This window comes from Schistocerca cancellata, chromosome 9, assembly GCF_023864275.1.
Source record: "Schistocerca cancellata isolate TAMUIC-IGC-003103 chromosome 9, iqSchCanc2.1, whole genome shotgun sequence".
NCBI classification, from domain to species: domain Eukaryota; kingdom Metazoa; phylum Arthropoda; class Insecta; order Orthoptera; family Acrididae; genus Schistocerca; species Schistocerca cancellata.
This window is the reverse complement of record NC_064634.1, coordinates 3,384,450-3,638,219: the sequence shown is the minus strand read 5'-3', so window position 1 is coordinate 3,638,219 and position 253,770 is coordinate 3,384,450. Positions and strand designations below refer to the sequence as shown.

Genomic DNA, 253,770 nt, shown 5'->3' with positions numbered 1-253,770 from the left:
GTGTTGTTCTGTGTAAAACAGCAGAATATAGGCAGATCAAGCCTGCATTTCAGGAACACACAAGTGAATGTAGTTTCTTTAAGAGGAGCTACTTATTTCATCTTTGTTGAATGTAACATAATAAATGATGATTCTCAAACAGTTTTTTGGTGAGTGAAGAAAGTACATTGCCAGTCATGAGATGTATTGAATGTGAGATAAGGGATCAATAATTCGTATAAATTTTGTAATTTCCTTTCCTGAGTCATTACAAAGAAAAGACACAACAACCAAAAAATATCAGTTTGATTTTTTCAGCTCTGTGGTTAGCAAGCATATTGGGCTTGATGTAAAGCTTACAAAATACTCTCTCTTACAAAAATAGTACAATATTCTTCCAGTAGGCTTGTGGTAATGATGCTTTAGTAGCTCATTGAAGTCCAGTAGTCATTATTGGTTAAGGATGCTCAAATATGGTTGAATAGTTTTGGAGTTCTGAGTGATCTGTTCTACACTGGTAACCTTCAGTATTTACTGCATATTCTCATAACTCCAGTCTGTCATTTTCCTTATCACAGTTACAGCTACCAACAGTTGTACAATGAATCTCTTCCAGCTTTCATTTTTGTACATCTTAGTAATAGATAAACATATTGTTTTAGGTACTATTTTTGTGCGTTGTCAACATTCCAAAGTTTGTATTGGGAGGTGCATGAAGCTATTTTTGGCATGTACTTGGCTATTTGTACTTAACAACTTTTTAATTTTTCAATACTATTTTAAGTGGTAAGATTAAATCTACACTAAGGGTAAAAAGACATTTTTATTATTTATGGATAAGTATCAAATGACAACTGTAGTAGCAATAATTTGCTGATGTTGAGCAAAATGAATTGATTAAACTGGATGTTATTTGCCAAACTAAAATTATTGTGAAGAAAGTCAGTGTACTTAAATTGTGACCAAATAAATATTTCACTACATAAAATGGGATACATTATTTTACACTTTCTATTTCCTGTTCTTACACCTTTGCTATAATAATGTCTGCATTTGAGATTATAATATGGGTAGATAGAAAATCTACTAACCATGTGGTGGCAGGGGATTTTTTATCTGTCCATTTTACATTCTCAAATACTGATTACTTTTTGTTGATGTATTAGCTCCTGTGGCCAGTAATCCCCCATATTTAACCCCTTTCGTCAGTCTTATCTTTTCAAACTGCCATCTGCTTTCAACCTTCTGTGCTAGTTCATTCATTTATTTATCTGTAATACCTACGATTAAGCAACATCTTACCCTTATCTTTTCTAGTACTGATTTCTGCACACTTTGGTTGGTCCAGTGTTGTTTATGAACTTTCATATAACAGTTTGTTTAGTATCTCCGCTAGTGGACGTCCTGATGGAGACAGATGAACTGGCGTGGGTATAACAGCTGAGAAATTTAGGACCCTTCCACAGAGGGTGCACGCATTATGTCATATGGGCAGACTCACTGATGTCGGTGTTTATTTGTGAGTGGCAGGAAGCAGTGGGCAGTGCTCTTGCAGAGTTAGACCGCTGCAGACCTCGCATAGCGCTCATGCCGAGAGTTGTGTGCTCAGTCGTTAGCAACCCGCAGCAGCCACATGCTGTGTTATTGTTGTGCACATATCTCCTTGGGTCCGATTGCACCACTTCCTCTAGTTCAATTTGCACGGCGAGTTAGTTCAATTCGCATTGTTCTTGTTTCCCCAGTTGCTACATAGTCACTGTTGGCCTGAGTTACTGCAGATACTAAACTTCATTTACAGTTTACACTGCAGGACCATCTCCTGATGATCTTTTACAGATTCATTTAGCAAACAGACGACACTTTTCTTTCCTCATCACCTTGTTTCTAGACAATTCTTTCACAGTGTTGTGCGTTTGTTTTTAGCCAAATCGCTCTGATCCATTGTTACTGCCATTCTGCATTATTTGGTTTCACAATTGTAGTAGATTCCATTTTCCCTCTCCATTGGCTCTGTCTGGGGGCTTTTGTCCATTTCCACATGTTTTTCACAACTTTCCCTATCAAGGTTTTCTGTTTTAATTTTTTTCTGTCATGTCTTCCACTTTTTGCATGAGGAACTTGCCTCTTCTCACACACTTAATGCCTCTTCTTAGCTTTGTATATTCTCATGATTTTCATTCAGATTTGTCTTTCTTTTCTTTCTTTTTTTCTTCCAATCTTTCTCCTTGTTTGTCTTTCTTTTTTTCCTCTATTTTTTCATTATCCAGCCCCCATATGTTTTTCACCATTCCTATCATCTCTGATACTCTAAATATTTGGTCCTTTTGAAAACATGGTTTTGCACTGAAAACAGGTCCCATATTCTGTTACTTATAATCAGCTTGTCTGTGGGAATTTCAATCCAAAGCCTAGCTTTGAAAGTCCATGATTTTGGATATAATCTCGCTGTTCACCAACCCCTTTTACAGTTTCAAATAAAGCAGTTTCTTGCACTTACACTGCTAATCTGTTGTCTATCATCTCATCTCCCAATTTTCACTCCACTAGACATCCCATCTTTTGTAAAGTCCAAAATTCATCTGTGACTTGTGTTTCCTTAGTTGGTATCACATACCGAAACAACTAGAAACTGCAACAACAGGCCAGACCTCCTCTCAAAAAGCTATCCTACCTTCTCCAAAATGACCTAAACAGTGGTGTTCACATCCCTGTCTCACTCTAGCTCACAAATCAGCCACTCCATCAACAACTAGTCCTCTCCTACAGACAGATCTCAGCCAACTTTAACATCTCTCAGCCTTCACCACTGCCTCCCAGAGTGGTGTCAGCTCAGAGACACAAGAAAAGCCACAACACTACTGTGTTCTAAGCCTCTGGAATTACCAGTATTATCCAAAGGCTTCACTTTGTCATAAAACTGTAGGTAATTATGCTGCTTTGGTTATGGACCTTTGCAACATATTCTTAGAATATTTTCAACAGTGCACCTGACACTGAACCTTGACTTAATCACTTCCCACCAGGATCCAAACTTAATCTGACACCACTACCTCAAAATCTCTCCTTGCCAGCTTTCTAATAATTCCTATCATTGAGCATTGCTTCAGTACCCTACTAACCTGTTCCCTGCAGAATTAAAGGCACTTTGCTCCCTAAAATCTGATGGCTCCATCTTTATCCACTTGACCAACAGGAGTAACTACGTGAGGGTCTATGCCCACTTTCTGACACTTCTGTATAGTGTGTGCATCAGCAGGGTGTATACTACCTGGGACAGCCGGGAGACCTGGGAATTTTTCCATCTGGGAAAAATCCGGGAATTTTTTAGAATTCCGGGAATAATTCATTGTTTTAATTTTCAGTTAATTTTTTGTAATTTTGACTGGTAAGAAACAATACTCTAACAAAGGATATTACTGAATCCCGCTACTGCAGAAAAATACTGCAGCAGTAAACCATGAACTAGGAAAAAAATATGAAAATAAAACTTAAATTGCAAAGGAAATGCACCATATACAACAACAAAACACAGTGCTCATACAAGGGTCTCCCAACAGCAAAATGTGTGAAAGGCATTAGGGAGACTATGCAATGCTTCGTAACAACAAATTGCCTCCAATGAGCGTGACATCACAACTGTTTACATTTAGATTCGTTTTAGCTGTTACGAGTGGGCTCGTGCACATGCGCAGTTGAGTCCCGGGTGAGTAGTACCTTCTCCCACTTGTGACTACAGAAATGTGGTTGTTGGCTGTGTAAGCAGTCACAGCACAATTCATATTCTTGAAGAAAAAAAACCTTGTTTCACAAAGTGTCCAGCGCACGTTGGTCTATCGCTATCGATTATTCGTATGATTTTGAAACGCATCCCTGTTGGTTTTTGAACACATTCTAAGCCGATTTTTGATTGAATCATAAGTTGATTTTTGAATGTGTGCATAGTGTACGTGATGTCTATCTCAGGGGAATCCTCGTCGTATCTAGAAATAAACTTTCCTGCAGGCAGAAGGGGATGGGGCTATACGAGCTGTGCGGAGTAAAGCCGAACAGGTGAATGCCAATCACTGACTGAGTATGTGGTTGATTGGATTTGCGAATGACCAGTGTTGTTATAATTACTAGCGAAATCCGTAGATTCAAACTACCAGAGTGGAAATGAATGTCTAACAGGTAAGAAAGATTACGTATTATCTCCTCGATGATCCAAGAAATGAAATTTTGACAAATTTTTGGTCAGATCGCTACATTAGTAAGGGCCAGTTGCACAGTCCCCAGTTAGCAGTCGCTTAAGTTGTATTCTGGAAGTAGCGCGGAAGACACGTTGTACGAATATATAACGCCTAACCGGAGAATAATCGTGCTATAACTAAACCGGTGACTCTGGCAGAGTTAGTGAAGTTAACCTGCAAAAAAGTTTTGACAGTGACAGGAATAGTTCCACAATTAGTGATGACAAAATTGTTTGTTAGAATGAGGAAGGAGAAGAAATGGGCATCATGCAAATTATGGAAGAATATGATGATTCCAAATTTATGTAAAAATTTTATACTACTACGTTTTGATCTTATGCTTGAGAAACTGGAGCGTATGAATGAAATGTGAAACTAACATACAGCTTTTTACTCGTAGTGGGCCTAATAGGTATTTGATATTGGTACTTCGTGAATATATTATGTCGTGTTATAAAAATGACCATTTGTGCCAAAACAGCCTGTTATGTGATGTGTGTTACAATTACTGCAATATTAGAAAGCCTATTTTGTTTTATCTAGCAGACAGTGACAAAATAGATGTAATCAGTTCGAGAAACCATATTAGTCTTGGGTACTATATGTATTAACAGCTTTTGCAGTATTAGATGAAGACATTTTGATTTTTCATGTAGCAAAATGTTTGACGAGCTTTGTTGAGGTAATAATTCTTTTGCAGAAAGGAAAGCACGCCTTGTAAAGTTGTAGCAAGTTTAGAGAGGAAAAAAACTGCTAGGAGCTAAGGATTGAAGAAAAGTGTACTGTCTTGCTTGTCTCTTGTCTTTACTGGTTTTATGTATCCTATATTTAGTTTTGTCAAGCAAAAGAGAGAGTTATTGCCTAATAGTCAATAAAGAGTGCAAATTTTCTGAGCTCTTGTTCTCCCGATTACAAATAATCCCATCAAGTATTAATAGCAGGAGAGGCACCACAGAACATGTTAATTTCCACTGTCCTGATTACAGTTTGATGGCATCCATTAAAAAATATACGAGTTTCAATTCCACAGAGCGAAATTGAGTGACGTGCGATAGAAGAATGCTGTGCGAAGAGGTGTAGCACTGCACTTTGGCACACTTAAGACCAAATAACATGCCTTACATTTCCTCAAGCACATATGTTTTATGTATCAGACTCTTCAGAAAGATGTGTGCTACAAATGAACATATTTTTGAAAATTTGATTTTTTTCAAATTTATTTTTGACATCCTATCTCAAACACTATCTAGTGTTGCCCAGGTGCGGAAATATCTTAGATCCGGAGCTGATGCACAGAGCAGTCTGAATTATAGTGGGGGAGTGTGTAGTCTCCACGTGACTCGTGTTTATATTTAATGATTTTGCTGTTTCCTCTTCGTTTACTGCTCTCTCGTCAAATGAAAACAAAGCGCATTACTGTGGCTGGGAGCTATTGAGTGGATTAAAATACATTCACATAATTACGGAAGGCTAAAATATGTTTCAGATTTGATTTTATTTACACCTTTCTGACAGTCTAGCATTAATCGCCTTGCAGAATAATGAAGTTATTTTTGTCCGTTTGCCAAAGTAATTTGGCTTTTATTAATCTTTTCCTCTGAGGCAGTCAATGTATTTGAAACGAAGTGTTTAATTCCACACTATTGGCTAGTTTCAGATGCTCACTGCATTTCAAGCACATGTTTTCATCTTCTAGCATGTATGACGTTATTGTGGCCTTCAGTCCAGAGACTGGTTTGATGCAGCTCTCCATGCTACTCTATCCTGTGCAAGCTTCTTCATCTCCCAGTACCTACTGCAACCTACATCCTTCTGAATCTGCTTATTGTATTCATCTCTTTGTCTCCCTTTACGATTTTTACCCTCCCCGCTGCCCTCCAATACTAAATTGGTGATCCCTTGATGCCCTACCAACGAATTCCTTCTTCTAGTCAACTTGTGCCACAAATTTCTCTTCTCCCCAATTCTATTGAATACAGTTTTGTGATCTACCCATCTAATATTCAGCATTCTTCTGTTGCACCACATTTTGAAAGCTCCTATTCTCTTCTTGTCTAAACCATTTAACGTCCACATTTCACTTCCATACATGGCTACACTCCACACAAATACTTTCAGAAACGACTTCCTGACACTTAAATCTATACTCGATGTTAACAAATTTCTCTTCTTCAGAAATGCTTTCCTTGCCATTGCCAGTCTACATTTTATATCTTCTCTACTTCGACCATCATCAGTTATTTTGCTCCCCAAATAGCAAAACTCCTTTACTACTTTAAGTGTCTCATTTCCTAATCTAATACCCTCAGCATCACCTGACTTAATTTGACTACATTCCATTATCCTCGTTTTGCTTTTGTTTATGTTCATCTTATATCCTCCTTTCAAGACACTGCCCATTCCGTTCCACTGCTCTTCCAAGTCCTTTGCTGTCTCTGACAGAATTACAATGTCATCGGCGAACCTCAAAGTTTTTATTTCTTCTCCATGGATTTTAATTCTTACTCTGAATTTTTCTTTTGTTTCTTTTACTGCTTGCTCAACATACAGATTGAATAACATTGGGGACAGGCTTCAACCATGTATGGCATTGTGCCATAATAAAGAACCAAACATGAGACAATACAGTACTCATACTCTAAGAAAATTTACATCCCGAAAACCACACTGAAAAGCTTAATGTCTGGTCAAGGCCTACGTTGTTGGGAATCTAGACATACAAATGTGCACTTAAAGTATGCAATTTAAATGTGCACATTGTAGTATGGTTCACGAAATTCTGATGCATTTGGAGTATCCTCTGATGTCTTGTTTCTTTTATGACATAATGTAAGTTCTTGTAATGTTTTACACGTATGATCATACGGGCTTCCTGCATCATCGTAGGTGCGCAAGCGCAGTGGCGCCTGTTATCTTGCACTCTCTGTCAACTGTTGGAACGAACCTGTATGAAAAGTGTTACTTTAAAAGTGAATTTCCTTTTACACAAGTTGGACTGTGTGTGATAATGTACAATGAATTTAAATCACAGGGTGTTGGACTCTCATTTAAAAATCAACTCTTTGGTAATGAGCCATTTGGAGGAAGTTCAAGCCCAGAAGATCAGACATCTATGTTGTTGTTATGAGCAAATTGACGTAGTACTACGGGATGCCCTCTCTCCTCTCTGGTAACTAACTTCTTTGTGGGAAACTTCGATGGAAAGTTACTGGACTCGGCTAAAAGTTTTGCTGGCACATTTGTGTGATATATCCTAAAATGTAACACGTGCAAAAAAGATCAACATTATATACGAAAGCTTAGCTTCTCTTGCAGTGTATGAAAGCTTTGCTTTTCTAGTAGCAACACTATGTATATTCATTTAAAACATGAACTTTTCCTAATTTGTGTATTTGCGCTACTTAACAGTGATGTTGCTATTGGCTGAGTACATCACGTGTCCAATGGTCTGAATATCGGCTGGCGAGATCACGTGACATGAGCTATGACTGGCTTACGAAAGCTGATTGCAATCTTGATTCCAATGGTTCGGAAAGTGACATGCGGTGTTAGGTGGAATATGGATTTATGCTTTTGTAATACAAAAATATGCAGTGTACGTGTTGCTGCCCATCAAAGATCTTCCCAAAACATGTTTTTTTCCCTGAGTTTCGTTTTCTAAAGTGCTGGGAAATTCTACGCCTGTATATAAAAACATAACTATTCAAGGGATTGATAAGTTTTACAATTCTGAGGGAAAATCTACTGTCATTTAACATGAAAAAAGTGTGTTTTCACTCGGGAGAAACCGTATTTTTAACTAGGAAAAGTCCGGGAATCTTTTTTTCTTGTCCGTGTATACACCCCGATCAAGATCCAATCCCTATGGTACCAACTGACTTACTGTCCCTCCTTAAAATCTCAGTACCCTCACAAGAATTAACATCTGAATCCGTAGAACTTCCTACCAACCCAAATCATAAACACTCACCTTTTTCCTAGAATCCACAAACCCAACAACTCTGGCTGTGCCAACGTTGCTGACTTCAAGTCACCCATTGAACGTATGTCTGTCGTGATTGATCAGTATCTGCAACGTATAGAACAAAGACACCCGTCCAGTATTAACAAAAAGTTACTGCCTGAGAAGGAGCTACTGGCTCCAAGAGCTAGCACATATCTAAATGCCCTGTGCTTCCCCCCCCCCCTCCCCTTCCCCCCCTCCCTCTACAAGCAAGGCCTCACAGCCTCCGATGCTGTCCCTAGCAGCCCACTATCCTGTCCCTGCACATTCCCACAGGCAGCACCAGCACCTCCCCCTGCCCACATCTTGTGATCCGTCCCCCTACATGCCACACTTCTCTTCTTTACCCCTACTTAGCCATCACAGCGAAGGTGACCGACTGCTCACCTCAGTTGCAGTTGGGCCTTAGCAACCAGAGAAGACAGTGGTCGTGTGTGTGTGTGTGTGTGTGTGTGAGACTTATGCAAGTGTGTGTCTTGTTTTCTCTCTGTCTGAAGGAGGACTTAGTTCAGTAGGTAGTATCTAGCAGTCTTTATAATGTGAATATGTGCCAGACCACAAAGTTATCTGGTAAAACCTAAAAACTGAAGATGCAGAGTAAGACCATGAACCACTTCAATATTTTAGGCTACTAAATGATGAGAATATTAATAACTTTATGGAAAAACTGAAGGTGCAAAGCTAGAATAATGTTACATATACTCCCAGAAATGTTGAGTATACCCCCACCAAATTTATCAGCACTCGCTGAAATTTTTACTGCTTCCTAATCACTGATTAATGATGTATTAAAACGCAGTTAAGGTGATGGCACGAAAGTGGTTGACGCCTCATTTTCAGACACTGAGGTTGGTAGCTAAGCTATATTATGAGAGAGAGCATATAAAACAGCTTATGTTTGCCTCAAATGGCAATACAGGTCACAAATTAGAGTAGCCAAATTTAGGTCAAATATGGCGATGACATTGAAAACTCTCATCATGGATGTAATGCTGCAAGGAATGTCATTAACATAGAATTATACAGAAGTAGACACAGTCAAAAAACTATAAACAATATCCGTACTACTATAGATTAATCTCTCTCTTCCATGTGCTACTCAGATTGTTACATTTTACAAGGATATTGATAACTTGTACATGGAAAGAAGCAGAAGTAAACAATTAAATAAATGGCAAGACTGACCTGTTCCAAGTCTAAAGACATTAACTGCCCATAAAATTTTGTGATAAAAAATGTGTGGTATTTAATATTAAACTCTCTTTGCGTTTTAATACATTGTGTCCATAATTAAATTTCCAGTTTCAAAATGCTGTAGAAAGAGAACCACTGCTCAGAATGAGGTCAAATTTGAACACCATGTTATTGACACGGGGGAAAACACCATGGAACAAAAAAAGTTTAATGAAAATTGTACCAGTACATGGCATGGTAAGCATCAGAATATGCACGCCAACAGATGTGTGGCACATGGCTATTCCTCAGTTTGCATCAGACACACCTAACATGACTCTCTGCATGTATGGTAAAGCTCTTTTGCAAGAATGGTTACTGTGTGCCAGTAGCTCTGAACAAATTCCGGACAATCAAAAGAGGCACTGGTCTGATATCTACTAAAGATCTGGAGAAAATTATTACAAAATTCAGAGAGACAGGTTCAACAAAGTAGGAAATGATAGATTCCCACTTACTGTAAGGAAGACAAGTTAAATTGCAGACAGGCACAATAAGACTTGCTCACATAGTAGTGGAAAATGAATGGCTATGGAACATTTCTGTGGACAGATTGGGCCCATTTCCATCTCTAAGGACATGGCAATAGAAAGAATTGTAGAATACTGGCAACAGAAAATTTGCATGCTTATCAACGGCTACCAGTTCATTCTGCAAAGGCGATTGTGTGGTGCAGGCTGACTGCACCGTTTTTCATAGCGGAGTATTTTTCCAAGGAGATGGGTACTGCAGGTGCTGTTACCTGTAACACCACTGGTAAATGCTGCGAGAGTCTTGCATACCGATGTTCCAATGCTTCAACTGCGTGGATGTGTAGGTAGGATTATTTTTGTGCAAGATGGCGCTCCTCCGTACATTGCGTAGCCAGTGAGCCAGCTGCTGCAGAGGAATTTCAGAAATGCTAGAATTATTAGCTGTCATTTCCCTGCATTGTAGCCATCCATGTCACCTGATGTTAATCCGTGTGGCTTTTGGATGTTGTGTTCATTGCTCCAATTACAAAAATAAGGAACTGAAGGCATGCATTGCCCAATTCATTCTGAATGTAAACACCAAGACACTCAGATCTTTTGTGGAATGTGCTGTTTCTTGAGTTCAGCTTCTGGCAGAAAGTAGTGGACAGCATATTGAACATGTCTTTTGCAAGTCTCATGACACTAAGAAACCAATGTCATTTTGCTTTTTATGCGGTTTTTGGTTCCAGGACAATTGAAAACTAATGTCATTTTACTTTTTATGTGTTTATGGCCTCAGGCCAATTTTCTCGTCTGATGTATGACTTTGCGATGGCGGATGGGCTTACCTAACTAACAGTTCCATAACTGTTGACAGCCGAACTTTGCAGCCCTGCATGTTGTGGCGTAATGTGAAACTCAAACTATAGCCACTGTACTCTGATTCATCTCCCATTTCTAGCCGACCCCATTTACCTTAAGATGCCTACTGCGCCATTTATTGGTAAAATGTTCGGAGTCCCCCCACCCACCCCCTCCTTGCATCAATAATATACTTAATATGCTGTTCAAATTTGATGTCATTCTGAGCAGTGGTTTTCTTTCTGCAGCGTTTTGAAGCTAAAGGCTTTAATTGTGGTCATCCCGTAAATTGGATCTTTGTTCATGGCTATTATCTAGAATCTCTGAAAAAGACAATGATTATTCCCCTAAATAAAAAGGATGAAAAATTGTGTGCTAACAGTTGACATCAGTTTTCTCTGGTTCCTGGATTTTCCAAACAACTGAAAACTTTATATAACATCAAACACGTTTGCATTTGTTGAATAATAATATCAGTTTTGGCAAAATGTGTTAAACATTCTAGATCACAGTCCATACGAAACACAGTATTAATACTTGGAGACAGTAATGCATGAATCGGCAAAGAACACCAGCAGAGATAAATAGTAGGAAAATCCCCTGCACATAAAAGTATCAACAAAAATGGAGAAAGACTCTTGAGCCTGCACAGACAGCATAACATAGTACTATAATCTACATTCTTCAAAAAAACTTCCTAGAAAACAAACAACATCAGTATCACCAAACCTAATTTATGATAAAAAATAACTCGGTCACACTTCTGTAAGTACACACTCTGCAATGGAGCTACTCAATGTAAAAGTTGTCAAGAGAGCCAGTTTAGGTCTGTCATTAAATTAAAGATTAGACCAATATTTAGGAACAAGAACCAATACCAGTCCAAAAAGTTTGACATACAGAAGTTATCTAGAGAAAATGATTACAAAATGCAGTTGGAAAAAGAATACCAAAATGTTGGGAACAATTTCAGAAAGACATTACTCAGATTGCAGAAGAAATTATTCCTCTTAAAAGAAAGAAATGAAAATATGCATGGTAGAATGATGACCGTGTGAGTTACTTACAGACATACAATGAGCTCGAAATATCTGGAACGCAAATAAAAATGATAAAAACAGGAAAAAATTTATAGAAGTAAGGAAAAGCTCTCTAAAAGATCAGAGTATAACACACAAGAGACCAAGTAACATCAAATGAGTCAAATAGTAAGCAGAATAACACAAGGAACTCTCATAAAACATTCACAAATAATTTAAATAAGTACACACAACCAAGTTCACAGTTTATAGATCCAAAAACACAGAAGACAGTATATAATAACACAGAGAACTGTACAATATTTGTGGACTACTTCAAAGGACTACACAACTCTGATCCACCAAAAGAAAAATTTCATTTTGATAATGTAATCCAAACACAACCAGACTAAAAGCCACCAACAGTAGAGGAAATTTGAGAAATCATAAAACAACTTAAAAATAACAAAGCACCAGGAAAAGACTATATATTTGCTGTATTGTGGGAACACACTGCTGACAAACTTATTCTGTATCTAACAGAAATCATTAATGAAATTTGGACTACAGGCAGCTTATCAACACAATGGACATTGGCACTAATACATCAACTACATAAAAATGGAAAGAAAACTGATCCTAACAATTAAAGAGGGATCTACCTCTTGCCAGTGACATGTAAGATTTTGTCCATGCCAATTTAATGACAGCTTAAGGAATAGTCGACCTACAACTAGGAGATTATCGAGCAAGATTTAGGAAGGCAAGGTCTTGTGTAGAGCAAACACAAAATCTAAAGTACATGATAGCAATGAGGTAAATCAGAAACTTGAAATACATGATAACTTTTGCAGATTTTGAAAAGGTGTATAGCTCAGTTGATAGAACTGCACTAAATAACATTATAAATGAATTCTGACTCGACAATAACACAACAGGAATAATTAAATGAACTTTAACAAAAAAACATTGAAAGTAAAATTTATGGTGAACTGTCAGAACATTTTGAAATAAAATCGGAAGTGAGACAGGGAAATGATTTATCACTCCTACTTTACAACTGTGAATCAGAGAAGGTAGCAACAGAATGGAGAAAATCCATCAAAACTAAAGGTGTTCAACTAGGAATAAACCAAACAGAATCACGATAAATTGTCTAGCTTTTGCAGATGACCGGGCATTAATTACTGACTGACTGGATAAAGCCAAAGAATAAATCACAGAACTGCAGAATCAGACAGACAAAAATACAACTAAAAATATTATTTGGAAAAAAAACACACATCGTGACAAATCTCAATGATGTCCCTCCAAATCTTAAAAATCATAACAACACAATACCTAACACTGTTTTAAACAAACACCAGAGAAAAAGATAGCCATAGAAAACAGAAACATAAAAAGAACATTACAAATGTCAAAAAACATATAGAACAAAAAAGATGGAACATAAAAATAAGACACTATCAGACAGTGGTAAGGCCTGAAACACCGTAGCTATCAGAAACATTTAAAGTGACAATATTTGGGATCTTGGAAAAACTGGGAAAAGCTGAAAGAAGCATTCTAAGGAAAATACTGGGACCCAGAAGTATAGCAATGTCGAACACAAATTAAGATCAGAGAGCTCTATTTGAAAATGGAAGAGCTAACTGATGTAATGACGAAAAGGAGACTACAGTTTTATGGACACTCATACTGAATGGATAACAACAAACTAACCCAACAGATCTTCAACATAGTAAACACCTGAGAATCGAAATTCACATGGTTCAACAAAATTGAAAAAGATATGAAAATCACTGGAATGAGAATTCACATAATAGGTGAAAGAATATTTTTTAGAGAAGCAACACAAAAGGAAGGATTTCAGGAAAGAAAGAGGTCTGCGAAAGGAAGAAAATGGGCCCAGGAAGAAGGATGAAGGAAGTCTGGGAGCAATGAAAATTAGACACAAGGGAGGGGGAGGAATGGCGAGGTAGGAGCAGGGGGAGATGCTGTAGTGCTTACCATATAGTGTGGATGTTCATGGTAGGGACAGTATAGTGGACTGCTAAGTGCCATGTCATGAGGCTGTGCTGGGGAGAGACAAGGGTGGTGGGAGAAGTAGAGAAGGGGAAATAGATTTTCTGGTATGGTGGAAGCCGCAGGTAGGGCTGGAGTGGGAGCAGAGAAGGGGTGGAACCAGGTGGTCACGGGGACTGAAGGGGTGGAGGGGGGGGGGGAAGATTATGGGAATGAAGGGTACATTGCAGGGAGGGTTCCCATCTGCAGTTTACCCAGATTGGAAAAGCTGGTGTTGGTGGGAAGAATCCACTTGGCACAAGCTGTGAAGCAGTTACTAAACTCAAGCATGTCATGTTGGTCAGCATGCTCAGCAACTGGGTGGTCCAGCTGTCTTTGATGGTGTGGGAGTCATTTGTGACAAGAACCTAGCAGGTGGTTGTGGTAGAATGAGTGGGATAGTTTTTGCATCTCCATCTATTGGAGTCATATGAGCCACGTGGTGTGGGTTGGGAGCACCCGTGATTTGGGGGACAGACATGGATATTGTGTAGGTTTGATGGGGATGGAATACCATTGTGGGATGGGTGAGGAGCATGATGAAAAATAGTCAAATCTTGGTGAAGAACTAGACTCTGTCATTCCAGTACTGTGTGGTACTGAGTCATGTGGTAGGGCACTCTCCTTTTGGTCGGTCATTGGGTACTTGCGGGGTGGTAGGTGACTGGAAAGACAAGAGAAAGGAGATCTGTTTGTGAACAATGTGGCAAGGCTAAATTTGATCTGTAGAGACCACAGTGAGACCCTTTGCACATTTGGAGGAGGACTGCTCATCACTACAGATGTGACAACAGTTGATGGCTACACTTCAATTGGAATGGATTGTAGCTGTCAAAGTAGATTTACTGATGAAGCTCTTCTTGAAGGTGGCATGTTGGACTGAGAAGGATCAGGTGAAGTGAATGGGTGGAAGGTGTTGAGCTTCTGGAAGAATGTGAATAAGGCGTCCTCACCCTCAGTCCAGATCATGAAGATATCAACAGTGAATCTGAACCAGTTGAGAGGTTTCCAATTCTGGGTGGCTAGGAAGGTTCCTTTTGGTGCCCCATGAATAGGTTGGCATAGTATGGTGCCCGCGCAAGTGCCCATTGCTGTACCACGGGCTTGTTTGTCAGTGATGCCTTCGAAGGAAAAGTAATTGTGGGTAAGGATATAGATGGTCATACTGACGAGGAAGGATGTTGTAGGTTTGGAATCAGTTGGGCATTGTGAAAGGCAGTGTTCAATAATCAGAAGTTCATGGACATTGGTATGTTTGTATAGAGGCAGGTGGCACTGACTGTAATGGGAAGGGCACCTAGCTGTAGCCTGTGGAGAGCTTGTGGAGGAAATGATTAGTGTCTTTTATAAAGAAGGCAGGCCAAGGTTGATAGGCTAACGCCATCGGTCAGCAAGGACAGAGATTCTGTCTGTGGGGTTGCAGTAACCACCCAGAATAGGTTGCCATGGTTGCTGGAGTTTATGTAGTTTGGGAAGCATATAGAAGGTAGGAGAACCTGGTGTGATGAGCACGGAGATGAGGTGAATGAGGTTCAACACACACACACACACACACACACACACACACACACACACACACACACACACGTGGTCAGGTGTCACAAACAAATCTCCTTGGCTATATCCTCCTGTCACATTCTGATTAATTCATTTCCTACTTCCAAAAAACTGTGAAGGACCCTCCACAACTAGAAGCACCCATATTGTGATTACCTCAATACTTTACTCTGCTAAGGCTCTGAGTTTCTCAAGTGAAGCCCTGAAATGAGCTCCTCTTTCTTTTATATCCTCCATGCACCACCCACTGTTGTCTTCCATCACCCTTCTAACCTGTGTAACATCCTGCTAAAATTTTATGACATTTCCCAATCATAAACTCTAACTCAAGGTTCCTACCCGTACTGTTGTCCCCACTACAAAATCTGCACCATGCACCCATCTACTGCCATCTATGCCAGCTACATTACTGGTAAATCCTAAAATACCAAAGCCAGAACAAGTTGCAAAACAACACATGTCATCTGTCCCATTGCACGATAAGTGGTAGCACCCCACTGTTAGGAGGTGTTTCAAATTGTAGGTGCTGATACCAGAGGTAATGATCCAATGACTGTACGTAAGTGGACAGTAGTGAGAACGAACCTCGCTGCTGAGATGGGGATAGGAGTTCCATGGAGCAGGCAGTGCAGAGGCAAGAGCTCCATGAAATCTAAGAATGCAAAATACTAGGGATAATAAATGTATTCAGAGAGGCAGTATGTGAGTTGGTAGCTGTCTTCATTTATCATGTACTGAGTTGTAATTTTGAAGATACACTCCTGGAAATTGAAATAAGAACACCGTGAATTCATTGTCCCAGGAAGGGGAAACTTTATTGACACATTCCTGGGGTCAGATACATCACATGATCACACTGACAGAACCACAGGCACATAGACACAGGCAACAGAGCATGCACAATGTCGGCACTAGTACAGTGTATATCCACCTTTCGCAGCAATGCAGGCTGCTATTCTCCCATGGAGACGATCGTAGAGATGCTGGATGTAGTCCTGTGGAACGGCTTGCCATGCCATTTCCACCTGGCGCCTCAGTTGGACCAGCGTTTGTGCTGGACGTGCAGACCGCGTGAGACAACGCTTCATCCAGTCCCAAACATGCTCAATGGGGGACAGATCCGGAGATCTTGCTGGCCAGGGTAGTTGACTTACACCTTCTAGAGCACGTTGGGTGGCACGGGATACATGCGGACGTGCATTGTCCTGTTGGAACAGCAAGTTCCCTTGCCGGTCTAGGAATGGTAGAACGATGGGTTCGATGACGGTTTGGATGTACCGTGCACTATTCAGTGTCCCCTCGACGATCACCAGTGGTGTACGGCCAGTGTAGGAGATCGCTCCCCACACCATGATGCCGGGTGTTGGCCCTGTGTGCCTCGGTCGTATGCAGTCCTGATTGTGGCGCTCACCTGCACGGCGCCAAACACGCATACGACCATCATTGGCACCAAGGCAGAAGCGACTCTCATCGCTGAAGACGACACGTCTCCATTCGTCCCTCCATTCACGCCTGTCGCGACACCACTGGAGGCGGGCTGCACGATGTTGGGGCGTGAGCGGAAGACGGCCTAACGGTGTGCGGGACCGTAGCCCAGCTTCATGGAGACGGTTGCGAATGGTCCTCGCCGATACCCCAGGAGCAACAGTGTCCCTAATTTGCTGGGAAGTGGCGGTGCGGTCCCCTACGGCACTGCGTAGGATCCTACGGTCGTGGCATGCATCCGTGCGTTGCTGCGGTCCGGTCCCAGGTCGACGGGCACGTGCACCTTCCGCCGACCACTGGCGACAACATCGATGTACTGTGGAGACCTCACGCCCCACGTGTTGAGCAATTTGGCGGTACGTCCACCCGGCCTCCCACATGCCCACTATACGCCCTCGCTCAAAGTCCGTCAACTGCACATACGGTTCACGTCCACACTGTCGCGGCATGCTACCAGTGTTAAAGACTGCGATGGAGCTCCGTATGCCACGGCAAACTGGCTGACACTGACGGCGGCGGTGCACAAATGCTGCGCAGCTAGCGCCATTCGACGGCCAACACCGCAGTTCCTGGTGTGTCCGCTGTGCCGTGCGTGTGATCATTGCTTGTACAGCCCTCTCGCAGTGTCCGGAGCAAGTATGGTGGGTCTGACACACCGGTGTCAATGTGTTCTTTTTTCCATTTCCAGGAGTGTATTATAAGGAGGTGAATTGCATCTCACTTATTTACGTGGTGGTGTGAATGAGAATGAGAAGTTAATTTTCAGCAGCTTTATATGCAGCCTGTAAGGAGGCAAAGTCTGAGCCAGGTTGGAGGAAGAAGGCACATGGATTCAGGGCACATGGATCCAAGGAAGGGAGGACAGATACCACTTTATGGGAACAGAGGTACGGTGAAGTATAACAAAACAGCACACAGCCCAAGCCAACCCGAAACACTTCACGATTGCATCTTTCTATCTGGTGTGGTAAAAATTAACAGGAATTTTTTTCGTAAGGTGTCTTTATTTATTCATCAACATCAACTTGTCCCCTTCAAAGTAATTCCCCTCAGATATAAAACACTTGTGATGGGACATTTTCCAATTTGGAAGTGCTTATGGACCTCACTTTTTGTTATGGCATTCAGCTCCTTCGGTGATTTTGTTTTTATCTCATCTGTGGTGGCAAAACAACCTCCTTTCATGTTTCCTTCCAGCCTTGGGAATAGAAAGACATTGCAGGGGACTGTGTCTGGCAAATATGGTGGCTTAGGCAACATAACTAGTTTGTTTCTTGCCAAAAAATCATGAACAAGCATTGATGTGTGAGTGGGAACATTATCGTGATGCAATTTCCAGAGTGGCTTAGCCACAATTCTGGTTGTTTTCTTCTGACTGCTCCATGCAAAAGGCAACTTTAAGGTGGTATTCCTTATTGACCATATGACCATAAGGCAGGAACTCATGATGTTCTATCCCATTGTAATCAAAGAAAACAGTAAGAAGAAACCTTCAAATGTGCTCAAACTTGTCAAATTTTTTTCAGTCTTGGCTCTTGAGGCACTTTCAATTGGGGTGATTGGGCCTTGGTTTCAACATCAGAGCCATATACCTATGTTTTATCACCTGTTTTAACCTTCTTTAGAAGTTCTGAATCATTGTTGACTTCATTCAGCTGTTCCTGAGTGATGTCTGTGTGACATCAGGTTTGGTTGAATTTTCAGAACAAACTTTACTGCTACACATTTCATGCCCAAAACTTCTAAAAGAATTTGCTTGGCATAAGGCAAAGGATATGCCAACACCATCAGCGAGCTCTCTGATGATGATTCGGTGATTTTCCAGAGCTATTTTTTTTACTTCTTTGACATTGTCGTCAGTAATTGATGTGCTAGGGCGACCAGGGTGGTTGTCATCAACATCCTCTCGATCCTCTCTGAAAAGTTTATAACACTCATAATCTCTTGTCTTACTCATAGCAGGTTCACTAAGAGCTGCAGTCAACATTTTGAATGTGGTGCTGCAATTTATTCCATTTTTCAAGAATAATTTAATACAAATTCTTTTATCTTTCTTTTTCATAAGTAAAGATTCCCCGAGCACACAAAGACGTGCATAACCTTTTCAACTGTCGACAATAAACTAAATACTCAAAACAGCTGAAAATGTAAATGTACACCAGGAACATGTGTACCAACAAGATAAGAAAAAGTTTTGAAAATCAGATGTATAAACCCTGAAATTAAAAAATTCCCATTACTTTTTGATAACACCTCATATATCCATTTGTTCTTTGATAATGTATATTTTAGTAAACGATATATAGTGCTATACAACATGTCAGTATTTAAACATATCTTTCTAACCTCTCAATCTCTATTGTAAAAGTTTTTTTTCTTCTTAAAAATGTATGAATAAATAAATAAACTGCCATGAAAGATGAGGCAACTGTCTGTAATCAAGAAAATGTGTTAAAATCAAGCAGTTTAAACATGAAGAGTCAAGCAGTATATTGCTCCCTCCTACGTATATCTCGCGAAGAGACCATGAGGATAAAATCAGAGAGATTAGAGCCCACACAGAGGCATACCGACAATCCTTCTTTCCACGAACAATACGAGACTGGAATAGAAGGGAGAACCAATAGAGGTACTGAAGGTACCCTCCGCCACACACCGTCAGGTGGCTTGCGGAGTATGGATGTAGATGTAGATGTAGAAGAAGAAGACTGGGCTTGTGCAGTTTACAGAACAAGACATGTGCTAATCCCCAGCTTTTTGAGTAAGGGCTGAGATATTTCAGTTTTATGCCTCTGTATCCTGGTGCAGGAAAACTGGGAAATAACACACTAAAAATTTTGGGAGCATAGTGCTTTTAAAAGGGATAGTTACAAATTGAAATTTTCTTAGGAATAGTAAGCATAATAATGTATGTGATAAAATATTTTATTACTATAGCCAAAAATTTGATTTTATATTCACTTACAGTTCATTTACAGTAGCAACATATAAATATTTATGTGACCGAACAATTTTTTTTTCCAACTGCTACATTTGCAGTCTTCACATGAGCCCCATAATTACAAATGAGCCTTTTCTATAGTATTATATAATAGGGCAATGCAAAATGAAAGAGAGAAGACTCACAAACACCCAAAACTGTTGTAACTATCGAAGAGTGAAATGCGAACTGTTTTACTTGTCATTTTACAGTTTATTTGGTATGACCAGTTTGAACTGAAGTTGAATTCATGCTATTTAAAAATATTATTTGCAGTAATTTATTCTTATCAAAAATGGAGGCAGTGGTCGTCATTTAGCACACTTTCGCTTCTTTCCAAAATGGCATTATTTTATATACAAGGTAGTAAAATTCAGTATATTGCATGTTTTGGTAATATTTATATTAAATTTGTATTGAAATTTATGTTGTGACTTCTTTGCAAAACATTCCAAGAATCTATTGACCGATATCACACCCTGGGAGCTTCTGTTCTTCAGTAGAGGTACTATTATATACAATTCAAAGTAACAGCTGAACCATTAGTTGGAATTCTTTACTTAATTAACCCTACAGTGAATGCTTTCTGTGTGTGGTCAGCCAAGGAATAGCCAGCCATCGAAGAAAGTCAGAGCTCTTCCATAAAAAGTATGTCACAGTATATTCTTCTTTCTTAATTCCTTTTTGTCTAGCTTGATTTACATTTAAACTTTCATAATTTCTAATATGGAGCACTACTGCTCACGAGCATGTGACACACTAGTTTTAGATGCTAGTGTTTTGTGCACAACTGCTGCCAGCCTCAGAGACACAACAGTGTTGTGTGAATTGCTTTAGCGGCCCTTGCTGGTTGAATATCAAGTTATAATGTCAGTTTGTTTATTTGTTTTGAAGTGAGTGATTGTCTAGCAGGTGGTCCATTACAAGCAGTACCTTTGGCCCACTGGAAAAGAAGTTTTACATGGGATGGAGTTTGCCTCTTTACCTTTTGTAGATACTTTGTACAAAGCACACAGAAAATTAGACCAATAGTACACTGATTTCAGTAGCAGGAACAGCATGACAGAATGTTCATTTTACACTTTGGATAAACATGTGATAACCTTTGCAATACTCTATTATTAACATCATTAATGTACAATAAGGACTTACTGTGATACTAAATCTACATATTGTCTGAAAAGGTATGTTTACAAATTTTTCTTCTTTATCAGTAAACATAATGTCAAATTATACCTTGGTGATATAAGACAAAACTCATTACAGCAAATGGGGGTTTGTTTGCAATACAATCCATAAACTGTTTATTTACATACAAGAAATGAGATACCTAGCTTTGGAAGTTTCTGAGTTGAATCATATAGGATTCCATTATTATATACACTTTTAGAGACATTGGCTGTACAGTTCAGTTCCTCTGTATTCTATTCATTTATTGAAATGTAGAGGCGCAAACTTGCTTGTTAAAAAAAGAAGAAAAATGTTTTCACAACCGACACTTCACAAATATCTGTTTTTCCATGTACCGTTCATTCGGAAAGACTTAAACATGACTGTTACCTAGAGTAACACAAAAATCACAGTGTAGCATGAGGCAGTGGACTCCAGCACTCGTTGCGTGATGCTGGCGAGCCCGTGCCTTCGTCGCTGTACGGTTCGGTCTTCTCGTGCCGATACAGGGAGACCGGAGAGGATCGCTGCTGCGGCTGAGGTGACGGCTGATGGTACTCGGGAGCTGGGGCCGTCGTGGGCTCGTCTGCTATGAGCGGCAGGAACTCTGTTCCCTGGAAGACATTTCAATTTTTATTCTGCCTTTTTTTATTTTGATTAGGACTGGAGTTTTGAAATCTCATTTGAGACTGAGCAAAAGTAGGCTTGTGATGTAACATACTAATGAAGTAATGTTTGAGGAAACAGAAAAAGCAGCCAAGAAAGGGTGTGTATGTGTCGGGTAACTCTCTTCTAACCTCCAAGCTCTACAAACATTCCCATACATACCAAGCTGTAATAGTATTCTTGGAAGAGAGACTGGTTAGGCACATCTCAGGGGTCTCTCCCAGAGTAAATTTTTAACTCTGAAGTAGGTAGTGCCTTTGTGAAACATTCTGACGGGTGAGTACTATACGCCATACTGGGACTTAAACCTGGACCTTTTCCTTTTGTCGGCACTGCTCTGACCCACTGAGCTATCAAAGGATGACTCCTTGCTTCAAGATATTTTAGTCTAGTGCAGTACACAGCAGACCTGTGCTGAATTTGTGACAGCAAGGTCACTCAAGAGAGCCAATGATCTGATTCCCAGTCCCACTCTGGAGACAGTTTTAATTTGTTAGGTAGTTATGAAACTATGCACTGGGAAAGTTCTTTTGATTGGCCACTGTTTATGAAAAGTTTTTAGCTTCGCACTCCTTTGTATTACATGCATCAACTTTAATTGTTAGATTAGTTCTGTATGATACAGCATGGTGTTTCTGTTTTTGTTGATGCCACTGTGTGAAGAAAGAAGAGATTGTTTTGGTGATATACTGTTCCTGAAAATCACTAAGTGAGTTACGGATCTCACTGTGTTCGTCAGACACGTCATTATTCTGAGGCAAGCTGTGCTGTAAGTGGCCCTTGATATCCTGGATACTGGGAGAGAGATGATGTCTGAGCTGCTCCCATACATGTTCCATCAGGAACACATCTAGGAATGTTGCTGTTCATAGGAGTACTTCAACATCACACAGACAGTTCATAGAGACATGCCATGCACGGAGGAGCCATGTGCTTTTGGAAAATGGTACCACGACAGTGTCGTATGAGATACAGTGCGTGAGGATGTATGATATCCCTGAGGTAATGTGGTACCATCAGAGTTATCTTGTTCACTATCAGCTGTCCCCTGAAGTCGTACCAGATGGTTTCACACAAACATGATGCCAGAAGTAAAACCAATACGACTGTCAAAAACAGTGAAAGGATGTAACCTCTTCCCAGGTAGTCGGCATAGTTCCCAACAACAGTCATGCAGGGTAGTGCAGAACCGTGACTCATCGCTGAATATATTCCAATGCCATTCAGTAGCAGTCTGGTTATGGTACCACTCCGAACACAACCGTTTGTGTTGTGGTGTTAATGGGAGTCTACACACACAGGGTGCTAATTCCGTAGTCTGGCTGCTACAAGTCTTGAACCAGTGATGCTAGATGACACAGAGTGTTGCAGGGAATCCATTACACAGTGTTGGACAGTAGGTGCAGATGTGAAGGGGTTACAATGAGCTCGGTGCACAATATTGCAATCCGTCCTTGTGGTGTTCAGATTATTCCATAGGAACCTTGACAAAAAGTGTGCCTGCTCTCACATCTCCGTGCAGTCCGACATTGGGTCACTGTTGTTTGTTGTTGTTGTGGTCTTCAGTCCTGAAACTGGTTTGATGCAGCTCTCCATGCTACCCTATCCTGTGCAAGTTTCTTCATCTCTCAGTACCTACTGCAACCTACATCCTTCTGAATCTGCTTAGTATATTCATCTCTTGGTCTCCCTCTACGATTTTTACCCTCCACACTGCCCTCCAATGCTAAATTGGTGATCCCCTGATGCCTCAGAACATGTCCTACCAACCGGTCTCTTCTTCTCGTCAAGTTCTGCCACAGACTCCTCTTCTCCCCAATCCTATTCAATACTTCCTCATTAGTTATGTGGTCAGCATTCTTCTGTAGCACCACATTTCGAAAGCTTCTATTCTCTTCCTGTCCAAACTATTTATCGTCCATGTTTCACTTCCATACATGGCTACACTCCACACAAATACTTTCAGAAACGACTTCCTGACACTTAAATCTATACTCGATGTTAACAAATTTCTCTTCTTCAGAAACGCTTTCCTTGCCATTGCCAGTCTACATTTTATATCTTCTCTACTTCGACCATCATCAGTTATTTTGCTCCCCAAATAGCAAAACTCCTTTACTACTTTAAGTGTCTCATTTCCTAATCTAATACCCTCAGCATCACCTGACTTAATTCGACTACATTCCATTATCCTCGTTTTGCTTTTGTTTATGTTCATCTTATATCCTCCTTTCAAGACACTGCCCATTCCGTTCAACTGCTCTTCCAAGTCCTTTGCTGTCTCTGACAGAATTACAATGTCATCGGCGAACCTCAAAGTTTTTATTTCTTCTCCATGGATTTTAATACCTACTCCGAATTTTTCTTTTGTTTCCTTTACTGCTTGCTCAATATACAGATTGAATAAAATTGGGGAGAGGCTACAACCCTGTCTCATTCCCTTCTGAACCACTGCTTCCCTTTCATGCCCCTCGACTCTTATAACTGCCATCTGGTTTCTGTACAAATTGTAAATAGCCTTTCGCTCCCTGTATTTTACCCCTGCCACCTTTAGAATTTGAAAGAGAGTCGGGTCACTTTCACACCCGAATGCCCCACAAATCAGGATACTGCATGATCTGGCCGGCCAGCCAAATGGAGCCCCACAGGGAGGCCCTTCTCAAACTCTTTCAGGTGCTGATAATGATGTCTCATACAAGTACACAGCATCCCTGTGTCCCTCACAATGAGCACTCAACATCTAATGCTGTTCACACCTGTTATATATGCTACCGGACCTGCTAACAACATTAATGCACTCTGGTGGAAGTTCTGCCCGTTACAGAGAATTATATCTTTAACCATTTACATACCCACCAATGGAGTGCAGGTTTACAAAATTTCATGGACATCTGACTGTGTCTCGTAGGTGTATCACTGTTTTTGTCAGTCAGTGCACATCAGCACTCTGCATGAGCACGGCCACCTCATCATCAGCAGCAGCTGCAACAGCAGCTCTTTTAAATCCATTGCTGGACAGATGCCTCCAACTGACTTTTACAAGCTTTATGGTCCTCAGTTATGGGCGTACATGCTCCTCCATTTTTCCTAACATCACTAGACACCCATTTTCCATTAAATCATCATCTCATGTTCATTTTCCATTAAATCATCACCTCAGCCTCTTCCTAACTCTTTGGATCCAGCAAAGAACTTCGTTGCTCCATCCAGCGTTTGTTCGTGTCCCACCCAAGTAAGTTTTATTTTTGTTAGTCACAGTTACACTGCAGTCCACTGTCTGGTCCGTTTGCAAGTCTCCTGTCTCAAAAAACATGGGTTCCTTCAGTAGCTGCTGAGCTACTATAAGATACCGAATTTTTTCCATTAAAAGTTCATGCCTCACTGTCATATGTCAAAACTGGTTGATTGCAATCTTTATGTTTCATACACATCAGAATTGCACATTTGAAAATACTAGTTAGTGTACCAAAAAAAATTTTTTCGTCCTTTTTATTCTTGTTATTTCTTTACCTCGGCCATTATTGCACACAGAAATTAGTTTAAATGCAGGTGTACTCAACTGAAGCACACACTGATTGTTCAGTTGAGGTTACTATGAAATGACTGAAACATCTCCAGTATGTTTGTGGAAACTCACTAAATGAAATTTAAAAAAATAAAATATGTTGTAATTTAGGTACTTCATTAGTCAGAAAGTACAAGCTTCCACATAAAACAGATAAAAAAGCCCCTTGACTTTGAGTGATATAACTACACTTTTTTTAAGAAGAAATTAACTTCATTGGACACTCTGAATCACTGTTCATTGTGGCTCACCTGCACTCACTCATGCATGGAGCATGCCTCCATCCTTGCTACCATCCCTATTTTCCTTTCCCTGTTGCTTCATAGCCTGGGTTGTGAGTAACTGAATCTCCTTTCCCTTCTTCCCTTTCTTTCCCCTCTCTCCTCCCTGATGAAGGAACATCTGTTCCGAAAGCTAGGAATGTAATTTTTGGTTCTGTTTTATGTGTATCTATCGGCTGTACTGAGCTGAGGTAAGTACTGGCCAGCCCCTCTATCTCTTTGTTAGTATTTGAGTACTGTTCATATATGTTGTACACCAAACACGTTTTTTAACATTGTAAATTACATTTTACAAAATGGATAATATTGAACAGAATAAATAATTAAAACAGACAGTATTGCATATTAATATTTACTTGATTATATTGATTTTTTTCCAAAGAATACTGTTACTTATGTATGTAACTATAAAACCTGTTTACAGCATGCTACCACTTGTCACCCAGCTCTACAACAAACTTGGCTGTTGTCTTGTAGATAACACATTGTTTTAATCATTGAATCTAGATACAGTCTTCAGATAACCTCACTACCTGCTCTTTCTACAAGTTAAGTTTTTATTTCTCTTTCGAACTGGTTTGTTGATTTTAGATTGGAGCTTGTTGAATATCTTCACACCAGAGCACAAAAGTCCACTCTAAACAGCAGACAAAGCAACAAACTCTACATTAAAATTATTTTTGTGTCTCATGTTGTGATCCCGTAAATCATAGCTCAGGTGAAAGAGGAGTAAATGTTTTGAGATGTGAGCAAGGATTCCGAACAGAAAAGAAAAAAACATTTATCCTTTATGAATGTGGAACACTGTGACCGTTATGAATAAAGGTTTCTGGAAGGTACTGCAACCAGTTGCCTGTTGTTTTATTCTTCCACTTTAATTTACCACAACGGGTTCTGAATCGCCTAGCGATTCATCATCAGATGGCATATATTTTTTGTATGTTTGCAGCATTGCAGAATTATTAGTATCCACAAAACCCCCATAATGCTGCAAACATACAATAACTATGTACCATCTGATGAATCACAAGGCAATTCGAAACCGGTCATAAAAAAATAAAAATTGAAGAACAAATCAAAAGGCAACTGGTTGCTGTAATTTCTGAAACCTTTCTTAAAGAGACCTCTGCACAGTGTGTAATTATCTATTTTACACAATACTCTTACTGCTCAACTCTGTATTTACTTGCACTATGCATAAGGCAATGGACACTGGTGAGCTAAGTCAATACTTTTGTCTGTAGTTCAAGGCAATGAGATATGCTTCTAATTATAACGGCAAAGGTGCTGAATTGTGCTTGTTGAGGTCGAGAAAAGTATCCTTTATGGCTTTAGCTTCGGTTCCTGAAAGGTTAAGGCTCTTTGACAAAAGTGGTTTTTGCTGAGCTACTGAGGCAACTCGCTGGAGAGCAAAGGACTGTATTTCATTCACACATGCAGTCTGCAGTTTTATTTTCATATTTATTTTTCCCATATCAGAATTGATGGGAACAGAAGAGTTAATAAACTAACGAAATCAATAAGGAATAATAATAAGGTAAATCAATCAATTTCTCAAACAATGTGTATTAGTGAAGAATTTATATTTCAGTCCTTGTTATTCTACAACCGCTGTTTTAGTCACTCTGACACATATCTTTAGAGTTCTTTAAACAAGGCTTTATAATTGCAATTAATTTCTGTAAATCCAGTGGAAATCAAACAGCTGTACGAACATAGTAAAAATCCATCATCATGATCAATTTTCAGCTTGTGTGCATAAAAAAATGTGTTGTATGCATCAAAATTAATTTCATAAAATATTTTTAAAACCAAATCTGTTTTCCACTGAATCATGGGAAGCAACACTGAATTGCTCAAAGATCATATTCATCAACTGTTGTCAGTGCTATGAACATATTTGATTCAAATGATTATGTGGTAAGTATTGTTCTTCTAGCTGCTCAATGGAATGTGAGGATATATACCAGAGTGAGTAAAAGAGTGACTGTAAAATGAGCAGAACTAAAATTTTTATTCTTTACTAATCCAAGGTGTTTGAGAATTTTTGTTTATCTTTTATTTATTTATTTATTTATTATCATCCCAATGATCACATTTGTGATATAGGATTTGTCAGGGTACATTTTAACAACTATATAATATCTTTACAAAATTTGTATCTGTGCTGAATTCATACTAATCTATCTTATGTTTAATACAATATACAACTAATAAGTGTTTTTATAACATAATTTATTATGCACTGATGTAATTTCATTTGTCACATTAACTTAAACATATATTTTATACAGTTGCGCAGAGATATTCACTTATGCTGTAATAGCATTTGTCAAGCATGTGGTTCTTTAGAACAGTTTTAAATTTATCCTCATTTTCCAGCTCTTTGATATGTTTTGGTAGTGCATTAAAAAGTTTGATGCCTTGATTACATACATGTTTCTGGCTTCGGGTCCTTGTTACAGCTTGTATGTGGAGATCTTTACATTGCCGTGTATTGTAATTATGGAAGTCTGTATTGGTTTTCATTTTGTCCTGATTTCTCTTGATCACCAACAGACATTTCAGAATGTATAATGATGGAATTGTTAAAATTTTCAATGCTTTAAAAAGGGGCCTACAATGTGTTTGAGGTGGGCTGTGGGTCATTATCTGAATAGCACGTTTTTGCAATTTGAAAATCTCATTTAGACGACAATTTGTTTTTCCCCAGAATACTATCCCATAGGATGCAATGGACTGAAAATAGCCAAAATATACTAATCTGGTACAGTCATTACTACAAACTCTTGAAATTATTCTAAGCACAAAACATGCTGAATTTAGTTTTAGTGCTAAGTTCACCACATGGTCCTTCCAATTAATCTTCTCATCAATGTGCATACCCAGGAATTTTGCACACTGTACTCTTTCAAGTTGTTTGCCCTCCATGGTGGGATTTAGGTCGTCCTGTTCACTTATTTTTCCATATTGCACATAATTAGTTTTTTTTGCATTCAGTGTTAGCTTGTTAGCACTAAACCATTTTTGTATATCTTGTAGGACATGGTCCACAGTACTGTGCAATGACTGCTTCATATCACTAACTATTAAACTAGTATCATCAGCAAATAACATGATTCTAGCTTTTCTCTCTGACACCTGAATATCATTAATGTAAATGAGGAACAGCAAGGGGCCTAATACACTTCCTTGAGGTTATTCCTTGCCGATTGATTTACATTATTAAAACTCCTATTCCCACCAATTCTGATACAGAGAAAAATATAGATGAAAAAAGACTGGAGATTGCTTGTAGGAACATAGTTCCTCCAGTTCCCAGCCAGTTGCCTCGGTTGCTCAGCCAGCATCACTTTTGTCGAAGGGCATTAAACTTATGGGTACATGACTAGAAGCCATAAAAGGTTCTTTTCTGGATTTCTTGGAAAATATGAGTTTGTGTGGTGATGAAAAGTATTCAATTTTCACTGTTTTGTTGATCTTGTTCATTTTCAGTTGACAGCCTATCATGAACATTATGGGTTATTTTCCTGAAAGTGGGAGGAGGGTTTTGAGTAAAAATGTCTTACAGTCCTTCATTTTATGTAGGGCACAAGCAACACCCCAAACATGAGTCAAATTTGTTGGCCATGTCTGAAGCCTTCCCCTTGTAAGTATAATTTTGTGTTCCATATCATCAAAACCTTTGGCAAAGTCACAAAATATATTAATAGGATAATTTTTCTTGTTTAGCTCTGTCAGTTCTACATTTTTATTCAGTTTTTTTAATTGTTAGAGAATGGAAACATTTATGGAATATGTTTATGATGTCAAAAGGAAACTACTGTAAAACTGAGAAACGCTATTCATTTTTTTTCTTTTCTACCATACTTATTTTACAACCATTTTAGGAGTAAATAACAGTGTCTCAGTTAACAAATACTTCAAAATAGCAATACGTGTACTTATTATTGGACAAAATGTTATTATAAATGATATATTTCTGTGCGATTAGGTTGTATATTGCACCACCTCCGCTAAATACTGAGTTATACTAAATTTGGTTTCAATTCGTTATTCTCTAACAATGCTTAAAGATGTTTACCTACATGTATTTAAAGAAATTTTATTTAAATAGCCAAAAATATTCCCAACATTAACAGTAAGCTTCAAGGGATTGCATTTTATTCTCAGTCAAATTTTACAAAATAATTTAATGATAAATGTAGGTTTGATTTTATTCTCACCTGATAGTGCTGGTGGTAAGGTGACCCTTGGCCTGCCAGGTCCATTGTTCCTAGATGGTGCCAAGTAGCATATCCCGCGGACGGTGGGGGAGGTGGTGGTGGTGTCCCCAGGGAGTGAGTGGGTGGTGGTGTCGAGCTTCCGGGCACCGACCACGCCCCACTGCTTCCGATGTTTGCTGAAGGTGAGCTCATCGGCTGTGGTGATGTGATTGACCACGCAAAACTTGTCGGTGGGCTGAACATGCTTGCAGTTGTCGACTGCGGCTCAGAGTAGGTGACTGCCACAGAAGAATAATCGTTTGTTGTGAAGCAGTCGGTCATCCTACATTTACTTATCAGCACATAAATTCGATTATTTTAGCAGAACTTCTGGATATTAGTGAATGTATGCATGGATGATAAAATGAGTTTTCTTAAAGTCATTTTAATTTTTAAATAAATCTCTACTGCTACTATAAACCTAAATCTTAGCAAAAAATAACTGCTGTGTTTGGTTGTCTGGGAAAATTTCTGAGCAGCTGCAACAATTTATAGTTGACTTCCTTTCCAATGTACTACTTATGTTGCTTCTACTCCCTTGTATCCTGTCTCCCTAGCTTATCACATCATCATTGCTCTAGTTCAGTCTGTGTTACACTGCCATTTTGGTTATAAATTTATCTGCAACAATTAATTCTGTGTAACCAAAATTTGTTTCCATCCTCCTTGAATGTAATTTTTTCATTCTATCTTCATGTTTGTTACTTATTTCTCTTTCATATATGGTGATTTTATGAGATGTTTTTTACTAAGACACAATTCAACATTTTTAGTGAAGTAGGTAGTCTTTTATGAATGGCAATGGGTTCTAAGTCTGGCGTAAGGCAAACAATGTTTAGTTGTATCTCAGTATTTTTAAATGTTTACCACACTTATCTCAAACTGTTTTAGTTGATCTGATGGTAATCACACTAATGTGTGTACCCAAAGAATCAAATACAGTAAAAGAATCAAAATCTACAAACGAAAATATTGTGGAATATGTTCTTAGGTATGGTACTATTCAGGTACATGGAATAGTGACCATTCCAAAATAGGTCAATGATTATAATTGGCAAAGGAAGTTTTACTTTATTCGTGAAAGATTTATATTGTCAACACAATAGAAGCATATACAGTTATGTGAAATGAACAGTAATAAATGAGAAGGAAGAGAATACATGTAGGTAAATGTCTTTAAGCATCATTAGGGAATAATGAATTGAAACTGAATTTAGTATCTGTTTTTAAGGATAATATCCTACTCTCGTGCATGTGACATGATCTCAAGTCAAAGGGTGTAAGGTGCTTATGGAAACACATGAATTATTATTTCAATGGCCAATATGTTTATCTATGTAGTAACGAGCTGAGTATTAACATTGAAACAAGCACTAGCATATGAAGTGTTTGTCACTGCTCCAATTTTGATTTGTTACTTCATTTCTGCTTTCGAAGCAGACAGTAGGGTGAAGTGTGTGATGTATAATGCCTCACTAGATTCGAGGGTAACTGCACTACTAATTAAATATGTTACTGAGGATAGCACAATTAAGGCTGAATATCAAAATATCATTATGTGCATATGATTACATTAGAGTCAGAGATTTGAATGTTCCCAAGGTATCTAATTCCTTCCATTGGGATCAGGGCAAGATAATTCTGGGAAATGCTTGTACCATCTCATGGCACCTCTGCCAGCAAGTTCACCTCACAACCAACTGAAGGCAAAAGTCATATGGCTCTTGAGGATGAACTGCTGAGAGTGAAAGATGAATGCTTGGGAGTGCAGTATATAACTGTGATAGTCTGGCCAAAGTATGGTATCACATACAGAAGAGTTGCAGGTATTTCAGGCATAGGACCAAAGATTGGGGTTAAAATGCCCATATTCTAAAAAATTCACCATTAGCAAACCCAACAAGAAGTCTTGGAATAAATGCAACTATTATAATGTAAAAAAAGATAGCATGGATGTAAATTTGTAACTTGAACTGTGTAAAGTGCAACTAAACAAAGATCAGCAATTAATGTTGCTTTTGAAATTAACAGTCATAATCTACATGACACATCTCTGCAGGGATTAAGTTGATTATCTACTCAATAGATATGTGCAGTGGATGTGAATGGCAGCTAGAAACTGGTGTACTGAAGAAGAGTATCACATATATTGGGATAGAATTGAAGATAGTAATCAACAGAATAACATATCAGACACTGCAACATAAATGGTTCTATGTTGCCCAATCACTGTCATGACCTTCCCAAGAACAAAGATGAAGATGAAAAGGATGACTTTATAAAATGTGGGAGAGCGTCATATCATCTTTATCAAAGAAGAAGAAGAGAGGTTTTTTTTATATCAGAGTGAGGAAAGAAGAAATGTTCTGAAAAACAACAAAGGGAAAAAATAAGTACAATGGTTTACTTCTCTCACAAGCACTGTTTACCCGTAGATTCCCCTCTCAAGCATTGTGATTGTTTCTATCTTTCCCTTTATATTACATTTTAGAGACTAATCATTTGAAAAGTCACTCATAATTCCCCAAAACAGTCAATTTTGTAGATACGGGGTAACCTCTAATAGATAAATTTATACAACATTACAACATATTTAAACATCTGCTTCATATGGTTCCACTATTACCTGCATCCTACAGTTGGGTCCATTCATTCCACGATTCATTCATTCATTGCCTTCCACACATTCCATCAAGGAGAATCTACAGGATTATTGAATCAGTCAAGCTATACATTGATAAAAGACAAGCAAACCATAGAAATTTGATCTGTATACTGTATTAAAACTGCTTAGTGACATTCATGGATGTGCCATCTGAATTTAATCAAATGTATTAGAATGAAAATTGCATCTTCTTGTATACTATAGAGCTGCTGTTTATCTGTTATTACTAGCTTAATGTACATGCACTTGTTTGAAGAATATTCTGAACAATTAGAACAAATGAATTGGCCACCCAGATCACCCAACATGGAACACCCAAACACATAAGTGGCATAATCGAGAAGTCAGTTTGTGCAAAAAATCGTGCAACAGCAACACTTTTGTAGTTGTGGACGGCTATAGAGGCAACATGGTTCAATATTTCTGCAGGGAGCTTCCAATGAGCTGTTGAATCCATGTCAACTAAACTGCTGCACTGTGCTGAGAAAAAGTAGGTGTGACACGATGTTAGGAGCTGTCCCACAAGTTTTGTCGTTTCAGTGTATAAATGATTACAATGGTATTTTTCAAAGAAATTTATTTTTTAGGGTTCCATAACTCAATCAGTAAAAAAGGGGCCGCTATAAGACCACTTTCTTGTCCACCTACGTCTGTCAGCATCCCTTTTTCTCTGAAGCTGGTCGATGTATGTCACATACTAAGTTCTACTGTCCCTTGGCAGTGTGAAAAATTTAAGCTTCTAAGTCAATACAGTCAAAAGATACAGCTATTTGTGTTGCATATCTTGATACTTGAAAACTCACTCATCAAAACTTACAGGGTACTTCCTGTTAACTTAGAATCATGAAATTTGACAAGAAGCAAGGTTTCACAGTACCAGTAAAGGAAAAAAATCTGAAAAATTTGAATTTGTAACTATATCACATAAAAATATTTTTGCCATTTGTTGTTCAACTGTCTGTCTGTCTGTCTGTCCCTTTTCCTGAGGAACAGGTACAGGCATCAAGTTCAAATTTATATCACATACTGCAGTCTACAGTCCCTTAGATGTGTAAAAAAACAAAGTTAAGCTTCTAAGTAAATGAAATCAAAAGGTATGGCCATACATCTCACATATCTTGATACTCACAAAATGAATTGTGGAAACCTAGAATTGAAATATCTTTATATACATCTTGGGGATCATGGTCTATCAGTAAGGCATGCACCTGGAAACTGCATAGGATTGAGCCTCAGTGTGACTACAGTTTTTCCTGTCTTTATTTTAAACTAGCCTTCCCATCTCAGTGAGGTGAGAAATCACCAGAAACGATGAGTGGTTCGGACTTAATGTTAAACTGTTGGTGCCATTTCTCCTGTTGGATGACTGAGGTAGGTTAGGGACACACAAGCTGCTGAAGTGGCGTCCAGTAGAAGTACCTGCACCAGGCCAGCGAGGTACATGAAATCATTATTATTATCTACACACATAATTAAGTTTGTCAACAAGAAAGTCCAGGAATGCCACAATAACATTTGTCAACTCCAAGGAGGCATATGACTCCACGGATAGAGAAACACTCTTTGACCCACTGAAAGAACTGAAGGTCGACAACAAGACCAGAAAGCTAATCCAGGAAACATTAACAAGTACAACACCCAAAGTGAAGTTTATGGGAGAGATCTCAGAGCCATTCAAAATCAAGACAGGAGTGAAACAGGTAGATGGCCTGTCCCCCATTCTGTTTAACTCTGTTATGGAGAAAATAATTGGGACATGGGATAAAGGAGTCAATGGGGTAAAGGTGGGGAGACAGAAGGATAGAACCATCAACATAAAATGTCTGACTTTTGCTAATGATATAGCTGTCATAACAAATAACAGAAAAGTAGCCAAAGATGCTCTAGAGACAACACGAAACCTGAGCCAAAACAGGACTACAAATCTCATATGAAAAAATGCTGTGCATGAAGACAAAATCCTACAGACAGACACCCACTGGTAATGAAGTATGGAAAGATAACACAAGTAGAAAGTTTCATATGCCTGGGAGAGATTACACAGAAAACAAGGCTGCACTCAACATCCAATGAAGAAATGCTCACCAAACTACAAAAATCATACAGACTTACATGGAACCATTACAACAAAAGAAGTGTTTCCTTCAATACCAAATTAAGTCACTATAGTAGAGTAGTCTTACCAGAGGCCTTGTATACCTCAAAAACATCAGTAATCAAGAGAAGAACGAAAATGAAGGAGACGGAAAAAAAGAGGGGAAAATACTGAGAATGATCTATGGGCAAGCTTAGAGAGAGGAGATCTGTATACAGAGACTGATAAAAGAACTTTACAGATAGACAGACAATTACAAACAACATCAGGAAAAAAGGGCAAAGTTCTTCAGATATATACATATGATGAATGAAAACAGACTGACCAAGAAGAGTTTTAGTATAGTGACAACTAATACAGTGAAAACCAACTGGATAAAGGAAATTGTGGAAGACCTCATGAAACTGAACATCTTCAACAAGAAATGACAGACGGGGAGAAATACATACACAAAATCAGAGAACAGAAGTTTCAGCAAACACCCAAAAAGAAGAAAACAGGAAAGAAGTGAACAGAACAGAGGAAGAAGGAACACAGTGAGTATATAAGATATTTTTGGGAATAGAAAAAAATACCATGAGAATTGATTGTGCTTTAATGCTCACCTTGTGGAGGAATAAACAGTAATACTAATACTACTACTACTACTACTACTACTACTACTAATAATAATAATAATAATAATAATAATAGTAATAATAATAAAGTTTGAACTACTACTACTACTACTAATAATAATAATAAAGTTTGAACTGAATCCTCAGAGTAAGAGTCCTACTTGCACTTCTCTTGTTTTTTACATCTCCAAATGCCGAGTTCTGTTTACGGTACATTAATAACTGTCATACAGCTTTTTAACAAATACTGCTGCTCGCCCCTTAGCTAAAGAATGTTTCATTCCACACACTCAAAAAATTTTTAGAAACAGTGTCTAATGAGGTACATTTTTAATTTTTTGTTGAGTTGTTCCCAATTTCTTGCTTTGTGTAGGATAAGAGTTGTGGAATATCTCCCTGCCAGAGTGCACATCTTCATCCTGAACACTCGGGAAGGAGGCAAAGTTTACATCAGAATTATGTCTGTGTCATATATTGTGACTGCATAACTCGCAGTACAACTGAAACTGATTTTTGTTATCAGAAACAAAAACTATTATGGGCTATATGTCTTGGGAAATGAGTGTAAGAATTCCAAGATCCTTAAAAGTCCTCTGCAAGAGATACTGATACCTGTTTTTTGTAACATTATTACTTCTTGCTTCTGCTGAATACATAATTTATTTTTCAGTACTGACTCAGAAGACAATTCCAGAAGACAACATGGGGAGACAATACATATAGTAGGGCAATGCTCTTGCCTATAGGTCAGCACAATAAGAGATGCTTCCAAGGATATAAAATACTGAACTGAGCTTCTCGATTAGTTTATCTATGTGTTGACTCAATTTTTAGTTGTTATCCAGGTGAACCCCAAGGACTTTTATTCTGTGGTACTACTGGTCACTATTGCTGGTTTGAAATTTGATAATGTGAGTCTTTGTGATTTTAACAGTTAAGTCGTTAGCTGTGAAACAGTTGGAAGCCTGTTCACCTGTTACCTGGGCTGTGTCTGTTAAAGATGTGTTTAGACCCTTGATTATATGATTGTGTCATCAGCAAACAGTTTTTGAAACACCTTTTAAAGTCACTGAAAGATCATTTATGCATGCTGGCAACGAGTGGGCCAAGTACTTAACCTTGTGGCACTTCACATGTTACATTCATCCATTCTGAAGCTAGTTCCAAGCCAGTGACACAGTCTGCTAATGACACCCTTTGCTTTCTCTGCCAAAGGTAAGACTCCTTTCAAACAAGAGGGACGCTATAAGTGCATCAACATTTTAGTTTGCCAAGTATAATTTTGTGATTCACACACAAAGGCATGCCACCATCATGATAACTTTTTTCTTATTTAGTTCTGCTAGCATTTCATTTGTGAGATCTTGTATTATTGTTTTCTCTGTGGAAAAGCCTTTATGAAAGTTACATTGAGAGAAAGCTAAATAATTCTGCTCGTATATGAGTCAGTATTCTATTTATATTTAAGTCTGTCGGGAATTATGCCCAGAATCACATTTACACATTATCAATATTGTAACAACAATGCACAAATGTGGCAAAACGCCGGCCGCAGTTGTCTAGCGGTTCTGGCGCTGTAGTCCGGAACTGCGGGACTGCTACGGTCGCAGGTTCGAATCCTGCCTCGGGCATGGGTGTGTGTGATGTCCTTAGGTTAGTTAGGTTTAAGTAGTTCTAAGTTCTAGGGGACTTATGACCTAAGATGTTGAGTCCCATAGTGCTCAGAGCCATTTGAACCATTTTTTTGTGGCAAAACAACAGGTCGTATTTGAAAAATAATGTTTAAGACCTTATTATGTACTGCTAGAGAACAAGCTACCACTCAAAACTGATAGTGGTAAATAAAATATAAAGAAGCAGCTCTGGTGGATCATTATTACATTAGAATACATTTCATAAAAGTTCTTTACTTTGTTCTAGTCTGAGTCAAGTAAAGAATGTGATTCTTGACAGCTCTGCTATGACCTCTACCGCCATAATTAAGATTTTGTCACTGATTTATCTTCCTTTTCACTTTTAACCATATATTATGTTGTAAATGTCTTTGTGATTTTAATTTTTTATATCTTGTTGCTGAACTTGTATTTATATGTACACATATTTCCCCTGTGTCAGTCACTGTGGCATAAATATCATTGTATTTTTGATATAACATTTCCCCACATCACACCTCACTTATGTGTGTTTCATAATAACATGTTATGAAAGAATAGTTGCTACAAACCATATAGCAGAGATGCTGAGTTGCAGATCGCCACAATGAAAAGACTGCCAAAATAAGTAAGCTTTTGGTCAAAAAGGTCTTCATTGAAATTAGACAACATGCCCAAACACATACATGCAAACACAACTCACACGTCTTACCACAGTCATTGACTGCTGAGGCCACGATCGTGTGTGCGTGAGCTGCATTTGCACGAATTTGTGTGTACGTGCATGTTGTGTAATTGTGATGAAGGCCTTTTTGGCCAAATCGTACTTGCTCAACACTCTTTTTGTTGTGCCTATCTGCAATTCAGCGTCTCCATTGTACGGTGAGTAGCAACTATCCTTTTCATAATAAGTCATTAGTCTATCCTCCATTGTTTCATTGTAACATGTTTGTTTTTTGGTCCAAATCAAAATATTTTCTATAATAAGGTTTTAGGATTTGTATTATGTTGAGATTTCATTTGGCAGTTTACTTCACAGGCATACTCACCATGTGGGGGAGGAGGTGTGGATGACAGGGGCTTGTTGGTGCGATGTTGCTGTACTGTAGGATACGGAGAAGTTCGCGGGTTCCGCAATGTTGCGTGATGCCTGTCACACGGGGATGGTAGTGGAGAATAAACTGGCTGCGGCAACAACCAGGAACTGTCTGCAATAGCAAGAGCGGAAACTGTTTAAATTTCAAGTGTACATCCACTTCTACATCTATACTCTGCAAACCACTGTGAAGTACATGGCAGAGGGTACGTCCCATTGTACCAACTACTAGGGTTTCTTCCCATTCTATTTACGTATGGAGTGTAGGGTGGGTGATCAGTTAAAAGCCTCCTTGGATGCTGTAATTAATTGCATTTTGTCCTCATGGTTCCTGTGGGAGCAGCATTTAGGGGATTGTAGCATATTCCTAAAGTCAGCATTTATTACAGTAGCTTCTTGAGAATTTCTAAGTAGGCTTTCTCGGGATAGTTTACTTCTGTCTTCAAGAGTCTCAACAATCTCCCATGGATTAAACATACCCGTGATCATTTGTGTTGCCCTTCTCTGTATATGTTCAATATTCTTTGTTAATCCTATTTGGTATTGCTCCCACACTTGGGCAATATTCTAGTATGAGCCACACAAGTGATTTGCAAACAATCTCCTTTGTAGACTGATTAAATTACATTTAATATCTCTACAAAATGTTACACCCAGGTATTTGTATGAGTTGAGTGATTCCAATTGCAACTCATTGATGTTATAGTCATAGGATACTGCACTTTTTGTTTTGTTTTGTGAAGCACACAATTTTACACTTCTGGATATTTAAAGCAAGTTGTCAATATTTGCACCACTTTTAAATCTTATTAAGATCTGACAGAATACCTGTACAGCTTGTTTCAAGACAATACTTCATCATAGATAAATGAATAATCTGCAAAAATTCCAAGGTCACAATTAATATTGTCCATAAGGTCATTAATGTATAAGAGCAGCAAGGTTCCCAACACATTTCCCTGGGGCACATCCAAAGTTGCTTCTACATCTGTCAATGATTGCTGCATCCTCATACCAAACAATCCTTTATCCAGTCACAAATTTCACTTGATACCCAATACAATTATACTTTTGATAATAAACATAGATATATTACAGAGCCAAATACTTTTTGTAAAGTGAGAAATACTGCATCTAACTGACTGCTTATCGAAAATAAAAGAATTCTAAAAGAGGGTAACATCCTTGTCCTAAGAAATACATTAGCTATAGAGGACTGGGATCTGGTTTACCAGACTGAAGGATCTGAAAACAAATGGGCCAAATTCTATTATACTATGCTAAGACACTTTGACAGATGCTGCCCTGTTAAGAAAATACAAAGAGTGTTCACCCATAACCAAAGTGCAAAAACCAACAGACTGAGACTTCCAGCAAATATGATAAAACTCAGGCAAAACATCCAGAACCTGGATGTGTTACACAAGTCAACAAACTTGCAGGTTTTTAAGGCCAAGTACAACAAAGCCAAGAAAATCTTTAAGAAAGAGCTTTCAAATCTAAGAAAACAGATATACAGCAGTGAAATAGCTCAATCAGACAATATAGCCAAGACCTCATGGAGAATTGTAAATCAATTTCGCAAAGCCACACCGAAGCCAGAAACTGAAATTGTAAATATAAGACATGAAGGAAACACAATTAAAGATCCTAATAAAGTCTGCAATGTTTTCAATAAATACTTTATATCTGCAGCTGTTAGTCCAGTTAATAACACAATTGTTGAGTAGTGAGGTAAAGCTCTGCCCCTTTGAAGAGCCACCTTTTGAATTCAAACAAGTAAGTGAAAAAGAAATAGGCAGGATAATAAATAACCTAAAGAATAAGTTCTCATCTGGATGGGATGGTTTGAGTAGTATCGTGATTAAAGAATGTAATAAGGAATTAGTTAAAATAATCACCCACCTGGTAAACTGCAGTATCAGAGAACATACATTTCATAATGTATTGAAATGGAGCACAGTTAAACCAGTGCATAAAAAAGGATCCAAGGAAGAGGTTTCAAATTTCAGGCCCATATCATAAATACCTGTCTTCAGCAAAGTATTTGAAGTTGTGCTGCTGACACAACTTAGTGTCTATTTCTTGAAAAATAAGCTCCTAACAGAGACACAACACGGATTCCGAAAAGATCATAGTACTATCACAGCAATTACAGAATTTCTTCACATAACATATGGTGCCCTTGATCAAGGAATGCAAACAGCTGGCATATTTCTAGACCTTAATAAAGCCTTTGACTCGGTAAACCATGAGTCACTTTTAAGTAAACTTGAGTCACACAATGTAAATGCTGCATCCATGCAATTGCTGGCTACATATTTATTTAACCACAAGCATTGTACAAAGCTGACTTACAAAATCAATAATCAGATCATTAATTTCCAGTCCAAATATGAGACAGTCACACAAGGTGTACCCCAGGGCTCAATTTTGGGCCCTTTCCTTTTCCTAGTGTACATAAATGATATAGAGCAACCTTTCAACTCCCAATTGGTAACCTATGCAGGCGATACCTCACTGTTATTTCTTGGTAAACAAAATGATGAGTTAACGTTGGTAGCAACTGAGGGACTACGTCAAATAACTACTTATTTCCAAGATCAAGATATGAACGTTAATATCAGTAAACCTCAGTTATTGCCATTTAAACTTACAAACTCACACCAAACCTCTATCAGTAACATAGGTGGAATTGAAGTAGTGGACACAGAAGGCTGCAGATTTCTAGGTATTCGCCTAGATGAAAATCTAAGATGGGTAAACCATATCAAATTTTTATGCAATAAAATCAGCAGTTCATTACATCTAATCAGCCAGTTATCAAAAGTAGTTCCACATCGGACATTAAAAGCAATTTATTATGGAATCATTTTTGCACAGATAAATTACGGGATAGAGATATGGGGTTGTGCTGCCGACATACATATGAACAGAATATTAACCCTACAGGAAAGAGCAATCAGAATTATCCATGGATTAGGGTATAGAGATTCATGCAGGGAAATATTTGTTCATCATAAATACCTCACAGTCTACTCACTGTATCTGTACAAATTAATTATATTTTTTGTGACACATCAAAACAAAGCAACAAAGTTCTATGATATGCATGCCTATAATACAAGAAATAAAGACTGCTACTACAGACCTAGAACAAAATTAAAAACAACAGACCATAGTCCATGCATTAGTGGTCAAATATGGTACAACAGATTGTCGAGCTCTATAAAGTGCCACAAAGGGAACTTATTCAAAGTGAAACTGAAATATTTCTTGATTGACAAGTGTTTATATATATATATATATATATAAACTCTTTGCCTTTACAAATGTCTGCTTGTGTCTGTGTATGTGTGGATGGATATGTGTGTGTGTGCGAGTGTATACCTGTCCTTTTTTCCCCCTAAGGTAAGTCTTTCCGCTCCCGGGATTGGAATGACTCCTTACCCTCTCCCTTAAAACCCATATCCTTTTGTCTTTCCTTCTCCTTCCCTCTTTCCTGACGAGGCAACCGTTGGTTGCGAAAGCTTGGATTTTGTGTGTATGTTTGTGTTTGTTTGTGTGTCTGTCGACCTGCCAGCACTTTCATTTTAAATATATATATATATATATATATATATATATATATATATATATATATATATATATATATATAGTTGTGTAAAATCTGAATATTTGTAATATGTATGATGTAACACCCAATATTGTGTCTTATTAGGTACAATGGTACATTTGTGTCATGTATGAATCCATGCTCGTTGGCATAGAGGAGGACATTCTGTTCAAAATATCTCATTACATTTACACTCAAAATATGTTTTAAGATTCTACAACAAACTGATGTCAGGGATACTGGATGATAGTTTTGTGGGTCACTTCTTCTACCCTTCTTGTAGATGGGCGAGATCTATGCTTTCTTCCACCTACTGGATAAGGTATTTATTTTTAGGGATTTATGATAGATTACAGTTAAAAGAGAGGATAACATGGCCACAAATTCAGTACTGAATCTGACAGGGATTACACCAGGCCCTGGTGCTTTAATAATTTCAGCTGTTTCTCAATGCTGCCAACAATGATACCTATTTCACTCATCTTCTCAGTGCTACAAGAATTAAATTGGGGCAGTGCTTCTCAGTTTTCCTTTGTAAAGGAACATTTGAGAACAGAGTTAATCATTCCTGCTTTTGCTTTGCTATCTTCAGTTCCAGTTTCATAACAGTGATAACTATGGTACCACTAACAGCCTCAACATATGGCCAGAATCTCTTCGGGTTTTGTGAAAGGTCATTTGACAGTATTCTGGTATGGTAGTCATTGAAGGCTTCAAACATTGCTCTCTTGACAGCTAAATGTATTTCATTCAGCATCTATCTATAACCCTATGCTTTGTTTTACATCTATTATTCAGTAACCTCTGTTTGTTTAGAAGTTCCTTAACAGTGACTTGATACCATGGAGGCCCTTCCATTGAGACCTGTTGCACTGGGTACATATCTATTCAATGCATAGTCAACTATTGGTTATTAGGGATAATGAAGGAATAAGAGTAAGAAAGAATATCTTATAATAGTACTTTACACTTGAACTTAAGAGTTTACTAATTCAATTTTTTGTCCCTGTGGTTATAAGGATTACACTTGAGCGTTAGTTGTCAAAAATAAAATGAGATGGACTTTCTTACTGCCAAACCTATACTTTTTTGGAATGAGATTTTCACTCTGCAGCGGAGTGTGCGCTGATATGAAACTTCCTGGCAGATTAAAACTGTGTGCCCGATCGAGACTCGAACTCGGGACCTTTGCCTTTCGCGAAAGGCAAAGGTCCCGAGTTCGAGTCTCGATCGGGCACACAGTTTTAATCTGCCAGGAAGTTTCATATCAGCGCACACTCCGCTGCAGAGTGAAAATCTCATTCTGGAAACATCCCCCAGGCTGTGGCTAAGCCATGTCTCCGCAGTATCCTTTCTTTCAGGAGTGCTAGTTCTACAAGGTTCGCAGGAGAGCTTCTGTAAAGTTTGGAAGGTAGGAGATGAGGTACTGGCAGAAGTAAAGCTGTGAGGACCGGGCATGAGTCGTGCTTCGGTAGCTCCGATGGTAGAGCACTTGCCCGCGAAAGGCAAAGGTCCCGAGTTCGAGTCTCGATCGGGCACACAGTTTTAATCTGCCAGGAAGTTTCTATACTTTTTTGTTCTTTGTTTCTGAGAACTACAGCACAGCAGTGTACGCCTACTGCAGATTAAAAAAAAATAAATGAAATGAAATAAAAGAAGTTGTTGAGCATGGAGTCATGTTTACAAATTAATTTATGGTGTGAATGTAAAATGAATCATTTCACATAATTTAAGTTTATCATGCAAAATGATCCATGGAACACAAAACTAACTAAAGCTTGGGGTTCATGATTCACTTATATATAAGGATGTTTCTGTTATTAAAATATTTGAGAAAGATTTGAATTTATGAGAAGGGCCCTTAATTGGGCACTATTTACTCATCTCCATTTTTATAAATGGATGTTACTGCTCCCAATTTTAATTTTTCGGAAAATACACCTTGAGAGCTGTCGGCTGACTGCAAAGATGGCAGGATAGTTTGTTTGCCTGTGCACTTCTCCCACTATCCTGCCTCCTCATCCCCCCCCCCTCCTCCCCCTCATTTTTGCATTCACCAAATAAGAATCAGTTTTTATTTGTTTTCATCAGGGTACTTGCTGCCTTACTGCACGATTTTGCACTGATACCTAATATTTCATTTTATAACTTTGCGACATCATGTCTGCTGATTGATGATTGTGAAATGGTGAAATTGTGTAGGCATACTCTATTGTTATCCTTATTAAATGTAAAAGCTATTTATTTCAAGATTCTGAAAATAATCTGATTCTGTGTAAATACATTGTTCCAAATTAGTTTTGATGTGTTGTAGAATAAAGGATAAACTCAGTTGAAAATGTGGAAAGTTGAAATGTACAATTTCTTTCATTCATTGTACTTTGTGAGAAAATGGAAGCTTTCTTTTGAAAATATATTTAATTTTTTTCTTTTTGTCAACGTTAATGTCAGCAATAGAGTTCACACATGCAAAATTAAGTCATTACAAATTAAAGAAAACTTACATTGAGGGTACTGCGTCTGCTGAGTTTGAGGATATCCTTGCATGAATTCTCTTTGATAAATGTTATCAGGTCGTTCCTTTGCATCCAGAAATGCTTTAGCAAAGGGATTATACTTTATTTTTAATGATGTTACCTGAAATAATAATTAAAAAGAATACAGTACAATGTACAGAAATATGTCTATCACTCTTCATTTTAATGAGAGTGTGGTAAATCAAGTTATCAGTTAATAACAAGAAAGAATAACAAGGAACTAAGACTCTCAAAAACATTGAAAGCCAAAGGTTTTATGTAATGTCTCTGATAATAGAGTATGGTGCCATATTTTCAGAAATTTTTTAAAAAGCTTTTACAAAATCTTTTAACTGTCTATATCACAAGCAATACAAAAAATTAAATTTGATATCTAGATTTGGTTGTTCACATAACTATCCTCAGAGCTGGAAGAACAAGCACAAACAAAAATCGCAATCATGGTTAAGAAATTGTGTCACCACATACAGTAAGGTTAGACTGAATTGTCTGTATATCTTGGTACATTCTCATATAAGAGAAATCTTCAATAGAGGCTGGCTATATTAACAAAATAAAAAAAGAGTGATTCTAAACAATGTTTATTGAAATTGATCCTGCTTCCATAAGGATTTTAACAGGTCACAAATACGTTTGATCTTTTTTCCATACTTGCACCTTTTATCTGACTATTTTTACACATTACATTTTGTAACAACGAATTGTAAAACTTTTATATTCAAGCACAATTTTAATAATCACAGTTTAGAATTACTCTTTTGTATCTTGTCGGTATAGCCAGCACTTTATTGAAGTTGTGTCTTATACAAGAATGTACCAAGATATGCAGGTGAAGTGGTGTAAACTTACAGTATATGTTGACATGTCTGTACCATGATTGAAATTTTCTGTTTTTGGGGGTGGTTGTGTGAACAACCAAACCAAGTTACCAAATTTAATGTTGTATATTGGGTGCAATCTAGACACATAAAATATTCTGTATGAAAAAAAATTTGAAAATACTTGAGATTGCTTCCTCCATTTCCTGATAACATCAGGTATTACTATAATGAGAAATAAAATAAAAAGGTAGCAAATAGCATGAAGATCACTACACATAAAAGTTGTTTAAATTATGCAGCCTGTAGCTGAAAACTTGTACATGAAATTTAAGCCTACATCAATGATGTGACACTGATGGTGCAAAACTCTGTCCTACTTACGCAGAAAACATGAAGAGAGAAATGAAATAGATTTTTGGGAGTGGGAGACATTGCTGCTGAAACTGTTGTCGGTCTGCACAACAAATAATTCTTTTTTACTGGTTTAATATTCCATCTGATGGAGATGGAGCAGCAGTTGTCACACAAGATCATTGAAAAGCTGACTATGTCTTTATCCAAATTCCTATCAGCATTCAGCTGATGTGATCACTCTGCACCTTACCACTAGTGTACCTCACTGTGATGTAATGCCATTTTGCTCATGGTTCATGTTACATCATTCCAGTGAGCTCTGGAAAATATTGATGACATGGTATCAATACAATATTTATGCTACAATGTTTATCTTTTTCTATGAAGTCTGTGTAGAAGAGAGGAGAAGAAAAGAGGATGGGGTAATGTTTTTTGCATGCTCAGTCTAACAGTTTTTCAATATATTGTTTCAAGTATTTATGTATAACAAGAAACTACACTCTATTCCATTAGAATCATGTAGATGAGTGTTGATCTTACAGAGTTGATATGCGTAAAGCAAAGGCAAGCTGTGACTTCTCAGGCAAGTTTTTTAACTTTTACCAATGAACGTTCTTTAGTTATCTTAAAAATATGGTTCATACTTTGGTGATAACAAAAAATATAGCAGTATATATTAACAATCCTTACACATAAATATTACAGTGTTATACTTTGCATTTCCTTAGGTATGAAGGATGGAAACAAGTGTAACTTCAGGTGTGCCCCAGGGTAGCATAATAGGTCTGCTGCTTTTTATGATTTACATAAACGTTCTGGTTGACGGTATTGACAGTGGCATTAAACTGTTTGCCGATGATGCTGTCGTCTACAGGAAAGTAGTATTACACGAAAGTTGTGAACAAATCAATGAGGATTTGCAGAAAATAAATGTGTGGTGTAATTACTGGCAGTTATCTCTCAATATTAGTAAGTCCTACTGTGTATAACAAGGCGAGGCGAAAATCCCCATTAATGTACGAATACAAAATAAATGCCCTGTCTTTGGAAGCGGTAACATCCGTCAAGTATCTGGGTGTGACTATTCGAAATGATCTCAAATGGAATAATCAGATTATGCAAGTAACAGGTAAGGCAAACTCTAGATTGCAGTTTATTGGTAGAATCCTGAAGCGATGCAGTCCTTCAGCAAAGGAAATAGCTTACAATACGTTAGTTCATCCAGTCTTAGAGTACTGTTCGTCTGTATTGGACCCTTACCAGTTGGGTCTGATTCAAGAGATTGAGAATGTCCAAAGAAAAGAGCGGCAAGATTTGTGACTGGTAGATTTAGCCACTGCGAGAGTGTTAGAAATCTCATAGAAAGTTTGAAGTGGAACATACTTGCAGGTAGACGGCGCGCCAAACGGAGGGGGCTGCTCATTAAATTCCGAAATCCAATCTTCACTGAGGATGTAGAGCATATATTACTACCACCAACTATCAAATCACACAATGATCACCATTCAAAGGTAAGGGAAATTAGAGCTTGTACTGAGGCGTTCAGACAGTCGTTTTTCCCTCGCGCAATCTGCGAGTGAAACAGAGGGGGTGAAATATAACTTTGGTGTGAATTGTGCCCTCTGCCACACACTGCTTGGTGGCTAGTGGAGTATATATGTAGATGTAGATAGTAGGAAAAAAGGGATCTGTAGGAAATACTTGATAGAACTCCTGACCTGTTTCAAATACATGTCACAAAGAGGTTACACAATATTTGAAACTATTTAGGCACATAAAATGCTACCATACCCTCTGCAGAAATACTTCAAATACAGAAAAATGGTCTCTATACAAAACAAAAATAAATGAAGTAGTTATCCCAAAAATATACTAACACCTTCACACTCACCTCTTCATTTTGGTAAGCAGTAACAGCAATGAATTGTGTCTCTGGGAAAGGGTATGTAAGAACCCTGCGTTGCTCTGATCCGACCTTTACTAGGTGAACTCTAGGCTCATATTTGTGGAGAGAGTTCAGCATTATCTGCTACAAAATAAATGCAACAAAACAATTAAGTGTAGCAGTATATTTTTATTTACAGTGCTTATTATGTATAAGAATAGTAGTTAGTGAACTTAAAAATCACAAGCATTGTTCCCATAACAATTATTTAGTTAAGAAAACATTATTTAACTAGCGTGATACAGTCAAGTGAAAAGCTACACGTTTCAGACAGCATTGTAAAATACTGAATTGCCATATTTAAACTTTGTTCAGTGCTGAAGACTCGTGAAAAGTGCAAAATGCTTGAAAAAAAAATGAAGCTGTAAATTAGAAAAAACTACACATGCACAAGCATTGATGACAGTAATACAAGTGCAGAGTTGGCAAGAAGATTCAGGCATCCTGCCTATCATTATTACCAGAGCTATGTGCAACTGAACATAGTGGAATGAAGTTTATGCTTGAGACAATTAACTGGCAACATCCCTTCATCTGTTGCAACAATGGGTGGAGGTAGCATTGGAAACTATATTACTACTACTACTACTACTACTACTACTACTACTACTACTACTACAATTACATGGAATTGTACTGGAGCTAAATGTGACAATATACATTTCTAAGCATACGGCTAATACTCCTATGCAATTGTGCACTGTATGTTGGTTTCAGCCTGGGTTTAAGACTTCTCTTGGTAATTTCTTCTGCTTGCTTCCCCCTCTGCCTATGAAGAAGAATCTGCCCCATTAAAAATTATTTTTAATATCAGGCCATGAATTGAAACCTACAGAAGTACTGTATACAATGATCGGGCAGAACATTATTACCACCTATCGAATAGCCGGTATGCCCACCTCTGGCACGGATAACAGCGGCAACGCATCTTGGCGTGGAAGCAACGAGACCTCGATAGGTCACTGGAGGGGAGTTGGCACCATATCTGCACACACAAGTCGACTAATTCCCCTAAATTCTGGGATAAGGGTCTGGGGCGATGGGGGGTTGGGGGGTAGGGGGGCGATGAGCTCTGACGCAACATACAGTAACATCCCAGTTGTATTTGATCAGGTTCAGACCTGGTGAGCTTAGGGGTCATCATGTCAATTGGAACTCGCCACTGTGTTCCTCGAACCACTCCATCACACTCCTGGCCTTGTGACATGACACATTATCTTGTTGAAAAATGCCACTGCCATGGGGAAACACGATTGTCATGAGGGGGTGTTTGTGATCTGTAGCCAGTGTACGATACTCCTTAGCCATCACGGTTCCTTGCACAAGCTCCACTGGATCCATGTATGCCGACACGAATGTTCTGCAGAGCATAATGCAGAGGCCACCGGCCTGTCTCCATCCCACAATACAGGCGTCCAGCAGCTTTTCCACTGGAAGACAACGGATTCGTGCCCTCCCATAGGCACGATGAAGAAGTTATCAGGGTTTATCAGACTGCCCAACGCACTGTCACTGCACTAACACCCAGTGTCAGTGGTCACATGCCTATTTCAGTCATTGTTTCTGATGTCGTGGTGTTAACATCGGCACACGCATCAGGTCTCGGACGTAGAGCCCCGTCATTAGGAGTGTTCGTTGCACTGTTTTCAGGCACACATGTATCTACCCAGCATCAAAGTCTGATGTTAGCTCTGCCACATTACACTACCTATCCTGTTTTACCAGTCTGCCCAGCCTACAATGTCCGACATCTGTAAAGAGGGATGGCCGCCCAACCCCACAACATCTGGACGTTGTTCCAGCTCGGTTTTGCCACATGTTGAAGACACTCACCACGGCACTCCTCAGAAGTCTGACAACTCATGAAGTTTCTAAAATGCTCATGCTGAGCCTCCAGTCCATCATAGTCTGCCCTCGGTCAAGCTCAGATAGACTGTGTGTCCTCCTCATTTTACATGCTGACATCACGCTCACTGATACTGGTACGAATACTGTACGCAACATACATGTATCTGACTAGCAGTTGTTCCTCACCAGGTGACACCGCTGTCACCTGGCTGGATTTGTATCGGTAGCAAGTCAGTGGTCATAATGTTCTGGTTGATCAATGTATGTTACTCATCTATAAATTATCACATGGAGATCTCATATATATTGCAATCAAATTTTACATATAAATACTTGAAATTAGGTGACTCAGTGAGCTTTTCCCTCCCTAAACTATACTCATACTTCCCTGTATTTCCTGTAGCAGAAACCAACCAATAGTCTGTTACCTGCACAATCATCTCATTCTGTTGTAAACTGTGATGTTGTTTGGAAACTGTCTACAGTGGTATCAGAATGGTCACCAGTACCTTTGTCAGTTGTATGTATTATAAACAATAATCACCATTTCCTCTGGTATTCCCGAACATTTCAATTTTCTCTGAGATTTATTTACCTATCCTTGTGCTCTGGGATCTACATTGCAGAACTGTCTTTACCAGAAGCACCTCTCTTTGCTCAGTTTCAACATCATGTGATTTCTGCATCAAGAATCCATGATGAACTCAGTTAACTACCTTTGACAGGTCCAGGGTGGTTCAGTCCACTTGCCCTTCCCCCTTTCCATCTAATATGCTTGCCACATACTGAACAGATTATTTAACAGTGTAAAACATGTGAACAGAATGTTGTTCGTATGGGACTACTGCTTTGCAACATTCTGTAACTCTATATTTTTCACTCATTCATCTTACGACACACGGATTATCTTCCACATCATTGTAATGCAGTTTCTTACACGATTAGGTGAGAAGTTCATCCTTATCACGACTGCCAGTATGTAATGGAGAAAAGAGTTTACAGCAGATCACAAATATATCCAAAATTTCAATGACAAAAATGATTAAGAGAAATCACTAAATAGTTTTAAATGGATTTCGAGACAGTGTCATACAATCTTGGTAGTGGTACATAGATTTTTTTTTTAATATGGTACCTCACAACATTTAGTAAGAAGGGAAAGAGTGAGTAATTTTAGGAAACTTTAGTATCTACAGTAAGGATGAAGATGGATATATTCATGATGAGACAGTTAAGCTAAACAATAATAAACTCCAGTTGCAATTTCCAAATAAAGTAAGGTTACATAATCATTGTATATCTAATATGTGTAAGATACTAACACTTTAAGTAAGAATACTAGTAACGATAAGAAAACCACATAAATGGTTAACATCATGTCAGAAGTAGAAATGCAAATACAGTGATATATTTATTTGTAGTACTGTTATTAACAATAAAATATGCCACTATAATGATTGGGAAAGATAAACAATTACACGAAGAAATGAGCAGAGCAGCAAGCAATGAAATGTCATTTATGAATATTTGAATTAGTTCATTACGTTTCTACCACCAACAAAGAAAAAAAATACTCATGCAACTCATCAGTGTTACTAGATGACTTCACACAAACCATCCCTTACCTGTCCATTTCCATCTGTCTTGTTTGTGAGCTTAACCTTTGCAAATGAAATGGGCTCTTTCATCCAGTGAGCACCAAAGTTGGGTGATTCTGGGTGAATGTATATGGGATTTGGAGGTGGCACCTCTGCCTTCCCCCCTGGTACCCATTCACCATTCACATACTTCCATCTGAAACAGTTGAGACTCTGTGAGTACTTTCTCACGAACACTGGTTTAATTTCCTTCTGTAGTTATCAGTCTTGCAGTGACGTGTAAGTACATTTTTATATTAAAAGTTTGCATCTGCAGCAATTAGATTTTAACAGTGTACGTGACACACACTATGTGATCAAAAGAATCCGGACACCTGGCTGAAAATGACTTACAAGTTCGTGATGCCCTCCATTGGTAATGCTGGAATTCAATATGGTGTTGGCCCACCCTTAGACTTGATGACAGCTTCCACTCTCACAGGCATACATTCAGTCAGGTGCTGGAAGGTTTCTTGGGGAATGGCAGCCCATTCTTCATGGAGTATTGCACTGAGGAGAGGTATTGATGTTGGTCGGTGAGGCCTGGCATGGAGTTGGTGATCCAAAACATCCCAAAGGTGTTCTATAGGAGTCAGGTCAGAACTCTGTGCAGGCCAGTCCATTACAGGGATGTTATTGTCATGTAACCACTCCACCACAGGCCGTGCATTATGAACAGGTATTCGATCGTGTTGAAAGATGCGATTGCCAGTTCCAAATTGCTCTTCGACAGTGGGAAACAAGAAGGTGCTTAAAACATCAATGTAGGCCTGTGCTGCGATAGTGCCATGCAAAAAAACAAGGGGTGCAAACCCTCTCCATGAAAAGCACGACCACACCATAACACCTGTTGTGTATTGGCAAGACAGCCAACCCACTATGACAGGAAGCCGAAAGGCATGCATTTAAGCTCACGCAGGCTGGCGTGAGGTCTGGAACAGGACATGGAATTGAGACTAGTAAGTAAATGTACGTAGCTGCTGGAATACTTAACTTTAATCCATAATTGGTGAACATCGCTCTTGACGGTACATGTTTTACAGCATCAATAGTAACTGGTAATGGCGCCTTGCTAGGTCGTAGCAAATGACGTAGCTGAAGGCTATGCTAACTATCGTCTCGGCAAATGAGAGCGTAATTTGTCAATGAACCATCGCTAGCAAAGTCGGCTGTACAACTGGGGCGAATGCTGGGAAGTGTCTCTAGACCTGCCGTGTGGTGGCGCTCGGTCTGCAATCACTGATAGTGGCGACACGCGGGTCCGACGTATACTAACGGACCGCGGCCGATTTAAAGGCTACCACCTAGCAAGTGTGGTGTCTGGCGGTGACACCACAACACCACCGCCTCCAAATTTTACTGTTGGCACTACACACGCTGGCAGATGATGTTCATTGGGCATTTGCCATACCCACACCCCGCCATCAGATTGCCACACTGTGTACCATGATTTGTCACTCCACACTATGTTTTTCTAATGTTCAAATGCCCAATGTTTACGCTCCTTACACCATGTGAGGCATAATTTGGCATTTACCGGCATGATGTGTGGCTTATGAGCAGCTGCTCGACTCGTTTTCTCACCTCCCACCTAACTGTCATACTACTTGCAGTGGCTCCTGATGCAGTTTGGAATTCCTGTGTCATTGTCTGCCTATTACACGCTACGACCCTCTTCAACGGTTGGCAGTCTCTGTTAGTCAACAGACGAGGTCAGCCTGTATGCTTTTGTACTGTAGGTGTCCCTTCATGTTTCCACTTGACTATCACATCAGAAACAGTGGACCTAGTGATGTTTAGGAGTGTGGAAATCTCACGTATAGATGTATGACACAAGTGGCACCCAATCATCTGACCACGTTCGAAGTCCGTGACTTCCACAGAGCGCCCCATTCTGCTCTCTCACGATGTCTAATGACTACTGAGATCGCTGATATGGAGTACCTGGCAGTAGATGGCAGCACAATGCACCTAATATGAAAAATGTATGTTTTTGGGGGTGCCCAGATACTTTTGATCACATGTGGTTGATTTGAATGACAACAATGTGAAATTCACAGAGCACATGAGTTAACAGAAAAATCCATTTGTATAGGCAGATTTGTATGAATGTTTATTGTAATATGCCTTCCTAGCAAATTACAGTACATCGTCACCGTATGATAAGTGAGAGGAAGGATAACATGCCTCTTTCTGTAATGGAAACTCAGAACTGTGACTTGTTTCCAGTTGTCTATTTATACAGTACCTGTGTTGCAATCTCTTAATTAACATACTATTTTCTGCTATGGAGAAATAATTCTATTAAATGTCACAAAAGTATATTTAGTACATCAAAATGTTATTATCTGCAAATTAATGGTACTGGCAGTCACAGAAAATGCAAAGTGGGGAATTATTTATTCTTCATGATATTATCCATACTGTGACATACTTTTTGAGCTGAAGTACATGGTCTGTCATACATTTGTAAATGATCTGTGTGCAGATGTATATAAGTTATATCAAATGTTGGAAGAAATGACACCAAATTCTTCCACCAGAGTTACTATGTGTAGCCAGCATCAGATAGTAGCATATGAACTAATTACAAGTTTCTGATGAGGTATACCTGCAGTGATGAACATATTTGTGATGTTATATGTTGTTCATACTTAGTGTAATGCAATGACTACAGAACACATGTGTAAAAGTAAGTGGATAACTTGATGGACCACAGTCTGCTTCTATTACTGCCCAGCTAATCAAACTTAGATAAAAATAAACCAAATTGCATCTGCACAACATATTTCTATTACAAGAACAGTAGCACATTTCCAGTGACATGTTTTTTCACCATAGCACTGTGCTTTTCAATGCACTTGCTCCATAACTGCACAAGCTTTCTGATATCCTCACAAAAAGTTTTTCAGTGGAGCAGCAAGCCAAATATGCATCACTTTCTTCAACTATTCACTGAAGATAAATCAATGGCCTCTCAAACCATGTCTGAGTGGATCAAATAAATGGAAATCTGAGGACCTCAGATAATGACTGTGCATCATCCAACACCTAAATGTGCATATTCTGAACAGTTTGAACAGTGTGGATGGCACTATATGGATGCAAATTGTCATGCTAAAAGAAAAAGTAGGTCGTGTGACAACAAACCTTGTTGTTTTTTTCAAACTCAGTACAAAGTAATTACAAAGCATGTCAGTGTAATATTGACTCTTCACTGTTTGGCCTTTTTTCATTCTGAAAAACCGTGCTCTTCACTTTACATGCAGCGCATTGACTTCCGATTTTCTTTTTGGTTGTAGATCTTGTGGCGTCCCATCACATAACATTTCTGTGGGGAAGTCCATGGCACAGCATTAGGCTCTGAAAAGTGTGGAGGAGAGCTGCATGAGCAAAATACAAAAATGATATGTAGTTTAGGTGGACTGTGTAGAAACAGTATACCGATGGGAACTGTGTTTTTGTAAGGAGTCAAGTGAGATAAGGCACAGTATGTGGGTGCAGGCAAGCAGTGAGCGGGCGTCCCCACTAGCTGATGGAGCACACTATTCCATGCTGCCACCAGCTGAAAGTGATTCTGTGGGTCTGCCATAGAATATGCAAGCAGACCACTCCAAGAATGTCAAAGAAGTAGTAAATACATGAAAGAGACTGGTTGATTTTGGAAAGTCCGGATTAAGAGTTACTGTAATGTAGCTATGAATTGTAACTGTGTGAGTTTATGGAAGAAGGTACAGTACTTAAAGCAAAGTCACTGTTGGAAATAATTACATAGCTAAAGATAGCAGAAACCTTGCTCTTTCAGTGAAGCACTTGCACTTTGGAAAAGAAGTAACTGAGCATGGCCAGAAGTCAAATTGGAACTGACTAACATGGCCTGCTGACTAACTGTCAATCCAGTGTTAACATACTGTACATTCAACCAGCCAAAGAGAAGGCAGCGTTACACATGGTGTTAAGTACATTGGAGCACAGAAGCACCAGGAAACATGATAATGTCACAATGTGATACATTTCCATTACATACTTTGGCCTCTGGCCCCTGGTTCAAAGTGATGAACTAATGTTTAATTTTCACTGATGATTCATTTCCAAAACATTTCAGTGGTCCAGTAGCTGCTGATGGACCCTCACACAGCTGTGCTTGTGCTCTTCTTGGAGTTGTTCTGGGAGTCATGCTGCACAGACTTTACAAAAATTGAGCCTGTTATGGATGATGCCATATGTAGAATGATGCTTAGTGTACACTTAGTTTGCCATTTTATCAATAATCACTTCTCAGTTTTTCAGAATCGGGTCTTGGGCTTGTGCAATGTTGGCATCAGCAATGGATGTGGGTGAATATCCTTCACACTTCTTTGGTGACTTTTGAACTATTCAGTCCCCTGGTAACCACTTTGAATGGTGAACAATCATCCCTGTACTGAGCTGAAAGTCATCTATACAGTTCAGCATCTGGTACATCTTCAGACCACAAAAAATGGATTGCAGACTAATGTTATTCATGGGTGAAAATGGAGAGTGACTCAGTGTGACAATGCTGAAACCTGCCACAAGGGAAGAGAACAATGTCATCCAATGGATGGCAAATATTCTAAGTCTTATTGCCAGCTTAAAGCTGATAAGTGCAGACACTTATTGATTCACCCCAGTATATTCTGCTACTTATCACATTCTGTTAAAAGCATTGTGATTAAAAATCAACCAAGTTTAGTGGAGATGGCAACAAGCTGCAGCAAGCTTTTATCCAGTCTTCACTCTTCCCATGAGTCCTCCCCTTTCTGAGTCACTATTTCTGTGACCCTGAGGGAGGAAGGTGTCAGTTTTATGTGTATCACTGTTTCGAATCTGTCAAAATCACGTTTTGATCAGTGTATATAGCACTGCCTGTTTCCAAATGGTGACAGGATTTGTTGCGCAAGTCGTGAAATGAGCATTCTTCTGCAGAGGACCCTCAGGAACTTGGGATCAACTGACTACAATAAGCACTAGAATGTGGACCAGGGGGTGTGGACTGATGACAAGTATTTTGGTGCCATTACCACTATAGTGTAAATGTTAGTGCCACTGAAACAAAGTGTTTCCTATGTTCTGAACTGCATTATCATGTGTCTTAATAAAACATCATATTGATAATTATGGGAAATCAGTGAATATTATCAGCACTCACAGCTGCAGCAATAAGGGAATTGCAGAGACTTGGATTTGTGATACGTTTTGCGCTTTACATTAAAACACCTAATCCCATAGTGGGAGCAATATTTTAGCATTCTTTAGACATCAGTAAATATGGATATGGTCACTTGTCAATTCACATATCAAATGACCCTCAGGAATCAAAATCAACAAACAATGGACTTTGAGAATAGCAAGTTGACTGTATCAAGGTCACAGATTGCCTTATAATTAAATAATTCTTTATAAAATGCTTCCATTGATTTTTTGTCATTGATGATATTTTTTAGCCTTAAATATAAATCTTTAATTAGTTTGTGTCATTTATTCTAGTCTTTTCTGATGATTACTTGACACTGTCAAATTATTAATTGCATAAATCTACGTACAATATAACATGCAGAATGTCTGAGCCAAAGATGAGATGACAGTCAGGTTCTAATGATCAGTGTATAACACTGGAACTGTACTGAGAAGGCAAAATGTGGAAACAATGTGAATATCCTGATGAATATCTGTTATTCCTTACCTGTGGGGATCGATCTGCACAAATTCTAGTAGCACCGTGTACATGGCTGCGGGATCTAGACCAGAAGCAGTTACCTTCACCACAGGGAACATTCTCCTGGAAAAAAAGCCAAAAATTTCTGTTCACTGGTCATGGTTCTTTTGTTGCTAGCTTACTCAAATCATGACTCAAATGTAATTTTTTAAAAAAGCTAATTATAATGTTTGATTCCAGTGCACTGCAAATATCACTTACTATATAAACCAGGGAAATGTAAATGCACTTAGATGGAAGTGAATGTTTCTCCTTTACAGTATCTGTAGTACAGAGATTTTGGCTATGGGATGGCTCTCACTAAATTGTTAGGCGATTCAGTATACGGTGATTGAAATGATTCTGATAAACTGTACAGACAAAATGTCATCATGATATCCCTACTGTGGGACTGAACATGTCTATATCAAACACACACACACACACACACACACACACACACACACACACACACACACACACACACACTGTAAAGCAGCATTGTGCCATCTTTGTGTGAACTCTAGGCTGAAAACAGATTCGTCCAAAAGCCAGTGAAGTTTTCAGTCTTGTTTGTATGCCTACTGGTGACTCACTGCCTCTGCTATTTGGTGAGTTTACTCCTAAATACTTTACATCCTGCTGGAGCTTTACATCTCATGTATATATTAAACAAGTGCATGTGAAGTGGTATGAAATGTGTATGAAGAAGAACATTGTCGAGGTGAGTTACTGAACTGCAACAGGTGCTACAATGTATGGTAATCGAATGCAAGCCAGTTATAGTTGGGTGTTATTGAACCGTAAGCAGTTAGAAAAGTAGTTAAAGAGTTCACAGACATCCATAAAATGGGGGAGGAGGGCAAGAGGAGGCACTTGTTTGGCCCCTACTGCTCCTTCTGGAGTCTGGAGATCTGGAGTACAAAGTTTTCCAGTCATCACACAATCCTCACTTACATCTAGAAGTGATTCCACTAAACCTCTCAATTTCACAAGCTGGTCCCTCCCCCACCCCCCCACCCCCCCTTCTGCAAATGCACATGTCAGAGTACTAAGTAAATGTGAAGGAAATGAGAATATTTGTGTATTCATCATTTGCACTATAAACAATTACTGAGCTGAATGAAAAGTTTTCATTTAACTGTGTGAGCTAAAAGTTTTAGTGCCTGGTATTCAAAGTGGTAGCAAGTGACGTAGTTCATAGTGGTTCAGCTCCTGCTGCCCTGTACCAGTGTATTACACATGCCATTGCTCTCAATATGGTGAATTACGCAGATGCCATTATTCATGCAGATTGGTGCATCATAATTCAACAATAGACTCGTGAATCACAATTCAATAATTGGGTGTAAGGTGTGTGTGTGTGTGTGTGTGTGTGTGTGTGCGCAATAATTGAGACTTCTGGGTATTGAAAGATGTATTCAAAATGGGTTGAAAGAATGCTCACTACAGACCACAAGATTTAAAGAACACCATTTCATCTGGATGTTGGAGCAGTCTGAGGACAATGGAGAAACTTCTCTGTCATTTTGTTACAGGTGACGAAACCTGGGTGCATCACTCAGAGCTGGAAACGAAATGGCAGTCACCAGAAAAGAAGAAACTCGAGGCAGCTCATGATGACAGTTTTTTGGGATAGTGGTTGTGTGATGCTTGTGAATGTGCTGCTAAAAGAGTTGTGGCGCCTCTGGCGTGAAGCGCCATGTCTTTGGACCTGATGACCTTTGACTCTACTTCTGGCTAGCACACTCTGCACGCTGTGTTCGTACAGCCATATTGTATTCGCCTTGTTCAGTGTCTAAATAAATGTTAATTCGACTGCAAAAGTGTGTTATTATCGATCTACAACCCGTAATATCCACGGTCAACCATTAATTGAGAGTCATATATAACGACTGTGACACACTCAGGATCCATTTCTGAGGTGTCCAGTGTGACAAGAATCCAGAAGTAACGTTGCTCATGACAATGCACACCCACACATAAGTCTCAGAATCCTGGAACACTTCGCTAAATTGGGTTGGGCATCACTGCCTCATCCACCCAACAGCCCAGACCTGGCACCTCGGACTTCCATCTGTTTGGGACACTTGAAGATTGTCTACACGGGATGCACTTTGAAGATGATGAGGGCGTAATTCCTAAAGTGAAAACGTGACCACAGGCGTAGGACGAGAGCTTTCACAAACGATGTATACATGCTCTTACCGTCAACGCTGGTCTAAGGCCGTAGAACAGTGTGTAGAAAAAAAGAAAATTAGACTGGCACGGTCATCAAATGGTAGCACTTAAGAATAAATATGAGCTGAGAAGACATTGCGAGGCAATATTTGTCGAATGGCTGTTTTGCCACTTCAATGTCGTGACAAAAAAGAAAAAAATCACAGTCGGAGAATAAACAATTTCTGATTTATTCCACCTTCAAAAGTCATTCTCGATTGGGAAACATCACAAGCAAAGGTAGCGGCTTCCAAACCTGAGGGTAAAGGGAAAGGGGCGCTAGTTATCACATTTTGTGTATGCGTGTAGGGACAGAAGAACAGCTGGCGGATAACTTGGCGCCTGTTTAGATTAGATTAATACTTGTTCCATAGATCATGAATACGTCACTTCGTAATGATGTGGAACGTGTCAGGTTAATAAAAGATGCCTGTACAAGATATTACATTACACAAAATATTGCATGACACTAATGTTTAAGTTTTTTTGCCCTTAATTTATATCCAAAAATTCAGCCAATGAGTAGAAGGAGTTGTTATCTAGAAATTCTTTTAATTTATTTTTTAATGTTAGTTGGCTATCTGTCAGGCTTTTGATGCTGTTTGGTAGGTGACCAAAGACTTTTGTGGCAGCATAATTTACCCCTTTCTGTGCCAAAGTCAGATTTAACCCTGCATAGTGAAGATCATCCTTTCTCCTGGTGTTATAGCTATGCACACTGCTATTACTTTTGAACTGGGTTGGATTATTAACAACAAATTTCATAAGTGAATATATATACTGTGAGGTTACTGTGAGGATCCCTAGATCCTTAAATAGATGGCTGCAGGATGACCGTGGATGGGCTCCAGCAATTATTCTGATAACACGTTTTTGAGCAATGAATACTTTTCTACTCAACGATGAATTACCCCAGAATATGATGCCATACGAAAGCAGTGAATGAAAGCAGGCATAGTAAGCTAATTTACTGAGATTCTTATCACCAAAATTTGCAATAACCCTAATAGCATACGTAGCTGAACTCAGACGTTTCAGCAGACCATCAATGTGTTGCTTCCAGTTTAACCCCTCATCAATGGACACACCTATAATTTTTGAAAATGTTACCTTAGCTACAGACTTCTGTTCAAAGTCTATATTTACTACTGGAGTTGTGCCATTTACTGTACGGAACTGTATATACTGTTCCACGGGTTGTGTGGCGTTCGCAGGCGGTGTAGCTGTTTACAGGGAGGGGACCCCGTTAGAGATTTGCAGGCGACCGGCGTCCGGTGCTGAGATTGGCAGTTCACTACAAACACAAATAAATGTCAAGACACAAAGGAATTGATGACATTCAGCTGCTAGTGGACACTGATTTATATAAATGGGGAGACTTGAAAACCGGGGCTCGAACCCACGTCTCCTGCTCGCTGGGCAGATGCTCTGACCACTGCGCCATCCGGACACAGAGGTCATCGCAACTGCGCGGACTAGCCTAGCGCGCCTCCCGTCAGACCCAGATTCTCAAATTATACACACACTTCTGACGTAGCGCCCCTCGCCCATCACCCTCATTACTCGCGGCATTTCGCCGATTCCTGTAAGAGTTCGAGAGTGGTGTGCTTCTGCACTGAGGGATCATCGGTCAGCCTCGCCTTAATAATGTACACTGAGAAGCCAAATCATTGCGAACCCTGCCCGCGCGGGCACGTGACGCTGTAACAAAATCACGTAAGCGGAGCAGACACGGATGGGCAGGGCCGGCTAACGTAGCTGGCGCGGGGCTTTCCCGCACTCCCCCCTCCTCCTACACAGGATATACATCATTGTGACGTTCAGAAGAATTCCAAGTTTCGTCATTGACGTACTACCAAAACTTCAGAAGACTGTTACTACAGCAGTTTGTTGGTTGTTTTGGGGAAGACCAGACAGCGAGGTCATCGGTCTCATCAGATTAGGGAAGGACAGGGAAGGAAGTCGGCCGTGCCCTTTGAAAGGGACCATCCCGGCATTTGCCTGGAGCGATTTAGGGAAATCACGGAAAACCTAAATCAGGATGGCCGGACGCGGGATTGAACCGTCGTCCTCCCGAATGCGAGTCCAGTGTCGAACCACTGCGCCACCTCGCTCGCTGAGACCTACTGGTGTGATAAGGAAAATAAGTAACGGAGAAGGAATCTTAACAGGCACGGCTACCACTAAAATGTTAATAATAAAAAATAGCTTAGCTATGAGAATCCTTCCGATTTAATGAAATTCAAAATCAAATAAGGTTCACAAGTGTTGTGTGGGATATACACTTAAACGGTTTCATCACTTGACTGTGCTCTATATTTACAAAAAATTAAATGAGTTCTAGGTTATAAATAGGGCCCGTATTTTAATGACAAGTCATATTTTTTTTCTGAACTATAGGGTGAACCTTAGAACAATTTATACACAAATCTAGGCATTTTAGTGTCGAAAAATGTATTTTGATTGTGCATACAAAGTCATATTTCAACAAATTTTAGTAATAGGTCATATTGCGGCTAACTTTTAATATAATAGGTCACATTTCCGTCAACTTTTGCCAAACATGCATATACCGTTATTCTCGTATCTTACGGGACACACGAATGAGAAAATGAATACGTTGCTCAAGAGACAATATTTAACGTGCTATTATGAAAGATAAACAGATAAATTAGTACACACCTTTATTTCTCAGGAGTGGAGCAGAAAATCGGTGTACCACAACAGTCGTTTCGCGAACATAAAACATTGTTGCTCAGAGTCGACAATACGCTCTCAGAGCCGACAAAGGCTGCCTCTGCCGTAACAATCATCGCAGTCGCACAGGTGTTCCCAGTAACCAGTTTGATTACAGCCTTTGCCTTGTTCAACATGCCTAAAGCAAAATGCTCCGACAGCGTCAAGTTGCGAGGATGTGTTCAAGAATTTGGAGAGAAGTTCTTTAATACTGATGGGAAAATATAATTTTGTAAACTGTATGAAGTTAAAGTTAGAGCAGAAAAGCGCTTTAAACTACAACATCACTGTAATACCGCTAAACACAGCAGCTGTGTGAAAGGAAGTGCTAAAAATAACAGCTGGCAAACGCTGTCATTTGAACAGACAGGTCAGTCGTCAACCGTGCAATTATTCTGCAAGGATTTGTGTGGGATGATGATGTCCCGGAACATCTCATTGGAAAAGCTGAAGAATCCACGCTTCAGACGGTTCTTGGAGAAGTACACAACACATCCAGTTCCAGATGAATCTACACTGAGAAAGAACTATTTATTCGTATGCTACAATGATGTGCTCAACAAAATACGAATTACTATTGCTGAGCAAAAGATCTGGCTGTCGATAGATGAAACTACGGATATTAGTGGGCAATATATTGCAAATGTTCTTGTTGGTGTTCTAAAAGTTTATGGCCCTGGAGATATGTTCCTATTAACGTGCGAAGCTCTTGATAGAGTAAACAATTCGACGATTGCTGTATTGTTTGACAGCTCTCTGAAGCTACTGTGGCCGGATGGTGTGAAAAGAGACAACGTTTTGCTGCTTGTAACAAATGGTGCTTCATATATGGCTAAAGCAGCCAAAGGGCTTTAGATTCTCTACCCCAGTATGGTGTACACCACTTGACTTGCACATGTGTTGCACAGAGTTGCCGAAGAGGTGCGATCAAATTACCCTGACGTGGACAAATTAATTTCCTGTGGCAAGAAAATCTTTGTGAAGGCTCCGCTACGGGTGCAGAAATTCAAGGAACAAGCACCTTCAACGCCCCTCCCACCTAAACCTGTTCTTACACTATGGGGTTCTTGGCTTAATGCTGCTGAGTATTACTGCACCAACTACACCCAAATAAAGACAATCTTCTGTGAGCTTGATAGCGACGAATCAAGTGCTATCAGAATTGTGAAAGAAGTTTTTACGGATACATTGCCTCGAAACTTATCACACATCAACGCCAATTTTTCAGTGATATCAAAAGCCATCAAACGACTGGAAGCTGTTGGCACTCATCTATGTGAGGCCCTGAGTATTGTGCAACATGTGCAGAGTGAGTTGGGTCGAGCTCGTGGTCATGTGGCTGACAAAGTGAAAACCAAATTGCAAAGTGTTCTCCAATGGAATCCTGGATATTCTACACTGTGCAAAATTAGTGACAATGTTTCAGGAAATGCCGCAACATTTGAAGATACTGAAACAAAGCTGAACTCCAGTGACCTGGCTCCCTCCAAATACGCTCCAGCGACGTCTTGTGAAGTGGAGAGGAGCTTTTCCAGGTACGAAAGTATCCTCAGCGACAACCGTAGATTTTTGACAATGGAAAACCTGAAAATGCACCTTGTGATCCAGTGCAACTTTGCAGATACTGAAGATTGACATACGGTATTAAATAATGTGAAACGCTTTACATACTATGTAGAAATAAAAACATTGTTTTACTGTTTCGATAGATGATCTTTTCTCTGTACTTTGTGTTTAGAAAATAAAACATTCAGACATTCAAAAAATAGGTGCAAATCAGCCACAAGCCCTACAGAAAGAAAGAATTAAAGTTACAATATTTTGAGAAGTGAATTTTGTATTACTTTATGGTGAACAAAAAATTAAATAAACAAACAAGAATGCTTTATATAAACTTCTATTAAGTCATATTTTATTTTTAAGGTCATATTTATGTAAGTTTTAGGTCATAAATGCTTGCATATTTCACTGTTTCTAGGTAATTAAAATCTGGGCCATAGTTATAAATGCTGAGTGTTTTCCACTCTACACTCTTCACAGGAATATCTTTTCCTTGCTTTTTGACGAGCAAATTCATCAATAATACCTTCAAAATTCAAATTTGAAACCATGTCTTGTTCCGCTGACGGCACAGCAAGAGAACACATCCGTTCTTGCGAGATGCTGCCTCTGAAATACGGTAATTGTTGACGAGCTTTAAACGTGAAAAACTCCTTTCAGCGGAGGCGGCAGTCGCTGTCACGGGGTCCCCTGTGTCATTCAGGTATTTTAATACTAACATGGGAATTTTCACACCCTCGGGAACCATTTCTCTGAACACTTTAATTTCTGTCGAAAGGTCTCATGCAATAATGTCTTTCGAACATTCACCAGTCATGTTTACACTTATATCTTTCTCAATGTTTTTACATAGTATTCTCACTTCTTTGTCCTGTATGCATTTTAAACTTTCTGGAGAAAACAAAAAGCCGTACTTTTCGGAATAATTACCTAATTGGTCGAACCTTTCTTTCAAACTGTTTAACACTGTGTCAACAAGAGGGTAGAAAAAATCGGTTTTGTATTTCGCCTGGCCGGCCGAAGTGGCCGTGCGGTTAAAGGCGCTGCAGTCTGGAACCGCAAGACCGCTACGGTCGCAGGTTCGAATCCTGCCTCGGGCATGGATGTTTGTGATGTCCTTAGGTTAGTTAGGTTTAACTAGTTCTAAGTTCTAGGGGACTAATGACCTCAGCAGTTGAGTCCCATAGTGCTCAGAGCCATTTGAACCATTTTTTGTATTTCGCCTCTGAAAGCTGAGCTCTGCAAATCATATTGTCACCTTCATAATCAAATGGCTTCACCTTCTTGCCAATTCTCCTTTCTCCAAATTTTGGTTCAATTTGTAAACTTGCAGCTCATCAGTTTGACCCCTAAGAATTTTGAAGTTTCCGCTCTAATAACTAGGGTGGAGACTTCAAAATTGTTAGGGGTCCATACTGATGACAATTTAAATTGGAAAAACACATTTGGAACTCCTAAAACAACTTAGTTCAGCCACATTTGTACTTAGAATCATTGCAAATCTTGGGGAGCGACAAATCAGTAAGTTGCATATTTTGCATATTGTCGTTCAACAATATCATGTGGGATAATTTCCTGGACTAATAAATTTTTAACATCTTGTAGAAATCTTTTGGGAATTCTGACTACTGCTTCACAGTATATTTGTTCCCTCATGAAGTTCGTTGTAAATAACCCACTACAGTTCAAAAAAATGGCTCTGAGCACTATGGGACTTAACAGCTACGGTCATCAGTCCCCTAGAACTTAGAACTACTTAAACCTAACTATCCTAAGGACATCACACAACACCCAGTCATCACGAGGCAGAGAAAATCCCTGACCCCGCCGGGAATCGAACCCGGGCGCGGGAAGCGAGAACGCTACCGGACGACCACGAGCTGCGGACCCCACTACAGTTCAAAAGGAACAATGAGGTATGTAATTACGGTACCAGAAGGAAAAGTGATATTCATTACTCTACATTAAGGTTATCTTCAGCACAAAAATGGGTGCACAGTGCTGCAACAAAAGTTTTGATCACTTACCCAGTGATATACTTGTAAAATGTCTGACAGCGAAGTAAAATTTGATAACAAACTGAGAAAATTTCTCCTTGACATTTCCTATTCTGTAGAAGAATTTCTACTGTAGTAATGTGTAAAAGGTGCTGGGTGGATATTACTAACTCACTCCTATACTTTTTTCTTTTTGTATAAAAAATAGAAATGTTCAGAATGCAACATATGTACAAATTAATTTGCGATGTGAATGTATAATGCCTCGTTCCACATCATTACAATCTATTGTGGAAAATGATCCATGGAACATGTTACTAAGTAACTAGCTATCTCTTTCGCTGTTACCTGCGCATTAATAAAACCTTCATGGATATTCTCAATCTACTGGAGTAGACTTTCGAGGGATTTAGTTGCCACTTTCACGTCCATGTTTTCTGCTTGAAGTGCCTTACTTGCTGCGGTAATGGCAAAGAGAAGGTCATACCACATGACAACGCCTACAACAGATCGAAGCTTTCTTATTCGTTCACAGCAAGCGAGTGTGATTCGCTCTTGGTTTTCGACTCAACAGTGCTGTTGGTCACCTCAAGAAGGGCATCTCCGATTTCACTTGTTTCGTACCTTATAGCTTTGACACTCTCCAGCCTACTTTCCCATCAAGTATCTGAAAACTTCTTCACTATTAATGTTGGTACCCTGTTAATAAGGTTTTCCGTCTCTGAGTGGATGCACTGAAAACAACGTATATTCTTTGAATTACACAAAAAAAAAACGTGAGTGCTTTGCTGTAGGTTTTGCCGCATCTCATAATGTAAGAGTAAGACTGTGCCTTGCACATGCCATACAAAATGCTCTATGAATGCACTTTAGGATTCTGACCTAAGCTCCACTTAGATAACCTTTCATATTTGCGTCATTATCGTAACTCTGGTCTCAGCAATCATGAATATCGAGTCCTAGTTGGTCTACATTAGACAAAAATGTTTCAGTCAAACTTCCTCCTGTAGAAGTTACATTCAGAAATTCGAGGAAGTGTTTTTTTTTTTAAAGCCACTGCGTCTTCTGATAAATTTACAAACCTAACGTCCAATATGGAACGAGGAATTCCGCCTTTTTCCTGTTTTGTTTCACCTAGACATGTTTCAGGTCTTTTTGGCTATGTTCAGTGGGTTATTTATTATTTTTGAACTGTAAAATTGTTGTAACATATTAACATTTAGCGAAAGGTTTCTAAGACACGCTGCGTAACAGAACTAAAGAATCACTTTTTCGAAAACACTTAATTGCTTTCCATAGCTAACCGGTATTCAAGCAACAACAGATTTTTCCAATAAAATAACGTCATGTTTAAGGGCCATCGATAGCTGTTGAAACGAGATTGTACAGATTCCTATAAACCAGAAGGAAGTTTTCGAAACATGGCTGTGACATTCACAACAGGATTCACAATCGTTGTAAGTACTGTGGACTCGACAACCAAAACATTGTGGGATTGCCTCCAGCCACTCCACATGCTTGTGCCTTTTTGTAAATACTGTAAATGATTTATATGAATTTTCCTGCTGCAATCGGTAATTTTGATAGAAACATTCGTCTAAAATGCGCAGCAAATTTTGGCACAATGTTTTATACTTGTAAAAATTTCTATTCAATTGTACTACAGGCAGTTGCAGTTCCTCAGGGGAAATCCATTATAATCGATGTTGGGGGATATGGGAAGCAAAGGCAATGTGGTAGATTTTATTCTCGTACTGTATTTCACATGATGCACCAAGGGGAGCTATACTGCCAGAGTCTCCACTAACGAAGACATCAGTTGTGTTGCGTTTTGTACTCATTGGAGATAAGGCATATTCATACTTCAGGCATTTTATCAAATTTAGAGTTATTGGGTTTTAAATGTGTGGAGTAAATATTTCAATAAACATTTTGCAGACTACGGTGATTAATAGAATCTGCTTTTGGAATAATGAGTGCTAAGTGGAGCTTATTTTGGAAGCCAACACAAACTTCACCAGAATTTGCTGACGATATTGTGAAATGTACATTTTCTCCACAAACCTGTCATTGACCAACAGGATCCCTGTGTATCGATGAGCGACATACAGTGATCTATGCCAGGCATTTATTAGACAGGACGAAACTTTAACGGACCTTCAAATGAAGCTGTCTAAATGAGACTGTTTTGAAAACTTCTTCTCAGATCTTAAAACACTATTTTCATTTGTGTCTCATAAGTCTTACATCAACTTTATTATTGCCTCTCAATTTATGACAACGAAAGAAATAAGAGATTAATAAAATGCATTCCGTATGGAATAGTCTGTAATTCTGCTGCCTCCTCAACACGTAACTTGTCCAAAATGGATCAGATGTGATAGTAGTTGTTTCGCTGGCACCGTAAAGGACACCGAGTAAAAAGAGTTGCTGTCGAGGCTCCCGCTGATGACATTTTCTCGAGAGTACAACAAAGGAAACAAGCGCTCGCAACAGTACTGCTGCGTGTAATAGCGGCACCCGAATGCTGCCGACCGCAGACGGAGTCACCCGAACGCCCTGGTCGCTTCTCTGCTGTTTGATTCGCTCAGCGCCGCCACCGCCATCTCGCCCACTGGCCAGCACTGCTTTGTTTCGCCAGCGCTGCTCTGGTCTTGCCGCGCCGCGCCACTAGAACTGCTAGCGTTGTGCCACCATCCAGTGCCGTAATCTCCTGTGGCTGCGTGGATAAAATCAAAATATTTATCCAGTAGAAGATTAAATTCGGAATAATTTGTTACATGATGAAGGAACGTCTAACAGAAATGTCTTTAGGGGCATAGCGATTCTTGAACTTGTGTGTCAACATACGAGGTGTCCTCCGAAGGCGCCCCTGATTTTAAAATTAAATATATCGAAAACTAAGATCGATAGACGAGTGCAACAAATAGTGTGTTTATTGTGGCGAATTTCATACAAAAGTTATACAGAACTTCATAATTAAAAAAGCTGCTAACTGATGGCGCTTAATGAACAATACGTAGTGCCTGTAAAAAGTGAGCTGCAACTCAGAGCTATCAGCTCCAAAAACTGAAAGCAGGTTAGCGCACCACAGGAAGAGGTTGGAATCATGTGTTCTGTCGATCAACGTGTTTTTCTTCCACTTTAAGACCGCAGGTTAGAACGCAGTCCTACGGCAACAAGGCGTACTTTTAAAAATACGATTTGATCTTTCAAAAGAACCCGGTGGGAAAACCGTTCGCCTGTCCTTTGCCAAATTCCAACGGCTAGGCAGCGTAGCTGATGATCTAGCGGGGAATGTTGGTCCCAGGGGCACTATAGTTACTCCTTAAAATGTCGTCACGGTTTCTGGAATTTTTCAGCACAATCCAACAAAACCCATCCGAAGCATTGCAGCAGAGAGTGGTTTGAAGCGTTCCGGCACACAGAAAATACCGAGACAGAGCCTAAAAACGTTTCCATTCAAAGTCCAAAGCCGTGCTCTGAGACACATGGCTGACTTTGCGAACCAGCTGCTCACAGTGACTGCTAATGGAGGCTCCTTATGGTTCAGCGATGTGGCACATTCCCAATGAATGAGGTCGCAAAAATAAACAAAACGGCTATTTTAGGGTTCCGAAAACCCCAATTTGTGTGAAGTGAACTGACTGTATTCTCCGAAAGTTACTGTTTGGACTGTGGATGCAGCAGAAGCGTGATTTGTTGTGGCTGTGTCCTCCTGTAATGTTTTGTGGTTCCTGTCTGGACGAGCAGAGGGTGGTATGATAGGTGGGTGGCCGGTTTCCTCTCACTACAACACAGAATGCACACGTGGTTAAGATACACTTTACTACAGGAAACAATTGAGTACTTAAATTCAATTACGTCCAATGTGAAGTTCTGTGTCCGTGTGACAACTACAGGGTGTTTCAAAAATGACCGGTATATTTGAAACGGTAATAAAAACTAAACGAGCAGCGATAGAAATACACCGTTTGTTGCAATATGCTTGGGACAACAGTACATTTTCAGGCAGACAAACTTTCGAAATTACAGTAGTTACAATTGTCAACAACAGATGGCGCTGCGGTCTGGGAAACTCTATAGTACGATATTTTCCACATATCCACCATGCGTAGCAATAATATGGCGTAGTCTCTGAATGAAATTACCCGAAACCTTTGACAACGTGTCTGGCGGAATGGCTTCACATGCAGATGAGATGTACTGCTTCAGCTGTTCAATTGTTTCCGGACTCTGGCGGTACACCTGGTCTTTCACGTGTCCCCACAGAAAGAAGTCACAGGGGTTCATGTCTGGCGAATAGGGAGGCCAATCCACGCCGCCTCATGTATGTTTCGGATAGCCCAAAGCAATCACACGATCATCGAAATATTCATTCAGGAAAGTAAAGACGTCGGCCGTACGATATGGCCGGGCACCATCTTGCGTAAACCACGAGGTGTTCGCAGTGTCGTCTAAGGCAGTTTGTACCGCCACAAATTCACGAAGAATGTCCAGATAGCGAGACGCAGTAATCGTTTCGGATCTGAAAAATGGGCCAATGATTCCTTCGGAAGAAATGGCGGCCCAGACCAGTACTTTTTGAGGGTGCAGGGACGATGGGACTGCAACATGGGGCTTTTCGGTTCCCCATATGCGCCAGTTCTGTTTATTGACGAAGCCGTCCAGGTAAAAATACGCTTCGTCAGTAAACCAAATGCTGCCCACATGCATATCGCCGTCATCAATCCTGTGCACTATATCGTTAGCGAATGTCTCTCGTGCAGCAATGGTAGCGTCGCTGAGGGGTTGCCGCGTTTGAATTTTGTACGGATAGAGGTGTAAACTCTGGCGCACGAGACGATACGTGGACGTTGGCGTCATTTGGACCGCAGCTGCAACACGGCGAACGGAAACCCGAGGCCGCTGTCGGATCACCCGCTGCACTAGCTGCACGTTGCCCTCTGTGGTTGACGTACGCGGTCGCCCTGCCTTTCCAGCACGTTCATCCGTCACGTTCCCAGTCCGTTGAAATTTTCAAACAGATCCTTTATTGTATCGCTTTTCGGTCCTTTGGTTACATTAAACCTCCGTTGAAAACTTCGTCTTGTTGCAACAACACTGTGTTCTAGGCAGTGGAATTCCAACACCAGAAAAATCCTCTGTTCTAAGGAATAAACCATGTTGTCTACCTCACAGTTGCACGTTGTGAACAGCACACGCTTACAGCAGAAAGACGACGTACAGAATGGCGCACTCACAGACTGCGTTGTCTTCTATATCTTTCACATCACTTGCAGCGCCATCTGTTGTTGAAAATTGTAACTACTGTAATTTCGAAAGTTTGTCCGCCTGAAAATGTACTGTTGTCCCAAGCGTATTGCAACAAACGGTGTATTTCTATCGCTGCTCGTTTAGTTTTTATTGCCGTTTCAAATATACCGGTCATTTTTGAAACACCCTGTATATACGATGACTAATGTTCCCTCACAGCTAGCTGAGGTGCGAGGTGGAAAACTGGAGCACAGTGCGACGCATTGAGGTCAATGCGAAATGAGTCCCGATGCGACGTACTGCGCTACTGACAAGGGAACCTCCCCATCGCACCCCCCTCAGATTTAGTTATAATTTGGCTCAGTGGATAGGCCTTGAAAAACTGAACACAGATCAATCGAGAAAACAGGAAGAAGTTGTGTGGAACTATGAAAAAAATAAGCAAAATATAGAAACTGAGTAGTCCATCGGCAACATAGGCAACACCAAGGAGGATCTAAGCATCGGAGCGCCGTGGTCCCGTGGTTAGCGTGAGCAGCTGCGGAACGAAAGGTCGTTGGTTCGAGTCTTCCCTCGAACGGAAAGTTTACTTACTTTATTTTTGAAAAGTTATGATCTGTCCGTTCGTTCATTGACGTCTCTGTTCACTGCAATAAGTTTAGTGTCTGTGTTTTGCGACCGCATCGCAAAACCGTGCGATTAGTAGACGAATGGACGTGCCTCTCCAATGGGAACCCAAAACATTTGATCCAGTAAAACACGTCTTATATATTCTATACGACACTGGTGACGGCATGTGCGTCACATGATAGGAATATGTTGTCGACGCATCTAACTTGCACACTTGGCGAATGGGTAAAAAGATTCTTCTACCTTGCCCGATTTAGGTTTTCTTGTGGATGTGATAATCACTCCCAAAAAAGTGATGGAAACATAAGAGTGTGTCACATAAACTGCAACAAATGAATGCAACAGTTTCACAGTCGCACAGTTTCCTCTGTGCTCTGTCAAAACATATGTTTTTAACGTTTTCAAATTTTTTCGTGTGTAGACCGTCAAATCCTGTATATGTCCAAGCAAATCTGAACATGTCCTGGAATTTTGGAGAGCGAAGTTGACTATGTGTGAGTGCCTGAACTCTGATAATTGTCTGAAAATAAAGATTTTCACTCGAGGGAAGACTTGAACCCAAGACCTCTCGTTCCGCAGCTGCTCACGCTAACCACGGGACCACGGCGCTCCTGATCTCACACTATCCTTGATGTAGCCTATCTTGCGCATGGACTACTCAGTTTGTATATTTTGCTTATTTTTTTCATAATTCCACACCACTTCTTCCTGTTTTCTCGATTGATCTGTGTTCAGTTTTTCAAGGTCTACCCACTGTGCCAACTTATAACTAAATCCGAGGGGGGCGCGGTGGGGAGGTTCCCTTGTGAGATGTAGAGACTGGGACAGCTGGGTCGGAGGCGGCGGCCTACCCAGGGGGCGCTATCTGCGCGTACCCTGGGGGCTGTCTCGGTCTTCTCTTGCCATGGGCGGCGCACAGTTCAGCGCCTGCTACACAATGTTTCCTAGTGACGACCGGTGTGCTGGCGAAGGCGTACGCCAGCACATTATTGACCCTTTTTTTCATGCTAGGAACGTTGACTGGTGAACGTTACTTTGCAGTTTTGGAACAACTTATCGCCGCACAAGTAGTATTCGAGGAATGAGCAGGCAGCTAGTGGTTCATCCAAGATGAGGCCAAACGACAGCGCACCCGACATGTGTTTCTCATTCGTGAAGAATAGGCTGCTTCGGAGACGGAGCCATTGCGCTAGACTGTCGCAAATATACTGGCGCAGGTACGGATTGGCCTCCATATCCGTCCGATGTCACTCCTCGTGACTGCTTTTGGTGGGGCGCACTGTCAGATCAAACTTTATTCCAGAAGTTCAAAAAATGTTCGAATGTGTGTGAAATCTAATGGGACTTAACTGTTAAGGTCATCAGTCCCTAAGCTTACACACTACTTAACCTAAATTATCCTAAGGACAAACACACACACCCATGCCCGAGGGAGGACTCGAACCTCCGCCGGGACCAGCCGCCAGAAATTCAACTTGATTGTAATAGGTATAGACGTACTGTGTAAAGCGACAGACTAAAATTTGTGCCGGACTGTGATTCGAACAGGAATTTCTCGCTTATCATTACTGGTCGCTTTCCCACTTAAGCTATACGAGCAGGCTCCCCGGACTAAACGAAACTTCCATATGTGACACATCTATCTACTTTTTTTTTTCATAGAATCTGGGAATATATTGACTCCGTTTACTGTATCCAGTGCTGTTCCGTAATCAATAGAAACATTGTAAATTGGGGAATTACGTTCTATTAGCTGTACCGCAGTGTATCAGTTTGTGCGCGATCTACCTTTCCGGGAACCATTCTGAGCGTCAGTCACGATTGCTTCTGCTATCTCGCCTTCGGATTACGTTGGCAAGGATGTTGGCTTATCATCCTTGCGTGTCTAGGCTGTCGGATTTACCTTCACCACCCTAAATAACTTTTTGTCTAACTTTTACGGTGTGCAATAGTTAGCGTCCCAACGAGACGTTATGTCGAAATCGTGCTGGGTCACGGAACTTGCGGCTGCTTACCTGACAACTTCAACTGCGGAGTGCTGCAGGAGCGAGCGGGGTGCTCGTTTTACATTAATCAGACTCTCCGAAGCGTGGGCACCTGTATTGCAACGCAAATACTGTCGCAGCGAGAGAACAAATTAGACACGCAAGTAACTAACTACATTTATTATTTACGAGTCGACTCGTTGGGATAGGTTGTAGAACAACCGCGTCCATACATGAAAACCAAGAATGCACTGAAGTATGCTGGTTTATTGTGGACAAAGTTGTACATGAACCAAAGGAAATCACTACTACTCAATTAGAATGGTGGGAATAATCGTTTGTCTGAATATCGTTGGGAAACAGTGGCTCACTAGAAGCTTAATTGTATCTGAATGTACCAATAGCACATTGGAGCATATGTCGAACCTATCTGGAAGACTGCTTGGGGAGAGCAGAAAACTTTCTTAATCCGCACCGCTTGCAAATGCAAAGTAATCGAGCGCAAGACTCGCGAAATAAGACAAGTATTCGAGCGACCTAAGTTGCGCTGCAAATCCTGCGAATTGTGAGCTGCTCAGAAAACGGACAGCGCTAACAGTGAAACGCAAAATTTTCTTAGAACTCGGCGAACGTGCGCCCCAACGCACAAGTCAGCAAAGAATGCAAAATGGCTGAGATGGCGGCCGAGGATGGGTGTTGCAGTGAGATGTCGTGACAGGGTTTCAGGCGCCCCCTGCACGGCAGGTCGCGAAACGGAGCCCTCCTCCCCTCCTAACTCCCTACCTCTCGAAAAAATCAGTCTGGTGGCGAGGATCCCCAGGTATCGCCAAAGTGGTCAGCGGGAATTTCGCTTCTTTCTCCAGAATGTAGGGGAACACTGCACAGATTTATCATTCTTGGCTCACTGAATGCATTTCATTATTCGGAAGGTTAGTATTGACTCCTCGTAGCCAGGTTCCACTCGTTCGTCGCGTCCTTAGCGACAGAGCGAGGCCTCGGACCAGATCCACGTGTCTGGAATAACCAAAGTCTGGGGGGAAGGCAACGAGTTTTCCCGCGGTGGGCTAGCGGCGTCATGCCGTTCTCTTCTAAGTTCTGTGTAGCGGAAGGTGAATCCTCACACACGGCAGTTCTCTGGGGGCTAGTTGGCGACTACTTTCAAACGAGAAAATCGCGTCTGTGGCCTTCATACAGACGCTTCACCCTCCTCCCGTCACAGCAGAGCCTCCGTGACAGACCTCTCGCGGTGACGCCGGAACCGCTCTGCAGTCACTCTGCCCGTCCGCTTTCCACCGAGCCAAATCGAAAGCTTCCTCCACAGCTAGCCAGCCTTGCGCCGTCCTCAAATATAATCAGTAATGAGCAAATACAAAGATACACATCGCATAGTGATATGTGACAGCTAGGTCACAAAAACCAGCAGACTTCTCTGACTGGAGAGGTATCAAGAATGGTGTGCCACAGGGTTCAGTCTTCGGTCCCTTATTGTTCTTAATATATATTAACGACTTGGCACTCTATGTGCATGAAGATGCAAAGTTAGTTCTTTTTGCTGATGATACAAGTATAGTAATCAGACCCAAAATGCAAGAATCAGCTGAGGAAATTGCAAATAATGTCTTTCAGAAAATTAGTAAGTGGTTCTCTGCAAATGGGCTCTCACTAAATTTTGAGAAAACACAGTTTTTAAAATTATGTACAGTAAATGGCATAACACCTTCGATAAATATAGACTATGAACGGAAGTCTGTTGCTAAGGTAGAATACTCAAAATTTCTGCGTGTGTGCATTGATGAGAAATTGAATTGGAAGAAACACATCTGCTGAAACGGTTAGGTTCAGCTACTTATGCTATTAGGGTTATTGCAAATTTTGGTGCTAAACATATCAGTAACTTAGCCTACTATGCCTATTTTCATTCACTGCTTTCATATGGCATCATATTTTGGCGCAATTCGCCATTAAGAGCGAAAGTATTCATTACACAAAAGCGTGTAATCTGAATAACAGCTGGAGCCCACCCAAGATCACCTTGCAGACATTTATTTAAGGAACCCGGGATATTCACAGTACCTTCGCAATGCATATATTAACTTATGAAATTTGTCATTAATAACCCATCTCAATTCAAAAATAACAGCGAAGTGCAGAGCTACAACACTAGAAGAAAGGATGATATTCACTATTCTGGATTAAATCTTACTTTGGCACAGAAAGGGGTGAATTATGCTGCCTCAAAAATCTTTGTTCATTTGCCAAATAGTATTAAAAGTCTGACAGATGGCCAACCAACACTTAAAAGCAAACTAAAAGAATTTCTGAATGACAACTCCTTCTACTCAATAGATGAATTCTTAGATATGAAGTAGTAACTGTAAAAAATTAATTAATTAACTAATTAATTAGTTATTTTTGTAAAGAAAACCTATGATAAAGTAATACGTTCCACATCATTACGAAATGTAGTATTTATGATCTATGGAACAAGAATTAATGTATGTATATGTATGTATGGTCACAAAGTGAAATAAAAAAAAATGGTAACGGCCGTGTCGAGGCGGATACACTGGTTCCCGTGAGCTCATCGAAGCGTCTGGTGTGACCACTGCTTGGACGGGCGACTGTCCACGTACCGCGCGTGCTGTTGGGCAATATTCCCTCTGCCTTTGCGGTAGAGTGGACAGGAGGGGTGGTGGCGTGATATCCCAGATAACTAGTCTTTGCACCCATGTCCTGCACTCAGTTCCAAACCTCTCCCCACTGCGTCACGAAGTGGCGGCGTACACCAACACCGTTGATGGTGATCCGTCCGCTGGAAGGGGACGTTGATCTCGGTGGGCCCCCTCGGTGCTCTTCGAGAGGAGCAGGCTGTGTGCCGGCAGAGGGCTTCACCCTCTCTCTTCCCTCATCGTCTCCAACACGAACACGACACTACACTGACCGCACACCCATTACAGTAACCCACCCTTAACAGCTACACTTCCACACGCAGCTCGTACTTGGCGATGGAAAGGTGACTGCGGGCGCGAAAGACAGGAAGAACCTTTCTAATTAAGTGGATTAACCTACCCTTCGGGATTTCCTAGCCATTCGTGCCATACGCATTTACTATCAAGTAAATGTTTAGCTACCTGGAGGACATTAAACAACATGGCAGCCTAGCTTGCAACTTTGTTCGTTACGAACATACGAACAACACTACGTCTTTTTTAAATAGCAGCCGGCAGGAGTGGCCGAGCGGTTCTAGGCGCTACAGTTTGGAACCGCGCGACCGCTACGGTCGCAGGTTCGAATCCTGCCTCGGGCATGAATGTGTGTGATGTCCTTAGGTTAGTTAGGTTTAAGTAGTTCTAAGTTCTAGGGGCCTGATGACCTTAGACGTTAAGTCCCATAGTGCTCAGAGCCATTTTTTTTTAAATAGCGTTCTTTACTCTGTATTAGACAACCCGCTTAAGCCCTTCAGGCACTGTACTGTTCACGGGAACATGACGTTATTAAGGAAGTAGGACAAAACTGACTCTGGTGTCCTGTACTGGCACACAGTAAAGTTACCTGAAGTAATGTATTTCGTCCACTTGCTGGCGCTGAAAGTACACACAAGGAAGTACGCTGCAGAACAGAATTAAAGGACCAGTTTTTCGGAACCCCGTAATTGTCTTCCATTCTGACGCAGAATTTTAAAATTTGTGTCAAAGGTACGCACCTCTCTCTGTAACGGTCCAAAAGCGTGGCGCTATGGAACTCAGCTCTCGGACTCGACAATGCGAGGTGTCGATCCGTGTGGGGAAAAAAAAAAAAAGAAGGCTGTGGCCACAGCTCTGAAGTTCATGTGACGTGCAAAGTGGGCTGATGACGTCACATTGGCACCAAACTGTGCCCAACACCACCGCGGACGTGTCACAAAATGGGAACGTCGTCACATCCCCTCTTACCAGCATTCCTCCCATTCTGCCGACACCTCTGCGGTGGAGGCCATAACCGGACAACTACCGTTGAAACGACACAATTTTCTTGTGGGAATTCAGACACACCGCTGTTCAAAGTCGACACGAAAAGGCTTCAGGAGGTGGCAATCAATGAAAGCACTCCTCTTGGAGTGTTTAGCGGTCGAAAACGACAGTTCGCAATGCGATGAGCAAAGACAGTAGGTTCTTGGCAACGTTTGACGCTGCTGGCACAAGCGGATGTTTCAACCCCACTGAGGACGTTATGGGGCTGCATCCCTGTTGAAAATGATCGCACCCCTTTGGGGTGCAGTGCAACCTCAAGTTTTGCTCTCGTGTATAGGTTACAACCAACAGGAACCGTTCAAAATCATTCGACGAAATCTGATCGTCATCCAAACCAGCTAAGTGTGCTTATGCCCCCTGTGGCGTAGTCACGGTAAGGATGGCGGTTATCGCTAAAACGCTTAAAGAACCGCTTTTCAGCCTTATCTGCTTTTTTTGTTCTTCCTTTTTTCCACGCCAGTTTTTCCCATCCCTACACCACATTTTTGAAATTGTCAGTAAATGTCGGCGGGTGGCACCGAGGGTATTGCCTAACTGTGGGTCTTAGAGGCAGCCTTTACCATTTTATTCGCACATGTGTCCATCAGTGATCACGCCACAGGAGGACCTGAAACCGTCACGCTCAAACACCGTAAGTATAAGCTGCTTTGGATGGCGCTCAAAGTGCGACGAATGATTTTGAATGGTCCCTGTTTGTTCCAACCTGTACACGAGAGCAAAAGTTGTGGTCGCGCTGCACTCCAAAGTTTAGCAGTCACGATCATTAGGGATGGAGATCCAGAATGTCCTTAGAGAGGGGTTGAAATATCCGGGTGTTTCAGCAGCGTCAAATGTTAGCAAGAACGTCGTCCTCTTGCTCATGACATTGCAAAGTGTCGTTTTCGACCACGAAATCTGTAATAATCAACGAGCGAAGAAAAGGGGTGGTTTCATTGACGCCTTTTATACCACACACTGAGGACTTCTCGTGTCAGTTCTGAACGGCCGTGTGTCTAAAATGTTTCTCTCGGCCACCTGTAAAAAAACCATTTGATTTCGATGGTGGGTGTCGCGGTTGTGACCCCCATTGCACAGGTGTCAAAAGACGGGCAGAAATGTGGGAAAGAGGGGGTGTGATGACCTCCCCATGGTGCAACACGTCCACGGTGGCGTTGGGCACAATTGTGGTGCAATTTGGTGCCAGTGTGACGTCATTAATCCACTTTACACGTCACATGAACTACAGAGCTGTGGCCTTTTTTTCCGGATGTGTCGTCACCTTGCGTTCTGAAGCGTTGCGCAGAATGGGGTCGAATTCATAGGGCGCCACGCTTTTGCGCCATTTTAGAAAGAGGCTGTAGGCACTTTTGGGCCAAATTTCAGACTACTTCTTCGCAATCGAAGGCAATTAAGAGGTTTCAGAAAAGTGATCCTATAGTTCTGTTTTCCAGTACTCAAGGAAAATGGACACTTATCACTCATCTTCAGTTGAAGGTTTGCGCGGGTACAATGTACAGTGAGGAAGAGAAGGTAGAAATGCTAATCATCTACGGAGAACGTAGGTCAGCACAACAGTCACTGCAATAATGTTTTGTTGCTTACAATACGCGTAAATGTACGAGGTGCATTCAAGTTCTAAGGCCTCTGATTTTTTTTCTCCGGACTGGAAAGAGATAGAAAGATGCGCATTGTTTTAAAATGAGGCCGCGTTCATTGTCAATACATCCCAGAGATGGCAGCACCGTACGGCAGATGGAATTTTACCGCCAGCGGCGAGAATGAGAACTGTTTTAAATACTTAAAATGGCGACGTTTTCCTTACTTGAACAGCTTGCAATCATTTGTTTTCTGAATTTGCGTGGTGTGAAAACAATTGAAATTCATCGACAGTTGAAGGAGACATGTGGTGATGGAGTTATGGATGTGTCGAAAGTGCGTTCGTGGGTGCGACAGTTTAATGAAGGTAGAACACCGTGTGACAACAACCCGAAACAACCTCGGGCTCGCACAAGCCGGTCTGACGACATGATCGAGAAAGTGGGGAGAATTGTTTTGGGGGATCACCGACTGACTGTTCAACAGATCACCTCCATAGTTGGCATTTCTGTGGGTTCCGTGCACACAATCCTGCATGACGACCTGAAAATGCGAAAAGTGTCATCCAGGTGGGTGCCACGAATGCTGACGGACGACCACACGGCTGTCCGTGTGGCATGTTGCCGAGCAATGTTGACGCGCAACGACAGCACCAATGGGACTTTCTTTTCGTCGGTTGTGACAATGGATGAGACGTGGATGCCATTTTTCAATCCAGAAACAAAGCGCCAGTCAGCTCAATGGAAGCACACAGGTTCACCGCCACCAAAAAAATTTCGGGTAACCGCCAGTGTTGAAAAAATTATGGTGTCCATGTTCTGGGACAGCGAGGGCGTAATCCTTACCCATTGCGTTCCAAAGGGCACTACGGTTACAGGTGCATCCTACGAAAATGTTTTGAAGAATAAATTCCTTCCTGCACTGCAACAAAAACGTCCGGGAAGGGCTGCGCGTGTGCTGTTTCACCAAGACAACGCACCCAAACACCGAGCTAACGTTACGCAACAGTTTCTTCGTGATAACAACTTTGAAGTGATTCCTCATGCTCCCTACTCACCTGACCTGGCTCATAGTGACGTTTGGCTTTTTCCAACAATGAAAGACACTCTCCGTGGCCGCACATTCACCAGCCGTGCTGCTATTGCCTCAGCGATTTTCCAGTGGTCAAAACAGACTCCTAAAGAAGCCTTCGCCGCTGCCATGGAATCATGGCGTCAGCGTTGTGAAAAATGTGTACGTCTGCAGGGCGATTACGTCGAGAAGTAACGCCAGTTTCATCGATTTCGGGTGAGTAGTTAATTAGAAAAAAAATCGGAGGCCTTAGAACTTGAATGCACCTCGCATTACAGTGCTGCACTAGTTTTAAACGACATGTTGTGTACAGAGGAGGCAATCCTTGACTAAAAACTGCATCATCGTTGTTTTTCTTTTGTTTTCAACTGTTCAACTGTTCACGAAATGACCGGTGTGAGTTTTCGTCGTCCTTCCAACAAGTGCACGAGTTACGTTACCGGGTCACCTGCACTGTGTCCTGGTACAGGAGAGAGAAAGCCGCTTTTGTGTCATGTTGTTAATAACGCCGTGCACGCGTGAATGGTGCACTGTGGTAACGTTTTAGAACAGATTTTGTGGAGAGGAAATGGATTGCCTAATAAACATGTATACAGTGTTTTTTAATTGTAATGGTGTTCATATCTTCGTAACGAACAAAGTTACACGAAGGGCAATCATACTGGTTAACTTACCCTGCTAGCTTACTTACATTTGCTTTTTTCATTTTTTATTTTGCCTCTGGACAATAGTTTGTGGTGAAGATGATTGATACACCAAGAGTAAAGTTAAAGAGTAGATGTTATTAACCATTCCAAAAAGTTCTTTCCTCCTTTCACCTCAGAAATATTTTACTGTCATTTAATAGCTGTTACAAAACACTCGCGATGTCCACCTCTGCGTGGCGTGTCGCTGTGTTTGCGTGCCTCCCAGGTGACGATCGGGCGTGTGGCCGGCACCTCGCCTCAGACAAACGCCGTGCGATCGCCGGCGCCTTTTAAGAGGCGGCCTCTAACGCGGTGATTGGTTCACATCTGACCGCGGCGGACTCTGACAATTTGAGGGGTTACCACGTCGCGGTTAGCGGTCAGTTAGGACGCTTCTCGCCTCACAGCGGCCTCGTTAGACCAGACCCGCGTGGGAAAAAAAGCGACGAAAATAGAGGATAAAGCGAGCGGGCGGGCGACCACGCCCGGCCCACGGAGGGCTCGCTGTCTGTCCGTGTCTGGAAGAGGCACAGCGGGCCCCGCGTTTCCGAACGAGCTAAGCGCGTCTTCTTGCCAAGGATCTCCAGACTGCGTGTGGGCAGTGGGACGGAGGCTCCCGGAACCAGGGGAAGTCCCCAGGGGGCACCAGTTTCTCGTAGCTGGCTGGTTTCGTACAGCTTCTAACGCTACCGTCTGGTTAACCTTTAACTGACGAAGTGACTCTTCTGTAACGTACACTTCGAGGTGTGGTCTCTGGGTGGCCTATGTTTAAATCGAGACTTAAGGCGCAAATCATTTGAACTTTTTAATTTATATTGTTGTCGTTGTTGTGGTCTTCAGTCCTGAGACTGGTTTGATGCAGCTCACCATTCTAGTCTATCCTGTGCAAGCTTCTTCATCTCCCAGTACTTTCTGCAGCCTACATCCTTCTGAATATGCTTAGTGTATTCATCTCTTGGTCTCCCTCTACGATTTTTACCCTCCACGCTGCTAAATTTGTGATCCCTTGATGCCTCAGAACATGTCCTACCAACCAGAACATGCCCTACCAACCGATCTCTTCTTCTAGTCAAGTTGTGCCACAAACTCCTCTTCTCGCCAATTCTATTGAATACCTCCTCATTAGTTATGTGATCTCCCTATCTAATCTTCAGCATTCTTCTGTAGCACCACATTTCGGAAGCTTCTATTCTCTTCTTGTCCAAACTATTTATCGTCCATGTTTCACTTCCATACATGGCTACACTCCATACAAATACTTTCAGAAACGACTTCCTGACACTTAAATCTATACTCGATGTTAACAAATTTCTCTTCTTCAGAAACGCTTTCCTTGCCATTGCCAGTCTACATTTTATATCCTCTCTACTTCGACCATCATCAGTTATTTTGCACCCCAAATAGCAAAACTCGTTTACTACTTTAAGTACCTCATTTCCTAATCTAATTCCCTCAGCATCACCTGACTTGATTCGACTACTTTCCATTACCCTCATTTTGCTTTTGTTGATGTTCATCTTATATCCTTCTTTCAAGGCACTGTCCATTCCGTTAATTTATATTGTGTAACATTTATTACAAAGTTATTTAAGTGTTGTTTAAATCGCCCTAGTTTATTTTATTGCAGCAAATAAAGTCCGCAGCATTTTACTATTCATCACACGAAAAACATACTTTTGTGTGGTCATTTAAATAATACACATAAATGAACATTTAGAAAGCTAAATTTTACGTTCTTAAAAATTATAGTACTTACGTAGCAAGTAAATTTCCATATAAAACTAAATTCTAGGGTTTAAATTTGCACATATAAATTCCACTCGGTACGTACAAAAAAAAAAGTGTCCAAAATTGACATTCATAGCTGGGATTTTTTTCTTATCACCACTCACAACACGTTTGATTTCAACGAACATCTTAAGTGGGAGAAACAGACGGATCCCCGCCTCAGTCTTCTGGAGTCTCTCCTCTGAATGGTGCTCATGTTCGATAGCAGAACTGTGGTCACTAGCTGTCGTAAAATCATCGTCTTCTTCGTCTGTGTCTCGATGTACGCCACTGGCACCCTCCTCCATCCACCGGCTAATGATTTCATCAAACTCGTGAAAGCTACAACCGACAAGTTCTCGCGAACACATTTTGTGCTATACGCTACTGTGATGAAGAAAACAGGTACGTAGTTCACGAGGCGTGGTCTAGGAGACCCCAACATCTGTCAGTAATACGCGGCAACAACAAACAAAGATGTCGGTAACGCAACCGACAGCAAAACGTGTTTTCGAGCGGTCTCAGACACCACGCGCCATGGGTTAAGGTTCAAATGGTTCAAATGGCTCTGAGCACTATGGGACTTAACTTCTTAGGTCATCAGTCCCCTAGAACTTAGAACTACTGAAACCTAACTAACCTAAGGACGTCACACACACCCATGCCCGAGGCAGGATTCGAACCTGCGACCGTAGCAGTCGCGCGGTTCCAGACTGTAGCGCCTAGAACCGCTCGGCCACTCCAGCCGGCCATGGGTAAGGGTTAGCAAGTCCAAGTTTCACAGTCATTATTCGAAATTTGCAAAAAGTTAAAAATTATCATTTTCAGGCGATTTCATCGGAAGAAGGCGATGAGCGTCGGCGTGACCTTATAAGCACCAGAATGGTGATGCAGAATTAAACTGATTTTTTTTAACAAACGTTACTCGGCTTTTATGGTTGAGACAGTTGTTACTTCAGTAAGAACTTCATTATTAACAACTCAGCGGCAGTTTACTTTCTACCTCCTGTTTTATCACCTGAATTAGCACCACATTTGAGTGGGGCCGTTCGTCCTTGCTCTCCAAGTAGCCGCGAGCGCTAAGACGCCCGCTTCCGGAACACTGGGAGGCGCGCCGGGAGCGCATTAACGGTGGGGGTCGGTGTGCAGGCCGGTCCGGCTGTGATTTTTAGGCGGTTTCCCACGTCAGACTATGCTAATGCTGGACTGGTAACCACGTCACGCGTCAGATACATTAACAGCACGTTCTCACACTCGCACATGAGGTGGCATTAGACGCAGACAGATGGGGTTACCAAAATCCCATCCCGGAGAGGAAGTGATGACGTCAGGAAGGCAATCCAGTCATCTGCCACCACTAACAATGCCAAATTCGACATAACATACCGATCACGTGGACGCACGGGATACGGCGAGGCAGACGAAGAACAAGAAGAAGAAGAAGAAGAAGATAGCCACATTACAAGAAACTCTTCATAATTATACGAAATTAAAATTATACATTGCGTGCTGACGAGTAGAACACACAAAAAAATGGTTCAAATGGCTCTGAGCACTATGGGACTTAACTTCTGAGGTCATCAGTCCCCTAGAACTTAGAACTACTTAAACCTAACTAACCTAAGGACATCACACACATCCATGCCCGAGCCACGATTCGAACCTGCGACCGTAGCGGTCGCGCGGTTCCAGACTGTAGCGCCTAGAACCGCTCGGCCATCCCGGCCGGCTAGAAAACACATAATTAGTTTATAATTCACTCAGAACTAGTACTACTACAACTACTGCTACTAGACATTGAAGTGTCGAACCACTAGCATTTTTATCGTAAACTTGGCAAATCTGGCAATCTATCTTCATTGGATTAGAGTTCTTCACATTCACAAAACGAATTACAGATCTAACCTCTCAGGCGGCGAGATTTTCCATCAACTTCGTCGTTCTAAACAAGCACTACACAGTGTGGACAACACACACAGAACTCCTGAGGATGTCTTCTTCTCCCTGATCCGAAGCAACTACCGCTCATCAACAGAACTGCAACCGTAGCGCCGCCGAGCAAACAGTAGTAGGGGCCTTCAATAAGTAATGCAATATATTTATTTTATCTGCCAATTTCGGTTGAAAAAATGCAGAAATTTTTGTGGAGACATTGTGGAATATTCCCGCTCCAGCCCCTGTAGTTTCATGAAGTTCCGATACGTGGTAGTGTTTACACGGGGTGTTCAGAGAGTCTCTCCGCAGTGCCGTGAGACTGTTAGCCGCGCGTGCCGCATGCCGCAGTGAATGTACCGAGATGAAGCTCACTGCAGTATCGTTTTGCGTTTATTGTTTCGTAGAAAAGTATGGGACCTACAATCAGACGTCTAGCAATTGCAACCCAAATTCCTATTTTCACAGAATGAAGTGGTTCCTCATGAATACACAATGGATTCGCAGTACTCCACATACGAGAATTTTTCGAGTTAATGTACCCGGATAAATGAAACCACGCCTCATCAGTGAAAAACGTTTTATTAAGAATATCCCTTCCATTTTGTTGAACGAAATTTTTGAACCTTTGACAATGATGCAGTTTTTTGCCATGATCAGTATTTTTCAGTTCTTGCACGACAGTCACTTTGTATGGGAACAGTTCGACTTTTTTTTTTTTTTACAGCTGTGTGGGCCGTTCCAACACTGGCATCGATTTCCTGGGCGAGTTTTCTTACTGACTTGTTCGGACTCGTGGACATTTTATCACAAATATCGAGTAGTTTATCCTCAGACAAAACGCTAGGACGACCACTTCTCGGTGAATCTGTCACTGAACCCGTACTTCGAAATTTGTTCGTCAAATCTCGCACAGTACCGCGAGTGTTGTCTCCGGAAAAACTGAATTAAATGTTTGACGAACTGAAACTGTGCATTTAAAGCCAGCTTTGAACACTTGTTCGACTAAAAACACACGTTCTTCAATGGTTAGCATTTTAACACTGACAAAAATGAAACAGACGAACAAAGGAACTAAACTTAAGCGTCAACGCGTAACGACACACACCAACGATACTACTGACGCTGGCTGAGATAAACGAAACAGTGGAATGAATGTTGGGAGAGTCCACTTGGAGGGAAGTAACCCAGGAAGGCGAACAATCATACGGCCCCGCGCTGCTAGCAATCATACGGCACTGCGGAGAGACTTTTTGAACACCCCGTACATAAACTTTCAAAATGTCATCCGTAACGGAAGTAGGTTCCAGTAGAGAACTGTCATTGACTCTCTTTTGGCGGGAAAACAGAGCATCTCAGATATTGCACAGTGCCTACGGAGACCTGGCAGTGAACAAAACCTCAGTGAGTCGTTGGGCGAGGCGTGTCATCGTCGTAACAAGGTCGCTCAAGCCTTTCCGATATCCCGCGCGCCGGCCGGTCGCTCACAGCTGTCACTCCTTCATTGCTGGAACGTGCAGACACTCTCAACAGAGGTGGTGCAAACGAACTTCACCTTCTCGATGACAATGCAAGGCGTCACACAAGTCCGCGTAACCGAGAGGGGCTCACGAAACTCCACCGGATTGCTCTTCCTCGTCCACCCTACAGCGCGCCTTACGACTTCCATCTGTTTGGTCCAATGAAGGATACACTCCGCGAGAAGCAGTACGTGGGCGGTGGGGAGGCTTATTGACGCAGCAACACGTTGGCTCCGGCGTCGGCCAGTAGAGCGGTACCAACCAGTAACGTGGCGTAAGGGCCGTGACACTGAACGCAGATTACGTTGAGAAACAGGGGTTTGTAGCCAAAAGGGAGGGGAATAAATGGTTCAAATAGCTCTGAGCACAGTGGGACTTAACATCTGAGGTCATCAGTCCCATAGAACTTCACAACTACTTAAACCTAACTAACCTAAGGACATCACACACATCCATACCCGAGGCAGGATTCGAACCTGCGACCGTAGCGGTCGCGCAGTTCCAGACTGAAGCGCCTAGAACCGCTCGGCCACACCGGCCGGCGGTGGGGAATAATACGGTGTATTGCGTACCTGAATAAAGCCAACTCGCTTCAGAAAAAAATGTGTTTCATTACTTATTGAACGACCCTCTTACTAATGGAACTTATTTTCTGGAAGTTCCTTCTGTAAATAAATCGAACTGGGTTGTGGACGCTCAACGCCTTCGTTGATTATATGAAGGCATTTGATATGGTCGTTAGGGAGAAGTCATAGAGCATGTTTTAACGAAAAAGTGTGGCTGCCTAAATACTCGATTCAAGCTGTACAACATACGAGGGTCACTCGAAAAGAAATGCACACTATTTTTGTAAAAATACAGTTTTCATTCTGCATGTGTGAAAGTTTTACAGCGTGTAGATACACCCTTTCTGCTTGTTTTCAAACTTAGTTCAACCTGTTCCCGTGATTGGCGCCGTCACAGCATCTCTTCAAGATGGCTGCTACACTTGACGTTCGTCAGAAGCAACGTGCTGTCATAGAATTCCTGTGCTATGAAAACGAGACAGTGGGAAACATCGACAAGAGGTTGAAAAAGGTGTATGGAGACGCTGCTGTCGATCGCAGTACAGTTAGCCGGTGGGCAAGCAGGTTACGTGATGAAAGCGGGCACGGCAATATTGAGGATTGTCCTCGCAGCTGCAGGCCTCGTGCTGCACACACTTCAAACAATGTGCAGAGAGTTAACGAATTGGTGACTGCTGACAGACGCATCACAGTGAACGAACTGTCACGCTACGTTGGGACGGGGGAAGGAAGTGTTTGCAGAATACTGAAAGTGTTGGCATTAAAAAAGGTTTGTCCCAGGTGGGTTCCCAGGATGTTGACAGTGGCTCACACAGAAACAAGAAAAACGACATTCAGCGAACTTTTGGAACAGTACGAGAATGGTGGAGATTCTTGGAAGAATTGTGACAGGTGATGAAACATGGCTCCATCATTTTTCACCAGAGACGAAGAGGCAATCAGTGGAGTGGCATCATGCAAATTCACCCAAGGAAAAAAAAAATTCAAAACCACACCTTCTGCTGGAACAGTTATGGCTACGGTATTTTTCGATTTCGAAGGACTCTTGCTTGTGGACATCATGCCAAGTGGAACCACCATAAATTATGATGCATATGTGACGACACTGAAGAAACTTACAGCTCGACTGAGTCGTGGTCGACCACATCGGCAAAAGAAGGATGTTTTGCTGTTGCACGACAATGCACAGCCACATGTCAGTCAAAAAACCGTGGAAGCGATCACAAAAATCGGATGGAAAACACTGAAACACCGGCCCTGACCTGGCTCCATGTGACTATCATCTCTCTGGGAAACTGAAAGACTCTCTTCGTGGAACAAGGTTTGAAGATGGTGTGACTCCCTTGTACATGCTGCCAAACAGTGGCTCCAACAGGTTGGTCCAGAATTTTACCGTGCGGGTATACAGGCGCTGATTCCAAGATGACGTAATTCAGTTGAGAGGGATGGAAATTATGTGGAGAAATGAAAATATTGTTCCTAAAGGATGTATCTACCCACTGTAAAACTTTCAAACATGTAGAATAAAAGATGGATTTAAAAAAAATAGAGTGCATTTCTTTTGGCTTGACCCTCGTATGTGTGTAAAGGCAAAAATTGTTTTAGATCTGGGGCATAGGAAAAAATTATAATGAATCCAGAAGTACGCCAATGTTGCAGTCTCTCTCTCCCTCCCTCCCTTCCTTCCTCTCTCTCTCTCTCTCTCTCTCTCTCTCTCTCTCTCTCTCTCACACACACACACACACACACACACACACACTATATGAAGTAATTTGGAACTGGTAGGAACACAGTGGAATGAAACTGAATGACAAAATGCACATACATAAATACTATGCTTTTGGTAATTCTGCTTCTGTGTGGATTCGCAGCCTCTAGTGATTTTATGAAAGAAAGCATGGCTGTATTGTTTTTATTTTTTTAGGACCCGTGCACAGACAATCTACCTTCGGTGCTAATAATAAATATGTAAAACAGTCATCTCTGCCTGTTTGCTTTTGAAGACGTTAATCTCCAAAACTACTGGATGGATTTTTATGGGGTTTTCACTCGTAACTTCAGCGTAGTCAGGAACACCGCAAAGGCTATACGAGATCTATTTAGAAAATTCCGTAGCTTCATCCACAAAATTTTTCTACGCTTACCTTTTACTTACTGTGCATGGCCTCCTTCGAAATACTCTCCTCCACAACTGATACACCGCTCCCAACGCCGTTTGCTCTGCTGGAAGCAGTCTTGGTACGCCTTTCGCTGGATCGCGCGGAGCGCCGTCTGCGAATTTATTTTGTCTCGTCTATCGTTGCAAATCTTCGTCCTTTCAACAAGGTTTTCGACTTTCCAACTTTCGAAAAAAAAAAAAAATCCGCAGGGTCCAGGTCTGTAGAATACAGAGGATGAGGCAGCACAGTGATTTCGTGTTTTGTGCAACAGTCACGCACCTGCTGGATGAATGTGCGGGTGCCTTATCGTGATGCGAGAGCAACGAATTGTCTCGCCGCATTTCAGGCCGTTTCCTTCTCACGTTTTCTCGCACGCGTCACAACATGTCCCGATACTACCATCGATTAACAGTTTGTGCCTGTGGCACGAATTCATAATGAACTAACCCTTCAAAGTCAAAGAAAACTATCAGCATGGCTTTGACATTTGACCTGACCTGACGAGCTTTTTTTGATCTTGGAGAACCTTTTCCGACCCATTGTGGAGATTGAATCTTGATCTCAACGTCATAATCATAGACCCACGCCTCATCACCAGTTAGGATTCTCTTACGGAACATCTGTTTTCATTTGCGCGATCCAAAAGCTCTTCACAGATTGCGAGCCGAAAGTCTTTCTGGTCTTGACTCATGAGCCGTGGGACAAATGGGACAAACTTTGCGGCAACACGATGCATTCCAAGATGCTATGTCAGAATTTGATGACCTGATCCAACTGAAATGTTACATTCTTCTGCAATGTCTCGGACAGTCAGTCTTCGATTGGCACGCACAATGTCGTTGGCGTTTCTGACATGATCGTCGCCGATACACGTGGAAGGGCGTCCTGAACGAGGGTCATCTTTAACTTCCGTTCGGCATAATTTTAAACCGCGTGAACCATTCTTCACAGCGAGGACGACGTAAGCACTCATCACCGTACGCTTCCTGTACCATTTGGTGTGTCTCTGTAACGGTTTTCGTAAGTTTTCAGCAAAATTTCATGCAAACGCGTTGCTCCTCTAACCCTCCCACCCAGAAATTCGCAAACCGAGCCTCACAACAAAATTCTCACTGCAGCACCGAACAATGACTAACAGAGATACTCCAACGAAACTTGGCAGTTACACATCAAACGCAGGCGAGTGCAGCATTTCGCTCCAACACACCATTGGCGCTAAATTACGAATGTTCCGCAATATTCTGAACACACCTCGTATTTCACGAAAATCGGATCCGGAAAAAAGGTATTCATTGACATCATAAAAATTTATGTATGTATGTTACACATCTCCGAAACCACTTCACCGATTTGGACCAAACTTCGTGCACATATCATTTACTGTGGAACGCGTCAGTTTACATGATATGTAAGGGGAAAGTGTCCTGTTATCGGATAACTTTATTAAATTGAAGATTACCAATGAGTTAGTAGTCTTTAAATTATGGAAAATGGACTATATTATAACTAGGGAATATTTAAATATCAGATTAGTGGGTACGTTCGTAGCGTTTTTATTTTGCATGTTGGTGTTCTGGTTATATGAATTTATTTATCGATTGTCTTTTTTATTTGTAGTTCAGTGTTGCTATTTGAGCTTACCTGTTGTCAGTTTCTCATTTGGAGCAAGTGAGTGGAGCTGTGGAAACTACACTACTGGCCATTAAATTTGCTACATCAAGAAGAAATGCAGGTGATAAACGGGTATTCATTGGACAAATATATTATACTAGAATTGACATGTGATTACATTTTCACGCAGTTTGGGTGAATAGATCCTGAGAAATTAGTACCCAGAACAACCACCTCTGTCCGTAATAACGGCCTTGATACGCCTGGGCATTAACAGAGCTTGGATGGCGTGTACAGGTACAGCTGCCCATGCAGTTTCAACACCATACCACTGTGCATCAAGAGTAGTGACTGGCGTATTGTGACGAGCCAGTTGCTCGGCCGCCATTGATCAGACGTTTTCAGTTGGTGAGAGATCTGAGGAATGTGCTGGCCAGGGCAGCAGTCGAACATTTTCTGTATCCACAAACGCCCGTACAGGACCTGCAACATGCGGTCGTGCATTATCTTGCTCAAATGTAGGGTTTCGCAGGGATCGAATGAAGGGTACATCCACGGGTCGTAACACATCTGAAATGTAACGTCCACTGTTCAAAGTGCCGTCATTGCGAACAAGAGGTGACCGAGACGTGTAACCAATGGCACCCCATACCATCACGCAGGGTGATACGCCAGTATGACGATGACGAATACACGCTTCCAATATGCGTTCACCGCGATGTCGCCAAACACGGATGCGACCATCATGATGCTGTAAACAGAACCTGGATTCATCCGAAAAAATTATGTTTTGCCATTCGTGTATCTAGGTTCGTCGTTGAGTATACCATCGCTGGCGCTCCTGTCCGTGATGCAACGTCAAGGGTAACCGTAGCCACGGTCTCCGAGGTGATAGTCCATGCTGCTGCAAACGTCGTCGAACTGTTCGTGCAGATGGTTGTTGTCTTGCAAACCTCCCCATCTGTCGACTCAGGGATCAAGACGCGGCTGCACGATCCGTTACAGCCATGCGGATAAGACGCCTGTCATCTCGACTACTAGTGATACGAGTTCGTTGGGATCCAGCACGACGTTCCGTATTACCCTCCTGAACCCACCGATTCCATATTCTGCTAACAGTCATTGGATCTCGACCAACACGAGCAGCAATATCGCGATACGATAAACCGCAATCGCGATAGGCTACAGTCCGACCTTTATCAAAGCCGGAAACGTGATGGTACGCATTTCTCCTCCTTACACGAGGCATCACAACAACGTTTCACCAGGCAACGCCGGTCAACTGCTGTTTGTGTATGAGAAATCGGTTGGAAACTTTCCTCATGTCAGCACGTTGTAGGTGTCGCCAACCTTGTGTGAATGCTCTGAAAAGCTAATCATTTGCATATCACAGCATCTAGTTCCTGTCGGTTAAATTTCGCGTCTGTAGCACGTCATCTTCGTGGTGTAGCAAATTTAATGGCCAGTAGTGTAAATATGTACCGGGTGATGAAAAAGTCAGTATAAATTTGAAAACTGAATAAATCACGGAATAATGTAGATAGAGAGGTACAAATTGACTCACATGCTTGGAATGACATGGGGTTTTATTAGAACCAAAAAGTTCAAAAACTGTCCGACAGATGGCGCTTCATGTGATCAAAATAGCAATAATTAGCATAACAAAGTAAGACAAAGCAAATATGATGTTCTTTACAGGAAATGCTCAATATGTCCACCATCATTCCTCAACAATACCTGTAGTCGAGGAATAATGTTGTGAACAGTACTGTAAAGCATGTCCGGAGTTATGGAGAGGCACTGGCGTCGGATGTTGTCTTTGTGCATCCCTAGAGATGTCGGTCGATCACGATACACTTGCGACTTCAGGTAACCCCAAAGCCAATAATCGCACGGACTGAGGTCTTGGGACCTGGGAGGCCAAGCATGACGAAAGTGGCGGATGAGTACACGATGATCACCAAACGACGCACGCAAGAGATCTTTGATGCATCTAGCAATATGGGGAGGAGCGCCATCCTGCATAAACATCGTACGTTCCAGCAGGTGTTTATCAGCCAGGCTGGGGATGATGCGATTCTGTAATATATCGGCGTACCTCTCACCCGTCACGGTAGCAGTTACAAAGCCAGAATCACGCATTTTCTCGAAGAAAAAAGGCCTGATAACGGTAGATGTATTAAATCCAACCCATACCGTGACTTTCCCGTCGGGCAATGGAGTTTCCACGACAGTTCTAGGATTTTCGGTAGCCCAAATTCTGCAGTTGTGGGCGTTGACAGACCCTCGGAGCGTGAAATGAGCTTCGTCGGTCCACAACACGTTATTCAACCAATCATCATCTTCCGCCATCTTTTGAAACGCCCACACCGCAAATGCCCTCCGCTTCACTAAATCGCCAGGTAATAGTTCATGATGCCATTGGATTTTGTACGGATAGCACCGGAGGGTACGCCTAAATGCCAACCAAACAGTAGTGTATTGGATGCCGGTGCGACGTGCGACTGCACGAGCGCTGACTTCCCCGTGCATAGACGAACCCGCTACAGTCTCCATTTCTTCCTGAACTGTCTCAGCAGCATTACGCCTTGTGCTCGGTCGGCCACTACGGGGTCTATCGTCTAAACAACCCGTGGCTTCGAACTTCGCAATCATTCTCGCCACAGCTGAATTTGCAAACGAACCTTTACCCGTTCGAATCCCCTTCCCATGGCGATAGGATCGTAACACTGAACTAGCACATTTCCCATTCTGATAACACAGCTTCGTTAAAAGAGCCTTTGCAGGTAACGTCAACATGCTGCGACTGCTGGCGCATCTGAGTCTCTCTCTCTCTTTTTTTTTTTCTTTATTGTATTTCAATTCGCCATCGGGGCGGGCTGGCAGCAGCATGTGCTTCAAATGGCTCTGAGCACTATGGGACTTAACATCTATGGTCATCAGTCCCCTAGAACTTAGAACTACTTAAACCTAACTAACCTAAGGACGTCACACAACACCCAGTCATCACGAGGCAGAGAAAATCCCTAACACCGCGGGGAATCGAACCCGGGAACCCGGGCGTGGGAATCGAGAACGCTACCGCACGACCACGAGCTGCGGACGAGTCTCTCTCTCATTACAGCTCCTTTTATACACGATTGCCATGCGCAGTCACTGACGTTTTGTTGTCCAGCGCCATCTGTCGGACATTTTGTGAACTTCGTTTTTTTTTTTTTTGTTCTAATGAAACCCCATGTCATTCCAAGCATGTGTGTCAATTTTTACCTCTCTATCTACATTATTCCGTGATTTACGAAGTTTTCAAATTTATACTGACTTTTTGACCACCCGGTAAAACAGTCATCTCTGCCTGTTTATCTCTGAAGACGTTAATCTCCAAAACCACTGGATGGATTTTTATGAGGTTTCCACTCGTAACTTCAGCGTAGTCAGGAGTACCGCACAGGCTGTACGAGGACTATTTAGGAAATTCCGTAACTTTGTCCACAAATTTTTTCTGCGCTTTCCTTTTACTTATTGAGCATGGCCTCCTTCGAAATACTCTCCTCCACAATTGATACACCGCTCCCAACGCTGTTTGCTCTGCCGGAAGCAGTCTTGGTACGCCTCTCGCTGGATCGCAGCAGCGCCGTCTGCGAATTTTCTTTTAACTCGTCTATCGTTGCAAATCTTCGTCCTTTCAACGGGGTCTTCAACTTTTGAAAAAAAAAAAAAAAGTCCGCAGGGGCCTGGTCTGGAGAGTACAGAGGATGAGGCAGCACAGTGATTTGGTTTTTTGTGCAATAGTCACGCACCGGCCGGCCGCTATGGCCGAGCGGTTCTAGCCGCTTCAGTCTGGAACCACGCGGCTGCTACGGTCGCAGGTTCGAATCCTGCCTCGAGCATGGATGTGTGTGATGTCCTTAGGTTAGTTAGGTTTAAGTAGTTCTAAGTCTAGGGGACTGATGACCTCAGATGTTAAGTCCCACAGTGCTTAGAGCCATTTTTGAACACATTTGTTTGCAAGAATAGCTGTTATACGAAGAGTAAAAGAGATGAACTTAATTGTTTGACCAGCTCAGTAATCAACCTCTTACAGTTCAAGTTTTCATCAATACGTACAGCCAAAAATTTGGAGCATTCTGCCATATTTACTGACTCCTGCCCAGTGCTACATCAATTGTTGGTATGACTCTTGTTTGTTCAACAGAATTGAATATAGTCAGTTTTTTCAAAATTTAGGAAGAGTCTGTTTTCTGAGAATCAAGTCATAATTCCTCGGAAAATATCATTTACCATGTCTTCTGTTGCTTTCTTTCTAATAGGACTTAGTACGACACTAGTCTCGAACTACCAATTCTGCTTGTTGAATATCAAGTATAAGGTCACTCACATAAGAAATGAGAGAGGACCGTCAGTTGAACACTGTGGGACTCCCTCATGATTTCTCCCTGGCCACTGAAAGTTTCTACCCTTCCAATGTTGCCGGAATTATTCAGCACAACCATCTGCATTCTGTTTGATAAATGTGACTCAGACCAGCAGTGCACAAAGCCATCTGTTTGGACTCTGCTACTCACTCCAACTGCCATCTAGTGGCAGCTTCAAACTGGACAGGTCAGACTGTCCAGTATAGTCTGCTCCCTGTTGGAAGAATTTGCAACCTACGTGCGGAAGTGGACCTCCCAGGTCCTTTGTGCGCGCAGGTAGGATTAGCCGTTGTAACGGCCGAGCAGGTAGCTGTGAGACCCCGTAGCGGACGGGCGTGTATGTCTCCCAGCTAAGCCAGGAGCCGCAGTTGGCGCGCTGCCTGTGCAAATTGTAACGTTTAATGTAATAAACACTTATACCTTACAACTTGTTCCGTCTAGTTATTGTGAGTGGAAACAAGGGGAGGACAGTAAGTCCTCTCGTACTATACATTCACACTCAAATGTGCCACCAAGGGAAGAAGAGCCCGCGAGCACACCATCAGTTCCAATAAACTTTAGTTTTCTAATCTAACATGATCTGTGCAATTGGAAAGTTAAAAAAAATACCAAATGGCAATATTTTATTATTTCATACTTGTATTAATTGATGATTGAATGCATAAATTGCATTCTCGGTCGAGCAACCCATCTGAAATCCAAGCTGTGATGTGCTAAATAAATTTTTTTCACTTAAGTGTACGACTACTCTTGAGTACATTACTTCTTCGAATGTTTTGGAAAGAAATGTCAATAAGGGCACTGAAGATAATTTTTGGTCTCGTGACCTTTCTTATGAAATGATTTAATAATTGCATATTTTAATCTGGCTGGAAAAATTCTCAGCGCCAGTGATGCACTGTATACATCACTTTCGGCATTCTGTTTTAAATTCCATCAGCACAACATGAGCTTGTGTTTTCTTAGAATTTTTATAACTGTATTAATTTCAGTTAAGGATGTTGGTGGTACCTTTAGTTGCTTAAAGTTTTGTGGCATGACAGTTTCAATATATTCTCTTACTTCTCCAACTGAATCATTTAATGCTATTTTTGCTGCTAAATGTAGAAAGTGGTTGGTAAAACTACACTACTGGCCATTAAAATTGCTACACCACGAAGATGACGTGCTAGAGACGCGAAAATTAACCGACAGGAAGAAGATGCTCTGATATGCAAATGATTAGCTTTTCAGAGCATTCACACAAGATTGCCGCCGGTGGCGACACCTACAACTTGCTGACGTGAGGAAAGTTTCCAACCGATTTCTCATACACAAACAGCAGTTGACCGGCGTTGCCTGGTGAAACGTTGTTGTGATGCCTCGTCTAAGGAGTAGAAATGCGTACCGTCACGTTTCCGAGTTTGATAAAGGTCGGATTGTAGCCTATCGCGATTGCGGTTTATCGTATCGCGACATTGCTGCTCGCGTTGGTCGAGATCCAATGACTGTTAGCAGAATATGGAAACGGTGGGTTCAGGAGGGTAATACGGAACGCAGTGCTGGATCCCAACGGCCTCTTATGACTAGCAGTCGGGATGACAGGCATCTTATCTGCATGGCTGTAACGGATCGTGCAGCCACGTCTCGATCCCTGAGTCAACAGATGGGGACGTTTGCAAGACAACAACCATCTGTACCAACAGTTCGACGACGTTTGCAGCAGCATGGACTATCATCTCGGAGACCATGGCTGCGGTTACCCTTGACGCTGCATCACAGACAGGAGCGCCTGCGATGGTGTACTCAACGACGAACCTGGGTGCACGAATGGCAAAACGTCATTTTTTCAGATGAATCCAGGTTCTGTTTACACCATCATGATGGTCGCATCCGTGTTTGGCGACATCGCGGTAAACACACATTTGAAGCGTGTATTCGTCATCGCCTTACTGGCGTATCACCCGGCGTGATGGTATGGGGTGCCATCGGTTACACGTCTCGGTCACCCCTTGTCCGCATTGACGGCACTTTGAACAGTCGCCGTTACATTTCAGATGTGTTACGATCCGTGGCTCTTCACTTCATTCGATCCTTGCGAAACCCTACATTTCAGCAAGATAATGCACGACCGCATGTTGCAGGTCCTGCACGGGCCTTTCTGGATACAGGAAATGTTCGACTGCTGCCCTGGCCAGCACATTCTCCAGATCTCTCACCAACTGAAAACGTCTGGTCGATGGTGGCCGAGCAACAGGCTCGTCACAATAGGCCAGTCACTACTCTTGATGGACTGTGGTATCGAGTTGAAGCTGCACGGGCAGCTGTACCTGTACACGCCATCCAAGCTCTGTTTGACTCAATGCCCAGGCGTGTCAAGGCCGTTATTACGGCCAGAGGTGGTTATTCTGGGTACTGATTTCTCAGGATCTATGCACCCAAATTGCGTGAAGATGTAATCACATATCAGTTCTAGTATAATATATTTGTCCAATGAATACTCGTTTACCATCTGCAGTTCTTCTTGGTGTAGCAATTTTAATGGCCAGTAATGTTCTTGCAACTATTGAATTGTCTGTCATTTAGTTTAATTGTTATCCTGCACGAAGATGTCTATGTGCGATGCATGTTCATCGCACTAGACCGATACAGCTCGAGAGTGACCCTGATCGTTTCAAGACACAGTGTGAAGGGAACGTCACGCGGCAGGCAGAGGTAAAACTCGCCGAAAAAGAGGCGCCTGTGTTTTTCCTCCTGGGGACGAGGCGCAGCGCTGTTACACAACGTTTGTTCTGGCCGCGCTACATCTTAGTTTGCGAGACGTGTCGCCAGTCGCCATTCATTGAGGAAAAACGTGGCGGACGTTTGTGTGTTTAAGAAATTTGCCTGACGCCGGTGTAGCCGTGTCGTGTTTGGGAAAGTTGCTCCGACGGCAAACTGAAGCGCAGTCTCTGAGTAACACCAAATATTTGAACAGTGCTGTGCGGGCCGCAGCCATGGTGCTGATCAGGTAGTCGGCCGGACCACATCTCTGAGACGGAGGAAATATGCAGCGCAGCACCGCTTCAGTTCTGTCTGAAGTCTTATGCACCGGAACGCATCTCTTCAACCATAACCCCCTCCCACTCCCCCCCACCCCTCCCCATCATCATCATCATCAATTTTCTGCTATATTAACAGGTCCTTTGCCTCTCCATTTTCTACAATCCATTGCTTCCTTCTTAAGGCTGCTGTATGTTGTACCGCCCATCACGTTTTCCAGTATCTGAAATCTCTTCCTTCCTCGCTTCCATTTCCCTTCTACATAACCTTCTAAAGCTGTTTCTATCAGTCTGTCATTCTTTCTTAATATATCCCCAATTCAATTTCTTTTTCTTCTTTTTATTACATCTAGTAACTGTCTTTTCTCTCCCACTCCTTTCTGTACCTCTTCATTTTTTACTCTGTCCATCCAACTTATTCTTTCCTTCCTCCGCCATGTTCACATCTGAAAAGCCTCCAGCCTTTCTCTGTCTTTCTTCCTCAAAGTCCATGTTTCAGCGCCACACAGAAGAACACTCGATACAAAACATGTTAGGAGTCTTTTCCTCAGTTCTCTCTCCACACTGCTGCAGAAAATTATCCTTTTCTTAAGAAATGCCTCTTTTGTCATTGCTATTCCTGCTTTATTTTCTGTGCTGCACTTCCAGTCGGTGTCTATCCTGCTTCCAAGATACTTAAAATTTTGCACCTGTTCTAGTATTTCTCCATTCAGCATAATTTTTATTTCTTTGTGTTAATTTTCATTCTATAATTTTTTCCGTTAGCTTCAATGGTGTCTACTAAATCTTGTAATTCTTTTTCCGCTGTGGCTAGAAGGACCATGTCATCAGCAAACCTCAAACACCCTACTCTTCTTCCTCCAATTTCTACTCCTTTGTCATTTAATGAGCATTGGTCATCATACTTTCCAAGTAGAGGTTGAAAAGAGCAGGTCATAGATGGCATCCTTGTCTTACTGCGTTTCCCAGTCCGATCCAGTTCGCACTTTCTCCTCTCACTGTAACTGAGGCTTTTTGATTCAGATATAATGAGCTTATAAGTCCACTCTTTTTCCCTCATTATAAACGCCAGATTGTCCCAAGCGACATTGTCAGATACCTTTTCTAGATCGATGAAGCACATACAGAGTTCTCTTCCTTTTTCAATAAACCTTCCTCCCAAGATTCGTAGGAGCCCTATTGCACCTCTGGTCCCCGTATTCCGTCTGAAGCCAAACTGCTCCTCACCAAGATTCTCCACCATTACTTTTTCACGTCTCTTATTAATTATCCTTAACATCACTTTGGCTGCATGTGAAATGAGGCTGACTGTCCTGTGCTCACTGCATTTCCTGGTTCCTTGCTTTTTCGGTAATGCAGTCATTACTGTTGTCAGAAAGTCCTCAGGCCATTCACCACTGTCATATATTTTATAATATAACCCCAATGTTTCTCTTATTCCACCTTGGTTCAAGCATTTTAATATTTCTCCCGGTATCGTATCTGTACCTACTGTTTTGTCATTTTTCATTGCAGCTATGGCAGACTTTACTTCTCCCATTATGATGGTCGGTCCTTTCTCGTCATCACTTACACTGTTGAGTGATTCAAGTTCCAGAGTTTCTGGTTTGGATCTGTGTCATATAGCTCTTTTAGATATTCTTCCCATCACTGGAGGACATCATCACTGTCTTTGTACACTACCTCTTCGTCTTCACTCAAAATTTCCATAGTAGTACTTCCTGCTCTGTTTTGATCCCATCTCATAGTCTTTACTCTGTTGTACAGTAAGTCATATCTTCCCTTCCTGTCCAGGTCTTCAGTTGCATCACATTCCTCTTTTAGCCATTTTCCCTAGCCTGCTCTCTTTCTCTTCGCAGTTCATTATTTAACCTTCGGTACATCTTTCTTGCGTCTTCAGTGTTCTTGTTTTTAAATTTTCTTCTCTCCTCCATCTTGGAAATCATTTCTTGCGTGACCCATGGTTTATTTTTGCCCTTTTCCCTTTCACATATCCTATATTTTGCTGACCTGCTTTAATGATTCCATCTTTCAGCATATTCCAGTATTCGTTGACATTATCAGGTGGTTCTTTGTCTCGTAATGGGTTTAGAAACCCAAGTGACAGCATTTATTTGTTGGATCTTATTTTCCCTAGATCCCACTTCTTCACAATGGTCGCCTTCTTCAGTTTTTTTTCATTCTTACTTCTATTTCTGCCATAAGTGAGTTGTGGTCACTATTAATATCTGCACCTGGTAATGTGTGCACCTACTTGATTACATTCCTGTATCTTTCTTCTACCAATATAAAATCGATTTGGTTTCTGTATTTATCCCCTGGTGATTTCCAAGTGTTGAGCCTCCTCTTGTGGTTCTTGAACCATGTGTTTGACGCTATCAGCTGCCTTTCCCTGCAGAAGTCAAATAGCCATTCACCTCTATCATTTCTCTTTCCAAGACCATGACTGCCTACTGTGTTTCCCTCTTTCCCTTTTCCCACAATGGCGTTCCAGTCTCCCATTACTATTTTGCAGCATTTTTTATTTTCGTCAATTATTCTCTCTAGTACATTGTACGTTTCCTCTACAGTTTGATCATCACGTTCGAAGTTGTCATATACACCTGGACAATCAGTAAATCTTTTTGTGCTCTTTTCAGCCTTACACCAATACCCCAGTCATTTGCATAGTCCACATATTCCACACATTTAGTCAATTCCTTTGTCTTAATCATTCCTACTCCATTCATTCCTTTTACTTCTCCTCCTGAGCAGTACAATATATATTCATTTGACTGTAACTCTCCACATCCGTTCCATCTTACCTCAGAAACTCCTACGAGGTCCATATCATTCTTTTCCATTTCTGTTTTAAGATTTTCTAGTTTTCCTGCTTGAAGCAGAGTTCTAACATTCCAGGTACCAATTCTCGTTTAGAATTTTTTGCCTCCTTTCAAGTTGCCCCCCCCTGTAAATCCGAATGGGGGACTATTTTACCTCCTGATACTGGTTTAACATGAGAGGAAGCTATTTTTGTGCATGAAATGGATACCGCATTGTGCAGGGAAGATAATCTGCGGTGGTATTCCGTTGCCTTCCGCAGTTCTGGAGGCCATGGGATACAGACGCCTTTTGCAGCCGCCCGCTCCGGGTCAGACGCTGCATGGGAAGTAAAGGTTGCAAAATGAAAGACCCCTAGCTCTCGAAACCTAATAGCGTCAGGGTCGGAAAAGAACGAGAGCTGGCCGAGGGTGGCCAGATAGGAAAGACAAAAGTGAGGAGCCTGGCATAAGTAAGTGGAAGCAATGCCGGGACTCAGCTCGGAGGCCCGTGGTCACCTGCCACGTGCTTACTAGGTGTGAGTCCCTCTTCGCAGAGCCCTAAGAATCACGTTTTCATTTTTGGTAACTTGTGACAAAACTTAACACTGAGAAATCATTTTTACAAAATACTGTTCTGCAATTGAGGTTTCTAAAATATTATCTGCTATAATCAAAACAATAAAGCCACAACATTCAATACACAGACGGAAAAATTCGCAACACCAAAAAAAAAAAAAGATTAATGTAGAGTAATGAAATTTCGGGACGACATTTGTGTAGCTAACATATTTAACTGTTTAATGTTGCAAGATCACATGTTAATGTAAGCGCGAGATAATCAACTGCAAATGTAAAACGCTGGTACACTAATAACTGGTGTAATCGCCAGAATGTTGAATGTAAGCATGCAGACGTGCATGGACTGTGTTTTAAAGGTGCCGGATGTCAGTTTGTGGGATGGCGCTCTACGCCTCCTGCACCTGGGTGGTCAATACAGGGACAGTTGACGCCGTCTGTGGATGGCGCTGGAACCGTCGTCTGGCGACATCCCGATTGTGCTCGACCGGACACAGGTGTTGTGATCGGAGAAGGCCAAGGCAACATGTCGACACCCTGTAGAGCATGTCGGGTTACATACAACAGCGGTATGTGGACGAGCGTTATACTGTTGGAAAATACCCACTGGAATGCTGTTCAGGAATGTCAGCACAACGGGTCGAATCACAAGAGTGAGGGCAAATTTGCTGTCAGGATGTGTGGGATAACCACCAAGAGTGTTCCCGCTATCATACGAAACAGCAGCCCAGACCATAACAGCAGGTGTATATCTAGTGTGTATAGCATGTAGACAGGTGTCCTTCCCAACACTCTGACATCACTGGTAGTGAGGCAAAAGCAGCTTTCAACTCAAAACCCAAGAGACCTCCATCCTGCCCTCCAATGACCGCTGAAGTCGCAAATGGTAGTTTAGGGTCGGTGAAATGTTCACTACAGGGTGTCTGGCTCGGAGCTGTCCTTGAAGTAACCGATCCGCAACAGTTGATTGTGTCGGCGTGGTGCCAACTGCTGCTCAAACCGCTACCGCAGGCGCAGTACGGTGCCCCACAGCCAGCAACTGAACACGATGGTGTTCCCCTTCGGTAGTGGCATGTGGTCGTCCAGGGACCCTGTTCATCTACATCTACATCTACATGACTACTCTGCAATTCACATTTAAGTGCTTGGCAGAGGGTTCATCGAACCACAATCATACTATCTCTCTACCATTCCACTCCCGAACAGCGCGCGGGAGAAACGAACACCTAAACCTTTCTGTTCGAGCTCTGACTTCTCTTATTTTATTTTGATGATCATTCCTACCTATGTAGGTTGGGCTCAACAAAATATTTTCGCATTCGGAAGAGAAAGTTGGTGACTGAAATTTCGTAAATAGATCCCGCCGCGACGAAAAAGTCTTTGCTTTAATGACTTCCATCCCAACTCGCGTATCATATCTGCCACACTCTCTCCCCTATTACGTGATAATACAAAACGAGCTGCCCTTTTTTGCACTCTTTCCATGTCCTCCGTCAATCCCACCTGGTAAGGATCCCACACTGTGCAGCAATATTCTAACAGAGGACGAACGAGTGTAGTGTAAGCTGTCTCTCTAGTGGACTTGTTGCATCTTCCAAGTGTCCTGCCAATGAAACGCAACCTTTGGCTCGCCTTCCCCACAATATTATCTATGTGGTCTTTCCAACTGAAGTTGTTCGTAATTTAACACCCAGGTACTTAGTTGAATTGACAGCCTTGAGAATTGTACTAGTTATCGAGTAATCGAATTCCAACGGATTTCTTTTGGAACTCGTGTGGATCACCTCACACTTTTCGTTATTTAGCGTCAACTGCCACCTGCCACACCATACAGCAATCTTTTCTAAATCGCTTTGCAACTGATACTGGTCTTCGGATGACCTTACTAGACGGTAAATTACAGCATCATCTGCGAACAACGTAAGAGAACTGCTCAGATTGTCACCCAGGTCATTTATATAGATCAGGAACAGCAGAGGTCCCAGGACGCTTCCCTGGGGAACACCTGATATCACTCCAGTTTCACTCGATGATTTGCCGTCTATTACTACGAACTGCGACCTCCCTGACAGGGAATCACGAATCCAGTCGCACAACTGAGACGATACCCCATAGTCCCGCAGCTTGATTAGAAGTCGCTTGTAAGGAACGGTGTCAAAAGCTTTCCGGAAATCTAGAAATACGGAATCAACTTGAGATCCCCTGTCGATAGCGGCCATTACTTCGTGCGAATAAAGAGCTAGCTGCGTTGCACAAGAACGATGTTTCTTTCCGCCGTTTTGCCGATCGGTTCGGTAAGCGAGCTCACCAAACGGTCTTGTTTTCAAATGAGGGTCCCATCATTATTCCGTAAGCATTTCGGAAGCGATGCCGAGAGGTCCTAGCGAACAGTAACGCTGTTGTCAGTTCTCCTCGCGCCAACCAATCAAAAGCAATCTGCCTTCGCGCATGCGCACTGCAGCACCACAGCAGCACGAACTCGAAGCGGCTAGCAGCCGACACAGGCACACTATTCTTCACAGTACCGAAAAGTGTGGTTAGAGTACGTAATGCTGTTCAAATTTCGCTGACCATGTGCTTTCATGAATGTATGATAACGATAGAATATTGACTGTGTTCTGGAAACTGTCATAAATGTCACATTGTGTCATTTTATTCTCATTCACGTCGACGTCCCCTTTTGGATTTCACGTTTCGGAATATGAGTTAGGAATGGAGTATAGTACCACATTGTACAAACACGAGGGTAGTTTGAAAAGTTCTCGGAACGGAATAGAAAAAAAGTGCTTAGTTCACTGAAACTTTTTTTTATTTTTCAATGTAGTCTCCTTGTAGATTAATGCACTTGGTCTAACGATGTTCCCGTGTCTTGATCCCTCAGGCCTGCAAAATAGTTGTCAACTCCAGCTATCAATTCTCCGTTTGAAGTGCATCTTACTTAGTCCACCGAGAAAAATTTTCAGTTTTGGGAAGAGATGGAAGTCTGACGGAGCCATATCAGGTGAAAAAGGTGGGTGTGGCAACAGTTCATACCTTAGTTCGTGTAATTTTGCCATGGCGACGGCACATGTATGTGGGCGCGCGTAAGAGTCGCGGAATCCACCTTACAGATAATTTTCTCATTTATAATTCTGCAGTTAAAATGTTATATACCCTTTCAGATGTCACCTGACAAGCGTGAGCAATTTCAGTCACTTCCAATCGGCGATCCTCCATGACCATTTTGTGCACTTTTGCAATGATTTCTGGAGCAGTGACACATCTTGGCCGACCACTGTGCGGTTCATCATCTAAGCTCTCCCGACCAAATTTAAATTCATTTGTCCACTTGGCAACAGTTGAATATGAAGGAGCAGAGTCCCCCAGTGTATTATGGAAATCGCCATGAATGTCCTTTGCTTCCATACTTTTCTTTACGAAGTACTTAATCACTGCTCGAATCTCGATTTTTTTCCATCTTCGCAAATCACTATGCGGCAACAACAACGGAGCCACGTCACCGCCACAGCTCTCTTCCAAGAGCACTGGCGTGGCTCGTTTTTACAGGCAACAGTCCAACGAATATCACGTGGACAACTCGTTGCCCTCGTACATCTATAGAAACACCAAAAAAATTCGTTTTTTCTGTTTTCCGTCGTTTCCTAGCTGCTTCAAAATTCATGGAGGGACGTTCCATCTATGCATCTAATTGAAGGCAGTCTGTTTATTGCCATACGCGTTTCGCTTCTTTTATTCGTGAAGATGCTTAACAAATAAAAAAAAGCGAAATGTGTATGGAAGTAAACAAACTGCCTTCAATTAGTTGCATAGACGGAACACACTTTCTCGAACCCGAGAAATTGTTTAAGAGAGAGTCAAAGAATAAGAAGATGCATAGCATGTGGTTGTAGCTCGCTCCTAGAGATCCAAATGATGAAGCAGCCTACTTCGGTTTATGATACACCAACGATTTGGTTCATAAAAACAAAATTTAAGAAAACGCCTTTTCGAGAGCGTGTGTCGAGTGCAGCTATAAAAGTTGGTTTTAGTTTATAACATGCATCTGTTGAATCAAAATGTTTCATATATGGTGGTACAGTCTAAAAATATTGTGGCGGGAATCTTTCGTTTCTGTCTACTGTTGTTAAGGATTCGATCGCAGATAAATACTTGTGACAAGCTAGAGTAAAAAGACGCAGTAATTATTGCCTGGCCACACTCTCGGAAATCGCTACGTATTCGGAAAAAATGTTGAATTATTTGTGACAAGAAAAATATAAATGTCGCTGTCAGTTGCTTCAAGTACAGCAGTTTCATCTTTCAGTTCTTAAACATATGGAAGTCACGAAATCGAAGATACTCGTTACTGAGAAAGCGCGTTCTTACGTGTGGCCGCGGTGGCCGAGCGGTTCTAGGCGCTTCAGTCCGGAAGCACGCAGCTGCTACGGTCGCAGGTTCGAATCGTTCCTCGGGCATGGATGTGTGCGATGTCCTTAGGTTAGTTGGGTTTAAGTAGTTCTAAGTCTAGGGGACTGATGATATCAGATGTTATGTCCGATAGTGCTTAGAGCCATTTGAATAATTTTTTTTTTCTTACGTGTAAATAACAACGAATATTTCCGAAAAATGCTCAACTTTGACGATTGACGAAGTCTCAGAATATGTTAGAAACACGAAGAGGAAAAAAATGCTCCCGTACGCAGCGGCATCCGAACCTACGACCTTCGACACATCAGTGTCTGCAGGGCTTTACTCCACATAATTCCACTCGAGAGAGAGGCAGGCTGACTTCGTTGCCGAATGATGCGGGCGTAAGCCGTAAATGGATGAAATTTTGGAAGGTTTCAACTGTCAGGCTTCCCAAAATTCCTTTGCTTTGTAACTTAAAGGTTTTAAACCCGTTTCGATAGTTAATAAGTAAACCATTCGCGGAAAAAAATACTCGAGGTCACTAGTAATTTCAGTTAACGCTCATGTGATACACGCAAGCAGATCCGACCTTTGAAATTTAATGATTTTTTAAACTCTTAATCAGGTAAAAATAACAGGTATTTTGTGAGAATATTGATCAAAACTGTTTTTTGATGTTATAATCACTCACAGTACCAACAATACAGACCATATTTCTAACAAAGGAAAATAGTCTATTATGAACTCACTTTCCACCCAGACGTATCCTGGTGACTCTTCAGTAACACAATCACTAAATCTGAAGCTGAAACCGCTCAATATGTTTAAAATAACAAATTATAGGTGTAAATAAACACACCGAACCGAACGAGAGGGCCATGGCGAAATCCGAAACCTCTCGGTACAGTTGTCGAAAAATCGGCAGGAGTACCGATCGATAACAGGTTTGAGAAGCTTACTGAATGGGAACTTGGGAAAAAGAACCGAAAATAATGTCGCTACCGAGGCTAACCTACTGTACCGATCGGTATGAATGATACAGAATAGGGCCCCAGAGCCCGGTCGTCTTGCCACTGTACATTCTCGTCACCATTGCCACCAGCAGTCATGTATAGGGGCTACATTCCTGCCAAGTCTTTCCGCAATATCGCAGAAGGAACATCCAGCTTCTTGTAGCCCTGTCACGGACTCGCAACCTGTGATTGTACAGGTACGAGCAGCCCATAGTGGCTCACCTTCAATTATTCCTTTTTACATATTTTGTGACTAAAGCCCTACTGGCCTGTTAATTATTTTATATGTGACATGTAAGTACTGCCTCTGTCTTTTATTGTTAGCCAGTACTTACACTTTTTATGTAAAAATGTCTTTTCCTGAAAAATTGTAATTATGTTATAGGCCATTTTAATTGCTTTGATTCTGATGAAGACACTCCTAGAAGTGTTGAAACCTGGTCAATAAGACTAAAAATAATAGTGACTGAGGGTTCAATCGTTTCAATTTTAGGGTAGTTTATGGCTTGGAACTATGGACAGATAGCAGACGTACGTTCATGGTCTGGAAGAGTAAGGCAATTGAAATTGTGTTGGGAGAGAACGTGAAGAGTTTGGCGATGAAGAGAAGGTGGGACGTGGCGAGCAGCATGACGGGATTGGCAAGGATGGGAGAGAGTACAGTGTGGTAGGACTCCCGTGGTAGGTGTGGGGGGAGGCGAAGGTGTTTTACGTCTTCAATGTGCTGTGGGAAATCTACGAGGTGGTACAAGATTCGAGAGGGAGAAGGTAACCGCATAGGGGAAACGATGCAGGGATCATGTCGTTATAGGGAGCGATACAGCTTCAGACGGGCGGAAGTCCACGATACATTGGCATAGGTAAGGATGCGGACGATGAACTCATGGTGGTCGCAACATATAATCACAATGATCGACCCGTTAGTAGTTTTGCTCTAATGTGGGCTTTCTTTTTGACGGTTAGCAGGTGAGCATTTCAGTTCAAATTTTCATCGAGTGGTAGTCCAAGGTATTTTTAAGTAAGGTGGACGAGACGACGAATGCGGACTGTCAGATAAAGGTGCGTCGGATTTCTTCTGAGTGCTTGCTTGGCTCGATGCAACATCTAAGTTGAAACTTCCTGGCAGATTAAAACTGTGTGCCCGACCGAGACTCGAACTCGGGACATTTGCCTTTCGCGGGCAAGTGGTAGAGCACTTGCCCGCGAAAGGCAAAGGTCCCGAGTTCGAGTCTCTGTCGGGCACACAGTTTTAATCTGCCAGGAAGTTTCATATCAGCGCACACTCCGCTGCAGAGTGAAAATCTCATTCTGGAACCTGTAAGTTTGTCGACAGTTTACATTTGCCGCTCTGTGCGTGAAAATCGTGTACGCTGGTTCCATCACACCGCACAAGGCCGTTTCGCTAGATTGACCGAGTGTGCGCGTCAGATCGTAAACAAAGACTGCAGTCTCGTAGGCCTCTAAACCAGGACTGGTTCTGTCACAGTAGCTAACACATCACGCCACGTTCGCTGCATTGGGAGAGCTCCACGTGTTGAACACTCATGGTGGGCACCCACACAAGCTGGTCAGGTTTATCTATAGAGATTTTCACCCTGCAGGGCAACGTGCACTGGTTTGAAACCTCCCGGCAGATCAAAACATTGTGCTGGACTGTGACTGGAACGTTTGCCACTCACAAGCGAGTGCTCTTACCCACTGAGCTAGCCACCCACGAATCTCCCCTCCCCCTTCAACCGCCCCCTCCCCCCCTTACTCCTGTCCGCAGCTCTGTCTTTCCTCGTGTTATCACACGGTAAGAGCATTGCGTAACGCGATTCGCGCATTGTGAGAAAGACAATACCATGTTCCGGGTTTATTGCAGTCTGGCTTCGCACAAATGGTATATAACGACTTTTCATTTCCTATCAAGCCTAATCAGAACATGTGTTTAAAGAGAAAGAAAAAGAGGAATAGTAAAAGACTAAGAGACCGCTACGGTCACAGGTTCGAATCCTGCCTCGGGCATGGGTGTGTGTGACGTCTTCAGGTTAGTTAGATTTAAGTAGTTCTAAGTTCTAGGGGACTGATGACCTCAGATGTTAAGTCCCATAGTGCTCAGAGCCAACAGACTAAGAAGGTAAATTACAAAATCAAACTAACTTCCGCATTTGAATACGTTATAAGTATGTGTCGAAGTACAATTTAACATGCCACGTGAGGCGTATGTGATTATTAGAACTGAAGGCTACAGTTCACTAACAAGGGAACCTCCCCATCGCACCCCCCTCAGATTTAGTTATAAGTTGCACAGTAGATAGGCCTTGAAAAACTGAACACAGATCAATCGAGAAAACAGGAAGAAGTTGTGTGGAACTATGAAAAAATAAGCAAAATACACAAACTGAGTAGTCCATGCGCAAGATAGGCAAGATTAAGAATAGAATGAGCTCAAGACCGCCGTGGTCTCGTGGTTAGCGAGAAAAGCTGCGGAACAAGAGGTCCTTCGTTCAATCCTTCCCTCGAGTGAAAAGATTACAATTTTTTATTTTCTGACAATTATTATCTCCTTGACAGCTATACAGGACATAAGGATCAGGAATTGTACAATTTTAGTGTGGGAGTAGACGTGGTTACCATTCCTCCAGGTTGTACACCTCTTGTGCAACCGTTAGATGTGTTTGGTTTTCGGCAAGTGAAATACTTTGCGAAAAAATTCTATGATTTTGCGAAGCTGCACAGGTACACAGAGCAGTATTGTTTACGTGATCGTGTGTCAATTGTCAGAGTTCAGGCACTCACACATAATCAACTTCGATCTCCAAAATTCCAGGACATGTTCAGATTTGCTTGGACATATGCGAGATTTGACGGTCTACACACGGAAAAAATTAGAAAACGTTAAAAACGTATGTTTTGACAGAGCACAGGGAAAACTGTGCGACTGTGAAACTGTTGCATTCATTTGTTGCAGTTTATGTGACAAACTCTTATGTTTTCATCACTTTTTTGGGAGTGATTATTACATCCACAAGAAAACCTAAATCGGGCAAGGTAGAAGAATCTTTTTACCCATTCGCCAAGTGTACAAGTTACGTGGGTCGACAACATATTCCTGTCATGTGACGCACATGCCGTCAATAGTGTCGTATAGAATATATCAGACGTGTTTTCCTGCGGAAGAATCGGTTGACCTATGAACTTGCGATTAAATGTTTTCGGTTCCCATTGGAGAGGCACGTCCTTTCGTCTACTAATCGCACGGTTTTGCGGTGCGGTCGCAAAACACAGACACTAAACTTATTACAGTGAACAGGGACGTCAGTGAACGGACGGACAGATCGTAACTTTGCGAAAATAAAGAAAGTAAACTATTCACTCGAGGGAAGGTTTGAACCAAGGACCTGGCGTTCCGCACGTGCTCACGCTAACCACGGGACCACGGCGCTCCTGACCTCACACTGTCCCTGATGTTGCTTATGTTGCGCATGGACTACTCAGTTTGTATATTTTGCTTATTTTTTTCATAGTTCCACACAACTTTTTCCTGTTTTCTCGATTGATCCGTGTTCAGTTTTTCAAGGCCTATCTACTGTGCAACTTATAACTAAATCTGAGGGGCTTGCGATGGGGAGGTTCCCTTGTAAGTAACAGCATTACGTTGGTACCTTTAAAATATATTCCCAGTATACAACTGATTCCGAGATGTTGCCTTCTCAAATTGAAAATTAGTGAAATTATGTAGCTACTGCTACAGGTCTATAAAGATTTTTACCTTGCAGGGCAGCGTGCACAACGGTCGTGTCGCACTGGATTCATGGCCTTCCGTCAGATCACCCGAGTTAAGCAACCTTGGGCGTGGCCAGTGGTTTGGTGGGTGACCGTCAGGGCGCACCACGCCCTGTCGGCGGCGTTCCTTTTGCCTTTACGGAGGAACGGCGGTGGGCGCAGAGTCCCTGACGACCAGTCTTCGCGCCTAACGTCCTGGATTAAACTCCAAACCTCTCCAAAGTGTTTGACGAGACGAGGGTATGTGACACTCTTCAAGGTGATCCGTCCGTCAGATGTTCATTAGAAGCGTGTTAGACGACGTGGGGCCACAGACTTGATCCGTGGAAAGGTGGCCACCATGGCGGCAAGTGTGCACTCAACAGGTCGGTAACAAGAGACACTGACATTTTACAGTTATGCTAGTGTGGGGCAGCAAAAGCCGGGAGACGAGACGTCGTAATAGAGGAGAAAATTAGCTGACAGAACATTTGTTATAGTAATTGACTTATTCATGTCACAACGTTTCGTATCTTTTTAAACAGACTATCTGATGATGACTTACTAAAGAACTGAAACCTTTTATGACATCATTTATGTAATCATAGCTTGAAAAATACGATAAAAAAATTCAAAATGATTCTTTGAGATAGCGCTCAGCAGCTTAGTTAGAGAATTCTAGGAATGTGTTATCGAATGGAAATGCAGAACTAAAAGAACGGAAGAAAACCGCTCAATAATTTCATGCAGTTCCTCTGGGTATTTAATTTTGTTATCAATACAAATGTTCATTTTTCGTAAGCAACGACATTAGGGCGCGAGTTGCAAATAATGTTTGAGCAACGTACAACCATTTGCAAACTGTTCGTTGTATCCGTGCCGCATCGTAACTCCAGCAAAGTCAAGTGTCTTCGAAGGTATTTATTGTCGAAATCAAAAGTGTAACCTACTATGGGAGCCATTTCCGTATACCCAAATGGTTCAAATGGGTCTGAGCACTGTGGGACTTAACATCTGAGGTCATCAGTCCCTTAGACTTAGAACTACTTTAACCTAACTAACCTAAGGACATCACGCACATCCATGCCCGAGGCAGGATTCGAACCTGAGATCATAGCAGCAGCGCAGTTCCGGACTCAAGTGCCTAGAACCGCTCGGTCACAACAGCCGGCTGTGCATACACAGACACTGTCTGAACATACCGCTCAGTTACATGCAACCTTATTCTACTGTCAGACATTATTGCGTGAATTATTTCTTAACTAGAGGGGACAAAGAAGTTGTTAAAAGGGTTTGGTATGAACTGTGAAAGCATATGTTTTCTAGAAGTCCGTGTCAATAAGGTTCTAATGATACGGATGTGTGTACACTGTTGAGTGTTGGATGTAAAACAGCCACACCGCCTGGCAATGTTAACGCGCCGAGTGGAAGAGCCAAACAGGCACCTTACACGCTGCACAGAGAGGAGCAGCAGTCGGCTTCTTAAAACCAGTGTTTGCTTTCGCTCGCAATAAACGCGCGTGCCACACGCTAGTGGATGTTTTTCATTATTCGTTTTCTGCACTAGTCATGCGCAGCACCAAACAGGATCTGGTTTTTAGATTGCCGGTTGTTCCTCACAACAAACAGTGAAGAGCCAAAAAAACTGGTACACCTGCCAAATATCGTGTAGCGCCCCCGCGAGCACGCAGAAGTGCCGCAACACGACGTGGCATGGACTCCACTAATGTCTGAAGTAGTGCTGGAGGGGATTGATGCCATGACCTCTGCAGGGCTGTCCATAAATCCGTAAGAATATGACGGAGTGGAGATCTCTTGTGAACAGCACGTTGCAAGGCATCGAAGATATGCTCAATAATGTTCGTGTCTGCGGAGTTTGGTGGCCATCGGAAGTGTTTAAACTCGGAAGACTGTTTCTGGAGCCAACTCTGTAGCAATTCTGGACGTGTGAGGTGTCGCATTGTCCTGCTGGAATTTCCCAAGTCCGTCGGAATGCACAATGGACATGAATGGATGCAGGTGATCAGACAGGATGCTTACGTAGGTGTCACCTTTGAGAGACGTATGTAGACGCATCGGGGGTCCTACAACACTCCAGCTGCACACGCCCCACACCATTACAGAGCCTCCACCAGCTTAAACAGTTCCTTGCTGACATGTAGTGTCCACGGATTCATGAGGTTGTCTCCATCCGCTCGATACAGTTCGAAACGAGAATCGTCCGACCAAGCACCGTGTTTCCAGTCATCAACAGTCCAATGTCAGTGTTGACTGGCCCAGGCGAGGCGTGAAGCTTTGTGTCGTGCAGTCATCAAGCGTACACGAGTGAGTCTTCCGTTCCGAAAGCCTATTTCGATGATGTTTCTTGACTGGTTAGCACGCTGACACTTGTTGATGGCCCAGCATTGAAATCTGCAGCAATTTGCGAAAGGGTTGCACTTCCGTCACGCTGAACGATTCTCTTCAGTCGTCGTTGGTCCCATTCTTGCAGGATCTTTTTCCGGCCGCAACGATGTCGGAATTTGATGTTTTACCGGATTCATGATATTCACGGTTCACTCTTGAAATGGTCGTACGGGAAAATCTCCACTTCGTCGATATCTCCGACATGCTGTGTCCCATCGCTCGTGCGCCGACTACAACACCACGCTGAAACTCATTCAAATCTCGATAACTTGCCTTTGCAGCAGTAGTAACCGATCTAAGAACTGCGCCAGGCCCTTGTTGTCTCATATAGGCGTTGCCGACCGCAGCCCCTTTTTCTGCCTGTTTACATATCTCTGTATTTGAATAGGAGCATACCTATGGCAGTTTCTTTGGAGCTTCAGTGTACGAGGGTTGGAAATTTAATAGTGGCAACTGTCTATTTACAGTTCGTACAAAATAGATACATGTTTCAAAATTTTACTGACCTTCAAAGCAGTCATCAGCATTGTGTATAACCCGTTGCCAGCGATGTGGAAGTCGTAGGATACTCTTAGCAGTGCCAGTTGTGTTTACAGTTCGATCGGCGCGGTCTATTGCCCGACGAATTTGTAGCGGTTCTGAAGCGAATGCCGTGAAGTGTTTCCTTCAGTTTAGAAATCGAGTCGAACTCACGAGGGCTTAAGTCAGGGGAGTGCAGTAGGCGGTATAGCACTTAGCAGCCCCATCAGTCAAACAAAGCAATAACAGCTTGCACTGTACGTGCTTGAGCATTGTCCTGCAAAATGATGATCAGGTCCTGCAGAAAGTGTCATCACTTCTGTCTGCAAGCTGGTCGTAGGTTGTGTTCCAAAAATGAACACTTTCTGCAGGACATGACCATCATTTTGCAGGACAATACTCCAGCATGTACAGTGCAAGCTGTTACTGATTTGTTTGACTTATCGGCTGCTAAGTGCTATACCGCCTACTGAACTCACCTCCCTTAAGCCCTCGTGAGTTCGACTCGATTTCTAAACTGGAGAAAACACATCACGGCATTAGCTTCAGAACTGCTACAAATTCGTCGGGCAACAGACCGCGCCGCTCGAACTGTCAACACAACTGCCACTGCTAAGAGTATCCTACGACTTCCACATCGCTGGCAACGGGTTATACACAATGCTGGTGGCTACTTTGAAGGTCAGTAAAATTTTGAAGCACGTATCTATTTTGTACGAACTGTAAATAAATAGTTGCCACTATTAAAGAACGAACCCTCGTATAATGTATGTGGCTATCTGCAGACTGCTGGCGTACTGGAAAGTCCGGGAAGACCGACAGAAGACCGTCGCTTCCGTCAGCGGCGATATTAAACCAACAAACAGATTAGAAATAGCCATATCTATCGCTACATTTTGGTCACTTGCTTGGAGACTAACACACCAGCAGTCTGCCCGAGGATTTCCACATCTACAATAACACTTCCACCAACAGCTGAGTGGTGTCCACCCCTGTCAGACAGACATCCCTCGCAGCACGTTCGTGTTCAGTGTTGCATGCCCCACAGGTGAGGCCGTGAGCAGCGGAAGCCCCAGCCGCTGTTCACAGGGGACACTCAACAGCGGATGGAGTACTTTGCCACACCCAGCACGGACGCCCACCAGAGACTACTATGGTATCATCCAGTCAGGAGAGCGAACGGGCGACGAACTCGTTATCCCCAGCTGTGACAGTGAATTTCGCGGATCCTATGTAGCAACCTGTGTGGCGTTATGAACTACGGCCCACGTACTGCAGCTTAGTTGCAGTTATGTTCTGGATCGAGCTGCAGTCGCAGTTACGATGTTAGCAACAATTTCCGTAGTCTCTTTGGAGACACTTTTCTGGTATACGAGGGGAGTTTGAAAAGTCTGTGAAAAATCTGAGAGATTGCACCACCGGCGGGTATCGAGGTCATGTTTACTTAGTAGCATCTTTGGAAAGAACGCACAGGAAATTTCAGCCATATTGGTCTATTTCTTTAGGTTTGGCATTCGTGTGGATCAAGGAAGTTGAGTGATTGTCAAAAAATATGGACGAAAAAGAATTTCGTGTGGTGATTAAACATTACATTACGAAACGAAAAACGCCTCAGGAGACTAAAGAGAAGCTTGATAAACATTACGGTGACTCTGCACCTTCGATTAGAACAGTTTATAAGTGGTTTCAAAATTTTCAGAATGGCCAAATGGGCACAAGTGATGCTGAACGTTCTGGACGCCCTGTGGAGGTTACGACTCCAGAAATTACTGACAAAACCCATGAGACCAAACAACAATGTAAACAGTGGGTTACCAAGGGAGAATCTGCACCAAAAAAGGCGAAGACCATTCCTTCGGCCGGAAAGGTTATGGCGACTTTCTTTTGGGATTTGCAAAGGATAATCCTCATCGACTATCTGGAAAAGGGTAGGACTATTAGAGGTGTATATTATTCATCGTTATTGGACCGTTTGAAAACCGAGCTGCTAGAGAGACGCCGGCGACTGCACCGCAAAAAAGTCCTTTTCCTTCACGACAATGCACCAGCACACACCCCAGCAGTTGTGGTCGCAAAATTAATGGAAGTAGGATTCCAACTCGTTTCACATCCTCCCTATTCTCCAGACTTGGCTCCCTCGGACTACTATCTGTTCCCCACTTTGAAGAAATGGCTGGGGGGACAAAGATTTTATTCAAATGAGAAGGTGACTGCAGCAACTAATAGCTATTTTCCAGACTTGGGCCCGCGCGGCCGCTACGGTCGCAGGTTCGAATCCTGCCTCGGGCATGGATGTGTGTGATGTCCTTAGGTTAGTTAGGTTTAAGTAGTTCTAAGTTGTAGGGGACTGATGACCTAAGATGTTGAGTCCCATAGTGCTCAGAGCCATTTTTGAACCAGAATTGGGCAATTCCTATTACTCGGAAGCGAACAACGAATTAGAACAGCATTGGACAAAGTGTGTGAGTCTAAAAGCAGACTATGTTGAAAAATAAAAAAGGTTTACCCCGAACACGTAAGTAGTTTTTATTTTTGCACGGACTTTTCAAACGCCCCTCGTATGTCATATTAGTAAAGAGCTTTGTTATTGGAACCACGACAGGCATAGTGCTGTATCAGAGATAGGACTTAGCCTCTGGAGAATATTTACTTCTGGAAGCGTAACTTGTCGTGCACTAAGTTTTTTTCTGTATTGAATTCTTGTGTACCAGAGTTCATGTCAAGGTATTTTCCCGAGTTATACTAAATAAGTGTTCCTGACTTGGACCAACTCACTTGTGTAGTACTTTCGGAATGCTACACTGCTGCGGTAGAAAGCACGTCAGAATAGGTGACTACAATGGTAACTGAGGGTGCTGTTTTAATGAAGTGACCCATAGCTCAAGGTGTTCTGAGAGTACATGAAATGTATTTGCAGTTGCGAATACGAACAGCTATCAGCAATGTAAGGGAATGACGAAAATGAAACTTTGTGGCGCATCGGGTCTCGAACCCGGATTTCCCGCTTTAAACGAGCGGTCGTCTTAACCGCTTTGCCTATCCGTGCACAACTCACGGCCAGACACGAACTTCCGTATGTCGTCGTTCCCGCGCCACAACCTGTACTCGTACACAGACTACGTAATTCCCGTACAGGGGAGTACGTTTTAATTACAATCGCTGTCTGGTATTGGGGTGTAAATATGATATTGTAGTGTCTGTGTTGTTAGGAAGGAACACTGCATTGTTTTCTCTTAACAACGCAGACACTGCAGTATCGTATAGTTCTGATAATATGTGGCTTAGGAATGTGGAAGGTGTTGCGGATGCTAAGGAGTTTGTCTGTTTGAAAATCAAGTTTCATAGCGAACTATGGCTATTGTCTGTGTTTGGTAGGATTTCTCGGTTCCTCGGCAAGCGAATTGGTACCTCTAATGACGCCGCTGTGCGAAGCATATTGATAAACTTTTAACTATCACGTCGAAAAAATCATGCTACGAGTATTAAACTAGGTGCTGGTGTTAGATCTTCTCTACATGCTGGCCCTTTAATGCGACACATTTTTTTCACCAGTGGATGATCTGACACAGACGTTGCTTACAGAAGCCTGCATATAGACTGTTCAGGAAGGAGAAAGTTACTGTGTGCCGTGTCAGATGGGGAAGGGGAGAAGCGGCAAGTGCGCCTGCAGAATGGCCTGGGATGTTATCGTGGAGCACAGTCACCCTGGACAGCTTACCGCGACGCTTCGTCTTGACAGCCTCTCGTAATTTCGTCAGCAGTTTTTGGTAGTCCGCTCCTGTGACGGACAGTCTCATACGGGCATAATCTGTCAGCAGTGCAGCGTGGCAGTCCCAAAAAGCAGTCGGCATCACCTTGTCTGATGATACACCCAGCACTCGCCTACGGCGATTAAGAGACTCAAAAGTAAAATGGGTTGACTCGACACAGCTGCGTCGCTTAGTGGAACTCGGTGGGCGCAGAAGTTTGTCAGATTCAAAATACTGTGCCAGATGTTGAAAACTGATCCGTGACTGTTTTTTTCTTCTTTTCCTCCTATCGCCTGGAATGTGGTACACCCGTATTGCAGCGTTAGGTCCTGCACTTCTGTTGCGACTGACGATTCTCCAGAAGGACACAAGGCCTGCCACTTCGTTATCCGTCATCGAGATTCGACTGACCACACCGCAAGCTTCCCTGTCACCTAAACACTTTGCAATACGACGCTGCATTATTGCCTTACACTTCCACCAGCTCAACACGATTTGCTGCAGCGCTGTTTCTCTTTACAGAAAATGAATTACAGCACGATGTTTTACTTTGCTAGCGGTCTACACCGTCTCGTTTTGGTTCGTCTAGCGGCGTGCTACCTTAGTGCGGAGCACGGATCTCAGTGTATAGCCTCTTCACTTCTCAGATAAAAAAAATAGCAAAGATCTGTATTTTCTTATTTTCCACCAAACTAATAAACAAGCATGAGACTAAACGCAAATGATTCTTTCTAATGTTTCACTAAGGCGTTAATGGACGTCCACATACGCTGAGGTGACCAAAATCATGGGATAGTGACATGCACGTATGCAGATGGCGGTATTATCACGTAACAAGGTGTATGTGAAAAGGTTTCCTACTTGATTATGTGTGCACGTCGGGAATTAACAGACTTCGAACGCGGAATGGTAGTTGGAGCTTGTCATGGTACTTGAATTACGTAACCATTACGGCACCTCACCTGAACCTCTCGATACCAGCAATATTCTACTGCGTTTCTGTAAAGTAGTTAACATATTTCTGAGACAGCATTCAGATTTGATTTGATTAATGTAGAGGTACTTTGATACATCGATATGTTTATATTGCAATGATATTATTCTTATGTGTATGCTTTCTTTTGTCACTATGATCTTTGACGTACTTGTAACTCTGATTTTTGGACGCGTAAGCGATTATTAGTTGGTTGTTAGAGAGTCGGACCTTGAGAGGGTCAAGTCTTGGACGTCATGTTGGAAAGACGCATATTGTAGCCAGTTTATAAAATGTGAACTTTAACAGTGAGGAAGATGTTTTCAAGTGTGTTTTATATTGTGAAGTGATGTTTTGTGTGTTACGTGATATTGCAATAAAAGCAATTAAAAGGAAGTGTAACTTAAATTCGGAGTGCTGATTATTTTTTTTTTTACATCACTACTGTGCTAACTTTGAAAGGTTTAATCTTCAAGAATGGTTTGTGAAGCGCATCTACAAAACTTTTGAATATAGCAGAATAAAACCTAGGCCTTTTTGCATCCGAGCTTGGAATCATCACCACCTAGATTTTCGACGACTGAGCCATTATTTTACAACGAGACCAGCGTCGGAAACACGAAAAGAGTGCCTAGTTTATTCATTATTACATGAAATGACTTTATTAACTGTGCTCTAATGACACCTGCCACACAGTAACTTAGTTGCTGTCCGAAAATGCAGTATTTAGCAGCGTGAGCAACACCACAATCGTTATTAAATTTTGACCTTTGTTGTGGTAGGTTTGTTGGAAGCTAGATGCGTGGAAAATTTCAGTTCGGAAATCGTCAGGGAAATTCGGTCTTCCGAAATCCACAGTGTCACGAGTGTGCCGAAAATAGCAAATTTCAGGCATCACCTCTCGTCATGGACAACGTAGCGGCTGACGGCCTTCACTTAACGACCGATAGCAGCGGCGTCTCCAGAGAGTTGTCAGTGCTAACAGACAAGTAACACTGCGCGAAATATCCGCGGACATCAACTGCTGACGTACGACGAACGTATCCGTTAGGACAGTGCGGCGCAGTTTGGAGTCACTGGTCTACGGCAGCAGGCGACCGACGCGAGTGCCTCTGCTGACAGCACGACATCGCCTGCAGCGCCTCTCCTGGGCTTGTGACCGTATCGGTTCGACGCTGGACGACTGGAAAACCGCAGCCGGGTCCAGATTTCATTTGGAAAGAGCTGGTGGTAGGGTTCGAGTGTGGCGTAGACCCCACGAAGCCACGGACCCAAACTGTCAACACGGCACTGTGCGAGCTGGTGGTCGCTCCATGATGGTGTGCGCTGTGTTTACATGCAACGGACTGGGTGCTCTGGTCCAACTGAACCGATCATTGACTGGAAATTGTTATGTTCGGCTACTTGGAGACCATTTATAGCCATTCATAGACTTCATATAGGCAAACAACGAAGGAATTTTTGTCGATGACAATGCGCCACGTCACCGGGCGACAGTTGTTCGCGACTGGTTTGAAGACCACTCCCGACAGTTGGAGTGAATGACTTGGTCACCCAGATCGCTCGACGTCAACCCCATCCAATTTATGGGACATAACCGAGAGATCAGTTCGTGCACAAAATGATGCACTGCCAAGACTTACGTTATAATGGAGGCCTACAGAGGCACCACGGACCAATATTTCTGCAGGGGCTTCCGACGACTGCTCTACGCGGGGCAAGAGGAGGCTCAAATGGCTCTGACCACTATGGGACCTAACTTCTGAGGTCATCGGTCCCCTAGAACTTGGAACTACTTAAACTTAACTAACCTAAAGACATCACAGACACCCATGCCAGAGGCAGGATGCGAACCTGCGACCGTAGCGGTCACGCAGTTCGCCGGCCGGAGTGGACGAGCGGTTCTAGGCGCTACAGTCTGGAACCGCGAGACCGCTACGGTCGCAGGTTCGAATCCTGCTTCGGGCATGGATGTGTGTGATGTCCTTAGGTTAGTTAAGTTTAAGTAGTTCTAAGTTCTAGGGGTCTGATGACCACAGCAGTTAAGTCCCATAGTGCTCAGAGCCACTTGAACCTTTTTTTTGGTCACGCGGTTCCAGATTGTAGCGCGTAGAACCGCTCGGCCACTCCGGCCGGCGGCAAGAGGAGGTCCGACGCTATATTAGGAGGCATCCCGTGCCGTGACTTTTGTCACCTCATGTCTCACTAGTCGTGAAAAAGTACTAGTCTTCGCTTTGATCGTCTTTCACCTTTATTCAGTAGGAAAACTTTATTCGGCGATGTACACTGAAGAGCCAAAGGAACTGGTACACCTGCCTGATATCGTGTAGGGCCCCAGCCAGCACGCAGAAGTGCCGCAACACGACGCGGCACGGGCTCGATCAAAATCTGAAGTAGTGCTGGAGGAAACTCGCACCATCAATCCTCGAGGGCTGTCCACAAATCTGTAAGAGTACAAGACGGTGGAGAAATAATGTTCGTGTCCGGGGAGTTTGGTGGCCAGCAAAAGAGTTTAAACTCGGAAGACTGTTCCTCGAGCCACTCTGTAGCAATTATCGACGTGTAGGATGTAACATTGTCCTGCTGGAATTGCCCAAGTCCGTCGGAATGCACAATGGACATGAATGGATTCAGGTGATCAGACAGGATGCTTACGTATGCGTCACCTGCGAGAGTCGTATCTAGACGTATCAGGGATCCCGTATCACTCAACTGCACGCGCCAGACTGCATTACAGAGTCTCCACCAGCTTGAAGAGTCCCCTGCTGACATGCAGTGTCCTTGGATTCATGAGGTTGTCTCGAAACCCTTGCACGTTCCATCCGCTCGATACAATTTGAAACGAGACTCATCCGACCAGGCAACATGTTCCCAGTCATCAATGGTCCAACGTCGGGCCCAGGCGAGGAGAAAAGCTCTGCGTCGTGCAGGCGTCAAGGGTACACGAGTGGGCCTTCCTCTCCGAAACTCCATGTCGATGATGTTTCGTTGAATGGTTCCCACGCTGACACTTGTTGATGGGACAGCGCTGAAATCTGCAACAATTTGCAGAAGGTTTGCACTTCTGTCATGTTGAACGATTCTCTTCAGTAGTTGTTGGTCGCATTCTTGCAAGTTCTTTTTCCAGCCGCAACGATGTCGGAGATTTGATGTTTTGACGGATTTCTGATATCCACGTTACACTCGTGAAATGGTCGTACGGGAAAATCCCCACATCATCGCTACCTCGGAGATGCTGTGGCGCATCGCTCGTACACCGACTGTAACACCACCTTCAAACTCTCCTAAATCTTGATAACCTGCCATTGTAGGAGCGGTAACCGGTCTCACAACTGCGCCAGCCAGTTCTTGTGTTGTACATGCGTTGCCGACTGCAGCAAATATATGATATCCAATACTGGTTTTTATTGATGCTCTAAAACAACTTAGTAAATGCGAGAAAATAATAGTCATACAGTAATATCTGGCAATTCTGCTGAATTAATAGCTACTGCAAGTAAATAAAACTTTGCGGCACGCTTTATGACAAGCTTCAATACAATTACTTTTCACAACACACAATGACATTCCACGTTTGATGCACGTCTCTTATCTTGGAATTGCAGTCAGGTTTGCTGCATTTTTGAGGCATTCCATGCCTCCATAAATTTTGGTAGTTGACCAACATTGTAACATAGAAATTCTGAAATTGGTTGCAGCACAACCCTTCCTGTTTTTTTTTTTTTTTTTTTATTCACAGTTTCTACATCATCTACATCTTCAGTGTCACGGAATTTCACTGTACAAGGGCGTCCTCTTCTCCCAGCTACAGGCGCGACGTCTTAGCGTTCTTACTGTTTACCGACCAGTCTCAGTAAGCTCGGCAGAACAATCTTCAGTCAAAAACGAGAATTCACGGTATTCTTCACTGCTGTCGAAGTGCTTCTGACTGCTCATCACTCAGCCGGCCGCGGTGGTCTAGCGGTTCTGGCGCTGCAGTCCGGAACCGCGGGACTGCTACGGTCGCAGGTTGGAATCCTGCCTCGGGCATGGGTGTGTGTCATGTCCTTAGGTTAGTTAGGTTTAAGTAGTTCTAAGTTCTAGAGGACTTATGACCTAAGATGTTGAGTCCCATAGTGCTCAGAGCCATTTGAACCATTTTGCTCATCACTCAGGAGTTAATATTTCATGCAAAGCTGTAGGGGGTGGAAATAGCCATTATTTCAGTATTCCACTATCTAAGACAGAATTGAAACAAGTAAATATGCGTTGGGATCTGAGGTTCACGTACGAGGACCTTCAAAATGGCTCTGAGCACTATGCAACTTAACTTCTGAGATCATCAGTCGCCTAAAACTTAGAACTAATTAAACCTAACTAAGCTAAGGACATCACACACATCCATGCCCGAGGCGGGATTCGAACCTGCGACCGTAGCGGTCGCTCGGCTCCAGACTTTAGCGCCTAGAACCGCACGGCCACCCCGGCCGGCACGAGGACCTTCAGAAAATCGGTTATTAGTGGTGAGCAGACAAAACACAGTTGCCCAATGCTCGTTTGATAATGTCGAATTCTTTGCTTGCCTAGACAGTAAAATTACATCAGACGGAAGGTCAAGGAAGGATATTATAAGCCGAATACATCAGGCAAGAGCTGCTTTTAAGAAGAGAGGGTATCTTTTCACATCCAGTAGCATAGGCAGACATCTCAGAGAAAACGTTATAAATACGTTTGTATGAAGTGTGCTGCTGTACGGAAGTGAAACGTGGACACTCGGAGAATCGGAAGAACATAAAGCAACAGGCTTCGAGATGTGGTGCCACAGCATAATGCTCAAGATGTCCTGGGTAGACAGAATATCGAAAGAAGCGTGTGACCGCTCAGTGTCATTCAATACCACCACGACGACACCCCTCGATCGACTTTAGTACTCGCGGTGTCACTCGCCTTCATACATGGCAGTGGACGTTTGAAGATTCGTGACGCTAGCTCAATGGTCGTCAATTGATTTAAATGTTATTCCCGGCTGACTCTTAATTCAATTACTGCCACGGGGGTGAGGAGAAAGAACGCATCCTGGTGATACCAGCATTATGCGTATTTAGATGTTCGATTAATCTGAATGGTTTGCAATGTTCCAGCGATTCTATTCTAACTCTATGCTGATGTACCGACAAGGACCATTTTCTCAGATAAACATGCGAGTACGTAATGGATGTTCAATTTCTCGATATAGTTCGTCGCACTCACACATTATACATCCGCTGTAAGGACAATTTCCTGCATTTAAATTTTTGGTGTCCCACAATATTGGTTGGCTAAATATTATGACGATACGTTGTATACAACTTCCACAGATATTGTTATCATGTAGTCAAGACTACGCAATGAAGCCAGAAATCGTGGATAAAATTGAAATGTAGTTTCTTTATTAACACTTTTCTTTTCACTAACTAAATATGAAATATGAATCAGGATTGTAGGTGATGATCCTGTTCTTCTTTTCGGTATTAGAATGGTCGATATCGTATTCTGAATAACGCGTTTCATATAATGTCTAAATATCGACACGACCGAGGCTCTCAATTCGGCACTTAAATGTCTATTCTTCGCTCTCGAAATGTTCGATGTGATTGTCTTTCACACGCAGGGTTCAATTTGACGGTCTATGCACTGTTTTTAGTATTTTAGGTCCCCGTTAATTAATATTTGGTAGTTAATAAGCGAACTATTTTTATGCTGGTGCGTTGTTTGTATCAGTTACCCCCGCAACTGTCCAAGGATAAGATTCTCTTAATGTTCCGCGCACACGCGTTTCACAGTGCAGAATAAGGTAAACTATAGCTTTCCGTTGCGTACAACTTTCGTGGGTTCCACAACCATAATAGTTTCCCAAGAGTATTTTTCCCAGCTAACACAAAGTTCGAATTATGTTGTCGGAATCATTTTCACTTCACCCGACAATAAACGTCTCTGATCTCTTCGTCACACGTAATGTATTTTAAACGTCTTTAAATAATCTCCTTAACGAATTTCGCAGTCGCATACCACTTTTTCATCGACTAGCCCGATCGTGATAACTGAAGGCAGAGAGCTCAATGATGTGTTACATGTTCTTTTATATGTATTAAAAAACAAACGCGCCCCTACATCTTTCTGTCCCGCTTGGTCTTTGCTACTTTGCTTTTTATTACTTTTCATTATATTGCTTCTTAGTGATACTGTGCAGTTATTCAAGTTTCGTATTACTTTCCCCTTTTTAATTCTTCCAAAATAAAGTCTATTTATCCCCCTTTTTAATTAATATGATGCTAATTGACACGCCTGCCCGCAAAGTACCGTTATAAGTGGAGCAAGAGAAGCGTTATTGTCTCCTGAAGCAAATCGAACAAAGAAGGGACACAGCGGTCGACTACCTGCTGAGACACGGCGGTGTCACTAAAAGTGTCATCCAAGGCACAGTAGAAGGGAAAAATACGAGAGGCAGACCGAGAACAGAACACATCAACCGGATGGTGGAGGATACCAGCTGCACCCTCTATCCCGTTCTCGAGAGCGAGGCCGAAGACAGAAATGAATGGCGAAATCCTGCTAAACAATCTGCTCGTTGAAGACCTGAGAAGAAGACATACCTTGTCGATTTGTGGCAGTAATCATTTTCTGCGCACGAGCAGCTGTGAACTGGGACACGAATAGTTTCTTGCAAGGTGCTCTGCCCTGGCTTTAAAACTGAGAACTAGAAGGTCCGCGCTCATGGACCATTGGTGTAGAAGCGGAAAAATACGGACATTTATGGAGAACAAAAATAGTGAACGTCCACATGTGCGGAGCGAGGCAACGAAGACTGTAGGAGGGCTGCAGGCATGTACTTGCAAACCAACAGAAGTTTGATCAGGTAATTTTATTTCTTCGAGATGTTAATTAAAACCTCGTGAGCACCTGTCGTATGTGAGTCGTTAAACCTGTTGAGTGGTGCTTAAGATAGGTAAATAAATTAGTGAAATCAATGTGAAGTGAAGCAGAAATTAGAAAATAAATGAAAAATTTAGTTTAGTTTAGAAGAGTTACACACTGGCAAACAGCGGGCAGAGCAGCAGAGGCAACGGCCGGCGCCTGCAAGTCAGCACGTTCAGGAGAAGCCGGCGCCCTCCCCACATAAGCGGGCGATGTCGATTCAGCCGTCAGGGCATCGCCCGACCGGCTCACGTGTTTCTCAGTTGTCACGTGTGAGCAAAGGCCCTCGCCTACATTCCAAGAGCCAATGACCGACGTTAAGAAGATTCTTCGAGAAGCTTTTCAACGTGAGAAAAGAGGCAATGACCGTGAAGTCGTTCACCTCCAGTGAACTGAAGTGAATAAATATGCGAGACGCAGTGGGCCTGACAGTAGTTTTCAGTTCAGTTTCGGTTCGAGTTCAGTTCCAGTACAGTTCAGTCGGTGCTGGTTGGTTGGTTGGTTTTTTGGGGAAGGAGACCAGACAGCGAGGTCATCGGTCTCATCGGATTAGGGAAGGACGGGGAAGGAAGTCGGCCTTGCCCTTTGAAAGGAACCATCTCGGCATTTGCCTGGAGCGATTTAGGGAAATCACGCAAAACCTAAATCAGGATGGCCGGACGCGGGATTGAACCGTCGTCCTCCCGAATGCGAGTCCAGTGTCTAACCACTGCGCCACCTCGCTCGGTCTCAGTCGGTGCTGAAGACCGTCATGCAGGAAGAGACTACATCGTACACACAAGCACCAATTCCGCCGCTGTAATGGAATAGCAAGCAGCAGGCTCGCCGCCAGAAGACAGAAGGTATTTGAAGACTGATTTTTACGTACCCGGGTGACTCGTGAGGACGGGAAAAAGACGGCCTCACATCTGCAGTCACCTGTGAGCTGGGATGAAGATCTGACAGCCGAAGACTGGCAAGCTGGAGTCCGTTGTTCGAGTCCGGGACACTGGCCTTCCCACGCCGCGCCGCTGCGCTGGCCGACGCACAACACTGACGCACGCGGCCGCTTAGAGAAGAGAAACACTGGGACGCCACATCCAAGGTATCACCAATCGGATTCACGACTCCGTTCTCAATAATTAAACGGGCCACAGCACGAGGCGCGTCTCCAGTCAAGTGGGCGAAATGGCGACACGAGATACACACCGCCAGGCGTAATCAGACGCCGCCGCTGCCGCAGCAGAAGGCTTCGCAAACGACACCGCTGCCGCTCTCCCAGGCAGAACAATCCAGTAAGGAATCCATTGTACAAATCTTTCAATAAAAGTTATCTTATGTAAAAATGCTGTTTCATTCTACCTCATACCCGAGCCAAGGAAGAGCCCGCCCTGCCCACATGTTGTTAAGAGAGAAAAAGTAATTTATTTAGTGTTTTTTTTCACCCTGACGTAATGCTTCAGAATCAAACGCCCTTTGCAGTAATGCTCATCCTGACAACTGACTAGCATCAAAAGAGGTTATCCAGTAACAAACCGTAAACTTGTCCAGACTTGGACAGCTGGTCCTTGGAATCAAAGAAGCAAAGTACAGGGTGTTTCAAAAATGACCGGTATATTTAAAACGGCAATAAAAACTAAACGAGCAGCGATAGAAATACACCGTTTGTTGTAATATGCTTGGGACAACAGTACATTTTCAGGCGGACAAACTTTCGAAATTACAGTAGTTACAATTTTCAACAACAGATGGCGCTGCAAGCGATGTGAACGATATAGAAGACAACGCAGTCTGTGGGTGCGCCATTCTGTACGTCGTCTTTCTGCTGTAAGCGTGTGCTGTTCACAACGTGCACATGTGCTGTAGACAACATGGTTTATTCCTTAGAACAGAGGATTTTTCTGGTGTTGGAATTCCACCGTCTAGAACACAGTGTTGTTGCAACAAGACGAAGTTTTCAACGGAGGCTTAATGTAACCAAAGGACCGAAAAGCGATACAATAAAGGATCTGTTTGAAAAATTTCAACGGACTGGGAACGTGACGGATGAACGTGCTGGAAAGGTAGGGCGACCGCGTACGTCAACCACAGAGGGCAACGTGCAGCTAGTGCAGCAGGTGATCCGACAGCGGCCTCGGGTTTCCGTTCGCCGTGTTGCAGCTGCGGTCTAAATGACGGCAACGTCCACGTATCGTCTCGTGCGCCAGAGTTTACATCTCTATCTGTACAAAATTCAAACGCGGCAACCCCTCAGCGCCGCTACCGTTGCTGCACGAGAGACATTCGCTAACGATATAGTGCACAGGATTGATGACGGCGAAATGCATGTGGGCAGCATTTGGTTTACTCACGAAGCTTATTTTTACCTGGACGGCTTCGTCAATAAACAGAACTGGCGCATATGGGGAACCGAAAAGCCCCATGTTGCAGTCCCATCGTCCCTGCATCCTCAAAAAGTACTGGTCTGGGCCGCCATTTCTTCCAAAGGAATCATTGGCCCATTTTTCAGATCCGAAACGATTACTGCATCACGCTATCTGGACATTCTTCGTGAATTTGTGGCGGTACAAACTGCCTTAGACGACACTGCGAACACCTCGTGGTTTATGCAAGATGGTGCCCGGCCACATCGCACGTCTTTAATTTCCTGAATGAATATTTCGATGATCGTGTGATTGCTTTGGGCTATCCGAAACATACAGGAGGCGGCGTGGATTGGCCTCCCTATTCGCCAGACGTGAACCCCTGTGACTTCTTTCTGTGGGGACACTTGAAAGACCAGGTGTACCGCCAGAATCCAGAAACAATTGAACAGCTGAAGCAGTACATCTCATCTGCATGTGAAGCCATTCCGCCAGACACGTTGTCAAAGGTTTCGGGTAATTTCATTCAGAGACTACGCCATATTATTGCTACGCATGGTGGATATGTGGAAAATATCGTACTATAGAGTTTCCAAGACCGCAGCGCCATCTGTTGTTGAAAATTGTAACTACTGTAATTTCGAAAGTTTGTCTGCCTGAAAATGTACTGTTGTCCCAAGCATATTGCAACAAACGGTGTATTTCTATCGCTGCTCGTTTAGTTTTTATTACCGTTTCAAATATACCGGTCATTTTTGAAACACCCTGTATATTTTGTCTTGACGTTGTACGCACGTTAGCCAAGACGTACGCCAAACAGCCCGCTTTACCTTTCAGAGAATTCTGCTCGGCGACTCTGTCCAGGAGACGACGCAGCGCCGAATGTCGCTCGGCGCTTCTGGGAAGCCCGGCTGGCTGCGCGGCCTTCCTCTGTGTGTGGGGAGGGGCTTCCGCCGGGCCACAGCGCGACGCCACAGACCGGCCTCGGCCAGCGGTGTTTGTCCGACGCCTGCCGTGGCTGTGGCTGCAGGCACTGACGGGGGCCTGGTGCGCGCCGCCTCCTCCTTAACTCCTCTATTTACTAAATTTTTAGTACTAACTTCTGACTGTGTCCCAACTGTACCTTTGCTTCCACTTCACTGTCAATTTTATCACACATTCACCGTTCAACTTTTGAAGGTTTTTATACTTTAAAGTGAAGCCCTTCGTCTTCACTTCTCTTTTTCTATCATTCTTCTCATAATACACTACTGCCCATTAAAATTGCTACACCACGAAGACGACGTGCGAGAGACGCGAAAATTAACCGACAGGAAGAAGATACTGTGATATGCAAATGATTAGCTTTTCAGAGCATTCACACAAGGTTGGCGACACCTACAACGTGCTGACATGAGGCAAGTTTCCAACCCATTTCTCATACACAATCAGCAGTTGACCGGCGTTGCCTGGTGAAACGTTGTTGTCATGCCTCGTGTAAGGAGGAGAAATGCGTACCGTCACGTTTCCGACTTTGATAAAGGTCGGATTGTAGTCTATCGCGATTGCAGTTTATCGTAGCGCGACATTGCTGCTCGCGTTGGGTGAGATCCAATGACTGTTAGCAGAATATGGAATCGGTGGGTTCAGGAGGGTAATGCGGAACGCAGTGCTGGATCCCAACGGCCTCGTATCACTAGCAGTCGAGATGACAAGCATCTTATCCGCATGCTTGTAACGGATCGTGCAGCCACGTCTGGATCCCTGAGTCAACAGATGGGGACGTTTGCAAGACGACAACCATCTGCACGAACAGTTCGACGAAGTTTGCAGCAGCACAGACTATCATCTCGGAGACCATGGCTGCGGTTACTCTTGACGCTGCGTCACAGACAGGAGCGACTGCGATGGTGTACTCAACGACGAACCTGGGTGCACGAATGGCAAAACGTCATTTTTTCGGATGAATCCACGTTCTGTTTACAGCATCATGATCATCGCATCCGTGTTTGCCGAAATCGCGGTGAACGCGTATTCGAAGCGTGTATTCGTCACTGTGATATTGGCGTATCACCCGGCGTGATGGTATGGGGTGCCATTGGTTACACGTCTCGGTCTCCTCTTGTTTGCATTGACGGCACTTTGAACAGTGGACGTTACATTTCAGATGTGTTACGAGCCGTGGCTCTACTCTTCATTCGATTTTTGCGAAACCCTACATTTCAGCAGGATAATGCCCGACCGCATGTTGCAGGTCCTGTACGGGCCTTTCTGGATACAGAAAATGTTCGACTGCTGCCCTGGCCAGCACATTCCTCGGATCTCTCACCAACTGAAAACGTGTGATCAATGGTGGCCGAGCAATTGGCTCGTCACAATACGCCAGTCACTTCTCTTGATGCACTGTGGTATGGTGTTGAAGCTGCATGGGCAGCTGTACCTGTACACGCCATCCAAGCTCTGTTTGACTTAATGCCCAGGCGTATCAAGGCCGTTATTACGGCCAGATGTGGTTGTTCTGGGTACTGATTTCTCAGGATCTATTAACCCAAATTGCACGTAATTGTAATTACATGTCAGTTGTAGTATAATATATTTGTCCAATGAATACACGTTTATCATCTGCTTTTCTTCTTGGTGTAGCAATTTTAATGGCCGGAAGTGTAATAACGTTTAGGACCAGTCGACGCCCAATTTGTAAACCATTCATCATCTCCTAACTGTCCGCGTACGATACAGCTGACACCAAACCCACCGCGGCTTAGTCACGAAATTCCGAAAATCCTGAGGGAACAAAGGCTGTTGCACTCTCGATTCAAAAGAGAACGCGCAAATGACGGGAGGCAAAGGTTAGTAGAGATTCATGCGTCTGTGTCAAGATCTATGCGCGAAGTATACAGCAAATACGACTATCATAAGTTGACAAAATATCTGTTCGAGAACCCGAGAAAATTCTGCCCCTATGTAAAATCGCTTAGCGGGTCTGAAGCTTGCAGCCGGCCACTAGTTGACCAGTCTGGTGTGGCAGTTGAAGGTAGTAAAACGAAAGCCTAAGTTCTAAATTTTGCGTTTAAGAAATTGTTCACGCAGTGGAATCGTACGAACATACCGTCATTTGGCCATGGAACGGACTGCCATATGGACAACATAGTAAGAACCATCCATCGCGTAGAGAAAAAACTGATACAATTGAAAACAAGTAAGTGAACAGGTCCGGACGGAATTTCAGTTAGATTCTACAACTGTGTTCTACTGCGCTGGACCCTTACTTAGCTATCGCGGATACCTTGTCCAGCGCAAACTCCCAAGCGACTGGAGAAAAGCGCAGGTGACTCCTGTGTATAAGAAGGGCAAGAGGATGGACCCTTAAAATTGCAGACCAATATCGCCAACATCGGTTTGCTGCAAAATCCTTGAACGTATTCGGATATAATAATTTTTAAATGAAAATTAATTGAAACGCTCAGCTGCTAACAGATGTTGTTGATATACCTCGATGGGGACAGCTGAAAATGTGTGCCCTGATCGGGACTCGAACCCGGGATCTCCTGCTTACATGACAGACACTCTATCCACCTTTTTTCTTTTTCTTTTAAGTCTCAATTATGTTCCTTTCGTTCGTCGCATCTGCTCGAGGCGGACGTCGTAAGAAACTCGTTTAAGTTCGTTGTTGATCGATTAACTCAGTTATTTTTATTGCAGAGGGCTGCTAACCTCCATCTGAGCCACCGAGGACACAGATGAATAGCGCGACTGCAGGCACTTATCCCTTGCACGCTTCCCGTGGGACCCACATTCCCTCCTGTTCACAATCTACGTACGTAATGTTCCTGATAGATATTTGCCCATCCACTCATTATTTAAATTGTGGACAGTTGGAAATGTGGGTCTCATGGGAAGCGTGCAAGGGATAAGTCGATGCAGTCGCGCTATTTGTCTGTGTCCTCGGTGGCTCAGATGGATAGAGCGTCTGCCATGTAAGCAGGACATCCCGGGATCGAGTCCCGGTCGGGGCGCACATTTTCAGCTGTCCCCATCGAGGTATATCAACAACACCTGTCAGCATCTGAGGGTTTCAATTAATTATCATTTATTCTAGACAAGCTGCACCGTCATCAATGGTATCTGTTCTATCTTCATACATAGTAAATTTTATTGAGACCGAGATGCTTATGTGCACGAACCAGCATGGTTTCAGAAAGCATCGCTCTTGCGAAACTACTCAGTTTGCCCTTTCCTCATATGACGCACTGAGAGCCGTGGATGAAGGGCGAGAGCCACACTCAGTATTCCTGCATTTCCGGAAAACATCTGACACGGCGCCCCCTTGCAGGCTGTTAAGGAAAGTACGAGCACGTGGAGTGAGTCTTTACGTATGTGAGTGGCTCGAAAACTTCCCAAGTGATCGAGTAGAGCCCAGTGTGCTGTCCTCGACGGCGAGTGTTCAGCGGAGGCGAGGGCGTCGTCAGGGGAGCCCCGGGGAACTGTGGCGCGGCTGCTGTTAGTCTCTGTGTACGTAAATGATTTCGCGGACGGGGTGGGCGGCAGTTTGCGGTTGTTCGCTGATGATGCCGTGATGGGCGGGAAGGTGTCGAAATTAACTGACTGTAGGAAGATACGACATAGCTCGGTGTGATGAATGGCACCTAGAAAGATGTAAGTTAATGCGGATCAGTATGAAGATCAAGCCTGTGATGTTCGGGTACTGTATAACTAGCGTCCTGATTGACACAGTCAAGTCGCGTAAATATCTGTTCTTAACGTTGCTATGCGATGCGAATTGGAACAAACATGTGAGGACTGTGGCAGGGAAGGCGATGCTCGGTTTCATTTCATTGGGAGAATTTCTGGAATATGTGATTCATCTGTCAAAGATAGTGCCTATAAGGCGCTGGTGCCACCTCTTCAGTCCTGCTCGGACGTTTGGGATAAGTACCAGGTGGGATTGAAGGAAAGCATCGAAGCAGTTCAGAGGCTCGCTGCTAGATTTGTTACCGGTGGGTTTGAACAAGACGTAAGTGTCACAGAGGTGCTCTGGGAATTCAGATAGGAATGCCTGGAGGGGAGGAGACGTTCTTTTCCAGCAACACTTGAAAGGTCTCTGTTGGATTTCTTTCATGTTAATTTCCTAAAATCTGTTGTCATTTACGGCATGCATTCCACTTCTAAATTTACTGTGGTGTTTCTGGCTCTATCTGGGAGGAGACTGAGCAGTGGAACGTGTTACTTTTACACATAATCAAGAACGATCTGTCACACTACTACACTTTAAAAGACAGTTTATATGTAATTCACGTCGCACAGTCTAATACGGAACCTACTTCAGCTTTCTTTTATATACTGTATACGATAAGATACTGTCATCCCCCTCCCCTTCTGTTTGAAAGGATGAATGAGCAAATGTATTTCTAGTTGCATGCTTGATGGTAGCAGACAAGCCTGTCTACTAGAGAACAGTAGGACCAACGTCGGAAAAGGTAGCTGCGCTTTCTAAAAGCAAAGAGGTTTCTATTCTTGGTATGGTCCTGTCCGTCCCTTGTCATGTTGGTATAGGAAGCTGCCTCTCTGGTCACTTCCGTTTGTATCTGTTAAGCACCCTCGGTAGGGGCCCACGGCAGTCGGTCCGCGGCGAGCGTCTAAAGTGGTAAGATCTCCGGCTAAGCTCGTCTCTGCTAAGTCTGTAGGATAATGGATTTCTTAAGTTCAGCCTAACTGAAAATTTAATCACCTTTATTTCAGGTTTAGATCTAAAATATCTAATGTTATCTTAAATTGCAACGCAGTGTAATTCGCGTGTGAAGTTCAGAATATCTTCCAGTAGTTGCTTTGTCAGTACTTTGTGAGTAAAGTGGAAGCACGTGTGGATCATCCGTAACTCTAACTAAGATCATCTATCTTAAATGCGAATGTGCGTGAGATTATAACGACTAGTCGTGACAATATTTTTCAATATAGCAACTTTTCTTTATGTTCATCCAACGTGGGGTTTACTTTGTGAGACCAGTACCACGTGCTTATACAATTGTTTGATCCATCAGGTTAATAGTAAGATGATAGTAATCAGTTCGAGGTTTTTCTTTTGTAATTTGCGTTTCCATGTAATTTATTTTAATTATCAAAATTATTGTGGTGTTACACTCTTTGTGTAAACCAAGTTGACCATGTGAACAATGTGGTGTAATCATCAAAGGAGCCCTCAGCTATTCTTTTCGGGAAGATTTCACAGAGAGTTAGTATGAATTTAGTACACCAGTGTGTGGGAATTTCATGACAGACAGGATTGCGCTACGAACGTAACTTCTTTGGGTGAAAATTGAATCGGTTGGTTGTGGTTAATTTTCTCTTGCATATGTTTCAACGTTCTTCGTGTGTTATTTTATGAATGCAGTGTTGTATGCAGCCTCCCAATCTTGGCTCCATATTTGATGTGTTCCGTAAGATTACAAACTCACATTTTCACAGTCCTAAAGAAGGCACCAGTTTAGTTATGAATCAAGTTTGATATGCTGAAATTTTAACGGAATAATGATCAATGTTAAAATAAATGTCCAAATATAAACTGATTTATTTCTTTTCTTTAATTCTTTTTTATATATACAGGGTGAGTCACCTAACATTACCGCTGGATATATTTCGTAAACCACATCAAATACTGACGAATCGATTCCACAGACCGAACGTGAGGAGAGGGGCTAGTGTAATTGTTTAATACAAACCATACAAAAATGCACGGAAGTATGTTTTTTAACACAAACCGACGGTTTTTTAAATGGAACCACGTTAGTTTTGTTAGCACATCTGAACATATAAACAAATACGTAATCAGTGCCGTTTGTTGCATTGTAAAATGTTAATTACATCCGGAGATATTGTAACCTAAAGTTGACGCTTGAGTACCACTCCTCCGCTGATCGATCGTGTGTATCGGAGAGCACCGAATTACGTAGGGATCCAAAGGGAACGGTGATGGACCTTAGGTACAGGAGAGACTGGAACAGGACATTACGTCCACGTGCTAACACCTTTTTATTGGCCTTTTTCACTGACGCACATATACATTACCATGAGGGGTGAGGTACACGTACACACGTGGTTTCCGTTTTCAATTACGGAGTGGAATAGAGTGTGTCCCGACATGTCAGGCCAATAGATGTTCAATGTGGTGGCCATCATGTAACGTGTGTACCGTGATGTGCCTACAACCCCAGAGGATATGAAACAACGTATTGTGGCAGCCTGCGGCGACATTACACGAGATGTACTGCGGCGTGTACGACATTCATTACGCCAGAGATTGCAATTGTGTGCAGCAAATGATGGCCACCACATTGAACATCTATTGGCCTGACATGTCGGGACACACTCTATTCCACTCCGTAATTGAAAACGGAAACGCCTCATGGTAATGTACATGTGTGTCAGTGAAAAAGACCAATAAAAAGGTGTTAGCATGTGGACGTAATGTGCTGTTCCAGTCTCTTCGGTACCTAAGGTCCATCACCGTTCCCTTCGGATCCCTACGTAATTCGATGCTCTCCGATACACACGATCGAACAGCGGAGGAGTGGTACCCAAGCGCGAACTTTAGGTTACAATATCTCCGGATGTAATTAACATTTTACAATGGAACAAACGGCACTGATTACGTATTTGTTTATATGTTCAGATGTGCTAACAAAACTAACGTGGTTCCGTTTAAAAAAACGTAGGTTTGTGTTAAAAAACATACTTCCGTGCATTTTTGTATGGTTTGTATTAAACAGTTACACTAGCCCCTCTCCTCACGTTCGGTCTGTGGAATCGATTCGTCAGTATTTGATGTGGTTTACGAAATATATCCAGCGGTAATGTTAGGTGACTCACCCTGTATACGTCACCGGTTGTCGTAAGATGACTATTAAAATATTATAATTAATGTTAGTCTGGTTGGGAATTTGGTAAGCTAGACTGGATACCTGGTGAAACAGTTGCTCAGTAATGCAAGGTGAATTTCCCCAGATAGCTCACAGCTTTTAACCCGCTTTTATTGTTTTGAATATCAGGACCGCTTTCAGAACAAATTAATGCATCAACATTACACACTGTTGAGAAAATTTAGCAACCGGAGTTGGTAGCTCACCGCAGAACGATTCTGCTACCGCCAGCATACCTGCTGTCAGGCATCGATACGAGATCCTCGGATCTCATGTGTGGTTGTTGCGAGGCGCTGTGGCTCCAGCCTTTGTGCTGTCGGACGGTAATGCCCGACCTCATAGAGCACGGCTGGCTGACGCTTTCCTGCAAACGGGAGATACTGCACGTATGGCGTGGCCTGCTCGCTCTCCGATTCCATGGAGCGTGTCTGGGATGCGCCAGGCGGATAGGTTTCATCGTGTCAGCATCCACCAAGCACTCTCCAAGACTTGCGATCAGCTGTGTAGGAAGAACGGGCGTTAGTGCCTCAACATGAGGCTGATGACGTCATTCACAGCCTGCCCCTTCGTTGTCAGGCCTGTACTGGTGCCAGGGGTGGTCGCAACCCATGCTGAGCACATTAACCAGTTGTCGAAATGTGTGTGCAGATCAGCTAAGGTGGAAAATAGGAAGAACTTTTTTCTCTATCGTTACACATGTTGCAGTTGTTTGTGTTCTGAGTCTTTTACATTGTTTCTACTTTACTATCACCTGTTTGCACTGTTTTGTGGTCAAATAAACGCAATCCTGCAAAATTTTCGTTTGTTGCTTTAATTTTGGACACCAATGTAGTGTGGCAAAGGGAAGGTATAAGTTCTAACGGGAAGATGTAAGTTCTAGTATTCGCCACAGCTCTTCGTAATGTTATTACAGAAGACTTCTTTTTCCGGAGAGAAATATTGATGTTGCATGGCACAATGACGGATTTGAGAAACGATAGTTCTATTCGGCAACAGCTTTTCAGACAATGCATGTAACAGTTTTCTTTGTCAGATGCATAGTACTTTATTGTTATTATTCAGATAAACTTCCATAACTGCAGAAATTAGGAAGACCTACGGGGTATCGTCTCAGTTGTGCGACTGGATTCGTGATTTCCTGTCAGGGAGGTCGCAGTTCGTAGTAATAGACGGCATATCATCGAGTAAAACTGGAGTGATATCAGGTGTTCCCCAGGAAAGCGTCCTGGGACCTTTGCTGTTCCTGGTCTATATACATGACCTGGGTGACAATCTGAGCAGTTCTCTTAGGTTGTTCGCAGATGATGCTGTAATTTACGGTCTAGTAAGGTCATCCGAAGACCAGTATCGGTTGCAAAGCGATTTAGAAAAGATTTCTGTATGGTGTAGCTGGTGACAGTTGACGCTAAATAATGAAAAGTGTGACGTGATTCACATGAGTTCCGTTGGAATGCGATTACTCGATAAATAGTACAACTCTCAAGGCTGTCAATTCAACTAAGTACCTGGGTGTTAAAATTACGAACAACTTCAGTTGGAAAGACCACATAGATAATATTGTGGGGAAGGCGAACCAAAGGTTGCGTTTCATTGGCAGGACACTTAGAAGATGCAACAAGTCCACTAAAGAGACAGCTTACACTACACTCGTTCGTCCTCTGTTAGAATATTGCTGCGCGGTGTGGGATCCTTACCAGGTGGGATTGACGGAGGACATCGAAAGGGTGCAAAAAAGGGCAGCTCGTTTTGTATTATCACGCAATAGGCGAGAGAGTGTGGCAGATATGATACGCGAGTTGGAAATCATTAAAGCAAAGACGTTTTTCGTCGCGGCGAGATCTATTTACGAAATTTCAGTCACCAACTTTCTCTTCCGATTGCGAAAATATTTTGTTGAGCCCAACCTACATAGGTAGGAATGATCATCAAAATAAAATAAGAGAAATCAGAGCTCGAACAGAAAGGTTTAGGTGTTCGTTTCTCCCGCGCGCTGTTCGGGAGTGGAATGGTAGGGAGATAGTATGATTGTGGTTCGATGAACCCTCTGCCAAGCACTTAAATGTGAATTGCAGAGTAGCCATGTAGATGTAGATGTAGATGTGAACAGCAAGACGCCACGGAGTGATCTGTAGATATCTAGTAAAATATGTGATTTATTCGAGGGGGATTTGACTGGTGGAAACCGGTACGCTATACTGGAGGGAGAATGTTCCACAGAAACGAAAGTAACGTCGGCTCTGTCCCATGGAAGAGTGACGGTGCGTCCGCTGTTAACAATGAACAAGGAGCGATTAAAAGCTATCCGTGCGAAGGTCGCACTGACCCGTTCCCAACATGTCGGTGCCCATATACAAGTAAGGAGTGCCGCTGGGTTACACACACACGCTACAGCAGCGCACTCAGACGGAAACGTTTTGATCGCCTCTTATACGTAAGAGATACAGCGGGGACGATCAGGAGCAGTATCTCAGTATTCGTTGACAGTTGCAGACCCCGAAATAGAAATGAAAAGAATGTTGCAAGTCCTATCAGATACTCTTAAACTGTGGAAACTAAAAGTTAACAGACGGGAAACAAAAGTAATGGTTGGATGGAAAAATATGGCAGAAGTTAAAACCAATATAAACATTCGTGGCGTCAGAATTAATCGGATGAAACATATCGCAGCAGTATAATCACAGAGGGCAACAGATGTTTAATAGAAGTGAAGAGAAGGATTGCATTGGCAAAAGAGATGTTTACGACTAAGCAAAACTCTTTAACCCTGAGACATACGAATATAAATGATATGCCAGGAGGAATGGTCAGTATTCAGGGATACAACAGAACGATCTGTCGAAGAAAACTCGGGCACTAAAATGCCTACCGTAAGATCTACGACTACTTCGTCTTCGATATGTAAAACAAATCTCTTCTACTGCAAGTTCTTTGCTCTCCGTATTTTGGGAAGTGGTGCTATGGACCAAAACGAGAAAACATTGTCAAGTAAATGTGGGCTCCAAAACGCATACCTTCAGAGCTATGAGCACTTGTTCTGTAGAAGAGCTGTTGTCCACAACAGTGAAGATGACGAAGTGCTCATAGGACTTGCGGCATCTATGTTAGAGCCCATAGTTACTAGACGTTTCTGCTTCGACTGATCGTTGCTGTCGTACAGCTGAACACTGGTATTCCTCTTGGGACGGTCTGTACACATCGGAAAATCTTCTGCAAAATGATTTGTATGGAGTGGTAACATTAAGAGTGCAACGGGAATTCCACTGTTAAATGCAGAGGAGAGAGCAGATAGGTGGAAAGAATACATTGAAAGCCTCTATGAGGGTGAAGATTTGTCTGATGTGATAGAAGAAGGAACAGGAGTCGATTTAGAAGAGATAGGTGATCCAGTATTAGAATCGGAATTTAAAAGAGCTTTGGAGGACTTACGGTCAAATAAGGCAGAAGGGATAGATAACATTCCATCAGAATTTCTAAAATCATTGGGGGAAGTGGCAACAAAACGACTATTCACGTTGGTGTGTAGAATATATGAGTCTGGCGATATACCATCTGACTTTCGGAAAAGCATTATCCACCCAGTTCCGAAGACGACAAGAGCTGACAAGTGCGAGAATTATCTCACAATCAGCTTAACAGCTCATGCATCGAAGCTGCTTACAAGAATAACATACAGAAGAATGGAAAAGAAAATTGAGAATGCGCTAGGTGACGATCAGTTTGGCTTTAGGAAAAGTAAAGGGACGAGAGAGGCAATTCTGACGTTACGGCTAATAATGGAAGCAAGGCTACAGAAAAATCAAGACACTTTCATAGGATTTGTCGGCCTGGAAAAAGCGTTCGACAATATAAAATGGTGCAAGCTGTTCGAGATTCTGAAAAAAGTAGGGGTAAGCTATAGGGAGAGACGGGTCATATACAATATGTACAACAACCAAGAGGGAATAATAAGAGTGGACGATCAAGAACGAAGTGCTCGTATTAAGAAGGGTGTAAGACAAGGCAGTAGCCTTTCGCCCCTACTGTTCAATCTGTACATCGAGGAAGCAATGATGGAAATAAAAGAAAGGTTCAGGAGTGGAATTAAAATACTAGGTGAAAGGATATCAATGATACGATTCGCTGATGACATTGCTATCCTGAGTGAAAGTGCTGAAGAATTAAATGATCTGCTGAACGGAATGAACAGTCTAATGAGTACACAGTATGGTTTGAGAGTAAATCGGAGAAAGACGAAGGTAATGAGAAGTAGTAGAAATGAGAACAGCGAGAAACTTAACATCAGGATTGATGGTCACGACGTGAATGAAGTTAAGGAATTCTGCTACCTAGGCAGTAAAATAACCAATGACGGACGGAGCAAGGAGGACATCAAAAGCAGACTCGCTATGGCAAAAAGGCATTTCTGGCCAAGAGAAGTCTACTAATATCAAATACCGGCCTTAATTTGAGGAAGAAATTTCTGAGGATGTACGTCTGGAGTACAGCATTGTATGGTAGTGAAACATGGACTGTGGGAAAACCGGAACAGAAGAGAATCGAAGCATTTGAGATGTGGTGCTATAGACGAATGTTGAAAATTAGGTGGACTGATAAGGTAAGGAATGAGGAGGTTCTACGCAGAATCGGAGAGGAAAGGAATATGTGGAAAACACTGATAAGGAGAATGGACAGGATGATAGGACATCTGCTAAGACACGAGGGAATGACTTCCATGGTACTAGAGGACCTGTAGAGGGCAAAAACTGTAGAGGAAGACAGAGATTGGAATACGTCAAGCAAATAATTGAGGACGTAGGTTGCAAGTGCTACTCTGAGATGAAGAGGTTAGCACAGGAAAGGAATTCGTGGCGGGCCGCATCAAACCAATCAGTAGGCTGATGACAAAAAAAACAAAAAATGGAGTGCACGACAGTATGGACGTGAAGTTGGACTGTGGGTAAACTGAAAAGGAATCGAAACTGCTGAAATGTCGATATGGCGGTATATGACAAGAGAGAGCTGGACGGAACGAAAAACCAAACTGGAAGAATTGAGGGAAATCAAGGAGAAGATTATTGAAGGAAATGGGAAAGAGAAAAATAGGATTTATTCTACATGCCATCAGTCACAATACCTTCACCCTTAATGTTCTTGAAGGGAAATGCTGGGAAAGAAAAGAAGGGGACGGCCTAGGAAGAAGTATCTGCAAGGCGTCGACAAGAGGAGAGGACGCGACAACCACATGGAACTGAAGCGGTCAGTCAGTGGCAGAGGAGAGTGGTTGCGTCGATAAGGCAGTCTCCTTCAGAACGTGTATGTATGTATGTATGCATGTATGTATGATGTATGCATGTATGTAATGTAATAAATTGCAGCTCACTCTGAATCCGCATAAATGTCATATAATGGTTATAATAAAGAGGAAGGATTCGATAGTGTCTGGTTACAACTTTTGTGACGACCATCTTGGATTAATTCTAAGTAAGAAGTGATAGGATGTGACACGATCTTGTAACATTAGCATTGCGTAAGGAGGGTGGAAGAACTCGGCTTCGTCGGAAGGTTTCTGGGGAAACGAACTACGTATATACGTAAAAGACATCAGATGCAAGGAGCTAGTCTGCCCAGTTCTAGAAAACTGTTACAGAGTTTGGAATCCTTACGAAGTAGTCATGGCAACAGAGGTTCAAAGAATGCCCCGCAGCTAGGGAGGTAGCAGGAAGAGATAACCCATGCGAAATTATAGCGGAAATACTAATGGTAATCCTTGGAGGATTAGATAAAAACTTTCTAAAGCCAAGATAGCACAAATATTTCTTTATTTACAAACAACCGGTTTCGGCTGACTTTGCTGTCACCTTCAGTTGTTCAAATATTTACGTTATAAAATTTATCCATTTTGAGGGTCGCCTCACGGCAAGTTGTCGAATAGATGGCGAAGATCCACTTCAAAATGAACAATTTTATAACACAAATTTTTGAAGAACTGAAGGTGGCAGCAAAGTCTGTCGAAACCGGTTGTTTGTAAATAAGGAAATATTTATGCGATCTTGGCGTTACGAAGTTTTTTGCCAAGAAAAACAGATCGCTCCTTCTAATTTCTCAGCATGAGAAAATTCAGCATTGGAAGGTGACGGCGTAGTATTCGCGTAAACTTGTTGGGTAAATTTAACGAACCTGTATTGGAAGAAACCTGCGCGACTATTACGTTTCCTCCAGTGTATGTTTCGCGTCGAGATAATGAAAATGAAAGAGATTTGGGTACAAACATAGGCAAAGAGACAGTCGTATTTTATTCGCTCAGTATGCGAATGGAATAAAGAAAGAAAAATCAACAATACTGGTACGAAAAACCTTCCACCACGAAATGGCGTGCGAAGTACGTACGAAGATTTAGATGCAGGTCGGTCGCAAAAGACGTTCTCGACGCTGCGGTCTCCGACACGAGGAAAGCTGCTACCAGCTACATCAGTACGTTCATCTAGCCGATGCATCTTGAGTTCTGACGTAGAAAAGTGTTACGACAGTAGTGAGAGAAGCACCAAAGATTCCTTAACGTGATTACTGAATGGCGCGAAAGAAAAAAAAAACCGAGAACATCAGCTTACGAAAGGGGTCAGCTCTTCATCTGGTAAGTTACGTCACCTGGTTTACTTTGTCACAGTTAGCATCGTAAGCTGGAACACTGTCCTGTAGTCTTCTTCTCACTGGAAATTTTTCAATTTTAAAAGTGAATCTTAATTGCAACTGTTTCCAGTAGGGGACTGGGCACTTTCTGTCCCATATAGAAGAATAGACATGGCTCCGAGGACGTCTGCATTCCATGTTTCTTCGACTATTCATAATATAAAACTCATGGCAGACAGAACGTTACCTCTATACCACATTAATTTTTCGTTTTTTCTTGTCTCCTATACTTTCAGTTTGACTGGAATACTATCTTTCAAATTCTGAATGTGGCAAGGGTAAAATACAGGGAGCGAAAGGCTATTTACAATTTGTACAGAAACCAGATGGCAGTTATAAGAGTCGACGGACATGAAAGGGAAGCAGTGGTTGGGAAGGGAGTGAGACAGGGTTGTGGCGTCTCCCCGATGTTATTCAATCTGTATATTGAGCAAGCACTGAAGGAAACAAAAGAAAAATTCGGAGTAGGTATTAAAATCCATGGAGAAGATGTAAAGACTTTGAGGTTCGCCGATGACATTGTAATTCTGTCAGAGACAGCAAAGGACTTGGAAGAGCAGTTGAACGGAATGGATAGTATCTTGAAAGGAAGATAAAAGATGAACATCAACAAAAGCAAAACGAGGATAATGGAATGTAGTCGAATTAAGTTGGGTGATTCTGAGGGAATTAGATTGGGAAATGAGACACATAAAGTAGTATAGGAATTTTTGCTATTTAGGGAGCAAAATAACTGATGATGGTCAAAGTAGAGAGGATATAAAATGTAGACCGGCAATGGCAAGGAAAGAGTTTCTGAAGAAGAGAAATTTGTTAACATCGAGTATAGATTTAAGTGTCAGGAAGTCGTTTCTGAAAGTGTTTGTATTGATTGTAGCCATGTACGGAAGTGAAACATGGACAATAAATAGTTTGGACAAGAAGAGAATAGAAACTTTCGAAATGTGGTGTTACGGAAGAATGCTGAAGATTAGATGGGTAGATCTCATAACTAATGAGGAGATATTGAATAGGATTGGGGAGAAGAGGAGTTTGTGGCACAACTTGACTGGAAGAAGGGATCGGTTGGTAGGATATGTTCTGAGGCATCAAGGGATCACCAATTTAGTATTGGAGGGCAGCGTGGAGGGTAAAAATCGTAGAGGGAGACCAAGAGATGAATACACCAAGCAGATTCAGAAGGATGTAGGTTGCAGTAGGTACTGGGAGATGAAGAAGCTTGCACAGGATAGAGTAGCATGGAGAGCTGCATCAAACCAGTCTCAGGACTGAAGACCACAACAACAACAACAATACTTTCAGTACCACTCCGTATCCAAGTGACGAACTCACTAAGAGTAATTAGTAACAATTTATCGCTTTAGCAAGTAGTGTTACACTCTTTACATGTAAAAATTTTTGTCCTTGAATTTTCAGTTGTTATGCATTCTATAACTGGCAACAACTACACACAACTTACGTCTGATGTCTTTTCCTGCTACAGTAATTAGATGTGCTTTTACGATTTTTGGGGTTTCTCTTGTACATAAATGTTTCTGATGACGTTTGTTCCGAAATTTGTGCAATATCACACTGTGTCTCTACGCCTTGTTATGTCCTCCATTGCACTCACCTGTTCTCATTGGTGTAAAGTCCAGACAGCGCGAACCATTTGAATGTGGCAGCTACACGACGACATCAGTTTCGTTTGCATTCTGACACCTGTTCTCGCGTAGCAGTCTCTCTGATTCGAGGAGAGAACATTTAGGCTTTTCACTGAGTACAGACGGTTGTCTGGATTGAAGCGGATGTGATTTACATAAGTTCTGGAACTGATTGTTTTCCTTTTGTACTCTTTAATTGTCTGCTCACCTTGCGAGAGGGAGCGAGGCGTTCCACAGTGACTGCTATGGTCCTGAGTCAGCTTTGGCCTCCTCTGTAAGGATTTGTTCAGCGTTTCCTCTTTTCTGGAGTGGACTTCCCCTGCTACAGCACTGCCTTCAGTAAGCTTGCCGCCGCTTAATCTTCTCTGCATTACAGACGCGCAAGAATAATGAGAACCGCTTGCTTTGGAGGTGATACGCCACCGATGTACTAAGACAGTGCGCTTCGCTGTATTACTTTAAAGACGGTCAGACTCTGTACTGACGTTCATTATCCTGTTCTAGATTGACTTGTCAGTTTCGCATATTTCAGACATAAATTATTTTTTGTATTTCAACTTTGCAGCACAGTCAGCAATCGAGATAATCTAATATATAAGAAACTATCAACCTCGATTGCGGTAATGAAACCAACCTTTACCGAGGTTTCAGCCCAAATAATTGAGCCTTCTGCAGAAGATATACCTGAATCTATAATCTGTCTAAGAGGGCATGGTCTACAAATAAAACTAAAACAGCCTCACGCGTTATTCTTAGTATTAAGAAAAAAATTAATGTTGATAATATTCTTTATTCAGCGCGTGTCAGCAATAAGAAGTATATTTGCATCAACTGATAAAAACACCTACTCGACCATCTGTGAACAAGTTAACCGAGATTATTGCATTATGGCGTTTACATACTACAGTCTCGCTGTTTTATGTTCTATGTCATCTTTCATTAATAACGATGGGTGCGTTATGCAGCATTCGCTGGGAAAGGGCCGATATATTCTAATAGTGTAAGGTGGGATAGTGTGTTCCAACTTATATAAATCGATGCATACTTTGTTACATTTTAATCATAACCTCGTGCTGAGGCTTTATGTTTAAGATTTTCATCCTTTCTGTAACTTATGTGATTTAAGATATAACTGCGTTGGTCTTTTATCTTCGACATTCATGGTCTCATTTAGACATGAGCAATGTTCCCCGCCATGTTGATTTGCAGCGCGTTATCTGGTCCTACTCAGTTCCACGTGAGCTCCCGAGGCCCACCGCACGGCGTCCATGGAGACGAGGCGCACGCCTGAGCTGAAGTCAAGTCTTGGTGTTCACTTAGTACTTATGTACCGCATTTTTAAAATGTGACCACGCCTATTCAGGCTGTTTTAGTTTTATTTCTAGACCATGCCCTCTTAGACAAATTATAGATTCAGTATATCATCTGAAGAAGGCTCAATTATTTGGGCTGAAACCTAGGTAAAGGTCGCTTTCATTACCGCAATCGAGAATGATAGTTTCATATATAATAAATTATTTCACAAAATTATTGAGGTTTTCGTAGCCACTTGTCGTAGTACCTATTGGCTTTCGCCAAAAGATTGTTGACCGACGTTTGTCTGATGGAGGGTGAATCTTTGACAACGCCAGCGACTCGTGCTGGCAAAATGCCAGAAAAAAAAATCGTTAAACAAGCGCCGCCCGAAGATTCTGAGACGAAAGCCAACAGCTAGCGTGCCGCGAATTCTTTTGCCTGGACCCGTAGTTTCGTGTGCGTTCTTTAGACCGGGTGATGTTTTCTACACTTGGCGTTTCTACACGTTCGGCAAGTTGCGTGAAGTTCTATGGTTTACTCAGCAATCGACCCTACGTGTGTGTAAAGTGCACTGCATAAAGCGACATGCAGCACACGGGAGATCAGTCCGAACCGCGAGACTGCTACGGTCGCAAGTTCGAATCCTGCCTCGGGCATGGATGTGTGTGGTGTTCTTAGGTTAGTTAGGTTTAAGTAGTTCTAAGTTCTAGGGGACTGATGACCTCAGATGTTAAGTCCCATAGTGCTCAGAGCCATATGAACCATGTGAACCAGCACGCGGGTGATGTTAGAGAGAACGTGGAGCGTGAATCACGGTGTGACGAAGGCGATTCTAATTGGTGCTAATACTCAGCGCTACGCATCAGTTACTAAGTGCGGCGATAAGCAGTACTAACAAACGTGGTGTTATGTGTGGTCCTATAAGAGGCGGCGAATAAAGTCTCTGAAGACTTAGTGAAAGTTTTCTTCACATTAAGGAGGGTCATTCGCAGTAATTGTTCGTCAGGTGATTTCCGAAATTTGATAGCATATCGACTGTTCGAATTTTTTTTTTGGTTAACTGCCTGACAAACAAAATAAAGCAGCTGCAAGAGATGGCCGGACGTCAATAAAAATTCGTACACTTACACGATATCGGCGGGCATTCAAGTTATTAAGACTTGCAGTTCTGTGTAACAGATGGAACGTGCACCAGAGTGGATTAGAGTTGTTTGGTTCCCGTGTTGTTATCAGGCAGGATAGGGTATGTACACCGACGGACAGAAAATCGCAGAAGCAGAAAATGATTAATGTAGAGTAATGAAACTTCGGGACTACACTACTGCCCATTAAAATTGTTACAGCAAGAGGAAATGCAGATGATAAACGGGTATTCATTGGACAAATATATTATACCAGAACTGACATGTGATTACATTTTCACGCGATTTGGGTGCATAGATCCTGAGAAATCAGTACCCAGAACAACTACCTCTGGCCGTAATAACGGCCTTGATACGCCTGGGCATTAAGTCAAACAGAGCTTGGATGGCGGTTACAGGTACAGCTGCCCATGCAGCTTCAACACGATACCACAGTTCATAAAGAATAGTGACTGGCGTATTGTGACGAGCCAGTTGCTCGGCTTCCATTGACCAGAAGTTTTCAGTTGATGAGAGATCTGGAGAATGTACTGGCCAGGGCAGCAGTCGATCATTTTCTGTATCCAGAAATGCCCGTACAGGACCTGCAACATGCATCTTGCATTATCCTGCTGAAATGTAGGGTTTCGCAGGGATCGAATGAAGGGTAGAGCCACGGGTCGTAACACATCTGAAATGTAACGTCCACTGTTCAAAGTAGCGTCAATGCGAACAAGAGGTGACCGAGACGTGTAACCAACGGCATCCCATACCATCACGGCGGGTGATACGCCAGAATGGCGATGGCGAATATACGCTTGCAATGTGCGTTCACCGCGGTGTCACCAAACACGGATGTGACCACCCTGATGCTGTATACAGAACCTGGATTCATCCGAAAAAATGACGTTTTGCCATTCGTTCAGCCAGGTTCGTCGTTGAGTACACCATCGCAGGCGCTCCTGTCTGAGATGCAGTGTCAAGGGTAACCGCAGACACAGTCTCCGAGCTGATAGTCCATGCTGCTGCAAACGTCGTCGAACTGTTCGTGCAGATGGTTGTTGTCTTGCAAACGTCCCCATCTGTTGACTCAGGGATCGAGACGTGGCTGCACGATCCGTTACAACCATGCGGATAAGATGCTTGTCATCTCGACTGCTAGTGATACGAGGCCGTTGGGATCCAGCACTGCGTTCCGTATTACCCTCCTGAACCCATCGATTCCATATTCTGCTAACAGTCACTGGATGTCGACCAACGCGAGCAGCAATGTCGCGATACGATAAACCGCAATCGTGATAGGCTACAATCCGACCTTTATCAAAGGTCCTTAGACGAGGCATCACAACAACGCTTCACCAGTCAACGCCGATCAACTGCTGTTTGTGTATGAGAAATCGGTTGGAATCTTTCCTCATGCCTGCTCGTTGTAGGTGTCGCCACCGGCGTCAACCTTGTGTGAATGCTCTGAAAAGATAATCATTTGCATATCACAGCATCTTCTTCCTGTCGGTTAAATTTGGCGTCTGTACCACGTCATCTTCGTGGTGTAGCAATTTTAATGGCCAGTAGCGTAAATTTGTCTAGGTGACGTATTTAAGTGGTTAATATTGTAAGATCACTAATTAATTCAAGCGCGAGATAAGTCACTGCAAATGTGAAATGCTGCTACATTAGTGACCGCCGTAACCGCCATAATGGAGTGGAGTTCCGTGCCTGTTGCACTTGGTCGGTCGCTACAGGGACGGTTAATGCTGTCTTTGGATGACGTTGGCGTCCGATAATCTCCCATAAGTCCTCGATTGGAGACAGAACTGGTAACCGAGCAGACCAGGGCAACACATCGACACTCCGTAGAGCATGTTGAGTTACAACAGCGGTATGTGGGCGAGCGTTATCCTGTCGGAATACGCCCTCTGGAATGCTGTTCTTGAATGGCAGCACAACAGGTCGAATCGCCATGTTGGCGTACAGATTTGCAGTCAGGGTGCGTGGGACAAACAAGAGAGTGCTCCTGCTGCCGTACGAAATCCCACCCCAGACGACAACTACAGGTTCAGGTCCAGTGTGTCTGGCACGCAGACGGGTGATTATCACACGCTCAACTGGTCTCCTTCTAACCAATACACGGCCATCACTGGCACCGAGATAGAAGTACACTACTGGCCATTAAAATCGCTACACCACGAAGATGACGTGCTACAGACGCGAAATTTAACCCACAGGAAGAAGATGCTGTGATATGCAAATGATTAGCTTTGCAGAGCATTCACACATGAGAAAAGTTGCCAACCGATTTCTCATACACAAACAGCAGTTGACCGGCGTTGCCTGGTGCAACGTTGTTGTGGTGCCTCGTGTAAGGAGCAGAAATGCGTAACATCACGTTTCCGACTTTGATAAAGGTCGGATTGTAGCCTATCGCGATTGCGGTTTATCGTATCGCGTCATCGCTGCTCGCGTCGGTCGAGATCCAATGGCTGTTAGCAGAATATGGAATCGGTGGGTAATACGGGAGGGTAATACGGAACGCCGTGCTGGATCCCAACGGCCTCGTATCACTAGCAGTCGAGATGACAGGCATCTTATCCGCATGGCTGTAACGGATCGTGCAGCCACGTGTCCATCCCTAAGTCAACAGATGGGGACGTTGGCAGGGCAACAACCATCTGCACGAACAGTTCCACGACGTTTGCAGCAGCACGGACTATCAGCTCGGAGACCACGGTTGCAGTTACCCTTGATGTTGCATCACAGACAGGAGCGCCTGCGATGGTGTACTCGACGACGAACCTGGATGCACGAATGGCAAAACGTCATTTTTTGGGATGAATCCAGGTTCTGTTTACAGCATCATGATGGTCGCATCCGTGTTTGGCGACATCGCGGTGAACGGAGATTGTAAGCGTGTATTCGTCATCGCCATACTGGCGTATCACCCGGCGTTATGGTATGGGGGGCCATTGATTACACGTCTCGGTCACCTCTTGTTCGCAATGACGGCACTTTGAACAGTGGACGTTACATTTCAGATGTGTTACCACCCGTGGCTCTACCCTGCGAAACCCTACATTTCAGCAGGATAATGCACGACCGCATGTTGCAGGTCCTGTCCGGGCATTTCTGCATACAGAAAATGTTCGAATGCTGCCCTGGCCAGCACATTCTCCAGATCTCTCACCAATTGAAAATGTCTGGTCAATGGTGGCCGAGCAACTGGCTCGTCAGAATACGCCAGTCACAACTCTCGATGAACTGTGGTATCGTGTTGAAGCTGCATGGGCAGCTGTACCTGTACACGCCATCCAAGCTCTGTTTGAGTCAATGCCCAGGCGTATCAAGGTTGTTCTGGGTACTGATTTCTCAAGATATATGCACCCAAATTGCGTGAAAATGTAATCACATGTCAGTTCCAGTATAATATATTTGTCCAATGAATACCGAGCGACGTGGCGCAGTGGTTACACACTGGACTCGCATTCGGAAGGACGACGGTTCAATCCCGCGTCCGGCCATCCTGATTTAGGTTTTCCGTGATTTCTCTAAATCGCTCCAGGCAAATGCCGGGATGGTTCCTTTGAAAGGGCACGGCCCCCAGTCCTTCCCTAATCCGATGAGACCGATGACCTCGCTGTCTGGTCTCCTTCCCCAAAACAACCCAACCCAACCCATCCAATGAATACCCGTTTATCATCTGCATTTGTTCTTGGTGTAGCAATTATAATGGCGAGTAGTGTAGCTTTCATCACAAAACACACCAGATCTCCTGTCTACCCTCCAGTGAGCTGTCGTTTGACATCACTGAAGACGCAAAGGGTGGTGATTTGGGGTCAGTGAAATGCACGCCACAGGCCGTTTGCCTCGGAGCTGTCCTTGGAATAACCGATTTATAACAGTTGGTTGTGTCACTGTGATGCCAACTGCTGCTCTTATTGCTGCTATAGATGCAGTACATTGCGCGACTCATACACCGAACACAATGGCTTTCCCTCTCGGTAGCGACACGTGGCAGACCAGACTCCGGTCTTCTTGGGACCCAACACTCTCGTGACCACCGCTACCAGCAATCATCTACAGCGGCTACACTCCTGCCAAGTCTTTGTGCAGCATCGCAGAAGATCGTTGCAAAGATCCAGCTTCTCGTATCCCTATTACGCGACCTCGTTTAAACTTAGCGCGGTGTTCATAATCCTGGTACGGATCCCACACTGATGAACAATACTCAAGCATAGGTCGAACGAGTGTTTTGTAAGCCACCTCCTTAGTCTTAGTCGCCTTAGAGGCGTTCTTGACGAAGGTCAACTCCGATCTCACAGGTAACTAAAGCTCACAACCGCTACAGCGCGTATTCGAAGCAAACCTGATTTGCATCCTCACAGTGGCTCTGCTACCGCCACTCTTATGCGACTGGCGCGGAATCTGAACAGACGTCATGTTTGAGATGTTGAAACAGCTTACAAACATTCGTCTATGTCGCACAAGTCCTTCTTGGTGCTGCGATTTTTTTTCCCGTTAGTGTGTGCAAGGTGCGTGAACAGTGCTGTGTGATCACTGTGAATGACAGCGTTATCAGCAGCTGACAGTGTTTCAAAGGTGCCCCACAGTCCGTCTCCACTCGGCCGGCACATCGAATCGAGGAGTATCTAGATTTTTGTGGCATTCAGATGTGGCAGAACCCCGATGTTCGGCTGCGCGGGAATGTGAGGGCTGGCATAACAGCGAAGCTTCTGGTGGACCACTTCAAGGCAGAATCGCCGTATTGTGCACCAGGCGCATCGTAGCACGTTCACATCTGCATCTGCCGTTTGGTAACAGTTATGGCTTCGCTGCAACGTTCTCTGTCATCACACATTATTGTTCAGGGGGTAGCAGCAGCCGAACTGGCGAATTACCGTCCCAAGAGTAGGGCACTGTTAGTACCACAATAAAAACGGCTACATTTGGAGTGACGCTGCGACAGGAAAGCACGACCCACTGACGAATGCGTTCACACCGTGTTCAGCGCTGATTCACCTTTCTTACTGCGGCGCGGATCACCATCGTCGGCGAATGTGGCAGCGACCTAAGGAGAAATCCTGTTCTTTGAACGTTTCGGAGCGTCTCAGCAGTGTTACGCGTCAGGGCGTGTCAAGGCGTCAGGTAAGTGATGTCAGGTTACAGCTGGTACTGACTGGCGGAGCTCTCATGGTCCAACAGTACAGCACACACGTCACACGTCCTCTTATGTTACCTTTTATCCGATACATCTACATCTATATCTACATTTATACACCGCAAGCCACCCAACGGTGTCTGGCGGAGGGCACTTCACGTGTCACTGTCATTACCTCCCCTTCCTGTTCCAGTCGAGTATGGTTCGCGGGAAGAACGACTGCCGGAAAGCCTCCGTGCGCGCTCGAATCTCTCTAATTTTACATTCGTGATCTCCTCGGGAGGTATAAGTAGGGGGAAGCAATATATTCGATACCTCATCCAGAAACGCACCCTCTCGAAACCTCGACAGCAAGCTACACCGCGATGCAGAGACCCTCATTTGCAGAGTCTGCCACTTGAGTTCGCTAAATATCTCCGTAACGCTATCACGCTTACCAAATAACCCTGTGACGAAACGTGCCGCTCTTCTTTGGATCTTCTCTATCTCCTCCGTCAACCCGACCTGGTACGGATCCCACACTGATGAGCAATACTCAAGTATAGGTCGAACGAGTGTTTTGTAAGCCACCTCCTTTGTTGATGGACTACATTTTCTAAGGACTCTCCCAATGAATCTCAGCCTTGGACCCGCCTTACCAACAATTAATTTTATATGACCATTCCACTCCAAATCGTTCCGTACGCATACTCCCAGATATTTTACAGAAGTAACTGCTGCCACTATTTGTTCCGCTATCATATAATCATACAATAAAGGAGCCTTCTCTCTATGTATTCGCAATACATTACATTTGTCTATGTTAAGGGTCAGTTGCCACTCCCTGCACCAACTGCCTATCCGCTGCAGATCTTCCTGCATTTCGCTGCGATTTTCTAATGCTGCAACTTGTCTGTATACTACAGCATCATTCGCGAAAAGCCGCGTGGAACTTCCGACACTATCTACTAGCTCATTTACATATATTGTGAAAAGCAATGGTCCCATAACACTCCCCTGTGGCATGCCAGAGGTTACTTTAACATCTGTAGAGGTCTCTCCATTGAGAACAACATGCTGTGTTCTGTTTGCTAAAAACTCTTCAATCCAGCCACACAGCTGGTCAGATATTTCGCAGGCTCTTACTTTGTTTATCAGGCGACAGTGCGGAACTGTACCATGGTGCCACTTTTCGATAGGACAATACTCATCCGCACGTGGTACGTGTCTCTTCGAATCGTCTGCGTGATGTTCAGGTACCCCCACGGCCAGCACGATAGCCAGATCTGTCTGCGACAGAGCACGTTTCGGACCGTTTCAAACGTCAGCTGTGTCTCAGCGCCGGCATTCTGAACATCGGGGCCCAGTCACAAGAGCTGTGTGCCAGGCTGCCTCAGGCGGGAATAGATGGCTTTGTGACGCCCTTCCTAACCGAATGTGTGCATGCGTTGAGGTTCGAGGGATGCAACGTCATACCGACCGGTGGATTAATACTGCCAAGTCCTTTGCGAATTTAACTGGATTTTTTAATAATTGAAATATCATGGCTAGCCCCTCAACCCATGAAGTTTAATTCCGTTTCCCCCTTCCCTTCTGAGTGCTTTACTTTTTGTAGTGTTTGGCGGAGCCAAGGTAGTCCCTGAGGGCCGACAACCCATATTACACCACAGAGGACGAGGCTGTCTATGTCAAAGGGGTACCAAAAACACCATGGTAAACACCGGCCATTTACATACAGGATAATGGAAACAGACATTTCGAGAACTACTTCCTGCAGGGGGAGCTCGAGCCACGGCCTGCAGGAAGTATCACTACGCCAAAACCTGATTAGCTGGAGAGAGCTATTTAAGGGCTAGAACCAGGCCCGAAGTTCAGTTCACTACGGATGCCGACCTCGTGTACTGCGACCGCTGAAGATTACATCTTCATCTCTGAATTGGACTTTTACTCGTGTGTGTGTGTTACCACGAACCTTTGTGGAAATTTAGTTAGGAGACTTTTACTGGCATCTTTATTGTTACCATTCGTTTGTTGTTCAGTCATCAAACTTGTGGATATACATCAATAAAAGTTGTGTGTTTTGAAAAATTGCGAATTATCAGTCTCAACATGTACTACTGACGTAACTATCATTCTTTGGGGAGTCACTGTGACTGCGGCATGGGTATGCGATGACTGTGAACTACATTCACTCCAAGATACACCAGCGTTCTGTCTGGGATTCGGACAGTTAAAGGTGGTGTTGAAGTTTTTCGGTTACGAAGATGTTTATTCGCGAGAGAAGAGATGTACTGTTCATTATTCGTATTTGTGATGATGTCAGGTGTTGGACAGGAACAACGATCTTTGTAATTGTCAATGTTGTCACTCGGTGGACTTGCGTAGTTAGGCTCTACCACGAGTTGCTGGAATAAATGAAGGTGAATGATAGGATGGTTCCTTCATAAAGGAGACGGCGGATTTCCACTTCCAACCTCATCCTATTTCTGTTAATGCTTCGTATGTAACGATCTCGTCATTTACAGGATGATAGACCCTACATTTCCAAGGTGTCACTTCCGCAGACGAGTGCTAAAGGGGTCTAGGTTCCTTGTCAAAGGACAACATACTTTATAATACTTTTTTAGTTCAGTCAAGACTCATTCGTGAGTTGACTACTTGGCAGCCAAAGATACACACTACTTTGTTATGGCTACTACCTTTGTAACACTGGCAGCCCAGGATACACTCAGTACGTTGTTCTGGCTTCTACCCCTGTAACATTGGCAGCCCGTGTCACACAGCACGTTCTTACGGCCAGTGCCCTGTAACGAACGGAGTGCAGTAATCATGTGACACATGCCAGCTTCACTAAGAGCTCTGCTTCCGGTGGCCGGAGTAAGGGGAAACACTAATTGGAATGGGATCGCATCTCTGTTGCTGTTCTGTGTAAAAACCACACCTCCTTAGCATGTGTATCACGCTCTAGTCATACTTGCGCGAATTTTCGGGGTGCCGAACGAATAGTGAAAGACCGTTGTCATCAAATATGAACATTTGGGGTCGAATATTTAAACATCCCGCAACTTCCAATATTCGTCACATAAATTATTTTAGCGTGTGTTTGACTAATGTGGGATGCCATATTTCGTCGGATGTTGGGTTTATACAGGGTGAGTCACCTAACGTTACCGCTGGATATATTTCGTAAACCACATCAAATACTGACGAACCGATTCCACAGACCGAACGTGAGGAGAGGGGCTAGTGTAAATGGTTAATACAAACCATACAAAAATGCACGGAAGTATGTTTTTTAACACAAACCTACGTTTTTTTAAATGGAACCCCGTTAGTTTTGTTAGCACATCTGAACATATAAACAAATACGTAATCAGTGCCGTTTGTTGCATTGTAAAATGTTAATTACATCCGGAGATATTGTAACGTAAAGTTGACGCTTGAGTACCACTCCTCCGCTGTTCGATCGTGTGTATCGGAGAGCACCGAATTACGTAGGGATCCAAAGGGAACGGTGATGGACCTTAGGTACAGAAGAGACTGGGACAGCACATTACGTCCACATGCTTCTTATTGGTCTTTTTCACTGACGCACATGTACATTACAATGACGTGGAGGACGCATAAATTGGCCAGCCCGTTCTCCTTATCTTCCACCTCTGGACTCCTTTCCGTGCGGTACGTTAAAGGAGAATGTGTACCGTGATGTGCCTACAACCCCAGAGGATATGAAACAACATATTGTGGCAGCCTGCGGCGACATTACACCAGATGTACTACGGCGTGTACGAAATTCATTACGCCAGAGACTGAAATTGCGTGCAGCAAATGATGGCCACCACATTGAACATCTATTGGCCTGACATGTCGGGACACACTCTATTCCACTCCGTAATTGAAGACTGAAACCACGTGTGTACGTGTACCTCGCCCCCATGGTAATGTACATGTGCGTCAGTGAAAAAGACCAATAAAAAGATGTTAGCATGTGGACGTAATGTGCTGTTCCAGTCTCTTCTGTACCTAAGGTCCATCACCGTTCCCTTTCGATCCCTATGTAATTCGGTACTCTCCGATACACACGATCGATCAGCGGAGGAGTGGTACTCAAGCGTCAACTTTAGGTTACAATATCTCCGGATGTAATTAACATTTTACAATGCAACAAACGGCACTGATTACGTATTTGTTTATATGTTCAGATGTGCTAACAAAACTAACGGGGTTCCATTTAAAAAAACGTAGGTTTGTGTTAAAAACCATACTTCCGTGCGTTTCTGTATGGTTTGTATTAACCAGTTACACTAGCCCCTCTCCTCACGTTCGGTCTGTGGAATCGATTCGTCAGTATTTGATGTGGTTTAAGAAATATATCCAGCGGTAATGTTAGGTGACTCACCCTATATATTAAATGAGTAGGAACCAACTGTAGTACATTACTTATACCGAAAAACCAACGACTTACTACAATAGTAACGTTTTAAGCTGTTACTAGCATTACAGGCTCGAGGCCAAAAACACAAATGAAATGATATTGCCACCACATTTCGAAACATATGTAAGTTATTTCGTTAAATTTCGCGAATACGGACAAGTTCCTGCGATCGTGTCAATCTCAGTCGCAAAATATTCGCATCGTTGATGGCTGTTTAGTTATAGTTTTCGACTGCGGTTATATTCTATTTAGCGGCCTTCATGCCTATTTGGCTGAATTCTTCTCGGGGCATAAAATCAATCTGTTATACTACGCAAACTGCATATTGCCTGGAGTGTAACCTTATAAGAAAGTGGAAATTGGAAGTAAACAGGACAAGACGAGAATAGAAGCCTCTGAAACGTGCTGTTCCACAAGAATACTGAAAGTTAGACGGGTAAGCCGAATAACTGATGCACAAGTGCTGTAACTGGCGAAAACGTGACTAAAAGAGGGGTCGGTTGATAGTACATACTCTGAGACGTCAAGGCATCACTAATATAGTAATAAAGGTAAGTGTGTGTGGAGTGGGGGGGGGGGGGGGAGGGAATAAAAAGATAGAGGGAGAGGAAGAGATGAATACAGTAAACAGGTTCGGATGGATTGAGGTTGCTGTGGTTATTCAGAGATGAAGAGGCTTGCATAGGACAGAGTAGCACGGAGAGCTACGTCGAACAACACCTCGCATTGAAGACCACAACAACATTACAATAATGTTATACAACGTTAACCCACTCACCTTTCTTGGAGACCAAATGCCCTTTCTTCAATGTAAGCACCAAACCAGCGTCCATGAGTCTTTACCTTGTAATGCCTTTCCTCTGGCCACTGTCGATATCCGTTTGTTGTATGATATTCGAATGTTTCCCAGTACAAGGAGTTCCGCCATTTTCGCTGTCTGCACCGTTATTCCAGCGGAGGGCGCACAAAGTGCCTGAGAGCGCCAACTTACAGCGCTGCACCCGGTCAGATGCCACGAGAAATACAACCACCAGTCCAAAAGGATGTCTAATCACCGTAACTGCATATACAGGGTGAGTCACCTAACATAACGGCTGGATATATTTCTTAAACCACATCAAATACTGACGAATCGATTCCACAGACCGAACGTGAGGAGAGGGGCTAGTGTAATTGGTTAATACAAACCATAAAAAAATGCACGGAAGTATGTTTTGTAACACAAACCTACGTTTTTTTAGTTTTGTTAGCACATCTGAACATATAAACAAATACGTAATCAGTGCCGTTTGTTGCATTGTAAAATGTTAATTACATCCGGAGATATTGTAACCTAAAGTTGACGCTTGAGTACCACTCCTCCGCTGTTCGATCGTGTGTATCGGAGAGCACTGAATTACGTAGGGGTACAAAGGGAACGGTGATGGACCTTAGGTACAGAAGAGACTGGAACAGCACATTACGTCCACATGCTAACATCTTTTTATTGGTCTTTTTCACTGACGCACATGTACATTACCATGAGGGGCGAGGTACACGTACACACGTGGTTTCAGTCTTCAATTACGGAGTGGAATAGAGTGTGTCCCGACATGTCAGGCCAATAGATGTTCAATGTGGTGGCCATCATTTGCTGCACGCAATTTCAGTCTCTGGCGTAATGAATGTCGTACACGCCGCAGTACATCTGGTGTAATGTCGCCGCAGGCTGCCACAATATGTTGTTTCATATCCTCTGGGGTTGTAGGCACATCACGGTACACATTCTCCTTTAACGTACCGCACGGAAAGAAGTCCAGAGGTGGAAGATAAGGAGAACGAGCTGGCCAATTTATGCGTCCTCCACGTCATTGTAATGTACATGTGCGTCAGTGAAAAAGACCAATAAGAAGCGATTGGACGTAATGTGCTGTTCCAGTCTCTTCTGTACCTAAGGTCCATCACCGTTCCCTTTGGATCCCTACGTAATTCGGTGCTCTCCGATTCACACGATCGAACAGCGGAGGAGTGGTACTCAAGCGTCAACTTTAGGTTACAATATCTCCGGATGTAATTAACATTTTACAATGCAACAAACAGCACTGATTACGTACTTGTCTATATGTTCAGATGTGCTAACAAAACTAACGGGGTTCCATTTAAAAAACGTAGGTTTGTGTTAAAAAAACATACTTCCGTGCGTTTTTTTATGGTTTGTATTAACCAATTACACTAGCCCCTCTCCTCACGTTCGGTCTGTGGAATCGATTCGTCAGTATTTGATGTGGTTTACGAAATATATCCAGCGGTAACGTTAGGTGACTCACCCTGTATATGTAACTGAAAACCTGCTGGCAACGGGCACTACAGGGTTATGTACAGAAAACCAGTGACACCTATATCCATAGCTGTAGAGATATATGTGCCATCATAAGAAAATAATATTGGCAAAAAAAGTCCGCTGTTGATCACAGTTCTAACAATTTTTGCGAAGAGCAAGCACAAAAATTATAAACAAGTAGACGACAAATGGGTATGTCGTTTTTTGGAACCACGCGTATTTTTCCCGCTTCTGTAAATTTGGTGAAATGTTCCGTACAGTGCTATTCGCTTGCTGGCTTCTGTTGCAGTGACACAGTGGCCACGATTGAGGCAAAAGTCTACCTGTTTAGTTTTCCTGGAATAGTTTACCAGTTTTGAGTGCCGCATGTCTGTGACTTTCGATTAGATAAGATCCTTTGGGGCAGAGGTATTTCCTGGCGATTTCACATTCACCTGTTATTGAAGGACACTGCAGCTACACGAATGACTTCAACGGTTGGACGATCAGTGAGGTTTGGTTCTGAAGCAGATCTCTTGTGTTCCCGGTTAGATTTACGAAAGACAAAGGCTTAATTGCTAATTGTCCTTAAAATTCTAGAACAAGTACAAAAATGTTGGGAAACTTGTACCATTCCTCCTTAATTTTGTAGGCTCTGATTCCTTGTTTGAATGGTTCCAGTGATTATTGTAATGTGACGTATCTAAGCTGTTTGCAGCCCACGTTCAGAAGTCGTGACAGTCTGGTGACTGTAACGTGGCTAGCTTCAAATAGCAGCTTACTCTTAGAAATTCAACTGCCTGATACGCTCTGAAGAGGAGAGGGCGTTGCAGTGGTGCAAGTTTGCAGTAGCGCTGAGGAGCACTACTGTAGTAAGGCGATATCAGATTTTCTGTCATTTTCTTCATCTCGATCAGAGTTTTTTTTTCCACCATATTTTCTCCCGTTGAACGTAAGTCAGTGCATTACAGTCACGAGAAATGCCTACATAACGTCTACAACCAGAATGTAACCTTTCCACAAAAAAAATGCTTCAGTTAATCTAATATGTGGTCTAATCACGAAGTAGGCATTACCCTCTTGACAAACTGCCTATTGGCTTCTGTCTCGGGTTCTTCGGCCGACGTTCATATGATGATTTTTCTGACGTTTCGCCAGCACGAGTGGCTGGCATTGTCAAAGCTTCACCCTCCATTGCCGGTGGTGAACTGGAGCCGAGCTCGCGGCCGCAGGCTATATGTACCTGGCGCGCCAACGTCCGAGGGCTTCTCCGCGGTCATTTCCGGTGCGGTTCTCATCTCGCTACCTGCGGCGGTCGTTCGCTGCAGTACGGGAAGCCAGGATCCGTTTACCTTAAGGCTTTCCTCTTTCTTGTTCAAACTGTTCGCGTGTTTCTGTATTTCTACAGCTTCTCTGAACAAGCGCGTGTGATAGTGCTTCTCTACAGCCAGAACTTCCGTGTCGGCGAATTTTATTACGTGGTCGGTCTCATTCAGTGCGTGCTCTGCCACGGCCGATTTCTCCACCTGCCCCAACCTGCAATGTCGCTTATGCTCTTTGATCCTGGTGTTGATTGATCGTCCAGTCATTCCGACATAAACTTTTCCGCATGTGCATGGTATACGGTACATTCCTGACATTGCAAGTGGGTCTCTTTTCTCCTTCGCCGATCTAAGACACTCTTTGATCTTCCTTGTCGGTTTGAAAATCGTCTTTACACCATGTTTGCGCAATATACGGCTAATTCTGTCCGTCACTCTGGGAATGTATGGCAGAAAGGCCGTACCCGACATTTCTTTTTCTGGTTCCTTACTTCGCCGAGTGTTTGGCTCTGTTACACTTCTAATATAATTTGTGGAGTACCCATTGCTCCTCAGGACAGTTTCCAGGTGTTGCATTTCTCGTTTGAGGTGTTGCGGCTCACATATTCGTCCTGCTCTCGTCTTGGGGCAGGTGGAGAAATCGGCCGTGGCAGAGCACGCCGGCCGCGGTGGTCTCGCGGTTCTAGGCCCGCAGTCCGGAACCGTGCGACTGCTACGGTCGCAGGTTCGAATCCTGCCTCGGGCATGGATGTGTGTGATGTCCTTAGGTTAGTTCGGTTTAAGTAGTTCTAAGTTCTAGGGGACTGATGACCACAGCTGGTAAGTCCCATAGTGCTCAGAGCCATTTGAACCATTTTTGAGCAGAGCACGCACTGAATGAGACCGACCACGTAATAAAATCCGCCGACACGGAAGTTCTGGCTGTAGAGAAGCACTATCACACGCGCTTGTTCAGAGAAGCTGTAGAAATACAGAAACACGCGAACAGTTTGAACAAGAAAGAGGAAAGCCTTAAGGTAAACGGATCCTGGCTTCCCGTACTGCAGCGAACGACCGTCACAGGTAGCAAGAGGAGAACCGCACCGGAAATGACCGCGGAGAAGCCCTCGGACGTTGGCGCGCCAGGTACATATAGTCTGCGGCCGCGAGCTCGGCTCCAGTTCACCACCGGCAATGGAGGGTGAAGCTTTGACAATGCCAGCCACTCGTGCTGGCGAAACGTCAGAAAAATCATTATATGAACGCCGGCCGAACAACCCGAGACAGAAGCCAATAGGCAGTTTGTCAACAAGTGGCCACGAAAGCCTTAACAATTTTGTAGTAACCCTCTTCTTAACACACATTTGTCTAAAATGCTTTAAAGCAGTGTCTTATTCAATTTGGCTACTTCACCGCATCGTGAGCCATGTAACACACGCTACCTGTTCAAGGCATTTTCCACACCTTCCCAAGCATTACAGTCTTCAACAGTAAGCACGTATATTGTTGCGGAACGTTTTGAAAAATCATTAAATCACCCACCTTCCACCAGATCGTCGCATCGATCTTTTCGTATCCCGTGAAGTTCTGCGAAGATGTTCCTTGGTCCATCGATCATCAATTGACCCGGCTCCGTGTCCCATCCACTTACATTTCACTTTCACTCAAATTGGTCACGAACACACCTCCAACTCCAGTCTGTTACCACATTCCTTTCTGTTTCACTACATCTTCTTGAAATTCCCGACACGCCACTAACATTTGATACCCGTGCAGCTCCCAGTCTTTTAATGGCTTTCGCATTTGAAGTTCACTTCTTACTGCCTTTGCTCGAAAGTGGAAAAAACTCATCAGCAATATAAAGACGGTTCAGATGTGTCCCACTAACACGTATTCTTTCTTTGTTTTTACAGTTTAGAAAAGTGAAAACTGCCTCTAGGAGAGGAGAGCAGTAGTTTTCATCAGAGTGAATGTATTAGGTTCGTGATAAAGTTCGTAGCGTTTTTGTTTTCTATGCTGGTATTCCGGTTGCTATGGATTCCCATTTTTACTGCCATTTTTATTTGTAGTTCACTGTTGCTATTTGGGTTTACATATAGTAATTTTCTCATTTGCGGATAGTGAGTGAAGCTGTAAACGTTAGAAAATAGTGTGCCAAGTGGACAAAATTGGAACACTTCCGATTTATTCTTCTGCTTGGATTCAGTGGAGGGGTCACGGCAGCGTAGGCAGCCAAAAACATTTGCGCCCCTGTATGGGGATAATGCCATCGAACAGTGCATGGGAAGAAAATAGTTTTCTTGTTTTAAGAAGGATCGTTTTGACGTTAGTGATTGTTCATGTTGAGAAAGACCCTCAGGGTTTGATGAAGATTGTTTAAACGTATTAATCCACAATTGTCCACGTCGTTGTACTCGAGAACTGGCAAATGTGGTGAAATGTGATAATTCCATCACCGTGCGACATGTGCATGCACTGTGGGGAAATTTCAAAAATCGCGTGAACCGTTACCGCATTCTCTAGGCCAATATCACAAAAATCTGCGGTTAGCGATATGTGCATCACTGCTTGTTTGTCATCAACTGGATCGTGAACATTCCTATCCTGGATGGTTACCGGTGACGAGAGATAATGTATTTCAGCTAACACGAGGAAAAGAAATGGGTGGTTGAGCCCAGACAAAGCACAGCTGTTCAGACATGCGGGCATCCACAGAAGATAATGTTATGTATCTGGTGGAACAGCGATGGTCCGGTGTACCCCGAGGTGTAACCATCACTGCTGACATTACTGTCAACAACTGAGACGGAGACCCTATCCAAGAACAACGACCAGGAAGACTGTGTGTAGTAATGCTACTCCAAGATAGCGCCTACCCTGATCCTGCTAGAGCAGGGGTTCCCAACAAACTTTTCTCGAGGACCCCCCTCATCCAACATGATTGGTACCTTGTCACAGTATCAGGTACCTAAAAAAGCCAAATCAAGAGTCTTTTTATACGTTTTCTATTTTTGGTACTTAGAAAAAACATTGACATACTCATTATTGAAAAAATATTGAGCTTAAAACTTTTTCAATTTAGCCATCATTGTTATTGCTAAATTTCTGATTATTGATAAAAATCTTTGTCTTCAAATCTGGGTGTTTAGTATAACAAACTCCTTAAAAAAATAAAAATTGAGTATGAACTGAAAATGACAGGAAAAAATTAAAACTGAGTGTATTGGTCTTTCGAGTGTACTACATTTGAGATTGCATTGAGTAGATATGTGTGAAAAATAAGGAAACACTAATGTCATACAAGGTGTTATTTATTTGAAAAAATACAGTTACGACAGAGGACCCCATCAGTGTACAGTTAGTTTTAATTTTCAGTTTTTAATGATATGAGTTCAATCTGATCTTTGAGTCCATTATTTCTGAAATATTAGGTTCCAAACTTGAAACTTTCACTCTGAAATCCGACCGCATGTCGAGTCGAGTCCTACATTTGTTTTTCATGAAACACTTGGAAGAAAATGCTTGCTCACACCAATATGTGGTTGCAAATGGAAGGATCTTTTTCATTGTTTATCTCCAAGTTTCGTGTAGACCTTGCGTGCTGATGCCCAGAACTTTGTAATTTTATCAGCAATGAAAATGTTTTTCATCCTACCACAGCTGGACAAATCCACAAGTTGATCTTGCTCTTCTTCAGTGAGGCCTTGGTTTTCGTCTATTTCCTCGCAGCTGAAGGGATTTGGAATCGATCTGTCGCCTGGGTCAGGTTCAGGGAAATACTCTCTAAAAGTGGTGGCTAGGCTGCGTAGATGCTCGGCTACATTGATCTTGATCTGGTCAGGCAAACTCTCCTCTGATGACTCGAAGAGTTGTTTTAAACTAGAAAAGTTAGTTAGTGTTTCGTTTTCTGTCCTTGACGCTCAGATCTGACACTTTTTGAGCATAGCACTAATCTTATCCTCAACTTTGAACATGTCTACATTTATTTTTCCGTGTAAACTCAACACATTCAAGCGGCTAGAGTGTGCTAGAGTCAGTTGGCTCTAGGAGGACGCTAGACGCAGAAGTTAGCTTTCGCTAAGGCTCTGCTCATGCAGGAAGCGGCCAAAACGAAAGATCTGTTATCATACGAAATATATTTAATATATTTTTTATTCTAAAGCATCTTGCGGACCACCTGTTGCGAACCACTGTGCTAGAGTGACAAAACACACTACACAGGAGTTGAGTTTGGGGAGTCATTCCGCGCGCACCTCATCCACCCGATCTTGCGGCCTCAGATTTTGAGCTTTTATGCTGTCTGTCGAACAACGTTCAAGAAACTTACTTTCAGGATGAGAATGCGCTCCGAACATGGCTCGATGAATTCTTCCCGTCAAAATCAAGTGATTTCTACAGTCGGATAATAGAAAAGTTACCGTAGTGTTGGCAGACTGTTGTAAACAGAGAAGAAGAATGACTAAGGTCTCAGTTACACGTATCTGTTGTTTTTATTAAACTTACTTAAAAACGCTATGATCTTATGCACCAACATTATACTTTTTTGGCCTCTCTTTTAGATCTGAAGTGAAATTAAAGATGATCCGACAACAAATACAAACAGATGTATCGAGGAACTGACTACATAAACATCGAAAATTTCTGCTAGTAGCTGAAGAAAAAATGAAGAAAATCTATTGATTCACGTGTCTCACTAACCGCCGCTAGTATTTAAAGTTGACAGTACTCGGGCTGACTGTGCGCCAGCTGGCTTCACTCTCACAATCTGCTGTGCGTGACTGTGAGATGTACGAGTGTAGGACAGCGCCGTATTTGTGTTGGTGGCGGCGGAAGAGAAGGCAGGCGTGAAACTCGACGTCGGCGCACGCAGGGAGTCGTTTACATTCGACCCAGTGAGCTACACTGGGACTCGGATTCGGCAGGTCGGCGGTTTACGGTTCAAACGCGCGTCCGGTCATCCAGATTTTACGTTTAGCGCGATTTCCCTGAATAGCTCCAGGCAGATGCCGAAATGGTTCCTTTGAAAGGGCACGACCGATTTCCTTCGCCATCCTTAAAAAAACAATCCGAGGCTGTGCTCCGTCGGTAGCGTTCTCGCTTCCCGCGCCCGGGTTTCCGGGTTCGATTCCCGGCGGGGTCAGAGATTTTCTCTGCCTCGTGATGACTGGGTGTTGTGTGATGTCCTTAGTTTAGTTAGGTTTAAGTAGTTCTAAGTTCTAGGGGACTGATGACCATAGCTGTTAAGTCCCATAGTGCTCAGAGCCATTTGAACCATTTTTTTGCTCCGTCCCTAACGACTTCGATATCGAACGGGCGTTAAACCCTCACCTCGGTTCCTTCTCATTCGAACAGCGGCGCCGGCCGCCCCGTTTAAAGACCCCACGCTGCGAACGGATCGCAATCACCAGCGCACCGAGTTCCCCGTCCTGGTTTGTTTACCAGCACGTTCGTGACTTTGGCATCGTTTACACAGAAGTCGCTCCCCTAGTGGCTCTCTGTCTTGCTTATCCTCTACACGGCGGACCCAGTTTCGATATGCGACCCACCAAGCAGGAAGAGGTCCCCCGAATCCTGACTGTGGAAGACATTTTCGCCACCAGTATTTGTCCAGAGCCGGTGGTGTTCGTCATTCGGGATTAACAATGTTTGCGGCAGTGTGCTGGATTAAATTCCAAACCTCTGACGACTCTGTACGTACTGGTCAGCAAATTATTATTTGTGGGAACTTCAATGTAGATTCTCTGAAAGAGGGTAATAGGAAAAATGACCTTGAAGTATTACTCGGTTCTTTCAATTTGACACCCGTTATTGATTTTCCTACTCGGGTGGTCAAGGATAGCAGCTCACTGATAGATAACTTCTTTATAGACCAATATAAGTTTAACCAGATAAATGCTCAGCCTGTTGAGAATGGTCTTTCTGATCATGGTGCACAGCTAGTTACAATATATGACATAGCTCCATTCAGCAATACTGAACAGTCCTCCAAAGTAGTACGTTCAGTCAACGATTTAACAGTTGCAAATTTCAGGGAAAGCCTACAGCAGTTAGACTGGGATGAGGTGTACCGTGAACCTGATGCCAATTTAAAATAGAATTTATTTCATGACATTTTTGTAAATGCATTTGAAAACTGCTTCCCCAAGAAAATAGTTAAATATACTCGTGAGAAACCTTGTCACAAACCATGGCTTACTAAGGGTATAAAAATGTCTTGTAACCGGAAAAGGGAAATGTATCTGACAGCAAGAAAGAGTAGTGACCCAGAAACTATCAAACATTATAAAAACTACTGTGTTATATTAAGAAAAGTTATTAAAAATCAAGAAGTATGTGTATCATGTCTGAAATCAGCAACTCTGATAATAAAATTAAAACAATTTGGAATATTATTAAAAGAGAAACAGGTCAACCAAGAGCACAGGAACAGAGTATTACCATCAAATTGAATGAAAACTTTACGAACAAAAAGTCAGAAGTTGAAAATATTTTTAATAATCATTTTCTAAATGTTGTGGATATAGTAGGATCCAGGTGTTCATCAGAAGATGCTAGGCTGTTAATGGATGAGGCCATACCTATGCAATTTGATACAATTGAAATCTCACCCACTTCTCCCTCTGAAATTAGGAAAATAATAAACTTGCTTAAAAGCAAAAACTCACATGGAATTGATGGCATTTCCAGCAAAATACTAAAAGCTTGTTCTCAACAGATAAGTAAGATTCTCAGCCACCTGTGTAATAGCTCTCTGGAACAGGGCATTTTCCCTGATAGACTAAATATGCTATTGTTATACCTTTGCATAAAAAGGGGGATAGATCTGATGTCAACAATTACTGTCCAATCTCCCTTCTAACAGCTTTATCCAAAATTTTTGAGAAAGTAATGTATTCAAGAGTAGCTTCACATATCTGTAACAATGAAGTACTAACAAAATGTCAGTTTGGTTTCCAGAAAGGTTTTTCAACAGAAAATGCCATATATGCTTTCACCAGTCAAATTTTGAATGATCTGAATAACCGAACACCACCCATTGGGATTTTTTGTGATCTCTCAAAGGCTTTTGATTGTGTAAATCATGAAATTCTGCTAGACAAGCTCAAGTATTGTGGCATGAATGGGACAGTGCACAAATGGTTTAATTCGTACCTAACTGGAAGAGTGCAGAAAGTTGAAATAAGTAGTTCTCATAATAAGCAAAGATCAGCACATTCCTCAAACTGGGGAACTATCAAGAATGGGGTTCCACAAGAGTCAGTCTTGGGTCCTTTGTTGTTCTTAATATATATTAATGACTTGCCATTCTATATACATGAAGAGGCAAAGTTAGTTCTCTTTGCTGATGATACAAGTATAGTAATCACACCTGACAAACAAGAATTAACTGATGAAATTGTCAATACTGTCTTTCAGAAAATTACTAAGTGGTTCCTTGTAAACGGACTCTCACTGAATTTTGATAAGACACAGTACATACAGTTCCGTACAGTGATGGTATGACGCCATTAATAAATATAGACCTTAATCAGAAGCATATAGCTGAGGTAGAATATTCCAAATTTTTAGGTGTGGCCATTGATGAGAGATTAAATTGAAAGAAACACATTGATGATCTGATGAAACGTTTGAGTTCAGTTACTTATGCAATAAGGGTCATTGCAAATTTTGGTGATAAACATCTTAGTAAATTAGCTTACTATGACTATTTTCACTCGTTGCTTTCATATGGCATCATATTTTGGGGTAATTCATCACTGAGGAATAAAGTATTTATTGCACAAAAGCGTGTAATCAGAATAATAGCTGGAGTCCACCCAAGATCATCCTGCAGACATTTATTTAAGGATCTAGGGATATTCACAGTAGCTTCTCAGTACATATACTCTCTTATGAAATTTGTTATTAACGACCAAACCCAATTCAAAAGTAATAGCAGTGTGCATAACTACAATACTAGGAGAAAGGATGATCTTCACTATTCAAGATTAAATCTAACTTTGGCACAGAAAGGGGTGAATTATACTGGCACTAAAGTCTTTGGTCACTTACCAAATAGTATCAAAAGTCTGACAGATAACCAACAAGTATATAAGAAGAAATTAAAAGAATTTCTGAATGACAACTCCTTGTACTCCATAGAGGAATTTTTAGATATAAGTTTAAAAAAAATAAAAAAAAATAAAAAACACAAAAAATGAAAAAGTTGTTATATTAACTTAAGTATGTTGTTAAATTAACTTAATTATGTCATGTATTGGAAAATTTGACTCGTTCCACATCATTACGAAATATCGTATTCATGATCCATGGAACTAGTATTAATCTTATCTAATCTAATCTAATATAATCTAGCCACAGGCGGTGTGTCATGTCATCCACCGTTGGTTCTGTTTGAACTGCAATAGGGTTAGTGGGGCCGAGGGGCACTGTTTCAGTTAGACCGATATTACACTATCATATTTCTTTGTCAAAGTTGATATGTCAAATAAATTTGATGGTGTAACACGAAGTTTGTCAAATCTCGCCTGTCGTCAAATAAATATGGTCAAATCTAGGGCCTCGCCGTAAACAAATGTTTCGTACCCTATATGGGCAATAAGAACTACTTCCATTTTTGAATAATTTAATTAATGGAATTAGTGTTCCAACAACTACAAAATTAATAAAAAGTACGGCTCTTTTTTTTCATGAACTTGCTTCGACAAGCATGCTAGGGTATGGGAGGGGGGGAGGGGGGGGGGGTGAGTTGCATTGCACGCTGTAAATTGTGTGTTGATGGGCAGGTGGAATATGCTGCAGGCGACTTCACGTCCACAATCACGTTACAGCTGTCCACTTCTACGTCTGGAAACATCCAGGCAGCTTTTCAACAAACCGGAATAGAGGATGTGGTCACACCATAAAGCAAAAAATTCTTTCTTAGCTTTCAATTCTACTTTGTCTATTTTTGAACTCTGGATGCCAAAAGTTAAAAAGCACTTAATCTGTTTCGTACTTTTTATTAATTTTGTAATTGTTGGAACATTAATTCCATTAATTAAATTATTCAAAAATAAAAATAGTACTTATTGCCCATCTAAAGTACGAAGATTTATTTAGCTTCACATATTCCATTTTCAGTGCTTCGTAAATCGCTTCACGCGGTTCTGGAATTATTTTGTTTAATGTGCAATGTGATATTTGAGTGCTGTGTTGTGAAGTAGAGTAGCTCTCTCATGTATCAAGAAATCGCGGTGCCACAGTCTGCCCGTCTTCTGCACTTGTATCATTTCTCAAGAGAATATTCTTATGAAACGTCCCCTTCGAACATTTATACAAGACTGCTTAAACTGACACACAATATTTTTTTAGTGCAACGCAATCTGACTTTCAGAAATCCCTGCAAAGGAATGGCTCTGACTAACATTAACCTGTACCTTTCACAAATCACTTACCTCACCAAAAATCTTCGTTACTCGAACTACTGCAATACAGCGAGCGCCACTACTGCCAGCTAAATAAAAGATTCAAACTACAGAAGGCACTGACTACTGATAGCCATAGCTAGCAAATGAAACATTTGAATAGAGAACAAACAATGTATTCACCTTAATAGTCATAATATATATGCCATCCAGTGTCACAAATTTCAGATCTCCGCCATTTCTCTCCCCACATCCACCACTGCTGGCGGCTCACCTCCAACTGTGCAACGCTACGCGCTGTTCACATCCAGCTGCCGCTGCCCAACACTACAATGGCAGACAACAATGCAAACTAGCCACAGACTGCACACAGCACAGCCAGTGATTTTCATACCGAGCGCTACGTGGCGTTGCCGATAAGAAAACATAAACAGCCTACTTACAATTTATCAAGAGAATATTCTGTTTTCTAGTTTGAGAAGGCACTTTACTGAGCAAACTCTGAAATACACTCTCATCGTTTCGTAAGTAATTTATACATAAAACTTGATGTCCTCCACATGTAGCTGTCGTAACTTGCTGAAAGCTTTTATTATCACGACTTAATACCTATGGCTTTGCCGCGCGGGGTAGCCGTGCAGTCTAAGGCGCCTCGCCACGGTCCGTGGGGCTCACCCCGTCGAAGGTTCGAGTCCTCCCTCGGGCATGGGTGTGTGTGTGTCGTCCTTAGCGTAAGTTAGTTAAGTAGCGTGTAAACCTAGCGACCGATGACCTCAGCAGTTTGGTCCCATAGGAACTTACCACAAATTTCCAGTTTCCTATGGCTTCGTACAAGAATGTTTCGCCCGCAGCTCGTGGTCGTGCGGTAGCGTTCTCGCTCCCTACGCCCGGGTTCCCGGGTTCGATTCCCGGCGGGGTCAGGGATTTCCTCTGCCTCGTAATGACTGGCTGATGTGTGCTGTCCTTAGGTTGGTTAGGTTTAAGTAGTTCTAAGTTCTAGGGGACTTATGACCATAGATGTTAAGTCCCATAGTGCTCAGAGCCAGCCAAGAATGTTTCCTTTTTTTCCACCGCTTTTCTTCCAAATTCACACACAATGTCACTGTGGTGCTAGCAGCTGCAGCGTATAATGACAAGTTGTTGTCCGCCATCTTGAAATTAGGCGAAAACTGTGATGACAGCGTAATTACCCCTTTTAAGCGCCACGTCAAAGATCTTTGTCGATGAAATTTGATGAATATTTGATCAGACTTCTTTGTCAAAGGAATATGATAGTGTAATACCGACCTTTGCAGTGCGCAGAGTGGGGCAGTAATGTGGGTGTGAGGCGCGTGGTCAAGGTGTCGGTATCAATGAGACTCTAACACAGCTACTCAACAGGGGAGACGGGAAACAGTAGGGTGAGTGACTCACACTTAATGGTCTTATCTTGATTACCTCATATAGACGGACGACGTATCGCTGGCAATGGGCTCACGTGTATGAAAGCTAGAACTGCGGTTTCAAAAATTTGTGTGTGTGTGTGTGTGTGTGTTTTGTGAGCTAGAAGTCGCAGCGTCTGGTGTTTGATAATAAATTACAAAAGTGTCGTAAAACATCAACTGTTATTATTCAGTATTCTCCACAGAAAAAAGGAAACGTCGTGACAATATGACTGACTCCTCATCACGCAGCCCTAACCACTGCGAACAGAAACTTAGAGATTTGGAGACAGTGTTGACCTTATACCATAACCGTCGTTTAAGGAGGGGTTTTCGAAATTCCACCCCTAAGAGGGTGAAAATGCGATGAAAAGTGCAGCTATTAACGCAATTTTGGAGCTAGAACTACGAAAACTGGTATTTGGCTTATCGGTCAGGAACAAAGAAACACTCCTTAGCATTTTTGGAAATTTAACCCCTATAAGAGTGAAATAGTCAATGTATTTTTATTTTTTTAAATAATCGAGAAGTCAGTTCGCGCACAAAATCCTGCATCGACAACACCTTTGCAACTATGGACGGTTATACAGGCAGGGGACCTCCATCCACTTGTTGAGCCCATGCCACGTGGAACTGCTGCACTGTGTCGGGCAAAAGGAGTGCCGGCACGATATTGGGAGACATCCCAAGACTTTTGTCAGCTCAGTGTGCGATGGTGTATTGTTTCGGTGCACATCTACAGGCTCAGCACGGTCAGTTTGTTGCAGCGTCGTTCTCCTCCACACGCAGGAAATGAATCCCCAAGCGACACTTCGCTCTCCCTATGGGGCGCGGCGTGCTACCGTACTCTGGCGCGGGGATTTCGCTGTGTTCCAGGATTGCTGACATATAACTGGGAGTTAACGAAAAATTGCCTCCGTAAGTTTGTTCTGCTCGAGATCATAATGTAAACAGTAGCGGACAATGGAAGTACAGCTCGTACATCTGGGTGGTGGAACCCAGACTTACTAAACACCATTTTCAGGTAATCATTCACAAAAGAAAACGAAGTAAATACTGCTGGATTCGGACCGAGAACAACTGCCAAGATGAGTAATTTAGAGCTAGATATCCTCGATGTAGCAAAGCAGCTTAAAACATTTAAGAAAGGCTTCCGGTCCAGATTGTATACCATTCAGGTGCCTCTCTGAGTATGCTGATACGATAGCTCCATGCTTAGCAACCACATACAATCGCTAGCTCGTACGAAGACCTGTACTCGAAGTCGGGAGAGTTGCGCAACTCACACCAATATGCAAGAAGGCAAACAACACTAAACCCCTGAATTCTTTACCCATATCACTAACGGCGATTTGTAGTAGGTTTTGGGAACATATTCTGTGCTGGAACATTATGAATTATCTCGAAGGAAAAGATTTGTCGACAAATAGCCAATACGGATTCGTAAGTAGTGCTCCTGTGAAACAGAAGTAGCTCTTTGTTCTCAGGAAGAAAGGACTGCTGTCGACAGGAGATTTCATATTTTTAGGTTTCCAGAAGGCCTTTGATACGTTATGTCACAAGCCAACTTCAATTAAATAGCGTGCCTATGGAGTATCACCTCAGTTGTGTGACTGCCGGCCGCTGTGACCGAGCGGTTGTAGGCGCTTCAGTCGGAACCGCGGTGCTGCTGCGATCGCAGGTTCGAATCCTGCCTCGGGAATGGATGTGTGTGATGTACTTAGGTTAGTTATGTTTACGTAGTTCTAAGTCTAGGGGACTGATGACGTCACATGTCAAGTCACATAGTGCTTAGAGCCATTCTGAGTAGTGTGACTGGATTCCCAATTTCCTGTCAGAAAAGTCACAGTTCGTAATAAGTGACGGGAAGTCATGGCGTAAAACAGAGGTAATATCTGGCGTTCCCCAAGAAAGTGATATGGGCTCTCTGTAATTCCTGATCTATATTAACGATTCAGGAGGCAATCTGAGAGGCTCTCTTAGAGTGTTTGGAGATGATTCTTTCACCTACCATCTTATGAAGCCATCAGATGGTTGAAACCAATTTTACGATGATTTGGAGAAGATATCAGTACGGCGCAAAAACTGTCAATTGACTCTAAATCATGAAAAGTGTTAAGTCATCCACATGAGAGCACTAGAATGAATCCCGTCAATACGACTTACACGATGAATCGGACAAATCTAAAGGCTGCAGAATCAGCTAAATACTTAGGGATTACAGTTACGAGTAAATGAATTGGAACGACTACGTAGGTAATATTGTGGGGAAGACAAACCAAGGGCTGCGATTTATTGTGAGAACACTTGCGAAATGTAACTGAGAGACTCGTTACACTAGGGTAGTCCGCCATCTCCTTCAGCACTGATGTGTGGTTTGGGATCAACATGAGGCAGGACTGACGGAGGACTCGAAAGAGTTGAAAGAGGGGCAGCTCGTCTCGTATTATCGCGAAATGAGAGAGAGAGAGAGTGCCATAGATGTGATACAGGAATTGGCGTGGCAGTCTTTGAAACAAAGGCGTTCCTCTCTGCGGCAGAACCTCCCTGCGAAATTTCAATCACCGACTTTCTCTTGAGAGTGTGAAAATACTGTCGTGACCTGACACACGACAGAAGGAAGACAGCGGTTTGACGTCAGTCTGCAATTTCCGCGTGGTGGGCAAATCCAGAGGGACAATTCCCAATGAAGGCGGGATGATGACTTGGATCAGCTCCAAACTGTGTCACAGGGCACCTGCGAGAGGCATCGGTTCTGGAAGTCGACAGCAGTGGGCCCATGGAATTCGGAGATATGACTAACACTGGTTATTTGCGATCGGACTAACACACTGAAGGCTAATCGTAAACATCAGAAAAAAGCAAAGGAGGCAGTTGGTTGGACAATAGAAGTGAGTGTCTGAAGGCACGGGTGGGAATGCTGACAGAAGTAGCGAACACTAGCAGCACGTTAAGTACAAACTTGAGAGCAGCACTCGACGTGAGGAGAACACACGTGTCGGAGCTTACCTACGCTGGCCACGAGCGGCACGGAGTCGGCGCCCCAGCTGAGAACTCCCTCTGAATACGAAAACACGGGTTTCTTAAAGAATCGTGGCGGCAAACCCTTACAGTCGGCCCACCAGTCCACCGGCACTTTGCAAGCTTCGACCAATCTGGCGAGTTGCTCTGCACCCCCCCCCCCCCCCCCGGCGCCTCTGGCCAACCACATTTAGATTTCTCCCCTACTCCGTCTCGTTAGATACGGATGCGTCTGGATTTTACATTAACAAACTCAAAGTTTGGTATCAACAGCGTCCATCAGAAAGCTGAACGTCACTGCCACTCGTATTACGGCCAGGAACAACAGTGTTTCACGTCACTTGGCCCCGCCTCCTGCCCTTCAGTGGGTGTGGTTCAAATGGATCTGAGCACTACGCGACTTAACTTCTGAGGTCATCAGTCGCCTAGAACTTAGAACTAATTAAACCTAACTAACCTAAGGACATCACACACATCCATGCCCGAGACAGGATTCGAACCTGCGACCGTAGCGGTCGCTCGGCTCCAGACTGTAGCGCCTAGGACCGCACGGCCACTCCGGCCGGCTCGGTGGGTGTGGGGTGCTGTAGTAGCGCTCTGACCTGTGTAAACCCACTGACGTTGCAGTTCTCAGGAGCAAGTATCCAGGCTGCTGCCTCTGCTAAGACGTGCCTTTTCGTGGCCATGTTCTACAGTGACGCCTTACAACAGCGTGAAATGGCTGGGTCTATACCCATGATGTGTTTGAAGAACCAGCGTCCTTGAAAACGCTCTGTCTTTCGAATTGGTCCTTGGTGGTGCGGATTCGGGGGTTATACGGTAATGGTTAGGGGTCGTTTTTCCCCTGGGTAGATGATGTTAGTGGAGGCGGCTGCGATGATGATGTTAGTGGAGGCGGCGGCGATGATGATGTAAGTGTATGTTTGCCTATGGGTTCATATGACTAATGCCTGAATTGGCGATGGATTGTGGTGATTTGCGCTCTCTGGTCAGGGTTTTCGTCCCTTCCCAGAGAGTTGATGAGTTGGTGTGGTGATGCGTTGGATGATTCGTAGAATTTTAATGATTTTTGTTTTATGATATGATAGAATGAGGGCTGTCCTAACATTGCTCTGATCTCCTCATTGCTCGAGAACCACGGAGCGTCTGCAACGATTCGGAAGGCTTTGTTTTGGATGATTTCCAACTGTTTGAGATTGGTGTCTGCTGCCATACTCCATGCTTCTGAACCGTAGAGCATGGCTGGGAGGATGATCGTTTTCCAAATTTTGAGTTTGGCAGGTACTGTGAGTCCCCTGCCTTTAAGGAGTGGGTATAGCTGAAAGAGCCGGGCGGAGCCCTTGTTTCTGGCCTCTTTGATGTGATGCGTAAATGTCAGATTCTTATCCAGTTTTAGCCCGAGGTAGGTAACTACTTCTTTCCAGGGTAGTACCTGGTCGTTGTGCGTGATGTTCACTATGGGGCGTTTGATTTTGTGGCTGGATAAGATAGTCTGGCATTTGTCTGCGTTGATCTTTATTTTCCACAGATTGCACCACTTTGTCACTTTGTCACTTTGTCTAGGTGTCGTTGTAGGCGGTAGGCTAGATAGTTGATGTTTCTGCCACTGTGGTATAATGCAGTGTCATCTGCATATAGGGCAATGTTACCGCCCGGCTCCTTCGGCAGATCGTTGGTGTATAGTAGATATAGGAGGGGGCCAAGCACAGATCCCTGTGGGACAGCTGCTTCTATTTGTTTAAGCTCGCTGCTTGCTCGATCTACTGTAGAGTAAAATTTCCTTTCCACCAGGAACGAGTGGACTATTTTAAGCAGGTGAAGTGGGCAATTCATCTTCGACAGTTTGTATAGCAAGCCGCCATGCCAAACCCGGTCGAACGCTTTTTCAATGTCCAGGAAAATGGCAGCTGTGCTATTGCCCTGGCTCTTCTCTGTGCAGATGTGCTCCACCAGACGAATGGCTTATTGTGTTGCGCTATGCCCACCACGAAATCCAAATTGTTCAGGGATAAGGATATTGTTGGCAGATAGGAATTGTAGTAGGGAGTTTTGGATGAGGATTTCAAGTAACTTAGACAGGCGGTTGAACAGGGAGATTGGTCAAGACGTATTCCAAATGTCTAAGCCGCAGACAGAAATCGATGACTCTGGAAACATAGTATCAGCGCCAAGAAGAAAAACCGCCAATTTCCAGGTCAATCTATTGAACACGGCGGAGGCTAGAAAAATATTTAAAGTAGAGAGACTACTTCATATGAAAGTTACAACAGCGTCTAGACCGACGATAGAGTTATCAGTTAACTCTCCACTAGGACAGGGCGTCTGCTATGCGCAGGGCTCTTGTGTTACCATTTATCCCTGGTAACCAGTCCGTCCCCGTTAGCTGAGAGCGCCGGCACGGTAGCTCAGCGTGTTCCGTCAGAGGGCTAGCTGCCCACTGTAATAAAAAAAATTGAGTTAATGGATCAACAACGAAAAAAAAAAGGTCGGCGCGGCGGAATGCCATGCCAAGGGGCCCGGGTTCAATTCCCGGCTGGGGCAGGAGATTTTCTCCGCTGAGGGACTGGGTGTTGTGTTGTCCTCATCATCGTTTCATCCCCATCTCCGACGCGCAAGTCGCCCAGTGTGGCGTCGAATGCACTCGGCGGCCGAAATTCCCGGAATGGGGGACTCCCGGCCCACAATGCCCTACGCTCATTTCCATTTTTTTCCTTGTAACGAAAAAGTTACTTTTTCCTGCTCTTTGCATTGTGTCCCTGATTTCCTACCTTGGAGTTTCCTTGATGGCTCCCAACAGTCTAAAGCAGGGATCCCCAAACTATTTTGGACAAGTGACCCCTTTTCCAAAATGACCTGTTACCTCAGACCCCATGGCCAAATTACCTACTTTTAAGATCAACCCCCTTATTCATAATGGACACTTTACTTCACTTAATTTAGCTATGTAATAACTTTGTAATCTCTTGAAATAAATGAGTACTTATATGAGTTATTATCGTTCAAGCTCCAACGAATTTGAGAACGGAAATGAACTTTCAACCTAAGTGCAAGCTCGTTAAATAGTAAAATATCTGGAACATTTTTGGACTTGACCATGAATTCGTTCGTGTTAAATCGCGTAAGCGTCAAATAGAGAGCAAGTCAAAACGCGCCTGAAAGACGTACGCTCGAAATCATTATCTTGCACAAACTTGTCCACACAGACTTGCCGAGTTTTTCATCTTGTACAAACTTGAGACTTTACATTACTACAACAATGCTATTTCCTACAAAAATATTAATCATTCTTAGTACACGTAACACAACATAAACAATACAGTACCTACCTATCTTGAAAGTTTCAAATAAGAACTTGTGTTAAATTAATAGGAGTCGATTTTTAGTCCGCGTCGACCCCCAAAATCAGTTTTCGTTTATGTCGACCCCTAGCAAACCGACATCGACCCCAAAGGGTCGATATCGACCACTTCTGGAATCCCTGGTCTAAAGCGTGACAACGTGCAGGTCATTATGTCTTCGACATATGACAATATTTTCTTGGCGCTCACTTACGTAGGGAGGAATGATCATCATAATAAAATAAGAGAAACCAGAGCTCGCGCGGAAGGATTTAAGAGTTCGTTTTTCCAGCGTGCCGTTCGAGAGTGGAGCGGTGGAGAAGTAACTTAAAGGTGATTCGACGAAACCTCTGCCGGGCGCTTCGCACTGCACTGCAGAGCCTAATCGTGCGCATGTACAGGGTGTTTCAAAAATGACCGGTATATTTGAAACGGCAATAAAAACTAAACGAGCAGCGATAGAAATACACCGTTTGTTGCAATATGCTTGGGACAACAGTACATTTTCAGGCGAACAAACTTTCGAAATTACAGTAGTTACAATTTTCAACAACAGATCGCGCTGCAAGTGATGTGAAAGATACAGAAGACAACGCAGTCTGTGGGTGCGCCATTCTGTACGTCGTCTTTCTGCTGTAAGCGTGTGCTGTTCACAACGTGCAAGTGTGCTGTGGACAACATGGTTTATTCCTTAGAACAGAGGATTTTTCTGGTGTTGGAATTCCACCGCCTAGAACACAGAGTTGTTGCAACAAGACGAAGTTTTCAACGGAGGTTTAATGTAACCAAAGGAACGAAAAGCGATACAATAAAGGATCTGTTTGAAAAATTTCAACGGACTGGGAACGTGACGTACGAACGTGCTGGAAAGGTAGGGCGACCGCGTACGGCAACCACAGAGGGCAACGCGCAGCTAGTGCAGCAGGTGATCCGACAGCGGCCTCGGGTTTCCGTTCGCCGTGTTGCAGCTGCGGTCCAAATGACGCCAACGTCCACGTATCGTCTCGTGCGCCAGAGTTTACACCTCTATCCGTACAAAATTCAAACGCGGCAACCCCTCAGCGCCGCTACCATTGCTGCACGAGAGACATTCGCTAACGATATAGTGCACAGGATTGATGACGGCGATATGCATGTGGGCAGCATTTGGTTTACTGACGAAGCTTATTTTTACCTGGACGGCTTCGTCAATAAACAGAACTGGCGCATATGGGGAACCGAAAAGCCCCATGTTGCAGTCCCATCGTCCCTGCATCCTCAAAAAGTACTGGTCTGGGCCGCCATTTCTTCCAAAGGAATCATTGGCCCATTTTTCAGATCCGAAACGATTACTGCATCTCGCTATCTGGACATTATTCGTGAATATGTGGCGGTACAAACTGCCTTAGACGACACTGCGAACACCTCGTGGTTTATGCAAGATGGTGCCCGGCCACATCGCACGGCCGACGTCTTTAATTTCCTGAATGAATATTTCGATGATCGTGTGATTGCTTTGGGCTATCCGAAACATACAGGAGGCGGCGTGGATTGGCCTCCCTATTCGCCAGACATGAACCCCTGTGACTTCTTTCTGTGGGGACACTTGAAAGACCAGGTGTACCGCCAGAATCCAGAAACAATTGAACATCTGAAGCAGTACATCTCATCTGCACGTGAAGCCATTCCGCCAGACACGTTGTCAAAGGTTTCGGGTAATTTCATTCAGAGACTACGCCACATTATTGCTACGCATGGTGGATATGTGGAAAATATCGTACTATAGAGTTTCCCAGACCGCAGCGCCATCTGTTGTTGAAAATTGTAACTACTGTAATTTCGAAAGTTTGTCTGCCTGAAAATGTACTGTTGTCCCAAGCATATTGCAACAAACGGTGTATTTCTATAGCTGCTCGTTTAGTTTTTATTACCGTTTCAAATATACCGGTCATTTTTGAAACACCCTGTATTTAGAGCCACTCGTCCCGGACAGGAGACGGTCCGGCGGCGACGTAGACCAGCAGTGTGGCACGCGCCGCAAAGACGCACGTCGCGGCCTCGGCTTCGCAAACGCGAGGTGCGTCCTCCGTGCAGCACGTCGCCGTCCGTTAGCGGCGGAGCGGCAACAGCGCCGCCGACGTCAAACAGAGCGTGAGGCGCGCGCGTCCAAGGCCTGGAGGCTCCAGCCGCGCGCTGGACCCCGGGCGGCTGGAACCGCACGGCACCGTACACACGGGACGCGAGAGCAGCCGCTGCACCGTGGCGACGCCTGGCGGAAGGTGTCCTCACACGCGCCGCGGAAGCGAACGTGGGCGGTAGGCCGCCTCACTCTGCTGACGTCACCACGCGGAACCTTACCTTGACGAGTAGCGGCGAGCGTGAAAGGCAGGTTCAGAGTTTTGCGACGTCGGGAACAACACGGCCAGTAAGACGCTAGACTCCTTTCTATTTCACAGGCTGTCTGTAACTGACACAGCCTACGTTCAAAGAGCAGACGGCAAGATAATACTCCCAGTTAAACTTCAAGAAATCAGCTCGACAGGGAACTCGCATAAAGTCAACCTTATATATATAGGGTGGTCCATTGATAGTGACCGGGCCAAATATCTCACGAAATAAGCATCAAACGAAAAAACTACAAAGAACGAAACTCGTCTAGGTTGGAGGGGGAAACTATGGTTGCCCCGCTAGATGGTGCTGCCATAGGTCAAACGGATATCAACTTCGTCTTCTTAAATAGAAACCCCTATTTTTTATTACATATTCGTGTGGTACGTAAAGAAATATGAATGTTTTAGTTGGACCACGTTTTTCGCTTTGTGATAGATGGCGGTGTAATAGTCACAAACGTATAAGTACGTGGTTTCACGTAACATTCCGCCAGTGCGGACGGTATTTGCTACGTGATACACTACCCGTGTTAAAATGGACCGTTTACCAATTGCGGAAAAGGTCGATATCGTGTTGATGTATGGCTATTGTGATCAAAATGCTCAACGGGCGTGTGCTATGTATCCTGCTCGGTATCCTGGACGACATCATACAAATGTCCGGACCGTTCGCTGGAAAGTTACGTTATTTAAGGAAACAGGAAGTGTACAGCCACATGTGAAACGTCAACCACGATCTGCAACAAATGATTACGCCCAAGTAGGTGTTTTAGCTGCTGTCGCGGCTAATGCGCACATCAGTAGCAGACAAATTGCGCGAAAATCGGGAATCTCAAAAACGTCGGTGTTGAGAATACTAAATCAACATCGATTGCACCCGTACCATATTTCTATGCACCAGGAATTCCACGGCGACGACTTTGGACGTCGTGTACAGTTCTGCCACTGGGTATAAGAGAAATTACGGGACGATGACAGATTTTTCGCACGCGTTCTATTTAGCGACGAAGCGTCATTCACCAACAGCCGTAACGTAAACCGGCATAATATGCACTTTTGGGCAACGGAAAATACACGATGGCTGCGACAAGTGGAACATCAGCGACCTTGGCGGGTTAATGTATGGTGCGGCATTATGGGAGGAAGGATAATTGCCCCCATTTTATCGATGGCAATATAAATGGTGCAATGTATGCTGACTTCCTTCGTAATGTTCTACCGATGTTACTACAAGATGTCTCACTGCATGACTCCCAACATGATGGATGTCCGGCACATAGCTCGCGTGCGGTTGAAGCGGTACTGAATAGCATATTTCATGACAGGTGGATTGGTCATCGAAGCACCATACCATGGCCCGCACGTTCACCGGATCCCACGTCTCCGGATTTTTTTCTGTGGGGAAAGTTGAAGGATATTTGCTATCGCGATCTACCAACAACGGCTGACAACATGCGTCAGCGCATTGTCAATGCATGTGCGGACATTACGGAAGGCGAACTACTCGCTGTTGAGAGGAATGTCGTTACACGTACTGCCAAATGCACTGAAGTTGACGGACATCATTTTGAGCAGTTATCGCATTAATGTGGTATTTACAGGTAATCACGCTGTAACAACATGCGTTATCAGAAATGATAAGTTCACAAAGGTACATGTATCACATTGGAACAACCGAAATAAAATGTACAAACGTTCTGCATTTTTAATTTAAAAAACCTACCTGTTACCAATTGTTCGTCCTAAAAATGTGAGCCGTATGTTTGTGACTATTACAGCGCCATCAATCACAAAGCGAAAAAAGTGGTCCAACTAAAACATTCATATTTATTTACGTACTACACGAAGATGTAATAAAAAAGGAGGTTCCTATTTAAAAAAACACAGTTGATATCCGTTTGACCTATGGCAGCGCCATCTAGCGGGCCAACCTTAGCGCCATCTGGTTTCCCCCTTCAAGCTAGACAAGTTTCGTTTGACGCATATTTCGTGATTTTATATATATATATATATATATATATATATATATATATATATATATATATATATATATATATATATATATGTGTGTGTGTGTGTGTGTGTGTGTGTGTGTGTGTGTGTGCATAATCCGTAGGCCTCACACGGTGTGTGGCGGAGGGTCCCTTGTACCACAAGCAGTTATTCGATTTCCCGTCCTATTCGGAAATGGAGCTACAGAAAATAGATTGTCTACATGCTTGCATACGATTCCTTGGTTTCCTCTATGTACGAAGCGCGTTCAACAAGTAGTGCAACACCTCTCTCTGACAACAGGTTGGTTTTATTCAGGATTCCCGTTCACCATATTATACTAGAAGGTATTAGATAGATTATATAATGGTAAGACAGATATTTAGGAACCAGGTTTTAAATTGTAAGACATTTCCAGGGGCAGATGTGGTCTCTGACCACAATCTATTGGTTATGAACTCTAGATTAAAACTGAAGAAACTGCAAAAAGGTGGGAATTTAAGGAGATGGGACCTGGATAAACTGATTAAACCAGAAGTTGAACAGAGTTTCAGTGAGAGCATAAGGGAACAATGGCCAGGAATGGGGGAAAGAAATACAGTAGCAGAAGAATGGGTAGCTCTGAGGGATGAAGTAGTGAAGGCAGCAGAGGATCAAATAGCTAAAAAGACGAGGGCTGATAGAAATCCTTCGGTAACAGAAGAAATATTGAATTTAATTGATGAAAGGAGAAGATATAAAAACGCAGTAAATGAAGCAGGCAAAAGGGGATACAAACCTCTCAAAAATGAGATCGACAGGAAGTGCAAAATGGCTAAGCAGGGATGGCTAGAGGACAAATGTAAGGATGTTGAGGCTTATCTCACTAGGGTTAAGATAGATACTGCCTACAGGAAAATTAAAGAGACCTTTGGAGAAAAGAGAGCCACTTGTATGAATATCAAGAGCTCAGATGGAAACCCAGTGCAAAGAAGGGAAAGCAGAAAGGTGGAAGGAGTATATAGAGGGTCTATACAAGGGCGATGTACTTGAGGACAATATTATGGAAGTGGAAGAGGATGTAGATGAAGATCAAACGGAGATACGATACTGCGTGATGAGTTTGACAGAGCACTGAAAGACCTGAGTCGAAACAAGGCCCCCGGAGTAGATAACATTCCATTGGAACTACTGACGGCCTTGGGAGAGCCAGTCCTGACAAAACTCTACCATCTGCTGAGCAAGATGTATGAGGCAGGCGAAATACCCTCAGACTTCAAGAAGAATATAATAATTCCAATCCCAAAGGAAGCAGGTGTTGACAGATGTGAAAATTACCGAACTATCAGTTTAATAAGTCACAGCTGCAAAATACTAACGCGAATTCTTTACAGACGAATGGAAAAACTGGTAGAAGCCGACCTCGGGGAAGATCAGTTTGGATTCCGCAGAAATGTTGTAACACGTGAGGCAATACTGACCCTACGACTTATCTTAGAAAATAGATTAAGGAAAGGCAAACCTACGTTTCTAGCATTTGTAGACTTAGAGAAAGCTTTTGACAATGTTGACTGGAATACTCTCTTTCAAATTCTAAAGGTGGCAGGGGTAAAATACAGGGAGCGAAAGGCTATTTACAATTTGTACAGAAACCAGATGGCAGATAAGAGTCGAGGGGCATGAAAGGGAAGCAGTGGTTGGGAAAGGAGTAAGACAGGGTTGTAGCCTCTCCCCGATGTTATTCAATCTGTATATTGAGCAAGCAGTAAAGGAAACAAAAGAAAAATTGGGAGTAGGTATTAAAGTCCATGGAGAAGAAATAAATACGTTGAGGTTCGGCGATGGCATTGTAATTCTGTCAGAGACAGCAAAGGACTTGGAAGAGCAGTTGAACGGAATGGATAGCGTCTTGAAAGGAGGATATAAGATGAACATCAACAAAAGCAAAACGAGGATAATGGAATGTAGTCGAATTAAGTCGGGTGATGCTGAGGGAATTAGATTAGGAAATGAAACACAAAGTAGTAAAGGAGTTTTGCTACTTGGGGAGCAAAATGACTGATGATGGTCGAAGTAGGGAGGATATAAAATGTAGAGTGGCAATGGCAAGGAAAGCGTTTCTGAAGAAGATAAATTTGCTAACGTTGAGTATAGATTTAAGTGTCAGGAAGTCGTTTCTGAAAGTATTTGTATGGAGTGTAGCCATGTATGGAAGTGAAACATGGACGATAAATAGTTTGGACAAGAAGAGAATAGAAGCTTTTGACATGTGGTGCTACGGAAGAATGCTGAAGATTAGATGGGTAGATCACATAACTAATGAGGAGGTGTTGAATAGAATTGGGGAGAAGAGGAGTTTGTGGCACAACTTGACAAGAAGAAGGGACCGGTTGGTAGGACATGTTCTGAGGCATCAAAGGATCACAAATTTAGCATCGGAGGGCAGCGTGGAGGGTAAAAATCGTAGAGGGAGACCAAGAGATGAATACACTTAGCAGATTCAGAAGGATGTAGGTTGCAGTAAGTACTGGGAGATGAAGAAGGTTGCACATGATAGAGTAGCATGGAGAACTGCATCAAACCAGTCTCAGGACTGAAGACAACAACAACAACAACAACAACAACAACAACAACATATTATTCCCCACTCTTTTGCCTAGAAAACCCTATTCTTCAACTTAATCTGCGTTCAACGGCGTTACACTGCCTTAGTGGGAGGACACGTATGCCCGCGTGGTACCACCCTAATGGTCGACGTGGAGCCAAGTTCTTGCTGCATCAGCAGCCTCCCTCCATCGCCTAAGTACTGCTTTTTCACGGAGTGCACCCTTCATTGGGTCTAACAGATGGAACTCGGAAGGTGTCATATTCGGCCTGTGGGGTAGAAGAGGAAGAACACTCCAATCACGTATTGTGAGCTCCTCTCGGGTGACTGATTCTACACATCGAGGATCCAACAGTGCGTTAGATTGTGGAGTTATGTGGCATTAGATGTCTACGGAAAGGTTTTGTAATTCGCGTAAATAATGGGCCCTGGTTTGCGTACGCCATGATGACGCCCGATAGCGACCAGTCCTTAGGATTTACATCAGGCAAATTTGGTTGCCGAGACATCAACGAGACTTCACTGTAATGCTCATCACACCACTGTAGCACGGTTGTGGTTCCGACACACGGACAATTATATTGCTGAAAGAGGACAACGCCGTCGGGGAAGACATCTAACAGGAACGGATGCAGCTGTGAGCGTGTCTTCGATTACTGATACAGGTCCCGTGCAAGTCGCTTATCACAATGGATTTCCTCTTTTCACCCTGGGGTGATACCCGTCCGTGTCTTCTCCGCTTACGTAGTTTTGTTACCGCGTCCCGTTACCGCAACGCCACCACGCGCCATCCAACGTCGGGGTGGCCAGTGGTCCTATTGCTTTGACTTACTAGTTTATCTTCCGCAACGTATGCCTGAATCGTACGGCGTTACGTCACGTAGCGACTTGGTTGTCACACCATACTGCCGACTGTCATAATCACTGTTGACTCATTCGTAGAGGTCTGGTACGTTATTTGTACGACACTGATGTACGGTGGCTTCACAACAGTCGTCGTTCGCGCGCTGGGACTGGAGTTTGAAGGAAAAGTGTAGTGCTATGCGAAGTACTCTCGGCCACACGCCATAAGATGGCTCGCTGAGTACTGTTGTAGATTCAGCATAACATTGACATCTCCGTCCAATAGTCACGGCTGGATCGACAGTGTAAGAAACTCAGTGTCGACATTGCGAGGACCCGAGACAAATAGAGGGTGTCCGAAGAGTCTTTCCCTGGTTACATAAATTGATAACTCAGACTAGAAGTAAGATACAAATATGAAACTGGTGTCTAATTGTTTTCAAAGTTTTTTTTGTATAAGGTTCGCAGTATGTAAATAGTGGATGAGGTGCAGTGCCCAAGAAGCCATGTTAACGAATGAGGAGAAGGCACAGCGTGTGCTGTGGTACCACGAGACACGATCACCAACCACAGTGCAGAGACATTTCCAGACAACATTTGGACGGAATCCACCTGATGTCAAGAGCATTAAAGCCTGGTATGAGAAGTTCAAGAACACAGGATCGGTTGCTGACCTTCCGAGGTCTGGTCGACCAAGAACCTCAGCAGGCAGGGTGGAAGCTGTAAGGCAGTCTTTTCTGCGAAGTCCGAAGAAATCGGTGCGCAGGGCCTCACGTGAATTACAGATGCCAAAAAGCTCTCTCCGTGACATTTTACACAAACGTTTATTGTTTCGTGCATACAAAGTGCTAATCGTTCAGGCCTTGTTGCCCAATAACAGTACACGTCGATATGACTTTGCGTTCGAAATGCTATCACGTGTTGAGGACGATGACGGTTATCTCAGACGAATTGCCTTTTCCGACGAAGCGACCTTCTTTGTCAGTGGAGTAGTGAATCGCCATAATGTGCGCGTTTGGGGTTCACAACCCCCTGGCGAGGTCATGGACTGCACCAGAGGCAGTCCAGAGGTGAGTGTTTGGTGCGCGCTATTGTAAGATCGAATTATCGGGCCATTCTTCTTCGCTGAGGCTACCATCACATCTGCAGTGTACCTGGACATGTTGCAACTGTATGCTGTTCCTCAGCTGCCTCAGTATCACCCCGATGTCTTGTTTCAGAAAGACGGTGCACCGCCTCATTGGGGTTTGGACGTCCGTGCCTATCTCGATATGACCTTCCCTGAGCGACGGATTGGTCGTGATGGGCCAACGGTTTGGCCTCCAAGCTCTGCTGACGTAACCCCATTAGACTTCTTTTTATGGGGTTATGTCAAGGACGAGGTCTACCGAACACGTGTACCAGATCTTGAAACCCAAATCGTTGAATCGATCCCTCCAGTGATGTTGGCTAATGTGTGGACGGAAACTGAACATCGCATAGACGTGCTACGTGCTACCAAGGGCGCTCATGTGGAAGTTTACTGATGTGTGAAAAACTTTGATAGTTTGCAAACAATTAGTCACTAGTTCATATATGTATCTTACTTCTAGCCTGAGTTATCAATTTATGTAGTCAAGGAAAGACTTTTCTGACACCCTGTATAATACAAATAAAGTCTGCTGCGACGCAGCACAGTGTCAACTTCAGACGGAAAATCCACTTTGATACACAAGCAGAGTCTGCCAACCACTCAGTGCACCCCCCCCCCCCCCACCCAGAGCGGTGCAGGCGGCTGGCTGTCGCTGTGGAACGGCGACGCGGCGCAGGGAGTCGACGCCCCATCTCCCCCAACGCCTACCCTCCCCCACCACCACCGGCGAGGGGGGGGGCCGCACTTGAGCAACATGGAATTGGTGCGCTGGTGCTCATACGCGAGCGGTGACCCGCAGGGCCCGCAAGAGATCGCTCGGCACCGGTCACAGGCACTCGTCCTAAAGACGACGAGCAATGAGAGCTGTTTCTCGCCTCACACCTCGAGCAGATCGCGTCGTCGACGCAAGGTGTGGAATTCGACCACGGCTGTCGGCGGAGCATCGCGCGATCGTAACTGCCAGCAGGGCTCTTGCGCTGGGCTCTGCTCGGCCATCACATATACTAGGTTTGTGAGACCTTAACTTTTCCCGGCGAGTTGAATGTTCAAATAACCTACGGGTTTGCTGCCGGGTGACGTCATCAAACACCGCCGATATTTCGACAGGAGCACACCCTGCCATTCTCGAGGCAGAAATGCAAGGAGGAAGTAATGTGCAAGTGAATTTAATACCTCGGTTCACACAGGAGAAACGAGGAAGATACCACACAAAGAACAAGTGTCAACACAAACAAAGATAACCAACATCAGAAATATCGATAGTTACTATTAATCAACAGGTGAGGTAGCACTAATTCTGTCCCTCTGTTTTTTGATGAGAGACAGAGCCGGATTCCAAGCAGCATTTAAACAAAATCCACCATCTCTGTTAATAAGGTTGCTCGATAGTTTGATTTCAACAGCTTCCTTAATATATAACTATCGATATTTCTGATGGTGGTTATCTTTGTTTGTGTTCACACTTGTTCTGTGTGTGGTATCTTCCTCGTTTCTCCTCTGTGAATCGAGGTATTAAATTTCCTTGCACATTTCTTCCTCCTTGCATTTGTGCCTTGAGAATGGCAGGGTGTGCTCCTGTCGAAACATCGGCGGTGTTCGACGAATCACCCGGCAGCAAATCCGTAAGTTATTTGAACACATATAGGTCTGTTTACTTCTGTGTTAGGCAGTACGGCTCGCTAGGCAGGCTTACGACGTGGACACAAATACAGACTATTAGCGACCCCGACAACGCTTCGCAATTGCCCCCTCTATGCCCACTGCTCCACCCCCCCCCCCTCTATGCCCCCTCTCTGTCCATCTCCTCTTAACCTCTTACCCCTCTCTCTGACGTTGAGGCTAGCTTGTTGTCTTTGTAAACACAACCCTGACAGGGAACTGAAGTCGATTAAAATGAATTACTAAACTAGTCGGGATCGCTGCTGTTTAGGCATGAGACGGAACTCACGACCTGCTGGATCTGTGAGAACAGTAGCTTCCAAGTCTGGATCGCATAGTTTAAATCTGCGTATAGGTAGGATAAAAAGAAGTTTCGGGCGATTCAGATTCCGTAGTACTACTCTAATCACAAGCAGATTAGCCATTTTTTTTTTTTTGAAAACCGACTGCTAAGAAGAAAAGAAAGCAGCACATAGTTCTGTATACAAACTGTGTTTAAAATTATGTGTAAGGAGGAAGATTATGTATTGCAGAAATAATGTGTCTAGTGATTTGCATGTCCCGCTATCATACTTTAAGTCTGGCTGCAAGACATAAAACGAAAGAGCACATTTTGACAGCACAGCATTTTCTTTCTCGTTCGCTCCTGGTAGCTGAGCTATCAGCGTGACGGAATGTCATGCCTAACGGTCCGGGTTCGATTCCCGGCTGGGTCGGAGATTTTATCCGCTCAGGGACTGGGTGTTGCTTAGTCCTTACCTTCATTACTTCCTCCCCATCGACACGCAAGTCGCCGAAGTGGCGTCAACTCGAAAGACCTGCACCAGGCGAACGGTCTACCCGACGGGAGGCCCTAGCCACACGGCATTTCCATTATTTATTTTCTTTCTCGATGTCGTTTGTAGCAGAAAACCTGTACATTTTTGTGTAAAAAATTTGTAGCCTACACCGTTTAAGTATTTTTTATTATGTAAAACGTTGAAGTAAGTCGGTCATGAACTTTTCGGGTTTCTTGTTAACAACGTTCTCCCTTTACATATTATTTATGTTTATATATCATATATATCACAAAAATATACAGCCAGTGTCTGTCCAAATGCTGACTAGAGTATCGTGTAAAAATTTCAAGCACATCGGTCAAGAACGTGTCGACATTTTTGCCAACAACTCCAAGCAACGTCTTGTCTTTACGTAGTAGTACAGATGTCATCAACAGCACCCGGATACCTGCCAGGGGACACTAATACGGGGCGTGTCCGTCCCTCGCCTTTATGGCGGCTTGAGCTCTGCCTCTGGGGACACTTGTAGTGAGGTGCGGTGTGTGGGTGTCTGTGGGGGCAGGGCGTTCATTTCTCCCTGGAGAGCCTGCAGCGAGCCAGGTTGGTGCCTCGCAATCTTTACTGCACTCATCAGCACCCGTTTTCTCAACTGAAATTAACGGTACCTTTTTGTGTAAAACTGCGCGTATCTCAGTTTCTGCAGAGGAGCTCATTGTATCCATATTATTTTTTATTTGCACTGCTTTTTCCTATTTGAAGTTGATTTGAGCAGTTTGTATACAGCCAGAAGACATAATTACAACCCCGAAAAGGTTAGTCATCCGAGGATACTTCCGTTCACGTAAAACAGCATTGTTCAGAATAATAATTGTAAATATTAATACACTACTGGCCATTAAAATTGCTACACCATGAAGATGACCTGCTACAGAAGCGAAATTTAACCGACAGGAAGAAGATGCTGTGATATGCAGATGATTAGCTTTTCAGAGCATTCACACAAGGTTGGCGCCGGTGGCGACACCTACAACGTGCTGACATGAGGAAAGTTTCCAACCGATTTCTCATACACAAAAAGCAGTTGACCGGCGTTGCCTGGTGAAACGTTGTTGTGATGCCTCGTGTAATGAGGAGAAATGCGTACCATCACGTTTCCGACTTTGATAAAGGTCGGATTGTAGCCTATCGCGATTGCGGTTTTTCGTATCGCGACATTGCTGCTCGCGTTGGTCGAGATCCGATGACTGTTAGCAGAATATGGAATCGGTGGGTTCAGGAGGGTAATACGGAACGCCGTGCTGGATCCCAATGGCCTCGTATCACTAGCAGTCGAGATGACAGGCATCTTATCCGCACGGCTGTAACGGATCGTGCAGCCACGTCTCAATCCCTGAGTCAAGAGGTGGGGACGTTTGCAAGACAACAACCATCTGCACCAACAGTTCGACGACGTTTGCAGCAGCACGGACTATCAGCTCGGAGACCATGGCTGCGGTTACCCTTGACGCTGCATCACAGACAGGAGCCCCTGCGATGGTGTACTCAACGACGAACCTGGGTGCACGAATGGCAAAACGTCACTTTTTCGGATGCATTCAGGTTCTGTTTACAGCATCATGAGGGTCGCATCAGTTTTTAGCGACATCGCGGTGAACGCACATTGCAAGCGTGTATTCGTCATCGCCATACTGGCGCATAACCCGGCGAGACGGTATGGGGTGCCATTCGCTACACGTCTCGGTAACCTGTTGATCGCACGACGGCACTTTGAACAGTGGACGTTACAATTCAAATGTGTTACGACCCGTGGCTCTACCCTTCATTCGATCCCTGCGAAACCATACATTTCAGCAGGATAATGCACTACCGCATGTTGCAGGTCCTGTACGGGCCTTTCTGGTTACAGAAAATGTTCGACTGCTGCCCTGGCCAGCACATTCTCCAGATCTCTCACCAATTGAAAACGTCTGGTCAATGGTGGCCGAGCAACTGCCCCGTCACAATACGCCAGTCACTACCTCTTGATGAACTGTGGTTATCGTGTTGAAGCTGTGTGGGCAGCTGTACCTGTACACGCCATCCAAGCTCTGTTTGATTCAATGCCCAGGCGTATCAAGGCCGTTATTACGGCAAGAAATGGTTGTTCTGTGTACAGATTTCTCACGATCTATGCACCCAAATTACGTGGAAATGTAATCACATGTCAGTTCTAGTATAATATATTTGTCCAATGAATAACCGTTTATCATCTGCATTTCTTCTTGGTGTAGCAATTTTAATGGCCAGTAGTGTAGAATCATACTCCGCAATAACAGGTGAATTTCTACTTTTTAATGTATTAAAAAACAATCTTTAATTTTTTTTTTGAGTCATCACTCTTCTGACTGGTTTGATGTGGCCCGCCACGAATTTCTCGCCTGTGCCAATCTCTGAGTAGCACTCGTAACCTACGTCCTCAGTTATTTGGTGGATGTATTCCAATGTCTGTCTCCCTCTACAGATTTTGCTCTCTACAGCTCCGCCTATTACCATGGAAGTCATTCCGTCATGTCTTAACAGACGTCCTATCATTCTATCCCTTCTCTTTGCCAGTGTCAATCAGATATTCCTTTCCTCTCTGAATCTCCGCAGAACCTCTTCATTCCCTACCTTATCTGTCCACCTAATTTTCAACATTCGTCTATAGCACCATATCTCAGATGCTTCGAATATCAACCTACCATCTTTCTAATTTATCTCTGACACATTTCTATCTTTGGTAGTATGTTGGCGCCAAGTGTGGCGGACGGAATTGCTTCCCAGTTTGTACTAGTGTTTGTTTGAAAGTGTCTTTGGTTTGTGTATATGCAGCAACTCGAGTCTGTTTGTCTCTGTGAATCCAGTCTTGTTGCTGGAGCTTTCGTTTCCTCCTCATGTCTTGTTTTAGTCTCGCTAGTTCGTCTGTCCACTGCGCAGTTCTCTATTCCACGTCTGACGCCTTTGATACGGATTGTTCCTGTGCATATTGTAAAATAAGCGTGAGTCTGTGTGCTCTGTAACCTGTACTCCCTCTAATATTTTGTAGGCTGCAATTTTGTACCATTTGTTTTAATTCATCCCAGTCCGCTCTGCGAAATGTGTACGGTTATGTTGTGTCTTCCTGTGACCGAGAACTGTCCGACTCTGAACCCCTTCAGTAAGCCAGCCACCAGCAGTCACGAGCAAGGTCATTTTGCTGCCATCGTGGGTACCAATCCTACCGCTGTCCTACCGCTGTGTGGATTTTGATAAGGGTTTAGTCTAGCACTGGCAAGAGTTGCAAGCGAACAGGAAACCAGACCTTCTGCAGTACTTCTTCTTGAGGACGCTACTCAGTTGTCACGTGATGACGGCTTCATAACCAGTTCTAAAGGTAAATTGTTTGTGGGTGAAGTTCACGATACCTCCATAACCACCCACTGCCAGTCAATGGTATTTTCGTTTGATGCTATCCTTAGTTCTCTATTTGTGCGCTGCAGTGGTCGTGTGATGCTAGCTGTTGTTCTATGAGGGCTATTTTTATTTTGAACATCCGATCTGTAGTGAAATTAAAAGAACAGCGAAGATCCGAGTGTCTCTAGTATGCCCATCTATAGCGTCACGCCGCACTTTCCAGTTCTGAGTGCACATTGAGCACATAAATATGCCTACAACACAGTGTCTGCTGGTCCTGTCTGAGGTTCGAGTCCTCCCTCGGGGCATGGGTGTGTGTGTTTGTCCTTAGGATAATTTAGGTTAAGTAGTGTGTAAGCTTAGGGACTGATGACCTAAGCAGTTAAGTCCCATAAGATTTCACACACATTTGAACATTTTTGAACACAGTGTCTCCCGCCAAGTGCGACGTCCTACTTTGGGGGTTTCGCCTTATTTCTTGGAATTCCTCACGTAACAGTAACTGTCATGCGTTTCCTTCTTCGTGACGATTCTCGGCCGCACAAGGCAGTGGCAACGAAAACGCTCCTGTAGGGTTTTCGATGGGAAGAGTTTGATCAGCCACCATACAGAACGGACTTACCTGTTTCTAATTTTCATCTCTTCGCTCACACGAAGCACTGACTATCAGGACAGCATTTTGCATAAAAAACGACCTGCAGATCGGCGTAGGGAACTGGCTGTAATCACCTTCTATGGCGTGGGTATCGGGAATTTGGTACTATACTACGACAAACGTCAAAGTTGGAGAGACGAGTATTTAGAGAAGTGGCTGCAAGTAGTAGCTGAGTGTTGCAAATAAAACATTTCTGATTTTCATTGCGGTTTCATTCCGCGATCGACCGGAGGTTGGGGAAAAAAAGCTGCCCTCACATAACGTTCGCGAGCTCTTCCGGGTATTCTCGAATGTTAACGAATGTTTTCGAAGGTTCTAGAATACTCTCGAATGTTCTAAAATTCAAATTAAAAACAGGGTACATCAAATTGGAGGATATAAAATGTAGACTGGCAATGGCAAGGAAAGCGTTTCTGAAGAAGAGAAATTTGTTAACGTCGAGTACTGATTTAAGTGTCAGGAAGTCGTTTCTGGAAGTGTTTGTGTGGAGTGTAGCCATGCATGGAAGTGAAACGTGGACGATAAATAGTCTGCACAAGAAGAGAATAGAAGCTTTCGAAATGTGGTGCTACAGAAGAATGCTGAAGATTAGATGGGTATATCACATAACTAATGAGGAGGTATTTAATAGAATTGGGGAGAAGAGGAGGTTGTGGCACAACTTGACTAGAAGAAGGGATCGATTGGTAGGACATGTTCTGAGGCATCAAGGGATCACCAGTTTAGTATCGGAGGGCAGCGTGGAGGGTAAAAATCGTAGAGGGAGACCAAGAGATGAATACACTAAGCAGATTCAGAAGGATGTAGGTTGCAGTAGGTACTGGGAGATGAAGAAGCCTGCACAGGATAGAGTAGCATGGATAGCTGCATCAAACCAGTCTCTGGACTGAAGATCCCTACAAGAATTGATGCGTACCTCAGTAAAATCTTCTTAGCTAGTGAGCTGAACACTGCATCAAAGGCAGAGGAACAAGTGATTGAAAAAAATGTATCCGCTTATAGACAGAAACTACATAAAATGATTGTGCGATCGAACAGTTTTATAAATCAAAAATCACTTAGTTCAACAAACAAACCAGCGAATACAGAATCTGATAGCAGGGGAAAAATGGTTAGATTTATTGATACAATGAGGAACCAATATGAATGCGTGAACTTCGCAACAGCATTCACTTGATAGTACTGGTACGTCCTTGATAAAAAGCTCCCAAAGTTCACCACAGAAGTGGAAAAATTGAACGGAAAACAGAGAGGCTAGTCACTATAGATACCACGAATTCCACTCATTTCAACTAACCTATGTTTCAGCTTCAAAAGGCTGCAATGTACACTTGTGATTGTAAATAAAAAACATGGGTAACCACCAGTAGAAGGAAAAAGCACTCCAATTTGCAAAGTTTTACTTTTTATTCATTTGATGATGAGTTTCGGATCGATACCCATTTTCAAATCATCATAACAAAGTCGAAAATGGCATTTCCGAAGAGGTAAAAAAATGTTCAAATGTGTGTGAAATCTTATGGGAGTTAACTGCTAAGGTCATCAGTCCCTAAGCTTACACACTACTTAACCTAAATTATCCTAAGGACAAACACACACACACACACACACACACACACACACACACACACACACACACACACACACACACACCCATGCCCGAGGGAGGACTCGAACCTCGCCGGGACCATCCGCACAGTCCGTGACTGCAGCGCCCTAGACCGCTCGGCTACTCCCGCGCGACTTAAGAGGTCAAAAATGTGCAATGAACATTTACAGGCAAAAACTAGTCATATAATGAATAAAAAGGAAAATTTCCCAAGTTGGACTGGTTTGTCGTTCTACCGATTAACAGTAGTTGCTGACCCAAGCTATTCCAGCATACTGTGTGTTCGTAAGGGCAACCATTCCATTGTTGAGGGAGTGAGTTTAAACGCATTTTGTTTCTCGTAGTACCTAGGGTGGCCAGGTGTTGGACAACGACAAAACGTATTCGCCTTTGCACTCGAAAGCAAAACAACAAATGTGGTTTATGACAACATATTTTCAATAAGTTGGACGAGATGAGATGGTTTGGTTGAAATTTTTTTCACATCGAAAAAATAAATGCGAAGTAGGCGCATTTCAGCCGGTAAACAAATACTATTGGTACAAAGGCGTTTTGTTTCCTTTTAATCTTTAAATATGAGGTTATTCTTCCGAGAATATACGTGAAAATCCACTAATATGAGAAATACAGCAACCTCATTTTCGGAGAATAGTCACATCTGCAGGTAGGCAACGCAGCCAGCTTATTGGCAACCGACACGTTTTTACTGCTGCGTACTGGGAAGACAGGAAGTGCATCAACCGCAGGCGCGTTCGCGAGAGTGGGCGGCGTTCATCAAGCTAGCTGGCTAGCTAGCGGCTAGAGTAGCCGCCACGAGGTGCGAACGGTTGGACGCGGGGCGCACCGGGCCGGAACGCGTGCCTGGAGCGGGCTGGAATGTGTCGGCGCCGCGCCTTCATTACGCACCCGCGGCCGCGTCACTGCTTGCAGAAGAGCTGAAGGACGGCTCAGCACAGCAAGACGCCGACAAAGCGCCGCGCCGCGGCTCGGCCTTGTCCATCTGCCCATTCAGAACCCGGCGCGGCGCCGCGGCGGCTGAACAAATTTGCTGTCTCGCTGGAGTGGCGCAGTGCGCGGAAACGAAACGTCCGGAGGCGCTGGAAGCGGACGGTGGGGGGGCGGCGGACACCGAAACACTTGTCCGGCGTCTGCCGAGTCTGCGGGTCGGCGGTGGAAGCCTTCATGACCGGCCGTCTCAGCTGCCGGTGAATCTTCCGCCTCGTACGGTCGTGGCCCACGAAACGTTTTCGCTGCCGACGTTTCGCCCAGAGCTGCGTTGGATATCTTCAGAGGCGCTATCCCCGTTCCGCTGCCTCTTGCTGTCTGGAGGATCGGACGTAGAGGAGCGACACAAATACGTACAGTCGTGGGCAAAACGAGCGAGACCCCTCGCCTTTTCGGTATGGTTTTTCCGCACAGCTTTAAAGTCTGCTACACAGCATAACAGGCAAGGCGACCAAGTGCTACCAACATACTATGCACAGGCGCGAAATTGACGAACTATCCGATTTTTCTCAGACTGTTTTCAATCTTGTGTATGACTATATTAATGCTGATTAGTGTGTTAAACACAGCACGTAAATACAGGATGTAAATGAAAGAAGAAATTCTAATTAGTATGAACTGTCCTAATAAAAATGGATTTCAGCTTATCGAGATAACATAACTCTTTTAGTAAGACGAAGCACCCCAGATCGTTACGAATTAGCAAAATATTATGCGTATTCGGCTGCAAAGCGGTCTGTGTCAACGTTCAGACCAGTCATACTGGATTACTGTTGCTGACCTACCATGAAAGAGTGCAAATTTAGCAATGCGTGAAGATTTATAACGAAATTCAGTTAAAAATCATTCAGTGCCACACGTAAGTCAATTCAATTATTGAGAAGCGGAAAAAGTAATCAGTAACAAGTATGAAATTCTACAAGATCTTCATATTTACATCCATAGAGCGCCGGTACAGAATAAAGGTAGCAGTAAAACGTATTGGGAGTGCGAGAATTCCTTAAAATTGCTTTACTGATAGTGTATCTGCCTCCATCGAGATTAGAACCGAAAACAAACCAGACCTCCCTTGCAGTAGAAACACCTTTCACTACACTAGCAGACAACTCAGCAAACAGCCCTCTATTATTACCCCAGACTTGAATAAGCCGGCTTTTCGCAATGAAAATGCCAAAATGATCTGCAGTTTCTCTTGCATAGAGCTTTCTGGACTCGAAAACAAGAATTTTCTAGCTTTGTGTCACCGCTTATGTGACAATCATTCGGGATGTTTATCGAAATGGTTCAAATGGCTCTGAGCACTATGGGACTCAACAGCTTAGGTCATAAGTCCCCTAGAACTTAGAACTACTTAAACCTAACTAACCTAAGGACATCACACACACCCATGCCCGAGGCAGGATTCGAACCTGCGACCGTAGCAGTCCCGCGTTTATCGAAATAACAAAATACTGTGATTAGCGAGTAAATTTAGGTGTTCCTTAAGCTACCTGGCAGTGGGAATGCTCGCACTTCTGAAACGCTGTGGCATTAATACTGGGATCTGAACTACCACTTGTATGGGCAAATGGAATTTATTTGCATTCCTGTAAACGTGATTTGTATCGAAAGCATAGCTACGAGTAATATGCTGATGTATCGACTGCAACTAGAACATTTCGAATAAATAGTAGGGACGGCCCTCATCTTCTGTAACAGTGGTAGCTATTTTCGTTGTTAGGATTTCGTCACCTAAATCAGTAAAAATGGAGACCTACTAGTCTCACTTTCTTGACCGTCTATCTGTCTACCCAGCCCTTAGAACCCGTTTTGCTAATTCGTAACGATCTGGGGTACTTTGTCTTACTAAAACAGTTATGTTATCTCGGTAATCTGAAATTCATTTTTATTAGTACAGTTCATACTAATTAACGTTTCTTCTTTCATTAACATCCTATATTTACGTGTTGTGTTTAACACACTAATCAGCATTAATATAGTCTTACAAATTATTGAAAACAGTCTAAAATAGTTCAGACAATTTGTCAATTTCACGCCTGCGCATAGTATGTTGGTAGCACTTCGTCGCCTTGCCTGTTATGCTGTGTAGCAGACTTTAAAGCTGTGCGGATCAGCATAACGAAAAGGCGAGGGGTCTGGCTCGTTTTGTCCACGACTGCACCTTGGAAAAGAGGCGTGGCCGAAGTTTACACGTCACCGGCATACATAATCCTTGTCAGAGGTAGCTCTTCAGTATCCTCTGTCAAATATAAAACTTATCTATCGATTCTGTAGAGCCACTGTCCATATGCCATCAAGTTTTATGGCTTTTTTTTCTGTTAAAATTACCTCAAGGTTCGTACATTTCGACGGCTTCTTTGCTTTGCAGCCCTTCAGACGTGAATTCACGCTTCTCTTTGTATCTTCACACATCCGTATTTAAACTGGATGAAGGTGGGACACAGCTGGTACAATTTTTATTAAAATGAAATTCCTCCAGCTGCACTTAAGATTTTTTATTTACTTCGCTAGTAATTTCGGCGTTGCGTCCACGCCATCCTCAGGCCACTTTGATGAAATCAATTGTGTGTGGCTCAGTCTAGAAGTCCGCGGTGAGGTCAACACGTGCCCCTCATGGATGGCGGGCAGTAACTAGTCTCTTGTAGTTCCAATGTAGATCTTTTCATACGTACACGGAGTTTAAACGTCCTCCTCTATTGACATACTGGGCTATATAAAATTCCGAGCAAGAGTGCGAAGTCACACTAACAGGTGGGCTCATGCTACCAAGTTAAATGAAAACGTGACTAGATTTTGTAATCACTCGAATAACATGGCATACTGTCTCAACCCACCAAGTTTAATTTCGTTTCCTCATCTCTTTCTGCGTACCTTTTCTTTTCTTTTTTTTCAGGCAGTGCAATCGATCGGAAATCTCCAAGCATCTTGCTCGTATACAGTCCCCTTTCATGATTCTTAAATAAAATATTAGCCATTATTAAATTATGTTGTGTGCAAAATTCTACCAGGTGGCTTCCTGCTTTCACTTCGTTTCCCCAATCCATGTTCTTTTAGTACACTCTATGGGGGGGGGGGGGGGAGACGCGCCAAGAAGGAATCATCACAATGGGACGGAAATCGGTAGATGTGACGTACATGTACTGACAAAGAAATGATTAAAATTTCAGAAAAACTGCACGATTTATTCAAGAGAAAGACATTCACAAAATTGGCCTTTATGGAAGCAGTCATTCAGCTTGGTATTGTTTGATACGACTGCTGGATGTCCTTCTAAGAGACGCAGTGCCAAATCCTGTCGACTGGCGCTTTGGATCGCCAGGCTCGCGCTCTGGTCGCACCGCCCTGGCCACACCGCTCCAAACATTCTCAGCTGGGGAAAGATCCGGCGACTTTGGTGGCCAAGGCAGGGTTTGGAAACCACGAAGACAAGCAGGAGAAACACACGTTGCGTGCGGGCGTATTCTTGTTGAAATGTAAGCCCAGGATGGATTGCCATGAAATGGAGCAAATGGGGGAAGTAGAATATCGTCGACGTACCGCTGTGGTGTAAGTGTGCTAAGAATGGCCACCAAAGGGGTCCTGCCACGGAAAGAGATGGCGCCCGCCCCAGACCGTCACTGCTGGGTGTCGGGTCGTACGACGGGCGACAGCCGCCTTGGTATCCCTCCGCTGCCCGGAGCGTCTGCAGACGCTTTCTCGCCCTACAATCTCATTGACTGGTGTAGAATTGTCTTCACTGATGAGTCACGCATCGAACTGAGCCCCGATGAACAGTGCCACTAGCGAACAGTTGCAGACCATGCGTTACAGTGCGTGGTGGTCACACACCCTACTAAGAACCATGTCCCACCTTTTTTAATGTGAAGGAGACCATCATGGAGCGGGCTGATTTAGTTGTAATAATTGCCTTTGAGTAATACCACCACTTCTGTTCGTCTCATTGTGTATTTCTCTCAGTTACTTTCTGGTTTCATCGAGCTACGTTACATTGCGCTGAAACATCATGCGAGAGTTAGTTTCGCCCTTAAGTTTTGGACACCAGTCTATTTGTTGATATAGTTTTTCTTAAGGGCCAAAAGAAAACTGATTGTGTTTTGTTGTGGTTAACATTTGTTTATTAACAACCAGTTTTTGATTTATTAGGACCGTTCCTTTGAATGTTAGTCAGCTGTTACATGACGACGGCCTAATAAGCCCAAAACCACCATCTAATAAACAAATAGAGAAGCAAAACGCAGTTTGTTGATGTTGCATCCTTAAATACGCAACTGTTCTACCAGATCGTCCCCGACAACAATGTACAAGATACAGTTCACCACAGTCGTTTAATGAACAAAGTAAGAGCATATGGACTATCAGACCAATTGTGTGATTGGATTGAAGAGTTCCTAGATAACAGAACGCACCATGTCATTCTCAATGGAGAGAAGTCTTCTGAAGTAAGAGTGATTTCAGATGTGCCGCAGGGGGTGTCATAGGACCGTTGCTATTCACAATATACATAAATGACCTTGTGGATAACATCGGAAGTTCACTGAGGCTTTTTGCTTACGATGCTGTAGTATATCGAGAGGTTGTAGTAAATTCAGGAGGATCTGCAACGAATTGACGCATGGTGCAGGGAATGTCAATTGAATCTCAATGTAGACAAGTGTAATGTACTGCGAATACATAGAAAGAAAGATCCCTTATCATTTAGCTACAATATAGCAGGTCAGCAACTGGAAGCAGTTCAAATTATTCAAACGGCTCTGAGCACTATGGGACTTAACATCTATGGTCATCAGTCCCCTAGAACTTAGAACGACTTAAACCTAACTAACCTAAGGACAGCACACAACACCCAGCCATCACGAGGCAGAGAAAATCCCTGACCCCGCCGGGAATCGAACCCGGGAACCCGAGCGTGGGAAGCGAGAACGCTACCGCACGACCACGAGATGCGGGCAGGAAGCAGTTAATTCCATAAATTATCTGAGAGTAGGCATTGGGGGTGATTTAAAATGGAATGAGCATATAAAATTAATCGTCGGTAAAGCAGATACCAGACAGATTCATTGGAAGAATCCTAAGGAAATGCAGTCCGTAAACAAAGGAAGTAGGTTACAGTACACCCGTTCGCCCACTGCTTGAATACTGCTCAGCAGTGTGGGATCCGTACCAGATAGGGTTGATAGAAGAGATAGAGAAGATCCAACGGAGCGCAGCGCGCTTTGTTACAGGGTCATTTAGTAATCGCGAAAGCGTTACGGGGATGATAGATAAACTCCAGTGGAAGACTCTGCAGCAGAGACGCCCAGTAGCTCGGTACGGGCTTTTGTTGAAGTTTCGAGAACATACCTTCACCGAGGAGTCAAGCAGTATATTACTCTCTCCAACGTATATCTCGCGAAGAGACCATGAGGATAAAATCAGAGTGATTAGAGTCCACACAGAGGCATACCGACAATCCTTCTTTTCACGAACAATACGAGACTGGAACAGAAGTTAGAACCGATAGAGGCACTCAAAGTACCCTCCGCCACACACCGTCAGGTGGCTGGCGGAGTATGGATGTAGTTGTTGATGTACAGATTTGCTCTTGTGGCACTGTACGAGCAATAAGGGGGCAGTTCGGAGAGGGTCGGGGATTGGCAACTGACTTCTTCTCTCACACACACGCACACACACAGACACACACACACACACACACACACACACACACACACACATACAGACACAACACAGACATACACAGCATAATCTGGTCAGAGTGTTGGTTGGTTTGTGGGGGGAGGGTTGAAGGGCCAGACTACAAAGGCCATCGGTCGCTTTGGTCAGAGTGTTATTTAAGGTACAATCGCAACATCAAAATCGCTGTATTCCAGTAGAAAATGCAACAGGAAGTAGTAGTACTTGTTGAACAGAGAACAGCGCCTAGCTGCTGCGACAAGCCTCTAAGCTTATAACCGTTTTAGGTGGTCGTGTACACTGTAAGCGGCTGCGGTCTTGTTTGGCAGGCAGGACGGCGGCAGCTGTCGCGAGACGCTTGTGCAGCCGCAGTTAGCGGGCGCCCCGCTGCTGCAGGTGCGCAATTGTTGGAACAAAGCGTCAAGCAGCGGCGAGCGGCGGGCGCCAACAATGGAAAATCCGTGAGGGCACTACCGGGGCCCCACTTCACGTCTGCTACATCGGAATCCAGAAACAGCTGTGGAATATGTAACAGGAAGAAGGGCTGAAGTACAAAAGAATGTTTCAAATAGCTCTGAGCACTATGGGACTTGACATCTGAGGTCATCAGTCCCCTAGACTTAGAACTACATGAACCTAACTAACCTAAGGACATCACACACATCCATGCCCGAGGCAGGATTCGAACCTGCGACCGTAGCAGCAGCGCGGTTCCGGACTGAAGCGCCTAGAACCGCTCGGCCACAACGGCCGGTTGCTGAAGTACAAACTTTCTCCTAGCAAAAGTGTGTTTCGCTGTAGAGTGTAGAGAAACACGAGTAGGGCTACAGAACCCTACATGAGCGCTGACTGAGCGTTCAGTATGACGTGAACCCGCAGCCTGCAATTACGTTGCCTTAAGATACGTGTTCCGCAGGTTTCGTTCAGGTACTTGTTGCTTGCCATTTGGTATACTGATTGTGAGTACTTTTTTGTTACTTGCCTCACGCAACGAAGTAATTCATCTAATGAGCGATTTATTAAGTAAACCTCAGAATTCAGGTTACAGTAATATTTTAGTAAAGCGACTCGCTACATCTATCAGGAACCAGAGGAACTGCATTTCAGCCACCAGCTGTACGAATTATTGTTTACTCTTTACCGGTTTCGGTCGTAGCTACCATCATCACGGGAAGACTATCAACGAAAATGAAATATGCTGTGTACACGCAAATCAGGGAAACAGGGTAACAAAAAGATCAAGTAATGTACTTACGAAGCCAGTAAATCAGATGGATAAACAATTCACTTCCCTTTAGCCGCGCGGTCTAGGGCGCCTCGCCACAGTTCGTGCGGGTCCGCCCTGCCGGAGGTTCGAGTCCTCCCTCGGGCATGGGTGTGTGTGTGTGTGTTGTCCTTAGCGTAAGTTAGTTTCAGTTAGATTATGTAGTGTGTAAGCCTAGTGAGCACTTTGGTCCCACAGGAAGGTACGCCAAATTTCCAATTTCCCTTTACATGAGTTGAAAGTCCTCAAAGTTACAGTACGTTTACATAACCAAACGCAATGCACTGTGACTCTAAATAGCAAAAAGCTGGCCTCACAATAACTCACAACCGTGTATGAAAGAAAATATTGTGAGGACTGATCTCATATAAACAGATAACGTCAATGAACACTTGCTTATATAGTAGAACTTCAAAGAATACAATGCAAAGCACGTCCTATCATATTCAACACAGGTTATGTGCGAATATACTGAATACACAACGAGCAATCAGAGATGTGAAAGCAGTATCCGTATTGCTTAGAGAAACATCGTCTTACAGTGTATCAATGGTGTCTACAGTGTCAAGAGACAGGGTATTCGTGTAAATAAGATGAAATTATCACTTAAAGAGTAGAACATACAAGTAATGGAATACCTAAAGCGTAATATAACAGTATTACATCCTATAAAGGCAAACGTCCGACCAACTGTCTCCAATGCTATTGTAAATCACAAACGTATAGAGAAAACATTAGTAAAACAGTGTGTGAGTAAGAACGACCCTAGACATCACATAAAAATGTTATGTATATAACACTTGCAGCTATGAGTCTATGTCGAAAATAAGCAAATATTACTGCTGTTGGACGTGAGAGTTGCTTAGTTGCTATTTATACTTCAGAAAAATGATGCTCGACCTCTATGTCAATGGTGCCTGAGATTTATGTCATTTCCATTTCATTCCCTGTCAGAGAGGTCACAGTTCGTAGTAACAGACTGAAAGTCAGCGAACAAAACACAAGTAATTTCTGGCGTTTCCCAGGGTAGCGTTATAGGCCCTCTGCTGTTCCGTACCTGTATAAAAGATTTAAAGATAGTCTGAGCAGCCGTCTTAGATTGTTTACAGATGATGATGCCGTTTATCGCCTAGGTAAGTTATCAGAAGATCTAAAAAATTTGTCCGTCAACTTTTGGAGTACTGCTGGGCGGTGTGGGATCCTTAACAGATAGTATTAACAGAGTACGTCGAGAGATAGGGGAGAGAGTGTGACGGACATGATACAGGATTTGGGGTGGGCAGCAGTAAAACAAAGGAGTTTATCGTTGCGACGGAATGTTGCCACGAAATTTCAATCACCTACTTTCTCCTCCGAATGCGAAAATATTTGGCTGCCGCCGACCTACATAAGAGAGAAACGATTATCAAAATAGAACAAGGGAAATCAGAGCTCGCACGGAAAGATATCGGTGCTCGTTTCTCCGCGCGCTGTTCGAGAGTGGAACAATAGAGAATTATTGTGAAGATGATTGGATGAACCCTGTTGGCAGGCCCTTAAGTGTGATTTGCAGAGCAGCCATGTAGATGTAGACGTAGCGATCCCTTGATCAAGCGATATAGCGTCTGCAGTTTGAATGGTACCTGCATGTCATTCAGTTTCATACTACAATTGAATCTTGGATTGACTTTGTTTTTGTGTAGTATATGCTCTTACGGTTCGATTGAAAACATAGTTCTGATATTTTTATACCGGTGTTTGTCGGTGTACAAAATGTATCAACGTTTTCTTAGTGGTACAATTGATTTTCTTAGCCGGCCGTGGTGGCTGAGCGGTTCTAGGCGCTTCAGTCTGGAACCGCGCGACCTCTGCGGTCGCAGGTTCGAATCCTGCCTCAGGTATGGATGTGTGTGATGTCCTTAGGTTAGTTAGGGTTAAGTAGTTCTAAGTTCTAGGGCACTGATGACCTCAGATGTTAGGTCCCATAGTGTTCAGAGCCATTTGAACCATTTTTGATATTCTTGACTGTCCATGATTATAGTGAGCGAGTATAGTAACATAATACGAATTTTATTTGAGAGTATTGCCTTTGTAATACGTTAGCCAATGTTTATAATTTAAACGACTACTGCCCGACGTGTAGATTACATATTTAAATGGATATGGTGTCTGTTATTTCGAACACGTCCAAAAGAAAAGACGCCATTGATGACCTGCAGCCGTCTAGAAAGATGTTAGAATTATACATTAATACCTTCAGCTGCTGACGGGCGTTGATGTACGAGGTGCATTCAAGTTCTAAGGCCTCCGATTTTTTTTCTAATTAACTGCTCACCCGAAATCGATGAAACTGGCGTTACTTCTCGACCTAATCGCACTGCAGACGTACACATTGTTCACAATGACGCTATAATTCCATGGCAGCGGCGAAGGCTTCTTTAGGAGTCTGTTTTGACAACTGGAAAATCGCTGAGGCTATAGCAGCACGGCTGGTGAATGTGCGGCCACGGAGAGTGCCTTTCATTGTTGGAAAAAGCCAAAAGTCACTAGGAGCCAGGTCAGGTGAGTAGGGAGCATGAGGAATCACTTCAAACTTGTTATCACGAAGAAACTGTTGCGTAACGTTAGCTCGATGTTCGGGTGCGTTGTCTTGGTGAAACAGCACACGCGCAGCCCTTCCCGGACGTTTTTGTTGCAGTGCAGGAAGGAATTTGTTCTTCAAAATATTTTCGTAGGATGCACCTGTTACTGTAGTGCCCTTTGGAACGCAATGGGTAAGGATTACGCCCTCGCTGTCCCAGAACATGGACACCATCATTTTTTCAGCACTGGCGATTACCCGAAATTTTTTTGGTGGCGGTGAATCTGTGTGCTTCCATTGAGCTGACTGGCGCTTTTTTTCTGGATTGAAAAATGGCATCCACATCTCATCCATTGTCACAACCGACGAAAAGAAAGTCCCATTCATGCTGTCGTTGCGCGTCAACATTGCTTGGCAACATGCCACACGGGCAGCCGTGTGGTCGTCCGTCAGCATTCGTGGCACCCACCTGGATGACACTTTTCGCATTTTCAGGTCGTCATGCAGGATTGTGTGCACAGAACCCACAGAAATGCCAAGTCTGGAGGCGATCTGTTCGACAGTCAATCGGCGATCCCCCAGAACAATTCTCTCCACTTCCTCGATCATGTCGTCAGACCGGCTTGTGCGAGCCCGAGGTTGTTTCGGTTTGTTGTCAGATGATGTTCTGCCTTCATTAAACTGTCGTACCCACGAACGCACTTTCGACACATCCATAACTCCATCACCACATGTCTCCTTCAACTGTCGATGAATTTCAATTGCTTTCACACCACGCAAATTCAGAAAACGAATGATTGCACGCTGTTCCAGTAAGGAAAACGTCGCCATTTTAAGTATTTAAAACAGTTCTCATTCTCGCCGCTGGCGGTAAAATTCCATCTGCCGTACGGTCCTGCCATCTCTTGGATGTATTGACAATGAACGCGGCCTCATTTTAAAACAATGCGCATGTTTCTATCTCTTTCCAGTTCGGAGAAAAAAAATCGGAGGCCTTAGGAATTGAATGCACCTCGTATATCAACTACGATTGTAGTGTGTGGACATATAAGGTGAGAATGTGGGTCTCTCGGGAGGCGTGCGCGAGATAGACTCTGCAGTCGCAGTATCCTCTGTACCCTGGGTGGTTCAGAAGGACAGAGCGTCTGTCATGTAAGCAGGAGATCCCCGGTTCGAGTCCCATTCGGGGAACACATTTTCACCTGTCTCCGTTGATATACACCAACGCCCGTCAGCAGCTGAAGGTATTAATACATAATTCTAATTATGTAGATTATATGGTTATTGATTAGCATTTAAGGTATAATTTATAATAATACAATTTAATATTGGGGTGTCGTTCGTCAAAAAGTAACTGGTATCTGTTGATGTAACTTCACATATGCATTATACACAACGTACGGTTCAGTTATCGTGTTCTTAACGAGTGGGCTAATCTCAGTTTTGTATTGTCTTGTATTAAACTGGGGACCTAGAAACGACGCAGAGGCTTCGTCTCCGCCGTAGCCCTCAGTGGTTGACAACCCCACATCAGGCTACACCAGACCACTCACACCACCTCCGTTCTACACCGAACCCAGGGTTATTGTGCGGTTCGCCCCCCAGTGGACCCCCTCGGGAACGTCTCACACCAATGTAACCCCAAAGTTCCCATGCTACAGTAATTATGGTGTACGAGTACGTGGAGAAAGCGTTTCCGCAGCAATCGCCGACGTAAACTGAGCCGGAATAAGGGGAACCAGCGTGCATTCGCCGAGACAGATAGAAAACCACCTTAAAAACAATCCACAGAATGGCCAGCACACCGGGTCTCGACACTAATCCACCCTGCGGATTTGTGCCGGGGATCGACACACCTTCCCTCCCGGAGAGTGGTGCGTTAGACCACACGGCTAAACGGGCGGGCGATATCTTTTTACTTATTTTTGACATAACCTTACAGCTGCATGTGTTACACAGCGCGAGTCCTATTAACGTTTAAAAATCTCTGGAGCGACGTAGACGATGTTGAGACAAGTAATTTAATACGAGCACAAGTGGATGACAAGTATTGAAGATGTGACGTCACCACGTGAGGTACCTCGCCGCACGCACACCGGTTCAGGTTATAGGTCTGTCGCAGCTGGTCATCCCATAGCACGCCAAGTGTAGTGGACTGACAAGACAGCCAGTCCACAATGACGGGTAACCGAAAGGCACGCGTTTACACATGCAGGCTTGCTTTAGGTCTGAAACAGGATACGTAATGAATGCTATAAGAAAAGTACGTAGCTGCTGGAATACTTAACTTTAATCCATCATTTGTATACAGCATTGTGGATGATACAAGTGAGACTCTCTCTAGAAATGGTTAATGGCGCCTTGGTAGGTCGTAGCCATGGACTTAGCTGAAGGCTATTCTAACTATCTCTCGGCTAATGAGAGAAAGGCTTCGTCAGTGTAGTCGCTAGCAAAGTCGTCGTACAACTGGGACGAGTCCTAGTACGTCTCTCTAGACCTGCCGTGTGGTGGCGCTCGGTCTGCAGTTACTGACAGTGGCGACACGCGGGTCCGACATGTACTAATGGACCGCGGCCGATTTAAAGCTACCACCTAGCAAGTGTGGTGTCTGGCGGTGACACCACGCCAAGTTTTCACACTCTCGGCCCACGTGCACGACTTTACCACGTGGAACTCAGCGTTCGAGTCTTGCGTCTGGCAGGCAGTATGGTTTTCTGCGAGTTTGACAATTACACTGAAGCGCCAAAGAAACTGGAATAGGCATGCGCATTCAAATACAGACATACGTAAACAAGCAGAATACGGTGCTGCGGTCGGCAACGCCTATATAAGACTAGTGTCTGGCACAGTTGATAGATCGGCTACTGCTCCTACAGTGGCATGTTGTCAAGATTTAAGTGAGTTTTAGCGTGGTCGGCGCAAGAGCGATGGGACACAGCATCTCCGATGTAGCGATGAAGTGAGGATTTTCCCGTACGACCATTTCACCAGTGTACCGCGAATAACAGAAATCCGGAAAAACATCAAATCTCCGACATCGCTGCGGCCGGAAAAAGATCCTGCAAGAACGGGACCAACGACGACAAGAGAATCGTTCAACGTGACGGAAGTGCAACCCTTCTGAAATGGTTCAAATGGCTCTGAGCACTATGGGACTTAACATCTGAGGTCATCAGTCCCCTAAAACTTAGAACTACTTAAACCTAACTAACCTAAAGACATCACACACATCCATGCCCGAGGCGGGATTCGAACCTGCGACCGTAGCAGTGGCGCGGTTCCGGACTGAAGTGCCTAGAACTGCTCGGCCACCGCGGCCGGCCAATCCTTCTGAAAATTGCAGCAGATTTCAATGATCGGCCATCAACAAGTGTCAGCGTCCGAACCATTCAGAGAAACATCGTCGATGTGGGCTTTCCGAGTGGAAGGCCCACCCGTGTACCCTCGATGACAAGACGATACAAAGCTATAAGCCTCGCCTGGGCACGTCATCAGCGACATTGGACTGTTGATGACTGAAAACATGTTCCCTGGTCTGACGATTCTCGTTTCAAATTGTATCGGGCGGATGGCTCAAATGGCTCTGAGCACAATGGGACTCAACTGCTGTGGTCATAAGTCCCCTAGAACTTAGAACTGCTTAAACCTAACTAACCTAAGGACAGCACACAACACCCAGCCATCACGAGGCAGAGAAAATCCCTGACCCCGCCGGGAATCGAACCCGGGAACCCGGGCGTGGGAAGCGAGAACGCTACCGCACGACCACGAGATGCGGGCTCGGGCGGATGGACGTGTACGGGTATGGAAACAATCTAATGAATGCGTGGACCCTGCATGGACCAGGCGATTGTTCAAGCTGTTGCAGGCTCTGTAATGGTGTGGGGCGTGTGCAGTTGGAGTGATATGGGACCTCTGACACGTCTACAAACGACTCTGACAGGTGACACGTAGGTAAGCGTCCTGTCTGATCACCTGGATCCATTCATGCCCATTGTACATTCTGACGGACTTCGGCAATTCCAGCAGGACAATGCGACACCTCACATGTCCAGAATTGCTACAGAATGGCTCCAGGAACACTCTTTTGAGTTTAAACACTTCCGCTGGCCTCCAATCTCCCCAGACACGAATGTTATTGAGCATATCTGGGATGTCTTGCAACGTGCTGTTCGGAGGAGATGTCCACCCCCTCGTACTGTTACGGATTCATGGACAGCCCTGCAGGATTCATGGTGTCAGTTCCCTCCAGCACTGCTTCAGACATTAGTCGAGCAATTGCCACGTCGTGTTGCGGCACTTCCTCGTGCTCGCGTGGGCCCTGCCCGATATTAGGCAGGTGTACCAGTTTCTTTGGCTCTTCATCGTATGTGTTTACATTGTGGCCCGTTGCATTCGAGACCCCGTCCCGTCGTATGGCTGGGAAGAATCTGACCACCGTCCTTGTAAGCCCGGATGTAGCACTTCTTGTTGCACTTAAAGAAGCACCTTGCCGATCAGCGCTACGAAAAATACGAACATCTCTAAACGTCAGTATAAGACAGATTTGATTGAAGACAGATTTCAGACGCTGGCCGTACGATACGATGCCTTAATACGGTTACAAATTATGTTGAAAAGTAGAGTATCGTCCAAGTTTGGATGTAAAATAGTCTTATTTTATTTTTAAACTGTACTTACTTTAGAAATGTGCGTCGTATTAGTAACAAAAGCATTCCTAAGCTGTAAGCTGCAGTGAGGGATGGCCCCGATCCCAATGCCTGCCAACTACACTACTGGCCATTAAAATTGTTACACGAAGAAGAAATGCAGATGATAAACGGGTATTCATTGGACAAATATATTATATTAGCACTGACATGTTATTACATTTTCACGCAGTTTGTGTGCATAGATCCTGAGAAATCAGTACCCAGAACAACCACCTCTGGCCGTAATAGCGACCTTGAGACGCCTGGGCAATGAGTGAAAGACAGCTTGGATGGCGTGTACAGGTACAGCTGCCCATGCAGCTTCAACACGATACCACAGTTCATCAAGAGTAGTGACTGGCGTATTGTGGCGAGCCAGATGCTCGGCCACCATTGACCAGGCGTTTTCAGTTGGTGAGAGATGTGGAGAATGTGCTGGCCACGGCAGCAATCGAACATTTTCTGTATCCAGAAAGGCCCGTACAGGACCTGCAAGATCCGGTCGTGCAATATCCTGCTGAAATGTAGGGTTTCGCAGGGATCGAATGAAGGGTAGAGCCACGGGTCGTAACACATCTGAAATGTAACGTCCACTGTTCAAAGTGCCGTCAGTGCGAACAAGAGGTGACCGACGCGAGTAACCGATGGCACCCCATGCCATCACGCCGCGTGATACGCCACTATGGCGATCACGAATACACGCTTCCAGTGTGCGTTCAGCGCGATGTCGCCAAACACGGATGCGGCCATGACGATGCTGTAAACAGAACCTGGATTCATCCGAAAAATGGCGTTTTGCCATTCGTGTACCCAGGTTCGTCGTCGAGTACACCACCGCAGCCGCTCCTGTCTGTGATGCAGCGTCAAGGGTAACCGCAGCCACGGTCCCCGAGCTGATAGTCCGTGCTGCTGGAAACGTCGTCGAACTGTTGGTGCAGATGGTTGTCGTGTTGCTACCGTCCCCATCTGTTGACTCAGGTATCGAGACGTGGCTGCACGATCCGTTACAGCCGTGCGGATAAGATGCCTGTCATCTCGACTGCTAGTGATACGAGGCCGTTGGTATCCAGCACGGCGTTCCGTATTACCCCCCTGAAGCCACCGATTCCATATTCTGCTAACAGTCATTGGATCTCTACCGACGCGAGCAGCAATGTCGCGATACGATAAACCGCAATCGCGATAGGCTACAGTCCGACCTTTATCAAAGCCGGAAACGTGATGGTACGCATTTCTCCTCCTTACACGAGGCATGACGACAACGTTTCACCAGGCAACGCCGGTCAACTGCTGTTTGTGTATGAGAAATCGCTCGGAAACTTTCCTAATGTCAGCACGTTGTAGGTGTCGCCACCGGCGCCAACCTTGTGTGAATGCTCTGAAAAGCTAATCATTTGCATATCACAGCATCTTCTTCCTGTCAGTTAAATTTCGCGTTTGTAGCACGTCATCTTCGTGGTGTAGCAGGTGTAACGGCCAGTAGTGTAGTAACTGCGCGCTCGACGTGAAGTCGACACCGCAGACCGGAGAGCGGAGAGTGGTGATGTGCCGCGGCTCTCAGTGCTGGCTGCCTGCGGCGCCGAGTCGGTCGCCGCCTGGACAGCTGTCCGCAAACACGGCCGCCGTGTTTATCGAGCGTCAAGGCGAGCGTGCATACTGATGGCGGCTGGGCGGCGCGGCGTACTGCGGGCTCTGACGTCGCATAACGAACCTCTCAGTGTCCGCCGCGTGTAGCGAGCCAGAGCGAGAGGGCAGAGGCTGCGTAACCTCCGGTGGATGCTACTGGACGGCCATTCCGGCCCACGACACATCGTCCCAGCTGCAGGTCATCTGTCAGACGGCTTCCTGGGGCCGCAGAATTTTGATTTTCAGCGTTACGTAGAAGTACTGACCGAATTCTAAAAACTGGTGAATACCAGTCAGTCTTTACACTAAACAGATCCTGTCCGGAACAAATTTTTAATTTAAAACTAATCCTTAGGCATAAATACTGTACGTACTTTTGTGTCTTTTAAAAAGCCCTGCGACTCGGTTGATCGTGAATCTCTTTTCCAAGTTTTAAAACAACACGGACTAGATAATGAAACTCTAACACTGATTAAGGAAACGTTAACCGACACTAGCTCTAATTTCATGGGAGAAATTTCTGAACCATTTGATACAAAGACTGGTGTTAGACGGGGAGACGGACTCTCCCCATTACTATTTAGCTATGTTTTGGAAAAAGGTAATTACAGAATGGCGAGAGCAAAAGTTGAGTCAAAAATGTATATCAATAAATCAAGTTAGGTAGAAGCAATACTACAGTAGATTGCCTCGCCTTTGCAGATGACCTAGCAGTTTTAACTAGGGATATTACTACAGCTCAAAGTCGAATTGAAATTCTTCAACAAGTTGCGGTAAAAGTAGGTCTACAAATATCATTCGAAAAAACGGAATGTGTGACATCCAACAAGCAAAGCACCAAAGTTTTTGAACACGAAATACGGAAAAATAAAAAAGGATTTCTCAGTTTAAGTACCTGGGGGAAACCATACAATAAAACGAAAAATGGTTCAAATAGCTCTGAGCACTATGGGACTTGACATCTGACGTCTTCAGTCCCCTAGAACTTAGAACTACTTAAACCTAACTAAACTAAGGACATCACACACATCAATGCCCGAGGCAGGATTCGGACCTGCGACCGTAGCAGTCGCGCGGTCCCGGACTGAAGCACCTAGAACCGCTCGGCCACCGCGACAGGCTACAAGAAAACGGTCTCGAAAAAGCTGCAAATGAAATTCGCTGTCAAAAGATGGCAACTGCATTCAGATTAACACAAAATATTTATAATAAAAAATCACTTTCTAAATTCAGTTAACTTAGCCATTACAGAAGTGTAATCAAACCTGAATGGCCGGCCACTGTGGCCGAGTGGTTCTGGGCGCTTCAATTCGGAACCACACGGCTGCTACGGTCACAGGTTCGAATCCTGGTCCGGGCATGGATCTGTGCGATCTCCTTAGGTTAGTTACGTTTAAGTAGTTCTAAGGCTAGGGAACTGATGACTTCAGATATTAAGTCTCATAGTACTTACAGCCATTTGAACCTTTTTTTGAAACCTGAATATCTGGACGGAGTACAAACTTTCATTTTAAATAGAAAGATGGATACTGAGAAGATTCGAAAGAAAGAAAGAAAGAAAGATTATTAGGAAAATATTAGGATCCAAAATTACTGATGCAGGAACGTATAGGCTGAGAAGTAATAAGCAAATAGAAGAATACACAGACATGCATGGTGACACGAGAAAACGAAGATTTAAATTTTGGCTCTGAGCACTATGCGACTAAACTTCTGAGGTCATCAGTCGCCTAGAACTTAGAACTAATTAAACCTAACTAACCTAAGGACATCACACACATCCATGCCCGAGGCAGGATTCGAACCTGCGACCGTAGCGGTCGCTCGGCTCCAGACTGTAGCGCCTAGAACCGCACGGCCACTCCGGCCGGCATTTAAATTTTATGGGCGCATTAAAAGAATAGTACCCACTAGATTGACAAAACAAATAGTGGAACTGTACGAACACAGAAGTAAGGCCAAAACTGAGCCAGTTAAATGGATCGCTCCGTTTAAGGAGTATCTTAAAGCAGCCGGTATAACTGAGGCAAACGTTACAGACGAAAAGAGATTCAGACAAAAGATATTTAATTGGAAAGTTGGTCAGAGGTAAATTAGAAAACGAACTGGAACACCGTGGTCTCATGAAAGAAATAGACTTCATTCTGAAAGGATGAAACAGATTTGGACACAAACGAAGGCCAACCTTCGACGTATATTGAATGTACCTCGCGTTGTCCTATTGGGCCCATACGTGAAGAATAATAATAATAAAATGCTATCATAGTCCACTCATTAAGGGCTATAATCGTATGTGAAAGGTTTAACCCAGTCACTCAAAATATCACACAAAGTCTTCAGACGGTGTAAGTTGCCACAAGCTAACTGCCCTGACTTTCTTCGTCCAGTATTTCGGAATGAGAGGAATTAGCGACTTCCAACATAGTTCACACACAATTGCAAACCTTTACGAAACTTTTTTCTCGCTGATACTTGCAGAAAATGATGAAAGGTAGAAAAGGCGTATCTCTTATTACATCTTCGCTGTTCCGGGTGTCAAAACTGCTGCATAAGGCATCACGTGTTTTAATTCCTTACTTCTTCACTATTCGCAACAAATTTTGCAGGCGGTATCCGCATAGACAGGGCGAAGAAAAGACGCCGCACTTGGCAGGTCGGCATGTACGAGGTGCATTCAAGTTCTAAGGCCTCCGATTTTTTTTCTCCGGACTGGAAAGAGATAGAAACATGCGCATTATTTTAAAATGAGGCCGCGTTCATTGTCAATACGTCCCAGAGATGGCAGCACCGTACGGCAGATGGAATTTTACCGCCAGCGGCGAGAATGAGAACTGTTTTAAATACTTAAAATGGCGACGTTTTCCGTACTTGAACAGCGTGCAATCATTCGTTTTCTGAATTTGCGTGGTGTGAAACCAATTGAAATTCATCGACAGTTGAAGGAGACATGTGGTGATGGAGTTATGGATGTGTCGAAAGTGCGTTCGTGGGTGCGACAGTTTAATGAAGGCAGAACATCGTGTGACAACAAAGCGAAACAACCTCGGGCTCGCACAAGCCGGTCTGACGACATGATCGAGAAAGTGGAGAGAATTGTTTTGGGGGATCGCCGAATGACTGTTGAACAGATTGCCTCCAGAGTTGGCATTTCTGTGGGTTCTGTGCACACGATCCTGCATGACGACCTGAAAATGCGAAAAGTGTCATCCAGGTGGGTGCCACGAATGCTGACGGACAACCACACGGCTGCCCGTGTGGCACGTTGCCAAGCAATGTTGACGCGCAACGACAGCACGAATGGGACTTTCTTTTCGTCGGTTGTGACAATGGATGAGACGCGGATACCATTTTTCAATCCAGAAACAAAGCGCCAGTCAGCTCAATGGAAGCACACAGATTCACCGCCACCAAAAAAATTTCGGGTAACTGCCAGTGCTGAAAAAATTATGGTGTCCATGTTCTGGGACAGCGAGGGCGTAATCCTTACCCATTGCGTTCCAAAGGGCACGTCGGTAACAGGTGCATCCTACGAAAATGTTTTGAAGAACAAATTCCTTCCTGCACTGCACCAAAAACGTCCGAGAAGGGCTGCGCGTGTGCTGTTTCACCAAGACAACGCACCCGCACATCGAGCTAACGTTACGCAACAGTTTCTTCGTGATAACAATTTTGAAGTGATTCCTCATGCTCCCTACTCACCTGACCTAGCTCCCAGTGACTTTTGGCTTTTTCCAACAATGAAAGACACTCTCCGTGGCCGCACATTCACCAGCCGTGCTGCTATTGCCTCAGCGATTTTCCAGTGGTCAAAACAGACTCCTAAAGAAGCCTTCGCCGCTGCCATGGAATCATGGCGTCAGCGTTGTGAGAAATGTGTACGTCTGCAGGGCGATTACGTCGAGAAGTAACGCCATTTTAATCGATTTCGGGTGAGTAGTTAATTAGAAAAAAAATCGGAGGCCTTAGAACTTCAATGCACCTCGTAATTCCTCATCCAGACTCAAGGCAAAAGCTTAGCGTTCGTTTTGAAAACACGTACATGAAAACGACGCGCTGGTAACGCTGTCACATGGTGCAGCGCATCGGAATGTACGGAGGAACATCGTATCAGGCTGCACTACCATGCCAGCAGTCTGAGGCGTCAAAACCATGCAGCTATGGTTCTAATCGTAGTCGGATAACTTTTTCATTTCTTACATGTCCGTTCCCTGCTCCTCTTTTGTTTAGAAGCAGGACATCATTTTGTCACGTGACAATTGCCTATCACATGACAATGGCATCATCATCATCATCATCATCATCATCATCATCATCATCATCATTTAAGACTGATGCCTTTCAGCGTTCAGTCTGGGGCATAGTCCCCCTTATAAAATTCCTCCATGATCCCCTATTCAGTGCTAACTCTGGTGCCTCTTCTGATGTTAAGCCTATTACTTCAAAATCATTCTTAACCGAATCCAGGTACCTTCTCCTTGGTCTGCCCCGACTCCTCCTACCCCCTACTGCTGAACCCATGAGTCTCTTGGGTAACCTTGCTTCTCCCATGCGTGTAACATGACCCCACCATCTAAGCCTGTTCGCCCTGACTGCTACATCTATAGAGTTCATTCCCAGTTTTTCTTTGATTTCCTCATTGTGGACACCCTCCTGCCATTGTTCCCATCTACTAGTACCTGCAATCATCCTAGCTACTTTCATATCCGTAACCTCAACCTTGTTGATAAGGTAACCTGAATCCACCCAGCTTTCGTTCCCATACAACAAAGTTGGTCGAAAGATTGAACGGTGCACAGATAACTTAGTCTTGGTACTGACTTGCTTCTTGCAGAAGAGAGTAGATCGTAGCTGAGCGCTCACTGCATTAGCTTTGCTACACCTCGCTTCCAGCTCTTTCACTATGTTGCCATCCTGTGAGAATATGCATCCTAAGTACTTGAAACCGTCCACCTATTCTAACTTTGTTCCTCCTATTTGGCACTCAATCCGTTTATATCTCTTTCCCACTGACATTACTTTTGACAATGGCAAAAAATTGGACATTTGTGATATGTTTCTATGGGACCAAACTGCTGAGGTATTCAACGGGGAGGGCTAGACCGCGCGGCCATGACAATGGGATCCATTAAACTGCACGCATGCGTCTGCTTATAGCGCAATGCACAACAATGACTTGTCGTGTCAAGTTCATTTTAGGAGGCTTCTCGGTGCAGTACACAAACGATGAATATGTCGATAAGCTTTTCGTGCTGGGTGCATCCGATAACCAAGCTGCCACTGCTCCTGTTACCACAGCTCGGTATGTATGCTGCACTGTACGACCAAAGGCGCCATCGCGATAAGAATGTGTTATCGTCGCCTGGAGCAACGTCTACGGGAAACCGGTAATCTTCGTCCACGACGGACAGACGTCGTCCTAGGACTGGACGCACTCACAAGCAGACAACACGTGATTCTTGAAGTCGTTCTCCGGCCACCTCGGCGCAGTACCCGTGATATTGCACGACAGTTCCACATATCTCAGGGACTGGTAGTTGAACAGTTACACGATGAAGACCGGCTGCGTCCATGTCATTACACGTTCACCCGACCCCAGCAGCCTGAAGACCGCAATCGACGAGTACAATTCTGTGAATGGCTTTAGCACTAAGTGGAAGATAACAAACATTTTATAAATAATGTGATATAGACTGACAATTCTAGCTTCACTCGTGAAGGTATTTTCACCCTCCACAACAGCCATTCTTGTTCGGAACACAATCCACTTGTCGCCCATCAACGTGGTTTTCAGGCACGCTTTGGCCTAAACCTGCGGTGTCAGTTGCTGCTTTGACTGAAAAAATCTTCGGCGCAGATGTGACTCGAATATCGGCGAGTCTGCATACCTGTTCTCCGAGGCACTGCCTCGTCTCGCTGGGCTCACCTCTGGGCCGCCTCTGCCGCTGCATCTTCTTGGCCACGCTGCGCGCAGTTACAGTCCTGTCAGAGCTTCGTTTTTTAATATTTACTATCAAAAACAGTCTTGATCACAATTTATTTACTACGGTGACCGGTTTCGACCACTACTGTGGTCATCTTGAAAGGTCTCTGTTGGATTCCTTTCATGTTTAATTTCTTAAATCTGTTGCCATTTATGGAATAAATTCCTCTTCTAAATGTACTGTGGCGTTTCTGACTATCTGGGAGGAGACTGAGCAGTGGAACGTATTACTTTTACACATAAACAAGAACGATCTGTCACACTACTACACTTTAAAGCACAGTTTATATGTAATTCTTATATGTAATTCATGTCACACAGTCTCATACGGAACCTACATCCGCTTTCTTTTATATACTATATATGATAAGATACTGTCATCCCCCTTCCCTTTTGTGTGAGAGGATGAATGAGCATATGTATTTCTAGTTGCATGCTTGAGGGTAGCAGACAAGGCTGTCTGCTAGAGAACAGTAGGACCAACGTCGGAACAGGTAGCTACGCTTCCTAAAAGCAAAGAGGTTTCTATCCTTAGTATGGTCCTGTCCGTCCGTTGTCATGTTGGTATAGGAAGCTGCCCCTCTGGCCACTTCCGTTGGTCTTTGTGAGCCACCCTCAGGAAGCACGCTCGGCAGTAGGGCAGTTGCTGGGTGGCCGTGGCGAGCGTCTGAAGTGGTAAGATCTCCGGCTAAGCGCGTGTCTGTTAAGTCCGTAGGACAATGGATTTCTTAAGTTCAGCCTAACTGAAAATTTAATCACTTTTATTTCGGGTTTAGGTCTAAAATATCCGATGTTATCTTAAATTGCAGCGCAGTGTAATTATCGTGTGAAGTTCAGATTATTTTTCGGTAGTTGCTTTGTTACTACTTTGTGAGTAAAGTGGAACCACGTGTTGATCAGTAACTCTAACTAAGTTCATCAATCTTAAATCCGAATGTGCGTGAGATTATAACGTCTCGTCTTGAGAATATTTTTTTAATATAGCAACTTTTCTTTATGCTTTTCTTTATGTTCAACCCACGTGGGGTGTACTTCACGAGACCAGTACCACGTGCTTATATAACTGTTTGACCCATCAGGTTAATAGTAAGACGTTAGTAACCAGTTCAAGGTTTTTCTTTTGTCAATTGCTTTTCGATCTAATGTATTTTAATTATCAAAATTATTGTGGAGTTGTACGCTTTGTGTAAACCAAGTTGACCACGTGGAGCATGTGGTGTAATCATCAAAGTAGCCCTCAGCTATTCTTTTTGCGAAGACTTCACAAAGAGTTAATATGAATTTAGTATACCAGTGTGTGGTAATTACATGACGGACAGGATTGTGGTATGAACGTAATTTCTTTGGGTAAAAACTGAATCTGTTGGTTGTGGTTAATTTCTTCTTGCTTATGTTTCAATGTTCTTCGTGTGTTATTTTATCAATGGAGTGTTGTATGCAGTTTTCCAAATCTTGGCTCCATATTTTATGTGTTCCGTAAGATTACAATCTCACATTCTTTTCAATCGTAAATAAGGCACCAGCTCAGTTATAACTCACGTATAATATGCTGAAATTTCAATGAACAATCTTAAAATAAATTTCCAAATATAAACTGATTTCTTTCTTTTTATTTAAATTCTCCTTTTTATATATATATTTTACCGGTTTTGTATGACTATTAAAAGATTATCATTAATGTTAGTCTGCTTGGTAAACCTAGACTAAATATCTGATAAAACAGTTGCCCAGTAATCCACGGTTAACGTCCCCAGACAGATCACGGCTTTTAACCCACTTTCATTGTCTATTAGCTCCGATTTCAGCATACCAAATTAAAGTAACAACGTTACAATCTTCCGACCAATGAGTAAGGACCTCCTTCTGCTGGAAAATCACTACTTCAGTAGTGATTTTCCAGGGCGCTACTACAGTAGTGAGTTTACTGCAAAAGGAGGTTCTTACTCATTGGCCTGAAGAGGACCACAGTAGTGGTCGAAACCAGTCACCGTAATAAATAAATTGTGATGAAGACTGTTACTGACAGTAAATATTTGTAACACATTGATCACTGTACTCTCCCATAATGTATTCAAAAGTAATTAGTTTTTTAAATCGCATTTCTATTAATCGTACTGGTGGAACAAGGTTTTGGTAGAGAAAATTGGAATGACGAAATTGAATTGTTTTAATTATGCCCACGCCAAATCCTGTATCATTTCAGTGACACTCTTTCCCTTATTTCGCGATAATACAAAAGGTACTGCCCTTCTTTGAACTTTTTCCATATACTCCGTCACTCCTATCTGATAAGGATCCCACACTACGCAACAGTATTGTAAAAGAGGACGGACAAGCGTCGTCTCGAATTGGAATGACGAAACGCATGCCGACCTCCAGGTGTGGTTTTTTTCATTTACCCTGTACAACTGGATGTACATGCAGAATTTTATCACTGTACTGTGGTACGTCAGGAGATATGACGTCATAAACATTGACACCCATGAAAAATTAGCTCTTGCGCAGCATAATAATTTTATTGCTCACATTCCTATTTTTTTAAAAAAGCTTCTACCATGCGAGCTCGGAACAGAAAACGCTAGCTCAAGTCCAGTGTGCCAACCGGAATGTGGACAAGGCACGTACTACAGACGTCAGGGCACGAGGCACTGCCGCACAGCCTCAGAGCGAGGAAGGCCGAAACGCAAACGTTGCTGTGCTACAGATCAAGAGACTCTGAAGTAACACTGCCAGGGCGCCGCTACCGAGTCCAACCCAGGCAGAAACATCTGAGCTTGGCGACCCAAAATAATTACGGAATAACCACAGCAAGGCAAGGAACGCTGAGGGGTCAAATGTCCTCATGGTACATCCAGAGCTCCATGTGCGGGCCCCAGCATTTAAAAAACACGGCTTTCGGAGCTAAAACGCACATTCATGTTGTGTCGCTATAACCATAGACAATGACAGTCTATTCAGTCGAACCACGACAAGCTGATTGACGATGGCCTGCCTCTTACCTGCTGGCCGATTTCGACACAGTGGTGCAGCCAACCCGGGCCGCGGTCTACCGTTGCTGCCTGCTGGCTTACCGCGGATAAGGTAGGTGACGTGCGGCGAACCCAACTACACCATATATCGCAAATGATCTGCAAGCTGCCACCTCTACACAGACCAGACGCGACGTGCCCCTGGTCAACTAGTGTGCATCTGCTGCAGTCTTGGTTCATCCACCTGGAAGACCAGAGACTAGTATTGACGACAACCGACATCCTGGACCACAGTCGGTAGTCTCCACCCGAGCGCGCAGTGGGCCGTCTCGGAGATGGCTGAGGCAGAAGCGGAGCCGTAATGCAGCGCGTTGGGCAGGCGGCGCCTTCTCGCCCCCGTGCTGCTACCAGCATGACGCGCGCCCGTGGCTAACTGAACTGCGGAGTGACGTCACGTCTCGCTTACAGCTCCTGCACAACAGGCTGAGCCGTCCTTCGCGTCTCCTCCGTCTCTGACGATTCGGCAATGTTTGCCTTGTGGGTGGTTAACCTATTCACGCAACTTTTTGCGGTATCTATTATACAATATTTGATATTGCACGTGTTAAGTGAATCCAAAAGTAACTAACGTTTATAGACATATTTAGAACATCGTTTCCATATTACAGAAAAATTGAAATATAATATTATACAGCTATAGAAACGTAGGTTCGGAACTTGCGTGATACACTCCTGGAAATTGAAATAAGAACACCGTGAATTCATTGTCCCAGGAAGGGGAAACTTTATTGACACATTCCTGGGGTCAGATACATCACATGATCACACTGACAGAACCACAGGCACATAGACACAGGCAACAGAGCATGCACAATGTCGGCACTAGTACAGTGTATATCCACCTTTCGCAGCAATGCAGGCTGCTATTCTCCCATGGAGACGATCGTAGAGATGCTGGATGTAGTCCTGTGGAACGGCTTGCCATGCCATTTCCACCTGGCGCCTCAGTTGGACCAGCGTTCGTGCTGGACGTGCAGACCGCGTGAGACGACGCTTCATCCAGTCCCAAACATGCTCAATGGGGGACACATCCGGAGATCTTGCTGGCCAGGGTAGTTGACTTACACCTTCTAGAGCACGTTGGGTGGCACGGGATACATGCGGACGTGCATTGTCCTGTTGGAACAGCAAGTTCCCTTGCCGGTCTAGGAATGGTAGAACGATGGGTTCGATGACGGTTTGCATGTACCGTGCACTATTCAGTGTCCCCTCGACGATCACCAGTGGTGTACGGCCAGTGTAGGAGATCGCTCCCCACACCATGATGCCGGGTGTTGGCCCTGTGTGCCTCGGTCGTATGCAGTCCTGATTGTGGCGCTCACCAGCACGGCGCCAAACACGCATACGACCATCATTGGCACCAAGGCAGAAGCGACTCTCATCGCTGAAGACGACACGTCTCCATTCGTCCCTCCATTCACGCCTGTCGCGACACCACTGGAGGCGGGCTGCACGATGTTGGGGCGTGAGCGGAAGACGGCCTAACGATGTGCGGGACCGTAGCCCAGCTTCATGGAGACGGTTGCGAATGGTCCTCACCGATACCCCAGGAGCAACAGTGTCCCTAATTTGCTGGGAAGTGGCGGTGCGGTCCCCTACGGCACTGCGTAGGATCCTACGGTCTTGGCGTGCATCCGTGCGTCGCAGCGGTCCGGTCCCAGGTCGACGGGTACGTGCACCTTCCGCCGACCACTGGCGACAACATCGATGTACTGTGGAGACCTCACGCCCCACGTGTTGAGCAATTCGGCGGTACGTCCACCCGGCCTCCCACATGCCCACTATACGCCCTCGCTCAGTCTGTCAGCTGCACATACGGTTCACGTCCACGTTGTCGCGGCATGCTACCAGTGTTAAAGACTGCGATGGAGCTCCGTATGCCACGGCAAACTGGCTGACACTGACGGCGGCGGTGCACAAATGCTGCGCAGCTAGCGCCATTCGACGGCCAATACCGCGGTTCCTGGTCTGTCCGCTGTGCCGTGCGTGTGATCATTGCTTGTACAGCCCTCTCGCAGTGTCCGGAGCAAGTATGGTGGGTCTGACACACCGGTGTCAATGTGTTCTTTTTTCCATTTCCAGGAGTGTAGTTTGTAAATGTTAAATGTATGTTGTTGTTGTGGTCTTCAGTCCTGAAACTGGTTTGATGCAGCTCTCCATGCTACTCTATCCTGTGCAAGCTTCTTCATCTCCCAGTACCTACTGCAACCTACATCCTTCTGAATCTGCTTAGTGTATTCATCTCTTGGTCTCCCCCTACGATTTTTACCCTCCACGCTGCCCTCCAATACTAAATTGGTGATTCCTTGACGCCTTAGAACATACCCTACCAACCGATCCCTTCTTCTAGTCATGTTGTGCCACAAATGCCTCTACCCATCTCATATTCAGCATTCTTCTGTAGCACCACATTTCGAAAGCTTCTATTCTCTTCTTGTCTAAACTATTTATCGTCCATGTTTCACTTCCATACATGGCTACACTCCATACAAATACTTTCAGAAACGACTTCCTGATTTTTCTTCTTCAGAAACGCTTTCCTTGCCATTGCCAGTCTACATTTTATATCCTCTCTACTTCGACCATCATCAGTTATTTTGCTCCCCAAATAGCAAAACTCCTTTACTACTTTAAGTGTCTCATTTCCTAATCTAATTCCCTCAGCATCACCCGACCTAATTCGACTACATCCCATTATCCTCGTTTTGCTTTTGTTGATGTTCATCTTATATCCTCCTTTCAAGACACTGTCCATTCCGTTCAATTGCTCTTCCAAATCCTTTGCTGTCTCTGACAGAATTACAATGTCATCGGCTAACCTCAACGTTTTTATTTCTTCTGCATGGACTGGATTACCTACTCCGAATTTTTCTTTTGTTAAATGTAATGAGTTAAGAAATCTGAACCAATGCTGAACCCAAAAATTTAGAAAACATATATGTACAGTGTGAAAATTGGCAGTGAGGTCATCCACGTGCGTGCTAAAAGGAATCCGTTAAACTTCGATTACACTATAAATCAGTCAAATTTAAAGGCCGTAAATTCAACTAAATACCTAGGAATTACAATTACGAACAACTTAAATTGGAAAGACCACATAGAAAATGTTGTGGGGAAGGCTAACGAAAGGCTGCGTTTTATTGGCAGGACACTTAGAAAATGTAACAGATTTGCTAAGGAGACTGCCTACACGACGCTTGTCCGTCCTCTTTTAGAATACTGTTGCGTAGTGTGGGATCCTTATCAGATAGGAGTGACGGAGTACATCGAAAAAGTTCAAAGAAGGGCAGTACCTTTTGTATTATCGCGAAATAGGGGAAAGAGTGTCACTGAAATGATACAGGATTTGGGGTGGGCATAATTAAAACAAAGGCGTTTTTCGTTGCGGCGGAATATTTTAAAAAATTTCAGTCCACAACTTTCTCCTCCGAATGCGAAAATATTTTATTGACACCGACCTAGGTTGGGAGGAACCGTCAACTTGATAAAGTAAGGGAAGTCAGAGCTCATACGGAAAGATATAGGTGTTCGTTCTTTCCGCGCGCTATACAAGTTTGGAATAATAGAGAATTGTGAAGGTGGTTCGATGAGCCCTCTGCCAGGCACTTAAATGTGATTTGAAGAGTATCCGTGGGGATGTAGATGTAGAACTGCCGCCTAGGACGAACGGGTAAAACTGCCGTAGCGGAACATCTTTACGAAGAGGGTGATCATGAGATAAAATTCACTGAGACGAGTGTCATATCTAAAACACCGCATTATCATGCGCGTGTGTATAGAGAGGCTATTGAGTTCTATAAGCAACATAATAATTTCAACAGAAAATAGGAAGGTGTCAAATGAGGCAAAATTTGGATGTCAACATCGTAACGTAAGAATGACGATCGATTGCTTTCAATCGAGAATGTTGTGTATACCAGCGATAATCTCGCAGCCGATGTCACGTGGCAGACTGTGCTGCCCTCTACGCTGCGTTCCCTCGTGGTCTAGTTGCAGTTCGCCATTTTACTTCTGAAGATGTCTCCCGCAGCCGGAGAGGAAACGTTAGGAGAAAGTTTTATGCATCGACCACGGCCTAACAGCCCGGAAGTTTTAAGCGATGTTAGTACCAGCCGTGAAAGCTTACATTGTGTGATCGGTACCAATGTCTTCAAATACGGGTTCTATTTGTGGGTATTTGTCAGTTTTGCCTGTATGTAGCGACTTGTAAAAGAGATGTTTATTTTTTATTGAAAAGGTGTACTTTAAGAAATGCCGCATTTTTATTGTTCAGAAGTGGGGGAAAGTATAGTTTCATCTTAGAGTGAAACGAATTTTTGTTAGTAGTTTCATCTCAATATTAGTAAGTGTAACTTACTGCGTATAACAAGCCGAAAATTCCCATTAATGTACGAGAACAAAATAAATGCTCAGTCTCTGGAAGCGGTAACGCCCGACGTGTATCTGGGTGTGACTGTTCAAAATGATTTCTAATGGAATGATCGGATTACACGAGTAACGGGTAAGGCGAAATCTAGATTGCGGTTTATTGGTACAATCCTGAAGCGAAGCAATCCTTCAACAAAGGAAATTGCTTACAATACGTTAGTTCGTCCAGTCTTGGAGTATTGTTCGTCTGTATGGGACCCTTACCAGCTGCGTCGGATACAAGAGATTTAGAAGGTCCAAAGAAGACCGCCAAGATTCGTGACTGGTACATTTAGCCATCGCGAGAGCGATACAAATCTCATAGAAAGTTTGAGGTGGGACACACTTGCAGATAGACGGCGCGCTAAACAGAAGTGGCTGCTCAGTAAATTGCGAAATCCGATCTTCACCGAGGATGTAGAGCATATATTATTACCACCAACTTTCAAATCTCGCAATGATCATGATTAAAAGATAAGGGAAATAAGAGCTCGTACTGAGGCGTTCAGACAGTCGTTTTCCCTCGCGCGATCCACGAGTGGAACAGAGGGGGTCAAATATGACTTTAGCGCGAATTGTGCCCTCCGCCACACACCGCTTGGTGGCTAGCGAAGTATATGTGTAGATGTAGACGATAGGTTTTCTTGCTTGTTGTGTTGTGGTAAAAACTTAATTCTTTAAAGATTATGTTGCTTGTGTAGGTTCCCTCGCAATGACCGGTCCGCTATAAAAATGTCTTCATTATCACTCGTTCTGCCCTGCCTATGTAGGAAACGAGGTTAAGTATTATTCAGTTTCTATATGTAGGTCTACGATAAGACGTATAAATACACGAAAAATATTATTCTCCATATTTCCAAATACGAAAATATCCCGGGAATAGAAATATTTTGTAATGAACTGCTTCAGTACAGTTTTCAACTGGGAAGAAACGCAATTACATACAAGTGGTTTCATGTTTGCAACTACTTTTATTAATGTGTATTTACGGTACACTACTGAGCACCGAGCGAGGTGGCGCAGTGGTTAGCACACTGGACTCGCATTCGGGAGGACGACGGTTCAATCCCGTCTCCGGCCATCCTGATTTAGGTTTTCCGTGATTTCCCTAAATCGCTTCAGGCAAATGCCGGGATGGTTCCTTTGAAAGGGCACGGCCGATTTCCTTCCCCATCCTTCCCTAACCCGAGCTTGCGCTCCGTCTCTAATGACCTCGTTGTCGACGGGACGTTAAACACCACTAACCAACCAACCACTACTGAGCGTCGGGTGGTTCCCCGTTGTCTCTCCGGCGGTCTACGGCCCATCTCGTTCTTGATTCAGGGTCCCTAGGAAATCTAAGCGCGTCGAAACCATTTTTGCAATACAGCACACAGCTGAGCAACGAACCATATTCATGACACGTTCTCCAATACATTTAATTATTAATCTCCACACGCATCGTGACTCGTACGTAAACAAGTACGAATATCGTATACTTTGGGGGAAACATGGCGGACCGTTCGACTCAGGTTATAAGAGTCACATCTCGCCGACAAGGCATCAGCACTTCTTGGCGGCATATGCGCTAACGCGCAGCCGCAGGCCGCCGCTCTGAACACACACACATGTGTGGTGGGTACACTCAACACGACAAATGAATGTCGCTCCAGATATCCCTGCGTCGCTGGCAGTATACCGACCACTCACACACAGTCCGTGCTCGGGCTCCTGGTCACGACACGATCCCAGCTATCTGAGTCACGACGCAACTTCTGCTTCAAATGGAGCGCAAATGTAAGTCATCCAGTTCCTCATAATGAGAGTACTTAGCGACTTCCAAGAAACTCTACACATAATTTCAAACCTATTCTGAACTTCTTCTCACTTGCGTGTTTAACGCCAAACATATAGCACATCAACTCGTTCGTAATCGTAAGATTGAAGCTGTTTCATACATGGGAGCTCGCTTGTTTGAAGAATCGAGGGTACACTGCGTTCAGTTAAAAGTCTTCGATAAGAGTGAAATGAAATAATACCAGCTGTATGGAACCGATGATGCGTGTACTTCAAGGTTGTTCTTTAGCATGTGCACTGCGGGGCATCTATTTGGAAAATATGACTAAGTATTATCTGATAATAAAAAAACGGGTACGAAACGGTGACCAGATAATAGGATGTCTGAAAGTTGCAAATAGTATCGTTCTTTTGGCTGGGTATGGGCAAGTGCTTCAAGAAAGCTATGGGAGTTCGAAATTACTTGGACAGATTTTAAGATATGAAAAAAGTAAACAAAACAAAAGTAATGACAATAGGAGGAGGGAAAAGATTAAAAATAATGCTGAATTGGGAACAAATTAGAACCCGTGTGCAAGATTTCAAAGAAGTTGGAAGTAGAACGAAAAGCAATTGGAGGTACGGCTTACACAATTGCAACAAAAAATTTAGAGTTATTAAGAAGAGGAAGTATATCTACAGCGATATGCAAATGAAATTAAAGAAAGGGCAGATGAATTACTTTATGTTGAATCTTCTACTGTGCGATGAGGAAATACGGGCAATGAGGAAGGAGAACAAGAAGCTTTTGGAGAATTGGAGGAGAATAAAAGAAAATAGTCATAATCAAAGGGGTACTGACGAGTGGCAGAAGGGAAGCTATCGTCTGGGATAACTGACCGCAGAAAAAGAATTTGTACTGTGTACTGAGAAGTCGTAGCAAATTTTAAAAACCACTTTTCAAGGACACGTGGAGGGAAAGTCACTGCAAGTATGTAAGAAGACTCATATGGTGGGCGATCTTCTTAATTAATAATTGTGTTTGCATAAGGCTAATTTAGAAAATAACGCTTTCTTAATCGAGGTAAATAAAACAACCTAAAAAAAAAAACTGGCGAGCATGGTTTACACGGCAACTGGTGTCGTAAGAAGCTCTTTAAGCGATCCAAGTAAAATGTGTTTAATTTTTTTATAAAGAATTTTGTTTCAACTTTTAAAAAATCAGAAGTTTGACCTCTAAGGTGGGAAATGAACAAATGAGGCATAAAAATAAAGTTGCAATCTTAACAGTATTATACGTTCAGTTAAGAGAAATTTTACAACTTAAATACTCCGACAATGCTGCAATTCTTCCTTTAACTAACAACTGCTTAGTACGCATCTTATTTGTATACATTTATTTCATGTGGACAATTCTTAACGTCTGTCTATTTATTATTCATTAGACTGTGTTCTGTGTTCTCAATGGCACAATCCACTCAATAATAGGACATTCACGCACTAAATGTCCTACGATAAGTATACCGATGTTTCAGTGCGTTCTATAGAGATGATTATGTGTCTCTAAATACCATAGAGCCAAACAACATACTTGGTACAGTAGGTAGCGACTTTCTATGTGGTCTTCAGTTGAAGGCTGGTTCGATGCAGCTCTCCACACTACTCTATCCCGTGGCAAGCCTCTGCATCTCCGAATTACTACTGCAACCTGTATCCATTTGGATTTGCTTACCGTGTTCAAACTTTGTTCTCCATCTATAATTTTTATCTCCCCACACTTCCTTCCATTAATAAATTGACAATTCTTTGATGAATCAGAAAGCGTCCTATCAACCAATCTCTCCTTTTCAGCGTAATATATCGCCGAAACTGGCAGCCCAAAATATAACAGTTTGGACATTTGGATGGTGAAAGGTGTTTGATTTGACATTTTGCACTGAAAAGCGGCGGCTCCGCAGCCACATGTGAAAAGATGGACCTACAGAGAATCTCCTCTTTTGGTCATGTTATGCCACAAATTTCTTTTCTCCACTTCAGTCCGTCCTTATTAATTACCCAATCTACCGATGTAATTTTCAGCATTACTCTATAGCATCATATTTCAAAAGCTGGTACTCCCGTTTTGATATGAGATGCTTATCAGCCACGCATTATTTCCGTGCGTGGCTACACTTCAGAGAAATAACTTAACAAAAAACTTGATAACAGACTAGCAAACTACCCAGGTTTCGCACGGGCAGGACTAAGTATGTACGGCCGGACTATTTGTCTGACGCAGGGGTAAAAAAGAAAATGTCCTGATTGACTGACTGACTGAATGGCTCATCATCGCGTAGCCCAAACCGCTAAGGATAGAAACTTGAAATGTGGAGAGGGTGTGAATTTTATACTGTAAGCGTCGATTACGAAGGGATTTTCGAAAATCCACCGCTAAGGAGGTCAAATAGGGGAGAAAGTGTTTTTTGAAAATATATCGCTATTAAGGCAATTTGAAGCTAGAACACGAAAACTGGTATTTGGCTTCCCGATTATAAATTAAAAACACGTGTTTCATCATTTTTCGAAATTTAAACCTTATGGGGATGAACTAAGAAACGAAATGTTTTATGAAAATACGTCTCTATTAAGGCAATTTTGAAGCTAGAATTACGAAAATTGATATTTGGTTTTCCGGTCAGAAAAAAAGTGCTTCAGTAATTTTGGAAAGTCAACCCTTAAGGGAGCAGAACAGTAAGTGAGAGCTTTTTCGAAAATAAACCATTGTTAAAGTACTACTTAAGCATTTTTAAAGCTACAACTATGAGAATCTATATTTGATTTCTCGGTTAAAAATAATAATGATAGAAAAACAGAAGTTTCATTGTTTTTGGGAATTCAAGCCAGCTCTAGTTGAGTCAAATAGGTGATGGAAAATTTTTATAAAAATATTTCGTAATATTAAACTAGTATTTGACTTCTCAAGAAATACGCATCAGGAAGTTTCTATGGAAATGCCACCACAAGAACTCAAAAGGCGGGACTGCAAAGAGCTCTGACTCCAGCTGCAAAATCGCTTTTTCGTCAGAAGTAAATTCTATCGCCTTATTTAGTGTGAAAAGTCTGGAAGATGCCGCAATTCGTGAACAACATAAAAATTCGACTGGAGGAAAAAAAAAAAAAAAAGAATCTGTGCAGACCATATAGTCTACGCGAGGGAAGCAGTGGGCGCGAAGCTAGAGAGTTACGTGCACAAACCCTCCTGCGAATCAGACCTGTCTGTTCGTGAAAACTGTGCCAAAATGCTTACAGCAGTTCCTGAGTTTAGCGTCCACGTACAGACAGAAAACAGTGACGCGGTGGGGACTTGAGTTATATGTGTTGATGTTAACAGATTCCCCTATTTTATAAATGCATTCTTGGGTTTGCGAGCCTATTTTTTATGTCGACTCTACCTCGGCCATCATCAATTACTCTGCCGCCCAAATAGCAAAACCCGTCCACTACTTTTGGTGCCTGATTTTCTTATCTAATTCCTATACAATGCCTCATGTGATTCGACTACATCGATTACACTTGTTTTAATTTGGTTGATATTCGTTTTATATCCTGCTTTCAAGACACTAACCAATCCGCTTAAGTGCTGTTGCAAGTCCTTTTTCGCCTCTGAGAGGCAATTACAATTTCATCGGAGAAGCTCAAAGTTTTTATTTTTTCCCGACGAACTATAAGTCCTTTCCCAGTGTTAGTATCATAATCGTAATTTTACAGATAGGAGACAATATCCTACACCTACTTCCTGCGAAATCAAACAGATATTTTTCTTACCTAGTTTATGAAAACCGCCAAAGATGTAAGTCGGGACGGCCGGGCGGGAGTTACAAACCGTTACCTTGTAAAGTGTAAACGATAGATACTTCAGCTTTTGGCCAGGGATTTTGAAGGCGTGTTAGCCACGGTTTCCCCACAGCTGTTTTCCTTGTACCTACGTTTTTCTCCCCAACTACTGAGAGATGGCCATTGGTCTTCAACTGGATTGCCTGCTGAGCTATTCATTATCGTAGTATCTACAGTGAAGCGATAAATAAACTGGTTCTCCTGCCTAACATCGTGTAGGGGCCCCCGCGCGGAAGCAGAAGTAGCGCAAACGACGTGGCATGGACGCTATTAATGTCTGAAGTATGCTGGAGGGAATTGACACCATGAATTCTGCAGGGCTGACCATAAATCCTTAAAAGTACGAAGGGCTGCAGATGTCTTCTCAACAGCGCGTTGTAAGGCATCCCAGATATGCTCAACAATGTTCGTGTCTGGGGAGTTTGACGGCGCTCGAAAGTGTTTAAACTCAGAAGAGTGTTCCTGGAGCCACACTGTAGCGTTCTGGACGTGTGGGGTCTCGCATTGTCCTGCTGGAATTGACCAAGTCCGTCGGAATGTACAATGGACACATACGTGTCACCCGTCAGAGTCGTATCTAGACATATCATTTCGGTATACACACACACACACACACACACACACACACACACACACACACACACAAACTTTGTAAAAGTTTAGGTAAAAAGAAAATTTCTTTTGCTATCACGTGCCCGTGTCTGTGTTTGCAAGATTCGTCGAGCTACGTATTTCCACTGCTTCCTTAATAACACTGTCCCAGTACGAACTCGTCGACGCGGCAATTTTGGTGTGTTGATAATTCATAGAATTGCTGGTTGCTCCAGACTAGTGTAGCGTCTGTGTTCAGTACATCTCTATTCTGCAGTGCGACAAGTTTGTCCGATGCATGCCGGAGCTACAGAGAATCTCTTAAACACCGGGTCTTCTTAGACCAAGAGAGCTATGAGTTTTGCCGGCGGACGAAAGACACATTTAACTTTATGCCTCTTCAATAATCTTCCTACTTTTGAAGAGACGCCGCCGATGTATGGCAAGATGACCATTCCCCTTTGTTCTTCGCCTCCTTCCAGTTCCTCACGTTGGGTAACCCGCTTCGGGTGTAAGGCACGGCGAATCTCCCGTCCGGAATATCCATTTTGTTGGAAAGTGGTACGCAGATGGAGTAACTCATTGGATAAGCTGTCTGAGTCTGATATGGCTCGTGCTCTGTGAACCAACGTCCTATGTACGCCACTTTGTTGCGAAGGATGGTGACAGCTGGTGGCGTGTAATTATAAGTCCGTGTGTGTTGGTTTACGGTACACTGCGTGACCTAATGTGCCATCTTATTTTCTCCGTACCAACACGTCCAGGAATTTGGCGCCTCCATGCATGCGCATATCCCCCCTAAGAGTGGCATAAATAGGGGGCTCCAGTCATGCCTTAGCAGTGTGTTCGTCGCACCTGAAGATGTCGGCCAGTTGCGCTGATGAATTGTTGTGGAGTTTTCACCATGACATCCGACGTCTCGCCCGAGAACCATATATACAACATGTCCGTCGGGAAAGCCTCAAGCAACACAATGTGATAGTAAGTTCAGTATCACTCAGCAGTTTTAGAAGGTTCAGTTGCATTAAGAAAGTTAAGTGAAAACGTGGAAGTTTCACCTTCTCAGTTATTTCAGTTTAATGAAGTATATATACAGGGTGTTACAAAAAGGTATGGACAAACTTTCAGGAAACATTCCTCACACACAAATAAAGAAAAGATGTTATGTGGACATGTGTCCAGAAACGCTTAATTTTCATGTTAGAGCTCATTTTAGTTTCGTCAGCATGTACTGTACTTCCTCGGTTCACCGCCATGATTTCATACGGGATACTCTACCTGTGCTGCTAGAACATGTGCCTTTACAAGTACGACACAACATGTGGTTCATGCACGATGGAGCTCCTGCACATTTCAGTCGAAGTGTTCGTACGCTTCTCAACAACAGATTCGGTGACCGATGGATTGGTAGAGGCGGACCAATTCCGTGGCCTCCACGCTCTCCTGACCTCAACCCTCTTGACTTTCATTAATGGGGGCATTTGAAAGCTCTTGTCTACGCAACCCCGGTACCAAATGTAGAGACTCTTCGTGCTCGTATTGTGGACGGCTGTGATACAATACGCCATTCTCCAGGGCTGCATCAGCGCATCAGGGATTCCATGCGACGGAGGGTGGATGCATGTATCCTCGCTAACGGAGGACATTTTGAACATTTCCTGAAACAAAGTGTTTGAAGTCACGCTGGTACATTCTGTTGCTGTGTGTTTCCATCCCACGATTAATGTGATTTGAAGAGAAGTAATAAAATGAGCTCTAACATGGAAAGTAAGCGTTTCCGGACACATGTCCACATAACATATTTCCTTTCTTTGTGTGTGAGGTATGTTTCCTGAAAGTTTGGCCGTACCTTTTTGTAACACCCTATATACGAGGGTTGCTTTTTAAGTAAGGGCCGTTCGCGCGTATAGTCCCGTAGTTCGCGCGGACGCCGCAACAAGCCACCGCGCCACTTGCCGGCATCCTTCCCGTTCACACTGATGCAACTTGCAGCTCTGTAGCTGACGTGTACGCATCGCTGTGCTACTTTATAATGTTTACGATTATTGAATCGCCCGCCGCGTGTGAGATACGGTCAGTGATACGTTTTTTGACCGCGAGATGCCTATCAGCTGCAGAAATTCATCGTCAGTTAACAGAAGTTTATGACTTGAATGCAATGAGTGAAGGTAAAGTGCGGCAGTGGGTTAGAGAGTTTAAAAATGGCCGTCAAAACGTCCGTGACGAAGAACGCTCAGGCCGGCCCTCTGTGATCACTGATGATTTGGTGGCTGCAGTCGAAACAAAGATTCGTGAGGACAGAAGATTCACAATTTCCACTCTTTCTTTGGAATTTCCACAAGTTTCAAGATCGGTTTTGTACAAAATTGTGTCTGAAAACCTAAACTTTAAGAAACTGTGTTCTCGGTGGGTACCCAGACTCCTCACAGAGGACCACAAAGGGAAGAGATTTGCCACTTCTTTAGACTTTTTGATTCGTTACGAGGAAGAAGGGGATGACATGTTGAATCAAATTGTCACTGGAGATGAAACATGGGTATCCCATATCACTCCCGAAAGCGAGCGACAATCGATGGAATGGCGACACACAACCTCACCCGTCAAGGTCAAAGCCAAACAGACGCTGTCAAAGCGCAAGATTATGGCAACTGTGTTCTGGGACCGGCGCGGTGTTTTGCTAGTGGACTTTATGCCACGAGGAACGACAATCAACTCAGATGCCTACTGTGCAACTCTAAAGAAGCCGCGCAGAGCAATTCAAAACAAAAGGCGTGGCATGCTGACAAAAGGACTTTTGCTCCTGCACGATAACGCTAGGCCTCACACCTTTCAAAAGACTCGGGATTTGATTGATTCTTTTGGCTAGTAAGGTTTGGACCATGCACCATACAGCCCCGACCTTGCTCCTAGCGATTTTCACCTTTTCCGGTACCTGAAACACCATCTTGGCGGGCAGCGCTTCAATGACGACGGTGAAGTGAAAGCGGCCGTGAACTCTTGGCTGTCGGAGCAGGCGGCCGAATTATTTGAAGAGGGAATTAAAAACCTAATTGTACGGTATGACAAGTGCTTAAATAAACAAGGCAACTATGTAGAAAAATATATATATATACAGGGCTATTAAAAATGATTAAAGCGATTTCATAAATTCACTGTAGCTCCATTCATTGACATATGGTCACGACACACTACAGATACGTAGAGAAACTCAAAGTTTTGTTCGGCTGAAGCCGCACTTCAGGTTTCTGCCGCCAGAGCGCTCGAGAGCGCAGTGGGACAAAATGGCGACAGGAGCCGAGAAAGCGTATGTCGTACTTGAAATGCACTCACATCAGTCAGTCATAACAGTGTAACGACACTTCAGGACGAAGTTCAACAAAGATCCACCAACTGCTAACTCCATTCGGCGATCGTATGCGCAGTTTAAAGCTTCTGGATGCCTCTGTAAGGGGAAATCAACGGGTCGGCCTGCAGTGAGCGAAGAAACGGTCGAACGCGTGCGGGCAAGTTTCACGCGTAGCCCGCGGAAGTCGATGAATAAAGCAAGCACGGAGCTAAACGTACCACAGCCGACGGTTTGGAAAATCTTACGGAAAAGGCTAAAGCAGAAGCCTTACCGTTTACAATTGCTACAAGCCCTGACACCCGATGAGAAAGTCAAACGCTTTGAATTTTCGGCGCGGTTGCAACAGCTCATGGAAGAGCATGCGTTCAGTGCGAAACTTGTTTTCAGTGATGAAGCAACATTTTTTCTTAATGGTGAAGTGAACAGACACAATGTGCGAATCTGGGCGGTAGAGAATCCTCGCGCATTCGTGCAGCAAATTCGCAATTCACCAAAAGTTAACGTGTTTTGTGCAATCTCACGGTTTAAAGTTTACGGCCCCTTTTTCTTCTGCGAAAAAAACGTTACAGGACACATGTATCTGGACATGCTGCAAAATTGGCTCATGCCACAACTGGAGACTGACAGCGCCGACTTCATCTTTCAACAGGATGGTGCTCCACCGCACTTCCATCACGATGTTCGGCATTTCTTAAACAGGAGATTGGAAAACCGATGGATCGGTCGTGGTGGAGATCACGATCAGCAATTCATGTCATGGCCTCCACGCTCTCCCGACTTAACCCCATGCGATTTCTTTCTGTGGGGTTATGTGAAAGATTCAGTGTTTAAACCTCCTCTACCAAGAATCGTGCCAGAACTGCGAGCTCGCATCAACGATGCTTTCGAACTCATTGATGGGGACATGCTGCGCCGAGTGTGGGAGGAACTTGATTATCGGCTTGATGTCTGCCGAATCACTAAAGGGGCACATATCGAACATTTGTGAATGCCTAAAAAAACTTTTTGAGTTTTTGTATGTGCGTGCAAAGCACTGTGAAAATATCTCAAATAATAAAGTTATTGTAGAGCTGTGAAATCGCTTCAATCATTTGTAATAACCCTGTATATAAGTTCGACAGTGACAGTTACGTGGCCGCTGGCGGTGACGCCTACCTGCCGTTCTTGGTGACGATCATCTCGTTGGTGAGGCACTGGAACTTGGTCCAGAGGTCGCGGTCGTCCAGCGTGATGCTCAGGTCCCTCTCCGAGGGGTCGCCCTTGCCGGCGGCGCCCCTAGCGGCCAGCTCGGGCTCCACGGCGGACAGGATGTGCGACTGCGCCATGCTGCTGCTGCGGCCACGGATACTGCTCAGCTCGCACCTGCAACCAGCCACAGGCACGGCGGCCTGGTCACCGGCGTATCGAGCACTGTGCGCGGGGAGGCGTCAGCCGGCGGGCCCTCGTGATGCCGCTACAGGGAAGCCAGCAAGTGTCTCGACTACAGTATGAGTAGTAATACGAAAGTCGGCAAAGCAGTCGCATATAGTATGTGAGATAATATAAAAGTCGGCAATGGAGAGCGATAGGGAAGTACTTCCTAAGTAATAGAACCCAGTAGGTTGTCCTCGATGGTGAGTGTTCATCGGAGGTGAGGGTATCATCTGGAGTGCCCCTGGGAAGTGTGGTAGGTCCGCTGTTGTTTTCTATCTACATAAATGATCTTTTGGATACGGTGGACAGCAATGTGCGGCTGTTTGCTAATGATGGTGTGGTGCACGGGAAGGTGTGGTCGTTGAGTAACTGTAGGAGGATACAAGATGCCTTGGACAGGAATTGTGATTGGTGTAAAGAATGGCAACTAACTCTAAATATAGATAAATGTAAATTAATGCAGATGAATAGGAAAGAGAATCCCGTAATGTTTGAATACTCCATTAGTAGTGTAACGCTTGACACAGTCACGTCGATTAAATATTTGGGCGTAACATTGCAGAGCGACATGAAGTGGGACAAGCATGTAATGGCAGTTGTGGGGAAGGCGGATAGTCGTCTTCGGTCCGATGGTAGAATTTTGGGAAGATGTAGTTCATCTGTAAAGGAGACCGCTTATAAAACACTAATACGACCCATTCTTGAGTATTGCTCGAGCGTTTGCGATCCCTGTCAGGTCGGATTGAGGGAGGACATAGAAGCAATTCAGAGGAGGGCTGCTAGATTTGTTACTGGTAGGTTTGATCATCACGCGAGTGTTACGGAAATGCTTCACGAACTCGGGTGGGAGTCTCTAGACGAAAGGAGGCGTTCGTTTCGTGAATCGCTACTGAGGAAATATAGAGAACCAGCATTTGAGGCTGACTGCAGTACAATTTTACTGCCGCCAACTTACAGAAAAATCGAATGTGTGTGAAATCTTACGGGCCGGCCGGTGTGGCCGTGCGGTTCTAGCCGCTGCAGTCTGGAGCCGAGCGACCGCTACGGTCGCAGGTTCGAATCCTGCCTCGGGCATGGAAGTCTGTGGTGTCCTTAGGTTGGTTAGGTTTAATTACTTCTAAGTTCTAGGCGACTGATGACCTCAGAAGTTAAGTCGCAAAGTAAAAAAAAAAAAAAATAAATAAATCTTATGGGACTTAACTGCTAAGGTCATCAGTCCCTAAGCTTACACACTACTTAACCTAAATTATCCTAAGGACAAACCACACCCATGCCCCGAGGGAGGACTCGAACCTCCGCCGGGACCAGCCGCACAGTCCATAGTCATGGCTCGGCTACTCACGCACGGCGCCTACTTACATTTCGCCGAAAGACCACAAAGATAAGATAAGAGAGATTAGGGCTCGTACAGGGGCATATAGGCAGACATTTTTCCCTCGTTCGGTTGGGGATGAAACAGGGAGAGAACATCGTAGTTGTGGTACGAGGTACCCTCCGTAGAAATGAAGAGGTGCGCTTGAAATTTTCTAGTCATATACACTGAAGCTCCAAAGAAACTGGTGCAGGCATGCGTATTCAAATACAGAGATAAGAAAATGACTCTGACCACTATGGGACTTAACATCTTTGGTCATCAGTCCCCTAGAACTTAGAACTACTTAAACCTGACTAACCTAAGGACATCACACACATCCATGCCCGAGGCAGGATTCGAACCTGCGACCGTAGCAGTAGCACGGATCCGGACTGAGCGCCTAGAACCGCGAGACCACCGCGGCCGGCTTTACAGAGATAAGTAAACAGGCAGAATACGGCGCTGCGGTCGGCAGCGGCCCCAAACAACAAGTGTCTGGCGCAGTTGGTAGGTCGGTTACTGCTGCTACAATGGCAGGTTATTAAGATGTAGGGGAGTCTGAACGTGGTGTTATAGTCGGCGCAAGAGCAATGGGACGCAGCGCCTCTGAGGAACCGATGAAGTGTGGATTTACCCGTACGACCACTTCAAGAGCCTACCGTGAATATCACGAAACCGATAAGACATCAAATCTCCGACGTCGCTGCGGCCGGAAAATATCTTGCACGAACTGGACCAACGACGACTGAAGAGAATCGTTCAACGTGACAGAAGTGCAACCCTTCCGCGAATTGCTGCAGATTTCAATGCTGCGCCTTCAACAAGTGTCAGCCAGCGAACCTTTCAATGAAACATCATCATATGGGCTTTCGGAGCCGAATGCCCACTCGTGTACCCTCGATGACTGCACGGCACAAAGCCTTACGCCTCGGCAGAGCCCGTCAACACCGACACTGGACTGTTGATGACTGGAAACATGTTGCCTGGTCGAACGAGTCTCATTTCAAATTATATCTAGCGAATGAAGGTGTACGGATATGGAGACAACCTCACTAATCCATGGACGCTGCATGTCAGCAGAGGACTGTTCATGTTGCTGGAGCTTCTGTAGTGGCGTGGAGCGAGTGCAGCTGGAGTGATACGTGACCCCTGATACGTATAGATACGACTCTGACAGGTGACACGTACGTAAGCATCCTGTCTGATGACCAGAATCCATTCATGTCCATTCATGTGCATTCCGACGGACTTCGGCAATTCCAACAGGACAATGCGAGACCCCACACATCCAGACCGCTACAGAGTGGCTCCAGGAACACTCTTCTGAGTTTAAACACTTCCGATCGCCGCCAAACTCCCCAGACACGAACATTGTTGAGCATATCTGGGATGTGTTACAACACGCTGTTGAGAAGAGATCTGCACCCCTTCGTACTTTTAAGGATTTATGGTCAGCCCTGTGAGAATTACCGAACAATCAGTTTAATAAGCCACAGCTGCAAAATACTAACACGAATTCTTTACAGACGAATGGAAAAACTAGTAGAAGCCGACCTCGGGGAAGATCAGTTTGGATTCCGTAGAAATACTGGAACACGTGAGGCAATACTGACCTTGCGACTTATCTTAGTTTGGATTCCGTAGAAATACTGGAACACGTGAGGCAAAACTGACCTTACGACTTATCTTAGAAGAAAGATTAAGGAAAGGCAAACCTACGTTTCTAGCATTTGTAGACTTAGAGAAAGCTTTTGACAATGTTGACTGGAATACTCTCTTTCAAATTCTAAAGGTCGCAGGGGTAAAATACAGGGAGGGAAAGGCTATTTACAATTTTTACAGATACCAGATGGCAGTTATAAGAGTCGAGGGACGTGAAAGGGAAGCAGTGGTTGGGAAGGGAGTAAGACAGGGTTGTAGCCTCTCCCCGATGTTATTCAATGTGTATATTGAGCAAGCAGTAAAGGAAACAAAAGATAAATTCGGAGTAGGTATTAAAATCCATGGAGAAGAAATAAAATCGTTGAGGTTCGCTGATGACATTGTAATTCTGTCGGAGACAGCAAAGGACTTGGAAGAGCAGTTGAACGGAATGGATAGTGTCTTGAAGGGAGGATATAAGATGAACATCAACAAAAGCAAAACGAGGATAATGGAATGTAGTCGAATTAAGTCGGGTGATGTTGAGGGTATTAGATTAGGAAATGAGACACTTAAAGTAGTAAAGGGGTTTTGCTATTTAGGGAGCAAAATAACTGATGATGGTCGAAGTAGAGAGGATACAAAATGTAGACTGGCAATGGCAAGGAAAGCGTTTCTGAAGAAGAGAAATTTGTTAACATCGAGTATAGATTTAAGTGTCAGGAAGTCATTTCTGAAAGTATTTGTATGGAATGTAGCTATGTATGGGAGTGAAACATGGACGGTAAATAGTTTGGACAAGAAGAGAATAGAAGCTTTCGAAATGTGGTGCTACAGAAGAATGCTGAATATTAGATGGGTAGATCACATAACTAATGAGGAGGTACTGAATAGGATTGGGGAGAAGAGGAGTTTGTGGCACAACTTGACCAGAAGAAGAGACCGGTTGGTAGGACATATTCTGAGGCATCAAGGGATCACCAATTTACTATTGGAGGGCAGCGTGGAGGGTAAAAATCGTAGGGGGAGACCAAGAGATGAATACACTAAGCAGATTCAGCAGGATGTAGGTTGCAGTAGGTACTGGGAGATGAAGAGGCTTGCACAGGATAGAGTAGCATGGAGAGCTGCATCAAACCAGTCTCAGGACTGAAGACCACAACAACAACAACATGGTCAGCCCTGCAGAATGCATGGTGCCAATTCCCTCCAGCATACTTCAGACATTAATAGAGTCCATGCCACGTCGTGTTGCGACGCTTCTGCGTCCTCGCGGGGGCCCTACACGGTATTAGGCAGGAGTACCAGTTTATTTAGCTCCTCACTGTAGATACTACGATAATGAATAGCTCAGCAGGCAGTCCAGTTGAAGACCAATGGACATCTCTCAATAGTTGGAGAGAAAAACGTAGGTACACGGAAAGCAGCTGTGGGGAAACCGTGGCTAACATAAGAAATACTTCAGATGATTGACGAACTAAGAGAGTACGAAAATATTCAAGCAAATTCAAGAAAACCGAAATAAATATCACTTAGGAATGAAATGAACAGGAAGTGCATGGAAGCTAAGGCGAAGTGGCTGAATGAAAAACGTGAAGAAATCGAAAGAGAAATAGTTGTCGCGAGGACTGACTCAGCATGTAGAAAAGTCAAAACAACCGTCGCGAAATTAAAAGCAAGTTTGGTAGCAGTAAGAGAACAAAGGGAATTTCACTATTAAATGCAAAGGAGAGAGCGGATGGATGCAAAGAGCAGATTGAAGCCCTCTATGAGTGGCAAGACTCGTCAGATGACGTGATATAAGAAGAAACAGGACACTTTATAGAAGAGATAGGGTATGCACTATTAGAATCAGAATGTAAAAGAGCTCTGGATGACTTAAAAACGAATAAGGCAGAACGGATAGATAACTTTCCATTGGAATTTCTAAAGTCATTGGGGCAAGTGGCAACAAAACGATAATTCACGTTCGTGTGCAGAATGTACCTGGATGTATGCCGATATACCATCAACGTCATCCACACAATTCCGGATATTGCAACAGCTAACAAATGCGAGAATTATCGCTTAATCAGCTTAACAGGTCGTGCATTCAAGATCCTGCCAAGAATAATATAGAGACGGGTGGAAAAGGAAATTGAAGATGTATTACATGACAGTCACTTTGCTGTAGGAAAAGTAAAGGCGCAAAAGATACAGTTCAAACGTGGTGGTTGATAATGGAAGCAAGATCGAAGAAAAATCAAGACACGTTCGTAGGATCTGTCGACCTGCAAATAGCGTTCGACATTGTGAAACGGTGCAAATTGTTCGGAATCCTCAGAAAAAAAGGGGTAAGCTATGGGGGAAGACGTGTAATATGTACAGAAACCAAGAGACAATAATAATAGTGGGAAACCAAGAATGAAGTACTCGATTTAAGAAGGGTGTAAGACAGGGATGTAGTCTTTCGCCCCTGCTGTTCAATCTAAGCAATTACGGAAACACAAGAAAGGTTCAAGATTGGAATTAAAATTCAAGGTGAAAGGATATCAATTATTAGAGCCGATGGTGACATTATTATCTTCAGTGAAAGTAAAGAAAAATTACATGATCTGCTGAATGGAATGAACAGTGTAATGAGTACAAAATATGGATTGAGAGTAAATAGAAGAAACATGAAAGTAATGAGAAGTAGCAGAAATGAGAACAGCGAGAAACTTAAATCAGGTTTGATGGCCATTAAGTAGATGAAGTTAAGGAATTCTATTACCTAGACAGCAAAATAACCAATGACGGTTGGAGCAGGGAAGACATGAAAAGCAGACCAACACTGGCAAAAAGGGCATTCCTGGCGAGGAGAAATCTACTAGTCTGAAACATAGGTCTTCGTTTGAGGAAGAAGTTTCTGAGAATTTACTTTTGGAGCACAGCATTATACGGCAGTGAGACGTGGACTGTTGGATAACCGGAACACAAGACAAGGGGAGCATTTGAGATGCTGTGCTACAGACGTATGTCGAAAATTAGGTCGAGTGATAAAAGGTAGGGAATGAGGACGTTCTCCGGGAATCGTCGAGGGTAGGAATATATGGAAAGCACCGACAAGAAGAAGGGACAGGATGAGAGGACATCTGTCAAGGCATCAGGGAATTCTAGAGGGAGCTGTAGATAGTTAAAGGCTGTAGAGGAAGACGGAGACTGGGATACATCCAGCAAATAATTGAGGGCTAAGGTTACAAGGCTTCTGTGAGACGAAAGGTTGGCACAGGAGAGGAATTCGTGGCGGGCTGCATCAAACCAGTCAGAAGACGGATGACCAAAAATAAAAAAGAAAGAAATCTGATGACATGTACTGCTTGAACAAACGAAGTGTACGTTTGGTGATGAAGTCGGCAGCGTAGCTTGTTGTTTGTTGTGGGAGGTGAATTCTTCAAGCTACTCACATCGTTATGTGAAAGTCAAATCTGTACAGTGTTTATTCACAATTAACTCTGGCGTTTTGGAAGATGACTGAGCGAAAACTGAAAGGCATACATCAGTGTACATAGCACCTCTCCGAATTTTTTAATTAAGCAGGATTGGACGCGGAAACAATTTATCTCCTCTTATAACAACCGTTAATCTCAGCTGTGCGAAGCAACTTAGCGTCCCATGAGATTACAAAACACCTGCAAATTGTCCTACATCCTAATAAGAGTAGCCCTGTAGGTATGTAAATGGCTTTAGATAAGAAATACGTTTTTGTTCTTTTTTTAACCCGACGATTAAAAAGTATCCTTTAATGGGCATTTTTTTGTGCGTATAAGCAAAGTAGCGCGACTCCGATGCGAATATATAAGCACTGACATGCCGGCCAGAGTGTTAGTCTGGCATTCGTGTTGTTCCGACCAGTGTGAGGTAAAGGCGGAAATTTGAAGTACGGCGATGTTATTACGAAATGCTTCCAAACAGAAGCGACGTGCTGCCATTCTTTTGTCGGTTGCCGAAGGATGAACACCGGTACACGTCCAACGGAGAATGAGGAGTACGTGTGGGGCAGCATGTGGTGTTACGGTGCGCCAAGTTCCGTGCTGGGCGCCATTCGACACAAGACGCCGGCCAGCCAATGTGGGAGGCACCAGTAGGGGCAGCTCACGCGGGGGCGGTCGAGCGCCCGGCCCACAGTCCTGACCCCTTCCTCCCCAAGCGACTATCACGCATTCCGTTCCTAAAAAAAAGGCCTTCGAGGGTCGGTGGTTCCTGTCGGATGAGGAAGTGCAGCCGAGAGTTGTGGACTTTTTCACGCTGTTATACCAAATGGGTATCTTCGATCTGGTGGTACGGTGGGACGATTACCTCAATGATCACGGTGGTTTTGTCCTGACTGGCGTAACGATTCTGAACTGTACGGCCTTCGAACGGAAACTTTTTGATTGGCCTCTATCCAATGGCATGTACAGCATTCTTGTAAATGTGATACACAGGTAAATAGAACTACTATCAACTCTATGAAAGCGTGCCTGAGTTTACACATGTAACATACTGTTACCTCCCGTCCTTTCTCGTACGCAATACCAGTAGACAATAGCGCCGAACGGGACACATTTATATCGCCATTCACCTGAGACATATAATGTGAGACGGCCGCTGTGGCTTAGCGGTTCTAGGTGCTACAGTCTGGAACCGCTCGACCGCTACGGTCGCAGGTTCGAATCCTGCCTCGGGCATGGATGTGTGTGATGTCCTTAGGTTGGTGAGGTTTAAGTACTTCTAAATTCTAGGGGACTGATGACCTCAGATGTTAAGTCCCATAGTGCTCAGAGCCATTTGAACCATTTTTTTGACTGATGACCTCAGATGTTAAGTCCCATAGTGCTTAGAGCCATTTGAACCATCTATAACGTGATGTTTACATGGCAATGAAAATGAAACTGATGTACAATAGTTCCTCAATAAGATAACTCTTTCAACATAATGGAAGCTATTACCAAGAAAAGGTACGTAAGGTTCAAATGGTTCAAATGGCTCTGAGCACTATGGGACTCAACATCTTAGGTCATAAGTCCCCTAGAACTTAGAACTACTTAAACCTAACTAACCTAAGGACATCACACACATCCATGCCCGAGGCAGGATTCGAACCTGCGACCGTAGCAGTCGCGCGGTTCCCGACTGAGCGCCTAGAACCGCTAGACAACCGCGGCCGGCGGTACGTAAGGTACCTGCCTTCTTCTTTGTGTGTACAACACATTTTTGCTATCGCTGTTCCTACTTTAGAAATTTTCAGGGCTTTGTTTCTGGTCAACGGTCGTAAATAACTCTGGTGCATTAAAGGATATTCACTATCATTCAGAGCCGCGAGGTCTGAGGCTGGTCCCGGCGGAGGTTTGAGTCCTCCCTCGGGCATGGCTGTGTGTCTGTTTGTCCTTAGGATACTTTAGCTTAAGTAGTGTGTAAGCGACTGATGGACTTAGCAGTTAAGTCCCATAAGATCTCACACACATTTGACCATTTTTTTGAAGTATCATTCAAAGTTTTTTTCTGAGCGGTGACAGAATGGGAGCAGTTGACCACGGAGGTCGCGCCGTACGGTGACTGCCGGGACCTGACGTAGCTAGCGCGCTACTCCGCGAGTACATCGTGTCTCACGTGATGCGGTTGACTAATTTCAGTCCTTCATTTATATCGACCTCATAGTCGAAGGCATGTTAAACCATAATATCCCGTCCTTAAACTAAGTTTTATGCGTCTTCGAGTGGCGTTCAGGCGTATATAGTATAAGTATACTACGCAGCTTTGCAAAATCGTAACAATAACAACTGAAGGCTCGCTCGTGCATGTATGTCTCGCCATTACTGGCCATAACTAGGGACCGTGATAAACAACCGCTGGAATCCCGCAACGTTATTGTGGTTCCTCCGGCTCGTATTTGTTCTGCGTTTAACGAGACGGGGAAAACCGCCGCTTCTGGGTCCCGCTAACCAGGTTACCGCCTCTAACGAATCCCATTTTCGCTTCCCTCGTGTGGGAACGTGTCAGTGAACTTCCGAAGCGCTGCGTGCTCTGCGGAAGAAAACATGCCGGCCATGCGAACGCCTCTACGGGTGGCCGGCCGGAAAGTGGAGTAAAAAAAAAAAAACCACCTGGAGTGTTCTTGCAGCGGGCAACTTACGGCGCAATTAATGATACAGTATCGACAGCAATAGATAGATTCATACCGCATAAGTTAATAAGAGACGGGACTGATGCACCATGGTACACAAAACACGCCAGAACACTGTTGCAGAAGCAAGGAAAAAAGCATGCCAAGTTCAGAAGAACGCAAAATCCCCAAGCCTAGCTAAGTTTCACGGAAGCTCGAAATTTAGTGCAGACGTCAATGCGAGATGCTTTTAGTAGTTTCCACAATGAAACATTGTCTCAAAATATGGTAGAAAACCCAAAGAGATTTTGATCGTATGTAAAGTACACCAGTGGCAAAAAACAGTCACTGAGCGACAGCGATGGAAATGTTACCGATGATGGTGCCACTAAAGCGGAGTTACTAAATACAGTTATCCGTAATTCCTTCACGAAAGAAGACGAAGTAAATATTCCAGAATTCGAAACCAGAACAGCTGTTAGCATGAGTGATTTAAAGCAGACTTCTTAGGTGTTGCGAAACAAATCACTTAAGAAAGGCAAGTCTTCCGGTGCAGATGGTATACCAATCAGGTTCCTTTCAGAGTATGCAGACACAATAACGCCTTTCTTAGCACTCATATACAACCGCTCACTTTACGAAAGGTCTGTTCCTAAAGACTGGAAAGTAGCACAGGTCAGACCAATATTCAAGAAAGGAAGTAGGAGTAACCCACTGAATTACAGACTCATATCACTGACCTCAATTTGCAGTAGGATTTTGGAGCATATACTGTACTCGAATATTATGAATCACCTTGAAGAAAATGACTTATTGATACATCACCAGAACGCATTCAGAAAATATCGTTCTTGTGCAACGCAGCTAGCTCTTTATTCCCATGAAGTAATGACTGCTGTCGACAAGGGATCTCAGATCGATTCCATATTCCTAGATTTCCAGAAGGCTTTTGACACCGTTCCTCACAAGCGACTATTAATCAAATTGCGTGCATATGGAGTATCGTCTCAGTTGTGTGACTGGATTCGTGATTTCCTCTCAGAGAGGTCACAGTTCGTAGTGATAGACGGTAAATCATCGAGTAGAACAGAAGTGATAGCTGGCGTTCCGCAAGGTAGTGTCATAGGCCCTCTGCTGTTACTGATTTTTATAAATGATCTACGTGATAATCTGAGCAGCCCCCTTAGATTGTTTGCAGATGACGCTGTAATTTACCGTCTAGTAAAATCATCAGACGATCAATTCCAATTACTAAATGATCTAGAGAGAATTTCTGTAAGGTGCGAAAAGTAGCAATTGGCACTAAGCAAAGAAAAGTGCGAGGTCATCTACATGGGTCCTAAAAGAAATCCGATAAATTTTGGGTATACGATAAATCGCACAAGTCTAAGGGCTGTCAATTCGACTAAATACCTAGGAATTACAATTACGAGCAACTGAAATTGGAAAGACCACATAGATAATATTGTGGGGAAGGCGAAACAAAGACTGCGGTTTGTTAACAGAACACTTAGAAGATGCGACAAACCTACTAAAGAGACAGCCTACATTACACTTGTCCGTGCTCTGCTGGAATATTGCTCCGCGGTGTGGAATCCTTACTAGGTAGGATTGACGGAGGACATCCAAAAAGTGCGAAGAGCAATAGGGGTGAGAGTGTCACTGATATGATACGCGAGTTGGGGTGGCAGTCACTGAAACAAAGGCGGTTTTATTTGCTGCGAGATCTATTTACGAAATTTCAACACTAACTTTCTCTTCTGAATGCAAAAATATTTTGTTGACACCCACCTACGTAGGGAGAAATGATCATCATAATAAAATTAGATAAATCCGAGCTCGAACGGAAAGATTTAGGTGTTCCTTTTTCCCTCGCGCCATTCGAGAGTGGAATGGTAGAGAAGTAATATGAAAATGGTTCGATGAACCCTCTGCCAGGCACTTAAGTGTGAATTGCAGACTCACCATGTAGATGTAGATGTAGAATGACGCAGCTGATTACTGTCAAAGAAACCCGCAAGTGGATATTACACAGACTGTTGCGCAAAAGGCAAACATGCTTAATTCATCATCATCATCTCCATTTTTTCTGGTTCTTTACGTCTCCTTTTCTGATGGCCCGCTGTACGCTTGTGTGCTGCCATGAGGCACATTGTCGAGGGTCTGACATCTGGTCCTTCATTGTCTTCTCTTTCCTTTCTCATACCCTACTAAAGCTGGTTCTATAAACCCTTCTTACTTTCTTCATATATGTCCTATCCCTTTACTTTTCCTACTTTTTGTACATCCATTAAGTGCTTCTGCTCTACGACTCTTCTCGGCACCTCCTTATTTTTCACCCTATCTATCCAACTTTTCTGACCTCCATTACCTTTTTCATCTTTCATTAATGATTTTTAAAATAACTTCGGCTACTTGTCATATCAGAGTAATTGTCCTGTGCTCACTTTTCTGGATTCTTTGTTTCAGTGATGTTCGGATCATCATCACTGTCTTGCTATTTGCCACTGTCAAGTGTTTTGTTGTGTTGCCTCGATATTTCTTTTATCACTGTAGTACTTCTCCTGGCATCGCATGTGCGCCTACAGATTTTCCGTTTTGTGTTGCATTTATGGCGCACTTAACTTGTTCTGTTACGATTGGTGGTACTTACTGTTCACCATCATCCACGCTTGGTTTATATATACAGGGTGCATCAGGAAAAATGTTTCACATTCAGGGATATGACACGAACAATCATTTGAAGCAATATCCTTGATATGGGCATATTTTCTCCTCCGAATGGAACACATTTAACATACATGGAAGCAAATCACGATTGTCATTTAACAGGTGACAAAATTCAAATCGTGTGGCATTGCCGCCAATGTGAAGATTGTGGACATGTGCGGCGTACGCAGGGAGTCGCCGCGTGGTGGGGGAGGACCACCGCAGAGGCCCTCACACGAGAAACACAACGCGCTCTGCCAAGACTGCACAAACGCCGACCGGGCCGTGGTGGCCGAGCGGTTCTAGGCGCTACAGTGTGGAACCGCGCGACCCCTCCGGTCGCAGGTTCGAATCCTGCCTCGGGCATGGATGTGTGTGATGTCCTTAGGTTAGCTGGGTTTTAGTAGTTCTAAGTTCTAGGTGAATGATGACCTCAGAAGTTAAGTACCGTAGTGCTCAGAGCCATGTTTTGAACCACTTCCGCCGTTCTTAGTAAAATTTAAAAATATTCTGTGGTGATTGCCTTGGTTCTTATGCCAGACGCAGCCACAGATTGTTTCTGTCAAGCAGAGAAAAATTTAGAGTAGCTTATTTTTCTTTAGCTGCTGTATTTGGCGATTCAATTCGGTTTCGAGAACTTCCGTGCACCTGACACAAAACAGTCTGCTCAGTATGATGTAAGTTACTTTTATTTCAGGGCAGATCTCACTTTGCGTTGTCGTGAGTAAACTCTACGTAGTCAGAACTTCCAGGTGTTGTGCTAAGTAAGCAGATTAGTATACAGTAAAACAGTGTAGCTTACCATAAACAGTTCTTTCCTGCCATGTTGAACAGCATTTTATTTTGCGGACATTTCAAGTCACATTACACTCCTCAACGTACTTCACTACTGATTTTGAGTTAAATATTTTTCACTGACTACACAATTAGTATCTTTTGGGATTACATTAGATTCATTTCCTTTATTCCAAATTCAGTACTTCGCTAAGATTACAGTTTTTTTTTCACAACCCTGTTCGCATACGCAACATAGGGCCCATCAACAATTCGTTTGGATCAGCTGAAGGATATGTTACACGAGGATGATTCTTTTTAAAAAAAACGAATATTTAATATTTCACATACAGGTAAATTGCATAGAAAGCTGTATTCAATAATACACAAAATCAATAACAGTGTACATTAATTGTACCACTCGGAAACGAGCATAATTATGTCCATGTGAAGATTTTTGCATCAAATGACCGTTCCTGTCACATCCTTGTACACAGACAGTACCTCATGCGACACCCTGTATAAAAACGAATGTGTGTGTGAGTTTTCCAGCTTTTGAACACCTAGACAAATTTCAGCCAAACTTGGTTCATATGACGCTGTATTAGGGTATAGCTACCGTACAGTTAAACAAACCTAAACACTCATTTGTGGGGATATTTGTGGAAATGTGGTGGTAAGGAAGCCCAACTCTTAAACATGTTGAGAAAAATTTCAAACAAACGCGGTACACATATGACTGCTACTTAACTAGGAATAAATACTGTGCGTGTAATATTCCACTAGCGGCATTGTTCATGCTGGTGTGAAACTGGTGGCCTGTAAGCACACCTCTGCAATAATTTCAACCAAACTTGGTAATGAGTACCAGGAGGTAACAACCGGCAGCTTACACACCATTATTACGAAATATTACCTGATAAAAACATACTACTCGGGTAAGACACCCAGCTGCCCGTTTAGCGCAAAACACAAAGAGCTGGCGGTCCGGAGCCGGTGTGCGGTTTTTAGGCGGTTCTTCACGCTCGTTTATGCAAACGCGGAGCTGGTCCCCACTTTCCGCGTCAGACAATACGATAGACAAACAAATAAAATAAGACCAGACACAGCACGCGAGTCACAGGATTCGGAGAAAGCTGGCACACACGCTTGTCTGCTTCAACCGGCATCCGGCAGGAGAGCTTCTGTAAAGTTTGGAAGGTAGGAGACGAGGTACTGGCAGAAGTAAAGCTGTGAGGACGGGGCGTGAGTCGTGCTTGGGTAGCTCAGTTGGTAGAGCACTTGCCCGCGAAAGGCAAAGGTCTCGAGTTCGAGTCTCGGTCCAACACACAGTTTTAATCTGCCAGGAAGTTTCATATCAGCGCACACTCCGCTGCGGAGTGAAAATCTCATTCTGAAAGTTAAATAAGTTTGCCAAATTCCGAGTCCAGCAGAGCCCGTACTGGACTGGATTGACGGTAAGAAGAAAAATAATAATAAGAAGACTGGTGTAAGATACGCCTCACAGCATTAGGTATGAAGCAAATGGGCTCCTGGTAATCAAATAGTAGTTATACGCAACGAAAAATCAAAAATGAACATTGCTTCTCGACGAGTGAGAGGAGGTCATAAAATGGTGAGTGTTTTGCATTAACATTAACACTTTCTCTCTTTGGTGTAAATGCGCTGATGCGCCAAAGAAACTCGTATAGGCATGGATATCCAAATACAGAGATACGTAAACTGCGCTGCGGTCGGCAACGCCTATATAAGACAACAAGTGTCTGGTGCAGCTCTGAGATCGGTTACTGTCGCTACAGTGGCAGGTTATCAAGGCTTAAGTGAGGCTGAACGTGGTGTTGTTGTCGGCGCAAGAGCGGTGGGACACAGCATCTCCGAGGTAGCGTTGAAGTGGGGATTTTACCGTACGGTTAATAAACGAATTTACCGTGAGTATCAGGAATCCGGTAAAACATCAAATTTCCAACATCGCGCGGCCGGAAAAAGATCTTGCAAGAACGGGACGGACGACGACTGAAGAGAATCGCTCAACGTGACAGAAGTGCAATCCTCCCGCAAAATGCTGCAGATTTCAGTGCTGGGCCATCAACAAGTGTCAGCGTGCGAACCATTCAACGGAACGTCATATAGGCTTTCGGAGGCGAAAGCCAACTCGTGTACCCTTGATAACTGCACGTCACAAAGCTTTACGTCTCGCCTGGGCCCGTCAGCACCCATATTGGAGTGTTGATGACTGGAAACATGTTGTCTGGTCGGACGAGTCTCGTTTCAAATTGTATCGAACGGATGGACGTCTACGGGTATGGAAGCAGGGGACTGTTGAAGTTGGCGGAGGCTCTGTAATGGTGTGGGCCGTGTGCATTTGGAGTGATATGGGACCACTGATACGTCTAGGCACGACTCTGACAGGTGAGACGTTCGTAAGCACCCTGTCTCATCATCTGCATCCGTTCGTGTCCATTGTGCATTCCGAGGGACTTGGGAAATTCCAGCAGGACAATTCGACACTCCACACTTCCAGAATTGTTGCAGAGTGGATCCAGGGACACTCTTCCGAGTTTAAACACTTCCGCTAGCCACCAAACCCCCCAGACATGAACATTATCGAGCATATCTTGGATGCTTGCAACGTGCAGTTAAGAAGAGATCTCTACCCCCTCGTAATATTACGGATTTATGCACAGCCCTCCAAGATTGGTGGTGTCAATTCTCTCCTGCACTAACTCACACATTAGGCGAGCCCATGGCACGTTATGTTGCGGCACTTGTGTGTGTTCGCGGGGTCCCTACTCGATATTAGGCAGGTGTACCAGTTTTTTTGACTCTTCAGTGTAAACATAATAGAAGTGACGATAAACTGCTATAAGCCTTATAAACACACATTTTATCTTCTTCTTACTGTTATTACTCATTTGCCACGGGAAGGTCATATACGTGATCAAGTCCCAGAGGCGGTTGCTGCCGACATTTCCCCGGTCCTACAAAGTACAGAAAGCGTCAACTCCGTCCTGCGGCATCCAGTCAGCGCACGCCTGTAGACAGGCAACCCAGTGGACACAGATTTGGAGCTGGGACTACTGTGGCGCCTTTCTCGGCCAATTCGTGTGAGCGACTTCAATCAGTCCCACGGGCGGATTGATATTTGCCGCGTTACAGATATACCGAGAACCTGTAATGTGAGTTAAAAACTTGAAGAAATGTTCTGTCCATTAATATGTCTCTATTTTCTTTAGGTCTTAGAGTTTTTCCACAGTCAGCTTCTGAAGACCGGAAGCATGAGGGGCATTCACAAAATAGTCTGATGTGACAGAAATCGTGGGATACCGATATAGACATATACAGATGGCAGTAGTATCGTGTACGCTACGTATAAAAGAGCAATGCATTGGCGGAGCTGTGATTTCTATTCCGGTGATTCATGTGAAAAGGTTTCCGACCTAATTATGGTCGCACGCTGGTAGTTAACAGACTACGAACACGGAATGGTAGAAGGAGCTAGACGCATGGGACATTTTACATTTCGAAAATGGTTAGGGAGTTCAGCATTCCCAGATCCGCAGTGTCAGAGTGTGGTGAGAATACCAAATTTCAGGCGTTACCTCTCACCGAGGACAACGCAGTGCCGCCGACAGCCTTCACTTAAAGACCGAGAGCAGTGGTGTTTGGGTAGAGTTGTCAGTGCTAACAGACCAGCAACAGAGCTTGAAATGACGTCACAAATCAATATGGGAGGTACGACGAACGTACCCGTTAGGACAGTGCGCCGAAATTTGGCGTTAATGCGTTATGGGAGCAGACGACCGAAGCGAGTGCCTTTGCTAAGAGCACGACATCGCCTGCAGCGCATCGCCTGGACTCGTGGCCATATCGGTCGGACACCCGATAACTGCAAAACCGTCCCCTGGTCAGATGAGTCCCGATTTCGGTTTAAACTCCGACGGTGGGGCTCGAATGTCGCGCTGACCCCACACAGCCACTGACTCAGGTTGTCAAGAAAGCCCTGTGCATGCTGGTGGTGGCCCCACAATGAGCTGTGTTTGGGTGGAAAGGACTGCGTCCTATGGTCCAACTGAACTAATTGCTGACGGCAAATGGTTTTGTCCGGCTACTCGGAGGCCATTTTCAACTATTCATGAACTTCGTCTTCCTAAGCAACGATACTCCGTGTCACTGGGCGACTATTGTTCACGATTGGTTTCAAGAAAATTCCGAACAGTTCGAGCGAATGATCTGGTTACCCAACTCCTCCGACATGAGTCCCATCGAAGATTTACCGGGCATAATCGAGAGGTCAGTCCGTAAACAAAATCCTGCACCGGCAACTCACTGGCAATCGTGGACGGCTATTGGAGGCAGAATGGCACAATATTTATTCAGGGGACTGCCGACGACTTTTGAGTCGGTGCCACATCGAGTTGCTGCCCTCTGGCAGGAAAAAGGAGGGGCGACACGGTATTAGGAGGTCTCCCGTGACTGTGGTCACCTTAGTGTAAGGAACGCATTATTACCCCAGGCCAAGTAACTTTCGTCCAGATCAAAGTGACACAGATACACGACGCTATTTTTGAACATGGTCACCAAGTCTCCGGAAACAACACTCGCAGCGTTCTACCGATCGAGCAGTTCCTCGAAGATTGAAATCCGCTCCTTGCAAAAAAAAAAAAAAAAAAAAAAAAAAAGGTTCAAATGGCTCTGAGCACTATGGGACTTAACATCTGTGGTCATCAGTCCCCTAGAACTTAGAACTACTTAAACCTAACTAGCCTAAGGACATCACACACATCCATGCCCGAAGCAGGATTCGACCCTCCGACCGTAGCGGTCGCGCGGTTCCGGACTGAGCGCCTAGAACCGCGAGACCACAGCGGCCCGCCCGCTCCTTGCATCCATTCGAAAACCTCGCGATTGGAAAATGGGCAAAATTACTGGAATTCAGTTCGTCGACTTCCTGGAGGCTGTCGTCTGAGATCGATGTCGATGCATCAGCCACGTCTGTGCGCCCTCGACGAAGTTGTCCACAGCTCGTGGTCCCGCGGTCACGTTCTCGCTTCCCGAGCACGGGGTCTCAGGTTCGATTCCCGGAGGGGTCAGGCATTTTCACCTGCCTCGAGATGACAGGGTCTTTGTATTGTCCTCATCATTTCATCATCATTCCTGAATCTGGCAGACTGAGGAAACGTTGGGGATTTGTCCGGGCGCTGATAACTGCGCAGTTGAGCGCACCACAAACCGATCATCATCATCATCATCATCATCATCATCGACAAAATTGTTGGCATCATTTCACTACAGCCGTACGCAATATTGGCATTTGGTCCATATTCCGAAAGAATTTCACGGTGAATCTGCGTGAAATATAGACGTTTTTTTCAGAAGAATTTTATGGTCACGCCTACTGCAACTTGGAGTACTTTCGAGTTGCCACACCATTTCAGTCGCACTGTGTGAGGCACCTGTTATCCGTCCCACAGCAGATCTGCGTCTGCAGCAAACCGGTGTGACAGTGTGCTACAGTTTTTGCGCAATGATCTTAGGGCGGCACGACACGTGTAATTGCCTGCCACTCATGAATAATCCCGGATAGTGGTCAATGAGGGACGTGTCGCTGAGATGACAATAGAGGCGTCGTTGCGTAAGTACGGGCTAGCGCCGGAATTCGTGTTAGGCCTTGTGTGTGTGTGTGTGTGTGTGGCAGTTGGAGGGTATTCTGCCATGACGTCAGGCAGCGCTACCACGCAGGCACGCCCGCAACCCCTGGCTCAGCGGTGCGCCGCGTGTTAGCATAGCTTCCAGGTAGCGTTCCAGCGCTCCAGTTCAGCGCTGGCTTTCCAGCCGAGAAGGGGCGGGTGCTAATGGACGACTCCAACGGCCGGCAACGTTCTGAGGCCGGTGCAGTTCAACGTACCACAGCCGTCTGCTCGATGCCGTTCACTAACCAAGGTGTGGCGCCGAGTTTCGCATATAGAGGCTGCGTGGGGTAATGCACCACACGCTGTTCAAAAATGGCTCTGAGCACTATGGGACTCAACTGCTGTGGTCATAAGTCCCCTAGAACTTAGAACTACTTAAACCTAACTTAACCTAAGGACAGCACACAACACCCAGCCTTCACGAGGCAGAGAAAATCCCCGACCCCGCCGGGAATCGAACCCGGGAACCCGGGCGTGGGAAGCGAGAACGCTACCGCACGACCACGAGATGCGGGCCCACACGCTGTCTGTTGTACCGTATGCCTCCCACCTTCCCCTCCCTCGTCCTTATGCTGTCACATTCCGTTCATAGACGGTACGCGGAACGGAATATTCACTGCGCGCGTCTTTACCATCAGGAATATCGCCAATTTCGGCGTCGTGGTCATTACGTGAAATATGCGGGGTGGTCCATTAATCGTGACCGGGCCAAATATCTCACGAAATAAGCGTCAAACGAAAAAACTACAAAGAACGAAACTTGTCTAGCTTGAAGAGCAAAACCAAATGGCGCTATGGTTGGCCCTCTAGATGGCGCTGCCATAGGTCAAACGGATATCAACTGCATTTTTTTAAATAGGAACCCCCAATTTTTATTACATATTCGTGTAGTACGTAAAGAAATATGAATATTTTAGTTGGACCACTTTTTTTACTTTGTGATGGATGGCGCTGTAATAGTCACAAACATATGGCTCACAATTTTTGACGAACAGTTGGTAACAGGTAGGTTTTTTAAATTAAATTACGGAACATTTTATTTCGGTTGTTCCAATGTGATACATGTACCTTTGTGAACTTACCATTTCTGAGAACACGTGCTGTTACAGCGTGATTACCCGAAAATACCATATTAATACAATAAATGCTCAAAATTATGTATGTCAACATCAATGCATTTGGCAATACGTGTAACGACATTCCTCTCAACAGTGAGTAATTCGCCTCCCGTAATGCTCGCACATGCATTGACAATGCGCTGATGCATGTTGTCAGGCGTTGTCGGTGCATCACGATAGCAAATATCCTTCAACTTTCCCCACAGAAAGAAATCCGGGGACGTCAGATCCGGTGAACGTGTGGGCCACGGTATGGTGCATCGATGACCAATACACCTGTCATGAAATACGCTATTCAATACAGCTTCACCCGCACGTGAGCTATGTGCCGGACATCCATCATGTTGGAAGTAGATCGCCATTCTGTCATGCAGTGAAACATCTTGTAATAACATCGGCAGAACATTACGAAGGAAATTAGCTTACATTGCACCATTTAGATTGCCATCGATACAATGGGGGCCAATTATCCTTCCTCCCATAATGCCGCACCATACATTAACCCGCCAAGGTCGCTGATGTTCCACTTGTCGCAGCCATCGTGGATTTTCCGTTGCCCAATAGTGCATGTTATGCCGGTTTACGTTACCGCTGT

General features: G+C 43.6%; 1 protein-coding gene across 1 annotated transcript; it reads right to left on the bottom strand.

Moving 5' to 3' along the window:
• Positions 1-21,272: 21,272 nt before the first annotated feature.
• On the bottom strand, positions 21,273-233,698 carry LOC126100670 (T-related protein-like). Its single transcript, XM_049911290.1, has 8 exons — positions 233,529-233,698; positions 56,400-56,495; positions 50,684-50,852; positions 47,157-47,294; positions 44,058-44,190; positions 37,891-38,049; positions 29,774-30,051; positions 21,273-21,649 (listed from the first exon to the last, which is right to left on the bottom strand). The coding sequence occupies exons 1-8, from the start codon at positions 233,696-233,698 to the stop codon at positions 21,443-21,445; spliced, it is 1,350 nt and encodes a 449-aa protein (XP_049767247.1). The 3' UTR covers positions 21,273-21,442.
• Between the last annotated feature and the right edge of the window lie 20,072 nt (positions 233,699-253,770).

Bases quoted from the DNA above. Each gene is read 5' to 3' on its own strand.
- LOC126100670 (XM_049911290.1), bottom strand. From the start codon at position 233,698: ATGGCGCAGTCGCACATCCTGTCCGCCGTGGAGCCCGAGCTGGCCGCT. The intron at 50,853-56,399 runs GTAAGGAATAAC...CAACTGTTTCAG, and splicing joins GTGCAGATCGATCCCCACAG to ATGGAAGTATGTGAATGGTG. The intron at 47,295-50,683 runs GTAAGGGATGGT...TTTATTTTGTAG, and splicing joins AGACAGATGGAAATGGACAG to CAGATAATGCTGAACTCTCT.